Below are 285,827 nucleotides of genomic sequence, written 5' to 3' on the forward strand. Positions count from 1 at the left end.
CCAACAGTATGTCCTATTTTGTTCCCCCAGATCCACCAGTCTAATTATTCTCATTAATTTTAACAGACAGTTCAACATGTATAGTTATGAAAAAAAACACTCAGAAAACGATGTCATACTCAGAGCTGAGAGGAGAGACATGAATCTATCAGAAGCAAGAGGATTCCTGCTGCATCACATGGAGATGTGGTGCTATTTCATAGCGCAGGAATCACAGTTTCACATGTTCTTGCTCTCAGCATTCATGAATAAATAATCTTGGGGAAACTTCATGTTCTTTCCAGCAGGTCAGTGAGCAGACGGTGCAGAGACCCTCATGTCCAAGGAGCAGGTGCCGCTGGGCAGCCTTGTTACCTGCCAGCCAGGCGAAGGGTTTAGCACAGGCATGACCCCTTTCTGTCTGCAAGCCCAAACAAACAGGGCAAAGCACTGTTTCCTGCTTGGGATCAGGAGAATGATGTGGGACCAACACAAGGAGATGACACTGTGGCTGGAGGACACAGCTTTGGGAGCGTGCTTGGTGTAGATGGAGCCCAGCATGTTTGGTTAGAGAAGAGCCACGTTCACAAGGCATTTTTTCACCCTTGGTAATTGGTGCACCACTGGTTTTACCTCCTTTGAGGGGCAGAAAGGTAAGGGACAGGCTTCGCTGCTGCATCTTCCCCCTGCCAGGGGAAAGAGAGTGCTCAGTCCTGCCCCAAGTCAAAAGCCTATAGTCAGGAGGGGAAGCTGGTTACAAATGGCTCTTCCCAGCAATAGAAAATGTTGCCTTCCAGTAACCTTTAATTCCTTTATTCCTATTCTCTTCATTAGCCCATGTCCCACTGCAGAAAGTGATGCAAAGTTGCCTTGTCACATGCTGTTACCACAGATGATGGCATAAGACTGCCAGATTTTCTCCTATTGTGAGGTCTTTCAGTCAAGCCCAATGGAAACCAGAAAGTTCATCAAGTCAAGAAGGTGGTATAAGGACGGTCCCCTAACTGCTGGATTTCAGGCAGAGAGGCTAGTTAAGTATGAAAGGGTCAGTTTATCACGCTACATCAGACGGTCATATTTTAATGTAAAACTAATCCTTTTTGTATCATATTGACATTATTTTCCCACTTGTGTATGCCAGTGCTGTAAGTATAGGAAATTAGGCTTAGGGGATGATGGCTCACCAGTTATTTATTTGAAGTCTATGAGAAAGGAAAATGTGGTGGAGTCTCCATTTTTTGAGGTCTGTGTTTCAATGCATCAAGACAATAACTCCCTGAGAGATAGGCTATAAATCAAGTGTGTTTTATGAGCTGAAGACAGATTTATTGACTTGGTTTCTTTAGACTGTGTTGTGCAGGAGATCAAAGAAGGTGTTCATAATTGTCTTCTAGGAACCTGACCAATGCCAATGTCACAAATTCAACATTAATAACCATTGTTTACCACCCAAGAAGGCACAAAGATGGTAAAAAAGTGCCATACAGACAAAAGGGAAATAACAGGGGAAAAAGACTGACAGCTTTCCAAGTGCAAAATTTGTTTGAGAGTAATTATGAATACTACGCATAGTTTAATCCATGCCAGATCTCCTGGTGAGCATATAAGCACGTTCATGCTATCAATGTTTTCTCTCAGAAGAAAATTGTCATTGCACTACATAGAAACTTGTCGATATAGAAGTGGGGATCTGAGTGAGAACTGATGTCCCACTGCAGTAAAGATAGAGTCCCACTACGAGCAATGTGAACCAAGTTCATGCACAACCCTGCAAGAAGATGTCTGAAGAAGCTAATAGCTTGCTTTTCTCAAATTAGTTATTTGATTGTGCATAGCTCCCAGGAAGGAGAAAGTGAAGCTACCTGTCTTCCCCTCACCCACAAGAAAAGCAGTGGGTGAGCTTCTTCAGGGTATCAGACAAAGGCTTTTTTATTTCAAATCTGAACATTCCTTCTATTCAAATCTAAATACAATGGACTTTATCTTCGATGGGCTCATGGGGCCCTCGAATGTCAGATCTGTAACCCTGTGGAACAGACCCTCATCACTCTCTATTGTTTTCTACCAGATGAAGATCTTCCATAGAAGCTACATAAATAGCCCATTCATAAAAGTATAAAAACATATTGTACCAAGACAATAGCCCTGCAAGACCAGCAACATCCCTGGTGAAGTTAGCAGAGTTAAATATGCAAAGAATTTCCCTCTCTCCTCAAGCTCCAGTGCAGAATCCCAATAACCATCATCTTTGTCTCATCTCCATCACCACTTCATAAAGACTGGGAAATAAAGATCAAGAGCAAAAGCTTTAGCTAACTAGAGAGCTTCTGTGTTCGTGGTGCAAAATGTACTATGATAACCTATGGTAAAATAGAGTCTATTATCTAGTCCTCTTTAAGAGAATTTCTTAAGAGATTTCTTTAATATTTCAGCTTTGGACAAGTTATTGAATTCACTGTTCATGTTCCCATTTCATATTTTTTTCCTTGACTGCTTTCCATCTATACTGTACATGTACAGAAGGGAAGCGAATGGAGCAGTGATATTAACAGGTGCTGAGACCTTGATGCAAGATTTACCGGGGGCAGTTCCTTGGTCTGTGTTTATGGCAGCACTATAGTACCAGGACAGTACTGAGGGGTTAATGAATTTAAGCCGAGAGTGGGTTTCCTCATAGCATTGCATCCATAGGAACTAACATTCACGTATGCTTAGCCTTCCCTCTTCCATGGGTACTACTTGTATTCTGCTCTGCTTAAAAATTGAGGAGACATTGAATTGTTCATCACAAGATGTGTTTTCAGACTACATTTAGTCACAACAGGAGTCTCCTTTAGTCCTTACTTTAAAAGAATTAGATGTGGAAAATGTAATGAGGATGTGGATCTGGTTCACTCTTATATTTACATATCTCCAGGTCCTTTGCCTCTTTCTTGGACATATAACGTAACATTTATCATGGCACGATGCATTTGTGCCACGTCACTGAGTGCTCTGTGGCAGCCCATAGCAGTGACTTATTGGCAGGCCCTTTCTTAAGGTCAACACCAGCTTTGCCTTTACACAAAGCAGAAATGCTCCTTCTACCTGATTAGGCACCACTGCAAGTGAGCAGTGGGAGGCCAAGGATTCTCTGGTTAAAAGGCTGATTAGCCTGCCTTAAAATAAACTTACATTGAACCAAGGGTGAATGATCCAGAAAATAACAAAGTGCATCTAATTAGAGTGGAAATGGAACAAACTGTGCTCTGTCTTTTTGGCCTCATTTCCTATGTTAATGAAAAGTGATAAGCACTATGCCTGATATTGTTAAAGAACTTGAGTGGATGAGCCTCTTGTCTTCGGCCAGATGCTGCTATCGTTTACACCAACATAAACAAGAGTCTTCCTTGGTATGGATCCAAGGAGCTGAGGCTAGTCTTACATTGCATCAGCCCCAGTACAAACCCTGAAAAACCCAGAATTTTTTTCAGTCCTTCACATTACAACCAGAACATTTTGACCTCTTCACTTAACCTTAAATTAAATTTGCCTTTGGCTTTTCTGGGCTGGAGGATCAATTTACAAAACATTTGGAGCTACCCGGTTCCCACCACTATAAAGTTCAGAGAATGTCAACTCACAGCAGTACCATGGATCCCAGCTTCGTACATCCACCCATCATCATACATGTATGCTGTGTTAAGTACATTACTCACATGGTTTTACTTGTGGCAGCTTCTTATACTCAAAGTATGTTGAGGCTGGAAGACAATGCACAGGAAGTTTTATAGAAGTCTCGGGGGGAGACCTGGAGTTGAAAAGCATCACCAGATGAAAAAAGGAAGCATTGAAATGTGCTGCTGTAGTAGGAATGTAATGAAACTTGTAATATCAGCACAGGGTGCTGGTGAAATTATCCAGTTATTTCAATACTCTGCTGTAGATTTCTCTGGTGTCCTGTAACCCCATATTCTTGGTGGAATAGTTTAAAAGAAATAAAGGCGCTGCACCAGTGGTGCTAGTGATTCGATAAACAACAGTCTCTCCTGCATCAACATCCCTTAACTATACACCTAGGGACAATATATTAATTTCCAAGTCTAATCTGAAACAGGGTAGAAAGTTCTTTCCTGGTTTTAATCCTAAAATTATTTCCTGTAGATGCTGTATATTGTACTTACTGCCCTCGAGGGCTTGGTGTTTCAATGAGAACATACTTGACTGTACCTCTGAGGCTCACCAAGGGCTGGGCTGTCCCCTCACCAAGTACACAGCTGTATAATATCCTAGACAGGGCAAGATCTGACTCCTGGTTTGAATGACTTCTTGGTCCGAAGAGGAATTACCCTGAGCCAGCTCCCTTGGCTTGATGTATCTTATGAAGCTGACCAGTACTTTGGGGAACTAAGCCAAGATTTGTCCCTCCCAGTCTGCCCACTTGGGGTGAGAAATAGCAGTACCAGGTGTGGGATCTAGCAAAGGACTGGGCAACCCTTAGAAAGGCACCAGTTTTGTTCTTAAATGCATTAAGATTTGCAAACTGAAAGTGTTGGGGATAGGCCAATTATTAGTTCTGAATTTTACTTTTTTTTCTGAGATGATTTGACCTTCTGATTATGGAGGTTTGTGGGCTGTGCAGCTGTACATGGCTGGGATGTCAACACTGGCATACACAGCTGCCAACATTGCTCAGAGGTCAAGCTCCCAAAATTATAAAAGAGTCCAACAGGAGAAGGAAAAAACCTAAAGTGTGGAAAAAGGAAGGGGGAAAAAAAAAAAAGTCTGAAGCTTAAATATTTGTGGCAGATCCTAAATTGTGATGAGAGGTGCTAGTCTCTCCATAGTTGAGATCAAAGCCAGGGTTCAACCAAGAGCCAGACTTCAGTCCCGACTCCACCCTCATCTTCAGCAAGGCCAAACCAATTCTCCTAACACTTGACAAAGCAGATCTATCCCAGGGTAGAGTTTTTCCAGCATGCTGGGAAAAAATCTGGCAACACCTCTGGACAGCTTCCGTGATCAAAACACTCAGGGGCCTCTCATATATTGGTAAGATTTTCCTATGATTCCTTGTTTGGTTTTCCTTTTTTAGATTTTGTCCTGCCTTTAAAATGACAAACCCTACATGTGTTTGCTTTATTTCTCTCTTTTTAAAACAGTTTTCAACAGGGGTAGCAAAGGCATGCAGAAGGATGGAAGAGGCTGTGTGGAGAGTCAGCTGCATGGCCATGCCGGGTATCCGATGGTCAGGTACCAGCCTGCAGCTTGCGTTTGGCTCCGTTATTCATGGCACAGGTGAAACCTTTTTGGAGGCTGAGGGATACTGGTGCATCCCTTTCCTGCTCCCTCCATCCCAGTTGATGTTATCCCAGCTCCAGCTAATGGCTTGCAGCAGGAATGCCCTTCTCCTGCAGGGTTAGGAGAGCCTTGCAGGATGCTGCTTGGCAGTCCAGCTCCAAAAAGCATGTAAAGTTTTCGAACAATTTGTGAGCGAGTGGTATTTTTATCTATATGAAAATGTTCAGACCTTGAAATACAGACTGTATTTCTGCATTAACTCAAAGTGAATGATATCATACCCTTGAATTAAATCACTGGGGATGATGATGGTAAATCTGACTTTATATTGATAGTGTCATCTTATTGTCCCTGCTCTATATCTCCTTCACCATGACAGCGTGGCAGTGGAACTCCAGCATGGATGTTCCAGCATCCATGTCATTTAATGCAACCATCTCCAGTCTCATAAATAGATGGCTCAATCCTAAACAGATTAACTCCCTCTGAGACGATATACAAGGGTGATTTATTTTCCCCTGGATATGCATGCAAATACACAGGCACACAAAGAGGTGACTTGCATGTACATCAAGAAGAATATGAATCCTGAAAAATCCCTCACCATATCCAAGGACCTGCAGAGAGGAACAGCAGGAGTAACAGTGAGAAACTGATCCTGGTCCGTGGGGATTTCGTCAGACTAAATAATATTTATCTTATCTACATTCATCTATCTAGAGCCCAGTTCCAGGTTCATGTGGAATAAGGCACAGGTGACTTGCTCAATGGGATTTGTTTGTCTCTCAAACACTATTAAACTTCTGGAAAGTTCACAGACTTAAACTCTTACTGTTTCTTTTTTATATGTACAAATCTACAGCAGCAAACAGCAAATTCTTGAAGACAGACTAGATGTCTGTCCCTAGAATATGGAACAATATCACATGAATTTCTGTGTTTCAGGTCCATTTAATAACACTTTTTTTTTGTAAGCCAATGGCAACATAATTTTTCTAAACCACTAGCAAATTTATTCTCTCCTAATAAAAATTGAGAAGTCCTGATCAAGGGTTTGGTGGAAAAATGAAGGAAACCAATGATAATCTTTCCACTGACCTCAATAAGTTTGGATAGAGACCCTGAAATAAAAGTTAATGTGCATCAGGAGAAATAGTGGGCTGGAAGTGAAGCATCGTAGATAAGTCTATTGCCTAAAGTTGCTGCAGGAATAGTATTTGTCTGATGTTTTGGTATGGTTACATTTTAAAATATATTCTCTGCATGGTTAGAGCAAGCATTTTCCTTAAATGAAAAAAAATGGAGCTGGTCAGACTTCTCTGTTTGAATGTTGATGGCATTTTTCGTTTTTATGCCCTTCTCAAGAGCTTGTCCAGAAAAACATGAGATTTTGCTGAAGCAGTAAGGGAATTTATACATTCAGAACAGATCTGTACCATTATGACTTCAACGTGTAATGCTGAGGCAATAAAATTTATGACTGTCTTCTTCAGTGCTTTAATGAGGCATTGCCGGGCTCACTGTATATTTGCAAATGTCTTAACAGATAATGATTTTAAAAAATACTGAAGTACAGCTGCCAGCACAAATGGCCATAACACCAATTATCTTTGCAGGATTTAGTCATTAGGTTGAATCAAAGGCAAAACTGAATCATCAGCCAGTTTTCTGCTCCAGTTTGTGAGGGAAGTCAAGAGAACACGTTTCTTCTGGACACATCTCCTGTTAGCTTTCCTCCACTTACATCTCCATTGCTGGCATAATCCTAGCAATTAAACTGAGCCTCCTGATGAGACTTATTATTTTTAATCCAGCTTGTTAAAGGGCATAAGTGTTTTCACTAGTCCACTTTTGTCATGCCCGCTTTTCCAAGCATAGCCCTTCTTCTGAGGGGAGCAAGGGTGCTTTGATAGTGCCCGGGACAGGGCTCCCCAGTGCTTACATGGCTGATTGACACCCCACTTGAGCAAGTGACCTGTAAATTCACAATCAGTTTAGAGTTGCGTGGGACTGGGTTGAGATGGTGAAGGTGAGTGGATTGATAAAATCAGTTGTGGAAATGGTCACTTGCATTCTGTTTTCCTGCACATCCTTGCAGAAGACTCTCCATACCCAAACATCTGTGGGGCCTGAAAGTGCAAGAAAAATGCATGGGATCTCCTGTGTTGCCTGTCTCCAAGCTCTCCAAACTCTTCCATGTTGTTCAGCCTACATGGAGTGATTCTGTCTGTTTGGGGGGGAAATGGCAAACCACTGAATCCTTCTATCCCTTCTATTTCACTTCAAGAGATGTGCCAAACCCAGAAGCTAGCTTGTTTAAGGTTAGGCCAGCTAAGTATATGGGTTTTTGAAGTGTTCCAGAAAGTGCAATGACTGACGCTAATTTTATTTCCCCTAAATTCTGAATTAAAATAGGAAGTAGCAACTTCTCTGTTTCCCATGAAAAGAAGGGCAGTTGTGGCAATTGACCTCTTCCACTTCCCATCTGCTGTCTATAGCAAAGGGAGAACCATTGGGGTGTAATTTTTTCCACAGAAATTCAACTGACCAAGGGAGTGTTGGCTCCTGTGAAGAGGCGGGAAGAAGGTACCACACAAGCACACAAACACTTCCCCATGCACTGCCTTACCACCACACATCTCCAGCCCTAATGGCCTCTAGGAGTAGGTTTTGGCAGAGGATTGCATCAGGAATTTTAAAGCTGCTTCTAGTTTTCAAAGCACAGAATCCTAGGCATAGCCTGCCGGCTTCTGGGAGGTCTCTTTTTCAGCAACTATGTGTTTGTAAGATATCAAGGGCTGGTCTGCTAACCATTGACTCAGTTGCCCCACCAGGAAGGTCAGATGCTTATTCATAGGTCATGGTGAAGTCATTAGTCATGAATTTCCATCACTCTGGACCACAGTTAACCCAGCTCCCGTGACCTCACTATTTATCTGAGCAATTCCTCTTGGCTGATAGTGAACTGAAGCTGTGGATTGATGCCAGGGCACTGGTCTGCTGAGGCTCTGCCCTCACCAAAGGCATCCCTTGAGTGGTCACAGTTTGCTGGCCAGGTCTTAAGAAGCAACCTCCTGCACCTGACCGGCCAGCTAAGACAGAAAACTGTTTATTAATTTAGCTTCTAGACCAGGTATAAAAGGAAAGGGTGTGATGAGCTCACTGGCTTAATCCTTAGCTGCATGGGCTGGTTTAAGGTACATGTTCTGGTAAGGTCCAGAGACCAATTTTTCCTGTCTAATAAAGCAGATAAATGCAATGAAAACATTTTCCTCAAAATCTTTTATGCACATGTCCATGGTTTTTCCCTCTGAAATAAATGAGATTTTTATTTTAGCCTCATTCACCTGGATGCATTTGATAAAAAGACTTTGTCAGCTGCACCTCCCTGTTGAGTGTACAAGTGCAATGTCCTTGGGCTGCTTGATTCCTTTTCTGTCAAGGGATAGCAGCTACATGTGAGGCTCTAAACAGTAGGACTTCACTGATTTACTGTAGCTGGAAAACCCTGAAGGGAAAAAAATCAATACTGTGGGTTACACTCAAAAGTTTCTCTCCAGTCTCATACCTTACAATTTCTTCTTAATCTTAATACTTCATAAACACATTCACTTTAGTGTATGGTGCCACCACAGGATGGAGGTTGTTTTGAAATAGCTGCTGTAAAAAACATGGAAGGCAGAGAAATTCCCAATCCAACCATCAAACACAAGATGAAATGGGGACAAAATAGCCTGGCAGCTGCCTGCCCAAGCCTGAGACCCAACAACACTTCTGGACGAGAAGGTCCCTCTGAAATGCACATTTCGGAGCAGCGGCGCACAAACAGGTAGAATGTGAGGATTAATTTGTGGATTGCAACATCCACTGAGGTTAGAGTGAAGACTCGACTCTTTTATACACGCATGTTGCTAAGAGCAAGTGTTGCTTTCATTTGCAAACCCACAAATCCCATGTGAAGTATTATTTCCATGTTTTTCAGTGCTAAGAAATGTGTCTATATAAAAGCCCTCAGAAATATTGCTCTAAGGATTCTGTAATTCATTGTAACTCCCAGCCCTAATAACTACAAGGTGATTTTTCATAGATTTCTAAAATTGGCAAGCTAATATTTCTTGAATCAGTCAGAAAAGAAATACTGCTCTATCCTTTGCTTATCCTTTCCTCATCAACAAGTGCAATTACAAAAACATATTTCCTCAGCCCAGGATTTTAGGACGCCCTGCCAGAGTCATTTTCCCATCCTCCAGGAGTAAATTGGAATCCTATTACACCAGGGAAATGTCAGCTGATTCATCTGCCATCTCTGATGGCCATAACTTCCATTTCTACCTATCAAATATATGTCACAGCTGGAATGGATGAAAAGCAAAGATACTCTTACAAGCCTAAAACTGAAAGATATTCATACTGAAGAGAAAAATTAGTGATACAGCAGTTTCCACTCTCCCCGGGGAACAGAGCATCAGCTCCAGAAACGAACAACCTTATGCTTATTAGGGGGTCCATCTGGGTACCATTTACTGCTCTTATTTAATTAACTGAGAGGCTTACCTGGGCTGGGAAACAGCCACGTGTGAGTGGAGACCATATATAGAAGTCATGAACATGTCATGGAAGAAAAATGGTATTCTCAAGCCAAAAAGAGTAAGCCCTTTCCACACAAAGGTTATAGATGCTTTTAATTCCAAACCCCGTGTGCCAAGGCTGCAATAATTGATGCTATAGCTTGACAAGCCAGATCAATAATTAATGGTGAGTTTGCTAGTTTTGAACCAAACAACCGCAGCAGAAGTTAAATCCATTTGTACCCTGTCATAGGACCAGTGTGCTTTTAAAAAGACGAGCAGAAATTGGCAGGATGCTTTACAAGAAGTGTGGTAGAGAGCTGGATATTTTGAAGCCTTTAATAACAGCTTAATTTCACTGAAGGCATGCCACATAATCAGGTTACTACAAGCATAGGGTGGCTCATCTGACGAGTGGTGTGTGATGGATCTCCTGTATGTTAAACACCTTCTTTCTGGAAGTGTCAAAAACATGACTGATGGTTTTTTTTTTTTTTTTATCCCTGTGCTGTTGGGAAGTTCAGCTGCAATGCCACACACTTTGTCAGAACTGAAACAAAAATCCAGGCAGGCAATACTGAGTGAAATGGTAATGCAGGCAGTATAAAGTATATCATTCCTGTTTGGTGGGAATTAATGAGTGGTATGACGTTAACCTTTTAAAAGATCTTTACCTACATCTGGAGCATCCCTTTGTCTGAATGGACCTCACTGCCCCAGTGATCTATTATGCTCTCCTTATAAAAAAGAGGTTGTTGGATCTGAAACCAGATCGTTGTAACGTTGTTAATCCCAGGCATAAATTAATCAAGTGTTAATCCTCAAAATTTCCACTCAGGGAAACTATCTTGTATCAACCGTGGGCTCCTGCCTTGTGTAAACAGGTCAGGATTTGACTAATTTGTTGTGATACGTACTCGAGATGCAGCAGTGATAAATTAATGTGGCAAATGCATTATTAACAGTAGCATGTGACTAATGCATCGTATTGCAATATGGCCAGTGGCACGTTCTGCTTTGTCACCCTCCTTGTGGTGCAAGACACAGTCTGTTGTGCCATCATTTTGTGACAGTTGTGTTTTAAAGCAATGGCAGATTGTCCCATCAAACAGGAGGCAACTGTCAGGCATTCGCACTTTTACCATGTGAAATCCAAAGCCAGAGTAATAGGAGCACAGTGCAGACTTTTTATAGTCTGTGCAGGAATGTATGCCTGTTGCTGAAATATTTTTCAATGTAGCCAAAGGTTAATATATACATTGCCATGCATGTAATTAACACTTCTCTTGCAGAACTTCACCTTTCAATATCAACATCACTCTTGTCCATTTGTCACAGTAGCTGGCATTTTCCTTATTTTTTTAACATCCTCACAAACTTACAGTACTGCTTTTCTGTCCTCCACATGTGTATCTGCAAACTCATCTTCAAATCCCATTTCTGAGACTGAGCTGATTTCCAGGTCTCTGTTTCAGCAGCACCTTGCTGTGCCCAGCACCGAGAGTGCTCCTGAGACCACCTGTGGGCAGGAAAGGATGCTCTGCACCGGGCCCCACCACATCCCCACCTCCCAGCACCTCCCTTCAAGCTTCCTCCCAGTCCGTGCCTCCAATCTGGGATGCAGCAGCTCCTCTCTGCCAGTTCAGCAGATTGTCAAAGGCCTGCCTCATTCCTGGTTGCTTTAACCCACCTGCCCCTCCATCCCAACTACCATTTCAGCTCCTCACTAGATCCACTTTTGACATTTTGACATTTTTGGTCCTTCTGCTGAGGCTTCTTCTGACCGTGGCATACGTCAGTGCTCCCAAGGGATGTCAGTCAATTGCTTTGCTGCAGTTTCAGCTGCTTCTGTAATGATCAAGGCTTTACTAGACCCTGACCAGGAACTGAATCAATTCAGAGTTTGATTGAAACATCCAGTCCATTTGATATTTTAATGCTCAGTATTGGAAGTGATGCAATCACTAGACAGATTCTGACTGCAAGCACCTAACTGTCCTGGGTCATATTTCTTCTCGGTTTTCTTGAATCCACACGCTCCATAAGAATTAAGGATAAAATCATGTTTTCTGTATTATGTCCATATCTTCTGACAGATTTTTGACAGGATTTCAGGTGTTGCCATGCTGAACAGCAGCATGTTGTCCCTCCAGCACGGGCTCAGGGGGGAGAGCTGACATTTGCTCACCCACCTCTAAAATTCCTTGGCTGCTCTTTAAAATAGATGCTGAGAGCACGCTGTCGCTGGCAAAAAAAAGATGGAGTATTGCTAAATATTACCCCAAACTACCTCAGAGTACATACCCACTGTGTGTGATTAATAAGAGGGATTTCTTTAATCAATACTCATTTCCTGACCAGTTGTCAAAGTCCTCCTTTTCCCCTTCCACACTTCACTGTAATGCTGAATTCAGTGTTTTTCATGAATTTATCATGCTGAAAAGGCCCTGTGCTGGGATGCTGGTCAGCCACCTTGCAAGGACCACACATTTGCCGGCAGGACCAGTCACCAGCACTGCACAACGCTGCGGAGGAGGGAGGTCGGTGGCATTAGTTGAAACTAATGGAAGGGGCAAATAATCTAAATTTCAGACCCCCAAGTGAGGTAGGGGCTTGGCTGAGCAATGGCCCTTACAATGACAGGGTTGCTGAGGGGGTCCAGGATGGGGCGAGGGCAACCTGTTACATGCAGCAGCGTGTTTGCAGCCAGGGATGGAGAGGGAAAGCAAGCAAGTGAAATACTTGGAGGCTGGTTTATCCCATCCTGCTGTCTGTTTCCTCTCTTCCTCTGGCCGCGCTCCTACCACGAAAACACTCCAAGCTGGGGAGGTGTAACTGCCTTCCCATGGCTTGGTAGTAGAGGTACAAGTGAAACTTGAAACACCCTTAGGACAAGGAGGACACCATAAAACCATATCTCCTACTGCTATTCCCATTACTGCATTATCTTTCATAACAGGGGTGATGAGTTCTTTGCTATGTGAGTGCTTTCTCTGCAGACTGTCGCATGCTGCACCGCTCCCTTCAAAGGCGCTGAGGCATTTCAAAGTCAAAATACTGGGATAGAGAGAGAAAAAGGGTCCTTTTCTATTGTAGTTTTCTGAATTATTTTTTCACCATCATAAAAAAATACAAGGGAGGAGAAGGCTTTTCAAAGACCAAAGGAAATAAACATTGACTGAACTTGCTTGACTCTGGTTGCCAGACTTGGAATTTTTAATAATTTTAACATATTAGAAATGCTTGGAATTCTCTGGAAACCCAAAGGCCTTCTTGTTTTTTGTCTTTCATTTTAGCCTGACAAAAGATGAGTGAAAGCCTGTGTTTTTCTTTTTCCAGCCTAAGACAAAACTTCTCTAAACAAGGAGGAATATCCAGGTCAACAAAGCAGGAACAGGCTGCACCATGGAAAAAAAAACCATCAGCTCAGTTTCCAGAGAGGTGAAGAATCAAAGGCCTTGTCCTTGCCAGGAATTCCCATCTCCCAGAGAAATTCCAACAATTTGAAAAGACCAGCAGAAAACTCTCTAAAATGTGGGGGTTTTTTCTCCCCATGAGAAAAGGGGCTGTTACATTCTCTGCCTCTTACAAAACCCCTACATTTTCTTAACTGAAAGCTGTATGTGTTTTCAGTGCCTTACAAATCATTTTGTGTTTTAGTCTCTCTTGTTGTTCCCCAGCCACTGGAAGGGCTGATTTTTTGATTTATATTTCATAGGGCTAGGTGATGATACTTTAGTCATCTTGGAAAGTCATTAGCACAAGGAGTCCCGCTGGAGCACAATCATCTGCAAAACAGCCTGTTCATGAAAGGTATTTGCAGGCTGGCTCCCATAAGCAGGACTAGGCCAAATCATAGTCAGTCGTAAAATATGATCCTTTGGCCTGTTGTTTCCCTAAACTGACTATCTGAAGACAAAAACCCTTCAGCAGGTATTTTAGACAGGCACTGATGATATTTTATCCCATTTGCGTAATCCACTCCCACTCATAAAAGTCCAAGTTATCTCAAAAGCAGCACTCTGGATTTGATCGCGCTTAGTCAGCCAAGTCCAGCCTATTTATTTTTGTTCTTCTCCTGAAAGTATTCAATATATTCAAATGACAATTACACCAAATCAAAAAAAGTAAAAAAAATCATAATAATAAAGGGTATGTGGGAGGGTTCCAAGAACTCCTTAGGAAAATTGTTTCATATTCATGTCCATAAACAAGAGAACTTTTTATTCTAGGCATGACTGACAAAAAATGTTCGGAGCTAGAGCTGGGAAAATATTTTGGATTTGGTAAATGGTGGCAACTTTTTCATTATTTTATTTTTTTCTTGGACCAGCTCAGTAAAGACCAACTTGTAAAAATAGTTTTCATCAAATCCAGAAGAACTCTGACTGAATTACAGCAACAAAAACCAGGTAAAACTGCACCTTCCTTGGGAACTGGCAGTGAAAATAATGTTAGGCTAGTTCAGCAAACACATTTATTTAAACTCCACATGTTTTTCTGAATTTTAGTGGTGGACAAGGTGAACATACTTATTTGAGGAGCTGATTCTGCCACCCTTCCTTGGCCGGCATCTAAGAAATTGCACATAATTGCTGGAAAAATACAAGATGGGAAGGAACTCTTCTTCCTCTGATTGAAAACTACTTTTTTAAAATTTCTTTTTACCCAGACTATGCCGTATATGCTGGTTCCTATACTCATGTTGCTTTCCACAAATGGAGTTTATCACTTAATTATGATGCGTCCTTCTCCCAGTCAAGTCAACCAGACTCACCTTGTGTTTCAGCTCCTGAAGGGTGAGGTATCTAGACACTCTGGTAGGGTGAGTGCTGATCATTTGTGCTGATATAAATGGCCTTGGCATGACGTTCAGCAATTAGGGGTGCATCCCCCTCGCACCCACCAGCCACTGGCACTGGCAGCCATTTGACAAGGAGGTAGGTGCCAGCAACATCGTGTTGCAAGGAGCAAACAAATAACCTGACGGGGTTCAAATATGGATCACTGGGAGGGAGTTCACATAAACAAGTGGCTCCAAAAAATGTGTTTTCCCCCTTTTTTGCTCCATTTTGGCAGCCCATCTCCTTTGGCAGCTTTATGTCCTGCTGCATCACTCCGTAGCTGCCATGGCCTTTGCCAGTCATCAGGCACAGAGAGCAATCAGAGCTGCAAGAGGTGGCCTGGCAGGAGAAGACCCTCCCAGTCATACCCTCCACTGTTTTTTGCTGCATTTTATTTTAGCTTTTTTATGACTCTGGCAGCTGTAATAAAATAGGCAAAGTCATGAAAGTCTCTGGACTGCCTGAGTTCACGCAGCTTGGTGTAAAGACCAGCAAAGGCAGAACCTCCTCCATGATGGGTGAACAGAAAACCCTCCTTTCGGAAGCAGAGCAGCCACAAAATGCTGCGACAAATCCTACCAAGCATTAGTGAGGACCAGCAGGCAAGGGCATCCCTTCTTATGGGTTAAGAACAGTCCAGAGCAGGATTGTAAAACACAGAAACATGCAAGAGATGGGGGAGCTCCAGCCTCTTTTACATGGTCTGTAAAAATAAATTCATAAATAAAAAATTAACTCAGTGGCCATGCTTTCCCCACTCCAGACACTGCAAATTAGGAACAAGGAGACACTTCAGCAATTTGCAGCATTCACTGAAATAGAAAGAAGGAGGAAACTGTTTTTAAGTGGAACATTGTTATTTTTGTCACATGTTTACCAAAATACATGTTGGAAGATTATTTTGAAAATTCAGCCAGCTCTAACGTTACTGGAGGGCAAGTAGGATGTGAAATAATTTTTGTGTAGATGTGATTTACTCTATAGTAGAAATGGATGTAGACTGTCTGACTTTATTGGGCTAATTAATTACATGCTATCCCAAGTCAGATTAGGTAACTGCATTTTCAATTTTTTAGCATTCTTACCAGAAGGTGGATGTCAGCCAGATATTTTAAAATACCCCCACTATTTCATTTGCTTCCAAATAGATGTTTTAGCTTTGAATTTGAAGTAGGAGTAGCTCCTAACAAAGCAGCAAACACCAGTTTCTCAGCGTGGTGATGCCTTCTGGGCTATTTGAAGTATGCATTAACAGTGGTGGAAGTTATGTTAGCAAAGAGGGTCATCACTCTGGGGTAATTATAGATACATGCCCTGAATGTCAGGTACTTGCCATAACTGATTCACCACTGAGAGTGGGTTTTTTTAAATAACATGCCACTTGGTGCCACATCTCCCATTGCAGTATGGAAAGGAGCTGTCATGCAAACATCTCCTCGTGGTACCTTGAAGGACCTGCAGAGCTATCGGAGCAGTTTGGCTAACATTGGCATGTCCTACTTATGTATATGTGTTAACCAACACTATAACTGTTCTGCTCCTCTCTCTCACCTACTCTTTTTTTTTTGCTGTACCTAGAAGAGAACAACTCTAGGTCATGAGCTTCTACCTTATGGTCCTAACATATGGGCTCAAAAACTGCCTGGCATCCGATGTGGGAAATTCAAGAAACAAGCTGTAGTGACACTGCTTGTTAAATGCTGCAAGAAGATCAGTTGAATTCATTGCTATTTTCATACCACTATGACAGGAGAAACTAATTCAAGGCATTTTGAAAATCTAGCCAGTGTGTTGTTGAAGGCTGAAACAATATGGGCTGAGAGCAAAGGCCAAGAGTAAATTCTCTGGAGGAAGCTGAGCACACTGAGCATGTGTTAGATATGCAGGGCCTTTCTACATCAGTGGATAATGTAACTGCCGTAGCAAATGCCTCTTGCACAGACTCTTTCCTTTCTAGGATTCAGAAGTTATTGCAGTCGACTTTTGCCAACCTTACAGTCCTCCTCCGCTCTGTGTCTCAGCTGCTGAAGTGGCAAGAAAAATGGAAGAATTAAATCTTTTGCAAAAATACTGGCAGGAGCTAAGGAGATTATCAACTCAGACAGAGCAATCCCGTTTAAAAGTATCTGTCTTTGATATGTATCCTCCAAGGTATATTTAGGGCAAGTCCTACTGAAATTGGTGGCAATTAGGCACTTAGGTACCTCTGTGGTATCTAAAGCCTTCCCACTCCCCCAGCAGCACAAAAGCTTTTGAGTGTGATCCCCTGCAGGAAGAATTAGTCTGGAAAAGGGAAATGGGTTTACAAGTTGTGAACTCAGACAAGGACATTCAAACAACAAAAACCTGGCCGACTCCTTTGTTCAGTCACAAAAGCCAACCACCATTTGGCTGAAACCTTCACTTTTCCACTGCATCTTCTTAAATGGGCTCTTGGAAGGTCCATTTGAAAGAAGCAGATAAAACCAGCTGCCAGTAAGGAAATGCTGTCTCACACTGGATAAAGGATGTGCTGGGAAGTGGGTGCAGACGCTGTGGCTTAGTGGGGTCAAAAAATGTCCCCACCAGGAAGAAGAAGTTGAGGGCATGAAGCTCCTGCAGCAACTATTCTACCCATCCTGGGGTGTCCCAAGAGCCCTACAGAACCAAGAAACTCTTTTCCAACGTCAGATTTTATCAGAGAAATGGCACAGACTAGTTCTTGCTGGTTGTCTTCCTCTACTTCTCCCCCTTTCCCCAAATAGACACACCGTCTATACTCTCTTTTTACTGCACAGCTTCTCCCCCAGACTTTCCTCCTCTCCTGAAACCCTGCTAAAGACGGAAGGAGACAGGACTTGCAGAAGCAGAGGCTTTTGAAGGAAGTTTAAAGGAAACTTCTGAGTAGCCTGGCTGGTTGAATGCTGAGAGGAATGTGAATATCTGTCTGCCTGTGTCTAAAAATAGAAAGGATGGAGAAGAATTATTCAAGGTGTTTCAAGAGTTTATAAATAAAAATAATGAGATGAGATTTCAGAGAGAAATGTTAAGGCTGAATATCAAGGGGAATTTCCTGACTGTGAGTGCTTTAGGTGTTTCCTAGTGGTTTGTTAAGAGAAGTGATGGAAAAGTTATCACTAAGGGCATAAAGTGGAGAAGACACTGGGAAATGCACATCAGGCAACACTACACTGCTGGTCAGAGGTGGGCAGAATCAGTCCCCCTGCATCTTCCCTCAGTCCATTGCTTATTAACAGTCATGTTACCCTAATGCACGTCACCAGCTAGCCAGGAGCAATGGGACAACCAAATTTTTGTCACAGAAGTGCAAAGGCTTCTGGGAATTTCACTAAAATGTATTATCCATGCTCTGTAAGGTTTCTGCTAAATTCAGTTTACTACAAGTTCCTGAATTGTTATATGGTTACTTCTTTACAGATTTCATATCAACATTTTTGTCCTCCGGTTAGCAAATCCCATGTTACTCAGAAGCCATCCTTTCGCATTGGCCCAGAGATAAAATCACAGGATACTTTAGATATTATTTTTCTCAAGGGATGCCTAGGTACTGAAAGAAGGGAATGGTTTTAACTAGATCAGAATCTCTTTTAAGTGTAGCCCAAGGTAGGAGAAAAAACAGGAAAATAAAAGTTTCTGCATTTGTCACACGCTTTGCACACCAGATTTGTAAACCACACCATCTGTGTGGCCATCAGTCTGGTCCAACGCCTGCACACACACCAGTTCCAAACATAGGGTAGCTGGATCTTCTCCAAAAGTCTGTTCCTGACCTAGCAGGTGACCTTAAAAATTGTCACTCTGTGCATTAAAATGGATATGATAAATTATTTTCCTTTTTAAAGTACTTAAGTGTCTGTCCCTCAAAACTCTGATGCAGAAGTTGGCTATTAAGAAAATAAATAAGTAAAATTGATAGTAGATTTGATTCAGCATAAAGCAAGTCCCATGTTAAATCTAAGACCAGGTTCCTGGTTCAGGCATATGTGCTTATCATGAATTTTCAGAACTGGGACCTTTTACCTATGAACCTGAAATCACATTTTGACTCAGTGAGACTCTTTGCATGATCTCCTGCCTTTCTTCCTGGTATCAGGAGGCAGGCCAGAGAGATGCAACTGTACCTTTAGCCATTGGCACTATAGCTGGGACCTCATATTGTCACACATTGTGCTATAGAATTAGACAAGAAAGAAGGTAGTTAAGTTTTTTTGTCCCAGAAAGAAGAGAAGATAGACCCACAGATGCCTACAAGAAGCCCTGTTACTTATTTGAATGTTGAAAGAGGTGCCCAGGAAAAAACACCGGTTTCTAAATCAATAACATGCAACTTGTACAGAGGAAAATGGGTGCAGAGACAGGGTTGTGTGATAAAGATGTGTCATATTGGCTCTGAAAAAGCCAGTCTTTTTTCAAAGCCTGTTATAATTGCTCTGGGTATTGGATCTAATCCTGAAAGATCCCAGTGATGAAATATATGAATATCAAAGCAGGGATTACATTTACTGTAACTTCAGAGTCTTTTTCCTGTTCTCTTCAGGTGGATTTAGAAATGCTTGTTTAGTTTTCATTCACACTAGGGTTTAATCTCACCGTACAATAGAAGCACCTTACTTAGAAATTACCAAAATGGTGAAAATAGTTCTCCTCCATACTCATCACCAGTGAAATTCCTCATATTCAAAAAAACAAAGATGGAACAGGGCATTAAAGTAACTTTACAGCAACAAAATACAACTCTAACCATATACTATCCTTTTCTCCAACTTCTTCTGAAAGACTATATAAAAATTGCACTGCTGCACAAGAGATAGTTGGGTACTGTAATATGCTGGAAGAGCTCATCTGTACACAGAGAGTTTAATGACCTGTCTAATGTCAAAGATCAAATCAAAATTACTCTCAGGAAAAGGATGTGGGTATTCAAATGTGTAATCCTGCGCCCTACCGAGGGAGAGTGGTAGGTGATGATGAAAAAGCAAATTCCTATACAGTATACGAGTATCCTGAAAATGTAATGCATCACTAGTTAGCACTTGTTTTAGTAGTAAATATGAATGTCAATGAAATGTCAATGTGACATTTTACCACAATTAGGACATTAATTTAATTATGTAAAGATCCTCATTAATTAGATTATCTAATTGCTATGTTATTTGCTTCCTAAACTGAAATTTATTAGCATGATCTTTCTGCAATAGTTTCCATTCCTGTATCTGTATAAAGCCCCTGGACCAACAACTTTCTCCATGACCCATTAACTGCATCACTTTCACTGACATTAACAATGGAAGTGTTTAGTGTTTATCATCATCGTTATCTCCTGCTTTTGCTAAAAAAAGACCTCTTCAACAGGTAGCTTGAACTAAGACTCTTCTCTGCTTTGGCAGAACATCTCCATAAAGAGGAAATAATCTGACAAGGGCATATGTGATTCAGTGGTTTGGTTATATTTTATGGTTCTGTTTTAGGTTATGGCTCATGCTCTCTGTCAAACACAATGTGAAAGCTCCTCCAAACATGACTGGAATCAAAATCAAAGACAAAGCAGTCAGCATCATGTGTGCAAGCATATATCAAAAATCAGCAGTGTCTCTGCTTCTAATTAGTTCTACTTTATGACTCTCACTAAGTCTAGTTCCGGTGTTTCTTTGCAGATGGTCAGGATAGTCTCTATTCCACCATCACCCTGGAAAGCTAGATACATGTTTCTGAACTCAAAGTGCTGTTTTTCTTCTAATCACTTTCGCTGATTCTTTTGAAGCCAACTAAATCGCTTGTAAATCAGATGGCAAAATAAAATAAGCTTTCTCTTATGACCATACTGTATTTTTCTCAGACATCTCTCCCAACAGGGAAAGTTTGCATGAATGATCCAAAAACTGAAATTCTGCTCAGTTTTCAAGGTCACCCTGTGGCCAGTGTGCTTGGGGCTGATCACTCCTTCCACATGCTGCCACTCATCGAATACTCCAGGCTGCTTTATTTATATATTTGACAACCAGCATTTCTATCTCCATTTTGCCCCCAAACTATTCGCCCCATCTGCTTTGAAGTTGGAGCAGAAGACTGCCAGCTTGTTTATGGTAAACATGTTAAAAATGGGTAGATGCTGAAAAGATTTTCAAGCTTGATAGAGGATCACATATTTTTGCACTGTCTACAGCTTCAAGTTCCATAGCATGGGGATGTGTTTCTATATATTAAATGGTAGTCTGGCATGTATTCCACACCTTAAGTTCAGCATCAGAAGTTCCCATTGCTATAAGTGACACACGCTACTATGAGGCTGTTGTTTGCATTTTCTCATAAATTCCAAGTGCTCTTTACAGTGGCCAAGCACTGGGGCCAAGTGCACCATCCCAAGAATAAAATATTATGCTTCTTTCACTTTAGCAAATAGATACTCAGGAGGGTGGAGGGCTGACTTCCTAAGTTGTCAGAACAATTTATTTCCAAATGATGGTGTCAGAAAACAGAGAACTCTGCGGCAATGAACCACCAATTTTCCTTACTTTGGAAGAGCTCAGCACCATGATGAGCTGAGGAAAACTCAGCAGCAATTAAGGTTTTGAGTTGTGTGGAGGGTTGTGTGCCCATGGGGTAATTAGCCACAGCAAGTCCTCTGATACACAGCTCCTTTTCAATTGTGTGCTCCAATACATAAAATAACATGCAGAGAGGGAACCTCAGTCAGAAATAGCTGTTTCTGCCCATCTGTTCTGCAGGAGCTGAGGAGGTTCAGCAGCATGAAGGAGCTCCTTGAAGGCAGCACTGGGATGTAACATGGACCCCACGAGGGCTGTCCCCTCCTCCTCATGGAACTGCATGTCCTTTCTGCATGGTTCAGAAGATGCCTCACAGTCGCAAAGGCAACCAACTCTGGCCCCACAACCTTGTTTTCATTTGTTTTCCCATTTTGTTCTTGTTCTTGTAAGTGGAAATGACTAATTTGTTCTAAAGGACGCTGGTGGAGAACAACTTATTTATGTCCCTTCCACAGCTGGCCAGAGTCTGTGCAGGAAATGCAGGTGATTTATCTGAGGCCATTTACAAGCACAGAAGATGGGCTTCCTGCACAGCACAGGGGCACACACTGCTTTTTCCTTCTTTTATTTCCTCTTCTTTTCCACTCTTTCCTTTTTATTAGAGTTTCCAAATTCTTCTTAAAGGGTGATCATGTTTCTGTAAAATTACTGATTCCTCTGATACCTAACAAAGTGTTCTGCCTCTTTCAATGCAATTTTTTTTCTGGATGTCTGTGTTTTCTTACATCTTTCCTGGTTAACAGTCTGCATACTTGATCAGTCGCAACCACAGCTTCTGAGCTAAATGTAGTAGAAAACCACATTAACGTAATCTTTGTAGTGATGAAATGAATTCAGTACACACCATAAATCTTAAAAGTAGTCCTAAACGCATGAACTCATTACATATTGCATACATACATTGTTACTAGAATCTCATAGTCATGAACTTAAAGGTTTTCTTCTTGTATAGGAAATTGGGCCGATATTTTCTATCGGGTCACGCTGATTGAATTACTCGAGCATGTCCAAAGAAGGGTAACGTAGCTGGTGAAGGGTCTGGAGAACATGTCGTACAAGGAGTGGCTGAGGGAACTGGGGGGGTTTAGTCTGGAGAAGAGGAGGCTGAGGGGAGACCTCATCACCCTCTACAACTCCCTGAAAGGAGGTTGCAGAGAACAGGGGATGAGTCTCTTTAACCAAGTAATAAGCAATAGGACAAGAGGGAATGGCCTCAAATTGCACCAAGGAAGGTTTAGACTACATATTAGGAAGCATTTCTTTGCAGAAGGGGTTGTTGGGTGTTGGAATGGACTGCCCAGGGAGGTGGTGGAGTCCCCATCCCTGGAGGGGTTGAAGAGTAGGGTCGACTCTGCGCTGAGGGATATGGTGTAGTTGGGATCTGTTAATGTTAGGTTAATGATTGGACTGGATAATCTTCAAGGTCTTTTCCAACCTAGACAATTCTGTGATTCTGTGATGTATTTGCACATAGGCAGCCCCAGCACTTAGGAGAGGATGTTCTGCTGTGACCTGTGGCTGGTTTTTCACAGCCCTCACACAGTGGCGCAAATGAGACAGCTCGTGTCCAGCAGCTCTCACTCCTTTCTCCTTCTGTGCTTTTCCTCCTCAGCAGCACCTTATACTTTCTGAAACGAGCTTATGCCCACCTCCATTTTGCTATACCCTTGAATTGCTGAGACGTGCTTCAAAAGTCTTATTTTCCATGTCTCCAGAGATTGTCCAATTCCCAGTACTGTTTAACATTTCCAAGCACTAGGTGTTATCACAGATGTAGGGACAAAATATTTGTTTGGAAATAGCTAAGTTCTCTGTTGCAGTACATACTTATACAACACAGGTAGTGCTATCTGCTATTAACATGCTTCCTGGCATCCTAATAAGAAAGATGTTCAGGTTTCGGTGAGACTACACCTGTCAGAATAATTCCCACATGGTCTGTATAGGCTATGGCTCTTCTGGAAGCATCAGGAGACTGGCAGTTGAGAGGAAAGTGTCACGTAATTTCAGGAGCACATGGTATGCAAGCACAATTCGAAATCTTTATCTTATTAATATTTGATGAGTTGTTTTCTTTCATCCGCAATGGAGAAATCAGAGGAGTTAAAAGAAACAAAATGATTTAAACCCTCACTTTCCTGTCCAGAGGGACTATAAACACCATTTTTCTTCCTTGATGTACCAAGTGAAGTCATTGACAGGTACTACATTAGGGAGCAGAAACGCTCTGTGCTTTTCAGTCTGTTATAGAAAAGGGAAATGCAAACCCAGTCAGAGTTTGCAGCTGGATCGTCGCTCGCGTGTCCGCTGGGCGACAGCTTGCGTGCGAGCAAGGAAACAGCTGCACAGGAATGGAGCAGTGACATTTGTCAGGGTGCTGGTGATTCTAACCTTTGGGTCCACTCGCTCTATTATTCAGCTCCAGCGTGGTTTGTTTTTTATACTCTTCCTTCTAGAGGCATTAGTTGTTTTTTTCCAGCCTACTGCTCAGTAAACCTGTGTGTAACTCTACTGAGGACACAACCACCTTCTTTTTCACTCCTCTGGGCCTCTGCAATTCTCCTGCTGCAGTTCTACACTGGAAAGGGTCTGGTGGCAAACCTGGGGTCCTCCTGGTCCTTTACATCCAGCTTTATGCCCTCCTACACCCAGCAAGAGAACTACTTACTCACACCATGCATTTTGCTGCTGCTGGACTAGTGGGTTTCCAGGAGGGCATCACTGGAAATGCACATCCTATTTGCATTGACATTTATAGACGTCATCTTTCTCTCCTTTGAAAACCTGCTCAGAAAACAGGCTACACACATGTCAAGCTGCTGCTTGTCTGAAATTGTGAGGAGCGAATAGAATTTTTAATGGACCTGTCACTGTAAATTTTGAGTTTTAATTGCACTGGATAAGTCTTTCAGCTTGTCTTAGCACTAGCTTAGTCACATGGAAGATAACTAAGCAACTATGTCAGGTAGTGCGGGCTTAAGTACTTCAAAACAATCATAAAAGTCTCCAATGACTACCAATTTACAGAATATTACCTTATTCTTGAAAAAAAATAAGGAAGCTTCAAGAAAAATCATCAGAGTGCTTTGAATCTCAGATTAATATATGTTTACTACTAGAAGGTGGGAGAGAAACACTTCAGAGATGTGTCGGTACTGCTGCTCTTCTTGCTTGATATAACCTTTGTAGCTCTCTTTCTGGCAGGGAATTGCAAGGCAGATGAACTGAGTTCTGGAGCCCGTGAGCTGCTCCTTGCTGGAGACATCTCCAAGGCAGGGACTCAGGATAGATCCACGAGAGGAACCATGGAGCCCCGGACTTGTAGCCCTGCTGACCACCTCGGCCTTTGCAGCACCAACCCAATACTAAATTCTGTGAAAGACTGATCAGTGCAGCTAATGAAATCATTGTGCTGGAAACTACCATGAAAGGCCATGAGGCTTATTGGTTAATGGTTTCAATGGGATTACAGGGGCTAACAACAGGGCCTACTGAGAAGCACAGAATACAAGTGTCATTTCTAGCAGCAACTCAGTTAATCCAGGTAAATATTTCATAAAATGAATGAAGAGAATTTTATTTTCCTAAATGCATTTATACAGATCCCCTTATATGGGGAAAAAAAAAAAAAAAAAAAAAAAAAAAGAAGGGAGATTAAAAGGCCATGTACTTAATGCTAATTTTTTAGCATTTGTTTTGTCTGTGCCAAAACAGTTTTTCAGGGTCGGAAAGCACAGCAAAAGGCAGGAAATATCCAGTGCAAACAAGACGCCAAACATCTCCAATTTACATCCCCAGCTGGTTTCCGGTCATTTTTGTGGACATAGATCAACTGTGGAAAAATATCAGTAAGAGATCTGTGTCCCTCATTTCTTCCTTTTTCCTACCTGGGGGTGCCTTCATAATTCTGGGTTTCCAGCAAATGCTGTTGAGTTTTACAGCTGAATAAGCCCAGGATCTCCATTAATGAAACAACCTTTGCTGGCCTCAGAGGACCCCTGCTGCAACAGGGACTGTGGTCCCAGACTGTTTCCCATCCCAGAGGTTCCCATCCTCCTCTCCCACTCTCCAGCTGGAGGAGGAGACTCCAAGGATCCATTTGTCTTCTAGCCACAAAAAAACAGTGTGCTTTGATCACCAAAACCTGGCTGAAAGTCATCCCGGGACAAGGCCCCAGGCTGGGAGGATTCATAGGCTGTTTGATTACATTGGACACATCTTCTCTTTTCTGCCTTTGGTTCATATTTGTTCATGGGAGAGAAGTGTATGATCTTTTTATAGTCTTTAGATAGCCAGCCCCATGGTGCTGGTGTGTCGTAAAGCTGGACGCAGTAGGCAATCCACGCTGGATTCAATCCCAGACCATGGCAGGTGCTTTGCACATATTGTCCTGCTATGGTCTTCCCAGTAGAAGCCAGGGGCTTGCCAGTATGAAGTCTCCTTGCCAGGATTTTTTTCCATTTGGGAACTGAAAGAATAGATTTAGCCATTTTAACATTAATGCAGGCTAGTAATTAAAAATGTGTGACCTGGGTGTGATTATACAAACAATAACAACAGTGCTATGGTTTTATAATTTATGACAACCAAATTGTCCTCTGAATCACAGGAGTACACATCCTACTGCAAAGCTGTGATTTAACCAGGGAAATCTTTAAATTCAGATGCAACGAGCTAGTGGGATTTTTTATAGAGGAGTTGTCTCTTGGTCCTCCTGGACCCAGCCACCACGAGTGATGCTGGTTGGGGTGGCTGCCCATAGGGCTCCATCCACACACAGAGCTCAGATGCTGCTGCCAGACAGACGGACACAGCATGTGTCCCCCACCAGGCTTGGCTGTCCACTGTGAACCTCCCAGGCTGTTACCCACAGAGGTAACAGAATCACTGCAAATCCCCATCTTTTGCTTCAAACGAGTCTTCCTTTCTCACAGAAAAAAACATTAAAGTTTTGTTTTGGCTTTCTCTTTTATTTAAAAAGTGCAAGCAGACAGGAGCATATGTGAGTGCATAAAAAGGCATTTTCAGAAAACAGGCTCTGCCAAACCTCAGACCACCCTTTCTTTGGGAGTATATACTTTTTTAAAAGAGCTAATTATAATCTTATCTTAGATAACAAGTGATTCATTCTTGACCTTCTCATGGCAGCTAGAGTACACATGTGAATCTCTCCGCAGACTAAGATAAAGGGTTAGTTTACACAGGTGTAGCCCAATTTGCTGTTTAAACTCTGCTGAGCTTTTAATGGCAGAGCTTTCCTGTCTGATATCCCCAGCCCCACCCCCGCAAAAGCAAGCCCTGGGTGTCCGCATGTGCACAGAACAGAAAAGTGGTACACTTCTAGGAAATGGTGTGTTTTCATTCCTCAAAAAAAAAAAAAAATTTCCTTCAAACGGTCTTTATTCCCCACGTCATGCCTCCTGGGTGTCACCATACAAATGTGCCCCTAGTCATGGCAACTCCTTATACATCACTGCAACCCCATGCACGACAAACCTTGCACTGGGGTTCCTACCTAAGCACCCAAACTAGGTGGCTAGGAATTACATGAACACCCTGGCTAGGAATTACATGAACAAGCATTGGAATGCAATTTCCCCCGCACAAAAGCTCCTCTGCCTTTTTCCTTTGGCACGCTCCTTTTCAAAAAAGAGCAGTCGTGCCTTTTTTTAAACCCAACTCTCTTCGTATGCAATTGCTTTCTGGATCCTGTGGTGCTACTTCCCACATGCGAATTTTTTCCATTGTCCTTGGCAATTACAGGAGTCAAATGCCAAGTGGTGGAAGATATTTTCTATTGCCACAGCATCTGGCTTCCTGGCCGGTGGCTCGGTCAGTTGTGCTGTTGACTGTGGAGCTACCTCTGTTCCTGTTATATGTTTAAATTCATGAAGTTACTTCATCTCCATATGCTGTTTTCCTTTCTCACCTTTCAACTGCTTTGAACGTTTTTCCAAGAATTAATACTTCCTTGCGTAATTTCCACATGAGTTCAAGATGCAAAATTTCCCTGAAATGGCTTTTCTCCTTATGTTAGGAGGGTTCTGGATAAATTCTCCAAGTTCATCCACGGACACATTTATGACATAGCTGAGTGTTTCCCCACGGCTTTATGACATATGGTATTTGCTCTAAAAGCAACCATATTTTCTGTTAGCTCAGTGCTGCTCTGTACTGGTGATTGCCTCCTTTGGAAAAAGACATGCCTTCCACCCCAAATCACTTTTCTCTAAAACATTTGGAGTGTTGTCTCGTAGGAAATGTATTAACTTGGTTTGTTCTCATTACCAGGGGTTACAATAGACTGGTCCTTGGTGAAAGATAATTTAAAGACAGAGCTGTTCACAAAACTGTGGAACACATTATAGACAGGAGAGATGCATAAAGCTATTGGCAAAAAAACCCCACTGTCTTGGTTCACTGAAACAATTAAGGATTAGTAGGATCAGACTCAGTGATTTTTTGAGGTTTTATGTTTTTAATAAATTTTGTATAGAACCAGATTCTCAGCTGCTATAAATCAACATATCTTTATTGAGTCAACTGTGACAGCTCAACCAGTTGAGAATCCAGCCCCTTGCTTTCACATCTATTTGAAAAATACTTGCAGACAATGCTGGAAAGAAAGAAAAGAGAAAAAAAGTCTTTCAATATCATTAAAGTTCTGCTACCTGACAAGCAGTTCAAAGGTTGGCATTTTTTACCCGTAAAGGAAAGCTGTCTTGCTGCTGCTGAGCTCAGCACTGCAGAGTGCACCCAGAAAAAGTCATTTCCCACTCATTCTTGATCAAAATGGACATTTCTGTTCCCCTGCTACCAGCAGTTAAAAAGTGGCTGTACTCTTGACACTAGCAGCATGGGAGTCCAGTGTAGCGCTGCCAAGCCAAAATAGGAGGTCAGTGGGGGAAAACTCCATTTTCTGGGTATTTCCATGAACACTAACAAACCTATTTCACAGGTGATGTGTTGATGGTCCTGCTTGCAATGCAGCAAGATGGAGAGTTACAAAATGACCAAGGAACTCCTGCTCGTTATTGGGAGGGAGCACAGATGGAGCAGAACACGTAATACACCCAATAAGCACTGCCTGATTCATCTCAAACTTTGCTCATCATGACTTGACCTAAGTCTTGTCAGGAGGAGAGCACTGAATCACATCTTTCCCAAGAAGGAAGGGGGCAGTATGGGGACACCAGTGTTCAGACACCTCAGAAGGGGAAGAAAACTCATTCAAAAAATATGCAACACTCTTGAGTTGTGTTGCTAAATACTCTCACTCCCACCTTCAGTTTAGAGCCCTACAGCTGTATAATTGATGTCTCTAATGATAGCAGCTAAAACACTGATTCATACAAGAACTCACACAGAATACATCTAATAAAGCATACTAACCTGGGCCAGGAATGTCAGGTTAGCCCCAGAGCAGGCAGAGAACAGACCTTAGATGTTCATATTTCTCCCCAGTCATATCACCCCAAAGTGCCACACCAGCCTGGAAGGCCCTTGCTCATGTGGGGGTGACGGCTAAGCCCCTTTCTGATGGCTGTTGGGTGATGGGATGTGCCTGCTTCTCCCCTCTGAGTCTTCATGACCTGAAAGAAATGAATGAGCAGCTGTTAGACATCACAGTTCTTTGGTGGTTAGGATTAAGCCAGACCATGTGTGAACTGAGGACCTAAATTAATAAAAATCTCAGTATCTTGTTAAATATAACCTAAGCCATGTATACTCCATGAATCAGTAGTTTTACAAACCTGCACAACTGTTGAACATTGCAACCTTTTCTGTTCTATTACTACAACAAGAGGGAAACTGATTTTTTTTTTTTTTTTTTTTTTTTTATGTTATGTGGCCAGGGGTTACAATACCTTGGAAATTAAGGTTTATGCTGCAATGTCAATGTTACCTCAACTATGGAGGAGAAGATTGTGCAATCTCAGAAGACCATCTGGCAAGAAATTGTTTTTGAAAGACATAAAAGCCAACAGATAGCACTGTTCATCAGCCTCACACCATCAGAAACCATTGGTTTCATCTTTGTACAGAGACCATCCGAGTCATCAGTCACATAATTTAGAGTGAGAAATATATAAAGATTCTGTTCAGCGGCAATTACAGTTATAAAGACCAATAGAGAAATCATTTGCCGTGCTGCCAGCTCAGGGATTACAGATTTGATATGTGGCTTCAGTGACCTCAGGGCATTAAAAGTGATATCCCTCTCAGCACAGTAGATTGAAAAGTATTGATGAGAGAGTCAAGATCAGAGAACAGCAGCTTGCTAAGACATTCCTCTGCCTCTGCCCATTTGCTGCTACATTAATCTTTCCTTGATCTATTAAATTCCATTTTCTTGGACATTTATTCTGACGACATGTAGGAAATGAGCTGAACCTATATCATCGCATCAGCCACCACCCTAAAAGCATTCCAAAACCATGAATCTGAAAGGATGGGATAGGAAATATGTCGCTTGATGATGCAAGATATGAGCTTTCCACCAAAATGTGAGCAACCATGACTTCCTTTTCCCCTCGTGGTATTGACATCAAGGATTTTTACTAAAACTGAAAGCATTTCCATTTTGCCAAATTACAGAACCAGACCATAGCCTATATTATCTTCCTACTAAAAATGATCCTGCACAGGCTGATCTCATCGAAGTAGGTGGGTATATTGTTATTGACTCATTTGGGTCAAGAGTGCACCTGCTTGTATCTAACCTGTATCATGTTTACTCACATAAAAACCTGAGCAAGAAATTCAAAAGCATATTCGCAAATGAATGCTTCTCCCATTAAGGACCCAAATAAGACTGAGCTTTCTAAAGTCTGGCACTGTGTACTCAGAGCTATTGCCTACTCTCTACTCTCTGGGAATCTCTGCCACAAAGACCTTCAGACAGGTAGTAAAGGGGACCAAAAAAAGTAATATAGACTATCATCAGTACTTAACAAACACCAACCCAAAGGAGTGGGGCCAACACCATTTGTCACATTTAGAGTGATTTAGGGCTTTCTGGAGAAGTCGTTTTTATAATGCAGTATGTTAAGGTTCGAGCAGTGGTAGAGCGTACAGTGTGGGTTTCCCTGCTCTTGCACAGTATCCCTGATGGAAAATTAAGCTTTTATAATTTTAGAATTGCAGCTTCAATATTAGATCTTAGGAGCCTTGAAGGGCTTCAGTCTGCCTCAGTGCTCAACAGCTTTAGCCCTTAATGTCCCTTAAAATGTGCTCCTCAAAGCAGCAAGTGAGTTATCTGCCTTGTTGAGATGATGAGCTGTGACCATGTGTGGTCCCAGCAGGACTCTGAGACATTCCTTTCTGTACAGCCTTGGGGAAGACTTTATCATATCCCTGTCTGGAGGAACAGAAACTCTTCTTCTGTTCCTCATTACAGCCCCCAAATCCATTCATATGCTGTTCAGCCCGCCCTGCTCCACTTTGGATCATATTGCACTGCTTCTTTACCACTCTGAAGGTGAGCTGAGATTCACCGAGTCACCAAAATTTTTCATGGTTAGCACACAGACAGGTGAGCAGTCCCTGGGACAGGCATCTGTAGCTTTATTTCTGGTTTCACACTGTGCTTGCAGGAGCACACAGCAGTGCTGTTACCTGCACCTGCATTTGTGGGATGCGGAGTTCCTGTAATCGCTGAAATTCAGTTGTCAATGGGAATAAGTTGTCCACTGAAGTAAATGTTTTGAAAATAAAACAGGCTTTCATTTGGTTAGAATGCTAGGAAATTCATATTTACCAAAATGAAAACCTTATTTAATCTCTCCCTTAAGAGAGACACTCAGAAGCATTCATAACTTTGTTGCCCACGATCTCAGCAAATATCAGCATTTAGGTGGATTTTAAATGTAAAGCTCAACTCAAAACTCTCCTGAAGCCAATTAGTGCTGCACGTGTTGTGGTGACAGCCTGGCCGCAGCGGTGTCGTGGCTGGGATTGATCGTGTAGGTCAGGTGTGATCGACTGTGTCGGCCACGGGCTAGCTTTGCAAACGGCATGTAACCCACATCCCACTGACAGGAGACGGCTCTTTCTGGCTTATTCTGGAATCCCCTCTGCTATTTCACTATTCGTGCCTAACAGTATGTCTGCATCCTTCAGCTAAGCAACTGCATACCTAATCAGTTTGGATAAGGATGAATGAAAGGTAGGAGGTACAAGTATATCCTCTGAAGGATGGTGTTTCAGAAAAATCTTTTTTAGCCAATTGTTGTATATCATTCCATATGAGCAAAATACCATTACAGATTTATGCACTCATGCTCAGCAAGCTGAAGGATTAATAATAATAGTAATAATAATAATAAATTAATAATAATAATAATAGGTCCATGTTGAGCATATATCAGAATTTCTCCCACTCAAAGTACACCCACTGAACACTAAGGGGTTGCAGGGATGTATCCCTGCTGAGATTCACTTAGCATCCTTGCTCCCATCCAGCTCTCCAGTTGCACATCTGCAGTCCCTTGCATCAGCCTCTTTACTCTGTGGCTCAGTGAAAATTGCTCTAATTTATGCCAGTATTACTGACAAAAGAATTAAAAAAAATACTGCAATGTCCATAATCAAACAGCTGTACTGTGATGCCTTTGAAGGTGCTACAGGTGCAAATGGCAGCAGCCCCAGCTGCGGAGACGCAGCTCTAACTGGAGGTGTACATGGAAAGGGGTGGAGGTACGCAGCATTTAGGGAGCCAGGCATCTGTACGAGAGGCACTTGTACTCAGCTGATGTACTCAGTTCAACAGCAATCATCTGCACACCAAAACGTGTCTTTTCAAACTTATGCATCTAACTTATTTTTCTTCCTTTGTGTGCTATCTCATTTGCATTCCCCAGAAGTAGCCACAATTTAAGATTTAGAAAATAATCTACATGTTCTGGAGAAAATCAGACTTTCTTTTTCATCTCGTTGTCTCCCTTGCTGTCAAAATCTTATTTTATGCCTTTCTCTTGCAATCCGTCTTAATGGTGGCAATGGCACAGGTAATATATCTCTGTGCTTCATGAACTGATGGACACTTGCTTATGTAACTGAGGGACAATGCTTATATCTAGAGTCTTTGTGAAGGATTTGAGAGCATAAGGGGAAAATATTGTATCCGAGCAGCATCTCACTTATTCTCACATAAAGGAACTAGGTCTCCAAACCAAAGTGTCTCATCCAATTCAAAGTTAAAGTCAAATGAATGAGCACCCTAATATATTGAGTCTGGCCACCCCAGTTTACCTCATCCAGGCTTATGATCCCTCCAACTGGTGTACTAAATTTTCTTTATTCCAGTAAGGAAAGAAAAATCTTACTTCTTGCCAGTGTGATATTTGGTTAATGGATGTCTAGAAGTGCCCGGCTGTGATTCCTCCTGATCTTTCATGCCATTTTTTGTGTAACGCTCGTATCTGTGCCAGAAGCAGTGGGTCTGGCTGATAAAATACAATTCAAAAAGGCAATGCAGCTTTTCACAATGTGACATATGTTTAAAAATCATTAAACTAAGCAACAGAAATAGCACATGGCCTAAATACATTTTCCATTATTTCCATACATAATTACGTTTATCCTCAGAAACCAGCTTGTACAACATACCTAGCTGAAAGAAAAGCAGATAAATGTCTTTGCTACACCACAAATGGAGTTTTTAAATATCATTATAATTTTGACTTACAATTCTCTTACTGTAGGTATTTCAGCTCACAAGGAGTGAAGTTTTCAGCAGATTTCAGCACTGAAACTAGCCGTGATGCTGCGGAAGTTCCAGGGAAAGGATATGCACAACCAGCCCGATTTTGTCACAATTCACTGCATTTTTGTAAGAGCCTGAGAAGAGAGAAGAGATTTCAGGAATATTCTTGTGCACTGAAACTACAGGCTAGTCCTTGTTAAGGGTAGTGATGGCAATGGTGAATAAGCATTGATTGTTGTTACCTCTAACAGTTATATTTTAGAAGACAGTTATTGCAGATGAATAATGTATAAGCTTGAAAACACTTCTCAAGGTACTTGAAGCCCTTAACTGAGATGCACAGCACAGGCATATTGTTTAGATTGCCTTCAGAGTGTTCTGCTTTATTGTTCTGAAACACTGCATAACAATCTCCCTTAAAGCATCAGTTTGTATAAATCATACCTACCAGAAGTGGGGATGATTTGTATGAATGAAACTCTTACAGCTCCTGTGCCTCACAAACACCTCACAAACACCTCAAGCCCAGGTTGACCATCGCTAACTGTTTTAACCAGGAAACAGAATCTGATTTTTCTTAGACAGAAATCATGTTCCTGCACCACCACAGAGGCTGCGACATGTGCTCTGCTCGATTTCAAAAGGTAATGGTTTATTGATCATTGCAGATTGGGCAAATGTGCCTTCTGATAAATACACAGACACAAAATCCTGAGCAGTCTGAGTATCACAACGCTTTCTACACAGCTGGATTTTTCACCCTACTTTTTTTAAATGGCTCCCTTTGCAATCTAAATTTAAATTGATTCACTTATACTCCGTGCAACATCCAGCAAATCACTTTGGAGGCTGTCCCTTAAAAATGCCATGCCAGACCTGAAGCCTTGCTTTCCCTGAGCTCTTCTTGCCTGATCTCTCTCAAGAGGAAACATGATGGTGAGCCTGGATGATGCCTTACTGCAAGGGATTGAGAAATTCAGCATCCACCAGTCTTCCTGAATGCAAACCTTTGCAGAACAGACATCTAGTGAATAGTTTTCAGAAATGGAACTTTCTGGCTCTGCTTCACTTTTATTAGGAAACCCTGTGCAGAAAAATGAATTAAAGCTGCTGAATGAAATGCATAATCTTGAGGCCAAAAGAATCAAAGTTAACAACACTCCACAGCACTGAGTGACTCTGCATTCTCATTAAATACAGTCTTAGTTACCCAGTCACAGGGTTTCTCTTCTTCCCTCATTCCACATGTGTGATGAAGTGCTCTCTGGAGCACTGCCCTATTAAACACGGAGCTTATTGTTGTTCAGTGAGTAAGGCAGCGGAGTAGGGCTGAACGTGAATACTGAACAACCCGGCTTATGGGCAAGCACCATCCGTCCTGCCAAAAGAGAAAGGGCGTGCAGTGGAAAACCTGGTCTGTCATCGTGCAATTAGAGACTGCAGAAATCAGTGGCGATGTGCCAGGTTATCCCAGGAGAGGACCTGGCCCTGAATTATATGATGCATTCATACAAGAAGGAAAAATCAGTGTCACCTTATTCCGTTTTTAAACTTCTGATCATATGAGCGTTTCTCTTGACTACTTCTACCTTCCTTTCCCGGTGTTTCTTATTAAGGGATGGCCTTTTCACAGCTCACAGCAGTCATATTATTAGTGATGCTATGCCTTAGCTCTGTGCATTCTTAGAACCACACCAGCCCCAAAACTCCCCATCCAACTCGGTTTTGCTTCATGTCCCCAAAAACTCAAGAGTCCAGACCCCAGCAAGGATCAGTCGGGAAAGCATGCAAAGTGGGAGTGAGAGGGCATCGCTGGAGCGGGCAGGGGGCTGGAAAAGAAACAGCAAAGCCAGGCTATGTCTCCAGCATCGAGAAGACAGACAAAAAAATATCACCTATTACTGAAGGTGATATGGGGATCTCACTTTGCACTATATCCTGAGACGGTAGAGATGTTTACAGCTGCTGTTGCATTAGCAGCTAAAGCTCGAGTGCACATGGCTTCTCTTGCCCTGGGTTTGTGGAAGGTGATGCTCTAGGATGATGTAGGGGGATGGGGGTTGTTGGCGAGAGAACAGAGCGGGAATATTTGGTCTCCCCTGAGCTGTAATGCTCCCAAGGAGCTCTCAGAATCACAGAATCACAGAATCATTCAGGTTGGAAAAGACCCTTGGGATCATCAAGTCCAACCACCAGACCTACTCTACAAAGTTCTCCCCTACACCACATCCCCCAACATCTCATCTAAACGACCCTTAAACACACCCAGGGATGGTGACTCCACCCCCTCCCTGGGCAGCCTATTCCACTGTCTGACCACTCTTTCTGGGAAAATTTTTTTCCTAATGTCCAGTCTGAACCTCCCCTGTTGCAGTTTAAAGCCATTCCCTCTTGTTCTGTCACTAATCACCTGTGAGAAGAGACCAGCACCAACCTCTCTACAATGTCCTTTCAGAGAGCTGTAGAGAGTGATGAGGTCTCCCCTCAGCCTTCTCCTCCTCAAGCTAAACAGTCCCAGCTCCTTCAATCTCTCCTCACAGGATTTATTCTCCAGGCCCTTCACCAGCTTTGTTGCCCTCCTCTGCACTCACTCCAGCACCTCAATATCCCTCTCATATTGAGGTGCCCAAAACTGGACACAACACTCCAGGTGTGGCCTCATCAGTACAGAGCACAGGGGGACTATCACCTCCCTACTTCTGCTGCTCACACTATTTCTAATACAACCCAGGATGCCGTTGGCTTTCTTGGCCACCTGGGCATACTGCTGGCTCATGTTCATCTGTTTGTCAGTTAGAACCCCCAGATCCTTTTCTTCCAGACAGCTCTCCAGCCACTGCTTAGTACTTTGTATCAGTTCAGCCAGCCTATAGTTTTTAATAGATTCCATTCCTGCTAGCTAGGCATACAGAGTGGTGATAACCTAAACATTAGAAAAAACCTTGAGCGTATGCGTGTGTGCATGTGTACTCCATCTCCCACAGAGCATGGGATTCAGCTCATCTGTCTTTAGTCGATTTAATGCTGCATACCTACTCTAAGAGTTGATGCAGAAAAACAAGAGCAACTAGACAGCAATCCACCCCACCCAGCTAGAGACGGGATGATTCTTTCCTTGAGATGTGCAGAGCAAATTCAAGAGACCACCAGGAAAAAAACAGATGTCTCATAAATGTACTGAAAGGTGTAATCACTTCTGGAAAAACTGAAAAACTCCAGTTAAAATAAGAAAATGTCAGCAAGATGCAGCAAGCAGAAACTTGTGGGACAACTCCTGCCAGCCAGCATCCAGCAGCCCAGTTCTGTTGCCAGTTTTGTTCTGGTGGAAGGCAACTGCTCGCAGCACAATTTCCAATCTAATACAGAGGTAGCTAAATCCAACATGAAATACATTCCTCATGCATGGGTTTGCACTTTAAGTGTTAGATAAGGGGCTTCTGTTTATATAATGGGGAATATTCTTGGCCTAAAAGACTTTTACAAACTTCTCTATATAGAGAAGTGTGAGGGAGAACTACAGAATTTCAAGCAGCACGTGCTTTCACTGCAGAGTCCTGTGAATATACTCCTAAAATGTTACCCTCTGTAGCTTTTTCAACACACAAGAAAATTTTGGTAAACAGGATTTCTATTAGTGTCCCGGTTATGAATAGTTGTAAAGCCAGGCAACATTAAAAGCAGTTTCACAGCTGTTTCAGCCAAACAATTTCTTTGTAAATAAAGTGGATGTTATGTCAAAACAGCTGTTAAAGTGATTTTATTGAGTCACTGGGCACAAATATCATGTAACTTATCCTTTAATTATTCTGCAATTTTGTAGATTTCACTAATAAATAACATGTGGCAGTGGGAATTTATGGATTCCTACAGATTGCTGTGTAATTACACTTGGAGAGATTTGTGGTGCATGTACTATGGAACTGTTATGTCTTTATCTTGGTACGTTGCACTCTTAAATCTCGAAGGCATCCCCTCATTCACCACCTCGCCTGGCAGCCGCTTTGCATTCGTTTCAGTGGAGGCTGTCAGGGAGAAGGCACAAATCCTAACGCTTGCTGTCCCTAAAAGATTTGACTTTTGATGTTTTTCTTACTACTTTTTTGCCTGAAGGGTAATAGAAGTCTTTTAGACTGAAAATAATATCTTTGCACCATGTATGGAGAAAGAAAATCTGGCTTCAAAAGTGACTTTAGTGTAACCTGTGCTTCTGTTTAGGTGACAACAAGAGCCTCCTTATAAGCTCTGTGTAGGAGGGACTAGGAGTAAGTCTGATCTCCACAGCAGTTAAATTTGCTCTGTGCCAATCATAGTTCAAAGGAAGTAGAAACTGAGGTTGCCGATAGCAGAGAGCTTCCTGGCTCCAAATAAAGCTTTTGGTGGGAGGATCTAATGGCTTCACGTTTCTCCAACTGGAAGAGGCTCAAGGCTTCTCAGCAATGTTGGCAAATGTAGTCTTGCTGCCCGCAGAGAAAAGACAAACCCCCTTGGTTTTGGCAGCGATATTTGGTAGGGCATCAGGGACAAGTTGGGAAAGTCATAGAACCATAAAATCATAGAATCACAGAATCACAGAATGTTTTGGGTTGGAAGGGACCTTGAAGATCATCTAGTCCCAACCCCCCTGCCATGAGCAGGGACATCTTCCACTAGATCAGGTTGCTCAAAGCCCCGTCCAACCTGGCCTTGAAGTCCAGGAGGTTTTGCTGGGAAGCTCCCAAGGAGAGTGGGTGGCAGGTGAAGACCTTGCTGTCTTTTGTGGGTACACCAGGACACATCCTAGGTGCTGCCCTAGGGATGGGGCACATGCACACACAGGGTACGTGTGCTACTCCCAGCCACTTTCAGCTGAGGGAGGAGACCTTGGCTTCCCCATCCCATGTACACGTACCCTTCCCTCTTGTTGGGGTGGGTTAGGAGAGCTCCATCTCACAATGAGTAAGTGATACAAGGACTGTGCAGGTCAGTAGTAGCTCTCCTCTTTTTAAAGAACAGCTATGCAGCATTTTTGCCCCCTGATGTGAAGGGTCGTGAGATTTCTGTGTCTTATTTGCATCTGTGTCATTCTGATGTTAAAGGTTTGAAAGTGGCTGCTATCAGCTATCCTGACAAAATGGAAATATGAGGCCCTAGAGAAAATGTAGATGGGAAATTATAAATAAACTTGTGAGAAAATTGCAGTGTGAAATATGTCACGTTGTTCTTGAATGATCTGGAAACTGACTGAATTTGTACATGAAGAAATTTCCGTGACAAATTCTTCAGTAGTTTTTCAAAAGCAACCTGTCTTTTGTTGTTGTTTCTTACTCTATTATTACTTTATAGTTCTTTTTCACCCAGCAAGCAGTTTACAGCATCCTTTCTAAATGGCCTAGGTTTTGATGGGAATATTTTCTATTAGATTTTTGGTACTGCTTTAGTGTGGAAATTCTTCAACAGTTCCTAATAAAATACCCATTCAGTAAAGATTTCATGGAAATGAACATCATGCGTTCAGTTAGAGTTCTGTGAAGCCTCACCAATATTATCCAGGACAGTGGAGTGTCAGTAATTACTCAATTTCTTTGAGTAAACCACACTGTAAAACACAATGACCCATAATAACAAAAACATTATTCCTGATAAAATATTATTTGCCAGCCTCCCAATTATTATTCTTGAAATTTCTGTTTCAGTCAGGCTAGAGAAATACAACCCCAAGTATAGAAGAGCTTTGTCAGCTCACCTGCTTTTTAGCTGGCTGCATGTTTCCCAGAAGTCTTAAGGAAATTAGTTTTATGCTGTGTTAATTTTCCTGTTTATTCCTATTGGTTTGGTAGAACCAGTGAGGCCAAAAGTAATTTCCAAAAGTAGAGGTCTGGATAGGAAGGGTGCTCATTAATTCAGCGGTGCTCATTATCATCCCATCAACCCACCCATAAAGCATTAAGTGTCGTCTTGACTCTTTAGAATTGAAGTCAAACGCATCAGTGTTTTGAAGGGTTTTCTCATTAAAATAAGCAGCTGAATGACTCTGAATGCCTCCATAGGCAAGTCTGGGAAGATCATGCACAAAGAAAGGGTATTATGAATTGTTATGCATCAGCAGTTGAAGGCTGTGTTGTCATCTTAACCATGAACCTGTTGTCTCATTCCTGGACTTGACAGGAAAAAAATGTGTTTGGGCCAGTCATTTGAAGTAGATTGGTAAATCAAGATGATAACACCTGTGGAAATAAGTGTGGTTTTTTTCAGAAAAATCGTGATTTTCTGGTAACATCTTCCCTTCAGCTATGAAACATGTTTATCACTAACCACAGTGCCAAGGTCTGCAAGGCCACCAAGCAACCTGACCCTACAGCACAGATGTACCTGCTCTTAGGGGTTTGGGGGCCTCATCCGTATGTGCCTCTGTAAAACAAGAACATTTGAGGAGAATTAACAACTGAAATAGCAAATTGCAGTTCTCTTCTCTATTTTACTGTGGAAAATGTGTTATACAGCAATGAAACTCTACTTCTGATAGGGTCAAATCTCAGAGAATTAATTTATCATTGATTTTCCTTTCAAGACTTTGAGAGGTATAGGGACCTCACAAGTAAGAGCTGCTATTGCCATTACTTTGAAGCCAAATATTAAACAATTAGAAGACTGGAAAGGAGTTGAGAAGCTATGTGACACTGGGCTGCTGAGCCAGGACAGCTGTGGCGATTCACATTGTACATCTCAGACTGTGACTCCCAATCTCTTATCTTCCAACATCTGACTGGTCAACACTTTTCTAATGCAACTATTTTCATAACTGTTTTTCCTATGGGATTTCAAAAATTATGTGTCACTGGTCTAAAACTGTTCCCATCATCTGTAAGGGCACTGGGAGCAAAGACCAAATTGAGTATTTTTTAACCCCGTCTTTTCTTGACTGCTGATTTTCAACTGGCCTTGTTGCCCATGAGCAGCGTTTCTGTTCACAACCTGATTATGCGCCAGCCCTGAGCAGAATGAGAGCAGGTTTTGAAGAGATCAAGAAACAATTGATAGATCAAGGCTGGGAATAAGCCCTCTTTTATCTAGAAAAATTAAACCGAAAATTATTGAGAAAATGTTTTCTTTACTTCCCCAGAGAAGGTGATTAGGAAACCTGAAAGCGAAGGCTGCTGTATTGAATGAATTGTTTGAATTTCAACTGAAAATGCTCAGGCTCAAATGAAAAACCATTTTAGACAGCAGGAGGGTTTGCCCATTTTTTAACTGTTTTTATTATTTGTAGTAAATATATTTGCATAATTTGTATATCCAAAGTATCCCAACTGGGACTAATTATCCACTGTGTTAGACAACATACAAACACGCAACAGAGCCAACCTCTGATCTGGAAGATTCACAATCCAGCGTTCAGTTTCAGCAAATAACACTTGATAGGCCAAAGTGTTCATTCTTTTTTCTCTTTTTTTCCCATTTATTAAAAAGGGCTCTTATCCAAACCCTCAGTGGCCCTTTCAGAAGCTAGAAGAACAAGGAAATACTGTGCCCTGGTTAGTGCAGAGGGCTGGGGTTTGCAAATCAAAGCCAAGTCTCCTTACTCTGGAGCAGACTTTATGTCTGACATGAAGCAAGTCAGTTCAGCTCCTCTGTGCCTTCCTAACCTATTTGTAAAATGGTAGTAGCACTCCCCATCCTCTTAGGGATAGGCTGGAGGTAAGGGCATTAAGCTTTTTAAAGTACTATGTAAAAAAAGTCCTATAAGTGTTTAAAAGAAAAATAATATTTACAGTCTTTTATCACCAGCAAGCGATAAAACCCAGGCCCCTAGGACTGGATGGACTGGTCATTCGGTGCAGTTGTGTTTCCTAATCGAAGCAGTAATGTTTATGGTTTCCAGTACTAAAACTCAGTACTTGCAAGGTCGAATGTGTTTCTCTGCCCAACTTTGCTATTTCTGATAACATCACCGCTTATAAATGCGTGTTCCTGCCTCGCTGTCAGGTGCGCAGTGTAACTTCACTGCATTTAACCCAACGCATGCTCATAAAACCAGGACTGATGTTCAAATCCAATTCTACATCATAAACCCAACCATCGAGACTAAAATGCCTGCTATAAAACTTGTTGAGTTCCAGCTACTGGGAGGCTGTAATGTGCAATAATCCAACTGCTTGTTGCGGTCAGTAACAAAAAATGAGCAGATGAAGCTTTTTATCAGATGCACCACAAATCCTCTAGGCTGGGTTTGTCCTTTTTATTCGCAGAGGGCAAAGCCTCACTGCAGGAGCGGAGCAATCAGCGATGGGAGCCGTCTCTGAGAGGGGAAATAAGAGCAGAAAATCAGGAGACAAAATTCATTTTTTTTCCCCACTGGCCCTCTGCTCATTAAAACACAGTCTCCTGAGCTGCTCCTGCCTGATGAGCCACCGGTGAGGCAGCTCCTGTAGATTACACCACGGCAGCTTGTCACCAGCACAGCAATCCACCAGCACCGCATGATGCTCTGGCAAGCTGGTGTGGAATATGCAAGGACTAGGGGTGAAGATTTGGTCTTTTTTCCCCATTTCTTCCTTGTATGGGGCAGGGGGAGGAAAGTTGCTGAACTCAAAATACTTTATTCTAATATCTTGATTTTTTTTTCAGGCTGCTTTGCTGGTTGTTTGTAATTTTCCACCTTGCACTCCAACTTGGTTATATTCATCTAACTGCCATTAATATCCAGCCTCTAGATCTAGTCCGAAGCTGAATCCTTGGGCATTTGCGAAGATCCCCCTGCCTCAGCCTGCCTCTCAAGGACCAAGCATTTATATCCCTGATGCAACCTCCTGTTTTCTCCTTCTTCCCCGGTGATAGCAATTTCATATGATGGTCCATACCACCAGCATATTAAAATGTGCCCTGTGCTTTGGCATGTGAGAGACTGTGCACATTTGGGCTGGCAGCATAGGCAGTCCTTTGAGGTGCAAAAAAGAACTGAAAAGGCGTTATTTCTCTGCGAAGCCCCTGTGGCTTTTATTCCCCCTGTGCTCAAGCAGAAATTTTCTTTTTGTTGTTGTCAGGAAAATACTCCAGATTGTCACATGGCAAAAATCACCATCCCTTAATCAGCTTTGCTCCTCAATTTAAGTAGAAAAGGATTATTAATATAGGGATGTGACCCCCACAGTGAGTCTACACAGCGTGGTCCGTGCCACGTGAGTGTATCGTAGAGCCGTGGCGAGGATTTTACAAGTGCTGCTGTGTTATGTGCTCACGCAGGCTAAAACAGGAGCGCAGGGGAAATCAGGCTGCATTGGGGAAGGGATTTTTCCTTGCAGAGGCCAAGATAAATACATAGGAAGAAAAATACATGAAAAGCAAGAGTAGCTACGGTGTCCAGGACATAACTGGCATTTCAAAGATGATTCTTAAGCGTGGAAAAATATGACTTGTGGATAACTGCCAAGATCACAGAAAGTGGTATTGGTCCTCTGGGTGTTTCATGTACATTAATGATCCCTGCATGCATCAGTGGTTCCAGTTACCTTGAGCCAGGCTCTCTTGCCCTTTCCCAACTCTCCAGTCTGTCTCAGACAGGCTCTGTCATCCAAGTATCCACTAACTTAGTTCCAAAATGGATCTTTAGGCGGTTTCCATCAGCTGAAGATCACAGGCCACAAGGGTGGCAGAAAAAAGAAGCACCATCACCTTTCTGCTGGAAGATTCAGACCACAGCACTGCCCAAATACCAAATATTTGCACTGAGATGCCCTATTAAACAACTTCGAGATTACCTTCAAACTTCTACAGCTTCTCCAGAAACTTATGTTGAAGTCAAGTTACTAATAAAGGTAATGCAGAGGGGAAACACTGAGCAGGAGATAGGCCAGTATGGATGAAATCTAGGCATGCAATAAGGGTAAATAATCACTGTAAACAACAAAAATACTCAGTGCCCATTTAGAGCAGTACAGCAAAAGGGTATCTAGCGAATAAACCTATTATTTCCAGACCTAGCCAGACTCCTACACATAGTTCACTTAGGACCTCTCTAATTATAGGAGTGTGGAAAAGTACTGCCAGCAACACTAGATTGCCAAGTATTTTACTTTGTAAATGTTAGTTGAACAGTAACGAGCTCTGGAACAGCGTATTTATGTCTAACAAGATGCTAACTGTGTAATAAGATGCAGAGATGATGTACATGACCTAGGGCTGTTTGGGTAGTAACGGTGTGTGATTGCAGGATAAACAAGGAGCTGCATTTGCAGAGCACTTAACAAAGGAAGTTTAATGACAGCGCTGAAGAGCTGCATGGTGAATCACCACCATCCAAGAGTTAAAAAGTGTTCACCTCTATTAAAGAGTAGCCTGAAGGTCTACCTGTGTGCTGCAGGAATCTGCTACCTGTACCAGTTCAGAGAGGGATTAACTCTTTGGTGTCTGAGACAGAAACCATCCCCAGTGCAGCGAGTAGGGAGGCTGTCATGGGAGAACACAGCCCGGGAAGGGAAGGTGACCACAGCATCATCCACCCCCAGCACAATCCCTGTTGCCCACAGTGTCACCGTGAGGACTCAGAGCCAGCAATGTTGTTCATCTGGAGGGACTCATGAGCAAGTGAACATGGGACAGGTCCCAGGCAACCAGCTTTGTCAGGGTGGTGGCATCCAGTGGGGATGGGAGCAGGGCAGTTGACCCTTCAGAAAACATGGGGTGGTCACCCCTTGCTGGCCTGCTGCGGTCACCCAGCTCCTGTCCACTTCCACACCCTGAGAGCAGAAGGAGCTCCAGGGACTCAGACCAGGAGATGCGAAGGATAACTGCGACCATGAAATGCTAAGCTGGGGAAAGCCAGCCTGCTGGGCAACCTAACTTCCTTTCTTTAAACCTTATTAAGCTTCTGAATCTGAGAGAGAAGTTAATTAAAATGAATAAAGGTAATAAAGGCTTAGGAGGGGGGAAATAGAGCAGCAAGCCCCAAACAGAGAGATGGAGACAAGACGGGAAAAAAGAGCAGGAAGGAGTAAAACACAGGATTCATACACTTGGTTTTCAGACTCCTTTCAGCTAGCCTTATTTTTAAAAAGGGTATGCCTTGGATTATATGATGGATCAAAAGGAGTTTTTCCTGAAATCCGTGTCTTTGCACCCCACCAAGAGTGTCTGAGCTCCTCAGTAGGCACAGGAAAGTGAGCAGCACCAACTGACCCCTTCGCTGGATGTGCAAGGGTCTGGCTTTTCCAGTGGTGGTCTCAGGATGAAAACTTGGCCCAGTTATCTCCATCTTCCTGCCAGCTGTCGAGGTCATCATCAGCAAATGAGGATTTTAACAGGGAAGGGAAAGGATGAATTGATTCTTGCTGTGACTGCATGGCTTTTACCCTGTGTCCCCACATCTTAAAAAGTGTTTGTGAGGCCACCCTGGTGTCATTTCTGTTATGGTGGGACTGCCCTGATGGGCTGATGCATCGCAGTGATGGTTCAAGGGACAGACATCTTCAGGGTGAAGATAAAGCCCTGAAACCTTCCCAACACTGGCAATCCTACTCTCCGTGCTCCTCGTGCCCTGCAGCTGCAAAATGGAAAGTAACAGCAAAACTTCTATTACAGAGGGTATTCAAATCTCCACTGCAAAACTTTCTTGAGATGTTTTTCCTTGTCCATTTGACCCTTTTCCTAGCAGAAAGAAGGCAGCTCTGCGGTGCAAGTCTAGCAATGATAACCCCATCAACATCTGCTGTTATTTCATAGTGGACTCTCCCAGGCCAAGAAATCCATACACAGCCTGAAAGCTGCAGCTAACCTGAGTTATACACTACTCTTAAAATGCTTGGGTATTGTCTGAAAGTACCTTAAAATCAATTTTTACAAGGGCATTCATTTGATATAGCAGAAAAAAAACAGAGACCTTGGAAAAAAAATACCATTTTTCTCCCTCTTTTTAAGTTTCTGCAGAAAGCAAAATCGGGCCATCCAAAAGTCCCTGAATGTAATAAATTAAAGTTCTGGTTTAACAGATTGAAAACACCTAATGGGAAATGAAAGGTAACTCTTAGAGAGATGCCCCACAAGTCAGCTATTTCAAGTGAGGGCAGAAGCAATCGGGTATGCTTTATCACTGCAACATTAAGCACTGCTGTAATGTTATACGACAGGGAGAAGCTGCTCCCTGATATTAAGAGTGCCTTAATTATGTGTATCATCTGAGCTTCTGCTGGATCATGGCCTCACCATGATTCATGGCTTTGAGCTTTGAAGGAAAGCTGACTCCTTGCAGCGCAATTTGCAGAGCCACATGATGAGCCTGCTGCGACAAGCCTTTTCTCTTTCTCAGCCGAGAGATGATGAACAGGGTGAGAACTCCCAGAGCCAGGGAGCAGGTTGTGTACTGCTGCACACAAGCACTGACACGTGGGGTGTGTTGTTTGGAGACTTTGGATGTATTTTAGAAAAAACAAAACAGACTGACTCTAAGCCTGTAGTGTCTAAGCACTCAGATAATATGCAGACTGGGTGATAAATTTAGAGCGAGTGTAAAAGTGCATTTATCCCCTGAAAACTCTTGCCCATCGCCAAAGAAACAAAACTCTGCATGGTTTCCACAAAAGCACTGGGGAGAAGCAGACGTCCCTGGAGACAAAAATACAGATATACAGGCAATAAAAGGATCAGCAGTTTTTAATGATTGTCTCGGTATCCATCACTCACCTCCACTTCGTAGCAGAGGTTTTCCTTCACACAGGTTTGAATCCCTGTGAGCTTTGTTCATTCTGTTTCCTTGACTGACAAGATACCATCTGCTTTATATAGTGCCTCTTGCTTTCTTTGGGATTTGTAAAGGAAAACCAACTAACTTTAAATTGCAATTAATTTATCACTAGAGACATTATCTTCAGATTGCTTCACTGTTGCTTCAATATAATTTGCTGCCTGTCTTCAGTGGGGGCAGGGTTGACATGAACACATCAATCTCTTCTTATTTACCCCGTAGGTCTGTAAATACCAACTGCTCCCAGGCACCTCGTGAGAAAGCACTTGCACAGCGGTGAAGCTCTGTTGAGTCAAAACCTGCAAGCCCAGGCATTCATCAGGAATGTTATTAATGTGTGCCATTTATTGAGTTATGTATGCTAATTTAATGGTAGGGAGGGGCGCGGCTGGGTGGCTGGGGCTGGGGCTGCTGGGACAGTCCAGCTGGTCTCCCTGGGAAGGAGGATGGAGCAAGGCTTTGGCCAAGGCAATTGCAGAGGGGGGGATTTCTTCAGAGAAACTCCCGGGTTAGAGCAGTCTGTGAGAGAGTGTTGGGCAGACCATGGGGTCAATAGCTGTAACAGGTCCTTTTACAAAAGCATTGTTGCAGGATATACAGGTGTAGCAGGGAAAATAGGATGTACCATACCCTGACAACACCAGGGTGCCAGTTATTTGTAAGAAAGAGGATGGCTTGTGCCAGCTCGCTGAACTAGTCGTTGGTGGTTCCCCAGGCTTCCTCTACGATTTGTTGAAACAGGCATGATGCTCATCATCACCAATCCTCCAGGTGTTCAGTGCGGAGGGATGAGGAGGAATACTACAACAGGTGACACATTTTAAAGACTGAAGTTCAAATAGCCAGTTTTAATTGAGTCCTGCTCTTGCTGCGCCAACCACAATCCATTTATGTGCTGGAGCTGCCAGTGAGACAAGCGCACCAGGCAGACGCAGCAGTGGGGGGTTTAGCTCAGCTGTGTCACACCAAATTGTCCCTTTTTATACAATACACAAGTGCAGCAGCACAAGCCAGCAATGAGGCCACTCACTGTTGCTGTTACCGCAAAGGCTTGGGCTAGTTGAAGGCTGAGGGTGGCGGTGGTCCCGTAGCTGCGTGGACCACCTCGGTGACACCCCACCTCAGTGGTCCCCTGCAACCTGGGGGTGGGGGAACCAGCTGGACAGCAAAACATCCTCAGTGGGGAATGGGAAATTGCCAAGCACTCCGGGGAAGAGATATGTGTGGAAAAATACGCCGGGATATCTAGGAAGAGCAGTATTCAGTGTCAGGTAGCCGTGGGTTTTGCTGCTCATTTGGTCATTTTTTAACACACGTGTTTATAACACCACTGCTCGAGATAATTAATTTGTGCCAGAAGGGCTCCCCCAAGGAAGGAAACCAACACACAGGAGAGCTGGGACACCGGGGAAACCATAACAGAGGGTGTAGTCACAGCGCATCCGTGGCCTGAGAGGATGCAGGGCTGAGTAATCTGTATATATCTGGGAAAAGGTCATTTTGTGGGAGGATTTGCACAGGGAAAACTGGTTTACAAGTAGTAAAAATAAATAGATCTTGCAAATCATTGGAGGTGATACAAATCATCTGGGGCCAGACGAATCTGGGCAAAAAGCAGACCCAAGAAAGCATAAAACCCTCTTTGCTGTCCTGCCCCACTGCTGTGATTTACACCCATCCCTAGCTCAGAAATAACAGTCCATTGGATTTTATCAGCCTACATTAAAGGCCACACTTTTCCTCTGCTTAAGAAAAAGGTTTGTTTCAAACCCTTTAGCCTTGTGCTGGGTTAAACTTTGTATAAGGCCAATAGTTTTAATGATATTTGGAACAAATTTGATTTAAAAGAGCAGGACTGTGAGTCGGGCAGAGTATCAGGCAATACGATAAGAGTCAGTCTAACGTACTGCTTCTTCTTTCCTCTATTTGGCTCAGCAAAAGGAGGTACAGCAGTTTATTGCTTAATGAAATGTCATCAGGCGGCATCAAACAGATTAAGTTCCTAAACTAACAAACAAGCCTGGAATTTTCCTTCGCCTTCCATAAATTTGGAAAGAAAGTGTGCCAAGTGGAACAGAAAACATACAGAAACGTGTTCCCCTCGCCTGCCGAGAAAACCCTGAATTGCTGGGTCTGAAGGTAGGAAATGCAACACCGGGCACATTCACTTGGTGTTTTGGGATTTCCCAGGCAGAACTGCACGGTGCCTGCTCTGTCCAGACCAAAACCTGCTGTCGAGTCATCTTTAAAAGCAGTCCCCTGGATGTCACCCAGACATGGGAAACACACCCAAAACTTCCCAGATGTCCTCAAGGATGTCTGAGATGTGCTGCAGGTAAAAAAGTAAATAAGGAGGTCAGTAAAAATGGATGATGGAGTGGGCCATCAGTGAGGATGGCTTTTATTCTGATGCAGAAATGGAAATGGTGAGATAAAGAAGGGTTGCTGGAAGCCCTGAGGACAGCTCGTTCCCAAATCAAGGCAGTGTGTGTGTGCTGATTTATGCGATCTAAACACAGTTGTTAAACATGAATGTTATCTGATGAAGTTTTATAAGCCAAGCTTTCATAAGTAAAAAAAAAAAATACTTCAGGTATTAAAAATGCAAGGCATGTGTTTTGGCATGTAGAATGAGATGAGTCATTGTTTCAGAGAGCGGTTTTCAATCTATGCGGACACTAAATGAATGATGTTTGATTACAATTCCTCTCCCGAGGTATTTATGGGTATAATTAGACAGACCTTTTAGAAATTAAAGGTGATGAAGTTATAATGAATGAAATTTTCATTTAAGTGAGGCTTAAAGAATATCATGAATAAGGCACAGGAAGAGTTGCGGGAAGGAAAAACATCCTGGGAAAGTCCAGTTGTCCTGGAGAAAGAATCAATACAAGTGAACAGCAAAACATCCACTCCAAATTTTCAAATCTTCTCACAGAATTTGCTGTTTGCTACTCAGCAAAATGTACATCGCATTAATTTATGTTCTATATTTCCTGAAAGAAAATATTGGGAATCGCACTGAATCTCATTGGGAGGAATGATGTAATCGGACATAACATGCAAGATCACTGTTTCCATTGCTTTTACATATGACTTAACTATTTAATCATGCCCATTACATCCTCTGTGCTGATGATGGGCTCTCTAAGGAACGCAGATTTTAAAACAGTTCCTGCCAACTGCTTGTTAGCCCTCAGTATTTCTTTTTTTCAGCCATGGAACTGTGTCAGACATACTCAAAACACATTTTTTTATAAATTTGTGCTAGAAAAATCCTAATCATGTCCAAACCTGGATGTGAGCTGCCAGAGCTGTGAAGGCATGGTCACAAGGTGGCACATAAATCAGCTTCTCTGCATGGGCAGTCCCTTCTTTCAGCAGACCAGTAAATAGGTCAGCACCAGCAAACAGGTCAGGAATGCAGGCTTTGAGGAAAAAATGAGATTATATAGCAAAGAAAGGAAGCTTATCCCTGCAGTATGGGCATTGCAAGAAACACAAGGTTTGGATCTTTTTAGTTCTACATGAAAGGGCACTTTCACAGTGGGGTGGGCAATGGGAAAAAGAAGCCGTATTTCTCTTGTGTCAGAGGTGCATATGATGGTATTACCCCTTCATGTGACTAAATCTCATTTTTTACTTGAAACAAAAACTTTGGCCAGGGTGTGGGTGCCATCTGGGGACACGGGTGCAGCTACGCCGGCACAAATTGGAAACACAGCTTCCACCTTCGGGTCTTCTGGGACTACTGGGAAGATGGCAGCATGCTCCACATGTATACTCCCCCAACATAAAGTCTCATTAAAGCTGTGATAAAAGCCAAAGTACTCAAGAATTAAGGCTAGAGTTGACCTCCAAGAGTATAGGATCTCATCAGAGGTTTTCCTTATCTGAAAGTCTCCAAATTCAGCTTGCCTTAAGAAAGTTGTCTGATATAAATAGTTAGCAAGATCACTTACCAGCACGGGAAATATTCATCCTTCAGTAGCCACCACCTGTGTGCACTGCTTCTACTTCTTACCAGCTTCTTTTTTTTTTAAAAGCGTGTGCCACATTTTCTGTTTGTTTCATGAATACAAGAACAAGCCTACGCCTCATCTGACCACAAAAACTACAAATGTCAGGTCTCTGAAGGAAATGGAAACGCGTGATAAGCCCTGGGGCAACCCGTGTTTCACTTCTAACATCTGGCTTCCACTCCTCAGGGTGTCACACCACTGTTTGTGGGACAGCCTTTGTTTAATTCAAAGGGTGCCGGAGACCCCCATGGGTTTGGTGTTCCCTCTGTGAAAGATGTGGATGATCAAAGATGGATCAGGAAAAGTGTATGTGAATGCAATATCCTCCTGCAAGCCAGAAATCCTCCTGGGAAGAGGGGTTGGTGGTAGAAGTACGTGTTTACTGGAGTAGAAACTAATGAGCAGACTTCGTCCTGCTGGAGGTGGTGGTGGGGACCTCTTGGCTAGGAGCAGCAGGAACATGCCACATTCAGGGGATGGGGTTGACCTCAAACTACTCAGAATAACACTGATTTCATGCGTTAGGCATCTTTCTAATAATACATCCAAAAAGACCTCGAGTGATGTCTGTCCAGAGGAGGCTTGGGGAGGCTGGAGCAGTCAGACAGGCAGCAAAGGCTTTCAGTGAACAGGGCTACAAACCCCAACCAGAGATTAAAGGCCAGTAGTGAGAGGAGACAAAGCAGTTGAAGCTAAAATAACTCCCTGCTAAGAAGGTGTGAAGTGGGGAGAGGCGTGGGCAGGGGAAAGGGCTGCAAATAGCAGCTATAGTCAGCTGCTGAGTATGATCTAAGGATATGGGCATTTTGGAGGAGGGACAGGCCCAGATCCCTGGTCTCTGAGGACAGGAGACTCATTCAGAGATCCAGGATGGCTAACAGAGAGTTATCATACAAAAAAAATTGGACATCACATACTCAGCCTCAAAGAACATGTAGGAAAGTGTCTTCTAGTTAAATCTAGCCTAGACTGTGTTTTAGGTTGCTTTTGAAGATTCGATTTTCTTTTGAGCCTTTCTCTGAAGCCTTCTGTGCTACCCCAGGAGTGCGGGGTTGCCCACGGGCAGAGTGGTGCTCCCCGTTATTCACTCATCCTCTGCCAGGGGATGCAGAGAGGAGTGGAGAAGGAGCAAGGCATCATAGCCCCTGTGAAGTTTCCCCCCACCTTTCCTTAGAGTGGTGCTCTGCCTGCACAGGCAGCCACAGGCAGGAGACACCAAGGCACATGAACCTGCTGCTCCCACAGCAGTCAACCCCAGCTCTGGGTTGAAGCAGCCCAAATGCAGCTGATAAACCAGAATTTCATTCACATAAAGGCAGAGTGACAGTAGCCACATATCTTGGTAGGAACAGCACAACACAATGTGTGATCCAGCACAGAAATTAGGTTTGGGAATGATCAGGTAATTGAGCAAATTGCAGAAACCTGTGAGCAGCAGGTCCCTTCCAATCAGCTTTAACTCAGCCTTGTGCTGCTTTAAACTTTTATTGCTGAGCAGCAAGAAAACAGGAAGCTTGCCCCTAATCAAGCTTGCAGACAACACAGAGATTAGGGACCTGAGGAGGAGGAGGAAACGTTGCAGAGGCAGTAGCACAGTGATCTTGGTAAACTCAGCCAGAAAAAACAACCCATATTGTAATGCAATCTGGGTAGGCTGAAGAGCCCCAGCAGCTGCAGGGATCTAGCAGGGATTTAGCAGAGATTTAGCAGGGATCTAGCAGCCCACTCCATCTGCAACCTCCTCTGTTACTGCTTAATATTAAAGCATGCTTTAATTTTCTGAGATACGCCTTTGCCAACAGCTGTTTGAATTACCATCTTGCAGAGATAACTGTAAGATGGAGGCTGGGGATACAAGCCCATGGGCCAGTGGTTACCCACGATGGTGTGATGTGTTTTTAATGTTAATTGTCCGCTTGGAGCTTGGTAATGATCAGGGATCATATTCTATTAATAGTCTTCATTCTTTCTCAGTGACTAATCTCCCTCCTTAATTTCAAAGCTTCCCATCCGCAAGATGGACTGAACTTAATTGTCGAGTTTCTGGCTGCTTTGCCATTATTTTAATATTGCCTATTCAAATCCACTGTGACATTTCACCCCTCGCCACTGCATGGGATACTCTGACAAAACTCACCCACTCACATGAGGTTATGATTAGCAGGCATGATAGATTTGTCAGGAAAACATCATGTAAATCAATTTTAGTGCCTTCCTAGCAGATTAACAATATTTGTGACCAAGGGAAAAGCAGCAGTTGTTGTGTATCCTCACATTGGGAAGGTTCTTGCTGCTGCTCTCAAAACTAAGCTCTGAAAATGAGATCTGCATGAAACTGCGGTAGGATTGGGTGCAAATAAATCTCTTGGCAGCTACCAACAGCTCTCTGGCAAAATGGGATGATGCATTTAGCAAGGGTCTGTCCTGGACCTGGTTTGGGTCAGTGCTGTCATGGCCCTGCAGAGCAGGCTAAGCTTGACAGAGCCAGGTAGAAGACTGTCAGGGATACAATTCAGCAAGATCTTGAGAAACTGGAGAAAGAGGCGGCAGCAGGGACAAGTGCCAAGCGTGACAGTTGGGCAGGAATAATTGATTGCATTGACAGACAATGAAAAACCAGACATGGGCGGTTATCATGGGTTACTAGCAAGATGCGAGTCATGCTGTTGTAAAAAAAAAAATGTTAAAAAAAAGAAAGCAAATATCCTGCTTAGATGTCTAAATAAGAATAGCCTTCTTGAAGGTGTGCTGCTGCTCTGTGTAAGCCCTGGAAAATCATTTGAAGTCTGCAGCCAGTTTTGGGAGCACAGCAAGGGGAGTGAGCACCACAGAGAGCAACAGAAGCACTGGGCAGGCTTGAAGACACAACACTGGCGGGAACAGTTCAACGTCTGGATTGAGTAGCCCTAAGTGAGGAGCGAGGGGGCATGTGCTAAATCTTTAAGAGTGTTCTTCAAGGCCTGGCTAATCAGAGCAAGGAACCGAGGTGAAAGATGATGGCCCAGACCCTCCTGGGCAGAGGAGGAGAATTTTTTGAGGCTTCCCAGATTTGGGGAGAGAGCACCAGCCTAGCAAGCGTGGCTGAAAGGAGCTCTGTGACCTGCTGCCACTGCCAGCACTTTGTTTCTGTTCTTGCAAAGCTTCTTGATCACTCTTATGCAACCTCAGCTAGTTGTGCGTCCTCCCACCGAGTTATTTCAGAGTTTCACATCCTCATTACTTTTTCGTTTAGATAAATATTGATCACGATCCAGGTTTCCCTCAAATTGCAAAAGCACACTCCCCAAAGATCCCACATTTTAGTTCTGCCAAGAGAAGGGAGACCCACCTTCTCATGGTTTAGCATGTGACCACCCACTAGCCTGCAGAAGAATAGTGTAGGCAGAGGACTAGATTAAACCAAAACATTCCTGCTCAAACTCACATCACGTGAATTACAAACTGTTGACTTTCAGCTTGGAAAAAGCCATCCCCATCCATCTCCAAGCACCCTGCGCTCCCCAGTCCCCTGCCACAGTGCCTCCCCCTTGCCGTGAGGGGTCCGGGCTGCAGCAAGCATCCGTTTGGAGGACCATCAGGAACACCTTCAGACTCTTCTGGAAAAATCTGATGACTGGATTCCTCACCCACAAAATAAAAACACCCACAAAGCTGAAAGCACAGCGTGGCAGGATGCCACGGGTGCGCAAGGGGCCCTCCCTCCCAGGGATGAAGTTCATTCAGGTTGCCTAATGACGAGCTGTGCATCCCTGTGGCTCACACCTGTGGACATTAGTGGTATCAGAGCTTAGAAAGCCCCGTTACGTGATCCCAGTTCATCTCCACAGTGCCACAAAGAGCAGGGCCTTTCAAAATTACATTCTTTCATTAGCAACTTTGCTAGCAAGAAGCAGCTCCACTTGAAGAGGCCACTCTGCACCCACCTAATGTCTTTAATGATGCAGGTATCGTCTGCTACAAATGCAGTGGCTGCACAGGAACGCCTGCCCGATTTGGCTTTAATCTTGTTTTCATTCTTGTGCTCTTGAAGGTTAACTTCAGAGCTGGGAGCTCAAACCCAAGCTCTTCTGCTCAGAGCCCGTACCGCATGCAAATACCCGTCCTTTTCTCACACTGCCTTTAACCTTGATGTGAAGGAACCGTTACTGCAGATGAGAGAGAGAGAGATCAAGGAGCATATCAGCAAGGCCATGGCTCTGTGTTTGTACTCCCACTGCCTGACATTTATTGCAGTCTAGACAATACAAAATGTCCTGATTGCATGGCTCTGGTCCATGGGCACGCACAGCCTTCCCCAGGGACAGAGCCAGCCTGGTGCAGGGACACAAAACGGTGTAATGCTTTTCATACAACAGCATCATTTTTTTTTCCCTGTCCTTTTTTCTTTTCCCTTTATAATATTCTGCTTTGTACAATGCGAGTTTGCAACCCTGCGTGCGTATCAGCATCATTTACGTGGGGACTACTCACATAATGGTATTGCTTAGATGCCAGAAACCACCATCCTGCCACGCCAGGCACAGGGCACCTTCAGAGATGCTCACTGATGTCTCAAGAGCTTGTAGTCACTCAAACGCTGTGGCAGAAGGAAAGCACGTACATTATATTTGTCCTGTGAAGGGGAAAGGTGCTGTGCTCAGCAGCAGGGCTGTGGCACCTATCCTGCACAGAGCTGGGTGACCATCCGCAGGTCACTGCAGTTAATCGGGCACCAGCTCCCCCGCCGTGACCTGGGACTGTCCATCACCCCCTTCCTCACCAGAGTAGCTAATGAAGCATTAAACACAATGGATACCCCGAGAGGAACTGACCACTGAATGGTTAACACTGTCCCATTCCTTAGGCCAGAGTGAGCAGCCAAAATTCAGTCTTTGAGGGGGGCGTTTCTGGAGAAAATGTGAACAGAGCTGGGTACTCCTCCAGTGGCTTCCTGTCCCTGTGAACAACATAACCTCAATTAAAGGATGCTTCTCACAACCATCAAGGCTTCACCCACCCACCACGACAGTCTGTATGCAGTTATGCAGCTGAAATGCAATACAACTAGTAATTTTCTGCTAGATGTTTAGTCCTGACCAAGGCTTGTGTGTTAAACTACTGAAATACAGTATCCAAAAGTGGGGGGGGGTTTCCTGCATCTGTAGTTTCTCCTGCTCCCACCTGTGATGACAGAGCTGGCTGGTCCCTGTGGGAGTCACCCACATAACCACAGTTATTCAAAAGGATGAGCATTTATCATCAGAGAAGGCAGGATCTGCCACAGAACTGGTGGAAGAAGGTGTGGTTTGCTGGAGCACAGGATAATAGCCAAAGCTTTCATGTGCTTTGTGATTTCCTCAGTTCTCCTGCCTCCATCGGGGTGGAAATGAATAAAGGTCCTTTTTGGACAAGCTGTGCTATTCACACAGTATTCAAAAATGCTTCTAAAACAGAAAGTAATTCCTATTTAACGACATCTGATTGTTGTTAAGGGTAAAAGATGAAAAACTATAGAGGAATACTGGAAAATAGACGCTCTTGTCACACAGAGACCTACAGGAGCAGTCAGTAGCGGTGGAAAGGCAAGCACTCCTGGGCATCTTCTCACTCAGCAGTCTCAGGACAATTTCCAAATGTTGAGGAAGCTCCCACAGCATCCTTGTGAGGCTGATAGCTCCTCCAGCACTGCCCTAATTGCCAAATACCTTAACACATAATGACCTACTGCCAGGAAACAAGGAGAGCTGAAGGGAATGATACGCCACTGCCAGTCCTACCTGGACAGTCCATTGAGCCACAGTTTTATTTCTTACATAAAACTAGGCTCTGGCACAACTCAACTAGGGCAAGGCAGCCTCAGTGCCTGCTGGAAATAACTACGGCAGACAGGGAACTGAGTGTTTAGAGGGTAAGTCACCCCCTCTTACCTATCGTTCCTTCTGTTATTTCAAGTTAAGGTGAATATTTGGGCCAGCTTTTCCTCTTTCTCATTTCACAGCTATTCCAAATGACTGTATTAGCTTGAGGATTAGGTCTCCCATGTGTCAGACCCCAGGGAAGTGCTGGGAGTTCATCCAAGGTCCAGGCCTTTGTTTGGTTTACACGTTATGCAAAGGGTCAATACTCTTGGGGGACTTTCTACACAGCCTAAATCATCGCAGATTAATAGGATTTTATACAGGAATGAGTAGGAGTTGCTTTATACCCTTATTTATTTGGGCTAGTGCCAATAAAGAGCCCGGGGATTTTCCAGACAGCACAGTCTCTGCTCAGATTTCTCCAAACAAGCCTGAGCAGAAGGACAGAGAGCATCAAGGAGGGAAACAACAACCAAACAGGATTCGTTACGGTCACCTCTTATCTGTGCCACATTAGCATTCACCGCGCTGGGCCGCAGGGTGAAAACAGGCTGCCTCACAGATAAAATAAAAGCACAATAACTTACACTGGAAAGAAAAAGCAAAGTCAGCAGCTCTTCCTTAACCCCCTGAGCAATCTGACGGCATGGGGCTCAGATAACTCCCTCCAGCCCCCCCATGTTTTACAGATGAAGCAATATGGAAAGTTACCACTCTCAAGCGTTCGGTGCAGATGCCAAGACCCCTTCCAAGGGATAGTCAACACAGTAGTTTTGTGAGCTTTTTACCAGGGTAGTAATAGGGATTTTTAATTGTTTAATAGTGCCGGTACCATTTTCTTTCTTGTCTTCTTTTCCTGCCGAGGGCTGAGTGAACATTCAGCAAAACACATCTTTTTACTGCACAAATACAGCAACTCCAACTGGTTAAGCCTCTCACTCTGGATTGAAGCATCACGGGGAGGCCCAGAGAAAGTAGTTCCCCAGTTTAAAGAAATATTTAAAATTTTGTCTCAAACCTTCACCTTCTGATTTGCTCTACTTCAGTGCTGTGAGAAGGAAAGCCTGGGTTTTTTTGGGTGTTTTGTCTTTTTTTTTTTTTGTCTTCTCAGCTGTCCCTTCATCCCTATCAGTCATATGCTGACAGCTATGAATTAGTGTACGTTTGCTATGCAAGAGATAGAGGAATTCTTTTTACAATCCCCTTCACACAAGATTAGCCACAAGAGTGCACAGCACAAGTTACGCACTGAGATAGCACCCAGAGATGAGACTGAAGTTTGTGTCGCATTTTTGTATTAGTAAAGACCAAAAGCAAGTCCCCGGGAGTCACAAACTGTAAAAACTCTACACCCAGCAGTAAGGTCTTAGCTTAAAGCTGAGCTTCTGGCTCCATCTGCTGCCAGAAAGATGGAAAAGATGAGAAAGGAACAAAAAGCAGCCATAGCTAAAAAAAATTTAAAAATTTTTAAAAAATGAAAGATACAACTAAGGCCTGGTTTTCTAACTAATCCACTAACGTTGCTGTTAAGAGACAAACAACAGAGATTGCTTCATCATGGAAACTTCTAACAGGTTCAAGATGTGCGGCTCTTTACCAGGTCATGACCAATAGGCATTTGGGTCCTATTAAGTAAGTAATCTATTTTGGTAATTTTTAACTTTAGAAAATACCATTTGATGACATAAATTCATGTTTTTGCAGCTGAAAAGAAGCCCAGATAAAGGACAATGTCATAAGCATGGTTCCCAAGATTGCCAGCAGGAAACAGAAAAAAAAAAAAAAAAAAGGAAAACCTGCATTACATGCTTTCCTATCTCCCCACCGTTCACTGTGTTGCTCTTGCCTTTCGGTGTTTCACATGGTGCCTTTAAATCTTGGTTTACATTTATCCATAAATAATTTTTTTTTTAATGCCAGTATATATATTCCATGATTTCATGCCAAAAAAACATGCACACTTCTTGTGCCAAAGTGCCCAGCACAATTGGGCATTATTTCTGCAAACAAATGTTCCAGTGAAGCCAAGGGCTGCCCTGGGTGCCCGAGGAATGCTGGTTTGGCTCTTGGGTGCTTAGATTACCTCCCCGTGTTTGCACAGCACTGAATGCAGAGTCACTATTCATTTAGAAAAGCATTTCATATACGTGATGCAAAGAAACATCAGAAGCTTCTTCACAAAAATATGTGCTGGCGATATGATGGAGACAGATTAAGCCTTTCCAGCCAAATGCTTAAAGCAACATTCTGGAGGTACAAACATATATCTTTGGAAATTTTTATTGCTGTATAGCTCTTGTTAAAGAAACCTGAACCCTGTAGATAGGCAATACAGATCTCTTTCAAGTACCATTTTAAACATAAATTTCAATTACACCAGCAAAAAGTATCACCAAAGAAATGCCACTTCCACACTCTCATCTCTAACTAATACAAAGTAAGAAAAGCACTTGAAAAATACTGGGAAGGCACAGAAAGGGCATTCTCTGAGCTTGCTTTTCTCACCTCCTATAAAGTTCTGATGCCAAAAGCAAACTCATAGTATTTTATGAAATGTCTTAGATATTTTCTTTGCACATTTCAGTGTATATATTACACTAATATTTAAATTATTTTCAGCTTGGCCTCCTTCAAATTCAGCTTTGCTCAGGACCAGCATTTGGCTGAGCTATACATAGTTGAGCAATAAGTGGAACAAGTACAAACCCGAAAGCGCTGAATTTCTGGCACTAAGCGGGTAAGGGCACTTTAGTTGTCTACATTTTTTTGGTAATAAAAGCCTGAAGAAAATTTCTAAGGCTAATTAACATCCCAGACAACAAAACCAGAGGCTGATTTACAAGCACATTAACTATACAAGCAGCTATATTTGAGTCTGAGAGGTTTAAGCAGTGTCACTGACAACTGGCCAAATCCCAGTTTATGCTTGCTAGAAGACAGACAAAAACCTCTTTCCGTAATAAAGCAAACCCTTCTTTTGCCCCCTCTTTCTCAAAACAGACACAACATATCAAAGGCAGATGATCTTTCCGATAGCCTATAATTTTGCCGCTTTGCACACTAGAAGAGGAGGAGATCTGACATCTCCTGTGGCCATTCCAGCTCTTCCCGCTCTCTCACTGACAAATGCCAAGATGTTTTTTTATTGTTGTTGAAGCGGAGGTTAACTGGTGGCAGGCTGTGTCTGGGAAAAGAAGTCCTGGGTTCCTGTCTTCACTCCCAAAATAATATATGTAATTCTGAACTTGTTCTGGCATTGAACTGTAATTAAACCAAACATTCAAAAAAGCCCTTGTCTGCTTTAGCTCCCAGGCTGCAGTCATACACCCTTGTCCTTTTTCTGCCTCCCACCCCATTAGTTTTTCACTGGTTTGCACACAACAGTGCTGTTTCACAAGCATGAGCAGTTTGTCCCACCCCAGAAGGACAGACAGTGACAAAGACATGCGTGTAGGACAGGGGACTCGCTCAGAGCCACCTCCACACCAATGCAAAAGGTGAGAACCACTTGCCGCTGCACCTTGCAAGGGCCCTGGCCACCCAGAACATGTGTTTAGGCTCCGAACATGCCTACGAGCTCTGGGGACTTTGTCATCCTTAATCCTGTTCCTGAATTTCTGAGCTGCTTAGGCAGGTATTATACACCTACCTTCCTCACACAGATAGCTGTGGCTATGGGAACAACGCAAGTCAGATAACTTTCAGGTTAAAACAGAAAATTCCCCAATTACCCCGTCATTAAATAAGGGCAATTTAGGATGACAGTTTTTATCTTGTCTTCAGAAAGACCATACATACTTTGATTTTTCAAAAGCCTGCAAAGAAATTGGGATTCATGAAGCAACTGTAAGATGATTAAAAAGCCCAGAAATCAGTCAGCAATGGTCTGCTGTAGAGAGAGAAAAATTTCTCAAGTTCTGAGCAGTCTTGGCCTAGTAAATCTGCAACCAGAAAGTAGGTTGGACAAGATTAGAGCTCAAAGTGATCACCAGAAGCCAGAGAAATAGTCTCAGCAATAGAGGATGAAAGGCAGTAGACCAGACTACAGAATTTTACATGTGTAATTCTTGCTTGTTACTCAAATAAAAAAGGGGGAAACAGCTTCAAAGCTGTTCTTCAAAACAGTTTGCACAAAAGGGAGTCTGGGAGCACAGGCGGAGAGAGAAAAATATGCTACTGCAGGAAAACCCAAACCACAATACCAGGGCATAAACTGCAGCACAGCACACGAGTCCCGTGAACTCGTCTAGCTCCACGCAGCATCAGTGAGGGCACAGAGCAGTGAATCACTGAAGGGGAACAGCAAGGGCTCTAGAAAATGTTACCTCTCAGAAAAGAATTAGAATTTTAACTAGAGAAGGAACAATGACTGCAACAGGAATGACAACAAACTTTAGGTATGTAAAAGGCTGTTAGGTATGTTTAGGTATGTAAAAGGCGGTTTCTTTCAGTTATTTCACTCCTTTCCAAACAGATTACATAAGCACAGCTTTCAGAAATGCCAAACTTCCTAGGCAACACCTTTCTGCATTTTTTTCTTATTGCTGTGACTAACAGTCACAGTGACACACCACCCCTTGCAACAATGAGGCCTTTCCAAATTGAAATCAGTCTTACTTCATCCACAGCAGATGACTACTCATTTTGTCTCACCCAGAACAGGGTAGGGTAACTGGTTGTGACCCTAACCATCAGATCGGTTCATTTCCATAAACTAAGTTGCCTTTAAAATACCAAGGGATTATTTACCACTTCCAATTATGACCATGTGACTGCATTTAACCTCTATGCCTGGCAAAGGGAACATTTTGTATTAACAGTGATTAATCAGGGTTTCGTCTCAGGTAAAACAGTTCAAAGAAATATGAAAAAACAACATAGTGCAAGAATAGCAGCCAGCTCCACAGCTCCATACAGAATACTCTTAAGGCACCAAAGTGCAGAAGCACACACCTGTAAAAAAGCACAGCAAAAACTTCCACAGAGACTGACAGAAATACATAAAACAGCAAAGGCAGTACTTGCTGGGGCTCTGGACAGAGGCAACTGCAAGTTTCTGTGAGGCTTGCTCTTTCTGAATACACATTTTAGTTGCACATTAACATTTATTTTAATGCAAGGCATGTTTTTAATATAAACATCCAGATTACAGAAAGCTTTCTAACAGTAAAAACAGATCTATATGGTCAGATCTATTTTACAAGTATGCAAAGCCAAACACTGAGACCAGGCTTGAAAACAGCATCTCTTGTCATACAATCTAAATACTGTACACACAGAACACAGCTCGATGCTTCTCAAGTTCACCAGCATAACAACCAGTTTGTCAAACCTTCAGCATTAGAAGTTTCTTCTAGCTACAAATGAGCAATAGAAATTCATCGATAATGGCAAGTGCTCCCACCCTACAGACTTCTCACCAAGGGGCAAAAATGCCAAATGTGATGCTTTGGAAAGTGACATGAGAGTGTAAGACCACCCTTACTAAAATATATATAAATTATGCTTTAAACTTTGGCCAAGACTTTCAACAATTAAACAGTTTTCTACAGATACCTCCCCTCAAACATTCCGACTTAATTGTTCAGTATGTACACGACTAGATGAACAGAACCTCACCACTTTATTTCCAAGTATTCCAAGATTGGAAACTCTTTAAAATCATTCTTTATTTTCTTCAGAGCCATTATAATTTAAAGATATAGCTACGTTTTAAGAGTCAAGTCCTCTTAGGTAAAAGGAATGAGAGATGCTTGCTTCAAGAGCAGGCCTTCATCACACATATTTCAACACACCACCTTGGGTCAGTCGGCAGATACACCTTAAAAGCCATGTGTTCAGAAAGACAGAATGGTCTTATGAATTATTTCGATGCACTCTCTGATTTCATCCTCCTTAATCACAAGCGGTGGTGCCAGCCGAATGATATCACCATGCGTAGGTTTGGCAAGAAGTCCATTATCACGAAGCCTCAAACACACCTTCCAGGCATCATAGTCTACAATTAAAGGAAAGACACTTAAATTACAGCAGAAAAAGTGGCACAATTGCAGCACATGCTATGTGGGGCCTGATTGCAAACTGGTTGCCAGCTGGCAGTGAAAAGCAAGACTGCTGCAAAACTGCAGTTGGTCTGAAGGGACTCACAAGTTTGCTTCCAGCACACCGAGTTTTGCTCCTTCACTGCTAACTGCTTGTCTAAATTAGTGCTTAATAAATTTAAAACAGGAAACCATGCAAAGGGGAGGTAAGAGAACATCTGGGTAGGGTTTCAGACAAGGTTATATTTAGGCCGGGATTTCAGTGCATCACATGCAGGTCTTAGGAAATCATACCACCTCCCTGCAGCACTTAGCACATTCATGACAAAAATAATCACCTGCTCTGGCTTCTAAGCAGTTTTCTGATATAATTCAAAGTATTAATTCCTAGAAACTTGTTCTCAGTCACCAGCTTCTTCCTTTCTTGTACCCTCCTGTATTTATTGTACTCTTCTAACTATCCTGAAAACAAACCAACCTCAGCCAATCCTTCCATAATCTGACAGAAACTAGTGTTCCAGATATGGCTAGTTTTCTTCCAATGAGGAGACAAAAGGGTAATTGTTGGGAGCTAGATTCACCAGCAGGTTTGAACATTATCAAATCATTAAAAAATTCAAATAATTTTTAAAAAAATTGTTCAGACTTACTTAGTAAAAAGCCCTCTATTTTTAATAGCACACAGTCACTTGAATAAGTTTTCAGTAGGTACTACCATAGACGAGATCTGAACCCAAACATGATGCCTATTAAGCCATCCCCCTACTCTGTTAAGATACTTTCAATTTAAGTTGAAAAATAGTTTTTCATGCTGCAGTTGTGCAGTTGATTACATTTCCTTACCTTTGGTTTCCCGAATTACAATTGCATTTAATAGTCCTTTTCCTCTTACAGAAGTTACAATATCAGATGGTGTCTTCATGAGCTCGTTTCTTAGTATGTTACCCATTATTTCTGCATTTTTAACCAAGTCTTCTTCTTCAATTACCTAAGGGGAAGTCAGATCTGCAGTCAGCTGAAGGGCACTGCATTTGTTTTATGTACCATGGATGACTAGTGACATTACGATTACTGAGGTACAAAAGCTGCTGCATCCGAAGTGTCACTGCAGAGGCTGCATATCCAAGCAGATTAGTATTAAGCCTTTACTCATTCATGTTTACAAGAAACAATAATCTCTTTGAAATTTTATTCTAAATGAACTGCTTTTCATTTGCCATTATTTACAAGTGAATGGTAAACCTCTGAAAACTCTTAATGGGTGCAGGTCCACATACTGGATAGTGATGAGGCTTTCTGAGTGACTTGCATTACATGTAGTCAATTATGCAGTCACAGAATAATTAAAATATGGACTCTGGACAAGGCATTTTACTAGCTTCTGTCTGAGCTCCAGTAGCATATATGTGTTATCAAGCTCACAGAGCAGCAGCCTCTGCAATATGGTATAGTAAAATAAGCCAATTTAAAAACGTCTCTGTGAAATTAGTGAAACTATTTTACCAAATTTACATAAGTGCCTTGAAACTGCCCCTAGATAAATTTTCTTTTGTCATTTAAGATATTAAGATCACAAGAACACAGAAATTAGGACATGTTTCCAGCAAAGACTTTAGAATTTGTTTTGTGATCTATGCGAACAGTTAACCACCACCAATTTTCCATTCCTACTTAAAGCTCGATTTCTACTCGTAGCATAACAAATATTATCATTTACTTAAGCAAAGATCACATCAGTGTGACACCCCTTTTTCTTTGGAATCCAAATCTCTATTTCAACACACAAACCTCCAGGGCTGCCATTGCAACACGGCAAGCTAATGGATTTCCTCCATATGTAGATCCATGTTCACCAGGCTTAATGGTCAGCATAACTTCATCATCACATAGTACTGCTGAGACCTAAAATGGGACGGTCAGCCAATTCATTTACATATATATTTAGAACAGTAAAACATAACTATCTCTGAAGCAAGCTTTTCCTCAGGGCTCAGGAAAGGGTAATTTTCAGCCTATGGTGAGAAATTACATTTACATTCCCAGCTCTGTGTAGAGGAGAACATATCTGACAATCATATAACAGCTTAATCCCTTAAATGCGCTTAGCTATAGAGGTAACATATAGCATCTAGCTATAGCTGAGGGGCATTTCTACAAACTGAATATTATTTTAAGAGTTTAAACTTCAATACTCTGTTTAATAACTCAGAAATACCTTCAACTGGCCAAGATAGTTCAAGGCACGTTGCAATTTCCAGCCTAATCAGCAGGAATTTAAGTCACTCCAAGAGGATAAAATCAGTCATGCGGGCATGCTGAACAAGTGAAGTAAAGCCAGTTGTTCAGAAATAGCTTTATAATATATGTTTTAACACACATTATCATTTTTTTTCCTTTACAGATTTCATCTAGAAATTAATCACAGCAAGACTGTGATAAACTACTCTCCAGAGAGAGTACAAACTACTAACCAGTCATTTCAGGATGAAAAGCTGACCACTGGACACTTACTTCCCTGACAGGATAATATCAAACTGAAGAAAACAGAGATATACCAAATGTATTCAATTGACAAGGGCCAAAACACCTAAAAATCACCAGCCTAAGAAAATGGCATCTAATAACTCACCACCCAAACAAGTCAAGCATCAGCACAAAAAGTTCAGGATAGCCATTTATAGCCATTTCAGCTATAAAGGTAATATTATGTAATACATTATTTTCTTATGTATCTCTCACAGGTTGGACTGTCTGGGTTATAAGTCATAGTTAATCTTGTAAACGCCAATATCCAAGTACAACAAACATCAGATTTATTGCTCTTCCAACCAGTAGTCTTTCAGTGTCAATTACTTAAAAATCATGATTTAACTTTCTTTGTTACTCACAGGATATAAGCCACCAGAAAGGGCCTTTCCAAGCAGAACCAGATCGGGTCTCACATTTTCATGGTCAACAGCTAGCATTTTCCCTGTTCTGCCTAAACCAGTCTGTACTTCGTCAGCAATAAATAGAACCTTTATAGAGACAAAAAGAAGAAAAATCCACACATAGCAGAGAATGACTTTCACTCCCATTCCCAACTCAGTTCAAACAATGCAACATAATTGCACACGGTATGTGAAAGACCTTCCAGCTGCATTGCGCTAAGTACATGAAGGTACTTCCTTTACCTCCTCCCAATCTCCTGGAGACTTGCATACTCTAACAAATGTCAAAATACTAACAAGTGAACATACTGTCCTCTCTCTCTGACATCTTTAGCATATTCTTTTCTATGTAAGGCACAGCCCACGCAGGGTTGGACACTGTCCAAACAAAATCTATTTGCAATATAACAATGAGTGGGATTTCCAAAAAGTTAGCATTCATCTATCTTTACTCCTAGGGCATTGTGACTGAAAAATGTCATTTTAGCAACTCTGCAAGTCTTGTTGTCTGATGTCTAATTGTCTAAATAACTCTCAGAGCCTAAATCCAAGTTTTTGATCTTGTTTTCTTAAGCTGCACTATTGTCACGTACCACTATTTGTGAAGTAGCTCTTTATCTTTTGAGGTATCCCAGTGATAATAAAGACAACTTTATTCATTGTATGTCAATACCTTCCTCTGAAGGTATAGAAGGAATTACGGGTAGCACTTGCAAATTAAGAATCACAGTTCTACTGGAACAGAGACCACTGATTTTTAAATCAGACAGGCAACACCAAGGGAACAAAAAGTGTAAATCAGCAGCCCTTTCTTTATTGTTTTCCTTACACTAACAAAGGACATGGCCTGGGCCTGTGGGAGAGGCTGACCAAATTGGTCCTGGAATATGAAGGCATGGCAGCCTGCTTGTGAGAAATATCAGTACCCAAAGACAACTGAAGGACATGGAAATATGTACAAACATCTTCCCGCCCTTCCAGAGACACTGAATCCAAGCCCAATTCAGTGTGGCTTCACTAGCAGAGAAAGAAATTATGGATCTAATACTCTATTTTCGGAACTACACATTTCTTAGTAGAATGCAGGCAGGACATAATAATCAGAATAGGAGTCAGGAATGCAGTACGAAAGAGAATCTGAGAAAATGTCAACAAAAGAACAAAACTATAAATGCTGCTCTTCAGAGATCTTAAAAGAACATACACAAGCATATGACCATCTTCAGTGTTTCATTCCGTGAGCCATTACTGTTACTAACTCTCAGTAGCACTTATGCACTCCAGCAACAGGGTCCCTTGATAGACATGGTAGAACCACTGCAGTAATTGGCTCCTGGCCCAAGAAACTTACGTGAAAAAGAAATTAAAAGTTAAATTAATTTAAAATAAATGCAGTTTCAAGAACATTCACTAGAAACTTAAAGTAGTGACAGCAGTAAGAGACAGTGAAAAATGTGCACTGCTAAGAAGTACTTCCTAGTAAGTATTGCCAGGAAATACAAGAAGTATCTCTACCCTATTCCACTTAAAGGAAATTATTAAATAGTATATGAAGTCCTGTACCTTGCATACAAGGATGACCGTACAAGATACGTCAGTAAACACAGTGTAATGCTTAAGCCACCTTGTTATAGCAAATTCCTTACATTGTGTTTTGTGCAGAGGTCCCGCACTCCTTTGAGATAACCTTTGTCAGGAATAACCACACCTGCTTCACCCTGAATTGGTTCAACCATGAAAGCTGCTACGTTGGGATCTTGAAGGGCCCGCTGGAAAAATGGACATATGGATAGGAAAGACAAAAAGAAAAAGGTTTTACTCAGATCAAATTTAGAAAATACAGAGATGAATACATGTAGCAGAACCTAGGTCAAACCCTGGTGTTCTCCCTCAAATGATGATAACAGTATTCATGTCAGGCAGCTATCCCCGAGTGCCACTTCAGTTCCAACACAGAAGCCTATGTCGTTATTTGCCTTGAAAAATCAGCTGGTGTGCTTGCTGGGAAATTACAAACCTTAATCTGTTTGTCTGGGTTTGCAATTTTTATCGGATCAGTTCATAGATTACCTCAGAAATACACTCAGTTTTGCATTACCCCATACAAGACAAACAATTGCTCAACACTTCCCCAGTACACCTCAAACAAAAAAGAATGGAGCCTCTCCAGAACAATTTTGTCACCTTAAAGCAAAGTCCATGGCTACATTCTTTCCCCATCAAGTTCTACAAGGTTTAGAAGTCCAGGAGACTCAAGAGATGTAATGATTTCCAGTATGGATTTACTACAGCTTTTCTCAGTATTGCCCCATAAACAGAACGAATTCAGCTATCAGTCTGATGGATGTGGATCTAAGTTTCAGGTCTCCAGAGCGCGTTCAAAGCCTCGATAAAGTTGGCTGAAAGCCACTAAATACTTACAGACCTTTCACAGTGGACAGCCTTATGTAGGTTCAAACGTGAGTAAGCTTTTCCACACTGCAGTTATAATACACTGAGAGCTTTGTTTCCCCTAACCAAACTCCTAGGAGACAACCATCTCTGTTCTATAAACCCTCCACTCTCCACAGAGGATTCATTTGTACTCAGCAGACCCAAAAGGCACAGAGGGCTAACCAACTTGTCACTCATGGAGACAATGCACCCAGATGATGGAAAAGTGGCAACGCCAACATCCCTAACGCTTCAGGACTATCTGTGTTTGCCTGGAACCCTCTTGCCTCCCAGGTCCCAAGTCCAGCACCTTATGGCTGCCATCAAGCACCATCTACCCTTTAATACCTAAGCCCATATTATGGGGGTGGGAAATTTTAGACTAATCAAGGTCAACGCTCCTCATCAGCTTGACAGGATGGATGTCATAAAACCCAGGGAAATGCAGAATCACTAGTGTTTCAGTAGCTTAAGTGAAACACCAGCCTAGCATGGTTTTAAGGATGCTGTGAAACTGGAAAGACTTGTTTGTGACTGCAGTGAATCCTGGTCATCTGGTTATTGAAGAATACACAGCATTTCTGAGAAAAGCAGGCAAAGATATTACTTTCAGAATCCAAGTCCTGACTTTGAAATGTGTGCTACTGATCTGAATTCCCTTACAGTTTATCTTCATTTGTACCTTTGAACATATTAGTGATGTGGGAAATGAAACAGATTGCGTGGTTTTCCTTTTATATCCTAAAGCAAAACTGAAAATCAAAACCGAAGCAGAATTTACACACATTTCCTATATGTAATTCTAACATATATATTTCTTATATGTGTCTAGATACATATATCTTTATGTCAAAGCACATGTTTCGAAGGATAAACAACCGATTTTCCTGCCTTGCTATTTACCAAAGAGACCCTGTAAATTGATTTCTTAGAAGAGAACAAAAATTGTCAAATACCTCAAGAGCTGGTAGGTCATTGTATGGGATCACTTCAAAACCTGGCATAAAGGGCCCAAATCCATCATAGCTGGAAGGGTCAGTAGAACTAGAGATAGCAGACATGGTTCTGCCCCAGAAGTTGCCAGCTAATAAAAAAAAAAAAAAATTTTTGCAAAACCGACTAAGAGCCAGAACAGTTTACAGGATATCACACTTTCTATTTGGTAATGCATTTTAAGAGTTGTCTAACATTAACATATTAGCATCCTTCTGCTAATTGTTAGCATTTTACATTGATGCCATAAATACATTGTGCTGCTATATCAAAAGCACAAATCGAAACCAAAAGAAAATTATACTCTAAGACCTGGCAAGTATACAAAATTATTTCCATAAGCTTTGTTAGTAGTCTGAAAAATTGAAAATTATTCAGGAATATAACATCTTTTTAGGGAAGATGTACAGCTTTTACGTACATATCACTCATTAAATGCAGAAAAAAAAAAGTAAACACCACCCAGAGTTTAGGCCAGTAAGCCTAAATCAAAAAATATATTTCTCTGCATTTCAAAAGTTCCAGGAGAACCCATTTATATTTGTAAAAAATACTGTGACATTGCACTATTTCATATAGAAACATCAGTTAAAATGTCTAGGAACCAGCTATCACCAAGACTATGACATATCATTGTAATATTTCAGTTAAATCAACATACTCTCAGCTAATCAATAATAATGGGTTTAATAAGACTAAGGAAGATGAAGGGTTCAACACCTTCACATAATTATAAGCCTTTTCCTTCCCCCACCAATTTCTTTGTGTAACTGCGATCCTGGGGGCAGAGCATATTTTCAGTCTGCAGGAAATCCTGAAGTCCATTATTAGTGACGCCGCCAGCTGTAGGCACCCCTGCTTTCTAATCGCCAATGTAAATAACTTTACACCCTTCACCACAGCAATGTCTCCTACCAGAACAGTCCCTGCCATGCTTTGCTGAGTCACATGCTTATCACCTCAAGGTTATGTTCCTGCAGTCCTCTGTATCCTGAAACCAAGCCCCAAAGACTGAATTACATGTAGCAGAGCAGTTCATCTGCTGACGGCAGGCTGTCTCCACCTTAGCACTCCACCCCCCATCCTGGCTCACTACCAAGCATAGAATCTCCCTCAATTCCTCTGGACTGATGTTTAAAGCTCTTCTTTGTTTTGATCCTAGCTACCCAGGAGAGCCTTTTTTTTCTGCTAAAATGCTGGTTTCTGCCAAAAGAAGGATTAGTAATTTTTTCCAACTACTTGGCACATAGTTATATGTTGTGGTTAAGGGGATAGGATCATAAAAATGGAGAGCAGATCCAGTTTATCAAGATGAGAAAGCACTTACTAAAAGTTAATTGACTGAACTGCAAAATAAAATATATATGGAAGAGAAGGAGGAATAAATATACCTGTTGCAGCTGTATCAATTAAAAAAAAAAGTATTTAAGTAGTAACCTTTATTCTGGAAGGTTTTATACAATACAGAATCATTGAACAACATTAGAATTGACAAAAATACTTCACTCATAACCAAAAAATACCAAGTGTAAGCTATTTGAATTAAACATAATTTATTTTTTTGGCAAAGTACAAGAGCCTCTTCAGGGGCAGGTAACTTCTCCCTGTTACAGAGCCAAGCAGAGCAGGCAGATGAAAGGAAGAAGCATACCACGACATTGCAGGGCTTCATATTTACTCTATCAATATAGCTTTTACCTTCATTGTATGATCAAGACTACAATATGGCTTTACTGGGTTAATGCCAACTTCTGGAAGATCTTAAGAATGAAGAAGAAAACCATTGGTAGGGAAAGCCTAAGAGTGTAGCAGGCTTAACCCAAATGTGCAATCTATGAGAGGGGTGGCAGCAATTTGAGGAATAAATTCAAGAGAAAGGTATATAAAAATCAACCTATTAGGAATAAAAAGATACTGCACTTTAACACCCAAACAGCAGTTAGAAGAGCATGGAGGACTGAATGCACTTTCTATGTGACTTCAGGCAACCACTCATCAATTTTTGATAACTAAAAAGGTTAAGTAGTACAAATAAGGTCCACTTTATATATTCAATTGCTGTTTATAAAGCTGTATAAACCATCGTATTAACTATGGTTTCCTTCCTGGGTTTAAGATCATTGTTGCATTTCCCTTGCCAAACCAGACATTACCAACAGTTCCTGTCAAAGCACAACTATTCCCATTGCCTCTTGATTGATGCACAGACCTCCACAAGGGGAGGATCTGAAATCGATTTATCATAGCAATTATATTCATATCTCTTGCTTTTACAATCACTTCTGTTAAGATCACATGCATTTCTTAAAGGACATCACATGTAAAAAAACGTTTATAATTCATTGTAACTATTTCAGGTTAAAAACAAATAGCCAGAAACATACGCAGAATGTTTTGTCAACAGAATATATTATATATTTAAGACAGGACTTCACAATTTAGGAGGAGGCACTTAGAGAACCCTAAGGCCCTGCAAAGACTGTTGTAGCCACAAACGGTAGTTTTTTATCAGAATCACTGACTGCAGATATGTGAGTACAACACAACCTGTTAATAGGTTGAGATCTTAGCTTACACTATTAAAAATGTCAAAGGTTAGAGACCTCCAACAGACTTGCTTCAGTGAAAAAAATGAAACATTAGGAATACTGCAAAGTAATCACTACAGCTATAGGAGAAAAGAGAGTGCATCCAGGGTCTAGAGCTCTCTTCCTCCTCGATACCTCAACTCCTAACACGCACTTTACATACCTGCAAAAAGAATTTTTGCTTTATATTTTGGAATTCCTTTCACAGTGTATGCCCACTTCCGAGCCAATTTACAGGCAGTTTCTCCAGCTTCCACTCCTAAAACACAAAGCAGTAGCATTATCACACTTGTACATGAGACAGGCCACTGATGCAGTAGCAAATGTTACAAAACGGTTGAATCTCACAGACAAGAAATAAAATTATTTTTTTTACCTGTGTTCATTGGAAGAACTTTGTTATAATTGAACATTTTGGTGACAAACTCCTCATATTCACCAAGTACATCATTGTAGAATGCCCTGGATGTAAGGGTCAGTTTTTCAGACTGAGCTTTCAGAGCGTTCACGATCTTTGGGTGACAGTGGCCTTGATTGACAGCACTGTAAGCACTCAGAAAGTCAAAATACTTTCTACCTTCAACATCCCACACATAAACACCTAGGAAAACAAAGGTATGGTCAGTGCACAACATAAAAGAAGACATGAGATAATACTAAATGGTATAAGCTAAGAGCTACAACACAACCTGGTCAAATATAAACGGCATTCTCGCTGTTCCTTAGGGCATACCTGAAAGGCCCTCTAACTAGAAAACAGTCAGTTGACAAGGAGAGCATGAGCCACAAACCAGTACAATACAAATAAATGCCCCATGAGGAACCAAGAAAATAAGCATTTCCCATATAAAGCTGTTATTCCACTAAGTTAGTAAGCAATATGAGAATATTATTTCCCCTCCAAGTCACTGTTTTGGGTCCTAAAAAGTAGATACATAAGAATACTTTTGTAAGAGAATTAATAAGAATTGGAGGTCATAAAAGAAAGAACAAAACCCAAATAGTCTCAAAACTTAATCGCCTGACAGCTCTGAGCTGTCAAAACATGTACTGATAAATAAAAGCTACTGGATCACTACACTGATAGCATTTCAGTATAAACTCATAGCATTTAACCTGCAGGGCACAAAAGCCCCTTGAACATAATTAAAGACCAGAGTAAATTTAAATTAAGCAGTAATACAGGAACAGCACACAAAGACTTAAACAGGGTTCCAATGCACCTTTTCATGTTCACATTAACATTAAACCTCTCCACACAAGGTAACAGAAGAAACGAAATTGCCTGAAATTTTCTTGCTGAGTTATTCTGAATTACGAAGATTATCAGAACTTAGACCTCTATTTAGATGAATCATTTTAGAGAGACTACGGTTTTATCAGGCAGCCTTATGCTCCAATTCTCTAACCAGCAATCAGCTGTCTTTATTTCATCAATTTTCTTAGTCCCACCCACCCTACCCCCCCAAAAAATCCCAAAGGTTCAGAAATCAATTAGGTCAAAATCATTATGCCATGATCCCATCCCATCTAGATACACACATCCCATCTATACCACCCAGGCAAACCTAAATAAAATACCTTTTCCTTTTTCCAGAGCAACAGGTAGTGGGTGATAATTGTGGGCACCATATTTAGCCTCACGTTCAAATATGAAATCAGAGGATGGAGGTCCTTGAATGGTTTTTTTTGTAGCAACTGAGGTTGCAGAACTCAGTGAAGCGTGAACACCTCGACAGAGAACTGCAATGTTCTGAGAGCGGGTTAACTTGGAAAACATTATTGACTTCAGGTAGGCTGTTACAGATCTGGAGGAAAAAAAAAAAAAGAAAAGCGAGTTAATAATTAGCACTAAGAATGCTTCAGAAGAAATATATGACGCGATTGAGGTGTTTTTACTGCCAGGATTACAGGTTTCTCAACTCTTCTGCAATTCAATCAAGAAAGATTATGTGAAGTATAAATGAATGAGGTACTAACTTCAAGTATTTTTTAATGTATATTCACAGTAACAGAAGGAAAACTAAAATGTGTGACTCACCCACTCTATGAAATAGTGACATCATTTTCCCTAGAAGTGTTCCTTTTTCATTGTGCCTTAAATTTGAACTAGATTTATTAATATAAACTACAATAAGAAAGTTACATTTATCAAACTTTTCATGCTATTGAAAACGTCTTTCATCTAACAAAGATTTCCGTAAGACAAATCTCATCACAAAATCAGAAAGTAAATAATATAATACTGGAAAGAAGCACCTGACCCAAATAATGTTTAGCTGATAAAGGATCGATTATTTTTAACTGCAGTCAGCTTTAAGAAGCAAAATTTGTGACTTTTTATATAAATTGCATTCTTGATTTTAAAATGTTGCCATCTACACATAAAGCATTTGCTGTTAGCAGCATTTTAAGACCATCAAAAAATAGATGGGAAGTAACAATATGTCAGATGCTAATGATCATTAATACCCTGTATTTTCTTAGTAAAGCTCAACGATCTCCCATGAATACATAACCTTGTACTGTTAACATCTAAGGATAACCTGAGAGTAGAATTTCATGAGACAAACACACTTGCATTTCCTCCCTGTGCCCTTACTTCACTCAATATAAAGATATGTCCCAGAGAAGGGGCATTTTAAAAGCTGTTGAAGCAAGCTCTCCTCCCAGCACCAAGTACTGGGATCAGCAGAGAGCCACCAAGGAAATAGTGATCACTTTAGCAAGACAAGAGTTCTCAAAGCTCACGTTTCTAGGCCTGCAGAACATCACACTTACAAACTGGCAAAAGGTATTAGCCCAAAAGGAAGATCCCAGATTACAGTGACAAATACTCAAGATTATTAAATGCAGTCTCCTATGTAACACACTGTATCAAACTGAAGAGCTAAGTAGCCTTGACACTGCTGCACTACCTAACAACTAAAGCATACTGCAAAACTTAACCAAAATATACTTCCTAAGTATCAACAGGAGAATGCAGGGGTGGTTTACACAAAGGTGTTGTTATTTCAGGCTGCTTGCAGAGACAAAAATATTAAGTCACAGATCTATTCTAAATTTATTTTGGAAAAGCTCTGCACGCTGGATGTGTCACCTTAAACAGAGAGGCATTTCTTCCAGCAGTCTCCTCAGATATTACGTTGCTGCTCCTCACTTCTAAGCAAGGCCAGAAGACTATTTTCTGCATCTACCAAAATCAGCTACAAAAATCCAAGTCTTAAGGCAGAGTCAACAGAGTCATTCCAGCAAGAGATGAACGGCAGCTTCACAGCTCTAGGCATTTTACCAGCTGTCATCAATGCCATTAAATATTAGCCATTTCTTTTAATACTTTTCAAGACCGTTATTCAAAGATTTTGCATATAAAAAAGACAAATACTTCTCAGTGCAAGAAGAAATTTTGACAGAAACTCAGCTCAGCTGTGCAACTCCTAAAACTTAATTGGTCTGTGACATCCTGGCCCCTGGGACACCTCCATGGCAGAGCAGCTAATTCTATCACAAGCTTCTATATTTTTGGAGATTTTCCAGACATTCCTGAAATTAAAGCTGTAAAGAAATGAAACTCTCATCTATGCTGTGTCAGAGAGCTACCTTTCTGCATGAAGAGTTACAGACCACCAATTTGAGGTTCTTCTTTTACTTCCTACAGGTTGGGAAATATTAATCAGAAATTTTTAAAAGGACTTTCCCTGCCTCCCCTGTAAACTATGCTGGTGAGGCCACATCGATGATTTTAGCCGAGGTGCAGGAGATTACATGGAATAGGGCTGAGTGAGGCTGAACATTATGGATGCATCTAGAGTTAAAAGGTGAAGAAAAATTTGGTTTTGATGCAAAGCAGGACAAAATGAATGGAAATTTCAGGAAAGAGGAGGGTTGCGGGGGGGGGGGAGAAAAAAACCAACTTGTTACCAACTATGAGGAAGTGAGAAATATGATCACACCCTGCAGCATGCAGTACTGGAATCAGAAGCCAGGGCATTTCAGCAAGTAGAAAAGGTCTTGCATCAGAATAGAAAAGCTACTCAAAGCACAGCTGTAAAACATACTTGAACAATTTTGCTCAGCTGTTGAGCAAGAATATCCAAACAAGAGCACTGTGCCTGCAGACCTCACAGGTCAACTATGTACCCAATCCCTGAAATAACTACCCAAGGTACATGGCGTGTATTATCAAATACATGTAAAAGACTTAAGATTCATGGTGATACAGCACAGAACAATCCGTGCAGTGCTCCAGCTGAATACAAACGGGATGAATGTTCAAGAGGACAAGCTCTAGCAGGAGGGATATCAGTCTGGATAGGACAAGACTTTTCAGACTAGCACCCCGTCAGAAACAGCTCAGGACCTCGACTAGCAGGCAAGAAAGTGCAAGAAATCCGACGGTGAAATACCAGAACCCTGTGGCCATCCTCCGGCGAAGGCCAAGGCCACCGCAAAGGCCCAGATGGTTATCGCGGACGGGAGCAGGGCTGGCAAGGGGCGCGGAGGAGAAAGGCGGCTCTCTGCCGGCTTGGCTGCCCGCCCCTCGGGGACAGGCTGTCACATCCCCGCTCCTCGCACAGCTCCGGAGAATGGGGGGGGGGGGCTGGCAGCTCGGCCCCGGCCCCGCCGCAGCGCCCTGCCCCGGGCGGCAGCCGCCGTGGGGCTGTCGACCCCTCCCGTTGCCTTAGCGACGGGGCCTGCTGAGGCCTATGCCTGAACCGCCGCTGTCCCCGGCACCCGCGGCAAGGCGGCGCCGCGGGAGGCAGGAATCGCCCCGCCGGGCCGGGCCGGGCCGCCCCCGCCGCGCCGTACCTGCCGACTGCTGCTGCTGCTGCTTCTCGGCCCGGAGCCCGCGGGGAAGAGGCGGAGGCGGCCCGCGGCAACTGTCACCGCTCCTCGCTCCGCGGAACGCCACGCCCCCTGCCCGCTGACGTCACGCCGTCCCCGCCCGCCGATTGGCTATCGCCGCAGATTCACCGCCCCCCCACCCCCCCGCCTTCCACTCCCGGCGAGGCGGTGCCGGCCCTCCCGCCCGCGGCCGCCTTCCATTGGCCAGTGCATCCCGCGCTCAGCCAATCAGAACGGGATTCTGGCACACCCCCGCGGCAAGGCCCTGCCCAGGCGGTCTGTGGGGCTCTTCTCTCGGAGCCGCCGTCTCGCCCCTTCCTTCAGGCCGCGGGCGGCTCGCCCCGGGAGGGCTCCGCTCGCCTCTGCCGACACTGGGCCTCAGGGGCAATTTTTGTAGCCATAGAAATCCCCTCCTCGACGGGCTGAAGCCCCCGGCCCTGCCGCCCGGGTGTCGCCGCCCAGCCGGCTCCTCCGTAGTGCCAGTCGGGCCTTGGCCGCGCTTGCCCCTGTCTGGGGAGTTGCTGTAGAAAAGGGTGAGCACGGAAAAATTTTGATAGGGACTGGGAAGAAATGAATGGGAGGTTTGTAGGCTGAGTGTGTTAATTCCTGGCTGCTGCTCGCCGTCCTGCCTGCATGAGGAGGGTGAGGGGAGACCTCATCGCCCTCTACAGCTACCTGAAAGGAGGGTACAGAGAGCTGAGGATGAGTCTCTTGACCCAAGGAACAAGTGATAGGACAAGAGGGAATGGCCTCAAGCTGTGCCAGGGCAGGGTCAGACTGGCTTTTAGGAAGTATTTCTTTGCGGAAGGGGTTGTTGGGCGTTGGAATGGGCTGCCCAGGGCAGGGGTGGAGTCCCCATCCCTGGAGGGGTTGAAGAGTCGGGCTGACCCAGCGCTGAGGGATCTGGTGGAGTTGAGAATGGTCAGTGTGAGGTTCATGGTTGGACTGGAGGATCTTCAAGGTCTTTTCCAACCGAGATGATTCTGTGGTAGTAGCATCTGCAGGTCCTTATGCCCCTCATGCTTTTACGAGAAGTGCTACTGTGAGGATAGGAGAAGGCAGTTGAGTTCTTTCACTTCACAAGAGTTGTACATGAGGTTATTCCTTTTTATACTTGGTAGTCTGTGGCTTACAACAAATAATAGAGACTCACTAAGTTTGCTAATGAATTCCTCATGTATCTCCTGTGTCAGCTGTTTGCGGCCTACACGGGTACGGTGCCAGGAATGGGCTGCAGGCCTCCGCTGGTAGCATGGCATTGACAGAGCCCCGGTCTTCACACCCCGCTGCCTTTGGAGGGAGGGAGGAAGGTGTGCGGGGAGGGAGACTGCTGCAGGAGGGTCTGACATGCTCTTACACAGAGCTTTCAGCTGGGAACCAGCAGGGGAGCAGGGACAGGCTGTAATCAGCCAGCACAACCCTGACCTTTCCCCAGGCTAAATTACCCTTGGAGGGCATTTTGTAACCAGAAAATCTGGACGTTTACAAGGTGAGGTGTGTTTGATAAATTCATGCTGGTTTTAATCCAAAAGAAAACACTGAGAATATTTCACTTTTTATCTTACCTACATCACGAGCAGCGGAAAAAAACCCCAAAACCATCAGTCTTAGCAGTGATGACTTCTGGGTGCCTCTTGCTTTTTGTTCATAAATTGTCCTGACAAGTTTATCAATGCTGGAAAAGAGTTTATTTTTTCCACAAAGAAAACATGGCATCCTAGGTTGACAGTAAAGAGAATTTGCATAACTTCCCCGCACTAAAGCAACCCTACGTTTGAAAATATTCCTGAATCTTGTCATATCTTCTAACCAAATTGCTCAAACCTTGGATGTCAGGGAGCAGCACTGCTTATGCGTTTGGAGAACAATGCCCTCAGAGAAAATTATCCCAGTGTGCAGTCATCTTGATGCAGCGAGGGTTGGGAGTAGAACAGATGATACTGTGCTCTTCATAAATACACATACAGTTAGGCTCAATTTGCTAATATATTTATGTCTCTTACTAGTCTAATTCTGCCAAGGAATTGTGCCCTACATCTGCTGCCAAAGTTGAATGTATAAAGCATCAAAAGGTCATGCCTTAGGTGCTAAATTGCAAAACACATTTCACAGTCACGTCTGTTCAATGAATGTGTGGTTGTACTGTGCCAAGTTGCTTAAATCCAGAAGCAGTTATTATCTAGGAGCTATTGAAACCCCTTTATTTCTAGTTAAAGGTATGATTTTTTTTGTGAAACACCTAAGATTTTAAGGCTGACAATAAGCAATGACCCACCTGTTTTGAGGGTTATACTGGGTCCCAGTTCATTTCTAGTGTAAGGAAAAAAATGCATAATTTTGTTTGTTGTATACTCAACAGGTCTTAAATAGCCTGATTGGATGTGGCCAAGGATTTGCAATCCGTGATGTTGATGGGATTTTCCTGGGTAAGAAATGCAGGTTTAAGCCACCTGTTGGTTTTTTTAACTTTGGTATTTCATTAGCGTGGTAGAACGTTTATCAGTTTGCTGAAGTCATGCTAATGGTGCCTTCCACTTCTTTAGCCACAAAACCAAGATACTGGGAGCTGCATTCTTTTCATCTTTCATAGACTGAATTCTCACTCCACTCAAGAGCAGCCTTTTACCTGCCTTTAAACACTGTTTTTCTCAAGGACACTTCCAATTGTTTTAGATTCATCCAGCCATACATTTTTCAGAGGAAGCAGAAAAATGTAGAAAGGACAGAACTTGTCTGAAGGATTAAATAGCACATATCATATGAGGAAAATACACATCTGAAAAAATAAAGAATACAAACTAAAGTCAGCCAAGCTGAATTGCTGAAGTGCTGCATCTTGCCACGTGGAGCTAGAGCCATACTGCCCTGAGAGGTGATTTCAGAAGCCAGGCATCCAGCCTCACTCCCAGGAAAGTGAACATGTACCCAAGTAAACACTGCAGATTTGTGTCTGAAATGCAGAGTTTCAGAAACAAACAAACAACTCTCCTTTTCTTGCTTTTGGATTCTGCAAGGCCTAAAAAAGAAAAAAAAAAAAAAGGTTTATCTGCTCAAATACAGACATAATGAGGAATGTATAGAAGCAACATGTAGATGTATTTTTTAATGCTGGTATAGACTGCTTCTGAGCTTAGAAAATTATGAGTATGAAGTAACTCCCAACTGCAATCTGGTTATTCAACACTCGAGAGGGAGGGACTTCAAACCCTGCTTCATGTAAGCTTTGTATAGGATCAGTGTAGTCCTGTGACTCTGTTTTCTCCTTTATTTTGGCACTTACAATCAAGCCACAGAAAATATCCACTTTTCTTCTTTAACTTTAACTTTAATTTTAAATTGTTCCCATTGTGCACAGTGGCAGCTATTACTGTAGATCTTGAAGCAGTTGCTCTCAGCTAGATGATATATTTCCTGCAATTTAAAAAAGGAAAGCAGAAGCTTAATGTGTACTATTTAGTTACCTGTAGACACCTAAAAGACTCCACATGACAGTAACCAAAAATATGGAAAACAGAAGACATGAAATGTTCACATTTTACAGTAATTTGCCCCACAGAAAAGAAGAAAATCTTGACCTACTTGAGGAAAGAGGGTTATTATATTCATTTTGCTTATCCAGAAAACACAATTTGACATGTAAGTAAACCATAAAGTTATAAGAAGGAACAAGTTAAGTCATGCTAGTTGTTAGGAGTAATTCTGCAGCTCCGTCTCTGGCAGAAATGCTCATTGAAGTCGTCAGGAATTAGGCATGTGAAGAGACTGAGGAATTGCATCCCAGTTCCTGTGGTTATTTAGAGGTAGGGCAAATACAAGGGAATTACAGTCTTGGCCTCCTAAATCGGTTCGGCTGCAGAAGCTCAGTGTGCGCCAGGGATTAACGCGCTGCAGGACCCTTTCTTGAGTATAACACTGTCCTGGGCCTGCTGCAGCAAGTGTCCAAAGTGCCTCCATAGCTGATGTTTCGACACATGGCACCAGTGTTCGATTCTTCAATGACATGGTAGTTTTTTATGCAGCTCAGAGGAAGAGTTCCTCACCTCGGGGCCAGACCCAGAGCAGTCAGCAGGTTGAATATGGAGTTCATCCAAGTCATGAGGCTCAAGGTGCAAGTTCATAATTAGCTAAGACCAATACAAGTCTACAGGGCAGACAGACAGTCCCACCCCTCTTCCCATCTCTAGGAAAACCACAAAGGTAGTCTTCACCCTGTCTCCTCTTGGTGAAACTGTGCTGCCACTCAGCAAAAAAAATTACGCTCTTGGAGCCATTTTAAGGCAAAGCCAACGGTTGGCATATTGCCCTGAAGAACTCAGCCTCCAGTCCCAGTCTGACAGATGTCCAAGTGCTTCATACCAACGAGCTTTCCGAGAAGAGCATCACGTACGCTGCAGCCCAACCTTGCAGATGTTTCTGTCATCTGAACAAGGACTGGCAAGACAACGCTACACAGCAAAGGGACTCTTGTAATGTGTGTAGGTGTGAACGTGGGGACACAGCCTGGGTAATGTTTCTTGGTTTACCCACTGTTGGAAAGCATCTGGTGTAATACCAAACGTCCCCAGGGGTAAGACTTTTCTGTGGCAGATGTCTCCTATTTGAAAACATATGTCTGGAAAAGACCCAAGAAGAAGATGAAGGTGCTTTATTGCTATGGTGATAAGACACCAATGGTTAGATGGGTGATCTCAAGAATTCTCTACTTGTACACTTCAATCTTTCATTTTCATCAATGAGAATTGAAGTTCATGCAGGTTTTTCATAACGTCTTGTATAGAAAAATGGCTTTCCGTGGCCCATGTTTGTATTATTCTGGTTATTTACTGACAGCAGAATTCTACACTAAGACATTCCTTGCAGGACAAGAAACTTGAGTCTTTCCTGCAGCACAGCTAGAATATTTTACAGTGCAGTGCATCAGAACATAGGAGCAACAAATTGTAATGCATGCAAAGCGTATCTGCCTCTCAATTTCAGTTAGAGATTTCTTTTTTAGCTCCTATCTTTCAAGATGGTTTGGCAAAGCATAGCACAACCCCCTCAAAATAATGCTGTTTTATTGGATGGATCCTAATTAACCCAGCTTAAAGCACCACGAACAACCCTTAGAGCTGATAGTCCTATTGCAATATAAACCCTGAGCTATAGTTAATACTTATCCTCCCTGATTTGTATGTTGGCTTATTTTACAAAAATATACAAATGATATTCTGTTTGTAAGGTGACAGCGTGGATAACTGAATTATAGAATCAAAATAGTTTAAGTTATTGTCTTCGGTTAGGCATTGTTTCCAGTGTTTGAACTAACATTTGGTTATTTTCCTTTGCAGTTTATCGATGCCTACATCCAGAGCCTTCCACAAATGCAATGAGACATTTTATTTGTATGTGAAACCTAGATTTAAAGGTAAATTATAAGCTATTTCTTGAACTTGTAGTTAATTAAATGAAAGAGCCTTTGTACATACATTTCTGGTGAGCATCACATTTCTTGCACATCACATTACCAGGAAGACACAAAGGAGAGAGAGGGTGGGAAAACCAACTTTTTCAGATGTATCAAGACAGATTAAAAGAGCTGTGTATCTTCAGCTCACTGGTGACTAGTTTTAGATTTTTCTCTAGTTCTGAAAGTAGTGTGCCTGCAATTCCAGCAGCAACATGATCCAAGTGTGAGATCCATGAGAGCAGATAGTGGGCAGGAGTCTGAGAATCCACAGGACCCTGATAAATGGCATTTTCTAGCATAAAAATCAGAAATGGTAAAATAAAATCCAAAGAAAATCAGAGCAGGACTAAGTTTGAATTTCAGGCTTTCAAGTGCCTCATATGTGAGCTTGCTTCTTCCTTGTACAAATGTATTTTGATTTGAATCCTGCAGACCTTCTGCTCCCTAACTTCTGTTCTTCATTCCTGGATGTTATGAGGATGCTGATTTCTGGGAAAGACAACTGCTTTACCTGCTCTCCAGACTTAAAAAATCTGACCCAGATGGCAGCTATAACTGTCATGAGAGCACACAGAAGATGAACATAAATACATCTAACTGTGTAATAGGAATAAATACCTTGTCAATTTGGTTAATCTCAGGATTGAGCACTGAACATCTGGATACACTTTATCTCAGGGGCTGGGAAACTCCTCTCAAAATTCTGCCAGGGCACATCCCCGCCGGCCCCGCTGTTCAAGTGTTTGACATTGCTGCAACAAAGATTGCTAATCTTGCTAAATGGTGAGCACTCACCCGCTCGGGGCTACTGTAGTCTGAAACTGAAGAACTTACATAATGCCTCAGCCAAGTCAGACTTTAACTTGGCATCATTGCGGTGAAAGATTAGTGAGGTAACCTATTGCATCATCTGCCATTTGCTGTTACCTTGGGCTGACATGCTGTCAGCTCCTGAACTTCCCCATACAGGACTTTAAACTAGCCTTAGATTTTCTCGTCTACCAGATAATTCAGAAAATTACAGGCTTTCTTGATACATGTTAGGACAAAAAACTTTGCTTTCAAGTCTATTGTTTTAAAACAATTTATTTCATAATGATTGTTTTCAAAAATCCCACAACTTGAGATATCAGAAATATGGAGAGCATATTGCCAAAAGGAAGTAAGATCTTCAGAAAGCAGGAAGATCTTGACAGAAATTACCTAAACTATCGTATGGCTGTTCCTTAGAAGGGACAAATAAACTAGTAAAACATTTAATCCATTCTTTGCTCTCTGCGGCTCGTTTATCATTTCTTCAAACTAATGCTCTTCTGTAGGAATTACAGTGAATTGCAGCATTTCTTGAATTCACTGATACCTGTGACTTTCAGTGGGATTCTGTGGAGGGGACTGAATGATAAGAAGAGCCGTGAGTCTAATGGCTGCCCACAGACACTAAACAAGAGGTGTCAGCACAGGTATTGGATGTTGGGACACCATCCCAGAACTGACCTAACCTGAGAGGACAAGGTTTCAACTCAGCTGACTCTCAATTTGCTATGTCGGGTGCTTAAAAGATCCACGGACACAAGACCTGACATCTTTTAAGGCTCCCATTTTGCAAAGTCTGTGTAGCTCTGTATATTCTCTCCTTTTTTTAAAAAAAATGAATGTTTAAGGCTTCTTTCTTTAAACGATAGCAGTAAAATAGCTTCTGTGATCAAAGCTACCATAACAAATCAGCATGTGTAGAAAGGAGTAAAATCTTTTATTTGTATTGATCTTCTACACAGATCTGGTGTCTTTGAATGTATTTCAGTATGTCAGAGGCTGCTTGGTGAAAAAGCACGAATCTTGACTACTGCTGAAATCCCTCTGCAGTGTTACAATATGCCTAAGCCCCACGGAATGCCACATTTTTAATTACAGTTTTCATGTGGCATTACAGAGGACACAGAAAATGAGATGATCAACTTGAGAAAGAAGCTAGCCTGGGAACTCTTCAGTGTTAGAATGGGAAAATGTAAGATAAATTGAGTTTAATATTTGTGCTACGGTAGTAAGCAAAGGTAGTGTTGCTACAGGCTACATGAATCACAGCAACCACAAAACAGCTCCTGTGAATAAAACTGCCAAGATGCCAACAAAGAGGCTAAGGCAAACCTGTAACATGCAGCTCGTAAATTAGTTGCACGCATCATTATCTTCCCAGAAACTTTTACTGAGAACACTACCAGAAATAGGGCCCGGAATATGAGTTTTCCGTGTCAAGAAAGTGCTGTAAAGATCTGTTCAAGGTGACTTCAGCTGATACGGGGTCATACTGGAAAACAAAAAATGTGTTCAGGTCTAGTGATGCAAGAACCCTATTATCAATTTTTCTTCAGGAGGATCTCACCCACCAAATATTTTGCTAGACGTCTAGTCTGCCTGTGAGTTGTAAAGCTGCTGAAAATCAGACTTTGATCTCATTCGTAACCTGTATATGGGACCAAAGCAACACTTCTCAATCATTCCTGAGTCACCTGACCACTTAGTGGGCTGATAAGGCCTTTAATAGATCAGCTGTTCTATTTTGTGAAGCCTTTGATAAACACATGGGTGCCTTGACTTTCATTGCTTCTCTGGATGTGGTATAGAACTGGCAGACTGTCAAAGATAGTATCTATGGTGTTTTATGAAATGACATGGACAATAAAAAGGGCCTAGCTATTGGACTGAGTATACCAAGATGAGTTTTGCACATACCTGTTGTTGTACAATGTGTCACAGAAAATGACGTGGGATTAGATACCCACATCTTTAAAAGGGACTCAACCTGCTTCATGCATATCCCACAGAAAACCTGCTGGCTGGAATCCAGCCTGCAGTAACTGATTTTGCAATGTTTGGTACGTTTCCTACTGCAGATCTTCCTAGTTGACACCTTTGGTAGTAAGAGGAGTTAGTTTAGTCCAGCGACAGCTGTCTGGAGCCTGCGAGGCAGCTGAGAAAGGGAATAGCCACAGCAAACCTCCGTGTTTGCCTCCCCTGTGCATCAGCCACTCCACACAACATGGGTGCGTCTTTGTGGGTGTGGATGGCCAAGAGGACATCTGCCAGAAGACATTGCTACGTACCGCTCACCGTAAACACAACCTGTGCTGCCATCAGGAGGTGGGACTTGCATGTTCCACAGTGACAACAAAAATCAGTGGTCATTCTGAAGGAACTGTTCTGCCAGAAGCAGGGAGCAGCAGAAGGCCTCTGAGCTCTCTGCCTGCTTCTCCTCTGGAGTCGTCCCTGGCACACTCTACATGATCCTACTTGACCTCACTAAGGAAAAATGCACAGGTGGAAACCATGGGATTCCATCCTCAGCTCAGGAACCTGTGTGTAGGTAGCACGTGGCTTATTACAGACGTTCTGGTAAATAATAATGAGAGAGAAAGAGACAGAGATCACTAGGAAGGAAACTTTAGAGAGGCTGCGGCTGCCCCCTCCCTGGAAGGGTTCAAGGCCAGGTTGGACGGGGCTTTGGGCAACCTGGGCTAGTGGAAGGTGTCCCTGCCCATGGCAGGGGGTTGGAACTGGATGATCTTTAAGGTCCCTTCCAACCCAAACCATTCTGTTTTTCATTCATACTGGTTTTCTTCATGAAAAATGCTTGGTCACTGACATTTCAATAAATATATTTTATCTTTTGTTCCTCAATGCATTTAATTGTTCAGTGTATTCTTCAGACTTTGCAAACCCAGCTGTATGAGTTGTTTTGGGTTTTTTCTTCAACAGAGATCTGAAAGTCTAGTTAAATTGACATTTCTAACATTTCCCTGACTATGATGTTACGGTGTTCCCCCCATGTACTCCTTTCATTATCAGGTTAAATGAAATTGATTTCCAAAGTGCTTTTGTCATTCTTGGACCACTAATACTGCCTGTGCAGAGAGAAGGTACGAAACAGGAATTGAGTTTTTTGTCCAGAGATGAACACTGTATGAGGCAAGAGCTTTCCTTTTCTGCAGCGGAAGCACAGCACACTCTTTCTTGCTGTCCTGTGAAGCACTTGCCACTGCTGGAGGTGAGATTTGAGGCCCTGTGCCCTCGCTACCATGTTACATTCTGGAGTAGAAAGGAAGGGAGTACAAGCAAAGCTCTACCTAGGGTTGCACAACCCCGAAGGCACCAGTTTGGGCAGTCTGAAACCCAGCTGTTGTTGGGTTTCAGGGGGAACGAGGGAGGCTACTAATTTTCCTGTTCTCTCCGGAGCATGTGGATTCAAAACTCTTTTAATTTAATATAGATGCATTTTTTGCTTTTTACACATGGGACTTAGTTGCGATTCCTGTTAACGTCTATATTCAGCTGTGAGTAAAGTCAATTTTTGTCTGTGCTTGAAGATATTGCACAAATCAGTATTCAGAATTGTTAGAGATAATGGATACTCAGTGGGGCATTTCCAAAAGTGTTACCAGTGCAAATAGCATCATCTGGGCAACGTGGTGTTTGACAGCAATTGCTATTTCCAGGGCTGCTTTGAATTACAGCTGTAACGTGGCCAGTCACCACATCCCTAACTGGAGGCCAAAGAGATCCCCCACCCGAGCAGCCACCCCCTCGACAAAGCAGGAGGGGAAGGGTCTGTCCAAAGGGTTTGGAAGCGTTTAGCCAGAAAATCTTTGGTGGCCTGGGATCAGTGCTGCAAAATCTGCATTCCCACTGCTGTGCATCAGCTTTCTGAGGCTGTGCGGAGGTGCAAGTCATGCAAAGTGGGAACCGTGACCCATATCTTCTCTGGAATTAACTGTAAAACATTTTTGTGAATCTGGGCTGTAGAAGTGACTAAACAGAGTGGTGGGAAAAAAGGGGTTGGCATTTCTTGCCCAGGAATCAAATATTCAGGTTTCCTGTAAAGCTAACGTAGTCTTGCCAAAGGCAAAACCGCTGGCAAACCACAGAGCCTCGAAAAGGTTTATGAACAGCAAAACCACATCTCAAAGGAGGAGACTATTTATACGATTTGCATTATTTTGATTCATAATGTTCCCTGGGTTTTGCTACAATTTACACTCCTTAAGGAAAAGAACTAAGAATATGACAAGTGAGAGGGCACGGAATCTTCTTTTCCACCAGAGATTTCAGTACACTTCAGGTGACCAACCGTTTCATGCTCTGGAAACAAGAGCGACAGCCAAATGAAATCCACAACCGGTTTTTGCACATGCAGTGATGACAATCCCAAGTAGGAGGTCACAAATAGGTCCGTAGGACTTAGGTCTGGTCAGTCCTAACTCGAGGCAGGGAAAACGGACCAGACAAGCCTCCTAGAACCCCTCTCTCTCCCCGGGGGGCTTGAGCTGTAATTGCCTGCCGGGAGCAGACTGCCAGCTCGTGAGCAGCTTTGCATCCTGATGGATCAGACACCCGGCCCTGCTGGTTCAGCCACAGAACAAGGCAGCTCTGGCTGCATGCCAAGCGGTCTTCGGTAACTCTAACTGAAGTCAAATTAGAGTTAAAAAGTTACTTTAATCAACCTGCAAGTAAGTACATTCCTACAGGAGTTACGACTTCCAGAACCGTGACCCGAGGCGATCCTCGTGTTTTGTTAATAGCTCTGCAAATAATCGAGACGACACAGAGTATCTCCGGCGTGGAAAGACAACTGCAAGGCCATTTCAGTTTGCCTGCCCGCTGGCCTGGCAGGGCGCAGGCAGCAGCCATTCCCCAAGCCCAGCCTTGCCCATTTCACACCTCTGCTCCCTGCAAGGCTGGAAGTCAGGAAGGCGATTTCTGCAAGAGAGGGGTGTCCTGGGAAGCCCCTCCTCGCAGGAGGAGGTGGGGTACCACCCGCAGACACCTCGAGATCCACACCCAGTGGGGAAGCAATCCACAAGGCAAATACTGCTGCACCCGAGTACAATTAAAACCAATTAAACACGGGATAATTTAAAAAACCTTTTTATTTAGACAAACACAAGAAGAGCTAGATAGGATTTATGAGCTAAGTTTTTTGGTTGGAGAGCCAATGCGTACTTTAAAGCATCGTAAGGGACCGAGAGGATATAGCCTTGAACAGCGTGTTGTACTAAATTTGTAAAACTGCATGAGACAGATTTTTTTAACCCAATTACTTCCCGTCCGTTCAGGGACGGATAAGCCCCCAGCTAAAATTCTTTTTCATTCCGGTGCTCATAACGATGAAGATGAAATGTGATTTTCCTTTCTAACAAATGCTCCAAAAAGCAAAAAAGAAAAAGCATGTTTTTCTCTGTTATGGAAAATAGGTCTCGGCATGCTGGAAATTCTGTGTTTTACTTATTTTCTACCACAAACGCCCCATTTTTAAAGAAATGAATAATGTAATCATTTTCTCCGATTTACGTTTTCTTTTCTGCCTCATTTGGCACTAACGCTGTATTACAAGAACAACTGTTCTCTGCAAAAAGAATGATCTTTAGACATCTCATCCAAAACCTCTGAAGTCACTGGGAGTGAACTGAAAGGAAAGGCAGAGAGGCCACATACATTAGCAGCAACTGAAAACTCTCCCACTGACCAGGCTGATTTTCTACTCATCGCCCGATGACACGGAGCTGCAGTTCCCTGCATCATCTCAGACAAAAAGAAAAACTCTCTTCCACGTAGGATACCTGGCGGTTTATCGGTCAGAAGTCAGAAACAATAAGAAAGCGTGGGTCAAACAGGGCACAACCGAGTCCCACACGCAGATTCAGAGCCTGGGGACGTCTCCACCAGCGAACATCCCCGGGATTTGAAACGGCCGCAGCAGGGTAACAGCAGCGGTAACGAGTGCCACCGCTCCCGAGCTCTCCAGGTTTGAGACATGTGCTGGCAAGCCGGACGGCAACGAGGAGCCTTTTAAAAACCACCTTGGAGAAGAATCTGGAGGGAATTGGTGTCAGGCATGTGTCAAGTGGGTTACTTTTCCCATCTCCAACGCCTATAATTACATCTCAAACGTGCTAATAAAATCCAGTGGTTACAGCGTTTTGGTTTTTTTTGTTTTTGTTTTTTTTTTTTTCCTCTTGGGCATATGTACCTCAAACATGCAGCCGTGACGCCTAGAGAAAATCAACTTTCTTACACATGCAGCCACCTGAAGTGAAGATGTTGCGCCCCACTGGGCCGGGAGGGCCGAGGCCCGTGTCTGAGGCTCCGGGGCGAGGGGGCCGAGGCTCTGCCCCCCCCTCAGAGCTGCGGGGAGTAGAAGGGCCCGAGGTACGCCGGGCCGAGGAAGGGTGCGAAGGCTCCGCCGCCCAGCGGGAAGGGGGCGGCCGGCGGCACCAGGACGTTGGCGGCGGAGTAGGAAGGGAAAGTCTGGAAGGGCAGAGAGCCGGGGCCCGGCGGGCTGGGGCTGCCACCGCCCCCCGCCGCCGCCGGGGATGCGGCAGGGGCCGCCCCGTCGGCGCCCGGGTGTTGCTTCTTCCACTTGGTGCGGCGGTTCTGGAACCAGATCTTCACCTGCGTTTCGGTGAGGCTGAGGGAAAGCGCCAGGCTGAGGCGCTCGCAGACCGACAGGTACCGAGTGGCTCGGAATTTGTTCTCCAGGGCCACCAGCTGCTCGTAGGTAAAGGCTGTCCGCGCCCGCCGCGGTTTGCCGCACCCCGCCTCGGCCCGCCGCCGCCTCGAGCCCCGCGGCGAGCCCGGCTCCTCCGGAGCGGGCGGGCGGGCGGCGGGCTGGGCCTCGCTCCCGGTGCCGCTGCCGGTGCCGTCCCCGGGCGGGCCCTCCTCGTCGCGGTCCTGCCCCGCTGCCTCCGCGCCGGTCTCCGCCGGGGAGTGCGCATCTGAGGGGAGATGGCGCTCTCGTCAGGGGGGACGCCCCGGGGGCGGCCGCGCACCCTCCTCCCGCCCCTCACCCAGCGCCGGGCCGCCTGCCACCCCTCGGAACCCGGCTCTTCTCCACACCCCCCCGAAACGTGATAAACTAAGGGTTAAAATAAAATAAAGGGGAGAAAAAAAATACCCGCCCGCCGGGCGAAAGCCCCTCCGCGCTCCTCTGCGGCGGGGAGGGAAGGGGGGAAGCGTCGATATGGATTTCTTACCAATTAAAAAAGAAGTTATTAAAGTCCCCTTCTGAAGCGAAATAAATCCCCTCCCTCCTCCCCATCCCCGCGCTAATGGAGTTTCAGATTTGCGAGGGCCAGATCGATAGATGTCATCTATTAAAGGTAAGTTTTAATCGAACAATATTAGGATCAGGCCGGGGGAAAGGAGGTTTGAAGTGGGCACCTGCAAGCTGCGGGCAGGAGATAGGCGGGAGTCGGTAATAGGATATCGATCAACGGGAGCTCAGGCATCCTCCGGTGGGGACGGGCTGAGCCGAGCCCTCCCGCCCCGGGGAAAGAGGCACCCGGGGCCGCCGTGCTGGGGCGGGGGGCGGAAACACCCCGGGACGGGCCTGGGATGCCCCGTCCTCCTCGGGGCGGTGGGGGATGCCCCGCACACAGCGAGGACAGAGGGACGGACACCGAGAACTTTTCCCTTTGCATCACCGAGCCTTAAAAGACAGCTCCAGCCCCCCCTCCCTCCCCCCGCGCTGCCCGGTACATCTTCCTGCGAGGGGAGCGCACCCCGACGGGTTCGGGGGGGGCCGGGAGGTGGGGGGGGGGGGTGCGTGTGTGTCCCCGCGTCTGCCGGTGCCTCCACCTGCTCGCCCCGCCAGCGCCGGCCGGAGAAACTCGAGCGCGTTCCTACCATGTGCCTCTAGTTTATTCCTCCCGCTGCCGGGAGCAGCAGCGTCTTTTCCTACTTCAACTCTTCCCAAACTTTTCTCCCGCTCGCCCGAGCGGGGGGCGCTGCCCCAGCTCCCCGCGGCCGGTTCGCGTCTCCTGCTGAATTTCAGGGGATCCAGGATGTCTAAGATGGAGAAGGAGATTTTATGATGGATGGGGGCCGCTTTGGCCCCGCGGTCCGGGCATTCCGGCATCCCCCACCTCCCAACCCTCCGCGTTTCACCGGAGACCTGCTGGCTCCCAGCGCGGAGCCGGCGGAAGGCTGCGCCGGGCGCGGAGCCGGGCGCGGAGTGAGCGGCGGGGAGGAGGGTCGGGCGGGGGAGGGCGGAGGGGCCGGCGGCGGGGTGGGGGCAGAGGAGGGGGCAGCGCAGCCATTGGCACGCCGCCCCCGCGGCCCCCCCTCCCCGCTCCCAGCCCTCCATCCCAACCTCCCGCCGACGGGGCTTTCCCGTTCCTTGCTAGCCCCGGGTTGCGGGGGGGTGGAATGGGAGGGGGGGGGATGCGCAGCGAGGTGGGCCGGGGGCGGCCAGGAGGAGCCCTGACACCAGACCCGGATCCTCCGCCTGGGCGGGGATGCGACCGCACATGGCAGCTTGTCCCCCGGGGTCCGGAGAGCCCCCAAGCAGCCTCTGTGTGTCCCCCCCCTCCCCCGCCCTCCGCTGCAGCTCCCCTGGGTCGGTGGGGGCCTAGCGGGGCGAGCTTAGTCTCTCAGAGGGACCCCGAGAGGAGGGACGGCTCCTGCACCCCTCTTCTGCGCTCAGCAGGCTTGGAGCTCGACACCGTCCCTCTGCCAGCGGCCTCAGATGTGAAACCACTGGGAGAAACGAGCGGCTTCTCATTTTGGGGCAACTCAGGGTTAGTCTGGTTTAGACTCTAGGCCAAGGGCTGGGCCTAACTTCCTCAACTCACCCGTGGCGTTCACACTAGGCCCAGTTAATAGGGAAACTGAGGCATGCCTGTGCCGGGGGAGGGCCTGACTGACCCTCCGTGCCCTGAGTTGTCCCATCGTACCTGTAACTGGGACAGCGTAGGCAGCACTGGCCAAGCCTCTCCACCCTGCACCACTCCCACAACCACCACCACTCCTAACCAGCCATGCTTATTAAAAACTTGCTAGCAGTCTATTTCTGTACCTCTGTATCTGTTCAGGAGGATGTTTTTCCCCTCTTCTCAGAGTTTCTGTGTTGGTGCTGTGAATCAGGCTGGGGTGTAGGTGAAAGAAGAGGCACCCTTCAGCTGGAGGAGATGAGCCCTTGGTGGGAATCTGCTACTTCTGCTTTTATTCCTAGGAAGAAGTGCAGACCACAGCCCTTCTCCTCTTTACAGGTGTCTCAGCCTCAGCAGAATTGGGCTTTCTATTTGCCATTGCAAAGGCATAAGCCTTAAGATAACAGGAGAGCAAGAAGATGAGATGAAGATGTGATTACAAGTAATTGTTATTGTTAATTATATGGTGGCAGCATCCAAGAGCCTATTTGGGGCTGACCTCTGGCATGGGATACCACAGGTGTGGAAGAGAAGGGAGCTCTATCCTGAGGAGTTCACACACTAAAGCTTAGTTTTAAAAAAGCTTATAAAAAGCTTAGTTTTGGGGAGGCACCCTGCGTGAAAATGAAGCTGGTGGTGAACCGAAAAGCACTGCTGTGTGCTAGTTAAGTATTGCTTATGTATCTGAAGTTCCTTGAGGTGCAGAAGGAGAAGGAAGGGGAGAGGAGCAGTTGCAGCTTGCTTCAAAGGTGAAATCAAGTAAAGAAAACGGACGTGAAGTCTTAGTGCAGATCCTGTTCATGTTTCTGAAACAAGATTCTTTCTGTGACACAATATTAGTTTCAAACTATGTGGAGAAATCATAGGTATTGTCATGGTAAATAAGTGCATGGCACACTGTTTTAAGAATGCTTGCAAGCCTTGGCAGTGCCAGAGATTTTTTTACGTTTGAAAGAAAAAAAAATCTAATCTGATACATGCGAGACTAAAAATACCTCTGTTGGAGTTGTTGTGTCTGCAGGGGCTGAGAAGGTAAATTGTAGCACTGAGATTAATTTGTGAGCTAGCAGACATCTTCAAATATCATCGTTTTAACACGTGCATGCACACCGGCCTGCAAACATACAGGCATGTAGGCACACATGAAAAAGCACATGTTCATGGATTAGTTTTAGCAGTCTGTTTGAAGTTGGTCCGTTTCCCAGCTCAAGCATTAAAATTCAGCCTGAGCGCTGTCTTTAAATTGCTTTGATGCTAGGTGGGTTTCAACCCTGACCTGTCCTGACGGCAACCGAAGTGATGGCTGTAACAAGCTGCAGATCAATATTCATAGCGGGTGTCCTGGACTGATAACACTATCCAAGACAATGTTCACTATCGGTGGAGACAGCTGAGATATTGTGCCATTAGTGATGTTGTTTTAAATAACCTGATCCATTTCTGGGTCTATTTAATGAATTTCACAGTTTAGATATTATCTTTAAGGAGAAGCCAGAGGCTATTCCAGAAGCGGTGATGCAAATCAATGCTGCCAAGGCTCCTCTACTTTTCTTAAAACAAAGTGGACTATAATTCCACCGCAGCTCCTTATATATTCTGGGAGTCATGGCACGCTATTGATAGTATTAGCAATAAGAAAGTATTTGGACTTTATCGAGGGAGCAAACAATATTATCTGTAAAGCTGGAACACAGCTGATAACATCTTATCCGTGATTGTAAACCGGAGGGGATTGGTTCAATTCTTTATATGACAAGCCAGTGGTTTTTTCTCAGTTGTCTATATGAAGCGCTGGCCATGTACAAGAAGATACCATCGTGGCAGGGCACAGCCCTGTCTGCATTTTGGCTAAGCTGACGTGGGTCTTGTCAGGCTTTATCCTGCATGGATCAGCGCCTTGGTCCCCAAGGGCCAAATCCTGTCCTCCTTCAGTGTCTGCAGACCCTCAGAGGCAGCCCAGGTGACACAGGGTGTGATACGGGGTGCGGGGCAAACCCCAGCTCTGCAGCGGTCGGGGAGGGGTGTGGGAATCCACCCTCACACCTGCAGCTGGCCCGCCACGCTCCCGCTCGCAAGGGGAACTGCGGGATGGAAGCACACCAAGCTCGTCGTCACTTTGGAAAAGTCTGACCCAAATCAAGGCCCAGGGTGCTCCGGTGAAGGTATTGCTGAGAGTCTGGAGCCCTTCCAGAGATGACAAAAGCAGTATAAATTTTTAAGGCAACATGTCTGTTGCCTTTCGACAGTGTCTGGCTCAGGTGACGTACGTATTCCAGAGGACAGAAGTTTTTCCCCCAAGGACGCGATGTCGGAGGGAATTGATGGTGAAAAGGTGAACGCACCCTGGCACCCTCTGGCTCGCTGGGCTCCGTTTTGCTTGCCGACGCCGTTTGCCACCCGGGTCACTGGGTGAAGACAGCTGAAGACAGACGCTGCTCCATGAAGATGCAGCTCGTTGTACCTCAGGAGAGGAGCCGCCGTCTTGGCGGGTGGATGGAGACGCCGCGCACTTGCCGCGCTGGTGAAGATCACCTGGCAAAACTAAACTTGGTCGGTGCGGCCCCCTGCCTCAAGTGTTTATTTTTTGAAAGAAATAATAAATTAATTGAGAGGCGGTGCGGACGGATTGCGCGAGACCGCTGAGGGGTAACCCCGCTCTGCCCCCGCCCCCCGCCCGGACTGCATTTCCCAGTAGCCCCCGCGGCGCGGCGGGACGGGTGAGAAATGGCGGCCTGGGCGCGGGCGGTACGGGGGCTGCTGCTGGATGTCAGCGGGGTCCTCTACGACAGCGGCGGTGACGGCGGGGTGCCCATCGCCGGCTCGGTGGAGGCGGTGCGCAGGTGGGTGCTGGGGGCTCGGTGGAGCACGGTCCGGCTCGGAACCCCCCCCCCGCCGGGGGTGGAGAAGGAGGAGGAGGAGGAGGCCGAGGCGGGGCCGGCGGCGTGAGAGGCTGTCCGGGGTGTGTGTGTGGGGACACACACCCCAGAACATGGCGGGGCGGGCTTGGCACCCCAAAACATACAGTGTCGGCCTGGCCCTCGGCTTTGGAGTTACACCCAAAGGCAAGCGAGGATCGGGGTTTAAAACCACCCCGACTGCGCAGCCCCCCACTTTGCTGTGTGAAGTTGAGTGGGACGGGACAGCGAACGCGAACATTTTGGTTCACTGTGGTATTTTTTAGGCTTATTTAAACTGTGGGGCAGTCCACTGAGTTTGCGGATCTGCTGTGCCTGGGCTGATGGGGAAAGGAGCCTAGAGCAGTGTGGACAGATCACATCCCGCTTGATTTTGTATTTACTGCCGTCGCTGCACATGTAGCAGGAGTGGCCAATATATAGAGGTCTGGCACGTTCCCTCACTAATCATTTTAAAAATATTGCCCGCACTGGCATGGTGCTTCTGTAAGTTGATTTTGTATTTACTGCCGTTTCTGCACACGTAGCAGGAGTGGCCAATATATAGAGATCTGGCACGTTCCCCCGCTAATCGTTTTTAAAATATTGCCCACACTGGCATGGTGCTTCTGTAAGTTGATTAGCTTTGCTGTCAAATTAGCTGGGACTTCTTGCAGAGAACTTGCAACCTAGCAGAAATGGAGGATTTCATTGCTGCAGTTAATGATTGACCAGTTTAAAAGTGACTCAAAGTATTGTCGTGGCAAGTTACTCGCCAGTGCCTGCGGGTAGTGAACACCTTTGCTTTTCTCTGGGTAATGCAATCCAGTTAACAAAAGCTAAGTAACTGCTGCTAAACAGACAATGATTTCATTTATTTAACTTAACTAACTTTAATTAACTAGGTCGACTAGCCAGTGTGTCTGTATCAGCCCTGCTTGACCAGAGAAGCAGGATGGGACCAGGGGAGAGCAGTGGCCCCAGGGCCAACTTTGTTTAAAGAGAGGTACTGATTCGTGGGTCTGCCCCACTGGAGGAGGTCATGGGTTTCCAGAAGAGCCTTTTGGCTCTACGTGATGTTTCACTAACCCTCTGCAGAAAATCCAGATCTGTTTCACGTGGTGAGTGCTGCTGCGTGTACCCCACTTGGAATGTTTTAAAAGTCTAAATACTGAACCTGTGCGAAACACTGACAGGCTGCTTGGTGAGCACCTCTGGGGCCACTCAGCACGGACACACTTGTGGCGAGTGCTTTATTGAGCAGGAAATACACAGGAAAAAGTACTGAAATCACTAAAATTAACCATATGAGTTTAGTGCCCAAATGTTGGTGGAAGTACCATGGAAAAGGCAGAACTGGAGAAGATCCAAATGTACTGGTAATAAAAGAAGTCTTTGCTGGTTTTTGCTGTTTTTTTTTTAATTTATTATATCTTTGCTCATATTTCTTGAAATACACGTAGCAGGCACATAAAGTGTCATCAGATGACTCTTGTGTTTTCATTTACAGATCAGAGTTCCCAGTGCTGTCAGAAGGCAGCGTTTGAAGCAAGTTTAAGGTTTACTGGTGCTCTTGGCCCATTTGTGGTGCTCACTGGCCCCAGCCAGCCAGGGGGAGCTGTGGGTGCCAGGATGGCTGACAGGAAAGCTACGCTCGGTAGGAGTTTGGTGAAATTAGGCAGAGAGAAAAGTTGCTTTTTAAAGACGTTGTACTGAAAGCCCGTGACATGTGGGTTTCGTGTGTGACTTCCTGTTCCTTCATGTCCCTTTTATGCAATATTTCAGCACGGTTTCTGTTCTCGTGCCTTCCTGTAGCTATGATACAGGCTCAGGATTCGAGAGAGACCTAAGAGAAAAGATTTGAAGCAAAGTGAAAGTATTTGTTTTCCCCTTGGTGTGCAGAGCAGCCCGTTTGCAGACTGCAAAGGGGCAGGCACTGCCAGGACAGCCTCTGCCAGGATTAAACTTCCCTGGCTTTCCTTCTTGTCTCACTCAGATCCTACTGGTAATATTGCTTCCTGCTGAGGCTGATGCCTGTGCCAGCTGGTCTGTTGGTGAAGGATTGTCTTCTCCTGCTCTCCATCTTCCAGGAGAACGTGTCTTGCCACTCTCCTCTCATATCTTTCTGCTGGACCATCGCAGATGCCGTATTTGGCATGGCATGAGACAGCTCGGATTGTAGCCGAGGCCTCCAGGCATGGCCAAAGCAAACATAAATAACAACAACTACATAATTACTGTTGGAGATCAGATCATTTCATTAAAAACCTGGACATACTCAATAATATCTGTTTCACGGTTCGCCAGATACTTTTGACACACTGTTTTTGTTCTAGGTTTTTAAACTTTATTTTCCGTTGGGTTGCAGCTGTTATTGAATAACTTCTGTCACTGTATTTGCTGAAACCTCCCCTATGGAGGCAACGTAAACTGCAATTTAACTTACAGCAATGTCAGAAATATGCCAATGAAACAACAGTAAAACTCTGGCCTTGGGCTAAATGTAAGATATTACAGGCTTTCTCTTGAAATACTGGAAATGTCTAAGCCCTTGTTCCTCATTAGGGATTTCTGTGACTTGGTAGCTAACCCGATCTGTCTGTCTGACCTGGAGGGAGCTGCAGGGGTCTTTGAGGAGGGTTTGGAGACACGATTCAGCAACAGGCTCCTGAGCTCTGCGCTGGGAAAGTTGATCCCGTTTGGGCAGGATCTGGTGAGCGCCGGCAGGGGCCTGCATGGGGAGGTGATGTGCTGCACCACTTCGTGGGCTGCTGTGGGGCTTCTCTGCTGCTCCGGGCACGAGGCTTGGTTCCTAGGGAGCATGCTGGGAACAAGATGGTTGTTTTTAGCATGTGTGGGCTCCGAGGAGTTTTGTATCGATGAGGGATGGAGAAGCAGTGGTCAGAGCTGTGGAAATTGGGGACAGCAGGAGTATGGAAAAGTGCCAGAAAGGAAGAAAAACCGAAACATTTTGTTCAGGTCATTCAATGTAAGTGGTTAAGAATAATCGTTTTCCTTGGGTAAAGTCAAGTAGCCTTATTTATCTGCCTATTAGGTTGGTAATTGTTCTAGCTCACACCATTTAAAATCTTTATTGACTCATTATCCTATTGCCAGTTAGTCATTAATATTTGTGTCTGCGTCATAGTACAGCTCGGTGGTTTCAAGCAGATGGATTAAAGCTAAAAGTGGCTCTTTTCTTAATTAACTCATTTTTGTATCAATTAAAAAGTCATAATTGCAGATAGCTAGGAACTTCATAACTAATTCAAATTGATATGATCTTTTGCTAAAAGAGATATCTAAAATCTTCTAGTGCCCCTATATGTCTAATAGGAGTCTTAAATACCATTTTGATAATTCATACTACAGATATGGACTCTCGTAATATGACAGCTGACCTGTTCTCTTCACATTGTCTTGCTACATCATCTCCCAGACCATTACAGCAATTAACTTTGTGTAACAACATATAGTAACGCATCGATAAAAATCATAAGTAAACATTTTCATTTGCAGTTGGTTTCATATGACTGAAGCCATTTTGACTCCTTAAAACTATATTTGCTGCATTATTTTTCTTGTTTTCATCCAAATTCTGCTATACTGTTATTTGAGTTAGTGTTTGAGAGAGCAGCAACGTAATTTCTGACAGCAGAATTTGACCCATTTTATGTTTATGATGGCTGCAGGGGGGTGGTTCTCTTCTTTGTTTGTTTTCAGCTAGCAGTATAGTCAGATGGAGCAGAAAATTGACCAAAGAAGCTGATGGACACTGAAACATCCTGAGCAAGATGCCATTCAGTAACACGCTTCCCAGTGCCGTAGAGACCCTCCTGAGGAATGCACCAGTAGTCTCTATCCAAACTGCTATAACTTGTGGTGAAACACTAAGTGGTACAACTGGGAATGCTTTATTTATTGCTAATGTACCTGCACCTCTGATAAATTTTACCTGTGAAATACCTTAGGATTCAGTATGCACGGAAAGTGAATTGTGAATCGGAGGCCAAAAGGCAGTGTTTGTTTTACAGAGCAGACCTCCTTCTGTGTTCAAGTAATGATAAGGTGAATCTGGATCCCTCTTGTAACTTACCGGCCTGTGGCAGACAGGCACCCATGTGCCTGAAGGCATTGGTACTCCTGGTTAAACCCAGAAGCCAGGGTGCCAGGAATGTCATTGAATCCACCAGGGACTGTTGTTAAATTTAGGTGGGGCTATTGGTGTGGTAGATGATTAGAAAATCTAAGAGCAGCTTGGTAAAATAATTTGGTCCTTTAAAACTTTAAACCCATAATGTTTCTTGATTGTTTGGTTTACTGTGGTATACTTCTGTAATTGTTTTTAAAAAGTCCTTATAACAATTAAATAAAGCACATCTCTCCCGAGTGCGTGCAGTTAACTGGCAGACGCTGTGGAGCAGATCAGAAAGCCCATCGGTGATTTAAAGGCTCCTTCTGGAGCCAGCCTTAACAGTGCCTCTGTACTGTGCTCTTATTGTCTTAATTGATTTACACGGCATTGACACAAGGTGAGCCATTCGCTTTTTATCTTACAAATAGCAGGGAGCTGGTCTCTTACAAGACAGAAGGTGGTTAAACATCCATAAAAGATGCTCAGCCTGTGCTCTGTTATTTGCATTTACAGCTGTGTGCTGATAGTGCTCCCATTAGCATATCCATATGAAAAGCACACAGTAGTTGGACATTTACAACATCCTGTTGTTTGACCAGTATAGTGCATCTGTTAGCACAACTTTCTACAGAGGCCTTTAAAAGAGCAACGGAAATCTGGGGAGCAGGGAGGCTGGGGAGCAGCTGGACAGTGTGTTAGAATAAAATACCTGGAGAGTCTAACAAGGCGAAGATTGCGAGGAGAACAAGCGGAACTGGAACCGTAAAGCAATTCAGCATGTGGGGGTTCGGGTAGGATGGCTGTGAGTTTACAAAGAGCCATCTGAAAGTGTGTGCGCAGCAAGAAGTAGAAAATCTTGTCACAAAAGATAACCGAAGCGTGACTCAGCACAGTCTGCAGATGTTTAAAGTTTCACAGCTTGCTATGCTTTCAGGACATGGGATAGCGAAGGAGTTGTTCCTCCTAGAAAGAGACTTTCAGATAAACTATACAAACTCTTGTGTAAATATCTATTCATTTGTCTTTGCACTTAACTCTCTTTGCACTTTCTATCCGTGGATCCCAAAGAAGGGTAGGTGTCACCTGCCCTTTCTGAAGCAGCAGAGACACAAAAAAGTGAAGCAGTTCTGTGTTGTCGTGTAGCTGTTCTCTGACAGAGCCAGGAAGAGATCCAGGAATTGGTCCTCAGTGGGTGCAGAGCTGTCACAGCTCCACTCTAGTCTGTAACGTTGTCTATGGCCTCAGTTTTCTGAGAGCAGTGGACCTTTCTAACCCATATTTGCTCTCCTAATCAGCAATGTTCATTTTTTTTTTTTTTAAAAGATCTGTGTTCCTGTATTTGTGGGTACTCCCAAGTCCTGTCCACACACATCGCATGAGTGAGTGCTTACACTTGTGGAACTTAAACATCATTAACCTTTAGGGTCTTGAGCTACTTACTGTCTGTCGGCACAATTATGTGCTGTACAAATATTTACCAATAAAGAATAATAGAAGATTTTACAGTGATACCTACTACCTAACAGTACTTGTTGTATAGATACGGATTAATCCCTGAAGTGGATGAGCAGCACTCTGCCTCATTCTGTGTTTTAGAACTTGAGACTTGTCTTAGGTTGCCACCACAGTAGTGATTTTTTTCCCCCATCTTTCATGTTTGGTGAACTCAGTCTGGAATCTTAGAATCGAGCCCAGTTCTTTGCCTATCCTCAGCAGTATTGCCGTTCAGATTCTCTGCTGTCTTTGCAAGTGATATGCTGGAATTAGTTGTCGATTGCTTCCAGGTTAAAATCACACTAAGTTTGTTGGAATGCTTCTTGGTCTTTGAGCTGTTGCAATGAAATAGTATGTTACTTTCGAAAGTAGGTAAGCAGAGCACGAGAGTGAATTCTTTCTCTATGGAATGGGCTAAATGAAAGCTTTTGGCAATTTACTTTATTTCTCTGAGAAATAGAATTCATTACTTACAAACAGGTGCTGTTTGTATGCAAGGTAAGAATTTGACCGTGACAAAGATAACTTGGTTTTGACTGAAATTTTAATGGAATAATTAGTAGCTGCAGAGGTAAAAAAACACAACTTCTTTTAGCACAGAATGAAAGCTACTGGAGTATGTTTCATTATATTGTCCATAAAAATGTTTTGCTTAATGCAAATAAGTATATTCCTGACCTGTTCATGGTAAGTGAATCCCCAAAGTTCAGATTTTTTTCTTGACAGCTCCAAAGTGGAGAGCTACCAAGTATTTAAAGTCTACCAGAGTTTACTTTTGTTACAAAATACACCCATATGTTTGAATCGCGGGTGGTGTGTTGCTGCGCTCTAACAACCAGCCAGCCACTACAAGATGAGGTGAGAAGCCCTGATTCAGTTCCTGCAGTGTGGTTAAAGTCTGGGACTGCTAGGTGTAATACTTCAAGCTAATCTGCAGCAATTAAATACATCTTGTTACTGAACGTAATGGACCAGAAAGATTTATCTTATCTTCTGCTTTGTGCTTCCTTTCTGCAGATTCACTTCAAAAGCGTGTATTATTTTTATTAAATACTTAAGTCTAGATTTCACTGTTGTGGCATATTGTCTACAAATCTGTAGGCAAGTCTGTTGTCTACCCTTTTGTTCAGGCAGGTGGAACATGATTTATGGTGTCACATAATTTGTTCAGTAATTCTGGTATCCAGCTGTATTTGGTGGTCAGAGAGAGGCAGCCTTTGTAGGGAATTCAGGACAAGATGGACTTTGTGTTTGTTTTGATGTACAACTTCCAGTATTTATTTCTACCTCTGAAAAATTCCAGATGATTGAAATACCTAAATAAAGGCATTGGTAGGTTTTTAAAGTTTACTTTGAACTACAATTTAGTGATTTTTTTCAGTTTTTGCTGTCAAAAAAGTGTCTCAAAGTTGTGTGTTTCCAGAGCCTTTAGTTTTACAACGGTACCCTTTCTTATTTCACCCTCACCCACCCTTAAATAACATTGGCCTCTTTTCTTCTGGCTCCTTCATATGTGCCTATTAATCTGCCTTCATTCCTGTTCAAAGGTAATGCCCTCCTATTTTTTAATCCCTTTCGCAATCCTTCCTTTGGATTCCCTCCAAATTATCCATTTCTATATATAGAGAGAGGTGAGCCATATGGGTCTGGAGAGGAAATTGTGCTCGTGAGATAGCAGATGTAGAGATGAGTTTCAGACACAAGAATGCAAGGGGGAGCAGGGCCAAAAAGTGCCGTACGTAAGGATTTGTTGGGCCAGCCTTGCTATATGGAGCAGAAAGCTGGACCACTAGAGAACGGGAGCTTTAATGAGCTCAACTGTACTCAGGACCAATGACAGGACATCAGTAAATGAAAACACTGGGAGATCAGGGCACGGAAGTAGCATCGGAGGTGTGACAGCAAGATTTAAGCAGTTTGGAGATATTGTGAGGACGGTAGAAATCAGAGGAATGGAAAGGTTTGGACACGGGGATAGAGAAGGAACAACCAGAAAGCAAGCCGAGGTCGCTGTGTCACAGGGGCGTGTGTGGGGTTTCATCCACAGTCCTCTGATCTCGTCGCACCCGCTGAACAAAACACCAGGAAGTTTAGTGTTTCTATGGAATTGGGAGAGGCTTGTGCTGTAAAAACTGGCCAGATGAACTAAGGATGGACGCAGGCTTTTCTTTTATGGCTGGCCTCCTTCAGACTTTTGAAATAATAGTTTTGCTTGGTGTTATTTCAGAAGCTGAAATTAAAGGTGAAAAATGCTTGCTGCTGAAATAGCTACTGAAATAGTATGAATGCACATTCACGGAGAAAGGATAATACATTATTGCCACAAATACACTTTTTAAGCAGAGGGCACATAAAGCAGAGTGAATGTACTCCCCCCCCCCCATAGGCATTTCCACAGCTGGACCCCAGAAGGAGTTATTGCTTTCAGCTGGCACGGAGCTGGAAAACCCTTTGCATCCTCTTCTCAGGTGTGTGTGCTGCTCCGGCACCAGAAGTTTCTCCTGGGAAAAACCTGCAAGATCAGGTCAGGGATTTGTATTAATTTGTAAATGTAACATAGCCTGACACTTTAAGATGTAACCTGTTCATTGCAGGGGCTAGAAGAGGGGTTTTGCCTTCTGTGTAGAGCAGTGTGTGACTTGCTAGGTGAGTTACTCCCTGGCAGTGGCAGGGCCAACCAAGGGAGGCTTTTGTGGGCAATGAAAAAACATCCCCTGACCCCCTTGTCAGCAGCGTCTGAAGGCACAGAAGATTTTGATACCTCCCTTTGTCCTGATCACTCACCGTTCTGTGGTCTGGGTGAGGTTTTACCCACTGTTATGCAGACTGTTGAGGACTAGCACTGATCTCTTGTTGCAAAACCCCTTTTAATTTGTCATTTTGAGTGTGATTTTTGATGCTGGCTAAATATCATGTGCCATGGTTCTCTGTCAGACAGGCAGGCTAAAGAAGTGGTATAAATTTCTACTTTTTTCACACTTTCTTCTCTATTGACCTAGAAATTAGGCAAGTCATTTCTATTTTTGACCGTTACGTTCAGTTTGTCCTTGGCTCCGTTTCATCTCCTCTTGACAGGAGATGTTCTACCTGCAGCACCGACACCCTGGCCCTTGCAGAGGGCAATAAGCAGACATTAGCCCTGCCCGGATGGGAGGATGGCATTGCTGCACAAGTCCTGGTTTTGCTTTATTGTTTGGTCGCAGGTAGATAACTCTCCCATACTGTTATTTCCCTGTGTTTCAGAGATGATATTAGAGTGCTGGCAAGTTTACACTGGAGCACACCGATATTTGTCTGCTGATGCAAAAGAGTCAAATAGCATAAGTGCTTATCACGCTTTCTTTTCTTTTAAATTAAAAAAAACCCCAAACTTCTGAAGCAGGATAAAAAGCCGGTTCTGGAATTCTTACAACCAGCACTCTTCCAAACCTCTTTGAAGTTAGCGTTGGACAGTTGCCAAGCTCAGGCTTGTTGCCTCGTCCAGGGTTTTGCTGTCTGCCCACTGCCCATCTGCACAGGACCTGCCGGCTGTGGGCAGGGTTCTCCTTCTGCTCCCGTGTTAGGAAAAACCTTCACTGCGAAAGAGGGTGGCCAAAGATGGGAAGTCTGAAGTTTAGCCTTATACTGTGTCCTTAGTTGCTTCTGCAATGTGCAGGACAGTGTGAATTTAAGAAGGAGTGATGGCTTCCAGCCTCAATCCTGGGGACACTTCTTTTCCTACCAGTGTTGCAACCTTTACATCATCTAAAAGAACAGTTTTTGTGTTTTATATGCCCAAAGGCTGCCCGTAAAGGTTGGCAAGGGCAGTTGGTTAAGTCTGCACAAGGTCAGTCAGGATGTCTAATAATTGTCCTAACACTTTACCTGTTATGGAACAATAATGAGAGTTTTTTCATTATTTTCGGGTGAGTGAACCTGGCAGATGCTGACAGCCAGCAGATGTGTAAAGTTCGAGGTGATTTGTAAGGGACCGGCTCATCTGACGCACGGTAATTGCATTGTGGGACATTGTCACTCAGCGTCGTGTCCTGCTCCTGCAGAACGAGGTAAAGGTCAGTTCAAAGAGCTGGTGTAGCATGAGGGGCATCTCGGGGCTGAAATTAAAAACCTCATTTCCATCTCTCCCCTATACATGTGCTCACGGCATGCCTGGAGCCGGATGGGTGCCCCACTTCTAGATTTAGGGATTGTTTGGGAGACGGAGCGGTTGTTTTGGTCTGGAATGGGCTTAAATCCCTCCTCTGGTAAAGCTTAGAAAAAGTCTCCATACCCACCTGTTGGTGTGTTAGTTCAGCGCTCATAATTTTGGTCTTGAAAGTTTCTTTTGTGACTTGTTCCTTTGCTTCAGGGCCTGTGTGCTATGGCAGCTCCCCGGGCAGCCGGTGCCTGCGCTGCCATCATGCAGCTGGAAGGGTGCACTTCGGTTTTTGTCTGCTCCCTGCACCCTCTGCCGTCCCCTCTGAGAGGGGCTCCGACAAGTTTCTTTTGCTGCAGAGATGCTTTTAGCCGAGTTTGCCGTTTGTGCCACCCAGAAAGGTCAGAAGCTGCTCTCCCTTCACGCATAGCTCCCCGCACGCAGGTGAAGTTCAAGTTCCCCCATTCCTGCTCATGGGTATTAGGAGTGGTGTGAGCAGTCGTGTTGGAAATGGAGTGGATTTGTCTGATGGTGAGCCTGCTGATGGCCCCAGATGGGGAGCAAGAGGTGGCCTCGGGGTGTCTGCAGCTGCCTGGACCACGCAGAGTCCCTGCAGCATGGAGCACAGTGCTGCCTGTCCCTGTGCTCGGCTTGCGCTCTAATCAGGATTGATTTCTGGTGCTTCTCGAGTTTGAGTGGGATCTTTATCACAGCCACGATGTATGGAAGTCAGCTGAAGCCCTGATTGACTGGGTTTCCTGGGTGTGCCTGTGCTTCTGTAATACAGATGCTGATAAATCTGTAATACTCTGGAGATCTTGATAAAATGTGTGTTGTGTATTTCATCTGCTGTTGCCTCATTCTTCCATACTTGCAGGTATCTAATCCCCTGCTCTTTATCTTATAAGGCATCACATTACAAATTTTATTCTTTATTCTTCTAACATCCCCACGCTTGCTGGCACTAGAAATTGCCATAACTTGCTCTGCGCATGCTTCTTAAAATGTGAACGCAGGTGGCTGGGTCAGCTCAGTAGCTCGAGGTTTGCCGTTGAGCTGGTCGGTTTAGCAGCAGTGCCTCCAGGACAGTATAGACTTGCTGTGCAAAGCATCTAGCCTCCTTTAGACAGAGACCTTTAAGGCATCTCACACCTCCTCCTGGTGCAAAACCTGACCATGGAAATTTAAGGAGAGTTTTGCTGTAAACACGAGCGGAGCCAGGATTTCCCTCATGTAGAGCTGTTGTTAAAAGCTCTCTGTAATTATTTAAGCTCTCAGTTGTTTGCTGATGCGTGCTGGCCTGCAGGCTCCACTCACAGTCCCCATGCTGAGGATCCAGGGATGGATTTGTCCCAGTGTGTGTATAATCATGCTCATACCGGTGAGTGTGACTGTGGAAGGATTCGGCGGAGAGCTAGCGCAGGGTCTTTTTAGAGATACTAACTTTTCAGGAAAAGGTAGCTTTTCATTGAAAAGGTATTTTTGTAGAAATAAGCCTTCTTTGGAGTTCCTGATGATTTTTCTTTTGTTTAGTGTTCCAGGATATTTTTGAGAGTTCTTTTCATGTTTCACCAGAGGACTCCCATTTTCTGACCAGCTTGGCCTAAGTCTTTGTAGACCTCACCTGATCCTAAGCATTTGCTTAGCTCATGTGCTGAGGTGGTAATTGCTGGTGGCCACAAAGGCGTGAAGCAGGCCAGGAAGTGTCCAGACTGCTTCAGCTTTGGTCAGGCCTTTCAGAAGTGTAACTCTGGTTTTCATCTAAAATTTTGAGAAGGAAGTTAAATTTGTAGTATAGCAAAACTGAGTCTTTGCTTTCACCAAGCTGACCCGTGAGGGTGCTGGTTTGTCTGTGCAAGTCGGTGGTTAGTGTTGTTCCTGGATTAATTTCCTTGACCTTTAGGAAGATAAAGAATAGATTCTTATTCAACAAATGTCTGCTTCTAGGCAGTTGTGAATCACGGGATTTTTTTCCTAAGAGTATGCAGATAGGCTTTGCCTTTAGAATAAGATTTTTTTTTTTTAACCATGGCACACTATTAAAGTTTGTTATGTATCCAAATTACACTGCTTTGCTTTTTAACTACAGCTGAAACCGTGTTTCGAATAACAGATGTGGAATGCTGTCATCCCACTGTCACACCAATTGTTCATTGTTCTGAGAAGGTCACATCATAATTCATTAACAGTAATTATTCCCTGGGTACACCCTGCACTTCTTCACTCAATTGCTTCATTAACTTGTGAGTGAATCTCACATTCACTGCTCCAATCAATGAAGATATATTTATAATGTACAAGTGGATGCTATTAGTTACAATATATTAACTGCCTAATTTAAAATAGAAAAGCTATCTTTATGAAGGGCAATTAACCACTAAGTGTAATTGATAATTCACATACCTATGATTAGGAAAGACAAATAATAAGAAAGAAATGAATCACCAGCGTTATTGAAGAAGACACTGGCGTGCAGTTTTAACGAGCAGAAGGGGCTCTCTGAGTCAGGACCAGATTTCTAAGAACCCTTTGATGGAAAGTTCGTCATCAGATGCGTTACCTCAAGGTGGTTTTGGTGTTTGTGCCAACCAATTGGGATCATCTTCCCTAGAAAAGGAACCCGGCATGTTTTGCTGTCTTGAGAATCAATGCAGAGGCTTTCCTAATAGAAAAGTCCTTTTTCATCCTAACACAAAGAAAAGTAATAATATTTTATTAAGAATTTATAAGCCTAGCACCAAACTTACCTAGGTATCCTAACCTGTATGAGCTTAGGTCCTCAAAGATAATTATGTACAAAGTCACACTAAAACTGACAAAAATTAGGCATTTTAATATATCAGAGGAGCTGAGTGACAGTCCCTTTGGCAAATATTTTTTTTAAAAAATCGTGACATGTTTTCAATGCTTCTGATTTTCCATGGCCACTTTGAAATACATTGGTTCTCCAAATAGCTGACAACTCATCCTTGGAGAAGAGGCCTCTTTGTGACATCCCCAGGGGGTCACCACAGCTTGCGTCGGGAAACAAAGCTGCTCAGAGGCAGGGGACTTGCACGAGATTGCAGAGTACTGATCCACAGGAACCATGTCCTTGGCTCTGGGCACTTGGGACCATGTTTTCTTCCCTTGAGAAGCCATTTACCTGTAAAAATTTAGTAATGAATCAGTTGAAGTACTGTATTTTTCAAGATTACCCACCAAGTAACAGTGCAGGTGTTTTATAAGAGATTAAGTGATAAAGGCAACTGAAGCCACCCTGGTGTTGACATAAGCATTGTTGCAACTAGCTGGCCTCTTACCTGGCGTCTGCAGAAGTGCAAAGCCTTGCTGTTACCCCCAACTGATCACTGCAGCAGGTGATCAATAAGTGGAAAGGTGAAAGTCCAAGTTAAAATGCTAATAGTCAGTGGTATCACACCAGCTGCTGTACTCACGGCTGTGCAGTGCCTTCAGGTCACGTGTGTCTACATCCATGGACTGTTTTAAAGAAAAGGAACTGGATTTGGGGTTTTTTTGATGTGTGGAGGGAGCGTGTGCCTGAGAGCCTGTGGTATCCTGGGGATGGTGGACATCACCTGTGCTGCCACGTTCAGCTTAGCTCTCTGCTCCAGAAGGGCAGTTACATGCTATGGCAGGGACTCTGCACAGGAAAACTGGGCCTGTAGTGCCCAGAATCAATATTTTAGGTGTGTCTTGGTCACAGTAAGGGATCCTGCTCCTGTTCTGGAATACCATCGTTGCGTTTTTATTGTGATTATCCAAATTGGGGGTGAAACAGCAAAGCTGATTCTCTTAGCTCCTTTTCTATGTCTGGTTAACCCCTCTGCCACTTTTACTCAACAGGATCAAAGCATCTGGTCTGAAGCTGCAGTTCTGCACTAACGAAACCCAAGCAACCCGGGAGGGCTTTGTGAAGAAGCTCCAGGGCATGGGCTTTGACATCTCCGTGGCCGAAGTCACTGCCCCAGCACCAGCAGCCTGCCGCATTTTGAAGGAGCGCAGCCTGAGGCCGCACTTGCTCGTGCACAATGGTGGGACAACGCTGCAGCCGATGCTGGGACATGTAGGGGGACAACCCAGAGAGATGTGGGCAAGGAATTCCTGTAGCTTGTGCGGGGAGGAGCTCCCAGCTGTTGTTTTCCTACAGGGAAAAGCTTTTAGTTATGAGACTGTGGAATAAGCCTTAGTGGTCTGACTTGAGCGAGATCTCCGTTATGGCAGTGGTACAGTGAAAGTACAGAGTTGTGCAAGTGCACAGAGGAGTCTGCTGCTTAACCACAGAGACTAGGAGATAGGTGAGGTCTTGCGCAGGACATTACGTTGTCTTGGTTATCATGACAGAGGTTTTTAAAACGTTTTCTTCTGTAGAACGTGGGTATTAAGAAAGGAAGTGGATCCTCCCCTTGCTGTTACACATTTTCATTCAGCTACCCAGGAGTTTGCCTCCGGTCTAGGTGCTTGGGTATAATGAGTCACTGAGACGTGGGCAGCGGCAGCGGGAGCTAAGGCAAGGGTAGGAAATGGTTTATTTTGCTCTTTGTTGTAGGACAGATGAATAGCAAGATCCAGTCAGGAATAGAGGGGTCTGAAGAACACTTGATTCAGACATGGATTTTTTTTTTTTTTAATGTGTTGTCTAATGAATGAAAGGAAACACAAATCTGGGGGAACAACATCAGTTCCAATGGGATCTGAAATAGTAAGGGATTTGTGGATTTTTTTTTTTTCTCCTTCTGTAGATCTTGTCCCTGAATTTGCTGAGATTGATAAAACAAACCCCAACTGTGTGGTTATCGGAGATGCAGCAGAAAACTTCACCTATGCAAACCTTAATGAAGCTTTCCGAGTTCTGATTGGGATGGAGAAGCCTGTTTTGATCTCCCTTGGAAAAGGGTGAGTTAAGCACTGTTTCTTCTGCAAGTCTCTACATTTTTCAATTTCCCCAAGTGAAATTAAGCACTGGGTGAGGCATCTCTTGAATTTCAGCTGTTGGTGATCATTTTTCTGTAGCCAGTGTGGAGTAAGCAGTTGTGTGGATGTGTTTCATCAACTGCTAGAGGGTGACAGATATAGCTGCTTTTTTGAGGAGGATTTGTAGCAGCTTTTAGAGAACCTGGAGATGCCGTGGTTTATAAGCACAGAAAATGTGCCTGTCTTCAACCCTTCAAAGTCAAGAATGTTCAAGAATGAGCCAGACCTTGATGAAACAATCCATATGTTTGCAGGTGGCGGTGGGAGGGTTAAATAGCTGTAGTTTTGTAAGCCACTATAAGAAGGACTTTTGTTGCTTTAAGAGCAAGTCTGAGAGACTCTTAAAAAACCTGTAGAAATCATGGAGAGTTTGGATTTTGATGTGTGTGACCCCCCAAGTGAATGAGTATGGCAAGAGGCCAGTAGGATTAAAGGCACTGATTGTCTCCTTGTCTTTGCCCCTGCAAGATCTGAGATGAGAACTGTTGATTTAACTGCTGCCTGTAGCCACGTGTTCCTGTCTGAGCTGAAAATAAATGATTTTTAATAGTTGAAAGAAACCCAAATAAAAAAAAAATCCAACAGGCCATGCTTGGATAAGAGGCCGTTGGTGTGGATTCGTGATGGTTTGATCTTCCAGCACCCTGAAGCATGTTTAGCTTGAGAATAGTGAGGAGGATCAGATGGTCCATAAATTCCCTGTTTCAGCCAACAGCCAGATTTCTTCTTCCAGGTTTGAATCCTGCCCACGTTTGTAGTGGTTGAGATGTGATACTGGATGTGGCTAATGGCCTGTGTGACGTAAACGACTCCTTACTGTTTAAGTGGTACTTAAAGATGCCATCTCTGAAAGTTGGTGTTAGCATCTCTGCAGGTTGATTCATGCCCTACATAAGGGAGCACTTTCATGCTGGTGGCTTGAGAATTGTTATACATAAAGAATAAGAAGCCAGGAGAGTTTTAATTTGCTACTGTAGAAACCCTGCCAATTCATGAAAGTAGCTGCAACGCACAAACTCCACCCGAACTATGTTAGAGGTGGGGTAAATGTTCCTCTGGTTGTGAGTAGAGTGTGGTGGCTGAGAAGACCTTAGGGGAGACCCCAAGGATATACTGAGAAATGGCTGGGCTGTAAACACATTTATAATATTCTCTGAACATTAAAGGTAAATTTTGACTTCTGCTTTCACATGCAGGAAAAATCCAATCAGGGAATTTGAATGTTTTCCTAAAAATAATTCAGTTAGATATATTGTGAGATTTGAAACAGGAGGTTATTAATGCCAGCGCTGAGTAATGACAAATCCCAACAGCCCTGAAGAAGTTCTTCTTATCTGCTGTGCGATGTATGGGCTTAAAAAAGACTGTGCATGTTTAGCTTGAGGAAACTGTAGTGACAGCTTTTTTCAGTGGCTCAATAGACTGTAATGGGCATGAAGACTTCTTAGTTTGTGGGATTTTGATCCAGCTGGGTAGAACAACTTATCAGTGGGAAGGAGCAGTTAAATCCTTTGTGTTGCCTTTACTGACACTCACACTCTGATCAGAAAACACGGGCAAAAAATAGTTCGTGTTTCTCATTTAGAATGATAAGGAGAAAATGTTGAGCCAACAGCAGAATGGCTAATGTTAATGTAGGTAAAATAACCAAGTCTTTTGTTACATAACGCCATCTTTCAAAATGAAATACAGAATCAACCTTTGTTTTAAGATTTGCAACGTGATCGATGCAAAAATGCCTTTGTACCCTGCGTATGTAAAAGTATTTATTTATTTGGTCGTTCACTGATGTAGACAGCTCTAAACCAGACCCACTGTTATTTTTTGAAACGTTATTTTTCATTTAAAAATATAGATTTTTGGATATTCTGAGCTCAGTTTTCACCATGAGCGTATTTTTTTTTAAAATGATTGATCATTTAGGTAATGTGACCATGAGTTCTGAATGTGTTGCCCTAGTAGGTAAGCTCTCTGACTCAAAGAAGAGAGATTATAAATTGGATTAATTGTTCACCTAACAAGTGAAGCCTGGCTGATGCGAAGGGCCATACACAAAAACCAGCTTCGTTTTTAACGTGCATAATCAGTGTAATTGGGTGGACCTTAACGAGGTGCCTACCTTGGGCAAGAAGGTTGATTTTGGTTGAAGTTTCAGTTCATTCCATAGAAAACGAAAGTGTCAGAGTCACTGAAGCAGAATGCCCTCCTCCTGAAAATGGAGTGATTTACATTTAGCATCTGTTTTGGGCTGAGAGTGGGAATTGGCTTTGTAATTTCTTCTGTCATGCCACTGTCAGAAAATTAAGCTGTTTACGCTAGACTATAGAAGGTTAATGGCTGTTCTAGCAAAGGTCAAGTGGTCATTTTAAAGGGAGGCTGTGCTGAATAATCGAAAATGGCAGAAGGATAAGGCATAAAATCTTAACTGACTGCTCATCCTACCTTTTTTTCCTGTCATATAGAAACCTGTCTTTGCTCTGATCAGGAGAGCTTGGAAGACCTATGTTAATATGAATTGCTATTCCAGAAAAACACCATAAAGATACTAACTAATTTTATGAGCTTCATGGCAACAGGAACATTTTTAGAAGGAACAAAATTTAGCTTGGAGGGCTTTCTTAGTCCAAATAAACAGTGCCCTGGCTTTCCTCATGTGGGAGGGTAGTGACAAGCAATGATGATCAACTCTTTGGGTCCCCTTCCAGATATACTGAAGAAGGTGTTACAGCTGCTGGTTGGTGCCAGCCCTCACCTTGTATCTGCCAAGGGGTCTCCATCATTGATTAAAGGAAGAGCAATGTAACTGCTGTCCTTTGTGAGCAGCTAGTACTCAGTGCAGTAAAATACAGGCCAACTTCATCCTTGATATAAGCTCGTTGAAATCCCTTTGAACCAGTGGAGGTGTGTCCCAGATGCAGATGGGCATCTGGTTGGAGATCTTTTCCCCAAACATTGCACGGTACTGAGCCTGTCCTTTACTTAATTTCTGGTGTTAAATTAGCCTGCAGAGTTTCTGATGACTTGACTTTTTGTTGCAGCCATATGGACATCTATATAGGCACAGAAATAATAAAATGTGGTTTCTTTGTATTTAACTGCCAACATTTCATTTCATTGGAACTTTATCACTTTCATTTCCAGACGCTACTATAAAGAAACCGATGGTCTGAAACTTGATGTTGGAGCATATATGAAGGCATTAGAGGTATTTTATAGCTTGCATTATGCTTACTCGCTCTGTGCACCTTGTTCAAAGAGTAACTGGTATAAATATGGGTCATCTTCTGTAATTACTCACCTTGGTGGAGGAAGTTTCCATCGATTGAAACTCGTTTGCTGCATTCTAAAGATGGGTGGATTCATTTGTTCATTTTTTAAGATTTTATTTAAAATGTGAACTTTTACCATTGTGGTACCTTTATTGGAAGTGAGGCCCTTGGAAGAAGGAGCCAGAAAAGGAAAACATGGAATATTATCTGCAAGATACCCAAGGAAAACTGAAGGCCCATTTTATATTTGGTGTAGCATTGTTAACACAGCCCTTGCCCTTAACAGTTTACAGCAAAAGGCCTTTATTCAGCAAGATGCATAAGTGCAGTCCTGTTTTTAAGCCTGATTAAGTTTGTGCAGAGCTGAAACCCAACAGATAAGCCAACCTAAGGATGAGAAAAGGAGAGAATCATTATGGTCCCTTTTATAGGCTTGCAGAGAGATTAAAAAAAATAATACAGAGTGAATGCAGAGAATAAAGCAAAGTAGGGGAGTATACAAGCACAGAAGATAGTGGATATAATGTATACTTGCAGCACATTAATTTCTATCCATGTGAGTTCTGGGGAGAGCTTTTGCCTCCCAGAATAAGGTCAGGCTTCTAGTTGTCTAGAAACAAGCTAGAAAGACCTTATTTATTCAAATTTTTTAGCACATTACTGGTTGCAGGAGAATTAAGCTTTTCAACTCAGGCTGGTCACTTGAACCATTAAAGAACAGGCCAAATGGTTGAAGAAACCTTTTACATCTCTTAAGGCTCTCCAGTACTTTTCATCATTTCACATGAAGGATATTTGCTAGTTCTTTGAGAGTGACGCTCTTACAAAAATGAGCAATACTGGAATTGAGTCTGAAGACTGCTCTTATGATAGAGAACGTTACAGGTTTATAACTTGAGGTGTTTCAGGAGAATCTTTTTCTCCTGCCAGAGAACATTAAATACTTCTGTTATCCAAATTCTCCGCTATTCACCTCACCCTCTAATCCATTGTGTTATTTAAGGGCAAAAATCAATAATCACATACTTATACAATTGACTGGAGTTATGGAGTTGAACAAATCCTTTTCTGATCAGCATTTTTTATGTGTATCTCTTTCTTCTTTTTTTCCAGTATGCTTGTGATGCTCAAGCTGAGGTAGTGGGAAAACCAGCAAAAATGTTTTTTGAGTCAGCCTTAGCAGAAATGGGAGTTCCACCACAGCAGGTAAGGTTTTTGATGCTGTGACCACTGGCTGTGCTATATAGTTATGCTCACTGATGCATTTTTTCTGATTTGCTGTCTTTCACAGAAGGTTAAAGAAGAGGTTGAAGGGAATGTGGCCAGGAGGATGTGGCAAACTTTGGGTAGTTATACAAATATTTTTTTTTCCAAACCCAGTGTGTTATACATGGGGCAGAGAGGTATCTATATGCAGGATCTTCCTATGAATTACTAAAAAAAAAAAAGAAATAAAAATTGTTGGAAAAAGGCTTCAGAGGGAAAAAAACCCATGTTTGCCCATTCTATCAAGTAATACAGAGTTGACAAAAGAGAACTGACAGCCAAGAGGAAAATGCTAGCAGGTGGAGACCTGTTGAATTTCTTCTGCCCTGTTTGTACTTCCTACCCTCCTGAAAGGCATGACATAATTTTCTCTCCTTTTTTGAGAGTTTTTTTGACTGTCTGCTATTTCCCTTTTCATTCCCTGTGTCTGTCTTTGCTCTGACTTGTGCTCTCCATACCTCCACCCAACTTAGAGTTTTCCATCTCTCTATTCTCTACTGTGGTTTCTCCTTCTACTTGTACTCTCTGTTGTGCTTTCTTATTTACCTTCTTCTCAGACCATATAGTTCAAAAGAACATGTGCTTCTGTGGTGAAATTCCTTTATTTGGAGTCAAAAGAAAACAATACAAAACAATAAAAGTTAGGTTTCCCAAGGAATTATGGAAGATGTTGTGCCCCACAAGATGAGAGGTGCCCCAAAGTCCACTTGTCAACTGGAGGTTGCAGCATGGTGGAATTGCGGCCAAAATGTTACTTATTTCCTTTGGTGTCACACTGACTACCTTTTTTTAGTAAAAGGGAAAGACAGAAGTAAAATATTTTCTAATTTATGTGAATGGGAAGCACTGACTGACTCAAAACCTCCTCCTGTGTTACTGCATTCATCACGCTTTCCAGAAACATGCTGAATGTGTGATGCTCCCTGCTTACTTAGTACAGCCCATTTTTTCCCCTCGCTGTAGTTGTGCCCAGATCGTCTTTACTGATTTGTTGTTATGTCACACAGGACATAAGGATGAGTATGAGATGACTCACAGACAGCAGTGAATTACAGCGTAATAATTCCATCAGGGGGGTTTGGTGACATTATAAACAACAGGAGTGAAGTTTGGGTGGCTTGTAGGTCCCTAGAGCCTGGAAATGAAATTATGACTCTGTAATTCAGTATGTGCTTGGGTTTTACTTTATTATAGAGTGGGGAGATAGAAAAGACCTAGTAGGCCATCTAATCCATCTCCTTCCCTGTGCAGGAGTGTTCCCCGCTCCCCATTTATTAATGTTTTGTCCAGAGTAGTTTTCAGTGAGCCAAACAACTGGGCTTCTGTAAGCACCCTAGGAACAGTCTTCACAGCTGAGTAGGTCTCGTGGGCAGGCAGCTTTTACTGACATTCATCGGGATACTTCCCTTTTAAACTGCATCTCCTTATTTCTAGTTTTACTCCAGGTAACAACCAAAGTAACTGCTTGCCTTCCTGGATGTTTTCTCCCTCCAGTTATCTCTAGACTTGTTATCACTACAGTAGTTGTCTCTTACTAAAACTGCGTGTTTAGCTCTCAGTAGCTTCCCTTGTGATTCGGTCCCTCTGCACCCCAACCTGCTGCGGTGCTCTTTTCTGTACTCCCTTTTGTTTGTCAATACCTTCCCAGTAACAAGATACCTCAGCCTGAACATAATATCCCAGGTACAGCCATGGCAATTATTCCATCCAACCCACAAACCAAAAAAATCCATTTCAGACACAGAGTAGCGTTTGAAGAACAAAGTAGCTGGAAGAAAGAACAAAGAAAAAAAAAAAAGAACCCACAGAGCTCAAGCCCTTGGATACTGTTTGTGTAAACCAGATGCACAAAGGGTTGTGTTTCCTTTCTGCTTAGATCAGAAACGATTGGTGTGCAGGAGTAGGAGACAAGATGCCTTTTTTGAGTTTTCTATCCTTGTGACCCTGTGTAGTGGCATTGCTTGCCCTTTCCATAGGTGGGACAGTGCGCTTGTCCTCAGACACTGTTTTTCCCAGCTCACAGTGTGTCGGGACCGTGTCAGCCCCTGGCACCGAGGGAGGGTGTCATTACAGGGATGTGACAGGACACCAGAACTCCCATCTCAAAAACTTCGCCCCAGGAAACAAATTTGATTTAATGCATCACCAAACTGGCAAAAATGCTCCCATAGGGTGAGCCTCAGTGAGTGGTTCCCATCAACTTTGGGAGGATTTGTTCTGGGTACAGAAAAGCAGTAATAGTCCTCAGCAGAGATTATTTATTCATTCTCTGCTCGTTGCCATAGTGCTGCTATTGACTCACTTTATATTTTGGCAGAGATTTTTTTTTTTTTTTGGTGTAGTTTCTAGTGTTAAATGCCATCAATTTGTTGTAGTAATATATCTAGTCTGTAGGTGTAATTTTTTGTATTCAGAGAGATTTGAGATGAAGGGAGTCTATGTCTAACCAAGGAGGAGCACAGTAGATACCGCTGCATAATGGCACCAGTCAGTCTGTGCCCTGACTAGGCCAGGTTGGACAGGGCTTTGGGCAACCTGGGCTAGTGAAAGGTGTCCCTGCCCATGGCAGGGGGTTGGAACTGGATGGTCTTTAAGGTCCCTTCCAACCCAAACCATTCGATGATGACTATGGAAAAAATAGTCTATGCTCCTGCAGTTAAAACCTGGATCGTGCTACACATGTGTAGGGAGGAACAAGTTACAGCACAGAAAACTACCTTAATTCTGACATATTTTCCTAACTTGACCTTGCAACTGACATTGACATTGCAACTTTAATGTTCTTTTGAGAAGGATTTGTAGGTTGTTTTAGCTAGTCATGCATCATGATAAAAACTCAGTATATGCAGTTCAGTGAGTTCATTAGTAGTGCGCTGTATTACACTTTATTCTGTCTCCTGAATGAGCTCTACTTCTCTGCATTTGTAATGACATGACAAGGACTGGTTTTACTTGCCTTTACTTTCATAAAATGTTTGCCAATAATTTATTCCACCTGTGGAATGCATTTAATCCATACCATCATTAAACCATTTTAGATGAGCTGTGCTTTTGAAAACATATTACAGTTTTCTTTCACCTGACTTTTAATGAAAAATACCTTTTTAATAAAGCTGTCTCACCACAGTAATTCTAGACAGTGGCAAATCTTAAATTTCTCAAGCTGTTTTAATCAATAAAGTTATCACCAGTCGTTTCCCTTGATAACTGCTTCTTACCGAGACCCTGACTTTTCCTTCTGCTGCTGAGATGTTTTCAACCTGCACTTAGAATAGGAGGAACTCCCCAAAGTCCAATTTTCATTTTAACCTTTCCTCAATGGCCTAGAAATAACAGATTGCCGGTATTACTTTAATAGATTGGAAATTTAAACCTCTTAGAGGTAACCAGACCTATCTTATGATTCAGTAATATGACAAAGAATAACACATCTTAAAGGTTACTGAAATGCCTAATTCATATGTTTTAAGGCAGCTGTAACAGTGGATGATTTTTACAGCTTTACAATAAAACCTAAATAATGTTAAGGTTCCGGTAGTTTTATATAATCATAAAAAGTTCTCTCTGTAGCAAATTGTCCTGCTTTAATGGAAGTTATGGCAGGTCATACTGGAGTGCATAAACCACTGGTAGTTAACCAATTCCCATTTCTGCCACCTGCAAGTCTCAGGTGGGAGTTAGTGGCGCGTGAGAGCAGAGGGAGGTCACCCCGAGAGTGGCACGGAGGACCTGCCGCCGTGCTGGCATCCCCTCCTTGCTCACTGGCCACGATGGGGGAAGATTTTCCATCTCCAAAAGAAGAGTGAAGCAGCCCAGTGAAGTTTCAAGCTTTGGGACCTGCTGAAAGCTTACTGAAACCTGGCTGGCCCTGCAGCCCTTGGAAATCTGCCCTGGAGGTTTAATGTATTTCTTTGTTTCACCTGCCTTGTTGTACACTTTCTGCCAGATCAGAGGCCACATGCGATATGCCCTTTGTGTGTTTGATGTTTGCACAGCTAGTAGTTCCGAGGTAGAAACATAATTAACAGAAGTATGGGATCCTGCAGCCTAGGAGTTTACCAGTTGGGCTGAGGAGTATAGGGAGAAAAGGAAATGCATCATACTTCTTGTGTAAAGGGGTTTAATAATGTATTAAATCATGATTAATCATGATTTTGTGTATAAGCTTTATTTCTTTATGTCCCTGGCACATTTAGCTTGATTAAGGTTATTAAGCCTGTAGCAAATATCTGTTTAGGCATAAGTATGTTAGACTCTAGAAGCCTTCACTGTGTTAAATACTCTGTTGAAGTTAGCACACTCCCTTCTGTGCATCTCTTCATTTGCATCCTCCATAGACTTCAGCCTCCAAAGCAGCGTACCTGAGCTTGTCCTAGTAAACACTGCATTGCAACACGAGTGTGGCTGGGTAGTACAAAAATTGTTGTCTTTCTGCCTCATTCATTTTCTTACTCCATAATTCCTTTTGTGATCAAGCATTTTTCTGTGATTTTGATTCTGAAACTCTGTTTGCAGACAAAAGATATGAGGTTCCCATTCACCACCCTACCAGCATCTCTAAAGGTTTATTAGTGTTGGCTACTTCTGTGGGTAAGAGGAGCCAGTCCCCCCTTCAGCTAACTCTGGGTCTGTGGCCCAGACACCACCCGTATTATTGCTGACCGTGATGGTGATCTCTGTACTGCAGACATTTATCCAGTGGGGATTATATTGTGCCTTCCCACCCCCAAATTCTTAGAGGTCACATTCGTCTCCTCCATTATCTCTGCTGATCTGGGTTGAGTTTGCTGGGGACTGTCCAACAGCAGTGGCTTCACTCAGCTTTGGCACACATGTGCTTTATTCACTGCATGTGTACAACCACATGTACCATCTCTCACCAGCTATGTGGTTTAGGAGAATATAAATTACACCCATATTAATTCTTTGATGATTTGTCTTAAAATGAGAGAGACTGTCTCTCTGCATTTTCACCCTTCTTTTTAGTAAATTTTTAGCTGAGCCAAAAGAAGTAACTTCCATGGAATAATTGAACAGATTAACGGTGTGATCCCTGTGTAAAACGTGAACATGAACGAGGATCTTTTAATTCTTGCTTTCAGTGGGTATGTGACCTTTCAGTTTTATATCTTTCTCTCTCTTCTTACCATATTGCAGTCAGAAAGGAAGTTAAACCCAGGTTTGACAGGTAGAGTTTTTTTATTTCCCTTGACAGTGCACCTTTTGACCTCTATCTTCTTGCCAATGATTTTTTAAATCCTAAATGATTTGGGAATAATTGCTCCTCCTTTAGTGATTATTGCCCTTCACCGATAGTAAATCTGTGAAATCCCCGGGGGCTGGAGTACATTTTTGTATGCGTATGCCACAAGCTGGCCTGGACAGGCATCGCTGCTCATCTGCAGCTGCACTTGCAGAGCTGCCAGGCATCTTGCAGGAAAACTTGCCTAGACGAGAGAAAATACAGCCCCGGCAAGCAAGAGGGTGCTTGGTGGGCTGCCCCGCTCTGCCCTTTCCCCTTTTCAGAGGAAATTAAGTTTTAGGGTTTTGAGAACCCAGGACTGAAATTGGCTTTACTTCAGAAATCTCATCCTGCATGCCTGGATTCAGGCTGAGCAAGGGCGTGCGGGTGGCGGAGGGCAGATCCGCTCCTGGGGTCTCCACTGCGGGACCATTCCCTGTCCCCCTTGGGGAGGTGTTGGAAGGAATTTTATAAGAGGGGATTATAAACTATTAAAGCCAGTGGTTGAGAGTGATTAAATATCTCAAAGCATCTTGGGGCGGAAACTGGTAATAGTGGTTGGCTGGGAGCGGTGTTGCCAGGTTCTTTGCAGCTCTGCATGTAACAGTGGGATTATTCTGTTTTCCTCATCTGTGTATGCATGCTTTATTTACTAATTGCTTAAAATTAACCCATCATTTTCTCCCCATTTCATGCTGGTTTGCTTGTTTGGAGGAGTGGTAGGGAAAGGTGAACTATATACAGGGGAAGGCATCTTATTAGGAACACACGCATTTCCATGAGCAAAGTGGATAAGGAAAATGATCCAATAATGAAAGGATGGAAAAGGCTGAGCCCTCCATTGTCTGGTGGCTTTGAGAGCAGAGAGCTGGAAAGGTAGAGCTACCTGTCCTAAAGCCTGCTGCTGCTCCTTCCCTTCAGGCATGTTTTTCCCAGCTCTGACCCCTTTGTCACAAGTCCTTATGTCTCTCTGCTCCTTAAAGGAGCTCTCAAAGTCTGGCCACAGCTCTCGAAGTGACTCTTTGAGGCAGAATGAAGCAAGGGTGGGCATGTATAAACTGTTTCAAAATAAACTACTTCATCGTGGTACCAGACAAATGAACCTTGACTTGAGAGGGCATCCTATTACATCCCATCACCTGAGGTGTGGTGATCGTCCCTCACGTGAACAGTATTAAAAAACAACATGGAAGATAGACTGGGCTGATAACAACTATATATAATCTTGCACACCGCACCTGGTGCTTTACTCAAAAGAGGATTTAGTTTTTATCAGCTGAATCTGTTTCAGATACATGTGTTCATAGCTCAGTTTGGTTTATGAATGGTCTCAGAAAATCTTCCGTTCAGCTGCAGCTTTAGGTATATCCTGAGATTTCCTTTCCTAGTAAGTGGGAGAAGATTCTGTGGTAATTAGGTGTTTAATAAAAATAGCTCTGGAGCTTTAGTATTTTTAGACTTCTTCAATATTTATGGTTTAGTCCTGCCCAGCAGACTGCTTACAGAGTGGGAACTGGAGGGTGGGTGACACAAAAGATGAACTGGCTCTTGTATAGTTGCATGCTATGTAAAAAAGAGGTGCTTCCATGTGAAGGCAAAGGAAGAAGAGGATTTTCTATGTGGCAGAACTGGTAACTGGAACAGAGCCTGCAACACAGGCTTTCTATATGTTTTTGACCTTAAAGCTGTATGAAAAGACTCAACATTCCTGTTGGTTGCTGCTTCTGGAGAAGCTGATCCCTGCTTCTGCCGTGTGCGCCTCATTCCCATGACCTCTTTGACAAGGGCCTATTTATCAGTTCTCCACAGATGGAAAAACGCTGGGTTGGCTTTCTGTGCGTGCCCAGCGGAGTCCCCCCTTGGTGCTGCTCTCAGGAACCCGCCTGCCATCTAAGGCAATCCTGGTCCCCTTGCAAACATGCCTTTTAACCTCCCAAGCCCCATACATGGGATGAGGACCCGTCATGACAGATCCTAGAAAAAGCTCAAACCACCAAAATATGAGGGCAATTTCTTTTGTAAGAAAAGAAACACTTTGCAGAACGACTCTGTGTATCTGATGTGCAGGTGTGAAAATAATCAAAAGTACTTGGAAGGAACGGGAATTCGGGCAGAAATTTCTAGCGCTGCAAAGTGCCATAATTGTGAAAGCCTAGCAGTGACGTCTATGAAACAGGAGGCTGTGTCAGCAAGATAGAAGATCATGTGGCTAAAGATGCAACTAATTAATGTATTTTAGATAAAATTCAGTTTTGATACAGAAGGTGCAAAAGCATACTTTAAAATCCAGTAGATAAACTAGATTACATATTTTCAAAGCTGGTGTGTTTCCACAGTTTTAGGTGTTGCCTCTGTTCTCTTCAGAGTAATTCTGAAGGCCTTTGGAAGGTTGAAAGCTGTTTTTTTTGCTTATTAATTGAAGATTACTGTTTTGTGTATATGCTGGTTTTTGTTGAAACTGTAAAATGAGCCCCCCCAACCATTTTTAAATTTGAAGAATAAAGTAATAATTTTTAATGCAGGATGATAATAAGCACTTGAAATTTTGAAGATGCAGTTGTTAATGAGAAAGTCCCCTTGGTTGATACGCTTCAATTTAACAAAGATCGTTAACAAAGATAGGAGCTCTGAAGTGGGCATGCGTGCTACATGTATTCGTCGGACACTCAGACAAATTTTAGCACAGCCAGAAGGGCTTTTCTCAGTTACATTTTTTTGATAATCTACTCAATTGAGTTTATTAGTATTTGCATAGTCTTAAGCTGACTGTAACACAAACCATGCTAGGCCTGTACATATCATATCACTTTGTGCAAAAATAAAGAAATCAGATTTTGCAGTGGTTTTCCACATCTCTGTATCAACCTGAGCATGGGTTGGGATCAAGCTCTACGAAGTTACACATCTCAGTGATCACAGGCTTAAGCTTTTGGCTGTCTTCTAGAATACCAACTTTAAGGAAATGTTTAAAAAGTTAAGCTTAATGTAAACTGCTTGGAGCATAACATAAATGCATCATTAGGAACAGAATAGGACTAACTTCATAAAATTCAACATTTTCTTTGTAGTGTGCCAAATCACTTTGATTTTTGTGATTGATTACAAATTGTACAGATGTGTACTGCACTAGTACATTGCTCGAGGAGCTATAGCATGAATTATATTCAAGGTAGGATGACACTTAATCAATACGATGACAATATTATCTTGTTTAATTTGTCTGATGGCAGTATTAAACATCAAATCAAGCTGTTTGTTATGTCAAAGGAGTGTGAGGTATGGCAGAAATAAAATTCACCTGACACCAGTTTTTCTGTATTTCATTGCTTTGACAGGCCATCATGATTGGAGATGATATTGTGAATGATGTAGGAGGTGCCCAGCAGTGCGGGATGAGAGCTCTGCAAGTGCGGACAGGGAAGTACAGGTCAGTGCACACCCCACACCCCGAACTCCGTGGGGGCAATCACAGAGAGTGGGGAAATAGCTGTAGGTAATGATTTTTGTATTTACCTTTCTGCCAAACGACACTGCGCTTGAATTTGCTTACAAGACAATAATTTCTGAAATAAAAGGAGTTACAGTTTGGAACCTGGTGCACATTCAAAGCGAATGCGCAAGACCAGATTTTTTCCATGCCTTTTCCAGATCTTTTCCCGTTGGTGACACAAGTTTGCTATCAATGTACACTTGCATTTGTTGTCTGAACAAACACCTCCTTGTACAGCACTTAGGCTTGGGTGGATGATGACATTTTCATTTGCAAAACACAATTTGGAAAAATGCTGTGTGTATGAAAGTGACAGGAAGGGGAAGACATATTGTCTTCCATCTTTTAAAGAAATATTTTCTGTTAAATTACTGCTATAATTTTTTCATCACAGTGCGTAGAACTGGTGTGTGTCTTGGGTTTTGCTTATTTTTCTTGCTGCTGTGTGAAAGTGTTGTACACTTGATATAGGACGTGTCTGAAACTTCTAGCAGGGTTAAGATTATAAAATTAGACTGACGACTCAGCGATCTCTGTGGGTCATATCTCACAGCTTTATGAAGGACTCCATATGTCTGCTATTTCCTCCAGACATGTATTCAGCACTGAGATGTCTGGAATGCGAGAGTTGTTTCTCCCCTTCTCATCTTTCTGGAGTGCAGGCTTCTGCAGGCTCACTCATCTCTTTTGAATGACCCCTCAAGCCCTTCTCCATGCAGGTGTCTCCATGATCCTGTGCTTTCACTGACCCAAGAGCTCAAGAGACCTGAATGCAGTTAGAAACAGGGCATGGTCCTGGGCTGTCTGGTGGAAAATGAAGCCATCATCTGATGCTCAGGCCAGGTTAGGTTCAAGGTGACTCCAAATGCGGTGCAGACATCAGTCCCTACATTTAATGTTTGAGTTCCATAACACTCAAAATCTCCTCCTATCCATCTCATCTTAACCGTAATAATGTCTCTCTGTAGTAGGCATCGTTCAGCCACACCATCTGTCATTTGACATCATTCATATTTTTACAGTTTTCCTTGATTTTCAAATACTGAGACTGTACAAGAAGGATACTTGTTTTGGGAGGAGGCAGCAAGTGAGAATGGTGCTTTCTATAGGCTTTACAAAAAGTTATTTTACTAGTTTTCAAGTCAGTCTGTTTCTCAATTTTCCTTTTAGTTTGTGTAAGGTGACAAAATAGTACCCAGTGCCTTAATTCTAATGGACCAGTAAGTGATGATTTCTGAGAAAAAAATCCCCAGATACAAGTGTGTTGCATTTTGTGTATTTTTGCATCTTTAAGATAGTGTATCTCAAAATCAGTTATCTATCTGAATAAAGCTCAGAAAATCCCAAAGATTAGAAAAACAAGTATATGTTTTTTGCTGTTGGGATTATTTGCCTGTATTCTGTGTAATCCCATTAATTTCCTCAAGGAGAAGATAAGGATTCAATGGTTGGTTTTGCTCTGATATTTATGGGATCACTTTGTGGATCTTAATGTCACACAGGTACGGGTGTCAGTGAAGGAGGTATCTCTGCACACTGAGGTAAATTAAACCTTTGCTACTGACCAAATATCTCCTGTGACATACTTTGCCCATCATAAAATATGCCACAGGTGATGCTGCATTCAAACTGTTCAGGCAACTGACATAAACTGTATATACACACACACATATAAATATGTATAATCATATGCTGGGAAAACATTTTCTTGTATCAAGCTTGAGTCATGATTTCACAGCTGAAGGGGAGTCATCAGCTGTTCTAGATGGGGAAAAAAGATTGTTTTCCACTGTTATGTTTCCTGTTTCAGTGTGTGGTTGCTGTTATCTGAAATCATGTACTATTGTATGGCAGTGAAATACAGATGAGCGTCTCTCTAAACTGAGCATGTGGTGCCAGTCCTGTTGTTAGCAATTGTGAGTAAAATGAAATAGCTCTTGTTTGCCAAGAGATATCAGAGATGTATATATTTTTAAGAATGACTGATTTAATATACATGGAAAATCAAAACACACAGTGGGTACTGAGAGAGTCAGAAAAAAACAAGTGAATCAAAGCTGATGGGCAAGATAAATTAAATATTTATTTTATGGCAGGTTTAGTTTGAAGTCTGGTATATAAGATTATGCATAGGTCCTCTCTCACTTGCATGGTAGTCCTTGCTGACACAGAACTGTGTGCTACACCCAAGTACCTCTGGATGGCACCGTTAGTACGTTCACGTCAGTATTAGCCACAGCTTCGGAACCTCCCTACATACAATCTAAGGCTGTTTTTGCAGAAGTGTAAAGCACAAAGGCGTCAGGGTTTTACTGTAGCTGCTGACTGTTGGTGCGATGGGATTTCCACAGATTTCAGTTGTGAGAGTCTTGCAGCTCGGGACCTGGGTGATCACCCCAGTTGAGTTGTCTCTGTGTTTCTACAGCCGTGAGTAGTTTTTTCCATTTCCACCACAACAATGGTGCCTCACTTCAGCAAAACGGATACAGAGCTGATTTGAGAATAAAATAAATAATAACACATGAACTATCCCGAGGAGTTGTTGCAGATGCATTTCACAGCATGCTGCTGGGTACATGGAAATGACATTAATTGCACAAGATATCCCAGTGAAGGCCTTTTGTATGTCGTTCTGTAGGTCCAAGGGATCCTGTTGTATCCCTCCATCCTCACCTAAATGCTGTTCCCCACTGGCAGACGTTGTCACCTCCAGTGTACAAGTGTGCATCGGGGCAGGTCTCCTTATTTCAGGGGTCAAGGAAGTTTACATGAACATTTTTGAGGTCTGCTGCCCACCAAGTGCCACCACTTGGCACAAAAAACGTCACATGACCCAAGGCTTACCGTACTGTTTATTGTATTTCAATGGGACTTCAGCAATCGCATGCAGATCGCAGGCTGCAAAGCATCTCAGTGCATCTTACTTGCTTTAATAAACTAGAAGAAAAAGTCCCCTTTGGCCCTGAAAGCCTTTTAGGGAAAGAATTGTTTGAGCTGCTGCTGCAGAGGTTTCAGCAGTAGATAGGGGTGGACAGGTCTTCCGCAGGGCAGGCAGCCTCCAGCCGGGTACAGGAAGCTGACTGCAGCCGGCAGCGTCACAGGAGCCTTTTCTCTGTGGTGGTGTTTGTGCCGTGTTGCTCAGTGACGGTGGTGACTGGTGCCAGCTCCCCGCTGAACTGAGGAACTGGTTTTGTGAAGGCAGGGTGGGGGTGGTTGGCTTGGCAGGCGAGTCGAGGTCCCGAGGAGAAGCAGAAGGGGTCATGCGTGGAGAGCTGGCTGCCTCCCTCCCTGGGTTCTCACCTTCCTGGCCTCTGTAGGGTCTTCTTCAGTGTTGGCTGCTCCCAGGGTGAGATTCAAAGTGTGGATTAAGCTGCTGCAAAAACATTCAGTTTTACACCACCTTGCATGGAGGTCCTGCAAGTTAGCTCCTTTGTCTCCCTTCTTTTGGATTTTTAATAAAATTTGTGCAGCCAGTTTCCTTTAGTATGACAAACTTTGCATGTTCCTCATTCCTGCATCTATACTTATCTTCTCTAAAGCACTTAATCCTCCAGCAGGACTTAAGTGTTGAGGTCTTTCTCAGTAGCCAAACCAGGCATAATATAGATTAGTCCATGAAATGCAATAAATCCTAGCTGCAACATGGAATAAAATTTCTGTTGGCACAAGTCAGGGCAATAGTGAGAAGGTGTAGGGATAAGATAGTGTTTTGAGTTGACCTCAGCCAACATGGTTCTCTGACATGGGATGAGTAGTTGGGTTGGCCATGGGATGAGTAGTTGGGTTGGCCAAGTATAGCCTTTCTTAGATGTAAAATCCAGATGCCAAGGGTCAATCTGGTCTGCAGGTTTGTCCACTCTCAGTTTGCCCCATGTGCAGAACAGATCAGGTCATTGATGCAGACTCTTGTGTGCCATGAGAAGAAGCTGGTGTTAGTTTTTTCAGCATTGGGAAATCTGACGCTAATTACAAAGTTTCTGTGTACACCTCTGTGGAGGCCCTTCGTAGCCAACATCTTTCCCATCTAGGGAAGAACATGTACTTGTCTTCCCGCACAGGGTATGTGCTAATTCCACTTGCAGCTAATTGGCCTTGACATCAAACCAATAATTTCCACAATAACTATTGATTCTGCAGTGCTGCGTAATATCTTTGTTCCTCTTTGTAACATGCAAGTTAGAGCAGAGAAAAATTACTTTGAGGCTTTTCCAACTGTCTCCCTATAAAATAGGAAACAGCTTTCAGGTGCGTCAGTGCATCAAATTGCAGGTGGTTCTTGGCAGGGTGGAAGAATTACTTACCCCTGTCTCCTTGTTGTTATTTACAGGTCTTGATTTGTAAGGAATGAGTTTTCTATCAGTGGTGTGTGGCGGTAGCGAGGAATATTCGTGGCAGTGGTACCCACTGCCCCTGCTCACCTGTGGGCTCCAAAAAGCTGTCAGTCTGGCAGTATGGGTTCATCCCCTCTCAGTGCCCATGTGAGGTTTTCTTCGTTTGATTAGGGATTTATCTCACAACCGTGGCTGATACTGCAGCATCCCTGAGCTGCCTCATTATGGACATAAAGGATAGCTCAGGGATGGAGGATGAAAGGATCGAGGCCTGTGGGAGCTGTCATCTCTCTCCAGCTCTGCCACTGTTCTCTGGGAGAACTGGGTCAAGTTACTTCATGTTGCCATTCTTCAGTTTCCCCACTTTATAATTATCCTCTGAGAATAATTATCCTGACTTTCTTAATAAAGTGGCTTGTGATCTGTTTCTCTTATCTGATTGAAGAAAATATACAGAATTTGTACAGATTTATAGGAAATTAGGTTGCCAGAAGAAAAATCCAGATATGATCAAGACAAAAAGGAAAAATCTTTTAGGCTGCCATTGTCAACTGATTAAGGATTGAGAAAAACAGGGTGGGTCGTATAATAACCTCCTAAATGAAGTTATAAAATTATTCTTAAAAAAAAAAGATTTCCACCTATAGATAAATTCACAGCTGTCACTGTATTAGTCAATGAAAGCTCATGACACCTTTTGCAAAGAAATAGTCACATCTTACTGCGCTGCAGAGAAGCAGCATCCCTCCACTCTTGCTTTCTTTCTCACTGTGTTACTAACCGCAGCCAAGATGAACAATTTTATTAGTGTGTTCACATCTCCTGGGTCTCGATGGAGCATACCAGAAGTGCGTAATGAGAACGAGCAGGCAGAGGCACTCCCTTTGTGCTGAAACAGAACCAGAGGCATTTTGATGGCCTCACAGTCCTGATAAGCCTGTTTCAAATATTAAATGGAAAGACTTCCAACCCATATTTACACTGTGAAAAGTTGTATTACAATTCATGTTAGTTAACGTCTTAAGCAATGTTTATTAAAACCTGGTGTCAGCAAGTCAGTTTTCATTTTAGCATGAGAGCTGATTGCAGTCAGTCCTAAGGCATAGTTTTATTCACCATTTACTGCACATTCAAATCGCAGTTTGCTCTGTCCATGTGAAGATCTTCACGTGTGTTTATCAGTTTCTTGACCACGACTTGATTGCCATAATCTTTGAATCAGCTTTGTGGAAGTCCAGAGTAAATACTGCAGTGCCTTAACATATGCATACTCATCTGACAACAGCCTTAAATTTTCCCAGTACGTTCAAGTGTGTCCAGACACAGAAATTACAGTGTTAGTAACTGGTGCTTTAGGAATGAGTAGCCTATGAGAAGGTTTAAGTTCCTGCTGCTATAGTATGGTCTTATACGGCAACCATCCACTTTTCAGCATAGGGTATAGCCAATCACAATGCAAAATAACGAATTGCATTGGAAATACATTATCATTGAACTACAAGTGGTAAACCTGGGAAGCAGAAGGTTTTACTCTCCAACTCTGAAGAATCATCTTTTGTGTGTCTTGAGTATTTCTGTTTTGTTAACTGAACATAGCCAAGTGTTTACTTTCCAGTAGAGCTACTATTTGATATTAGAAATACCAGTTGGACTAAATGGTCGTTGTAGGTCCCCTTCAACTGAACTATTCTATTCTATTCTATTCTATTCTATTCTATTCTATTCTATTCTATTCTATTCTATTCTATTCTATTCTATTCTATTCTATTCTAAATGCAGGTTATACCTGAGCTAAAACACACCTGAAAGGAGCAAGGGGGAATAGAGAGTTCTGCTATGTTGTAGCTAATGTATAAATTTAAATATCTTCAGTCTAAAACAGAAATGGGAGTTCTGGGGTGTTTTTTATTAGCAGATTAATTTATTCGTTGGTACCATAATAAACCTCAAGGAAGCAGAGGGTGCTCAGGACATAGCCATGCTAGGTGCTGTATGTATGCTCATGTGCTGTTCTGAAACAATTAATCTGAATATCAGAAAAGAGATCAGTCTGTGATGAGAGTAGGGGCAAGGATAAATAAGGGAGAAATGTATCAGGTCAGTGAGGAAAAGCAATATTACTCCACAGTCTTGCCAGTTCTGCTCTCTACCTGTCTAACAACCGACCTTTCCTTCGCAGTCCTACTCTGATCAACTGTCACATCTCAAACACTTATGAAAGGAGGCAATTTGCATTTTGCAGATCAAGATGGTAGTGACCACATCAGCCTGTGCTGCAGTTTTGCTTCCCCTCTTGCTTCGCATCCACACAACACATGCAGTAGCAGAGACAGCTGCCTCGAAGGTTTCCACTTCCCCTCTCCTAAAGTTGATAAATAAAGGGCTGAAAGAGGTGGAGGTGGTACCAGTATCTGCTACTAGAAGCAAGAGGCAGTGAGACCTGGGAGGGCACGTGGCTCAGGTGGGCTTGATGTACAGGACTAAACCACTTCCAGACCCTTCTCTGAAAAGCATCCAAAGCTAATGGCCATTTTGCTTTCCTTCTATTTTGCTCTGGTGCCTCGATGTCTTGGTAGTACGTGCTCTTTCAGCCTGGGCTGGCAGCCATCCTCCACCCAACAGGGCCGTGTACACTCATGCATCTGCGTGAGTAACACCAGAGCCCTTGGCAGCTGCTTGTCCAACGTGTTTGTGTTTCTCTCCTCCCCGCAGATACATAATTCATGAGCTGAGGTGGTGGCGGCAGGACTGCCTGAAAGGAGGCAGCTCAGGGACTTTCCAAGCTTTCCACAGAGTGTCTTCATCTCCTGCACAGCAACCGCTCTCACTGCAGACACCTGTGGCCTCCCCCGAGCTGCCTGGCTGAAGGGCCCCCCAGGCTCTTGGTAGGACAGACCCACCTTTAGCTCTTGCTAGACCTCCAGCCTCCCTCCCTGGTATGAGCCTGAGCCACACAGTCTACAGGATGGGACAGGAAGCAGGTCCTTGCTTATTTTTATCTTTAGGGGCCTTTTCTCATCACCAGCGTAAGGCTGCAGTAGAAAAATTCCACAGCGAAGCAGTCCTGGGAGCCGGCCGAGCGCAGCAGTGTTTCTCAACACTTGTCACTTGCAGAATGCCGAGCTGTATTAGCTTGTTCAACATTTGACAGCGATGATGAATACCATACCAATCGCTAACTACTTTATTTCCGTAAAAATGCTAATGAGCGTGTTGAAATGTGCTGCAGAAATGGCAGAGCTGGGACAGCTGCACAATTGTGGTTTCACTAGAGATTTCCTTTTTTTAAAACACAGGTTCCTCTTCTCTGCGTATTTTTTTCCTGTAGTTAAATGTCATCCCAGCTCGCTTGGGGCATGGAGTCCTCTCAGTGAGCAGCACGTGGAGCATGGCAGAAGGGGAGACTGCTCTGATTGATAAAACCAAAGCAGAGCCCTGTTTTCAAAGGGAGAGAGAAGCAAACAAGAGAGAGGGAGGCCAAGTCAGCTGCTGATGCAGCTCCCTCAGAGCAAATGGTTCAGTATCTGAAATTTAATCTTCTGGCTTGGGCTCTTGCTCTCACTGTAAACACGCTCAGGAGCCGCAGTGCTGGGGCAGTATCTTGTGTTGGCACTGTGGGCACAAAACAACTGGGTATTCACGCTTTAATGCTGTGCTGTGTGGCCCACGGATGCTGGAGGGTCACCTGCAGGCTTATATAGTGACATTTCTTTCTTCCCCTAAGAATGGGTTTAACCTACAAGCCCAGAGTGGCTGCCTAGTCCCTGGTGCTTTCTGCTCTTGAGATGCAGAGCAGGGCCCTGTGTTTTATCGCTGTCTGCTCAGGCACACGGCCGTGCAGTTGCAGGGGGAGCCAGGTGCTCAGAGGTGGGGTGCACTCACAGGACCACCAGCCACCGTGGCTGGTCCCAGAGCCATGGTGGGGGCTTTTCCACGTGGCTTTTCCAGCGTTGGTAGAGTGATGGAGACGGTGAGTGGGAGCAGGGCTGCCAGCCTGCTCAGGCCAAGGGAGCGGCCACAAGACATGGGGCCTGCTGCCCCTCCAGCTGCTTCTGCTGGGCTTGGGCTGGTGGCTGGTTTTCATCCCTTTCAGGAGGCATGGTGTGACTTGCCTGGAGTTAAAAATAAAGCACCCGGCAGTGCCAGCTTTAGGTCTTCTGCAAGTGCTGGGGAACTCTGATGGCTCCGTTCATGTACTGCGGCAGGAGTAAGAGCGTAATGTGAGAAAAGGGGTTTAGGTGAAGAGCAGCACTCCCCTGCGCTTCCCTGCCTGGGGATGGAGGCAGTGTGCAGGTGGCACTAGGACGTGACTCATGTTCACACTTTGCCCTGCAACAATTACAATTCTTGTCTGTGGTTTTCAGTCATTGTCAGCAGCGTATATACGGTTACACTTTAACCCTGTACGCTCCCAGATTGCTGAAAGATGAGCCTATTCAGCACACGGGGCCGGTGCTGTTGCAAGGGGTCTGCGTCCTGTGTCAAGTCTTTAAACTCGAGCCATCAGCCTCCCCAAAACCAGTGATGGGCCTCAGGGCCATGGGGAGCAGGGCTGGGGAGTCCCTGCTGGCTGCCGGCTGCAGCCACTGCATGCACTGTGGCTCTTCACATTGACCTGCAGCTCGTCTCAAAAGCTTTTTCCTTCTCTTCATAACTCCGCTCTGACTGAGTCTACATGGGCCCACATGATCAGCTGGGTCTAATACTCTGCTAAATGCTGCTCCTGGTCTGTAGGCCCATTTCTGTGGTGCCTTCAGGGACTCGCTCCAGCCGTTGATCTTGGCCGTGTGTCTTGCATATTACTTTCCTTATGCCAGTGGATGCTTTCATTTCACAGCTCCAGTTGCTTTTCTGTTCCCAGTCACACTCTTGAGTGCCCTCTGAGGTGTGCAGGGAGGGGAGGGTGTCAGGTTTGCCCTCCTTCCAGCTTCCACTCACTCCCAACCCATTGTAACCGCTGTCAGTCTACACGTAAGCAGGGTTGCACTGTCTGTCCCTAGGTGGGAAGCTCAGCCATGCAGTGCATATTGCTGTGCTGCTGCAGACAGTGGCTGCATTCCTGCAGAAAAAAGAGCTGTGAGTCATCCTGCCCTGTTTCTGACAGCAGCAGAGCAAACACCCAAGCCATTCCCCCTGGGCTGCCTTTGCAGAGAGAGCTGGGCACCTGTAGCTGTAAGTCCTCTCATCCTAAAGCAGGCCAGGTCGATCTAGACGTGCTCTGGGGAAGCTTCTTCTGCCCCCTGTGCAGACTGGGCTTAGTGGGGATCAGCTCTACCCACAGCAACACATCACTTGCTTAAATGACCAAAGCACAACATATGCATTGGCTGATCAGTCTGTGGCAAGTAGGGAAATTAATGCAAAGAGTTATTTCACCACTAATGAGAATTTGGGGAGGAGTGGGGAGGGGCGGCTGAGTGATGGAGGTAGCGGAGCCAGGCGGGTGTGTGGTAGCTCCCAGGCTGTGGACTTCACAATACTCTTTGCATGCTTTGCACGCTGTGGCCTCAGGGCCCTTCTTCCCCCTCCCCATCCCCTGGGACCCTGCCAGTTCCCAGTTCGTACTGGAGGAGACAGGTTTCTCACAGTGCAGATTTCTAGAGGCTATGTCGGGCAGGAGGCAGCCAGCAGTGCTCTGCAGTGCCAGATCAAACCCTGGTTTTGGATTTACAGTTGCAGTTTGTGGAGGGTGGGAGGGAGCTTGAAGTGGTTTTTATCTTGGCATGAATATATCCCGAAGCACCGTGCCGAGCAAAGCAGCTGCCACTTGCCTTTAAAAGAGGCTCCTGTGCTGCAGAGCCCCTTCACCTGCCACAAAGCTGAGCTTTGTTCAAACCCCAGCAGGCGTTTGCAGTTGAATAACGTGAACTGTTCAGCTTGGCTGTTGGCTGCGTGACACTGAAATCAGGCCTAAAAATAGGAGGATGTCTGACCCTGAAGTGAAGGATTTTCACTCGTAACCCAGCCTGGCACCCGTCCAGGGTGACATCATCTGGAGGGGAAGTTGGAGAAGCTTCCAAATTCATTGCTTTGCGCGCAGGAGCGCTAAATGCCTGTGTCAGCTGATAATCAGGCAGTATATTCGCCATGGCTGTGAATCAGGGGAAGGAGGGAATGGGGAAGAAAAGATGTGAAGATTAAAGAGGAGGATCAGAGCTGCACGTCAGAAAAGGGTTTTGCGAGTGTTGTCTGTGTATTGCTCAAAGGGAGATGATAGGAGCAAAAAAAGTCCCATTCAGGCAGAGCCTGTCCCATAAAATATGAGTTTTGTTTTCTTTTATGTGTGCTAAAAGGTATTGAGTTACAGTCAAGGTTCTGACCACCAGCCCACCCAGTGATATCTGAGTCTGCACGATTTAGACTTGCAAGTGTGTGGATACTGCTCACGGTGGCCATGGAAGCATCTGAGATGGCCAGGTACTGAGTGACCTCCCTTGGTTTCAGCTCTCTGATATTTGAAAGCAGCTTTGCCCAGGCTAACCTTCAGGGTTTTGATCCAAATCTGTGCTCAAGGATGACCTTGCTATTGTTGTTCTGAACCCAAATTGCTTGAACCCAGTTCCTCGTATTTCTATGCCAAGCTTCTTTGTCTTCCTTAAAAGTAATAGTGTATAAAAAATGCGATAGGCAGTTTTCCTCTGAAACTTGACATCTTTTTCCCTCCGAATGCTGCCAGGTGACCCCTGTGCTCATCCTCTAACGAGGACATCTTTGCCTCGGTGTTGATGAGCGCACGCTGGAATTCGTAACTCTTTTCAGATGGTGAGAGCTAAGTGTGATATTTAGATGGGGTGTCTCCATGATCTATTTTTCTTCTGCCTTTTAAATTCTTATTACATATTTATAAAGCTGTTATAGCAAAGATGCCTAAAGCACAACCGTGGGCAGTGTTTGGTCTCTGAGTCCCAAATGAAGCTGAAAAAACTGCTGTTGCTATGTAAACACTATGGCAAGAGCTGATTTCATGCATACTGCTGGGCATTTTTAACCAACAATGATAATGAAAAGCGGGGAAGAGATTTACCATATCACAGAATCACAGAATGGTTTGGGTTGGAAGGGACCTTAACGACCATCTAGTCCCAACCCCCTGCCACGAGCAGGGACACCTTCCACTAGCCCAGTTTGCCCAAAGCCCCGTCCAACGTGGCCTTGAACCCTTCCAGGGAGGGGGCAGCCACAGCTTCTCTGGGCAACCTGTGCCAGGGCCTCACCACCCTCACAGGGAAGAATTTCTTCCTTAGATCTCATCTAAATCTGCCCTCTTTCAGTTTAAAACCATGATCCCTCGTCCTATCCCTACACCCCTGATCAAGAGTCCCTCCCCCCTTTCTTGTAGCCCCTTTAAGTCCTGGGAGGCTGCTCTAAGGTCTCCCCGGAGCCTTCTCTTCTCCAGCTGAATCCCCCCAACTCTCTCAGCCTGTCCTCACAGGGAAGGTGCTCCAGCCCCCTGAGCATCTTCGTGGCCTCCTCTGGACCTGCTCAAGCACTATGAAACAAATTGATTTGGTTAGAGACTGAGAAAAGTGTTCAGGCATGCCAGCCCTTCTTGGGGTTTTCATGGTCTTAGATCATCACAGCAGTGAAACTCTTCCTACAGACAAGCTGGTTTATAGACATCTGCCACAGCAACAGGCACAGACGAGCTGCTTTTCACTTCATCAGCCTTTGGGTGGGATTTGTCTGACTAAGCATGATGATATTTCTGGTTGTCTGCTGGGAAATGACCAGGCTGTGGTTGCAAAGGTGTTTCACTGGCGTTGACTGAGCCCATGGAATGCAGATGGTAGCCCAGGCAGGATCAGGAATTGACTTCCCATACTAGGGTTAAGTATATCGGCTAGAGAGGGGCTTGGACAGTTTTTCCATGTTTTACCCATTTTTTTATATAGAAGCTTGAAGCCTCTCTGAGAGACAAATCTTTATTTGTAACTAGACTGTAAAACTTCTTAGTTTTTGATCCCAGAGTGATACTGATGTCATCTACCTGGACTTGTGCAAAGCTTTTGTCACTGTCCCACACGACGTCCTTGTCTCTAAATTGGAGAGGCATGGGTTTGATGGACAGACCACTCGGTGGGTAAGGAATTGGCTGGATGGTCACACTCAAAAGAGTTGGGGTCAACAGTTCGATGTCCAAGTGGAGAGCAGTGACGAGTGGCGTCCTCAGGGGTGAGTGTTGGGACCGGTGGTGTTTAACGTCTTTGTCAGCGAGATGGACAGTGGGATCGAGGCACCCTCAGCGAGTTCACCAACGACACCGAGCTGTGTGGTGCGGTGACACGCTGGAGGGAAGGGATGTGCCATCCAGAGGGACCTGGACAGGCTGGAGAGGTGGGACATGCAAACCTCATGGAGTTCAACAAGGCCAAGGGCAAGGTCCTGCCCATGGGTCGGGGCAATCTCAAGCACAAATCCAGGCTGGGCGAGGAGCGGATGGAGAGCAGCCCCAAGGAGAAGGACTTGGGGGTATCAGTGGATGGAAAACTGACTGTGAGCCAGCAACGTGCGCTGGCAGCCCAGAAAGCCAACTGTGTGCTGGGCTGCATCCAGAGCAGTGTGGGCAGCAGGGCAAGGGAGGGGATTCTCCCCCTCTGCTCTGCTCTCGTGAGACCCCCCTGCAGTGCTGTGTCCAGCTCTGGGGGCACCAACATCAGAAGGACACAGACCTGCTCGAGCGGGGCCAGAGGAGGCCATGAAGATGCTCGTGGGGCTGGAGCAGCTCCCCTGTGAGGACAGGCTGAGAGAGTTGGGGGTGTTCAGCTGGAGAAGAGAAGGCTCTGGAGAGACCTTAGAGCGGCCTCCCAGGACTTAAAGGGGCTACAGGAAGGGGGGAGGGACTCTTGATCAGGGGTGTAGGGATAGGGTGAGGGGTCATGGTTTTAAACTGAAAGAGGGCAGATTTAGATGAGATCTAAGGAAGAAATTCTTCCCTGTGAGGGTGGTGAGGTCCTGGCACAGGTTGCCCAGAGAAGCTGTGGCTGCCCCCTCCCTGGAAGGGTTCAAGGCCACGTTGGACGGGGCTTTCGGCAACCTGGGCTAGTGGAAGGTGTCCCTGCCTGTGGCAGGGGGTTGGGACTAGATGGTCTTTAAGGTCCCCTCCAGCCCAAACCATTCTATGATTCTATGATACTTTTTATTAAGTACAGCCTAAGTGGAATAGCGGTTTGAAAGGCAGGAACCTAAACCTAAACAGCTGGAATAAATCTCGTCTGTGTTAGTGGTGAATGCCAGTCCTGCTGTAGGTCAGCTGCTCTGTTACAGACCTGTTGTTTCACAGGGCATTAGCGGAGCTGACATAAACGAAAGCAAGGCACGCACTAGAAGAGCTGGCTTTTATTCTTGCAGATGGAACTCTTTATTTTTCCTTGCTGGTTGAGATGTTCTAGCAAACACTTGACTTCCTTGTCATCTTTAAACTATGCAGAGAGGTGGGGAATTGGCTTTTACCAAAGCAAATGGACTTCTGCTTTGAAAAGTCCCTTCCTGCAGTTTTTGGCATGACTAATCACCCTGCTCTCAACAGTCCTTGAGCTTTATGATACAGTAGTTTTGCACAAAGCTGTATTTTTATGCCCATAAGCTTTTAAAGCTGCGTTTCTTTGAAAACATGTCCCTAGATAGCCAGCCTGTAGTTTCACACAAAGAGCTGGAGATGGGTCCAGAGGACTTACTTGGGAAGAGGGAGTGGGCTTGGGGGCTGTGAGACGGCAGCCAGAGGCACTGGCAGACACAGGGTGATGACCAGCGCTGCTGCACCATCACACAAGTTGTCAAATAACATTCAGATAAAAATGCTACATGTTCAAAGACCGTTACAGCATGAATTCAACCATATCATGCATTCACTCTGAGGAGCAGCCCTTAATGAAATGATCACATCTCCTTCCCCACGCCGAATCCTTGTCTCCCCATCGCCCAGAGCAGACACGGCTGCGTACATGGGGGGATTTACAGAGCAATTTTTCCCTTCGCCAGTCCCTGGTTTCCATGTGGGTTTTTCTACCGTGTCTTTGTGTCAGTGAAATACAAACATTAATGCGTTTATTTCCGGAGCAGAGCTTTGAGATCCTGCCTTAACTGTGCACACAGGGACAAGAGGCACAGAGGTTAAAACTAACACTGGCCACAGGGGTCAGTCGCTCACATGCTTAGTTTGAAAGTACTTGAGCATTACATGTAAACATATGTTGGAAACGGCGCTCGCAGCCACTGTGGGGGCATCTGTGTGGGCTCAGCCCTGCTGCAGATGGGCTCCCAACTGGCCCCAGGCAGGCACTTGGAACATCACAGTGGCCAGAGGAAAGCCTGGGCATGACGGAGGAATGGCGTGGCCAGGCAGAGGGAGAGTACGCTCCTCCGCAGGGCGGCACTGACCTTTTTTATCACAAAAGCATCTCTGTCTCCTTTCGTCAGGCGTCGGAGGTGCCCGTCTCCTTTGGGCTGGCTCACACAGGCTCTGCTGAGGTTGCTCTTCCCTCTGTCCTGGCTCCCATTAGTGGTGCAAAAGGACAGGTTTTGGCTGAGGACTCTGAGGCCAACTCCTGTTCGTACAAAACGGTTACAAAGACCTCAGTTGAAAGGAAAAAAACCAAACCCGAACTGTCTGCATTTAAATCAGCCTAATTAAAGTGGCTTTTTCCAGGAGCTGGCAGGCATGCTGCCTTGCCTGCCCAAAGTGATTTGTGCAATTACTGTCTTTTGTGTTTGTCTGGTGGGGTTTTTTCTCACCGCACTCCTTTATGGGACGTTGCTCAGTGATGATCGCCTGTGTGCGATACGTTATTTTAAGTTTAGAAATAGGGGGTCGGATTCTCACCTGCTCTAAGGAGTGGAGTAAATCGACAGAGCTCTGCTGATTTACACCTGCTGGTGCTCTGGCCCACTGGGTGCCTGGAATAGCTTAGCAAGTGTAAAAGAAAAAAATGGTTTCTCCATCCATCTGGAACACATTGCATACATCAGGGGAAGGAGAGGCATTTGTGAGAGCGAACGCTTCATTTATCAGTGTATGAGCTATTGAAAAGACTGGATGTAGCTGGGATAATTATAACCAAGATCAGTCTTCTTGGAATGGAAAAGTAACGACAATCCTAATTTTACCAAATCTTCTGAAATTTACTGCCTATTTATTTAACACTCCAGACCCTTTCCTGTGGCAGAGGATCGGCTAGATTTATGGAGGTGCAGTTTAGTAATCTAAATAGTTGGGAGTTGATCTGCGCGGCCCGTGGGCTGCTCTGGTTATTTTCACTGTCACTGCTCGGAGGCCATGGGAACCGGGGATGCAGATGGAAGCGCAGCAAGGCAGGCACAGGCCAAAAATCAGCCAGAGTCGGTCAAAACACTCTTCTACTTGCTTTGCAGGCAAGAAGTATCTGGCCTTTGTAGGCAGCTTTAGCTGTCGGTGCTGTTGGGAAGGAAACAAAGCTCCTTCCATCCCCTCTTCAGGAGCTGCCTATTTTTAATCTTTCCAGCATATCTGTGTTTTTTTCCTTCGTATAAGGGGAGGCAATATGTATTCAGAAATTCCCCATGCAGGGAAGGTCATAGTAGCAAGTGTGTGTTTGGAGAGGTGACTGCAGTTTCCCTGTGACAAGCCGTGGGTATCACCTGTCCATCCTAGAGCCTTATCAAAATGGAAAACCTCTGCTAGAAGCAGGAATAGCAGCACAAGAAAGAAAATCCCTTTGGGACAATACATGCTTTGTTAAAAAAGTGAGGTTATCCAGAATCTGTGAAAATGAAGGCAGGCAAAGGAGCAGAACTGTGGGCCTGGAAGCCCTTTTGCTACCATCATTTAATACTAGAGGAAAATGCCTGGACTGGGGTTTAATAATTGTTGCTGATTTTTTTGTAGCAAGTTCGTAATTGCTAGGTCTGTCTGCATTTGTGGGTTTATGAGCTGTGCTGCCTTTTGGCTGAATATTTACTCTTCTCTCACCACAAAAGTAAGCATCTTTTCCAGTCCAGCATGTCTTGCAGGAGTTGAAACGCATAGCCCTGATTTCCTGTTCAACTCTAAAGCACTGTGGGTTTTTAGAGTTGTTATAAGCACACACAAAACCCCAAACAACAAACCCTGAAAGATTAAAATAATGGTGTGAAGAAGACAGAAGGAAGATCTCCTTTGACTAGTTTCGAGTCAGGGTTTTAGTCCAAGGGGTTTGGTAGCACTGTAAGCCTTTGTGCTTCAAGACACAAGCCAAATTCGCACTAATAAAATTCAAAAGGCAATTTTCCTTCGGGGCACAAATTCTAATATAAAGTCGCCTACATTTTCCTAAACCACTGGCAGAAACTGGCCACTGTTGAAAGCGGAATACACAATTAGATCAGGCTGCCTGTCTGAACTGGCATGGCGGCTCTCGCGTGCTCTGCCTGCCTGTATGAACACTCAGGAGAGGTGTGTTGTCACCGGTACTGCTGCATTGTCACCAGGAAGGCCACGAGCTCCAGTCGGGTCAGGTAACTGGGGAGGCAGGAAGAGACAATGGGTTTGAACATGTGTTTGAGGGTGTATCAGGAAGCCTCAGTGCCCTGGTTGCCGAAGCAGTATCTTTACAGTCCTGTGCTCCTAGCTCCCGTGCTGCCATCCCTGCCGGCCCCTCACCTTGGCATCTGACTCACATTTTTGCATACATCCAAGTCCTGAAGAGTTCGGGTAAGGTGCTGAGTGGTGTGGAATTGGTGGTTTATTGGGGAACATCAGTGCTTTTTAGCCTTGGTTGGCCTGAGCAAAACAAAGGAAGAAATTTTTGCATGTGCTAGGGAAAACGGTGGGACAGCAACACAAAATGGACCCCCCACCACCTGCCTGGAACAGAGCTAGTACTCTTAGTGCCAGCTCTGCTCCACATTCAACCCTTTTGTAGGCAGGTTGTTGAACGTGAGAGCCAACAGCTGCTCCAGGTGTTAGGAAATCAAAGCAACTTCCTGAGGTCTTTGTAGCTCACCAGTTTCCTGCTGCAGTGTGGACAGAAATTATACAAGTAGGGTATTTGACAGCAGGAGGCAGGTTCAGGAATGGCTTCTGGCTTGTGCTGCCAGCTCTGCAGCATCTCCAGTGCGGCTGTGGATGAGGGAGCATGCCATCTATACATGGCAGCCTTGCTGGGCTGGAGAGCCATGTGTGAGTCTGGTCCCTCTCCAGCTGGAGCCGGTGGGAGCCTTTCCCATCACTCCTGAAGAGCTGAAAAAGGTCTTGCAAGTCCCACATGTATCATTTTCTTCCTGGTTTTTTTATTACTTTTAAAACATTGCACACCCCAGTCACAAGAGGCAGAGGCATTTTTGAAATCCCGACCTGGGATCGCTTTCAGCTACCAGAAGAGCTGTGACAATATTCTCCACACCGCGTCTCTGGAGAGTGTTTTCATGTCATGTAAACACAGGGTTTCTCAGAAGTTGCTCTAAGAGGCTCTTTCTTAGAAAGTTTTGGAAAGTGTGTTACAGGAGATGTTAAATAGGATGGTCACAGAGGGGGGGATGGAGTCAACTCCTTGCCTTCCGTCAATGCCTTGGACCCTCTGTTCCAGCTGCAGTGTATGTTATTTAGCTCAAAATTGCTTCTTCTGGCACCCTCCTCCCACACACTTGTGTACTAATATGGCCATTCTCAAGGGCTTTGTCCCTGCCAAAGCACAGCCTGTAACCAAAAGAAAAAGACAATTAAGAGGAAGCAGTGGAGTTTGCCATATAAACGTTTAAAACTTACCCTCGATGAATAATAATGCAGAGCGTCGTTTCATCCAGACAGATGCTTCCTGGATCGAAAGGAGCGACTGGATCTGATGGGAATGGATAAACAGCTTTGCAGCTCCCAGTTCCCGCAGCTCAGCTCCCCAGTGTTGTTCCAGCGACTGTCCCTGCCTGGCTGTGGGTCACTGCGCTGTTATGCGGGGTGACTCTGCATCCAGAGGCTCGAGGAGGGGGTTTCGTGAGCAGCCCAAATCCTGGTTGTTGAGGGGTCTAGGTGGAGACCTCTGTCCTGGCCCCAGCGTGGGTGCTGCTCCTGCCAGGTTCAGTCAGGGTACACATGAGCACATCACCAGTGCCAGCAGCTCCAGCTGCCTCTTGCCGCTGACGTGGCACTGGCTGCCTGCTCTTAGGCAGTGCCCCACATCGTACACCCTTGTCCTGGGGACAGAAATCATCCCTGGGTGGCTCTGGGCAAACCAGGGTGATTGAAAATGTCCCTCAATCGACTCTCTGATGCTGGCGTTGTTCCCACGTGTGCACTTCTTCCGCCCTCCTTACCTGATCATCTTGCTGCACAGGTGGAAGTTGCTGAGCAGGGACCTCCTCGCTGCTGAGGGCTGAGCTGTTCCCATACAGTCCCCTTCGGATGGTGTGGGGACATCTCACAGGTATCCCTTCCCAGAAAGAGCCAGGCTCTTCTGAGCAGGATGCTGTAGCCCCCAGCACCTTGGTGATGGGCTGTGTTGGCCCTCCTGACTTTATCTGAGGAATGGGCTGTGTTGAAAGCTTGAGGTTTGGGGGAAAAGCAAACCAAACCATTACTGGGCTCTGTAGGTGGAGAGGAATCTGGGCCTGAAAGCCGAACCAGCCCAGCCTGTGCTCCAGTGCCCCGCTACACTCCCAACAAAACCCACGCACACGGCCAGGTGGGTTTTATCCAAGAGAGCAGCGCTCAAGGAAGAACATACAGAAAAGCTGCCACACTTGCTCCAGCTCACGTGCACCCGTGTTTTCTGAATAGAAAAGTCCAAGATCCAGTCAGAGAGGGACCTGGGGGTGTTGGTTGCTAGCCTGCTGAACAAGAGCCAGCAATGTGCCCAGGTGGCCAAGAAGGCCAATGGTATCCTGGCTTGTATCAGCAATAGCGTGGCCAGCAGGGACAGGGAAGGGATCTTACCCCTGTGCTCGGCACTGGTGAGGCCGCGCCTCGATGACTGGGTTCAGTTTTGGGTCCCTCACTCCAAAAAGGCCATTGAATGACTCGAGCGTGTCAAGGGAAGGGCAACGGAGCTGGTGCAGGGTCTGGAGCACAGGTCTGATGGGGAGCGGCTGAGGGAACTGGGGGGGTTTAGTCTGGAGAAGAGGAGGCTGAGGGGAGACCTCATCGCCCTCTACAACTCCCTGAAAGGAGGGTGCAGAGAGGGGGGATGAGTCTCTTGACCCAAGGGACAAGCGACATGACAAGAGGGAATGGCCTCAAGCTGCGCCAGGGCAGGGTCAGACTGGCTCTTAGGAAGTATTTCTTTGCAGAAGGGGTTGTTGGGCGTTGGAATGGGCTGCCCAGGGCAGGGGGGGAGTCCCCATCCCTGGAGGGGTTGAAGAGTCGGGTTGACCCAGCACTGAGGGATCTGGTGGAGTTGGGAACGGTCAGTGTGAGGTTCATGGTTGGACTGGAGGATCTTCAAGGTCTTTTCCAACCTGGATGATTCTGGGATTCTGTGATCCTGTGAAAGTGGCTGGAGAGAAACCCCATCTCGCAGCCCTCTGCAAGGGCACTGCAAACCGTGGAGGCATGAAGCAGCCTATGTATAAGAGTAGTTGGCAGTGTCCTTCTCACTTCTGCCCGACCTTTTTGGTGCTCTCTAACTCAATTACAGGCTGTTCCTCTTCTCTTCCAAGGCAGCCTGGCAGGCAGTGCTGGTGGGACCAGCCACTAAAATGACAGGAGGTGGCACAAAACGAAAAGCAACCGAGAGTGTTGCTGTCTTGCCTGAGTATGTCTGTATTGGATGTGAGGGCTGCGATACAGTATTCGTCTGGGACTGGATCAAGCACAAACTCCATCTGTATTCAGCGCTGCCTTGGCCGGTTAGCAAACTAACTTGATCCCAGGTGGCCATCATCTGGAAAATGGCTGATTGCCAAGTAAATCCAGGAGCTGCTATCTTTATAGGAAACTCCTAGAAGATTGACTAGGCAGTAAAACAACGGTTTTCTATAGCAATTACTCTGCGGGGAATTTGGCCAGATCTCTGCATTGCAAATGTATAGGACATATGCCTATAGAAATCCTTGAGAGTGCGATAGAATTTAATCAATCCCATTTGTTTGTATGGAGAGTCAGCCCAGATCTTTGTGGCAGACGCCCAGGGAACACTGGAGGCAGCATAACCTGTTAAACAAAGATGTATGTGACCCCGTGAACAGAATACACCAAATTTGACTTTTTTTCTCTCGGTCAACCCTTCCCCTTACTGCATTCCGTCTTTGCTCATCCTTTCATTTTCTTAATTTTTTTTCCTTCTCTGCCTCTTTGCCCCAGATTCCTGTCTTTATTTATTTGGTTTTTTATTTATGTGTCTGCCTTGCTTTCTTCTTATGCTTCATTCTGTGCTGGGAGGCAAGAAGAGGCAATTGCATGCAATGGGGCTGTTCTGCAGCCCTGCTTGCTGCAGGTCCCTGCCAAAACCTGGGACTGGGCAGGAGCTGAACATGCTGAGGGTCCTGGTGGGCTCCCGCTGCTGCCCCAGGGACACTGTGCCCTGCAATGTCCCTTTGGGAACACGTGGCACAGAGCTGCCCTGCAGGCTCCAGCATGAGCCCCCCACCAGCAACGGGTGTCCTCCATGGAGGTGGGCCCTGGCTTTGGAATTACACCAGTCACACACATCCCAAATGAGTTCCTAATGATCCGTGTTGTTTTAAGGGATTTTATTTCCAAATAAGTGACTTTCTCAGGCATGTTATTCACTTAGAAAACTCTTGGTTCTGCTGTATGTCCAAGCTGTGCCCAAGCAACACATAGTGATAAAGAACAACCTATTGGCACGGTTATATGCAGGCCAGCTGGTTGGACTCTGTATTTATTGGATTGGAGATACAGGCAACATGGAAATACGAAGATCTGCTGGCAGCTTAGGCTTCTCCTCTGTCTTGTTCGGCCTGCTGCCCATATAAATAAGATGGAATTTTTGTGTAATTACAGGAGATTTGAGGAAAGTTTGTCCTCTTAGTTTATCTGTTCTGAGTTTGCAGTTTGCGTACCAACCACATGTTGTTTGCCATAACTTTTACTGCTTCCCCTGGGTAGCTAATTCTTTTCCTCTCTTTATTTTCTGGAACTTTTGTAGAGCAAGAGGAAAGGGTACCTTTCCAAAGGCACAGCACTATGTGACTATAAAACTGCAGGAGGACTTGGGGCAGGGTATATACTCCCTTGAGTGGCCAGACTCTTATGGAGAAGACAGGCCGCTGTCTCCAGAAAGCCACGTGGCTGTCGCTGTGTTGTCGGGCTTGTTTCAGAAGACAGTGTGGGAGAAGTGTCCTTTATACTGAAATTGCTGTGCCTGCTTTCCAAGTCAATGCTGGCTCTACATCCAGAGCCAGCACATGCCATGTAGTTGGGACACTTGGCAGGGATTTCCTATCTGCAAATCATAATTACTGGGACAGAAGAAAACAGCCCTGGACCAGTCTTGGTCTTATCTGCTGGGATTCTTAAAGAAAAGGCACCAAAAAACCCAAATAATCCCCCCAGGAGATTAAATATGGTATTTAACACCTTCCTAAAATAGCTAGGACTCAAAAAAGCACCTCAGTATTGTTTCTCTGGCTTGCAGAGTGTTTGCATAAAGCATCCTCCAGTAATTTGGGTATTGCAGACAGTGCCAGGGCTGTTGCAGAGTGTGGCATCTGACCAGCGTGTTAGGGGGGATACAGTGTAAGCATCAGAAAAATGGAAATGTGAAATAAGCAGGTAAATGAGCCTTGCTTTTCCTGTAACAAGCCCGTTTGGTGCACTGAAAAGCACATGGGTGGGGAGGAAAACCTAGTTTGGTCCATCCTCATGGGAAAATCCCAGGTATTTCAGACATACCATCCAAATCTTGCTTCTCTTGTCATTTAAGGGCAACAGCCCAGCTTTGTCTGATTTCCGAGACTAGTACCCGCACTGGGCTGTAGGTGGAAGTGAAGGAAGCCCTTCCTCTCTTAAATGGCTGCTCTGTCCCTCCTCTTCCCTCCTAAGAGGGCCATAATCTCCTGTAGATAACCAGGAACTCCCCCTTCCTTGCCCTCCTTTCCCATGGCAGTGCTCGTTCCTGCCTGGATTTTCTGGACACCTGCGAGCTCACAGGACCAGCAGACCATGTTTCTGAAAACCTCAGCTGTGCTGTTGAAAATCCCGCTGCATCTGTGGATCCTGCAGAGCATCACTTTGGCCGGGCAGCCTTTCCCAGCCTGCATCCCACTTGCAGAATCCAACTCCCCATGGGAGAAAGCCGTAATTTTTTGGTCTCCAGCAAAGCAGCAGGTCCCAGGTCATGGAGGCACCTTTCCAGTAGATGGCATCAAAGACATTGAGTTCCTCCGCCCGACCTGGCTCCCCATCTCCGGCTGGGGAGGGCTGTTTCCCCGCAGTCCCATTTCCCAATAGCACTGGAGCAGCCATTCTTTAGAAACAGCAAGTTCCTTAAAGCGGCTGAACCTTAAAAAAAGCAAGCGGTGTGTTGCTTTTCTTTTGCTTCAGCGTTCAGTGACGTGACCCATGTCCTATGCCAACGTGGGGCCTGGTTTTCCACCCAGCAGTGGGGACTGGGTGACTGCTGTTCCCTGCCTTTCACTCGTGTTCAACTATTCAGCTGTAATCTCACCTGGAAAATGCATTGAAAATGCATTGATGAAAAAATCGTCATAGACCTTCAGGTGCAGTTTTTGATGTCTGGATCTAGTTTACTTTTTATACATGTATATATATATTTTGTATGTGCAGTGCCCTGCATAGTAGGAATATTAAAGACATTTCATCTTCTTTTTCTTTCTTTCTTTATAAACCGTGAGTAGACCTGACAGTTGTTGGATGTCATTGATCTATTGGATGTGAAATCCCTCTTCCTAACTCCCACCTGTAGTAATTCCCACAATCAGCAGGTTTAGCAAACCAGGAGACACCACTGCACCGGAGTTGGCACACCACATTTGAAAATCTGATCACTCACTCACCATTATTTCTGTTCTCTTTGGGAGCATTTCCAAGATCAGGTTTCCTACATTAGCAGAAGTAGGTCAGGAGGAGCGGGTGGGTACGTGGTGAAGTTTGGGAGGAGGGAACATACGTGTAATTTTTATTTTTAAACTTAGACCCCAGTGACTTTTAAATGTAATGACTGTAACATACCCTGTGCTTGGGAAGTGTATTTAAGCTGCCTTGCAGTACTTGCATTAGCCAATAGACTTAGTAGGATTTTATGGATCTATTTTCAATTAAAAGGAAAGAGCTGGAATTTCTTCCTGCTGGGTTTGTCTTCTCTGTTTGTAAGTTCAAAGAAAAAAATAAATTGTGTTCCCTTCTTTGCCAGGCCATAGATACCATATATACCTTGGGCCTAACTCTTCAGTCCTCACCAGCTCAAGGTAACCTTGGCTTCAGCCGGTGACAGGCAGGATTTGGCCCGTTGTGTGACATGTGAGGGACACGGTCCCTGGCTGACCAGCAGCTCGGCTGTCCCGCCAGCGTGGCAGGCAGAGGGAGAACAAGTTTCTTTTGATGCCATATGGTAAAATTAACTTTCAGATGGCTTAAACTGCTGCATGCTCAATTTCAACTTGACTATTCATATGCTCCCAGCTTTGAAGAATTGCATAGCCCCAGAAGAAATCTTTCTTATAATTATTTTGTACCATTACTTTGGAAGTGAATATCAGAGAATCTCATTCTTCAGTACTGAATGCCTGGTGAGCGAGTGCAGAGGTGGCTGAGGTCCTGCCTGCCTTTCACAGCAGGAGCGTGCACGTACAAGAGAGGAAAGATCCCGAACGTGATTGTAGAAATGTCCATAAAGATATAATGCATATAATAAAGCTGCGAACCAGGAACAGATCCCTGAACAGCCCTGAGGCCTGATGGGTTGTCTCTGTATCACACAGATAGTTGTTTAGCATAGATGGAAGAAGCATGTGGCTTGATCTTTAATATTGAAGGGGCTTGGGGGACCTAAAAATGCAGTTGGAGAGTAGGGACGAGGTAGATGGGCTCTGTTCTCCTTTGCCACATGCCCTGTTCCAGGAGACGAGCTGATTTAGGATGGCTGTTATCTGCACATCACTGCTTGGGGCCTCTGTGTTGGTTGCTGAGGTGCAGAGAGGCTGGGAACCAAACCGACTCCCTTGAATCCAGTGCTGGAGCTCTTTGGCTTGGGCACACTGAATGGGACACTGGCAATTCAACACGCTGCCTGGCTGCCTTTAGATTATTCCCATTAACATGAAGTTGGTGTATACCCAGCTGAGGTCATGATATGAAAAAAATACAAAATATGCCCTATGCAGATTTGGGGTTTTTTTTCTGGTAAGATGCCCTTGCCTCTTGCGTAGAAAGCCGGTGGGCTTTGTTGAGATTTAATTTACAGTGCCTGTGGCAGCTACATTTTTGGGATAAACACCCAGCCAAGTCCTCAAACAGGTGAGTTGCACTGGCTCTGCTGAAGCCAGTGGACTGGTGCTGATTTACACCCTCAGAGCATGTGTCTCCCAGCCTTTAAAGCCTGCACCCTCATTGCCCCGACTGCAATTACTTTTGCCCCCACACCGTTGGTGTGAGGAGCATGCATAAGCAAAGGAGTCATTTGCACTTGACAAGGTGTAGGTGCAGGCTGCTGCTGCTCCCTGCTCGAGCTCAGACCAGCTCAGCACACTGACCACCTCCGGCTGCTGGCTTGGAGGCAGGACTCCTCTGTCTGTTATTTTTTAGGAGCAGACAATTTTTGAAAAGCGTACAGCAGCTTCTAGAGTTCGTATCTTGTGAAAGGACTTTCATGTATCTTAATAGATGGTCAAAAGAAAGTGTTCTCTGCAGACCTGCTGTCTTTGAAGCACCATTCAGATGAGGAGCACAGAGGGGAAGAAAAGGCTCTGTGCCTGCCTGCGCCTGGTCACCGGGTGAAATTGGGGATTCCGCTCTGTGGCTGGAGGTCTTACTGTAAAAGTCTGTGAAATTGCAGGATGCTTTTCTAACTCGAGGACATTTATTTAAGAAGTGTTGGATTGTCATCCTGCTGAGCACAGAATGACTCCATCTCTGTGTTATTTCAGTTTTCTCAGGTTATTAAAACCCCTTGTGAGCAGGAGTGCTGGCAGGCTGCTGGGGAGGGGGCACACAGCTTCATGCAGGACCTTGTTTTGGACCACAATAGGTCAGAGCTTGGTCTGTCGAATGGTGCCAGGGTTTTGGAGCTTCTGTCCTTGAACTGGAACTGAACCTTCGGTATTTTGAAAACTGATTTCAACCTGGACCAGAGTGAAGGGAAGGAAATACTTGATGGGTTACCAGGTGAGAATAGCGGTTTGGCTAAAAGCTGTCATCTCCTGCCAGGGAAGGGAGCAGAGGTTTGGTTGACTGTCCCAAGAAAGACGCAAGGAGAGCAGGAAGAGTTATAGCATGAGGGTTCAGCACACAGAAAAGGCGTTGGGCAGGGGGCTTGCTGCCTCTGCCTGCACCTTCTGTGCCCCAGGCACAGCCCTGGAGCCCCTGCACCCCAAATGGGGTTATCCCCCTCAGCGTAGTGGGGCCAGCATCTCACTCATGCCATGACATGACATGCTCCAGCCTTAATGGGTGTAAAGTTGAGGTTGCTGTTGCCTGTTGCTGAACTCTTGCCTGTTCCTGGCCTAACTGGACATTTGCAGTCAGGACTGAACCCGAGGTGGAAGCACAGTGGAGAAGGGACTGGGGTGAATCCTTAGTTTTCAAGGGACCTGGAGACTTCTGCTTTGAGAAGATAGAAAAAGACTCTCTGTGGGCTGTCTTCCCTTTTCATTTTGATCAGGCCAAGAGTAGGCTATTGCAGAGCCGCGCGCGCTGTTGGAGTTTCTCACCCAGGGGAGATAAGAAGGCACCCCAGGACAGAAAATCAAGTGATGGTGCTACATACTCTCGGGAGGGTCTGCTGGCTGTGCAGGAGAGCAGGCTGCGGTGCAGTGGCAGCTCGTAGGTGTCTCCTGCACTGCTCAGGCCTTGGAGAACATGGTCATGCGGTTCAGGAGAAGGACAAAATGTCATTTTTTGGTGTGCTTCCTGGGGTGGGTTGCCAAGCCTAAGTGCAGACATGCTGGAGGACATAGGGTTTGTCTGTCCCAGGCAGTTTTTTGCCAGGATCTGTGGTCAGAGCAAGGCCACTGCAAAAATCTTGTCTAACAAAGAGACGACACAGATTTGCTGGAGCTCAGGAAAAAAGCAAATCTGCATAGGGATAATGCATTTGTTTAATGGATTAGATCTGAAAACAGGATTAAGCCCTCCTGAGGGCTTTGAGGTGGCAAACAGAAAGCTCAGCCAGGGCGGTGGGTGCTCCTGTGGCTTGGTCACATTGCACTGCTAGAAATGGTCTTGGCACTGGTGGCACCTTTCAGTGGGTGGTGGTGTCTTGGGGGACCTTCGAGGCTGCAAGAGGCTGTCAGGCTGATGCCCACCAGGGCCAGGACCACCTGGCAGCCTCCAGATGTGCCCCTGGCCTCCGTCTGGAGTGGGAAGCAAACAGCATCCTCCAGGATGAGCAGTCCAGAGATGCTCCTCTTTAAATATCCAAGCTGCAGGGGGGTGAGGGAGGGAATCAGAATAAATTTAGCCCATGACTTTTAAGGCACAGACTTAGCCCAGGATGTAAGTGGGTGCAAGTCCACCAATAGCAGCGACTAAACCTGTTTCACAAGGATGAAACTGTACCGTGTTCTCCAGGTATGATGGTACCACAGTGCTTCCCAGTGTCACACAGTGCTGCAGTGCCAGGGGGGAGTTTCCTTCCCAGGGAAAAATGATGAAAGGTGCCAGTCACTTCATTACTGGTTATCCTGTTCCCTGGGAATGAGGTGAGCAGAGCTTGAGGAACAGGCATTAGGGAAAAAAGGGGGCACAGAGGAATGAAATTGAAAGAAAACCAACCTGATGCTTCCCAAGAACAGATCAGAGTGCCTGGGACCATTCGGGTGTTATCCTTGGTTACAAGAGCTGAAAAGCTGAGAAGAGTGTTTGAAATGGGAGATAGAGGGACCTATCCAGGTGACACATTATAGCATGATGCATAAAAATTTGGCAGGCACCTGAAGTCTCACGATTAGTATTTTTTGTTGAGAAGGGACAGGTGGGCATGCTTTCAGGATGCTGCTGTGCAATGGTAAATGCTCTATGCCAAATGTATTCCTCCTTTGTAGCTTCAGAAAGGTTTATTTGCACAATAAAATGACCCTCTCGACAATACCTGGGGACTTCACCCCAATGACCAGTCCACAGCCCTTAGCTCTCGCCTGCAGTCCCAGGAGACAGGCAGAATTTGGCTTTGCATGTGCTGAGGAATGAACGAATAAATAAATAATCCTTGCTGGCCTATGCAATTCACCATTTATAGTCATGCAACAAAATCCTGCAATCTGGTTTTCAGAGAGCTGGGGGCTGTCAGGGGGCAGAGAGAGAGGGAGCCTCTCCATTGCTGGGGGGAAGCCTTGACCCATGCACAGGGCAAAGTCTGTCTGATGGGAAAAGCTAAAAGGAGCTGGTGCTCTGCAAAAGCCACAGGGAAGCTGTCCAACAGCAGCTCCATTTTGAGTTATCCTTGTCTAGTTTCCACATCGTTCATGTATGTATGAACAGAAAAGCCAGAAGGGCTTGGTTTTGTGCTGAGGCTACGTAAGGGCAGCAAGGGAGTCTGTTATTTGGCTCACAAAGAGATTTGGCTGCTGTCTCATGGACTGACAGGGCTCGCCTCTCATGTTACGTAGGTTTGGCCATTGGTTTCAGGGAATTCTGGAAAATTCACCTGAAGGCAGCACATTACCTGGCTGAAGCGCTGGGCCCTCTGAGAGGATGCTGCTTTACAACCTAATTGGAGCAACCTCATTTGTGTTTCAGATTTTGCAAAGATTTACACAAAAATTTCCTCTGTGGTTGTGCCAGGGAAGTGCAGTGAGGGGCAGGCGGTGGTTCAGAGCCAGGCAGTTCGTAACGGAGCGTTGAGAGCACAAGGACACGTGAGGACAGAGTTATGTCAGAGCTGTGCTCAACAGAGAGGCTTCGCCTCCCTTCTTGCCTGCGTTATAAAAAGTCTGAGGTTTGTCGTAAGGGGCTGGGATTATCCTGCTCACTTAGCTTTATATAAACTTTTCAAAAATAACATTTAATTTCATAATTTTAATAAAAGAAGCATCAACTCCCATTCCTGTTTCACAGATGCTTGACACTCTTGGAAAAAGAGCTCGTTTCAGCCTGTGCAAAGTCTGTAGTTGCTTTTTGGCATATGTACATGTGCCCAGGTTCAGTTTATCTCAGCTAAAACGTATTTCCTTTTATTTGTTTTGTTTTTTTTTTTTTTTTTTATATCCAGTTTATGGGGCTGTGAAAACAGCCATCCATGGTTGCTGCAGTTCTGATAAACACTTTTAAGGTATTTTTCAGCTCATCTGTTTTCAGTGAAGCACTTAAGCATGTGCTCAGCTTTAACAAAGCCTTAATCTTTTCCCTTAAGATAAGGACAAGTTCAAGTATCTTGTTGAAAAAGGAAAGATTTGCTCAATCTGTGCGGGCTTCAGTGTTCACCATAACTCCCTGAAATAGCCATAATACAGAATAAATTTGTCTGCTCCTGCTTAGTTCTCAGCATAATCCATTGATAGTACAAAATGCAATTAGCAAGTAAGGGCTTCACTCTAAATCATTTTGTCCTATCGTCTGCCCCAGAGCTGGAGCTGAGAAAGGTCTCGGGGAAGAGATTGAGGCTGGTAGCAGAGCTGCTGAGCGCACACCCCCGCTCCCTGCTGTGCTCCTTGATGATGTGTGTTCAAAAAGCGGGTGGCTTTAGCCAGGAGAGCTGTGTATTATCGCCTGTTTGAATAGCCTGCATTACTATTCTCCTACAAAAACCTATGGAAGGCTCTTTATGTGAAACCAGAATTGCATGAAAATTAGCTGGGGCTGGTGAAGTAGCATCTGTGTTATCTTTTTCTTAACCCCGCTTTATCTCTCCTCATCTCAACATGTAAATCCTATCGCTAATGGGATTTATTGCATAAAAACCTCAGGAGCAAAATCTGCGGCTTTTGGAGGAACATCTAGCTTAGTTTTCTCAGTAAATTGTATCACTTCTATTCAGCTTGTTTAACTGCAGCGTGCTCCTGCGATTGTGTCCCTGCTAACTTTCCTAGTTCTCACCAGAATATTTGGCAATCTTTATATACACAGGAATACGGACTCCCATGCCTTTGACCCTTCTCCTTTTACATCCCCAAAGCAAACGAGCCTATCAAAGGGAGGTGCTGAAGGTAGCTCCGTTGTTAAGCTGACGTTCCCTTCCTTGTTGCCTGCATGTGGTTGTTTGGGGGTGCCCCGGTGAGCACAGGGATGGACTGGGGTTGCCTTGGGTGGGTGCACACATGCCTAAGTACAACCTCCCAACGCAGCCTCTGGCTTTGCGGCTGCCTTGCTGGGGTTTGGCCCATTTTGGTAACACCGGTGCTGGATGCTGAGTAGAAACTTCTGACAGCTTTCTCTCACTTCAAGTCTTTGGTGTGTTTGTTTTCTCCGTGGCAAGGCAGAGCAGTCAGTGCTTTGTACCCTCACTCACAGCCTTCCTCCCATCCCTGTGGCGATGGTGTTCCCAGCCTGTCCCCAGATGTGCCTCCCGTCCACAGCTTTCTCCCCACCATGCCTCTCCCTCCGCTCCTGGCTATTGCATTTCAAAATCAAAGCACTACAGGGGACGGGACCTCTGCACGGGGTGTTTCTGACCCGTGCCTCTCTGATGGAGCCGCTGGATTTTTTGTCTATTCTTCCTAACAGATGCTGTTTCTGACCGTTGCTGTCTTGAAGTCCTGTCTTTGTCCTTGAATTAGATTGAATCATCCTCTCCTTAACCTTCTCTTTATTTCACAACGAATTTGCAGGGTGTTTAGTTGTTTGGACATGGCTACTTCTGACTGCAGGCTCTCTCCTTTCTGAGGCTGCCAGCATAAGTGATGTTATCTTATGCTAATGTGTTCACCTTATAGCATCTTCTGTCCCTCCAGCTCTTGGCAACCTAATAGGCACGTAATTAGGTTTATTCCCAGCAGTGTTCCCCTCGGTGCTATCTCCCCTCTGCTCGGTCAGTTGGGTATCTCTCTTCTCAGAGGCAGTGGTTGCAGTGCAGCCCTCACTGGGCTCAAACCCTCTCTGCCTTGCTCATAAGCTCATACCATGGACTTGTACATCAGGCAAGCAGCATTTTTAAATCAACTTCCAAATTCTAGTGTAAAATCTCCTCCCTCTATTAATGCAGGGCACACCCAGGGCTGCACAATTGAGGACTCTATATAGTGGGTAAACACCAGTTACTAACTGGGTTAACATGGCCAGTTAAGACTGTCTAAACTGAGATTATCCTGAAAATCTCAAAGATGTCTTGACAGGCTGGAGAGGTGGGACATGCAAACCTCATGGAGTTCAACAAGGCCAAGGGCAAGGTCCTGCCCATGGGTCGGGGCAATCCCAAGCACAAGTCCAGGCTGGGCGAGGAGTGGCTAGAGAGCAGCCCCAAGGAGAAGGACTTGGGGGTATCAGTGGATGGAAAACTGACTGTGAGCCAGCAACGTGCGCTGGCAGCCCAGAAAGCCAACTGTGTGCTGGGCTGCATCCAGAGCAGTGTGGGCAGCAGGGCGAGGGAGGGGATTCTCCCCCTCTGCTCTGCTCTCGTGAGACCCCCCTGCAGTGCTGTGTCCAGCTCTGGGGGCACCAACATCAGAAGGACACAGACCTGCTCGAGCAGGTCTAGAGGAGGCCATGAAGATGCTCGTGGGGCTGGAGCAGCTCCCCTGTGAGGACAGGCTGAGAGAGTTGGGGGTGTTCAGCTGGAGAAGGCTCCGGGGAGACCTTAGAGCGGCCTCCCAGGACTTAAAGGGGCTACAGGAAGGGGGGAGGGACTCTTGATCAGGGGTGTAGGGATAGGGTGAGGGGTAACAGTTTTAAACTGAAAGAGGGCAGATTTAGATGAGATCTAAGGAAGAAATTCTTCCCTGTGAGGGTGGTGAGACACTGGCACAGGTTGCCCAGAGAAGCTGTGGCTGCCCCCTCCCTGGAAGTGTTCAAGGCCAGGTTGGACAGGGCTTTGAGCAACCTGGGCTAGTGGAAGGTGTCCCTGCCTGTGGCAGGGGGTTGGGACTAGGTGGTCTTTAAGGTTCTCTCCAGCCCAAACTGCTCTATGATTCTATGAAATGTTGTGACACCTCCATGGCAGGGCTCAGCAGCACTAGAGTGGTGGCAGGGGCTTTGAGAAGGGCTCTGCTGGACCCCATTCAGACAGTGATTCGGATTGAGAGAAGTGACCAGAGCAGTCATAAAAATACTAATAAGCTGCTGTATCACAGTCTGGGGGAAGATGTACGGGCATGGTTGTGGGTGTGGTGTTGTAGGTGCTGTGGCACCAAGACCAGAAAGGTTTGCACCATCAGACTTGTTGCAACAAGTCACACATCTCCGTTGTGTGTTGGAGGTGAGGTGTTGCTGAGCACGGTTTGTTTCAAGTGTGACCCAAATGAGATATTTTGATGGCAGGAAGCCTTTAGTTCAGACTGGTCTAAGTGTCATCTCACATGCTGCTTTGTGACACCTTGACTCATAACCACAAGCTCTTCCTGAGCTCACACGTTTTCCTCCCCAGCCCTGCCTTTGAGCAACTGCAGCTCTTACAGAGCCTTTTCACCGCTCCTCACGGCCAGGAGACCAGAAGGAGCTGCACATTTCTAGTTGTCCCCTCAGCATCGTCTGTCTGTCCAGGGGAAGCCAGGTTAGAGAGAAGATTCCTTCCACCAGCTGTGCTCCAGCCCGACACGCTTCTGCTGGAGCGAGCGGCTGGGTGTCCAGCAGTGTGTCTGGCCTGGCGATACTGCGAGCACCTGGAGCAATGACACCAGCCAGGCTGTTTCTCAAAAAGCAAGCCTTGGCACTGAATTTAAATAAATGATGCTGGTCTGATGTCTGTCGGTGCTTCAACTGTCCAAGTCTGCCCCGTAGTTTTAGGACCTTGTTCCCTCCCCTTCAGCAGTAAGGTTGCGTTTCCCCCGTACCCTTCCAAGCATCTCTGGGTGGTTTAGAAACAAAGTTCTTTCAGGAAGGGTTACGGAAGACAGGCAAAGATCACAGCTGGGAGAAAAGGGATCACAGTTACTTTAAAATATTCTTTTGGTGGTTGGAGAGGCCTCAGGAGTGGTGACTTTTTGACTTTGCAAACGTGTCGCTTCTGGTAGGAGTTGGGTGGAGACATCACCTACAAGCAAATGGCTTTCTCCTGCCTCAGGCAGCCTCCAGAAAAAAAGGAAAGGGCTGCGTGTTTTGTCTTAAAGAAGTGCAGAAGCAGGTGCTGCCAAAGGAGTGGAAGAAATTAAGTGCGGCGTTTTCCAGGAAGAATGTCTTGTTTCCAATCCCCTCTTCATTTGGCATTAAAAAGTTGAATTAAAGTAGGTCAGTTCTTCCTAGGGCTGCAAACGTGAGAGGCGGAGCTGTAGCACAGCTCAGACAAGAGATGCAAGCCCATCCCCTCTCAGTCCTGACCTCTAGGACTCCTGGCTCTCTTGAGCTCTGCTTTACTTTTCTGATCAGAGCTTTGCTTGGCCACTACTGATGTACGAACACTAAACACCTTTTCCCCATGGCTGCTGGTAGCAATATGTGTTGTTTGCTGTCTATCAATCTATTGCAAGATATGATGACCTCCCTGCTCTACACTTTGTGCCCAGGAGCAGGGTAGCAAATGGTACAGATCTTCCTTCAGTGATATGCAAAACGCATTTGTGCTGTGTGGTTCAGAAATAGGAGCTTTCCTTGTCTCTCCCCTGAGCTGCTGGATCAGAGGGGACTGAGGAAGTCAGGATTTATAACTGGAGGGCAGAGGAGGGGGAGCGCGGAAGTAACAGTCCAGATATATATTCCAGCTATTTCTGAGTGCACAAGAAAATCTTACCTGGATGCATTGTTTGAAGTAACATGAATTCCACTTGGATGAAGAATCTAAGTGCTGCAGACTTTAGACAACACATTAACATTTTCAACAATTTGACCCCAAACAACCATTAAAACTCTTTCTGATGGCTAATATATGTTACACATTTTTGTTTTAATTAGAACAAGATTGTAATCCATACTTCAGTTAAGTTCATTACACTTATAAACTTAATACAATCAAAAGATCAATTGGTCATTAGCTAAGTAAGTCCACTGTAATTAACGATAACAGAAAACTTTTAATTGCGTGCCCGTCCTTCACAGCAGATGATGAGGGAGGTGAGGCCTTTCTCCCTTACACTGCTGATGTTTAAATCAGGTTATAAGCTCTATATTGTGTGTCCCTAACTCATGACCAGCTAAATTCCATTTGAAGAGGTTGGTTGGGGAAGACAGCAGCTGGCCCAAAGCCACCAAAACCCAGAGGGCTTCATGGTGTGGCCAGTCCTCTCCCCAAACAGCTGGCTGAGCTGGACGGGGCTGTACGAGCATCGTGGTGGGCTGGTCCAGCCCTTGACGGCGTGGTCAGCTCTGACCAGATATGCACAGTGGTTTTTTGGTAGAAAGTGGAGCTGTAAGACCAGATCTGCTCCCTCCTGACCTGCTGACAGCTTGCTTTGGCCTTCTGTTATTCCTGGGCTGTTGTGGCATCCTTTGTCCTCACCATTACCCTGACCCGGGTGGGATTTCCATGCCCTGCTTTGGTGCAGCGTCCTGGCGTGGCACAGCCAAAACTCACAGGGACAGCCATGACTAGATGCTGAGCCATGGGGAAGGACACCATCCTCCCTGACAATTAGCATGAGTTTACAATGGCTCTGGATTCAATTAGTGCTGTCAGCCAAGCAGGATCTGTTGCGGGGAGGTTCAAGGCGTGCACCAAAATATTCTATCAGCTTGGGAATGGCCGCACGGGGAAGGGATCAGCGGAGGGAGATCAGCGCGAGTGCCAGCCTGTGGTGCTGTGTCGGGGGACGTGCCGGCAGTGCCCTGGGGTTGGTGGCCCAGGGCTCCACGCATTGTTGGGTGGGCAGGTACAGACACCCACCCTGAGCAACGCGGTGGAAGCTGTTGGAGCCAGCGAGTGGCACTGGCTGTCGGCCGAGCTGTGGCAGCAAGCTGTGCCTTTTTGCACTGGCAGCCCCTAGATCTTCTCCAAAATTGCTTGTCTGCAGATAATAATGAATAGTCCCTTTATGCTTAGTTACTGGGTAGTGCTGGTTTCGCCTCCCTGAGAAAAATCAGCATCCCTCCTCGAAGGGACAGAATTATGCTCCTTTTTCCATAATGCAGGCTGCATAATTCACTATAATTTTATTATCTCTGTGCACTCAGAAATACACCACATGGCTCTTCTGTAAGTGGAGAAGATAAGAGGCTATACCAGCATGAATTTTCTTTAATAAGATTACACTATGATAATAGGCTACTAGAATAATTTAGCTCCTAATGATTTTGTTCTTCCTTGCTTCCACATGATCAAGGGCAATATGCATTAAAGTTGCAGAGGGTTTTTTAATTATGCAGTAGTGAGTATATATTTTATATAACAGCTTTAATGATTCAAACAGAATTTTTGTTTTTGTGGGAAATACTTGGTGTTGCCATTTTCAAGGCTCTATGTGTGTAAGCACATGCAGGCGTATGGTCAAATTTCTACAATATACTGGTAGTGTTTTTTGTGGGAAAAATCCAAGTGTTGAAACATAATGCAGCCAACCAAGCTGTCTGGAAGGGGATCAACCTTGTAATACTTTAATCTGATAAAAAAAATTGTAAAAATTGTAAATGATTTCTTCATGTGAATGAGTTGCCTAACATCAGGCATTCAAATTAGGAAACGTTGGCTCGACTCCCTCGGGGCCTCAGTTTCCCTTTCAGTAAAACAAATGAAAGAGTCACTGGGACTTCTAAACCTGCTGCAGTGGATATCCCAGCTGGTTTGTATTGCACACTGGGAGTGCCAAGAGATTTAGTTCCTAATGTTTGTAAAACTCTCTCAAGATCTTTAAAGAAAGAGTGCAAAGTCTTATTTTGACATTCCCAGAGGCAGTGCTGGGTAATGGCTGTCACCTGGATTATATTCAGTCTTGGGAGAGCATAATTTTATCCACAAACCTACCTGCCACCAAAAGCTTTTCTCCCTTCACGGTAGAGTTGGCTTGGCCTTCAGTGCTATCTGAACCTGCTCTGCTACACGGCAGCCTCCCTCGAATCACTGCTCTTCCAGGCTAAATATGGCCTAATTTGGCCCAATTTGAACAACAACTCTTCAGTTTAATTTATATCAACGTAGTTCCTGACACAAGTGGGGAGGGTGGAGGCCCAGTGCCACACATCTATTAATCAGAGCCAGATGTCACTTTGCAATTCGTAGATGGTTTGTGCAGGCTGGAGTGGAAGGAAGCAGAGCTCTGTGCTGAAAGACTTTTGAGGTTTCCTCTGAAAAGGCTTGTCACCGAGCACCACATGTGCCCCCACCCTCTGGCCATGTCGTTGTGGCTTACGTAGCATAACCAAGAGGACAGAATTCACACCAGCTGGCAAGTTAAGGTCAAAATTTTTCCCTTCTTCGAGGACCTCTCTGGGCCCACATGGAGAAAGGAGAGAGGGAGATGTCCGTGCATCTCATGAAGCTTTGGAGCTGCATAAAGGATGAGGGATTTTCAGCAGATGGTGTTTGCTCTGGGGTCATTTGGTCTAAGGCTGCTCACCATTGCCACTTGGGCATGGTGCAGGGCATGGTGGTTTTCACTTGGGCATGGTGGTGGGAAACTTAACCCAGGTGAGACTTCAGGTTCAGGGTCGGATGGAGGGCACCAGCGTTTCAAACACCGCCTTGCTCTGCTGGCTAGAAAAAGGGTTGTATAACCCAGCACTGGGAAACTCATCAGCTGCCTGAGTTCTGCCTGCACTGGGTCTTTCGCTCGTTTTCCAGCAGCTGGGAAATAGTAGCAGAAATTTTCCAGCTAGATGAGGCAGTGGAGTCAGGGTTCTGGGGAATGGGAAAGGATTAGGAGAGTTCTCCTTTGCGGTGGCAAAGGCCCTTCCCTGCTGCCATTAACCGGGAGGGAGTGTGTTCTTCTGCCTTTCCTCTGCCGTTGACCCCCAGCTGAACCCTTGGGTTAGGAGCTGCCTTTTCATTTGGGACTTACAGGGCCTTATTCTGCAAGCTAAAGCAGAGCCCAGATGGCTTAGAAAAACCAAGAGAGCTCCAACCTGAGAGCAGCTCTTGCCACGCACGTTCCCATGCTCTTTCAACAGGCTGGGGCTGCTCTGCCAAGTGTGATTTCAGAGGAAGCTTGGAAAGAAAGTCCAGCCCCATCTGTCGTCCTTTCTTCAGAGAACTTCTGGTGCCTTTGCGATGGGCAGAATAGCCGAGAGAAAAGGCTTTTACAAAGCTCGGAGCTGGGCTTCTGTGCGTCCTGCTTCCCTTCTTCCTAGGATGTGTCCTCTTCCTCCATGAGTCACCCCATGGATGAGAATAAGAGACTTTTTAGGGCAAAGAGGACAAAACAGCAGAAGCTGGCTCTTCAGAGCTGTTGTGCTGTGGCCGTTTGTTCGTGGATCTGCAAGCATCTGTCATCTCTAGCCTGGGGAGTTCGATCCCAAAGAGCTCCGGCATAGTCCAGACTGAATTACTTGAGCGTGTTTGTATGCGTAGCTGCGCGCTGTGCCGGGTGGCTGCCTGCCACCCCTCACCAAAGGTGGATGTGTTTCAGAAGCAAAGCAGTTTGCACGTATATAAATATTCAGTGCCTGTGGGTGAGCTGCAAACCGCGCCAGTCGGCATGTTAAAATATTTCCTGAAATTTGCTGGGAGGGGTGGACACTCAAGGCCTGCAGGATTTGCCTCGTTAGCAGTAAAACAGCGTGCCTGAGGAGTTAAACTTCTCCTGCCATGGGGACACCTCTGCGCCTGACCACATCCCTGCAGACTGGGGAGGTGTCTCTGCTCTCAGGCACTGCTCTGACATTGGCCTTGGAGCCCCCGTGGGCTGGGAAGGGGCATTGGGGACCTAGTTGCTGCTCCCCGCTCCTGCACAGTGCTGTGTTTGTATGCCTGAAGACTTCAGAGGTGACTTTGCAGGTGTCCATCCAGCCTTCATCTCGACACCCGGCTCCGTGCACCGGGCAAGCACGTCTTGGCCCTGAGCAAACACCCCTGCCACTGCTTGGGCCCACTCCCATGAGCCACTCGCTGAAAAACTTCTAATTAAAGCCAGATTACTGGTCTTGGTCCTTCTTGTTAGTGTTTTGGTTTGGGGTGTTTTTTTTGTTTTAAGTCCCTTTAAAATGTCTGGATAGATGATATCAAGGTTAATTTGTTGGTGATAGAGGAAACGTTTTCACACAGTGGCTAAATGTTGCTGGAAGAGAACAAAATTAATAGCTGCTCACTTAATCCTGATTAAACTGGCAGCTGGGAGATATTGATCAGCGTGTTCACAGCAAACTATCCCTCTCTAATGCAGGGTAAACAAGCCTATGGCTGCGGTTACCTTAACCCTTCCCACGTCGGTCGCCTCATGCACTGGGCAGGCACCTGAACTGGAGCATCGCTTTTCCTGCTCCCCATCAGAAGGGCTTTGTGCAGGGTTAGCTCCCTGGGCAGCAGCAGGAGCGGGATACAGCCAGGCTGGCTTTACCCCATAATCTCCTGGGATTGTGAAGCAGTCACCCAGGTCTGGCTGCCCCCAGGCAGAGCATGGGGAGCCATCTCCTCTAGGGACCTGCCGCTGCAGCCATCACATGGGGTGCTTGAAGTGGATCAGAGTGTTTCATAGAATCCAAAAAAGCTGCCCTGAGAGAGTACCCAGGGGGTTAGCAGTGACTGATTATAGGGGTTTAAATCAAAAACAGGGCTCAGCCAGAGTGGGCACCAGCTTGGACCTGATCCCAGCTTTGCTGATGTTTTCGGATCCTGCTGCGTCCGTCGCTGTTGGTCATTTTCCCACCCATCCTTTTTATTTTTGATGTGTGCTTTCTGGGGACGGATAAAACCCCCACACCCCTCAGCCCACCCGTTGGATCATGCTCTCACCTTCAAAGTCATAAACCAGAAAGCAATTTGGAGGCTGCTGAGAGAGGGAAGAAGACTCAACGGGCCCAACTTTCCTGCTCAGGTGCTTTATTATTCTCACCAAACACATGTTCCACATTAGAGGCCATGCATTCTTAATGCAGCCACTGCCAGGGTGTCTCCAAACAAAACAAATTGCTCTGGGTTGGGCCTGACTTCAATATTCACAGGGTCACTGCATTTTCAGACCTCTGGCTGCTGCACTGTGGTCGGGTTTCTTTTCCTCCAATGCCTGAGTTAACACAGATCAGGTCTGGAAATACCTAGAACTGTCTTCAGCCTCCCAGGGAGGGAGTGGGACCACTGGAGTGGATGGGCAGTAATATGACAAGGCAAAGGAGCAGCTTTCTGGAGGGAACTCAGAAATGTGCTTTCCCTGGGGAGGGCAGTGCTACAAGGGCTTAGTTTTATCCTTGGCAAAAATTTCATACAAAAAAGCACAACTCCTGCTGTTGGAGGTATCATAACCAATACCAGGTCCTGCACAGAATGAATTCTTCGTGGTAGATCTCAGTACTGATCCACCACTCAGTACTTCTGGAAAAAAACAGTCTTTATTTCTTGAATGTCAAATAACAAACTATTTTTCCATAGGGCAAGTGGGAGGCATGGAAGGGAAGTGACCTCCCCAATACCTCGGGCAGCATCACTGCCAAAACAGGCAGCTGGCTCTCCCCACTCCCTCCCATCCTCACCCTTGCTCTGCTTCTCCATCCTGGTGCTCCACTCACCTCACACTTGACGGGATGAGGGTTCCTCACTCTCCCAGGTATCTAAAGAAACATATTTCTCCAGATGTTCCTCCTCGTGGCACGTGACAGTCTTGCAGGAACATCCAGGCACTATTATAATCACTTTCCTTGGGCAAACAGGCTCAGGCTTCCTGTTTTCCTTGCTGCCCTTATTCCACCGAGTGTTCCCTGGGAGGTGCATCCCCACTACAGCTGACTTTCAGCCTACACTTGTATCCTCTGTGCTCCCATTCAGGTGATTGATGGCTGTTGGACGGCGTCTCTCCGGGACGCTGATAGTCCCTCACAAAGTGCACAAAGACCGCAGGGCCAGCTCATCCTCCTTGCATCCGAGCTTACAAGATGCAAAGCCGTGGCAGATGAAACCCATCTGCCACAGGTGAGTGGAGTTCAGCTATTTTATAGCTGAGGAAGCAGGCATAAATCAAAATGGAAAAAGCAGTGGAGTTCTGGCTTTATTGCAGGGTACTGCTATTCTCTTTCTTACGTGGTAGAGAGCGTTGTCGCCTCTGAGCTTGTAGTTCAATTGTGCATTCAGGCCGTGGTGCCCTTACAGTGCTCCCTGGGGTTGGTAGCGTCACTCGGTTCTCCTTTGGGCACAGTCACCGTGTTGGCAAACGTTCATTCTGCCGCTCCCCAGGGGACTTGACTTCTGCAAGTGATACTTTAGCATATTTGCATTTGAATTTTCTTCATTCCAGCCTGGGCATGTATGGGTTTTCTTTGCTAGCTGTTCAGTCATTGAGCCCACTCATAACTGACCGCAGCATTTTTTTGCTTTGCAGAATTCTTTCAAGTCCCGAGGAGATGCCGGGGTGAATAGTGGGAGTGTTTGCAGGCATCCAAAGCGCTTTCACGCCTTGTGCTCATCTTTACCTCTGAGTGATGAATAAGAGTCTGCATTTTTTCCATAAACCCTGCCAGATCTGGGTCCTTTCTTCCATCCTCTAGATGCTGCCTGAACAGCCATCTCTTACTTCTTAGTCTGTTTTAGGAGAACCACTAGCTAGCAAAACACCCTCAATTAACCTTACTGAGTTATACCTAAAACAGACCTACTGAGCTGCCACTACCCTCATCGGCAGCCGTTCCCATTTGTAAGACAAGAGAAGACACAGGTGGTGTTTGCCCCTCAGAAGCTGGGTTTTGATGTTCCCCTTTGTAAGTCTGACACCAGTGCTGCTGGAGGAGGCTGATGATCTCCCGTATCCCTTCCCTTTTCTGTCCTTTGATTTGCAAGAGCCTTGCAGTTTTTGTTTCTCCTTCTCACTCAGTTAACACCTGAATCAGGTGAAGCTGCAGGCAGAAAACACTAGGGGCAAAATTATTTTCCTACTCAGAAGCAAGAAGCATGGAAATCTGGGGTCACTCCACAACAGCCATCTCCCCTGACTGGTAGGACAAGAGTCTCTTCACTTGGTACATTGCCCCACACAGCTTCCCTGTGGGAAGCCTGGTCCTCTTCTCTCCTCCATGTTCTAGGACAGAAACAGGGATGGGAAGAAGGAGGTTTGGGAAGGTGGACATGACCAGGGTGTGTAGGAGCTCCACAGAGCCAGAAGGAAAGATGAGGAGTTGTCTCCATCAGGGATCCTTCACTCTTCTTCTCCACCCACGCTGAGAGAGGGGAGAGTTTTGACCATGAAAGACAACTGAGTCATGGGGTCGGAGCAGTCTCATCCCCTGCATTGCATGTATATGGTGTATTTACACACGCAAGCAAGACTTTCATTGTTATGTCCTGGAGTATCATTGCAGTCACTGACCATGCTGTGGGCACATGGGCAATTTGGGTATCAGAGGCACTGAACAGGTGTGACGTTCTTATGCTCAGATCTGCTTCCCTCTAGTTGCCTGTAAACGTGTTTGGCTACATTTGTTTTCTGCATGTGGTATGTGATTTGGACAAATAAGTGAATACATGGGTCAGAGAGCACATAGGTGTTTATTTTAACACCTGGGACAAAGAGAAATGTTACTTTTTTTTTATTATTATTCCTACAGACACGGAGCAGAAGACTCTTCATTGCTTAGTTATATATCCATGCAACCTTGAGGGTAGATCCTGATTCCAGCCTATGTCTGGAAGAATCTGGTGGAGTCACCGTGTGGATTCATTCACAGTAAATGAGACCTAAGACAGTGGAAGGTGGTGGGTGAATTAGCCATCAGGCAGGACAGTGTTTTTCAGGGAAAACAAAGAGTCTACTGCGATTCCTGAAGTCAGTGCGTTATTTCTGTTTGTTTTCCTCCTCTGCAACGTAACCGACACCACCGATCTCTCCTCTGCCTTGGGCAGCACGTGTTTCATGGCTGTTAAGAGAAAGCAGCTCAGTCTTTCATGTTCCGTAGTGTGCTTGCATTTCCCCCTTCTTCGTCTCGCAGCCTTGGTGTCACTGATATTATGACAGAACGTGTTCAGTGCACAGAACTATTAAAAATGTAGCTCAGATGGCGCTGATGAGAGGATGACATCTCCTGAATAATTTATTTTAACTGAAAAGATTTGTAATGCTTAAGTGTTAGCAGAACTCTTCCTTTTAACTCTTTATGACGTGGCTGCTTGTTGTGATTCATTTGTTTGGGCAAGAGGAGTCTTGGACTGTTTGAGGATGGGTTGGACATCTCTTGTCAGCCAAAGCCACCACCTCCCTCAGGGGCTGTCAGATGGTTGGTCATGGTCCTTTGGAGTCTGGAGGAAGGAGATCTCCAGAAGGACTCCAAAGGGAAGCTGGAGGTATTGGAAGAAGCAGTCACTAACAGTTTGATTGCCCCTGTCTTAGGAACAGCAAGCTTTTTCCAGGGTGGAGGATTGAAATACACTGTAATTACTGGCTGCAAAATGTTTACAGTAAGCAGGGAACGGCTACCTTTAATTCCTCGCAGCAGTTCAGTTCCTTGGGGACAATGACTGTAAGTACTTGCTGTCAGGAGTAGTTTCTCCCATCCCCCTGTCCAGGGGGGACTAACTGATTTGTTGCTGGTCCAGGGTTTTGCACAGGAGTAGGTGAACCAGAAGGAAGGAGAGTGGTTGGTGTGATCGTAATCCTAAATCTTCAGCTCTAAAGCACGTTGGAGTCTTGAGAGGACATGCAAATGATGTCTAGGTGGGAAGAGGGGACCTGGAGTAGGCGGTACTCAGAGTGTGCTTTCGTCAGCGTGCTGCTTTTCATGCCCAGGTCTCTGGTGGTTGAAGGCTGGGTATTTTTGCTCCGCTTTAGACATGTTGAAATTGCAATATAGACTAATTGGTTTGTGCAACATCACAAAGATATCGTTAAAAGTGGATGCCAAACACAAGTCTTCACGTTTTAATTCCAGTGTATATCATGGGGCTGCCACAACTGCTACACGGAGCCATGCAGTTAATGCATGGGATATGGCTTTGCAGACCCAAGACTTGGTGCACTGTAAGGAAAGCAGGGCCAGTGCTTTCTTGTGTACATTTAGGAGAAACTTTGTGCAGGGGACATCCTTGCACACAAGCAAACAATCCCAATTTCCAAATTTATACTGGCAAAAATTCAGTCATGAGGCAGAGATCAGCTCTAGGGTTTTTTATCAGTTGTAGAATCACACAGAATCCCAGAATCATCCAGGTTGGAAAAGACCTTGAAGATCATCCAGTCCAGCCATGAACCTCACACTGACCGTTGCCAACTCCACCAGATCCCTCAGCGCTGGGTCAACCTGACTCTTCAACCCCTCCAGGGATGGGGACTCCCCCCCTGCCCTGGGCAGCCCATTCCAACGCCCAACAACCCCTTCTGCAAAGAAATGCTTCCTAAGAGCCAGTCTGACCCTGCCCTGGCGCAGCTTGAGGCCATTCCCTCTTGTCATGTCGCTTGTTCCTTGGTTCAAGAGACTCATCCACACCTCTCTGCACCCTCCTTTCAGGGAGTTGTAGAGGGCGATGAGGTCTCCCCTCAGCCTCCTATATTCTTGGCATCAGTGTTAGAAAGGTCAAGATCATTTCTGTGATGATTGTCTAAGAAGTCTTTTCCTCCTCCTTTTGTTTATGTACAAGACATTACACACAGAGAGACAAATCCTGCTCTCAGCTGTGTGGGACAAGTTCCCACTCAAGTCACAAGGAAGCTGCTCACGGGTGGTAGAGACCAGAACTTGGCCCGTACTTCATGGACGAATTTATCACTTGAAATTGCTGTGCCCACACTGCATGCCCCGCAGACAAAAGGGCTCAGTGCTGATTCGCAAACAACCTCTCCCTCCTGCTCTCTCACTCTTCTTCCTCTTATTGCTGGCCTTGTTGCTTGTAAGATTATTTCATTGCTTTCCAGTAATTCCTCCAGGTTCCTACCAAAACTGAGTTTAACAGTTTAGTGAAGACAGTCTGTGCTTGAAGAACACAAAATCTGTATTGGGGAGAGAGAATGGAGAGACAGAAAAATCCTGCTATTTCTGGTTTACAGATGAGGCCCCACAACATAGAAGGTGAAGCTCTGATGTTCTTGAAGTTGATGCCAAAACCCATTTATGACTCCCAGCTGGCCAGGGCATCGTCCCAAACAGTTTGTCTGATCCATCCTCTGGCTCCTGCTTTAGGGCTTGGCCACAGATTCTTCCATCAGTCTGAATCTTATCCTCACTTAATCTTGAAGGGACTGGAAACACCTCACTCTTCTATATCTGGCTTTTTCATAATGAAGTTACAAAGTGCTCACACAAGAGAGCTAAGTGTTGTTATTCTCATGTTTCAGCTGGGGAAACTGATACACAGAAGGGCAAAGTGACATGCCTGAGGTCACGCACCAGGCCAGTGTCAGAGGCAAGAGTGGGTTCTCCATGTCCTCCATTCCTTCCCAGCCTCTCTCATAAACCCAGATAGCATTAAAATGAAACACTGATTCATCCCAGGAAAAATGAGATTTGGAGCTATGTCAACTCAAGATCAACCTTGGAGTCACTGTGGATCAGTGGAAACCCTGGAGTTAATGACCTCTGCAAAATTGATACATTTTTGCATAACTAAATTCCAAGAAATAATTAAATGCATCTTAATTATAGAGACAGGAACTAGTAGGAGAGAAGAGTCATTAGATCAGATTCATCTTAATCCGTCACCAGACCAGCAAAAATTTGTTTTATGAATAAATATACCCTATAAATTTTTCCTATTGAAATAAGTTGTCTTCTTGCTTTATGTGTCATTTTAAAGGAAGATGATTGAATATGAATTTTCTTCATCTACAGAGAAACAGACATTCAAAATGGGTAACATAAATGCTAATGCATAGACGTGTCTCTGTGTGTCTGTGTTTTGGGGATGGTGCTGACATCTGTGTAGGACATGTTAGACTGAGACTGACTTTTCAATAGCTGTTGGAGTGGAGACTGATACTGCTCTCCAACCTGGGGAAAATTCTCCTCAATTCCAGTTTCTTTGTGCATTAGCAATTACTTTCAAATGTTTAAAACTCAACAGCAGTTGCCAAAATCTGTGTTGCTTCCCAAGGAAATGCTCTTAATTTCTTTGGGTTTAGATTCCAAATACATGGCTAAACTCAGCTTGATGATAGCTAAGGTTTGGTTTTAAACAGATTGTGAGTCCACGCACAAAAAAGTTAGTGCCTGGAATATGCACACAGCTGTGGCCATGCTGGAGCTATGTCTGTGGAAATGTAAAAATATTAGTCTTAAAAGAGATTAATCTTTTCCACATTTCCTGCTATGGTTGGAGGTGATTTCCACATTGTTTTATTCTTGGCTGTCTCAGTGCTCTGAGTCCTCCTTCCTGAGAATCTCTCCTTGCAGTGATTTTACAGCCTCATGTATTATGTACACATGAAAAATGGTTGGTTGAGTAAGAGGTTTCTTAGTTTCAACCAGAAAACGAATATATAAAGTCACTAGAAAGTAGCTTTTATGAAGAAAGGCTCCTATATACCATAAAAGCAACCAGAAGGATCTCTGAATGAGATATAAAGGGAATTGCTGTGAGCAGAAGTAAACTGAAACTGGGTCTTCCTCTTTGATTTTAAGACTTCATGTTTTAATACCTGTGAAATACAAGTGCCCGTATGCACCTCACTGGTTCTGCAAGCTTCCCGCTCCCTTTTTTACAACACCGTGTGCAGTCTTGGAGACACATAAAGTTGTCAGACACACGAGGATGTTTCTTGCAGCCCTGTCCCTGTAGCGGTGATGAAACATCACTTAGGCTGGAAAGTGAAGGAGAATATTGCATTGCTTCAAAACCGTAAGGAGAGGGTTATAAAATTATCATGCCTGTAAATTCCAGATGTGAACCATATGATTGCAAAGCCCTTCTCTCTGTCCTTGTTTAAATTGACTGTCTCCTAAGCCTCCTCAACATCTGTCTACCCTGAAAGTTCAATTTTCCCTGTGCTCAATCACATGCACAGTGTACACCTTGTGCTGGGACTAAAAGGTCTTTTGAAAAAAACATGCAACTGATGAAGTGTTTGCTTAGGATTAGGTGCCGTGGCTAATACAAGTATTAAAAAGTGTCTCTGGCCGCTGTCCTGTGTCGCAATGGCCTCGTATTTCCTCTCTTCTGAAGACGGGTGTTCATCTGGTTTTGAGTGGCTTTTGTCCTATTCCCTGGGCAAAAAAAGAAAGAGGAATACTGGGCTTTTAAAGATGGAAAGTTATGCAGTAGTGCTAAATATATCAGTATTTCTTGGACCTGAACTTCCCAGGATATGCTGTTCCAGCAGCACTTCCAGCACAAATGCAAAAAAGGCAAGTCTGCTTGTAAGCACTTTGGGGTTTTGTTTTGTAATAGGGAGGTATATCCACGTGTCAGGCTTTGGGAAGGCTGGAGCGCAGGGCTGTGTTTGGGGAACCCACCTCTCCACTGTCGAGTTGAGCCCGCGCAAGGCATTCAGACATGTGTCCGCGTTCCGAGAACGATCAAGTTACACGCCTTGAGCTTTGCCATAGTAGCAGAGGAAGGGAGAGTACAAAGGTTATGGAAAACAAAACATTAATTTTCTTGACCAGCTGTGTTACAAGCAAAGTGCAGCTTATTTATACCCACGGCATACTGTTCATAAATCAGGCCTGCTCGCCAGCAATGCATTTAATGAGAACTATTAAATGATTTCATGATGTACTCATTGTTACCATCTGATAAAAGCCAGCACTCCCTCCGAGGACCAGGACTTTTCAATTGCAGCTTTTTATGCTCAGGGAAGGAGGTGCGGGGGAAACAAAGCCTTCGGCAGCGTCAGACGTGTTCTGCAAACGTCTCTGCGGGCACATTGTGTCGGGAGGATTGATCGCTCACTCAGACTGAGCTCAGAGTCTTGCAGCTTTTAATTAGGGCGATGGGCCAGTGACGTGAATAGCCCTTTGGTTTTATGTAATACCTTTCATGTAGAAAATACCCAGTTCTGCTCTCGCTTCCATCCGCCAGTGTAAATCACAGCATTGCTGGCCGAGGTGGGTGTCGCTCCCCGGGGATGCGTCATGCCGGACCCCAGCCCGCGGCCCACGATGAAGCTGGGAAGCTCCAAGGCATCCGTGCACGGGCCCTGCGTGGGATCCCACAACCCCCTGGATCCCACCAGATTTCCAAGCAGGAGAGGCTGGAGCCGATGGCTGCGCAGAGCCCTGTGAGGGCTCCTTTGTCAAGGGCATACCCAAGCATTAAAATCACGGGGATGGCTAATTTATGTGAGAAGGTTTTCTACGAATCAATGGGCAGGGCACTGCTGCCCAGAGGCTTGCCCCTCTCAAAGTGTTTAATTGCTACTCAGAGGCTGGATTCGGCAGCTCCCATTCTCTGATACTTTCTGTCTCTGTCAATAAAACTGGAGAGGCTCATGCTTTATAACAAAGATGTTTATCTTGCCCAAATTTGTGGGAAGCTCTAGGAGGCTGTCGTTTCTTAGTGCATAGCTTTAATAGGGTAAACAGTTGCTGTTACTTAGTTTCCAGCCAGATTTTCTGAATGGGGGCTGGGAGGAGGATGCCTTAATTAATCTTTTGGGAAAGTGGTTGGGATTCTAGCTTGTTGGTTTGGGTTTGCATCTAAATAGCATCTCCCAGATTCAGAGTAGTGAAATTCAGGTCCAAATGTCACCTTGCATTTCTGCATCTCTCCAATGGGTAATTTTTCTTCCTCCTTCAAGCAACCTGCCCCATTATCCCAAGTGAAGCTGTTGTTGCCAGTCCCTGAAGCCTGCCTCTGCCAGTATGCCAGGGCATCAGAAGTCTATGAATATCTGTGGGCCAGATTAAATAGTGTTTTATTCCTCCTGTGAAGTAATGCATGGTAATGGCTACTGGATAGTTAGTATAAATGTCTCAAGAGACTATAGTTAACTTGGAAGAAAAGGTCTCTGTGCATGTATTGGCTGCTTTGGGCAGGGGCTATTGAATTTAGCTTAGGAAAGTACCAAATGTTCATTTTTCTACCTTTTTTTATTCATGCTGACAGTCTAGATACAGCAGCCGTATGGAGGACAGCCTTCAGGAAAGTGAGATGGCCCCTGCATGGCACAGTCCCTGTAGGCTCTGGGTGCAGGTGGGCTGCTGAGGGGCTGGCGTTGGGTGCCCATGTGCTGGCAGCCCTGCGGCATGCAGCCCTCTTGCTTCCTTACTTCAGAGGGACACCGGAGAGATCTCTCTATTGAGGGATCACTCTGTTGATTTTTTTTTTCCCCCCAAAGACAGTGCCATTTCTTGGGGAGGAAACAGCTCTTATTAAATCCTATGTGTGAACGGCAGCATGGTTTAGCACTGACTTAAGGCTTGTCTTCATCAGCAAATAATTTTCAGTAAAGCATGATTTCACCATAGTATTTACTATGATCTGATAATTACCTGAGAACCCCAGTTTATTTTGCATAAATGTTAATTAAACATTTTTCATGCCCTTTCTCATATTATCTGGTTTCTTGGAATTTCCAGAGCTTCAGCATTCTCTGAGCTGTATTTGCTGGGTTAGCTGCAAGAGTACAAAAAGTCTTTGTCTGGAGTCAGTGTGCTGACATGTGAAAGACTGCCATAGGATACAAGCTACCATTAGCCATAGAGGCTAATAGAGGTTAAAATCAGATTACGTGATGTAGGCAGAGTTAGCTTCAGAAACTGTAAGTAAGTGGTCACAGGCTGGATGGACAACTTTTCCGAAGTGCTTAGTCCTAGGCAGAAGATGAAAGTCTTCCAGCAAACCTGGCTGGAGCGTCACTAACACTTCATTTGACTTCTAAAGACTGGACAAGTGACTTCTAGAGTTAGGAAATATATTGAAGTCCCTGGAGCCACGACTCAGGCAGATGCTATTCAAAGTCAGAGTTTGCGGATTGCCTCTAGCAATTATCCATAGTTATGTTTTGTAATTTTAATTTTGCAGAATTTCCCACATTGTTTATAACTAGAGTTAAAACCAGGAGCATAACAGAGACAGCTGCTCTCCCAAGCCACACGCCTGTTTTTTCCTTTGGGTTTTTTTTGTTTGTTTGTTTGTTTGTTTGCTTTGTTGTTGTGTAAGATTTTAATGCTAACCTGGTTGCCATCCACCCAAATTTTTCTCCTGTAAATAACCTCTCTTCACCTTGAGGGTATTATTTCCCATGGGTCCCATCAGGTGGGAAACAGCAGGCGCCTGCCCCAGTGTCCTTGCCCATGGTGCCTCGGGAGCTTGTCTCGTCTTACTTAATATTAATGAATAATCAAGCATAGGTAACTACTAACCAAATTGTATCAGAGTCCATATCAAAAGCACGTTATCTAGAAATCCAGGGCTCTGAGTACAGGTGTGTGACATACACACCCATGAGGCACCCTGGAACACAACGCAGTACTGCCCAAGGGAGAGGTGTCACACAAATATCACTTCCAATGCTAAAAGCAACTTACTTGTGGAAGCCTGAAGTCCACATCAGCCTAGAGCTGGTCTTAGTGATGTTAAATTGGGCAAAAAGTAGAAGTATGAAAAAGGGGATTTGGTAGCAAAAGAATGAAGGCAGATGCAGACCTCAGGAAAATATTCCTACACCAGAATACCCAAAGTAACAGAGAGACCTCCTAAATGTGGGAGAAAACTCAGCTTAGCCTCCTGGTGACTTCTGAGGGCTATTTTAAGATATAGATGTTTTTACTTTGGTTTTACCTCAGTGTTGTAGATCTCCATAAGGGAAGGTTGGAAAACGACTTCTTGAAGCGTAACCGAAGTGAAGGGTCATGCGGGTGGCAGCTGCCAGACCTGTGGGTTTTAGGATTTGCACAGCCTGCGAGTTTTATCCTCCTCTTTGGAAGCTGAATCAATATTTTTTTAGGTTTTGCAGCAGGAGGACGCCTAGGTAGCTTTTTTCAGTGCTTTTTCTTCACACTGAGATTCTTCAGCCTGGGTTGGAGGTAGCACTCTTCCTTGGGATTCACCCACTCTTGTGACCTGTAAGAGGATTTCACACCTGACTTTACAAAGCAGCAAAACTGGCTGCTGGTCTTACTTACAAGTCAGGGCTTGGACTTCGAGGGAACATGGAGGAAAGCACGCTCCCACCAGTGCCTCCCCATAGGCATCAGGTTGAGGCTGTTCTGGGGGCTCACATGCATCTTCTCGGGCTTTTTTTTTAAGCAACATTATAAAATCCAAGAGGGTGTACAAGGAGGACACAGGTTTGAAGGTTGGAGGAAACACCTTGCATTTGGGAGTGAAAAATTTTTGTGCACGTATTTGGATGTGGATGTTGTTCAGCTGCAAACAAGGAGAGTTAATGGAATGGCTTTAAACTACAACAGGGGAAGTTTAGACTGGACATTAGGAAGAAATTTTTCACAGAAAGAGTGGTCAGACAGTGGAATAGGCTGCCCAGGGAGGGGGTGGAGTCATCATCCCTGGATGTGTTTAAGGGTCGTTTAGATGAGATGTTGGTGGATGTGGTGTAGGGGAGAACTTTGTAGAGTAGGGCTGATGGTTGGACTCAGTGACCCCAAGGGTCTTTCCAACCTGAATGATTCTGTGATTCTGATTCTGTGATATGTCCTGTCCCACTGTTGTATGAGGTCAGTACAGGACATCTTTAGCCTGTACTGGCTAATTATTAAATTCAGATACATGCAGTCATAAAACCTGCGGAGTTTTCTTATGTAGTCAGCTACTTGAGCAACTTGCCCCAAACACATGTGATACTCTTAAATGATCATTGCTTTCTCAAGACATGCCCATTTGTATGGACTTTGGACAACTTCAGGCTGTCCTACTGTTTCCATCCAGCATGAATGTATGAAATGGGCGTGAGGTGCATAAACAGGTCTGGAGGAAGGTTTTCCATTAGCTGCAGGTAGTAATTTATGGTGGGAAAGCAACAGGCAATTAAACCCCTTACATTGCTGAGCATTAGTGTATAGTGCTGTAAGTTAGAACATTTCCTTTAATGTTTTACTTAATGAAAATGAAGTCTCTCTCTGTACAATCTAGCAAAATCCTTCCCACAAAAGGGCTTGAGTGGTTTGTTTCAAAAATTTCTTTATTATACTTATATACCCACATAGCACACACGCACCCCAAGCCTACATTTCAAGGTACTGCTTCATTGTAGACTGGGAAAAAACAACAGGAAGGATTGATTAGCCCTCCACAGATTGCTCTGTGCTGTCTTGAATGCAGTTTGAAAGGTATTGGGTTTGTTGGGTTGTTTTTAACTTCATAGAAAATATCTCCACCCTAAGATGTCTTGCAAGAATTTAGCAATATGTGCAGAGAATACAGCCTTCTTGGCTGTCCCATCCCCAGTACGAAGTGATCCTTTGAAGCATTTTAAGTAGTAGATTTTCTCAAAAGTATCAAGCATGCTATGGTAAATAAACTTCATTTCAAGCCAGGTTGGGTTACAGAAGGAGCTGGTCCACAGCTAAAACCAGTATTATGGGCCTTTCATTCTCTGAAGGATTACTCTTGAAGCTGATGTGAAAGGAGAAAACTAGTCTCGACAGAAATGCTCAGATAAAAGCAAATACTACAGATACCAAGAAGGTAAAGCAGTCTTCAGGCTGCTGTTCTTGTTTATTTGGGTTTTCTCTTCCTCTGTTTTAAAACTGTAAGTCTTTTTAATATCTAAGAAATGTACCAAGTTTAGTCTGATCCTACTGACCCTAAGCAGGTAGTACAACAGTGGAAACTGAGCTGCTGCAACAGCCTTACCGGTGCTTTGAGGCCATCATTAGAAATGCAATTTTGTACTCGCCTGTGACTTGCAGACTCTTTCAGTTTTCCCTTGGGAGAGGTCAAATACCTGTCATGGAAAAATCTTGCATCATGTGTTGCACTGGAGGATGAGTTCTCATTCCCCCTCAGCCCCCCTTTCGTTCACAGCTCTTCTGGGCGCCTCGCACAGCCTGATCGTTGGCTTCTAGGTCTTGGAGCTTGCGAAGAACTGACTCAGAAACCATCTTAGCCTTATGAGGACAAACATGGCAGGGTCTGAAAACAAAGTGATGGCAGTGGTGGTGCCTGGTGCTGCTGTTCTGAGCGTGCTAGGTGCAGTACAAAACTAGTAACATCGGAGACCTGATGATTTTGTGGTTTTAGGCTGTGGTTTGCACATGTGAATAACAGCCAGCAATCAACTGCCATGGGAAGTATCAAGTCAGTCCCACACAATTTAAAGAAGCTATTTGGATGTGGCCACAGTATTTGTTAGCTGTTATATTTATGAAAGTGGAGGCCGGGGACCAATGGGGAGGATGGTGCTGGAGGCTGTGCAGGTTCAGCACAGGATGCAGACCTTACCTGTGCAGAGCTTACGGGCTGCAACACCCTGAGCTGAGACCAAGCATCCCAGATGCTTTACTACATCAGTCAGTTGTTTCAAATTTGGGATTCAGCGTAGAGCAAAATCCCTCTTGACTTGACTGGAACTAGGTGTTTGACAAAACTCTTGCAAGACTTGAGTGGGGTTTGTGCTGAGTCTGCACTAGGCGTGTGCTGTAGCACACTGCAAGTCGGACACACCAACAATCTTCATCTGAGGAGCTGTAACTCAAAGCTGGAAGGAAGTGGGTATAAACCTTGGACTATTCTCCTGGTCCAAGCAGAGGGCTGGCCGCCAGGAGTGCTGGGGATTTAATCCTTACACTAACAATGTTAGCTTAGCATACTTTCCGTAATCCATTCTTAAGCACAAACGTAGATGTGGTTTGACACCTTGAAAAATGTGCTAGCTGGCTTTCCTCAGCCTGGCGCTCCCTCCCATGTCCTGTCTGATGTGAGGACCAGGTGGAAGAGAGCCAGGAGGAGAAGGAAGACGCCGTGGCCGTCCCTGCTGCCTCCCTGCGCGGCTGCAGTAAGCGTGTTTCCAGGGCAGCAGTGCTGCACATTTCCTGCTACGCTTCCAAAGAGCTTGAGATACTTGGACAAAGCACGGTCCATAAATGCAGCATGTCATCATTCTCTGAACAGCTTCCCATCTTTGTGAACGTAATCAACAGAGGACATCCTGCATTTCTCTGGCGAGAGCTAGCCTAGCCTAAGATCTCCATTACCAGTTAAAAAAGAAGAGGGGTCCAGCGTGGGCTTCCTATTGCTGGTCTATACAGGATTGTATTGTTTTCTGTTGGATTTAGAAGCTCATTCCCCAACGGCCCTGAACAGTAGCCCAGAGGCTGCAGGCACACAGCACAAGGCTTATTTCATTACCTGCTCAGCTACCAGGCAGGCCTGGTTTTCTCGTTGCTGAAACAAAGCAAAAAGCAAAGCTGCTGATCAGCTCCATCCCTTCAAGCAGCTGACACAGGCTCTGAAAAATACATAGCTCTCTGGGCTGTCACCTTTGGGGAGTTGTATGCCAGAGGACCAGAAGGAGCTGCTGCCTGGGTGATGTGCATGGAGCTTTTTCCTTGCTTGTGCAATCCCTGCTTTTGTAACAGCCACTGGTAGAGGCTGGAAAGAGTTCAGAATAATCCATGGAAATGTGTTATTTAAAACAAGAAAATCATATTGTAGTAGAAGTTCAACATCACCAAGTGAAGGCTGCATTGCTGTAGGCACTGTGCGGATAGGAAAGGATTCTCCCTTGTCCAAAAGCTCATTGCCTTTAATGCAAACGGTGCTGTATAGATACATCTATAGGTGTGCAGATATTGGTAAAAATATTTCCTAGGCAAATGAAGTTTAATCTCCTTGGCACTGTGGCCATGGAAGCGAAGGCAGGCAGACATTCACAGCATGCAAACTTCCAAAGAGATTATGAAAATCTCATTTACAAAGTGGCTTAAGCAAATGAGCCATAATTTGGAATAACTGTAGCAAAGTTTCTGCTTTAGAAGGGACAGAAGTTTCTGAGGAGCACGCCCAAGTTATTTGGGTGGGCTCTGTGTGCTTAGGTGGCTCTGAGCCCTGTCAGAAGTCATAAATAATGCACTGACTCAAAGCTTAGGCTGACCTCTTGCTGGATAGTCCAAATATATATTCCCTTGTGTTATATCAGTTAAAAGCATGAGCATGTTTAGAAACAGGTGGGTTCCTGACATCCTGGAGCACAGTGAGGTTGGATGGACTATTCCTGTCTGGTCTGGGAGGAGAAGTCAGAGACCCCATGGAGAAGTCCTGCTGTGCCGGGGTTGCTGTGTGACCAGCCTTGTTGAAGCTGAGCAGCTTTGCAGCTGAAGATGCAGAGCGTGCCTTAATTTTCCAATGTAGGTGCTCTTTTGGCTTCTCACATTGAGAAAGGATTTGGAGCAGGGAGGTGCTGGTTCCCAAGACGTGCGTGAATTGGCTGTTCCTGCCCTTTGGAAGGAGAGCTGGCTGCATGCATGTCTGTCTGCTTGGGTTTCCTGGGAGTGGCACAGATACTTCATAGTTTCATTCTCATTTAAAATTAAGACTGATTTAGCGAGCACCATCTGAAGACAAATATCATTCTCCTTAGGGTAGCTCAAATTCTTGTCTGGTGAGAAACAGACTTTTAATACTCTATCTTTGGGTGTCTTGTTTAGAGAGTTACATTATCAGTGCAAATTTGGCCTAATACTTTTTAAATTAAACTTCTCCAAAACAGCATTTGAAATCTTGAATTAAAACTTCTCTCTTTTGTAATCTGCAAAGCTCCTTTCTTGCTAGTATCTGGATCTACCAGAGTTATGTGACTTAAATCTCCATGCGATGCTTTGCAAATGCAGAAGCCAGCATTCATTTTACGCGTTTCATATGGATTTTGTAAGCAATATATTAAAGCAAAGCAGTGAAATATTCTCTTAGGTTAAAGCCTTTAACAGTGCCTAACAGAGTAAGAGACCTGAGCACCACTGAGCTTCAAATTCAGCCCTTGAAATTAATCTTTCCCACTCTTGTGTAATATTAAGTCCCATTAATAGCTAATGCACCGGTTGCATTTAAGATGCACATCTGTTTGTATATATGCACAAAGAAAGCATTTATGTCCAAATTCTTTCTCAGGGGCATTTAAATTTATTTTCTACTGAATTGAGTAAGGTCATTTGGCAAAGCCATGCAGGTCATCAATAATTAATCCAAGCAGGCAGAGCTGAGTCTCACGGTGCTTGCAAACGCCCTGTTAGACTGGATAGTTTGGCAAAGCAGGGGCAGTTCTCAGATTTTCTCAGCAAACAGCGAATGTGCGTTTAACTTTTGAGGGGGAGAGGGAGACTTGCTTTTATTGAAAACAGCTGTGCTGTACTTGGGTTGCAGCACTAGGTGCATCCATATGTACGGTGCAGAGCTTCTGCTTCCCCAGTCCACCCCCATCCAGCCTGGGGGCTGTTGCACTTACACAGACACGCCTGGCATATACGGTCCGTTTCTACCCTGTGCTCGCAGACTGTGGTAACACAAGAGGTAGGATTTAGCTCGGCTAACTTTACCTAAACTTTATCTAAAAGTTAGACCAAATTCTTTAACCCTGGCTGACGAAGAACTGGTTCTGGGGCATGAGCTTATCATCTGTTTTAAATAGAGTCAGCAGGAAGAAAACTCATCTCTTCCAGAGGGTATTTCCTATCCAGACTTTTTTCCTAAGAAGATGGGATGAACATGGGGTGAATAATCTTCCCTTTCCCTGAGGAGGAGGCTCCTGCAGAGGTTCAGGTGGCCAGCCTGCGCACAGCATCTTGCTTTTGGACAGACAACTCTAGGTGAAATGGGTCTGGACCGGCGTGGCAGGGGAAACCCAAATGACCAAGGGCTGAATGGGCACCTCTGTGTTCTCAGAAGTTTATCTGTTTCCTCTAGCTGTATCGTTTGGCCTCATAGAGTATGTTGCACAAATACTACCAATACATGCCCTTACCGCATAAGATGAATTAAAATGTTTTCCACAAGGCTGAGGATGGCAGTCACAAATGCAGTAGCAGTAACCCCCTTCCACCCGAGCCTTCTCTGGAGAGTCTTATCAAGTATCCATCATCCCAAGCACGGAGCCAGACTGACTTTTGAGCCATGATGGGGGGAAGCCTTTGGATTCCAGGGTGGATGGGACCACAGCAGGCCCCAACTCAGAGCCCACATGATGCGTTCAGCACGGGCAAAGGGACCAGAGCCCCGTGTGGCAGAAGGGACCAGTTGAGTGTCTCACTGTCCTGATGGCCACCAAGTTCCAGCTCTCCCTGCAACATCAGCTGTCCCCAGGCCTTGTGTGCTCAGGGACAAGCAGGCTGGGAACCAGTCCAAAACCAGAACAGGCATGTGTGCTGTTCCCTCTCCTCCACTGTAACGCTGGTACGCACGCTTTTAACGCCTGGCCCCTGCTGAACTGCTTTTGCTTTACAAGATGAGAGAGCTCTGCAGTTTTGACAAGGAAAATTGCTGCCCAGATGCCTGAACACCAGTGCTTTGCTTGTTTAAATATTTGTTTAAATCGGCTTGACTTTCCAGTGCATTTTTGCATGAGGGGTTTTGGAGGTGGTGGAAAGAAGTCAGTTCTAATAAAATCTCATTCTCTGGTGTAATTACATGAGAGCATTTAGCCAACAGTACCCTCTGTCCCAATGGCAGCACTTCACATCACGTCTCCCCATTGCTGTCCTGCATTTCTTCATGCCTGTTTCTTAAGATGAATCTGTATATGTCCTATCCACAGCCTGCACAAAGACTTTCAGGATTTCTAATCTCCAAAACTCTTAATCTGTCATGTTCACATGTGCTGTATTTCCTGAGAGATAAAATAAATAGGGATGGGCAGAGGAAAACAGCTGTCTGCATCATCTACTTCCTCAGTGTTGTATATTCAACGACCAGTTTGTGCACTGTATCCTGCAGAAATGGCAGGGATTGGGATTATTCAAGGGATAATTTACAACTGGTGTGAGTAAAGATCGGGCCTGTGAAAAGCAGTATTGGAAATATTTGTGTTGACCCTCTCCCAGGCTTTGCGTGTAATATCCATGGAAGTTTGCCAGTGCTAGCCTCCAGTTTGTGATCTGTCCTGGTCACCTCTGCTCCTTGTACTTCTTTATTTCAACAAAGCCCCACTTGCTTTCCCTGAACCGCTTCATATCTGCAGTTAGGATCACCATTTCCAACTTCCTCCTTGCTCCCCAATGTGATGTCCTGCACCAGATCTTGGCGAGTGCCAGTTTAAAAAGAGCTGGTAAACGACTGGGTAGAGCAAACTGCAGCAGGAATACCAAGCACTCCCCCATGCACCTATTTTAGCCCTACCAGTATTCTCAGCATCTCCTTCTAAGCAGTTATTTCTGGAATTGTGTATCTGAACTCATTAGAGCATCACCGTGCAGCCAGCTGATTAGAAACAAACAAATTACCACAACACTCCAAATTAAATTTTCAGCACGTGCACATTTGAAAAGTACAAGCGTTCACCCCAGGAAGTGCCTTGAAATTCAGAAAAACAAAGATCTGGGGAATGTTTGCTAACATTTGCCAAGCATTTTTTTTTTTTTTTAATTTTTAGGTAATTTATGCAGAAAGATAACTCCCTGTCCCCTCAATTTTAGTATTTTCCTGTATGTTGAGGTATATTGCCTGGAGAAGTGTTGTACCTAAGCTGGTTTATTCTGCTCAGTTAAAACTGTAGCAGTTTAACATAAACAGGAACAATTAAGAGGCAAGCCCACAGACTTCCTTCAGGTGTTAGCAAACAATTTGGCTCTTAATTTATACCTATTTGTGGATGCTTGAATTTAAATGAGTTTCAATTAAACACAATTAGCTGTGTGCACAGTTCTGGGAGGCAAGAGAAGAGCAGTGGAGGTTGCTGGAAGTCTCTAACACGGGTTTGATTTCCCTGGAGCTCTTGTTGGCGTGTTGGCCAGGAGGAGATGGCATGGCCAGGTTGTCTCTAGAGGCCACTGACTTCTGCAGCAACACAGAAGGCATCCTCGGCTGCATGGCTTATGGTTAGGAGTTTCTGTTGACGGTGCCCACCTCTCCAAGCAAAAGCATCTTCCCAAATAATGGCAGCAAAGCAGAGGAAGGTGCTAGCTACTTCACGAGGACAAACCTTCTGCCCTGGGTGCTGTCACAGCAGCTCTCCAAAATGTAGTGTTTTAACCACAAAAGCCTCTCTTCCTATTCCAGGAAGATCTGTCCGTAACGTGAGATACAGGGTCCAGGTACAGGGTTCCCTGAAGTTCTGGAACCTGCTCCAACACTGGGTGCGTTTAGTGGCTTTGGTGCAGGTTTGTCTCTCATCGCAACGTCAGGAAACATGATCTACAGCCATTCATCAACTGCCCATCAGTGTGCTGTCAGTCACTGTGATTTATTTGGGTTTTCGGTGCCAAACTGATTAAATTGCACGTTTCATAAAAACGAGAGTTTCACTCGTGGCGCTGAGTAAAATTACTGCATCTGTCCAAAGAAACCAGCAGAGGTTACAGTGTCTGTTTACATTCCCCATAAAGAAAATCTTGTTAAACTGTCTCACGTATTTTATAGCCATGGTAAGAGCCCCTGAAGAATACGCTGTCAGGAGAAATGGTTTCAAGCTTTTTTATCTGATTTTATGCAGAAGGAGTACATGTTTAATTGGGGAGTTAGTGGGAAGTCTGTGTGGTGACACAGAGAGATCCCTTTCCAAACAGGGGGAGAGATTGTGGGATGGGGTTTGCTGTCTCACAGAAAGCTGTGCTGCCAGAAAGGTCACCAATCGTGGGACACACAGCGTTACAGATCAGGTTTGCCAAATGATTGCAGCTCTGTATGCTGGAATGTGAGATCATTTGTCTTTTTCAAATTAACTTTGGTGCCTTGCTTTGGCCCTGCATGGTGTTTTTCCTACCCACCCCTATTTTTAAAGAACTATGTAAAAGCTAATTTTAACCTGTGATACTAATCTTGTGTTGATCAATCCCCACCTGCTCCTGTTTTCTGAAGTCAAGTTTCGGCAGGTCTTGGATTGAGCTGGATTCTGGGGCTGTTTCCATCCCTGTGGCCGTAACTATCCATGTCAGCTACCTCCACTTAGACTTTTATCTGCTAAATATTTTGTCCAGACAGTAATCCAGCTGTTTCCTTTTTGTTCCCCATATGTTTTGTTGGAAATGAGCACAAGCAAAGCGCTGAGAAAGTCATTCCAAAGGCAATGTGAAGTTTCCTAGGACAGCATGGGGTGAGGGTTTGGTGCTCAGACACCCCCTCCTTGCTCCCAATGGGATTGTTGGCTTCCAGCTCGGCAGGACACCTCCGGCACCCGGCCACATGCTTTGCTTCGCAGACGTTCTGCAGCTCCAATTCCGTTTGCAGAAATGGTCCCCCAGGTCCCCCAGGACCCGCCAGGAGCATCCAATGTCCACCTCGACCCACAGACCAAACCCAGAATTCCAACTGATATGGGAAAGACAAGGGTTAACTCAAAGTCTGTGTTTTTTAGGGCATCTTTTTACATTGTCCCTAGCAATGCTCTCTTCTGCATGTATTTGCTTCATTGTCTTGAAAGACTCCTGCAGAGGACCGTACGAACCAGCGTAGATCCCTTCATCCCTCACAGATACTCAACTGCATCTGGGTGAACCGTCGCAGAAAATGACATGGAAGGTAGGGGCAATTCAAGGCCTTTCCTGATAGCTGAGTCTAGGCAGGGAATTTAGCTTCTCAGAACAGACCTATCCAAATGGAAATCTGACCCAGGCAGTAAGTGAACCTTCTATTCTTGCAGAAGTTGATTTTTCACTGCCCCTTATGATCTAGGATTTGGTTTTATGCTTCTCCAGGAGGAAGCCATCGCTCTCTGCTAGTCAGTAGCCCTGGTACCACACTGGAGCTTCTCTTACCAAGTGACCAAGTGAAGAGTTAAAATTGCAGAGCCAGTTTTCTACAGCACCCTGCTGCTTCCTTGATGTCTCAGACTGAAGCATTGATCTGAACTAACCAGTTAAGTATGGGCGGAGGATCAGCCTGAGAGCACATGGGACTATAGATAGCTGCTCAGCTTCTGCAGCACTGACAGTGATAAATGCTCCCTGGGAGAGGAGGATGTTTAGTCATCTCCTGAGGATGACTTGATGGACGTGAGTAACTACTGAGTCTCAAGACCTCTGTCCATGTTGCATCATGCTAAAGATACTTCATGTCTTTAATGTGTTGTAACGTACAGATCACTTTGGATGTTTTTTTTCTTTTGAAGAACATATTCTCCTAACACTGCCCGGTGCGCAGAAGGGCAGGCGCAGGTCATGTGTCCCTGGAGGGACCAAGAAGGACCACCCCGGATTTCAGAGGGTCCCTGTGCTAAACCACTTCTTTCCTTGACCACTTTGTATACTAGCAAGGTGGCCACCCAGAGCCAACACAGAAATGAAGTGCCACATTTCACTGCTGTCACGGCCAACTTGGGCTGGAAAACATTCCTTGTGTACTCATCTGGGCTGTGGTGCTCAGCTGCTCCAAGGAGTCCTGCTTTACTGAAGAGAGTGTTTCCCAAGGCTGGAGTTGATTTTTCACAAGCGAGTTTGTGCACTGGCCAAGACTGCTGACAGCTCAATATTCAGCTACAGAATATAATTTTCTGTCATTTTGATTTATGTTCTTTCTGCAACCAGAGTCCCACGTGAAAAAGAAGATCAGAAGGAGTTTATCTTAAAGTTAGCTCAATGCAAGTTTATTCTTCAACTGACCTAGCAAATTAAAGATATTTTTAGATTTTTTTTATTTATTTCTGGGATATGAAAGAGAAAAGTACTAAAAAGTAACCTCCACTGTCAGCTTTGTGACCTGCTGTTGTGAAGTCTGCCACGTGCAATGCATGGAGGGTCATTGTCACCAAAAGAGAAGCCAAGATGAAACCGTGAGAGTGAGATCTGCTCTCGGCCGAAGTTTCCACCTGCACCCTGTGGCCCTGCCCAGGGAGGCTCAGACACACCAAAGCAACGCTCAGGACACCAGTGCCAAGCTCCAGAGCTCCACTGGAGGGTATCTTAAAACTCTCAGTAACTGGGGGTTTCTCCTGGGAAACAGCCCGAATCCCCTGGGGAAGAGGCTGGTGTAGGGCCACGGTCTCCACTCCCGTCGGACGGCAGAAGAAGGACTCATCCTCCAGCATCTTGGGTTTGCTTGGAGCTTTTATGGCAGAACTCTCTCTTCTGCCTCACTTCTGGCACCCAGACTTGGGCTCCTGGGTTGTTCTGCTACATTTGGAGCGTTGCTTCTTGGCATTAGAGTTGGGGGATTATTACTTGCAGTTTCCTTTCGACAGATGCTTAAAAGAGCAATACTGAGCTAGAGGGGGGGAAAAAAACCCCATCACTTGGCTATTTGTGTGCAGTTGTGTGAGCTACAAAGCGTTCTGCAAGACAAAGGAAGAGGCCACATGAAACAGCTCTTGGGGTGGCACTGACAGGAATAAAAGCTCCCAGCACAGCCCTAGGAAAAGGCAAGAGAGCAGGGAAGTGTGTTTTATTCCAGTTCTCTGCTTTCCTACAGAGTTCAGAGAATTTTATTTATTGCATTTCCCCCCACTTAGCAGCGATGAGCATATAGGTAATCTAAGACATATGACATGTCTGAAAAGCAACTCCAAAATGTGCCATGGGCTGAAATGAAGCCGGGGGTAGGGACAGCTGGCATGGGGACAGCGTGGTGTCACGGGACTGGTCCCCACCATGGCGGGAAGCGAGGTCCTGGCTAGAGCCAGGCCAGGCAGGGGAGGCACCTGATGAACTGCTGCACCCCGTCTGCTTTAAGGGGACACATCTGCTGTGTAAGGGCTCCATATTCCTCTTGTTTTCTTCTGGATAACACCGGTAAATTAATATTAAAACTATTGAAACCCTTGCGTTGTGAGCGAGGCCGTCTGTCTGCAGCATGGGGAGCAGAAGAGTATCTTAGGGCTCCCAGCTGTAACCCTGTCGGGTATCGGACTGCAAAGCAGAAGAGAAATAATTGGGTTCAGATGAATGATAGGGGTGCAGCAGATAAAAATGAAGCCCATGTCCACCCCAGCGGTCCCATGGGGTGGTTGGGCAATATGTGGGGGTGAACTTGTAGCTCTCTGGGAGCTAAGGTGGGTTTTATTAACTTTGCTGGAGCCAGGCATTGGCTGGCCAGTTTGTGTAGTGTGATCACATCTTATTTGGACAAATGGATAAAAATACCTTATTTCCTAGTTTGCTTTACTTTTTATATATATATATATATACACACACGCACGCGCCTTCCACAGCACACATTTAGCGTATACAGGGCATTTCCTTGATGACTGGCATTTAGCAGCTGAGTTACAGGTGGATTTCTGTATAGTCAGCACAGATACTAGTCACAAAATCCTTTTAATAGATCAAAGAGTGCTGTGCAATTGAAAATTTCTTGTAGAAGTGTTCATTTCAAGCAGTTCTTAAAATTTTCTCCTAATGTATAAGCTAGAAAAGAAACATTTTTCAGGGTGTAAAATGGAAAGTTTTGTTCATTACTTTTTTCAGATCTCCACTCAAATGAAGGATTATTGCCGAGAAATTAGTATTTCCCCACCCACCCCCCAAAGGTATTTCTGTCTTCCTAAAAGCCACTTGGTTAAATCAGAGGGTAAGCAATAATTGCCACCTAAGAGATGGATATATACTGGATTTTCACTTGCTTTATATTTGAAGGTTTTTCTCCATTGTATATTATAACTTCCTTTACCTTCTGCAATCTAAATTCTTCAGTTGAGGAAAACCTAAAACCCATCATAATCACTGTTCTTATTGCACCCTAGCCCTGTAACAAGATAGAACTTGGATAATTATATAAAGACCCATGGAATAACCTTCCACCTTTTAAATAAGGTGCTTTTATGACAGCCACCACCAATGTAGAGTCTGTTTCATGGAGCCATTGTCCTTGTGCCAGACATGGCTTTGCAGGTGACACAAGGAATGCTGAATATCGGTGTCTTTTATTTTTCCTAGTTGCATACTGTAACTTTGCAGCAAACAAAATCTCAAGCAGCGCGAGCTCCCGAAAGAGGCCGTGGCTTTGTGAGGAGCTCGTTGTGCTCAGATGTGAAGAGCACGGCTGAAAAATGAACAGAAAGGAAATAGCCCTGGGGAGCTTCAGTGCTGGAAGTGAAGAAATAATTTGGTACTTGTACAGACAAGTGCTCACCAAATTCTGCACATCATAAATAATAATAATAATCATCTCTCTGCCTCCCATGCATCCGATGGGAAATGCATCTTCCCCTCTGAGAAAATGGCCTGTGCTAAATAAAGGTTTGCCCTTTACAGGGAGCGAGAGAGATGGGAGGTGGACGTCAGGGCTCTCACCTCTTTCCCAAAGGAAAGCCATTAAGCGCATAAAATACATATGTTTTCTCTTCAGCAGCTGTTGGGTTTCTCAGCCCAAGAGCCAGGACCACGAGGTTTGGAAAATTTCTGCCTCCCACATCTGCCCCCCTTCCCACCAGCAGTGATGCTGAGTCAGTAAAATAGGATTGTGCATCTGCACCTCGTTAGGCCAGTACCTCTAATTAAACATTGGCAAAAAATGGCTTCAAGCTGCTCTGCTTTGGGGTGGTGACTCACGGTGGAGGGTGAGTCCAACCCTTTTCATGGTACCATCTGAAACCACCACTGTTAGATTTACAAGAAGATGGTGGTCCTGAAGAATTAAACCCTGACAGAGCCTTCCCATTCACTGAAGCTACGTACAGACCTTCCATGTGTTGAGGTCGGAAGTGAGTTTTTCTTTTCTTTACCTATTTCTAGAGAATACCATGGGAGAATAATTATTTGCACAGTTTCATAGGATCCTAGGCTTGCAGTGAAGTGTCCTCGCAGTGATCCCTGTCTGATACTCCTGTTGCTGAACGTAACTAACATGCCACGTAAAATGCAGTGCATTAATTTGGATTAGTTAACAACATAGATTGTTTTCCATACAAAGCTTTGCAAAGTTTTGCCCAGCTCTGTTGTACATGGGATCCACCGTAGCGTACAGGGAAGACCTGGGTATAGAGAGGGTAGGGAGAGAACGGGGAAAAGGGGAAGAATGAAGAGAGAGGAACATGAAACCAGGCTCACCTGAGGATGCTCCATCTGGGGCCACTTCAGCGCTGCCGTGGGCTCTGTGTCCGGGGGCTTGGGACCTGGTTGGGAGCTTGTCCTTGCTCAGCCGTGCCCTTCTGTCTCCTTTGCAGGCCTTGTGATGAAAACCACCCCTACGTGAAGCCTGACGCGTACGTGAACAACCTCGCCGAAGCGGTTGACATTATCCTTCAGCAGCTGTAAAACTGCTGGCGCCGTGGGCGATCAGAAGGAACAGGGACGAGGCCGCTTGCAGCCCTGCCATGAGGCCGCTTCGTCCTCTCCCACCTCCATCTGACATGAACAGACCCACACCCAGCCTTGCCTGGGGTGGTGAACACCTGCGTTCCTAAATATTTCGCCTAATGCCGCTAAAATTGATCTGCTGACCTCATCAAAGGGAACACCAACCCTGCTGTCCTCCAGCACGTCTTGAACACCTTCTGAAATCAGGTGAAATCAGCTCTCCCAAAACACGAGGCTCTTTCCCAACTGGGGCTGAACCTTGTCTGCCCAAGGGGAGCCCTGAGGGTGGTGAGGGGCCACTGCCTCCTCTGGCGATGCTGGGGGGCGGGGGGGGGGGGGGCGGGGCTGTACCCCCTTTAACTCTTTCCTTACACCGGGGACCCAGCCTGGAGGTGCCTGGTTGCAAAATGGGGGAACCCAACACCCCTTTTCTAACAGGCTTTTCTGTTTAACTCGCCCATACTGTGCCTTTTGGGGTGCCTGAGATGGGATGGGGGGTATCCTTGAGGGGTGATGGAGGCCACCAACCCCTGGGCTGAGGTGCGCTGGCCCAGCGGGGTCCCGTGTATGCCCCTCACTGTGGGCAGCACAAAAACCCCAAGGAAGGGGACAGCCCCGCGCCCTCGGCAAGCCGATAACTGCATTTCTGCCACGATTAAGCCCCTGTCTGACACCACCCAGGGTTAGGGCTGGGGAATCCGGGAACGCTGCGACTCATTCCGAAATAACAATGCCATCCTGTTGGGAATAAACCTCATCCTGCAGATCTGGCCTGTTTGTCGTTGTGTTCAGTCCCATCAGCACTGTCAGGGATGTGTTGAGGATCTGAAATGCTTTTCCCTGGCTGGAATAAGCTGACGAGGGCCGTGATGGGTTTTTCCTTCTCTCTGTGGGGGGTCTTGCGGGCAGATATGGCTTTTGGGGGGGGATGGGGGTTTTTTACCCCCTCCCATTGAAATCCTGGCCATGCAGCTGGGGCCTCATGCCCACCCAGCACCCACCACATCACATCAGTTTGGCCCCAGCTCAGCCCCATCCTGCTGCTAGAGAATGCTCCGCATGTGCAGGGCTGTCAGGCACTGCTCCAGTGAGTGGGGACGGCCATGAGATTTGTCCTTTTTTTTTAAATCAGAATAAGCCTTTCTTTGGGGAGGAGTGGCTGGAAAGCTGCCAGAGAGGGACCTGGGAGTGTTGATTGTTATCCAACTGAACATGAGCCAGCAGTGTGCCCAGGTGGCCAAGAAGGCCAATGGTATCCTGGCTTGCATCAGCAATAGTGTGACCAGCAGGGACAGGGAAGGGATCTTACCCCTGTGCTCAGCACTGGTGAGGCCACGCCTCGATGACTGGGTTCAGTTTTGGGTCCCTCACTACAAAAAGGTCATTGAATGACTCGAGCGTGTCCAGAGAAGGGCAACGGAGCTGGTGCAGGGTCTGGAGCACAGGTCTGATGGGGAGCGGCTGAGGGAACTGGGGGGGTTTAGTCTGGAGAAGAGGAGGCTGAGGGGAGACCTCATCGCCCTCTACAACTGCCTGAAAGGAGGGTGCAGAGAGGGGGGATGAGTCTCTTGAACCAAGGAACAAGCGCCAGGACAAGAGGGAATGGCCTCAAGCTGCGCCAGGGCAGGGTCAGACTGGCTCTTAGGAAGTATTTCTTTGCAGAAGGGGTTGTTGGGCGTTGGAATGGGCTGCCCAGGGCAGGGAGGGAGTCCCCATCCCTGGAGGGGTTGAAGAGTCGGGTTGACCCAGCACTGAGGGATCTGGTGGAGTTGGGAACGGTCAGTGTGAGGTTCATGGTTGGACTGGAGGATCTTCAAGGTCTTTTCCAACCGAGATGATTCTGTGATTCTGTAAAAATGAGCTGCTCCCCGCCGCTGGGCATTGCAGGACGCCAGCAGATCCCCAGGGTTTTTCGTTTTGCAGCACAGCTCTTGCAGCATGCGTGGCAACACCAGGCCACACTGCAGGTGGGAGGGTCACTTCATCATGTCCTCTGCCCCAGGGGAAGCAGGGGGTGCCCACCTTCACCGACGCCTGCCAGCATTTGCAAGGGTCACCCTTTTTTAGGCAAAAGTCCCCTTTTAACCAGCGTGTCAGCGGCTCTGCACCCCCTTGAGTTTTAGGCAAGACTTTGTACTTTAGACTGGAGTGGAACAACGAGACCATTTGGGCTTTAACCACAGAAAGGTATGCAATTATATATATTTTTATATATATTATATATATTTTTCTGTATTCTATATATTTATATATACATATGGTCAGGCAGCGTGCTCTGGCCGCTGTCTGCATTCAGCTACTGCTTTCTCCATTTGCAAGCAGGAGGTAAATAATTCCAGCAGTCCCAACAGCTGAAGCCGACCCCCGGTCACTGAAGGACACCGAAGTGATGCTCCATCTTCCCGGAGCAGCCTGCGAGTGTTGGAAACTCGTGTTTTTCAGAGCTACCAGCTGGCCGCTGAGCTGCATGGCACCCCTTGGGGACAGTGGGGGAAAGCGGGCTAAGAATTCAATTATAATAAAATAAACCACATCTGGGAAAATGACCTTAGTGCAGTTTTTCAATCTGTTTTTGTATCTTTTTATCCTCTGTGTAGTGGTTCAGCCAAAGTGTACAGCGCTGTGTGCATCCCTGCACACGCGAAGGATGCTGTAAACCCCAGTCAAACGTTAGGGCTGTGATGGATCACTGAGCATTTCTTATTTATCCTATAATTCTTCCTTTCTGTTCTATTATACTAAGCCTGTTTATCTGCCTATTGAGTTTAGGCCGATAAACATCCTGCCATCTGTCATGAAACTTTTTAAACTGTTTGCTCACTCAAGGAAACACAGCCGTTTTCCCTTCTGCTTTACAAAGGCTGTAGGGAGATATTACCCTGTTTCCCCAAGAATTTATTTAAAACCCCCATGCGCCCTCACCTTAAACACAAAGCGTAAGGTGCTACTTGGCACTTAAATGTCGATTTGCATTTCGCTGTTACCTCTTCGGCTGCGTTACAGCTAAATTACAGCCAATGTCAGGCTGGGGGGGCCATGGGAGACCTCCCCCCACCGCAGCAGGATGCATCATGTCTGATGAACACCACAAAATGCCCATTTTTCCTTGTGCAACCCACAGCTGGGATGCCCTTATTATTTCTGACGTGGACAACTCGATGGAGGAGCCCCACCTTTCCCAATCCACACCCATTTTTGGGACACCCCCCCCCCTCCCCAACACCCACGGAGATGCCAGGGAGGTGCAGCCAGACCCTCCCCCCACCAGGAGACGAGAGGGACACGGGGCTCCTGCGCCCACCCCTAGTCCTGCCCCATCACACCCCAACCCTCGTCCCCGACCCCGCCGCAGCGCCCTGCCGCAGGGATAGTACAGAGACGCCAACCGGGGCGGTTATTGAACCAGGAAGCTTTATTTACACAGTAAAAGTAACAAGCAATTTCCTGAGACTGAGCTGCTCTAGTGCAATCAAGTCATGGAGGGGGTATGAGCGGGCAGGCTCCTCGCCCGCACTGGGGGGGGCACTTCGGGCAGCCCCTCCCCGGGGACACGCACATCCCGCTGCGCTTGTGCAATTGCCAGCGAGACTTGGCTACTACAGGTCATAGCTTCAGAAAGCTTTTTTTTTTTTTTTTTGCCTTTTTTTTTTTTTTTTTTGGCCATCCTCTTCTTTTGATTTCTTGAACATCAAACCCATAAACGCTGTAAAGCACTGCTACAATCCTATAACATCCTACATAAGTCTGTTAGCCTGTTCAGCCAGGAGCTTTTAAACAATGCACTTGAAACACAACTTTATTGGCCAAATAGGCTATGCTATAACGTGGAAAAATTACAATCTATTTTACAAATACTTCTTTTTGTTGTTTGTTTTTTTTTTTTTTTTTTATGTAATCTTTCATAGAACAGGCTCAAAGAGCTGCATCTGAAAACACACAGCAAACTCCCCGTGCGCGTGCTAAGACTTTTCCTATTAAAATCCTTTTTTTTTTTTCAGGATGGAAGAACCCTTATTGTTGCTGCCACAGCTTGCTGTCATCCTGAAACGGCTGCTGGCCAGACTGGGTCACGCCTTGGACAAGCCACCGAGTCTCTTCACAATAATGAGCCTGTTTCAGCTACCTAGCAAGGAATAACATCCCTTGTCTGCATATTACTTTAATATCACATTCTGGCAGCCGGCAGGAATTTGCCGGGGGTGGGGGGCGGGTTACCAAAGCGTCTAATAGGTGAAGTCCTTTACAAACCAAGAGCAGGACCCTGGGGGGATGCCCTGCTCTCCCGCTGCGCTCACTGCCAGCATAGGGTCTCCTGATGCCGGGGAGCAACGCCACTTCTGACTTTACAATCAACAGGATGTCCCCTGAATCTGAGGCACATACTATATTATATTTAATATTTTTTAATTACTTTATTTATATATATATTTATATATATATAAATCCACAAATGTTTTACCTCTACAGAGAGAAAAAAAAAAAAATTTAAAAAGTAAGGCTTTCTTAAACTGAGAATAAGTACATGAAATCATACAAACCCAACAACGAATTACCCAACAGAACACCACCGTGGCCTCAAAACCGTCGCTAACTGTAGTCTGTGCCTACGCTAACGTGCCCAGTATAAGGCCATGACTCATTGGAGAAGCGTCTTTAGTAAGGCAAACGGGTTGTGCTGTATGTAAACTGAATGCTACGGCTACGTTGAGTACAGCTGGGTAGTGGTCCACTGGTCACCTTCCTACCGGGGGGGGGGGGTTAGCATGGCACCGGTAGCAGCCCTTGGAAAGAAAACAGAAGCCCTTAGGAATTACAGCGCCGGTGATGCACATGCGAGAGCCCGCCCGGAGCTCTGCGGCAGCAGCCGGGCGTGGATTTGGGTGAATTTGCCCTTTTTCGGTCAGTTGGGAACCGGCAGCTGAGGAGGTGCCCGTGGCCAGCGGGAGCTGTGTGCCCCGAGACTGGGGACATGTCAGTGGTGGGGGGTATCGAGCATCAGGAAGACTCAAAAGCCGAGAACGGTGGTTGTGCCGCGGCGGGGCACAGACCTGGGGAAATGCTGGCACGGCTGGACCCTCCCAAAACGTCAGACCGGCAGTGCCTTCCACTACTGGAGGGCTAAAAATGAAGCCAGGATGTATTTTCTTTGAAACGATGCATCTAAGCGACACTCTAAAAAGAGCTGGAGGGTTCCCCGAAATGAAAAGACACCCCTGTTGTCCCCAAATATTTGGGGCTGGCCCTGCCTGCCAGCACCCGGCCTGGAGGGAGCAAACGTGGCCACTGCCATGAGCAAAACCTCTGCGGTGCCAGGACAGGGATAAAGCTATATAACAGCTGATGGGTTCCACTGTGATGGGAGATGCCACACGCATCCCGAACCACCGCAGAAAAAAAGTGCACTAACATAACCAGAAATGATGAATAAAAGCTGTACCAGTGGCTCTCAGCCCTTTCCGAGTTACGGACTCCTAAAGCTTTGCCAAGGGGGTGCTGAATCCCGTTAAAAATGTCATGTCTTCAATTGCTGTTGGTATCAATGACTTTTTTTTTTCCCTTTCTCGCTTTTGCAGAGCTCAGGAAGTAAACCCTGAGCTTGAGGGAACCTGCTGGAAGCCACTCGTACAGCTTTCCTAGAGGTTTAAACCAACAAAACCAAAAAAAAGAGGGAGAAAAAAAAAATATATGTGTCCTTCTAAACCTGTTAGCAAGTGGACAGCTTATTTTTACCGAAGAGAATTCATATTGTACAAACATAATGGTCACCACTTTATCTGTGCTTAAAAAAGGCACAGGAAGAGGAAAAGCTTTCAGTGCTGCTACCTGGATTATTGGCCTTTCGCCAGCTGAGTTTGTCAAGTAACCCCGTGGCGTGCCTTGGGCGCACAGCCCCTTCACAGTAAGACAGAGCCAAAAAAAAGAGGGTGGCAGCCATGCCTCGGGTAGCAAAGAGGGCACAGCCGCTGGTAGATGGGTAAACATCTAAAAACTGGGTGTTGGGAACCCAAGTGAGGGTGGCACCGAGCCTGATCGGGGCTTTTTCCTGATGGGTTTGAGAGAGGGGGACTGGGAAGAAAACAAATAGGGAAGAAAGGCATGTGAGCATCCTCGGGCAGTGCCAGCCAAGCGCTGCTGCGGATGCTGCCCCGCACTGGAGCTATGCAGGGCCAGGGGTCCCTTTAATTCCTCATCAGGAAAAGGAAAATTTAAAAAAAAAAAAAAAAAAAAAGAAGTAAAAATCCAGCTCTTACCATTACTAAATTTAAGCAAAACACTTCACTTAAGATTTCCTTCTCACGGCACCGCCAGGGACGTGGGGAGCGAGGCGGGTGCCGGGGCCGCACGGGATGCAGCAAGAGAGGAGCCGCAGCCGCCCCTGCAGCCACCAGCCAGCGCTCGGTTTGCCAATGTCAATATTCTGGTTTTCCCCCCCTTTTTCCCATCCCTTTCTCCTTGTGCATCCCTTTCTGAACAAGCGCGGGTGGGACCTGGGGGAGCGTGGCCAGCCCCATCAGCTCCAACCTTAAATTGGCAAAAGCCGTTTACTCAGTAAATGCAAGTTTTTGGCAATCCCTGTGCCTGGTTTCCCCACTCGGGCAGGCAGTTTCCTCCAACTAGCTGATCTCTGGCTACAGTAGTTACAAAGAATTTCAAGATTTACACACGCACACAAATTGCTCTAAATACCTGATGAAATTTTGGCAAAGCTGCTTCATCCCCTCCAGCTGGCAGGAGGAGAGCAGTGGCAGGACCCCGTAAACCCGGCGCTGGCAGCGGGGAGCCCTCCACGGCTCTGCTGGCAGCCCCCCGACCGCAGGGCGAGAGGACCCGCTCCCTCCTCAGTTGTTTTCTATCTGCTCGATATCGATCTCGCCGTCCAGCTGGAAGAGGCCCTCGGCGCCCGTCCCGCCGCTCCGCCACGCCGCCCCGTCCTCCTCCTTCCCGCCACCTTCCTCCTCCTCCTCGCAGGAGAGGTCGTCTCTGCTGGCCCGGCGCTCGTCAGCCTGCGAGCGCGGCGGCTCCGGTACCGGGGTGCAGGCGGGGGTCCTGCCCGGCATCACCTCCGGGGAGCGGGGGGCTGCGGTCCATGGCTGGGGGCCGGGGAGCCGCTGGGAGCCGTCCTCGGCCGCGGCACTAAGGCAGGTAAGGCTGTTGAAAGTCTGGCGGTTCTGCAAAGACAAGGGGAAAGAGGCAGCTGAGACAGCGACCAGAGGGAATCCTGAAGCTGTGCTGGGCTAGGAGTTACACCAGATGAGCCGAGAGTTCCCCCGACCCCCAAACCTGTGAGCCCCCTCCATCCCAGTAGAAAGCAAGGAGATCAGCAGAAACACTTGGCTCGCAGACGCCTGGTCCCCAGGAGCTGGGCAGCCCCAGCAAACCCCCACCTCCCCATCCGTGGCTGGTCCTACACCCCTCCTGCCCCTGCCACGGGCCATGGCATCAGAAACATCCCCGCCCTGGTCTGGATCGGTCCCATCACCACCTCCACCCCCACACACCTCCCTGTCGCGTGTGTAAGGCAGGACGGAGCTGTTCACCAAAAGTAAGTATTTCCAATGATTCCATTTATTAAACTAGCTAAGAGAAACTTCAGCCTCTTCTTTAAGTAGCTGGAGCTCGTTTACTGCTAAACCCTGCACTGTGATGACTCATGGCTGTCCTTCCTTATTAAAGATGGTGTGAGGTCAGTTCTCGTCTTCCTAATGAAGAGGCTCCATGGCTGGCTGCCTCGGTCAGAAACAATTTAATTTATGTACTGTCAGGTCTTCAAAACAGTTTCAAACAACGGCGAGGAGCTCACAGGCATTCAAAACCCTTCGCAGCAGAGCACACGCAACCTCTCAGAGATGCCGCCTGACCACAGCGTGCTTACCTGACAGGGCACGCCTTTTACCCAGGTTGTTTTTTAAAAGAGCAAACTAAATCCTAATTAGTGAATGCCAATGGAAATAACGTGGCCACCCTGCTGGCTGCAGGGCAGAGCCGGTGCTCTGAGCAGGAGAAGACCGTGGAGCATCTCAGCAGCTTGTACAAGTCTCTCACAAGAGCCAACGTGCAAAGCGAGCGTGCGACGGTGTGCTCGCTTCACAGACACCTGTCCCGGCCACGTCCCACCCCATGGGCCTCAATGTGAAGCTAATAAATACCCAGGGGTATTTATATATTTATATATATTTATACAAAGCCCCTCGTTAGAAGATGCTCACCTGATCTATGGCCCCCAAATCCTCAGAAACCACACCAATAAATGATGAGCACACGAGCATCAGCACTCCCCTCCTCCTTAGGTTTGCCTTTCCTGATGCGGGGTTTAGGTGCAGTGTGAAACCTGAAGCATATTTGCAATGAAGCAGGGCTCCGGGTTAGGAGATTCCTTGTTTTTCAAGATCCCTATCCCAAGGGAGGCTTTTTTAAGTGTTATATTTTGTCTGTAGGCTGAAGGACATGGGCACATGAAGAAAAACTACTCTAAAGGAGAAAAACTACACTCAGCGGTAAGTTATGGGTAGCTCATGTCTCGGTGGAAATATGGATCAGGTGGGATTCCTCAGAGGCTTCACCAGCGCCTGATATCAGTCAGTATTTTCTTGAACAAGTGGTCTGGTGGGGTTAATCTGCAAAGGCAGACACCAGCAGCTCTGTGAGAGTCCGGAGCAGCGAGAAGTTGGGAAGTCCAGATGAGGTGACCTCCAAGGAACAGTTTAGGTTTAGGCTCAAGACAGTAAGTGGGCGTGTGTAGGAGGGTGTACTGTGTTTCCAACAATAGATTCTGGAGCACTGCTAAAGATTTCTGAAAGCTGTAAAACCTCATCACCAGACCCCATTAATACAGGTTAGATAGACAAATGTCGTTAAACTAACATGGATGTTGGGTTGCCTGGGGCTAGCAGCAGGGTGTAGGAGAGCTCTTTGGGTCTCTTCCACTTGTTTATCCAGGGAAAGGCAAACCTGGTGCTGTTTCCATCACACCCTCTCTCCAAGAGCCTGGGTCAGACCAAAGCCAGAGTCACCAGGAGAGCGTCAGCACCCAGCAGAGCTCACACGCTGTCAGTCACACGGAGTGACTGGGCTGCTGCCTGCGTCTGCTGCGGCACAAGTCAGGACCAAACACGCAGCCCAAAGATGCAGCCTTGCTCCAAACATCCTCGCTGACGTGGCCAGTGAATTTATGCCATTTGCTTGAGGTTTTTCATCTTTCAAATCCAGGTAAGCTGCGAGTAACTCCACCAAAATAACTTAGAACAGGCTGTAAATGAAGCAAAACTACCCCTTTACATACCCCCTGCAGGATACAGGTCAAAGCCCCACCTACTTCACACTCCAATCATTTCTTAAGAAATCAGAGGTACCTGTGCTGAGTTTATACCCACTGACCACACGTTGCTGAGAGGCTTTGGGCGCTGTGCTAAACGACACACCATGGAAAAACAAGTCGTCGCAGGAGATGATGCAGTGGCCTCTCTATCTGCAAGGAGAAGGTCCTGCTGCCCAAGGACAAGTTGGCCACTGCTCAAGCTGGCGGGGGCTACATTCCACATGGCCTTCTGTCTCTAACACCTTCCAAAAACCCACAAGCCCCAAGCCCATGTGAAAAAACAGGCATTTGTCCTTTAAAAATGCAGCTGCACCCATTCCCTATGTCATCCTTCTCGTATTTTTTAAATACAAGTTGTGCCTTTCCATGCGGTCTGTCTTCTAGGTGCTGAATGTATAACAGCTTCAAGCAGAGATCTGCATATTGTGGTTAATGGACAACTTCTAATTACCACCTCACTTGGAGAAGGCCTGAGGACACAGGAGAAATATTTTCTAAGTACTTAAAAAAATTTGCAAGCGTATTTCCAACAGTGATTTAGGCACTTGAAAGCCTACGTCTCCTGAAAGTCAACAGCCCTCTCAGAAGTGCAAATCCCTTCTACAAACAAAACTCTGGCACTTCTGAGAATGTTAATTTTCCTCCTTCTAATCGAGCTCATCTCCTGGCTCTGGTGCTTCCCTGGGCTCGGTACCCAGGCACGGGTGTGCCGGGCTGCCGCGGGTGGGCTGGAGCATCCCCTGAGGATGGAAGATGCTCTATGGTCTTCAGAGAAGGAGATGGGTGATGCCTGTAATGCTGAATGAAGGAGGATGAAACCTGAAGAGCAACTAAACAGGTCCACAACACACTCTTGCCATCCAAATGAAAAGCGTTGCCAGGCTTGGACACGTCTCGGAGAACAGCCATGAAGGTACTTGACTTTCAGGGAAATTTTGCATTTTATTGGACTTTGGCAAGATAATCAAGCCAACAGCCTCATTTTCCCTGCTCAAATCCACACATGCTGCAACCCAACATTTTCCACATACAGCCCTGAGTCATTCCAGGTAATATTTTTACCTTCCCTGCAAGAGGATGGAAAAACCCGAAGGTCCTGCAGCTTCCAGCGCTGCGGCAGGTGCTCGCGGAGGAAGGCCACGGGCAGATGCTGGGTGGAGGGATTGCCTCTGACATGGGTTTGCTGGTGCTCAGCTTGGAAAGCAAGTTTTCACAGGCACCAGCTGCTGTGAAATTCCACGTCTCACCTTCCCGGAGGGGGGGGACCACAGCTGGGGTCCGTGTTACAAAGGTGTGGGGATGAACATTTTGGGGAAGGGTCCCCCAAGATGGTGATAACCGAGGCAGCATTGCCTGCGCTGGCTGCAGAGCAGAGGTGGATCAGCCACCGCCATCAATGCAGCGTCTGTTCTCAACCCATCAGGAGTTTTTTACTCATTTTTTATTTATTGGGTGAATTTAGCACGTGCTGAAGTGCTGAGCTGGCAAAACCGGGCAGTCAAGTCCCCTATTGATATCGGCCAAAAAGCAGTTTTGGTGGCACAATGCGGTGCTTGTTCCCCATGGCCAGGCAGCCCTGGGCCCCCTCCGAGCCCCTCCACAACCTTGTCCTTCAGCACCAGGCCAAAACGGGTGTCAGGCATCTCAAATGCTGTTGGTCTCAAGGAAACCGTGAGAATCCAGACACCCTCCCAGATCTGACACAGGTAGCTTTTGGGAGATGCTTCTGGCCATCCTGACTTCACCCGGCGAGCATCTATAATGTACCTTCCACCCAAAACAGCTTTACTCACAACCACAATAACCCACTTCTCACCATCTGAGGTGCTGGTTTTTCTTCCCTCAACTCTCCCCGAAGCTGCAGCAATCCAGTATGCTGGGCAATCCCTCAGAGGGAGGAAGAAAATGAGACATTGCTAAAGCAAGCACCTGAAAAATCATCCAAAAATACAAATAAGAAACCCCTGGCCTCTTGGAACGAGCTGCAGGGCTGCCAGCCAACCTCCAGAGCAAAGCCCTTCTTGTGTGGTGGTGACCAAGCTCAGGCTACGTGTCCTTTCCGCAGGGCTCTCATGATGCTCCACACCGTGCGGGGACCAAGGCTAAAATCTGGGAAGGCTGTGGGAGCTGACTCAACCCCCACATCCATCCTTTCCCCCAGGTTTTTCCTCCCCTTGAGCATGTGTCCCTGCAGGGGATGGGGGCTGGAGGCCGGCAGCCCCGACAGCAAGCAAGCTGGAGAAATCCCTCAGCAACATTTCTCCGTCTAACTCTTCCCCTCGTAAAACACCCAGCTGTGAGCTTTTCCCTGAAACACGTCCCTGCAAACACGGTGGATCTGCTAGAATAAATATTAGCAGGACTGTGATCCCTGCGGTGATCACGGCTTTTGCGCAAACACGTTTGTTGTTTTTTTTTTCCACCCTGCCAGGTGATTGCCGCAGTTTTCCTGGGGAAGGTGTAACGCTACAAGCTGTCAGCACCACCGGCCCTACCTACCAAACTGTCATCACCTCCCGTTAACACACTGGGCTACAGTTGCTTCATAAAGCTGAAAATAACCCGGTTGCCAGAAGGAAAAGGGAGAAGCGGGCGGCGAGCAGTGCTGCTCTGTGCGGGGATGACGCACCTCTGCCAGCCCTCCCCATCCAGCAAAGCCACCTTCGCTGGGGGCTTCTCCACCCGGCTCGGGTTTAAATCACTCTCCGAGGCAAACGTGGGCTGTAAAATACCTTCAATCTGGGTCATTATCTGATGCTTTGGTCGTTTGCACTACGGCAAAGTCCAACGTGGCCTTTGTGTCATGCAAAGTGCTCATCCACAGAATCCCAGAATCATCTCAGTTGGAAAAGCCCTTGAAGCTCCTCCAGTCCAACCATGAACCTCACACTGACCGTTCTCAACTCCACCAGATCCCTCAGCACTGGGTCAACCCGACTCTTCAACCCCTCCAGGGATGGGGTCTCCACCACTGCTACCAAGGAGGATGGCCAGGTGCTTGAGGCTGGAAAATCGGTTTCTTTGGTTTTAAAGTTCTGCAGAACTTCACTATAGTGTGCTATTGGGGCCAGGCATGCACACACATCACTCGGGTTTAACACTCTCCACTGCTTTTAAGGCACCCACAGTCTTCTCCAACTCCATCCCCAGGCTGGAGTCCCCGAGGCTGGTTTCCTGGTGAGTGGGGAAGGGGAGGGAGATGGGGAGGGAGCTGCACCAGGCTCAGTCCCAAGGCTGGAATAACCAACCTCTCCTCTTTATAACCACGAGGAGCATCTCAGGAGCTTTGCCAGTGGACCCAGGCTGCAGCACAGGCGACGAGGCTGTGCACGTTACCGGCTCGGCGGATACCCCAGACAGGTCTCACCAGCACCTCGCTCGCTGCTGTTTGGCTTCCCCATAAAGCAGGAGACGTGGTCGTCTCACCCCGAGCAGCGCTGGCCACTGCCGCCGCACGCGGCTCAGCAGCACCTGCTTCCAAGATCAACATCGCCACTGGCAGGGGAGGCCGCGGGTCTTACACCGACCCTGTCCTCCCGCAGAAAGAGCCTCTGAGCAATGAATGAAGTGTCAGGAAAGAAGTGACTGAAATACCTGAGGAAGGAAAACACAGGAGGCAGTTATGGGGTGTATGAAACGCAAACAGAGCTCGTGGGCCTGGTGCGAAGCCGGAGCTGGGTTAGACGCAGTGCTGCCATGTCAGGGAGCTCAAACTCATCCGCTTTTTTTTTTTTTTTTTAAATTTTATCTATGGAGGCATTGAATAATTTGCAGGCACCCCTGCAGCCTTCATCAGGCTGACGTGCCTGCAGCAGCATCCCCTGTACAGAGGGGACAGCTCCCCGTGCTGCTCCTGGCCCGTACCACGACACTGCCCTTGTTTTCAGGGTCTGCCTTCCCGGCTCTTCCCTTCTCATCCACTAACAAAAAATAATATTTACAGAGCCCCAATCCTAATTTTGCAAAAACAGGCACCAATGCTTACACGGTGCATTGAAAGTCTACAGCTGTGAACATTCTGTTTGGTGTGAATAACAGCTTTCACGAGGAGGCTCAGAAATATCTATTATCCTACCAAGTTGCTTCACACCACAGTATTAAACAAACAGACCAAAAAAAGCAAGAAGGAGGCTTTAAGTCATTAGTATTAATGCTGCCGTTGGAGCCTGTAGTTAATTTGGTTTTACACACAGTTTTGCTCTTGTCTTTGAAGCTCTGTAGCTGCCCCAATGACAGTGAGGATGTTTTATAAGTTTCCACAAATGCAAAAGAAGCGGCTGTTATATGACCCACCGATGGGAAACCCTCCGGTGCTAAAGAGCCCCAGGGAGATGCTGGAGAGACAACTCTCAGAAATCACGGAGAAATACAGCAGCCACGGCTACACACGGAATCAGAGAGCAGTGATGCTCTCCGGGGCTCGACTGTCCCACCCGTGCACAGCATCTTCCAGCATTCTGCACGTGGGGACTCGGTCCCAGCTCAGCCTTCCAGCCCATTCCCCTTCCCAGTGATAACTGGAATAAATCCTCATCTCCTGCCAAGAGTACATATTTTTCCTAACAGACACTGAACCCTTTGCTGTGAACTGGAGAAATCCGTTTGCTCAGACAGGTCATTAGGCAACCTCACAAGTGATTACTGTGTACTTACTTATGTATTTCCAGGTTGCCCATCCCTCCTGTGCCCAGCCTTTCGCAGCCTCCCTGCCTTTTCCTCTGCATCCCAAGAGGCTGTGGCAGAGCATCCCTGGAGCACCACAGGGTGCTCTCGCCGACACACTCGGCGCTGCTGAGAGCCTGGCAGAGACGGTGGCATTGGGGCCGGGCTGCTCTCTCTATGATGCTACTGCAACGCCATGGATTTAAGTGGAGTGGTTCTGGCACAAGCAATGGTGAGCCTGAACCTGGTTCGTCCCCAGAGCTGGCAAAACTTCAGGGTTTGGAGGGGCTGATCTCTGAGGAAATTCAGAGATGCTGGTATTTTGACCTGTCCCAGGTTAGGATGAAACATCACTAATATGGAAATTTTTATTTTTTTTAAACCACCTTTTCTGGAATCTCAACTCTATTCCATTTTCATATTATTTGCACAATTTTCAGTACAGAAATATTTCTATTCTACTATTGTGGTCTCACTTCATGCTCTAAATTATAAAGCAAGACTTTATAGAAATTAAAACCAAGCTTCAGAAAAAAAATCTCTCACTCAGTATCTTTAATACAATGCTTTCCGTGAAACTCTCTCATCTCCCTGAATCAGCCCATCCCAGTGGAAACCTGCTCCAGCTGAACACTTCCACCTGATTTCTCTGCGTATAATTCACGTAGCAGCACCAGTAGGTGCCCGGCTTTACACCCCACACCAATTCTGTCACCAGCGTGGGGACAGCATCACCTCAGTGACACCACCTCCCTGGCAGTGACATAAAGCCTTTATTTGCACCAGCCCTTGGATTAAAATATGCTCGAAAGTGCCTGAGACAAATAGGTGACTCCCTGCCAGGATAACGTAAATGCAGCAGGACACTGCGTCCTCCATGACGGGGAGGTGCGAGCAGGACCGACCGCAGTGATGAAGAACTGGGATGGCTGCAGGTGGGCAGCATCTCATCGTTTCAGCAGCATCATTAAAGAAACTACCAGCAAGTAAAGGGATAAAATCATATCGTGGGTGACCATAAATCCAGAATTCATGGTATCGCAGCGCTAAGGTGTGTAAACCTGGGACGTCAAACGTGAGGCAGGAGGTGCAGAGGTGCACCTAATCCCAAATAGTTTCCTCTGCCAGCATCTCTCCTCCCACAACACACACAGAGCAGGCTTAGCGCACAGTGACTAATTTAAGGTGGTCGTGATAGCCTGCTTTTCCCCAGGCATCAAATTAATGTTAGGTTGGATTAAAAATGCGAGGGGAGTAAGTGATCTGGTGATCTGGATTCCTGTACCTGTAACTGCTCCTGGGGCACCTGCACCCACCATCACACCCAGCACCATGGCCTCCTACAAATTAAATGCAGACTTGAAGTGCACATCACTTTTCTGACACAGTCTCCCTTTCAGGTTAACCTTGAGCATCTTTCTCTTGAAAAGAAAACTGAACTGCCCTCCTGGTTTATTTATTCCTAAAATGTTTTGGGAGAGTTTTGCAAGGCAAGAGACTCCCAAGTAACTTGTGACCATCACTACTAAGATTTTGTGTTGAAAAAACATTTTCTACAAAGCTACTGGCTGCCTGGGAGGTCACGGCCACATTTCCCTGTGCCCAAAGGAGCTGTTCCCACCCCTACGCTGGGCTTATCTGCAGGTCCAAAATCTGCACCCTGCTCCATCCTTCGAATGCCTCTGAAATCCTCTGGCAGAAGATGTGATCGATGAAGCACCTTCAAGGGGAGGAAAACCCAACCACCATCTGCAAACCCTGCTGCCACTGCATCCACCTGAACCACGGCAGGGAGCAGCAAGCCTGGAAATCTCCTGGAATGCTGGGGTTTGAGTGGGTTTTTTTAAAAACAGCATGTACCACTGCTTTTGGCCACTGCTTTTGAGCACGTCGATTCATTCAGGAATGAATCTCTGTGCTTCATTGTTCTTTGGGTTCACGGAGCGTATGAGCCTGGGGACCGGAGGGTTAAACAGCACGCGGTGAATCAGATGTGCATCTTCATGATACAATTGGATTTTGTCTGTGTTTGGGACAGACACTGCCAGGCTTTGTTTGTGTTTCCAGCCCTGTCCTCCCGTGTGAGTGCGCACAAGGGTGCAACACCCGACCCCACATCCCCAGACCCCGCAGAGGGATGGAGCCAGGAGCAGGGAGGGGCAGGGCACGGTCCCTAGGTACCACGGGGACCTTCAGCACTCAGACCACCCTCACACGGGCAAGGGCTGCTGCCGGAGGAGCCCGTCCACATGCACACGTCCCAGGCCATGCTGGAAAAGTGATTTCACAGCAGAAACGCCCAAGTCCCTGGGCACAGCCCGTTTCTGCTTCCACGGCTGAATTTATTTTCAGCCCATTGTGTTTGATGAGTCACAAATTTATAACCAGGGCAGATGGGACCATTTCGACTGTAAAATCAAAACAATGGATGTCATTGCATTACACGTTATTGCTATTAAAAGCTGTCGGTAACTAAAATAGAGCCTGTTACAATAAATCACCTCCTACAAACGTCCTCTGACTATACCAAAGTACCTTGCCTGAAATGGTCACTCCAGAGCTGCACCAACAAATCAGCCTTTTATAGGGAGACAGATCTTTTTCGCATGCTACTTCTGGCAGCAATATGACCCGGTACCTAAGAGCAAGGTTTCATTGCTGTGGGGAGCACCCAAATTACATCCCACCCTAGCCAGCACGGCCTCAGGAGCTTATGGCCAGGGGTGCATAAGCCTTTGCATTGCCTTCATTTTTCCATTTGGGAACCTGAGGCAGGGAAACTCTGCTTGAAGGACATTTGCAGAAAAGGCAGGAACGGAGATGACACACATGAGGTCCAGTCCAGTTCCATAACTTCAAAGAATCCATTCCTCTTAACATATTGCCCTTTATACATTAAAAATATATGCAATCAGACCTGGTAAAACTCTTAGACCAAAACTCTTGACTCTTAGATCAATCTATGATGCCCAACAAAAGCTTTCATTTTTAGTGCAGCAAAGGAAAAAACTGATGCAAAACATCTCTGCAAGCAACGGAAATATTTCAGGGGTGAAGTTCCTCGCAGCATATGAGCATCCTCCCTGGCATCGCAGGCAGGAGGACGTCAGCAACCTGGGCTTGCACCAGAGAGCAACCTCAAGGAATACCACTTGGTCCACCCTGCCTTGGGGACACCAGCCGAGAGGAGGTTTGCTGTGCTTCAGCGAATACGGAGACTTGTTTGTCAAAGGAACAGGGAGGGGAAAAGAACCCATTAACAGTTCATGCCAGGAGCAAACATCATTATGAACCTAATTTTCAATATTGACTTGAATTTTTTTCAACTACTTGTGTCTTTAAATAAAAAAATACCAGCGCAATGAATAACGATGGCAGCATGTGTAGTATTCTGACCAAAGTTAAAACCAGCCGGCCTCTAAGGTCCTCTGCGCCCTCCAAAACGAGACATTTTCTTTTGATCCTGAACCGAAGGCTTTTTCCCACCAAGCCACAAACTGACCTTTGCAGGCTCTCATTCATGTTTATTTAAAAAACACTGGGGCTTGTAAGCTGGAATCTGTCTCAGAAGTTACATCAATAGCAAACTATTTCCTGGGATACGTCTGGAATTTAAAACCTCCAGTTTTTTGACTGTCACTACCTTTTGGCAATATTTGCCGCTGGCTCAAGTGGGTGCTGACGCCGACCGAGATCGGTGCTGCCCCTCCTGCTTTTGCCAGCAAGCCTGAAAGCTGCCAAAATTTAAACAGAAAATCTTCTTACGTGAAAATGTAGAGAATTTTACCCCTTGAGGAAAGAGCTGGGTGGTCTGAGAGGAGAGGTCACTTCTCCCATCCTGCAGTTTGAAACTTCTCCCCACTCAGTATCAAGACCAGCCTGAAACATTTCCAAGCCGGTGGGCTGTTTACTTCAGCTCTGGGAGTGTGCAAGCTCCTTCATGCATGGATCCTGATGGAAACTGCCGTTATTCCTTAGTTTGGAACGGAAAAGAAGTCAGGAGACAGCTTGGCTACCAGCCATCAGGAGAGCCCCATTACACACCCCACTCCTCTGGATCTCCAGCCCAGGCTGAAGCTGATTTTAATCCTGAAAAACACAAGAACCACACATCCACATTTCAGGAGGATGCTCTTGTGATTCCTGGTGCAGATGACTCCATCCTGCAATGGCACGTGCTCCTCAGAGGACAGTGAAGTCACCCCATGAATGGTTCTGTGTGTCTACAGCAGCCAGCGAGCAACGTGAATAGTCCTGTTGTAGCCGGCACCAGCATCTCAGCACCCTCCCCGTAACAGCCGTCTTTCAGGCACAAAGTCCTCTCTATAACTCTCCCTTATCAGGCACACCCCGTGCTTCATCCTCACCACCTTCTAAGTTGGTGTCCACTGCTGCCAGCACCCCCTCACCCACCCTTCACAGCCGACCCGCAGGGCAGACAGCTATTTACGGTGAATTCACAACCACGGGAAGCTCTCCATAACCCCGGGGAGATGCAAGGGCATATTGTATTTTAATTACATTACTTGTTCTCTAGCAACTGCTCTCTGTCCCATATACTATATGCCATACAACATAATAAAAGACATGTAGATGTGGCACTTAGGGACATGGTTCGGCAGTGGAATTGGCAGTGCTAGGTTAATCGTTGGACTCAATGATCTTAAAGGTCTTTTCCAACCTCAACAATTCTATGATTCTAGTAAGGTGCTTCACAGAGGAGAAGAAATAGTTTGCCAGGGGTCTGGGACTCCTCAGTGTTCATGGATACAACTCTTGCAGCAAAGTAAATGGATGTTACAGAAAACTCAGGAGGAGAAGGCATCAATAATACAATATTTGGTATGCTAGACACAGCTCTTCAAGCCGCAAATGCTTTGAAGGCTCACAGAGAAGCCAAAACCTTGTGGAAATGGGGCAGAGGTGACAACCTCAAGTCTTCATTTATTACCAGTGCACAGATCCTAGCAGGGCACTTAAAAGTGTCAGGAACAAATCTCTCTCATCGCATCTGCCCATTATTGCCAGCGTTGCTATGCGTTACACACCACAAAGATGTTTGTGCCTTTCTCTACACGGCAAGTTGTATTTCCAAACACCAGAAGATCATCCTCCATTTCCAGCCAGGGCTACCCCTGCTTGGGGTTGCACGCTGCAGGGAACATGGCTGGGTTGGAACAAATATATATATATATATATAAAAAAATGATTCACTTAAAAAAACAGCTGTAAAAAGGATATCTGAGCTTGAAAATGTGTTAACACAAATTAAAATCTCTCAGTAACAACCATCTCAAAATTTTACAAGGCAGGAAACAGAATGGGCAAGAGATAGCGAGGGCTCGTTTTGCCACTGCTGGGGATGATTTAAAATTCTTATTCTGGGCGGCTGTTGTCGGTGTGACAGACATGTTATGTCTCCCGTGCAGCTCCGCAGAGCCTGTGTGAAGGAAAGCAAGCTGCTCAGCCAGCACGCACACGCCAACATCAGGGTTGGCCCATGGTTCGGCTTCCCGTAGATGACTCAGACAAGCCACCAAACCCAGCGTTCATACTGCTGCGAGGTGTTTCGGCACACAACACCCCAAATCCTGCAGGAAATGTTGGCACAGAGACATTGGAAAGCGGCGGACGCAGAGGTGGGAGATGACAAGGCCCCCCAGGTCACCATGCAGCAAGGTGTCTTTTGGAGGATTGCACCGGACCATGGGAGAGTAAAAACACACACAGCATCTCTGGCAGACTCTGGGTTTTTAGAAAAATCTGTTTTTCTCACCTAATACACCCAGACAGCTTCTGCTAGTGCCTTGCAAAGGGTGGAACCACCTGTTCCTGCCGAAATCAGCCCAGCCAGGGTCTGAGCACACTGGAGGGGCTCCCACCCCCCTTGCAACATTGCCCACCTCCCATAAATTTTAGGCACGCCCGCATCAGCAAAAGAAAACCAGCTCTTTGAGAAACCTCCCAATTCATGGAAAAATCTGATCCCGACCATTTCTGATCACATCCTGCTGGTAGGGACACAGTGCCCAGAGCTGCGAGACCGAGAGCACTGTACCTAGGAAGGAGACCACATTGCCATGAGATTAATTAACACACTGTCAGAACAACTGCCGGGATTTTGGAGGCTGGATGTTGCCCTCCTTAGGATTGTGCTTCACATGGAAAGGGGAAAAAAAAGCTGAAGTCGGAAAGCAAGCCGAAGCCCTGCTCTGAAATGACAGGATGGTTGATGTTCTCTTTTTAAGGGGCACAAGGGTGGTTGGAGATGTCAGGCAGCTCCCCCAGTACTCAAACCCTCCTTGTTTGGGGCAAAGAATAGAAACCAGTTTCTTCACATCTCACCTGGCCTCTGGACACTGGGGATAATTAAATGACACATCATTGTCACCCACTCTCTGGAGTACAACCCGCCAGGTTTGTACCCAGTTCGAAGGTGAACAGGCATAAAGCGAAGCGTTGGTGTGCATTTAAAAAGATTCAAAAAGGATTTTCATGGTGCTGTGGCTTTTAAAAATTGTTGCTATTTCAACGACAACCATGTTCATGGTTTGGTTTCTGCCTGAAGTTGAAGACTCTCTGCTTTGGTGCCATATGAGTAAATAAATAAGGGAGTGATATGGGCTCACCTCACCTCTCTGAGCTATGGGAATTGCAGTGAGAAGAGACAAAACCAGCATTTTGAGGAATTAAAGGCAATGTTTTCCCAAGTATTTTCCCTCCCAGCAGAACTTTAACATTTAGGTCTCTTTCTTAATTAGCCCAGTTATGTGGCCATGTAATTGCTTCCAGGAGCAACTCCCTCCCCTCCTGCCTGGCCTAAATATCCCTCCTGGTATGAAGAAAACATTTCTTTCAGGTCAAATTATTTTTATTTTGATTATGGTACCAGGTTTCAGGCCTATAAACACATGTGGTTACCAGCACAAGAAAAAAATTAACTGAACTGCTGCCAGAGCCAGATGCTGATCTGGCACCTGGCACCCCGGACTCAGTTCCCAGCTCTGCTGTTAGCCCAGGGACTCACGGTGTGCCCCGTGCCTCAGTTTCCCCATCTGTAAAGTGAATGCTTTCCAGGTCTACTGAAAGCCCAGTCTGGACACTTTAGCTTTCCTTTGCTTTGAATCACAGAGACCATTGCACAAAGCCATTTCTACCCCATATAAAGCCAGACTAGAGGACATGTGCAGCCACACGGCCACCTTGCCATTATTTCAGCTCTTCATCTGAAATCACCTAATTTTCCAGTCTCATTCCTAGAGAGGCATTAAAAACAGCCTAGGGGAATACCCAAACCTGCAGGGTTTTCTCGAGCATGCTTATCCCCCATCTCCTGCTGCCCACGAGGAATTAGTTGGTTTTCACAGCATTCCTGTCCCAGGGAGGGCTCCAACCATGCCCCCACGCCCCAAAAGCCCGCCCCACCAAAGGCAAGAATGCTCACCGTAACTTGCCTAATCCTGCTCGTCCCTCTGTGCCAGTCCTCCCACACGGGGAGCAGCCTGCCAGAACTGCTTTTCATAACTGAATAGCTACAAAAAACCTGGCCCGGCTTTGCTTTCTTCCCACTCTGCTACAGCCCTGCTGCCCCAAACCCAGCAGCACAGGGATCCAAACCCCCCTGGGTTTCCTCCCTGGAAATCAGGGATGCTCCATGGGCTGGATCTCAGTTACAGAGGTCCTTGGTGATGGTGTTGTTGGTTGGTTGTGCTGGCAATGACCGGACATTCAGCAGCGGACTGATGAGCAAGGAGGGGATGGGAGAGGGGGTGCCCATCGCTCTCGCTGCCACCAGAACGGGGGGAGATGCCACACCCAGACAATCCCTTCCCCATTCCTACAGTGCTTGTGCCTTGCAGCTTCGGGACCCTTTCTTTATGGTATCAGTTCTTGCAGAGGATGAACCACCCCGACAGCTATTTTTGTCTAAACTCATGCTTGAGGGTAGCTGAGTAACGCAGGGTGCTCAGGCATTGTTTTCTCGCTTTGGGGGAATTTTTGATGTGGAGGACGGTAGCCAGAGAAAACACAACTATTCCTCAAGCTGAAGGTTTTCCAGGAACATGGAGTGAGCTGCTTTTGGACTTACAAGTGATTAGATTTCTGTCATCCTTGGGTCACCTGCCTATGCCAAAGCCATGGCTATCCAAATTCTAAACGTGTGCCTGGGCTCAGCATCCACTGGAGGGAAAGGGAAGCTGTCGCTGACCCCCTGGGATCTCCCCAGCCAAGTCCTTTGTTTCCCAGATGACAAACTTTCCCCCTTGGTCTGATGTGATGGAGAAGCTGGATTTGCCCCACAGCATCCTCAGAGGCAAGGAAGGTTGGTGCTGCGCCAGCTGCAGTGCCCTGTGGCACGCACGGTTGCCCCAAGGATCCCACCTGGCAAAATATTTTGGTCAGATTTGCTATCTGATACAGTTGGGTTTTGGAAAGTGTAATGCATAGGCTTAGCCTAACTGCTGAAGCACTCAGATGGTCCCGCTGGGATAATTAAATTAGTTAACTCTGCAGTTGTAAGCTGGCAATTTCAGGCACATCTACTGCAAGGGAAACACGTGTGTGCCTCACATCTCCGAGTGAAGGTGTCCGTCCGTGTCCTCCAAGAGTCTCACTGGAGCCTCGAGGGAGCAGCTGAAGGACGGAGATGCTGGAAAACACCGATCCAGCCCAGCTGTGAGCTCTGCTTCAAGCCTCAAGGTCCTGCTGTCTCCTCGACGTGTCCTTTGTCCCACACGGGGCTGGGGTGCAAGGCTGGGGAGGGACCGAGGAGGCAGTCGAGGCCTGCACCGTGTGTGACTCTTTGCCCACTGCCGCAGCTCTATGCCACCCATCAGACCTTTTCTGCCTGAAAGGTGGAAACCAGAGCCCAGACACTCTCCTCCTTCCCCACCCATCACATTAGCCTTCTACATCAGCCCCAAAAGCACGTGCAGGCACCCTTCCTGGGGCCGGTGACCTTCCGCAGAGACCCCCGACAGCACCAGGAGTGCTGTGTGGAGAGGAGGGTCCGCACCTCTGAACAGCTACTGCCACACAGCCCACAGCCCTTCTCCCAAAATTCAATTACCAAACACAGATGCTGCTGTTTTTAGCATCCTGGCTATTTTGTAACCGCAAGCATTTCTTCATGTTGTCACAGAATCACAGAATCATTCAGGTTGGAAAAGACCCTTGGGATCATCGAGTCCAACCATCAGCTCTGCTTTACAAAGTTCTCCCCTACACCACATCCCCCAACAGCTCATCCAAACGACCCTTAAACACATCCAGGGATGGTGACTCCACCCCCTCCCTGGGCAGCCTATTCCACTGTCTGACCACTCTTTCTGTGAAAAATTTTTTCCTAATGTCCAGTCTGAACCTCCCCTGTTGCAGTTTAAAGCCATTCCCTCTTGTTCTGTCACTAATCACCTGTGAGAAGAGACCAGCACCAACCTCTCTACAACGTCCTTTCAGGGAGCTGTAGAGAGTGATGAGGTCTCCCCTCAGCCTTCTCCTCCTCAAACTAAGCAGTCCCAGCTCCTTCAATCACTCCTTATAGGATTTGTTCTCCAGGCCCTTCACCAGCTTCGTTGCCCTCCTCTGCACTTGTTCCAGCACCTCGATATCTCTCTCGTATTGAGGTGCCCAAAGCTGGACACAATACTCTGGGTGTGGCCTCACCAGTGCAAGGGGACTATCACCTCCCTACTTCGGTCCCGGCTTCTCAGCCCGTTTTCGCTTATTGCTTCTCTTCCACATTTCCACTGGCAGCTGAAAATTTTGAAAGCTCACTTCGGATTAACCCGGCAAGCAGGATTTAATGGCTTGCAAATGGTTAGGGATTTGGGGAAGAGATCACCCCTCGAGGCTGCTGAGGGGGGCGTCTAGTCCTCACAGGGGCAGAAAGCAAGACCCACTTCTGAGTTCATGGTCTGTGGGAGCCGGTGGCCCAGCTCCCGGTGATCCAGAGTGGTTTCCAGGCAGGATCCAAGGCTTTTGAGCTCCCTGAGGACGGTTGAGGAGGGCAATCTGCTGGGCCTTGCTGTGCCTTCATCCTCCTGAAGTTGGGTCTTAGGTGGGTTTGCGTCAGTCCTTTTTTACCAATTTATTAGCTCCTAATACACAAGTCCAACACAGAGTCCGACAGCCAGATGCTGAGATTTGTTAGATCCTTTAGCCACGTCCTCTGCCCGTGCTGGGGGCATCCTCCACAGGGTCCCTGCTGTGGGGACGTGGAATGGACAGACGTCCAACACAGGAGCCAATGTGGGGACTCGGCCCTCGGGGTTGTTCTTGTTTCACTGGGGCCAAGGTCAACCCAAAGAGGTGGGTTAAGACGTGCAGGATGTGATCCCAACGCCGAGCCATGCTGTGTCTGCGAAGCCTCATGCAGACCTCGGCAGGGACCTGGAAGGTCTCGAGATGAGCTACAGCTAGTGCTAAACCCCCAATGGACACCAAGGGAGCCGGGAAGGAGCATCCATAGGTTCACAGGGTTGGAAGAACAGCCACAAAAACAGGCCTTCCAGGTCCTGGCACAAGCTTTTTATTACCCAAAGTCTGCAGAGCAGAGCACTGGCAGCAAAATCAGCTGGAGGTGATGCCCCATCCGCTTGGTGCTGTGCTGGGGCAGCATCCCCGTCAGTGGGATCCGTGTGGGGCTCTGGCCTACCTGCCACACCGCCCCCGTGCCCTTCGTTTGCAAAGGCTGGTAATTAAAGAATAGAAAATCACAAGGAGCCTTTGGAAAAAAGGAAAAAAAACAACTTCATTGGCATTTGCAAAGATAAACTCATTAATTCTTTTAATGAGGAATCAAAGCCTCAGAGCCTGTCATGGCTGCAGCCACGGGAAGATCGCTCCCTGCTCCTCCGTGCTCTCCTTTGGTAGCCCTGCGAGCTGGCCGAGCACGAAGCAATGAGCAAAGAGGAGCAGATGACTTCTGTTCTGCCCTCCCAGCGCTTCCAAAATGCTCCTCTTACCACGGCGCAAGCACCGCTCGGACACGGTAAGCATTGTGTAGGCTCTCAGAAGAGCCAAGCAATTAAAAATAGCCCCGTCCCTTTGATCTCTTCCCTTTCTTCAGCCGTGAGCACTCCAGCAGATACGTGCATCGTACCAAGGCTTTCCCACTCATTCAACATTTTGGGCTCATCCTGAAAGGTCTTGACAATCACCTCCACCTCCTCCTGAGGTGCTGAGCAACTTGTCCAGAGGAATATGATGGACATGTTCAGTCTTTCAAGACCAAACCACTGGCAAGCAGACACCCCCAGTGGGCAACCAAACCAAGTAGCACATGCACAACCAGCTCTGCGTGTGTGGGTATTGCATGGAATTTTGTTACCTGTGCACTCACGCAACCTCACGTGCTACTAACGTGTTTCCACACCAAATTCCCCAGATGTAACAAAACCCCATGACATGCAAACATCACCCTTTGCACAGCTCCTCATCAACACTGCACACATGCCCACCTGTCTATGCAAACCCCCCCGCAAAGTATAAACGCAAGTTATGCTTTGCATTTCCAAATACAGCCCCAGAAAGCACTATCAGAGGAGAAGTGGATGAGGAGGATTTCCTGGGCAGGCGGGAAGAGGAGCAGCCCATGTCCCAGCCCCGGTGTTGGCTCAGGGCCGCATCCTTCCCCCTCTTTCCCCAGCCACTCTGCACTGTGGACTTTCAGCCTGGTCCACAGTCTATCTGTGACCTCCTGCCACACCAGCAGGTTAATACAGAGCCTCGAGGAAAGCTGTGGTCATCAGCGTGCGGTGGCAAAGGCAGTTTTAATGTGTTGGTTTTAAAGTGAGGAACTGCCTGGGAACAAGCGGTGAAGCCACTTTCCAAGCGAGCCAGGGGGACGTGGCCATCGCTGTGCATTGCTCCCTGTGGGTCTGACACCGATCTGGGGACAGTCACCTTTGTCCCCTCCCCGCAGTGGCAGCTCGTGGGGCTCCAAGAGTGCAGGCTCTGGGCAGGGGCGGGAAGGCTGGCAGTGAAGGGGCCACCTCGCTCTCCCCATAGGTGGTTTTGAGGCAATTTGGGTTTTTTTGCAGGCTTTGGTTTGCTGGGAAACTCCCGCTCGGGCTTGCAGGACATCCTGCACCACACACAGAGGTGAAGCAACCAGCGGCTGCTTGTACAGAGAGAATTAGGAGGGGGCAATTGTGCTATTCCAAGTTGTGGCTAGTAAAATATAATAACACGTGTAAGTTGGTTTTACTGCCTGTCCAGCTTATTAGCTAATAAAATAAGCTTAGCATGTTAAACGTTGCTGGTGTGGATCATCAAAAGACAAGAGTGATGCCTCACATCCATTTCCCCTGCAATCACCCAAATACGTGATTCCCTCACTCTTTTTATCCTCTAAGCTCCTCTGGAGGAGGAAAAACCAATCTCTTCCTCCAATACCACTTCACTCCAGCATCCTCTGCGCTGCCAAGCATGAAACGCCATAAAATATCACGTTCTTCTAAGAGGGGAAAACGCACGCACAGCATCGGATGTCACCCTGCTGGGGAACAGCAAGGGGAGAAACCCCACGGCTGTTTCTCCATCCCACCCGATGAATTGCTGCCAGCAGTTTCCCTGTGAACAACAAGGCGATGCCTGGCACCAGGAGGAATTTGCCAGCCGTGGCTGCACAAAGAAAATAAAAAAAAAAAAGAAATTTTGAGGGAGAAATCATAAGAATAAAAAGAAATTTTAGGAGTGTGATGTGGAAAAGCTGCTCGCACTGTCCTTCGGTGTAGCCTCTCACTTTGGCTCTCGCTAAAGTCCAGTCACTTGGTCTTGCAGGGAGAGGACCCGGGAGCAAAATCTCCCCGGTTCGCACTTCAGATCTGTTATCTGGCTTTGCATGGCAGATTGAAGAGAGAGGTTGTGCTCTGTGTTTGCAACTGAAAATGAAACGTGATAACATCTCCAGAGTGGAAAATTACAGAGGCTAAGAGCAAGTAAAGCCCGTACTGGTATGAATTCGGCTTCTGACGGAGCCAGGGCTAGGTGCCTCGGGGTCCTGCCTCCACCTCACCACAGCAGGCCCGGGGCTCCTCTCTCCTGAACTCAAAAATGTGGGGTTTAACTTATTCCTGCTTGAAACGTGTGCCAGGAGGAAACAACAACATGGTGGACTCAGCGTGTAAAAATCAGCGCAGAACAGAAGTGCAGGGACTTATTAAAGAAATCCATTTGGAGAGGAATGGGTTTTCCGTTCAAACAGAAGGATGCGCTTCCCCATACCACCCGCGTTGCTCTGCACACCGCAGACCCACCTCGGAGGATGCTACGGGACCTTTACCAAAGCAGAGAACAACATGCTGAGCCCTTGCAGGGATGGCACCGTCGCCTCTTACCTGGGTCATCTTGGCGAGATCCAGTGAGGGCCGTTGCTCCTGAACCTCCTCTGGTCTCCGTCGCTTGACCCCGACTTTTTTGTCATTCAGGACGCAGGGCTGCGAGCGGCTTCGGGAGAGCCCGCCAGCCCGTCGGCCCAGCTCCGGCGTGGAGGCAGGCGTGCTGCTTGCCGAGGGCGGGCAGTACTCCGAGGAGGAGAAGCGGTCGTGTGAGCAGGAGAGGGACCTCTGCATGTCCACCCGGTCTCCTCCCTGCCCGCCGGTGGCTGATTTCCTCGGCTGACATCCCAGCCGGCTGCTGAGGGCGGGATGCTCGCAGGAGAGCGGGTTGGAGCGTGAGGGCAGGCTGAAGCTCGAGCTCCTCTGCATGGTGGCAAAGCCGTTGGAGTAGCGTTGCACGCTCCCCCCGCTGTAACACCGCCGTTTCTCGACTGGCGTCCAAACCTTCGAGCCTAAGGGTCTCCACGAGGTCCCGCAGCTTGACATTTCATCCGAAAACGAGAGTGAGCGGCACTGGCGCTTGCTGGGGGGGGCTGAGGGGTTGCCGTGAGGGTCGCTGAGGCTGAGGTCTTTGATCAAGTTGGTGACGGAGCAGGCGCTGGCCGTCTCCCTCGGCCAGTGCGAGCCCTCCTCGCCCTTGTCCGACAAGCAGTCCCAGATGCTGGCGCCCGGCTGCTCGAGCTGAAGTGGACATTTCCTGCTGAGATCTCTCCATCTGTCATTTTCTGGTTCGGAAAGGAGAGAAAAAAAAAAGACAAAAACACACACGCACAGGCATTAGCGTTAATTAATTCTGCGATTCACTTTCTACATCCATAAACAAAAAGAGTAGCATATGGGATGTTTTCCCGTACAAATTAATTAACTCTTGGAATATGGTTTTCCGAACTGCCAGCAGAGCGGTTGCTGCAGTGTAGATGGAGAGAGAGACAAAGTGATAATCGCAGCAGGAGGAAAACCGCTAGAAGAAGATAAAAACATGCGTTTGAAAATCCAGATTGTACTAGCTAAGGCAAATTCAGCAGTATAAAATGGTATGGCCATGGCCTTATCTCTATGCTATATCACGTCTCAGATGCGTGCGGTTTGTCCTGGGCTCCACAATCAATAATTGCCAGAGAGGTTGACAAAAACTGGAAGTGAAGAGCACAAAGCTGTAGCACTGCTCGGGTAAGATGGACCTTGGGAGACAAAACTCCAGAAAGGAGATGAGAGAGCAGTTGGGATGGTACTAACAGAAAGGGGAGTGCCCCCCGGGCATCCAGCTGCCCGTCGTAGCACAGAAATCCCAACAAGGTCATCAGAGCCTACGGGAAACCAACAGCCATCCCAACACCCATTGGGCTGTCCTGGTCTCAGCTGCTGCTAAAACAGCATTGCTCCCCAAGTCAGGGTCTGAGCACCTCTCCCAGACCGACCCAAAAAGACACCGTCTAACAAAAGTCGCTGCACATAATAAGATGCTTGATAACCTCCAGCAGTTCTTTGCCTGATGCTGTACTTAGGCTCCTGTTGTCCATCTCCCCTCTGTCTCCCAAATCTGGGGCCACCTGGGTGCTCTGGCCCAGGTGCTCCCCAGCCTGGGTACCCACAGGGAGCGGGAAGGTGCTACAGAAACCAGGTACCCACGTACCCACACCCTCCTACTCTTCTGCAGCAACCTGGCTTTAGCATCTCTTCAGGGTTGCCTTGAAAATCCCAGTTGTACCTAGCACAGCCAATTGTCTGCATCTCTGTAACACACATAATGCTGAAGCATTTATTTAAAGGAACAAATCATTTGATAGGCTCATCTTTTTTTTTTTTTTAAATAACAACATTTTATTATTTTCTTCCCTCTCTCTTTCACTCAGCTTGTTCACATGGGAATTTGTTCCTCCTGCAAATTTGGCTTGCGTTAACAGCCTCCCAAGGCAGCACAGCAAAAGACGGTGGTGACCTGTTGCGTGGTTTCAGGGTCAGCATAAAGACATTCCCTTTATCAGACGGGTTTTGCAGTGCTTGGGCCAAGCTCTGACAAACCTGCACCTCCAAAGTCTGCGGGCTGAAACGTATATGGCTACAGGTAGCTCCGTGTAGGAAGACTGAAAAGCTGGCTACAGCTGTATTCAGAAATCCCACTGCTGGCCATGTCAAAAGAGAGGATTTAAGGTGAGGATCTCATTCCCACACACGGTCCCGCTGACAATAAAAGAAGAAAGCAAAGTATCATCAAGGTCTGGCTCCCCAGCGCAGGATGCGCAGGCGAACAGGGCTCTCTGCCGTTGACGCTCAACAGGAAAACCATGGTAGGACAACCCCATCAGCTGCTGCAATGGAAAAAAGTAATCACCCCACAGACCTTCCCTGGTGACTGTTTTTGTCGTCGGCTGCTGTGAACAGAGGCAGACCGTGCTAGCTAACCGTCGCTGCGAAGTTTCACATGATCATATCTAAATCATGTAATATTTTTTAGGGGTTTTGGGGTTTTTCCACTCAGGCAACTGACAGATGAATTAAAAGCCGTACCCAGCCCGCAGCTGGTAGGTACCAGCCTGACAGGGAAGATGCAATGGTGCAGAACGCTTCTGACCAAGGCTCAGTTTCAAGTCAGGAGGTCAGATTTGGGGGCCCTTACACCACTCTTGGCCAGTTTTCCCATTTCTCCCCTCATCCAGCTGCCGCCGTAACAGCTCCAGCCACAAACAGCCTGGCTCTGCCCTCAATAACCACACAGCATTTTAACTGTTGCTGTCCTCATTTTAATAAACACAATGAAAAGTGATAAATTTGCACTAAACAACTACATCTATGTTTAGATCTTTATTATTTTCCCTCTGTATTATGCTGCCAGCAGAGAGATTTCTTGGGTCAGGTCAGCAGACAAAAGAAACAGAAATAGAAGCTGATTTTTCATGGCAAGCTGCCACAATCCTCTGGCTGGAGATGTCACGCTGTACAAAAGGCCTTGGTGAGGAGGATACAGGACACCTTCCTCTTTCACCCCTGCTTCAGCACAAACAGCTATAAATCTTCCAAACCTTGCAAAGAAAATGGTAATTGCACTGTTATCCCCAGCACCAGCCTGGGGTTATTTGCTTTTCCCCTTGCACTGTGGGAGCTGGTTTTTTGGCAGGGCAGGGAGGAGACCCTGGCACAACCCGGCCCCACCAAACCCCTGAGCACCACTGACCAGTCCCAAATTACCAGATAACCCAGAAAATGGCTTTTCAGTGCAAACAGAAAACTGTTCACTCCGAAACAAATTGAAAATGGGGTAGTCTAAGGGCTGAGGGTGTAAATAAAGGACTCAGGAGAGCCTTACTGAGGAAAAGCGGCCGGTTTTCTGTTCAATTTTTTAAGACTAAGATTCACATCCTGAGCACGCTGATAACGATAATTGCAGTGGAGCCGTTAATACTGCTGCAGTTAAGCGTGTATTAATTTTCTTAAATTACAAACCTCAGCCTGGTTTACCCTGAGGCAGTAATTTGTTCCAGGATAAAACCCACCATGAGAACCCCTCGCTTTGCCAGCAAGCTGCCTCGCTGGAAAACTCTCCTCTGCCTATTGGAAAAACAATAGGAGAACATTTACAACCTGAGCATGATGTAAGTGTGGCACGAGGGGCTCTGGTTAAACAGATCCTTCAGATCCTGAACAGATTCTGTTAAACAGAACCTGGTTAAACAGGTCCTTCTTGGCTGTTAGTGTCCTTGGATGAAATAGTATCTTACTTTGGGATTTTAACTTAAAACTGCAAAAACGAACACTTCAAGTCACTTAATGAGCACATCCAGCAAATTTCTTTCAAGATGTTTTGATCTGTAAATCTGTATTTCCAGGGTGAGGCAACACAAAGTGAATTTTCTGGCATCTGTTTGATTGTGAAACAGCTTTCCAGCTCCCAAGACACAGAGGATTGTTATCAGCAGCCTGGGGAGGACTGAATTTCTCGTCCTACCCTCCCTGGCCACGACAGCAGGAGCTTGAGCCCTCCTGCAAACCACGCATGAAGCAGCAAGAAATTCAGGTTACAGCTGCAAGCTCCCAGGCTACCCAGTCTCAAGGGGACCCAAACCCAAGCTATTTCTGCTCTCCAAAGCCCAGCTGCGATAGATAGCTCTGATTCAGCCCTGGAATGAACGATCTGAGCTGCAGCCTGCACACCTTCCCACCGTCCTGCCCTGCCTCCGTTGAGCCCCAGATGGGGGAGAGCGGCCCTGGCAGGAATGCTCCAGGAGGGAGATGTTGGGTGTCAAACCCCTGGAGCATTCAGGGTGTGGGTGAAGAGCGGCCATCACTGCAAGCTGCAGCATCTGCTCTCCGCGCAAGGCCAGTGCCTCGCCGGCACGCACCGGCAGGACTCGCCGGGCTGGGCAAGTGGCAACAAGCCCCGGCAAGAACTGGCACGCCCCTGCTCTGGCTGCTGGGCCAGCCTCATCTGGTTTATCTTCCCCCCTCTCCTGTTTTCAGAGACAAGCCAGAAGCCACCTGCGTGTGAGCATGGCCCAACCTGCCCTGGGATCATCGATAGCATGCTCAAACACTATCAGCACCGATACCTGCTCCTAAATTTCCTTTGGGGCAAAACCAAGACATTCACTTTTAAGAGTGAACACAAACCCTTAACAACGTCCATCTGTTCTCCCGTGCAACTTTCAACGCATCAAATGAGCTCAGTGGTCCAGTGGCACGAGGCACTCGCGGGCTGAAGCCACATCCCCAAAATCAAGGAGATGGATGTTGTCCTCCAAACACCCACCCCAAGAGCTTTGCACAGCTCCACGGAGAACAGGATCCATCCTCAGAGCATCACAGCCAGGTTTCCGAAAGCTGAGCTCCAGGTTTTGCAGGAGCAGTGCAAGGACACGCCAGGCACCTTACAACTTCAGGATGGTCGCAGGCTTTTCAAACGACTGCTGTGCTCCTCTGGTGACACAGAGTAAATTTTAATGGCCACATTCATAACCACAGAGAAGGGTGTAAAACCAAAACGCTGACACAACTTTAACTACAGCGACACAAATGTGCTGCTATAATATTTTTACAGTTCCTTTTTATACATAATGCATGATCCTTCTGCTCAAGTTTCCTCTACGTTCTTTTCCCGTGAAATAATTTACATTAATACATAATTTATTACGGCAACTTGTAAAGCAATTAGGGGTTTCAATCAATTTTTCTTCTCCTTTTTGGCAGATAAATTCTGTTTGGATCCTAACCCAAACATTTCTCTTCACACTGGTGCACATCCAATTCCGTTTTTTCACATGTTGTTCAAGTTGAATTTCAGTCTCCCGGTCCCCGTGCATGGGGGAAAGGCAGCCTGCATTTTTCACTGCCCCCTGTTTATGTTCGAGAGATGATTTCTAAATGTGGAACAAATTTAATGGTTGTAATTAGCTGATGGCAGTGCCGTAGAGCCTTCCCATTGCAGAAATAAGATTAAAATACGATCCACGGAGCTGTGCTTCCATGGGAAATGAAAACAACAGCCCCCAAACCTACCGCTGGAGAGTAAACACACCAGCGGGCTGCGGGCTCCTCATGCCAACAGCCTGCACGGGGGAGGGAAATTCCCCACCTCGACGGCAAAACGTGCCCTGCTCTTCAACGCGATCCTCTGGCAAGGTCTCCCTGCTCCAGCTACGCCTCACCGGCTTTCCCCACGTGGCTTTTTCTCTTTGCGGGTTGACTGTGCTTGCACACGCACCAAGACACTGCTCTACGCTGACAGCCTTTCCAAAAAGAACCCCAAAATCCCAGGAAATCCCGGTTCAGAAACAGGAGACGCGCGAGCCCTGTGGGTGCTCTCAGGATGTGATCGAGGGGGCTCACCCTGGGTGGGCTGGCCTTTCTTCTGGGTTCTTGGCTTTCCTCTGTCACCCGTGCAGGGGGAAAAGCCACTTCTAGGTAAGAGATGTGCAAAGACAAGACCCAAGGCTGCAACCCCCCCTCTCGGCACAAACCACACCGGTGGAGGAGCGTGCCGAAGGACAGACGAGCTGACCCGTGCGCTTCATTCATCATCCCGCTCTGCCACAGCGAGGGCAAATTCTGGCGGTGCTTTCCAAGGGGAAAAGCGAACAAGTTACTTTTAAAAGAGCATTTCACAGAGGATGTATGCAGGGTCAGTCCCTCATGGGCTCAAACCCATCCTCCTCCTCCCTTTTACAAGCAGGGCTGTGCATGCAACACCAGCCATGCCAGGACTCTGATCCTGCAGCCACGGCGACTGCACTCGCAAGCACCTTGTCACAGCCGCAATAAAACCCTGCAACTTGCCACAAAGATAATTTCTTGCTTACAAAGAAAACACAAGGCCGTGGCTGTCGGCATGCACCCGCTGACTTTCTCTTAGAAGGCTGGACTAGTGCAACCTCTGATGCTACTGATTTAGACATTGAGTGCTGCTTCTACACCTGCTAGGGCAAGGTTAGGCAATGCTGCCAATGCCTTGATAAAATATTTTAAATTTTCTTCTGCCATCCACCCAAAGACAGAAAAATTTCAATATAGGAAGTCAAAAGTAATGCCCCAACTTTCTAATACACCGTCTTCTTTCTCTAGCACGATCACTGATATTTTCTCTGGGGACATGTGATGGAGACCGCAGGGGAAGGAAAGGGGAAAAGGAGAAAAAAGCCCCTTAGCCAACAACAGGACAATTCTTATACTCCCAGGTGTTTCAAGGACCCATCAAGGAGAAGGGAAAAAAGAAATTGTTGAATTTATAGTTTTAGCCATTTCATCTTTCATCTTCCTCCCAGCAAAGGGCTATATAAAGATAAAAACCAATCCTTTTAGAAATATTATCATCACACTGGCAGAAGTATTTCTTATAAATCTAAAAATCAAAAGATTATTTAGGTCACCTTGAGAAGTGGATCTAACATTGCATCATCTGGCATATCAAGTCTTTAGTAATGTTTACTCATATATTGAGTTCTATTACAATCTATAACCGATTTTCAGATTTTTGTGGTGTTTAGTGACTTATGAGGTATCTACATCTAAGATGCACTGGCTTCAGCTTACTCTTTTTCCCCACATTATGCCTCAGGTAAGCAGGACCCCAGCCTTGCCACCTTGGGCCAGCTGGGTTTCTTGGTCATGGTGCATTATGCACCCCTTGCGGCTTTGACCCAACTTCTTCCTTCTCCTTCCTGGAGACAACTCTCTGAGCCAACGCCTGTGGGAAGCTCCAGGGTTTGGATGATCCTCTCCCTGGCAGCCTGGCTGGGTTTCCCTCTGCCCCGCTGTCCCATGGCCCCAGGACCAGCCACAAGCTGTCTGCCTACCCAAAGCCGCCCTCACCCTCAAAGGCAACCAGGAAGCCCTTGTGCTAAGACCCTCAGCCTCTTCTGGCTAAAAACCCAGAGAATTCAACCAACTTCCTTCCATCCCCCCAACATCATATATGGGACTATGAGTCTTTGCCTCCCGTTGGCTGCGCTGCCAGTCCAAACTTCACCTGTTTATTTATCTCAGTGCTTTCCACTGACAGGGACTTGGCCCTTTGACCTGAAATCTTCCCCCAGTTTTGCATTCAGTGCCATTATAACCATAGGACTTTTTAAATAAGTCAAGCAAGTTTTGACACTGGATTAGTCATGGCCCACGTTTGAAGACATCAAGAAGAATTCTCAGGAAAGCCGCCTAAAATTAAACCCAAGCCAACCAATGCCCTTGCATGCTGGGGAGATGAGCTCCTCTTGACTGGGCATGACAAAGACCATTACATGGCAAGCTGTCATCAAGGAGGTGACATTCAGTTCCCTCAGAAAGAGGGTAATTTGGCAGCCAAGGAAGACCAGCGCAGTGCTGCGAAGACACAGAAGGCTTTGTAAAAGCTCTTAAAGACAAACTGCTTTTCAATTAGGCATAGACTCTTCATATCTGTTGAAGAGCCTGCCAATGCCACAGCACAAGACAAAACCATCTGATTGGGTTTCTTTGTTCCTTACTCATGTTTGCCAGGCAGGAGAAAGGGAACGGGCTGTCTCTACCCCTTCTTGACTTTGAAGCTTGTGACTTTCATCTGAAAAAATCCAAATGCTTTCCATTTTCCCCCGCCCCCCAATGACTGGAGGTATCAGAGAGCTTGGGAAATATCTCCTGTCAATGCATGTGCTTGGCTCCCATTAACGCTAATGAGAGTTGTGTCCATGAAGAAAAGGGGCAGCCTCTTTGTCTGTAAAGTATTGGCTTTCATAGCAAGTAGCTTGGCTCAAACTTGACCTACAATTTTAATTGGGTTTTGAGACTTCGCCTAGTGACTGGCTCCCCGCTACAAAACCCAAAGAGCACAACATAACAGCACATCCTCCAGCACTATCAGTTTTTCCAGGATCACTGGCCAAGGCACCAATCCCCCATCAATTCTGATGGCTGTTCAGCATAAAAATTGATAGCAAGCTCTGGCATAAAAGGTATTAAACATCCTACATCATGGTTATTGTCAAAGGCAGAAAAAGACATTTTCCTTATTGTTTGAGGCCTGTCCAAACACTTTGTGCCAAGTGGTAAAACATTTTAGTGATAATACTGATATTTATTACTTGCATCGTGCAAACAGTCAAGAACCATAGTCATGGGCTAGATACTCAAACACAATCTCAGGCCCAACATTCTTATAAACTCAACTGCATGAGTTACTCTAAAAATAAGCAGATATATCAAAGGGAAGGGAAAGGAGATAAGCAATTCACTCAGCAATGGCAACAGGGCAGGACAACCACCTCTGGGAATGAGGGTGGCATGGGCGTGATGGCCGCCACTAATGAGTGGTGGGATGGGTGCCCCTCCATCCCCGCTGTGTGGGGTGGGTGGGTGGATGCCCCCCCCGGGAGGCAGGAGAGCATTTTTTGGAGAGATCCAGACAGGACATCTTCCCGCTCATCGCTATAAGGAAGCGGGAGCGGAGGTGGAGTAAATATGGACAGAAGTTTCTGTTACTTACCCATCACGCCACAAGAGAAGAGGGTAGGTCCTTGACTCATCTTTGGAGTGTGCTGCAAACAACCAGAAAAACTATTCACTTCTCGCAGACTCAACCAGGGCACCAGAAACCACCCTGCCTCCAGCCTTGGCAAAGCCACGTGGCACCCGGCGGGGAGGAGAGCCTTGGGCACTCGCGACGGTCTCATTTTGGTAGGGATGGGGGGACAGACCCAGTCATCTTCCCTCAGTGAATTCAAATTTACTTAAACACTGTGGAGAGCTGGTCTCAAGGCCCGAGCTTGCAGATCATGGGTCCTGCAGCTAGTCCTTACCCACAGGAATAGCTGCAGTGAGGTCCCCAGCCCTGGGACCCAAAACACCAGAGAAACTACTGAAATTCAGCAGTAATTCTGGATTGGGCAAGAAAGTAGCAGCAGTGGTGTCTGAACCCCATCCAAGCCCACTAAGACCTCCCGTCTAGATATAAAGCAGCTACTTAGTTTTTTTAAACATATAGTGTGTTTCTAAGGCAAGGCACCCTCAGCCCAGCACTTCTGCGGAGTCTGCATTCGGATTGTGCTGTTTTGCACTAAAAATAGGGAAAATAGCCACTATATGCACACAAAATAATCCCGGTTGCTTTTTACACTCTTTTTCCCCAAGAATTTTCCTCTTGAGAGTGTAAGAGACATCATCACACTTCTAAAAATGGGCATGGACAGTTTTATATATAATAAATCAATATGTCAACTGTAGCTACGTGCCACTTCGGCTATTTCTGCAAAAACACACTTTCATACTAATTGTTATTTTACTATCCCCAAAAATATCCATATTCTGCTTCTGAAGTGTTCTGGCAACATCATCCCATCTGACCGAGGCTTTACATCATCTGAGGGCACCAGCATGACCTCCCCATTCATCTGCGCTGTCATAGATACATTTTATCTGGCATTAGGCCACCACATTCACATCTTCTCTCCTGATCCATGTTTTACACGTTGCCTGCTCACATAATAATGATAATAACACACCAAATACTGGCACCTGCCTGTACAGAGCAATACAACAAAAGGATCCTACTTTATATACAGAATATTGTAAATATTGAATATAGAGGGTGGTGGAGGCAGAAAACAAGGATGGCATGCAGATGTGGTGAAGGTAAATAAGGGTTGGTCACCTTCTTTGGGGCATGTGCCACTTTTCTAGGTGAAGTAAGGGTATTTCTATCTGTTAAGCCCCAACCTTATGAAGCAGCAGGTAGAATTATCAGGAGACAGTTGAGGACAGGCAGCTGTATTCAAAGAGTGGCCAAAGTGGAGCAAAGATGGAAGTGGGACAAGCCCCAGAGAATGAAGCGGTTGTGCCAGCACCCATCTGTGTGCCAGCCCCAGAGACCAGCTACTGCCTGCAAAGGCGGGAGGGAGAGGAACATCTTTAGGTGACATATGTTCCATATTGAGTATAATTACCATTTTGTAAGAGTTTTGTCTTAACGTCAAGTTGGGAGCTTAACCAAACGAGCCCACTGGGTGTTGGTAGGTGATATTGCCCCACTGCTCAGGCATTTATTTCCTTTAGGTTTTGCTTTTTGGCCTTTCCCATGAAGTCAATGGAAAAACTCTTGCTTTCTTTGGTGGATCAGTCTTCTTGTGAACATCTGCCCCAATTTAACAGCCTGGACAACCCGGCTATTCAACCTGTGTAACCAGGACTCTCCTTGCACTATTGACCCAGCCCCAGAGCTGCGGGAGGCACTCGGCAAACACGCGAGGGCAAAGTTTCGCGTTACAGCTCTGCACCTCCGCTGCCTACCATCGGACAGCCCAGGGGCCCATCCCTTCCCGTAGCAGGAGAAGAAACTACTTCTCATCTGCCTCTCTGCAGGCAAGTTCCCCTCCACCTGCCCCACGCACCTCCTGGGGCAGAGCCGGCATCGGGTGCTCTCCCCTCTCATCCCTTGAGGAACAGCAGCCACAGGAGATGCTGCCTTCCTGGCAGGAGCCAACACTAAAGCAAGGATATTCTTCTAATATCTCCATACCTTTCCTTCCCAAATCTCAACCTTTTAAGGCAGGATTTAACGGTGCCTCTGGCTTGCTCGCCTTCTCCTCTGCCACGCGCTGCCAGGGCAGCCTGCCTTCGCCCTGGCATGCTGCGCTATCTGCTCGGGAAGCTCGGCCGGACAGTTTGTCATCCTTAGCAAACTTAGGTATTTATATTTCTTTTATTCTCAGAGTGCCCATTTATGGCTAGCCTTGCCAGATGCTTCCTGCTGTGCTCCTGCACGCCCTTATCTGAGACTCCCAGAGCACCCTGTGAGGAATAGCCTTTCGGTCTAATTTCTCCTCAGACTATGACCATCTCTCCTGGAGGACAGAGGACCAAACATCCACAACCAGCCTTGCTCTGGACTTTCTCAGGTGGCTCTCCACCATCCTACACCTCCTCCTCCTGCCCCTGCTCCCCACCCTCACTTGCTCTGATGCTGCCTCCAGACAACGTGTTGCCCCTCATTTCCCACTACCATAGGAATGCTCAGCCCCACGGCCTCGCTCACCATTTGCAGCATCATTCAGTCTGTTTACTGCCCCTGATTTGTTATTTTTTTTGCTGCCTGCTCATTCAGTATGGTTGGATTTGCATCTCTCCAGGCTGCCAGCGAGACTGTTAAGTATCACAGCACTGCCCTTCGCCATTTCCCACTTGATCCTGCTCCCCACTTGCTCATCCTTCTATTAATGACAAGCATCTGTTTGCTGTTGGTGAAGCAACTTCTCGCTGATGTTATTCATGGCATTGATTTTATTTTTTTCTACTGTTTATTCCATTGCACGCTTACTGAAATTCACATATGCAAAAGCCACAGCACTCCAATCATTTAATAATCACCTGCTCCTTGGATATTAAATGCAGCTCAGTAGAAATCAGTGCTATAAACCATCTAAAGATCCAGCCCTGCAGCACAAAAAACCCTTATTATAAAGCTACGGCAAAGCTCTTGGCAGCAAAAGAGTTCTGAACAAAGATTTCACAAAGCTTACCAGCTCAGTCCTGCATGTTACAGAGTCAGCACCTTTGTTTTCCCGAGTTTTGGTTAAGATCATCACCATGGTAATGCAGTCCTGCCTCTGAGTCCATCAGGGTCCAGGCGAAGGGCGCCGGCAGCCACGGTCTGGTGAAGCTCCTCTTTCAGTCCATTTTTCCCCCGGGAAAGGCTCAGCCCCACTGGCTCCTTGGGGGATGCGCAGGAACAGCCTCCAAGCGTGGAAAACTCCCTACACATACAGAGAGAGGAGAACAGCTTTAAGGGGGGGATGGCAAGATGGAGGGTCGGTGTGCTGGGCAAGGGGCAAGCACTGCCTGAAAAACACCCCGACAGCGGTTACTCCAGGAGAGTATTTATTTTAAATTCTTAAATATTGTTGGTGTTCCTCTGCAGCCCAACAGCGCAGAGGTGTTTCACGGGACGGGCACTCACACGAGCTGTTGGAAGCACGTAAGCTACACGAGGCGATCCGGAGGAACAGAACCATTTCAGGCAAATAAATAAATAAATAAATAAATATTTCCTTTGATTTCTCCCTTTTACAAAGGGAACTCATATCCCCTATATCAAAGATACCAAGGCTTTGAAAGAAGGGCTGTTAAACCACAGGGTTGATTTCGCAGAAGCCTTTGCCTCCAGACCAACTGGACGCAGACGTCCAGCAGAAAAAGCCACTCCAGCATCATTAAGGCTGTAAAATCCCCAGGATGCCTCAATCCCACCTAAGTTACTTCCCGATTCCCAACTCATATAGAGCCATTTGGGGAAAAAACAAGGCAAAGAGTTGCCTGCAGGGAAGAGAGCCCTCTGCCCTGAAATCCTAAGGGCCACACCATGCCTCTTGTTCCTTACCGATTTCTCAGGTAGTTGTAAGCAGGAAAAGCTAAAGTCTGCACATTGAGGAGTGCACATTAAAAAACAAACTGCAAGCCAGTCTCACACGGCACTGCACAGACTTGACCATGAGCTCTGTCTCACCTCCTGGCATCCTCTCTTACTTAATGCCGTGCAAAAGCAGACAGATTGTAATTCAAATCTGATTATATTAATCAGTGTTTTTACCAAATCACTCCTCTAATCCTTTTTTGCTATTTTGTTCCCTTGCAGTTCATGCAAACAACCAAAACCACCATTCGCATAATCCAAAGAGTATAAAACACTGATTTTGTAACACACATTCAAAACCCAATTGTGACATTTAAGGACAATATTTGAGAATATGCCACTAAGTATTAAACCTCATTATGAACTGATATGGCTTCTCTTCCCAGCTTGTAAGCCATCTTTTCTGTGTTTACTCGGATTAGAGCTTACAATGGTGTTAAGAGTAGCTCATTTGAAGGCCAGCTGGCTGGTGAAGAAAAATCACCTTCTATTATTTTGTGAGGACAAAGTTCATTCAAAGTGCAAAGCCAGGATTGGGAATCAATACATTTTCCAAAGATTTACTGTTCCCAAGGGCACCTGGTACAGTCTCCAGCTTCTTATGGGACATCAGTGGGCTTGTAATATACAATTTACTGGTAGCTTCACCATAAACCTCTGGGTGACCCAATGACCAAATGGAAACTGTCAAATGTGCCCCCATCACCGCAGGGCTGCAATATCCTGGGGATCCTGGAGGCAGCTCAGACACCTCTGTTACAGCACATGGACCCCCCAAAGTTTTGCTTACAAGGCTCCCTGAGCCCTGTGCTGGAGTCAGCTTGGGGACATTAAGCTGTTTTCCAGGACGAAGCAGAAAGAGTCACTGTATAGTCATTAATAAGCTTCACAAGAGTTTACATTTCTGCATTTTGATGGTCCTTACATCAAAATCTAGAGGTCCTGTTGAGGACGGATGGCTGCTTACACCAGGTTCTGAACAAACTCAAGGTGAGGGGATGCTCCTCGAAAAGGGCTGCACAACAGGGAACAGATGGGGACAAACGAAAGATGCATGGAAGTGAGGCCCAAAAAACATGGAAACAGCAATACAGAGGAAAACAAGCAACACTGATGGTATGCTCACTGCTGAAGCCTCCAGTGTTTTACAGCAAGATCCCCAACACCGGTACGGGGCCTCAGCAGCACAACGTGGCACCCCTGGCAGCTGCACAGCACCCATCCTTGCTGGCTCATCTCCTTTTCCTTCTTGTGAGTGCTCTCCCTGCAATTTTAGCTCCACCAGCTACCGTGGTTGAGCCGCAGACGGAGGACAGGGAGCAGGGCAGTGGCTGCCCTCGCCGATGTCTGAGCTGGCTGCCAGAACACAGCTCCCGCTCCCTAAGGAAAGATCCCCTCCTGCGGGGCCAGCACCCTCCCAAAGACCAGCGCGCCCACAGCAGCCCAGCAGTGCTTAGACCCCAGTGTGTGCCTCCGAGCCAGGGGAGCTGAGCCAGGTTTAAAGATCCCCCAAGGATGAGGAGCAGCGGGCTCTTTGGGAGGCTCCAGCCTTCCCCCATCGCTGGGGAAACCCCCAGAGCAGAGCTGGCGGTGCCCTCCTGCTCCCCTGAGCCATACTGTAGAGATGGCTAATGCACAGGACAGGGACTAAAAACACTCAAGGTTTATATTTTTATCTGCCACAGTCTCGTTTGTCCTTGATCCTGACACAGAGACAGGGATGCTGGCCACGGGGCCGGACTCCCTGTGTTTGGGATGACGCCAGGCCCATTGCCGGCACGGCAGCAGCATGGCAAGCAGAGATCAAACAAGCGTTCAGAGCAGCATGAAAGCAGTTAAGCACAGTTCCTCGTTAACAGGGTATGATTTCTTCACGAATAATTATCTTTCCCTAAGGTAATGGTTAATGTTGCTGCAGCAGACTCCTATACACACCCAGGCGTGCGGCAGCCAGCAGGCAGGAACAGTGGCAAGTACAGGCAGACGCTGCCTGCCCGAGCCGGACAGGCTGCACCTCACACCACCTCGCACCTCCTTTCTCCCTGCTCCACTGCATCTCCTGCAATTAACACGACCCTAACAATAATGCCGCAAACTGCCGGCAAGCTGGCAGTTAACACCGCCTAACGTCGGGTCCGAGGTGCGCTTTTAGGTCTGGGCTCTTTTGTTTTAACTACCGCTTGGTTGGGTTTTGAAATCATCCCCACCGAGAAACGGCAATAAAAAGGAAAACTTTCCAGTGAAATGTGATCTTTGGCTCCCCATCCTGCTTCACCGGGCTCCTGACGCACGGCGTGACCCAGCACGGTCCTGCCCCGTCATGTCCTCTTGATGCAAACAAGTGCTGCGGGACAGAAACACTTCTGCAGACCCAGGATGTTCTCCCTATCGACTCTGAGGAGGAAACTACTGTGTATTTATAGTCTGGAGGCTTTCACACACACTCATGCTAATAACAAGATACTCTTTGGGGACCATTAATTATTTTAAATGTATTTCCTCATTTGCAATCAGCTAAAGGAACTATCTCCACCCCTCCGTCAAGGTTAAGTTTCGACTTAGGCCACGGCCACTGGGATAGACACGGTCTCCTGAGCTGCATGGAGCACCCATGAGCAGCACTAGTAGATGGAAATCCCCAAATTTTAGCAAACCATGCTTTTTCCACGGGTATCGCTTCAAACTACAGACTGAGAAGAAGCCTCTGTGATCTCTGCAGTTGCAGAGGTGGAAAGAGGTTTCTCTTAGAGCTGCTTTCTGGACAGTATCGCAGTGTTGGGCTTGGAAAAAAATTACCCTCCAAAAGGGTAAGTCAGATGATCCAACTTTCAAACAGGCTTGAAAGGTAACACTTGTGAACAAATATGCTCCTTACAAGGTACCAGCAAGGAGCAGAGCCCTAGAGCTGCTCACCGTGGGCAAACGGTCCTTCCCTGTAGGGAGGTCCCACTCCCCACACCACAAGTGGTGCTACCACAGGGGACTCTAAGCACACTGAAGCATATGGAAAAGACCTCAGGATTTAGCAAACTGTCTGTCGGATGCTCTGCCACAGCTGGAGCGAGTCTGAACATTAACCAGTATCGTGTACCCATACGTCTGACCCCCAGCAGTACTCTTCCTGATGACTGGGGACCAGCATCACACAGATTTCCACCTGCTGTGGGACTACCACCCTCTGTACAGAAAACGTTCAACCCCTGTCCAGCTCAAATAATCCATCTCCAGACACACACACTGACATAAAACCTATTTACAGGCGGAAAGGACGCACAGGAACGAGGAGCCGGAGCTGTATTTTGCATACTGATACACCTTGCAAGCAGCACAGTGGGATCGCTCTCGGAATATAAATCACCCACCCCTGCTGAATTTTTAAGGCTGCTCAAAGCCTTCAGTGAAAAAGCCACGACCCACACAGGACCCTGCCTCATACCCTGTGCCCCAGCACTGTTCCCTGTGCCGTGCCTGAAGAAATATTCAGGCACCCTTTTGACTGCACAGAAAGTTTTCTTAAACCCCTGCAAGAGGAAAAGGGAAGCATTCCTGACCTTTATTTTCCAAATGAAACCAAGAGCTGCCCATCCCTCTCCAGGCAGCCACTTCCAAACCCCTCCCAAACTCTGAAAGAGGAGGAAGAACAAACACCCAAGCCCAGCCTTCATCCTTGGCGTAGCTGTGGGCTTGGCTCCTTCGCCACCAGCAGCATCATTCCAAAACGCTATGGTGCAACCGAGAGCACGCTTTGGCTCAGCAAAAAAATATTTCCATCACTACACCGCAAACTCTGGCTGTAAGGCTCTGGAGAGCCAAGGCACAAGGTGCTTTGGGAGGGAAGGCTGGAGCAAGCCAAGTCTCCCAGCTCAGCACATCATCTGGCAGCTGCTGCCCCGAGGTTTATCCCGGGGCAGGAGGGCTCAGTAACACCAGTTCACAACTTGCAAATGTCACAAAGGAGCAACAAATACGAGCAAGGATAGACACAGCAGTTTGATATAAACGGTTCTCCGAGAGGAAAAGCAGTAAATGCAGCTTGGCAGTGGAAAACGCCAACCTCGCTTCCTCCGAGTGGAAAATGACGGGCTGAGCGAAGAGCCGCTGTGATCGTGGAGTTTAATTAATGTAGTTTAGACACACACGTCTGAAGAACCAAACCTAATCCCTCTGGGCCAAACTCTGAGCATGTTTCAAAGGCTTAACCACCCTCCCCCTCTTACCAATTAAACAGAAATTCCCCTCCTCTTACACAAATCTCGGTTTCTCCGTCCAGACAGATCATTGCGGAGCCCAGGTACACCCCAGCCGGCCAACCCCCCTCCAAATGCTACAGGTGACTTACAAGGAACTTGGGGAAATAGCCAAAACTGGTTACTGCAATTGAAAATTGTGGGGTTTAAGGCTTTCTACAGAGCATCATCACATTACAATCTTTATCCAAACTAAAAATCACGCCCCGCTCCCCATCCTTCCGCTTCTTAGGAGGGATTTGGGGTTACACTGAGTGTCCTCATTGCACAGCCTGTCTCACCATCAGTGCTTTGGACAAAACCAAGAGGTACATCTTCATTTGATTTATTTATTGCATTATGAATTTGGAAAAAATCCTTGAAGCCTGTCATTTGCATGTAGCTAAGTGTGGGCTCATTTCCTCACCGGGGCAGTGATTTGCCTTCTGCAGCAGGGCTGAGAGGTGCTCAGTTCTGGGCAGCTGGCTCCCCTTGCTTGAGCACTCTTCCATGTCATTACCGAGTATCGATTTTATATAAGGGGTAAAACCCACCAATAAATATGAAAGATGCCATTCAGGGCCTGAGAAGAAGTCTTTACGCTCTGAAAATGCCCCATGGACTAGTCCTGAGTAAACAGGATCATGAGTCAGCGCACGTGACTTCAAAGGACAAAATTTCCACGGATGCAGCCGTGTCGGGATCGTCCTCTGGGACTCTGTCAAGAGGAAAGAGCTGCCCCAGGCTGCCCAGCCTTCAGAGCAGAAAGGCTGCAGCACTGCCCCATCTCACCCTGAGCCTGCAGTCACCTCCTTCTGCTCCACAGGGTCTTCCCCAGCTCCTGGAAGGGCAAGCACAGTCCTGCCGAGGGGCAGGAGAAGGGCTCTGGTGCAGGAGACTACGCGTCCTGCGTGGTGCTCCCCTCCTGCCTGGCAAGGACTTGGGCTTGCCACACGCTCCAAGTAATTGGAAATTACCAGCCAAGGAATAAAGAAATGTTCTCCTCTGCCTCCTGTTTGCAGCCAGACTAGGCTTTTCCAGGGCTAGCAAGATAAAGACACACTTTCAGCATTAATTAATAAGGAAAGACTTGCCTACACTTAACATTTCTAACGGCCGGCATAGCAAAGGGGAAAGCAATAATGGGTTGTGTTTAAGATGAGCATCGCTCCGTAGGTCTGCGCAGCTTCAAGAACTTCATCACCTCATTGCTTACGACCGACGGCTTCACACAGGAACGGAGGCTCTCGCCAACGCAGCCCAGCACTCAGTGCGCCGCAGAGCTGCCAGCGCAGGGCAGCCCAGACACAGCCGACCTCTACAGCCACACTAATAAAATCCACAGCTAGAAGGAGCCTGAGGTTTACCACCAACAGCACCCGTCTCGAGGGGCCGTGTCAGGAACAGAAAATACGACGTGCAGCCACCACGGATGGCCACGTGCAACATGGTTTACAAAGGCCTGAGGTTAACACTCACTACCAGGAGCAACAGATATATCAGGGTCCTGCCCACAACCATAAATTAATTACTAAGCAAATAAAAAAATCTATCATTTCACTCCGATCCCTGGCTCCAAGTGCCTGGGCACTACCTCAACCCAACACCAAAGTCACACAAGGCAGTGGGTCCCCAAGCACCCTGAGCCCCAAAACACAGGTCCGAACACCCTCAGTCTCTAGGGAGAGCCTGAAGCTCACACATAGACCTGCACATTTGGGTTGGACCTCATCTGCGTGCAAGCTCTCACCGAAAAGAAATAAGAGCAATTAAGGAAAATTACACACCATCTAGTTGAGTAAAACACATCAGGTTTATTGCCCCCGTGCTCTTAGGGAATAGGAGTGGCAGGGGAAAGACTCCCTTACACACAAGCAGTGGAAAGAGACTGAAAGGATGGGGTAGGGGCAGAGGTGCTTTGTCTCAACATCTTAGCTTGAAGAAAATGGTGCTGGCAGTGACTTTGCCTTTTCCTCCCTGGCAACTGAAAAGGAAAAGAAGAGAGCAAAATTAGTCATTGCAAAACAGCAACCGGCAAGCGAGAGGTGCGAACGGGGAGACTGCTGGTCTCCAGCGGAGAGGTGCCAATTAGATGTGAGGAGTGACGACACAGGACCCAGCTCGCTGCACGACAACTCACACATAGTAGTTAAGAGAAGAGCACACACATTCAGAGCATTAACACGGGGTCTTCGATACCTCCTGACTGCACGTTCAGCCTACACATAAATTCTCGTGGAAGACCAATGTCAGACCGTCAAAGGACTCACTCCTCACATAGTCTGATGAGCTGCTCCACCGTGAGGCTGCACCCCCAGCACACTGCTTTGCCGTGGAGCAACGCTGAGACCAGCTTAGCCCAGACCTGCTACAGCACAGCTCAGCCCCACGAGCCCAGCGTCCTCCTGCCCTGGCAGGACTGGTTCCAGGGAACCCCACAGGAACGCAGCCCTCCCAGCAGCCACGCTGCCCTGGGGATAGACATTGCCAATATTTCTGCACAGTGCCAACGTTTAGACACATCCTACAGCACAGTCTTAGTCTGAAAAACACCTGTAGAAATGGCACGTCCTCTTTGAGCAAACCTGCAATCATTGCCTAATCCAGTCATTAGGAGACCGCTGCTAATCTTGAGTAATATCTCCAAGGAATATTGGAAATACTGGACCAAGGGTTCTCTCTGGAGAAGAGCAGCAGCAGCAACAGTCCAGCCTGCTCATCCAACAAACCATCTCACCTTTCTACTTTTCCTTTCCCCCAATTGTGAGATTTATTACAAGAATTTGCAATGGTCTGTGAGACACTGTGAGTGTTGGCCACACTCCCAAAAGCTGAGGAATTGCTGAATTGAGAATTGCTTTGGCTGCTTAATCTTAACAACTAGGGATGCTGAACACGCCAGCAGAGTCCAGGTTTACTTTTAATTACTGCTTGGAGTGTGCTGCTCTAGTAAACAGACACAAAAACCAATTCTTGTTTCTTCCTTGTATTTTTTGCCCATATACAACCTGGAATGTCTGAGACGGAGACAGTAAACGCAGCCCCACAACGCCATTTTTACAGACTCACTTCTCAAGCATAAACAATTTCAAAGAGCACATAAACCCATCTTAACCTACCTCTATAACATGCTGTCCACCTACTTACAGCCAGATCATTCGAGGGTTAAGGGCACTTCTTGGCCAGCCCAGGCCTCCTTGCTCCAGAGCTCTTGGGGTCTCTGCGAGAAGGTTGTCTTGCAGCTGCAAAACGGGCTCAGCACTGCAACGCCAGCCATGACGCTTTCAACTCATAAGTGACCACCAAAAAACCACCATGTGGACCAAGTACGAGCAAGATCTGGGACATCTCATAGTGTAACTGAGGAAAGCTTGCTAAGTGCTAGAACACCATCATCGCTCTCAGAACAGATTTGGATACTGCTTCCAAGTCAGATTTCTCCCTTTTTCGAGGCTGAGCTGGAGAATCAGTAGAGGCCAACAGCCCCTAAAGAAATATCTGGATTTAAAGTAGGGAAATGCTGGATATATGCACTGATTGCCAGGCTTCACATCATCTCCTACCATTTCTCTTTTATGGCTAAATACCCTAAGACTGCAGAACGCTCATGTAAAGCCCAGCAAAATGATCACTTAGACCCTTCCAAAAATTGAAATTATCTACCTGAACTAGGCAGGCAACATTTTAAAAGTTTCAAATGCTTTCAGCAGACGGTCTCTGTGCCCACACAGGGTGGACACAGTGCCCACCGTTACCTGCAAACCCTACAAGACTGCTGTTTGCATTAGACCAAACTACTTCTGCTCTTGGGCAACCTCTGGGGTTTCACTCCTCAGCTGAGAAATAGCTTTCAAAGAGCTCCTTGGCTCCTGAAATACGAACCTAGAGCCTTTATTAATCCTCCTAGCGACTGAAAGGCACATTTCCCTGCTGTTTGTCTCTTCGTTGCCATCAACATTGGCGAGAGGAAGGTACGGCAGCAGCGCGACTGCCGAGGGAGGGAAGGAGTCCGGGGCCGGGAAACCTTTGCCGATGCTGCCACCTCCATCTCTCTGGCATGCCGGGAATAAATTTCCGAGCCCTGCATCTTATATAAATCTCTTTAACGAACAAGGAGCCAAACATCTGTGAGTTGTCTGAATTAGCGTGAATTTGGCAGACTGAACAGCAAACTTGTATCGCCCCACAGCCTTCAAATTTCTTGTTTTCCTCGGGTTCATTAAATACATAACAATCTGTTACCAGAAGACGGCTCCTACGTGCATGGGCTGCCAAGGAGCCAGTTTTGATAGCTCTGGTGGAGACGGGGGAATGTGGGAGGAGGAGCGGGGCGCTCTTCCTAATGCAGCAGGGCAAGGAGACGATGGGTTGCAACCACCCTGCCTCCTCCAGCGACCACCCGCTGCACAGCAAGGCTATTTCCAACACATAAACCTGGTGCGGCCAAAGCTGGAGGGGATTTTGGGAAGCTTTGAGGGGAACAGAGCTTAAGAGTGTGAGACAGGCAGGGGGAGATGCCTTCAAAAGTCAAGCATGTCCTGCAGCATCATCCCAGCTGGGTGAGACAATCACGCCGCATACAGATGGAAAAACCAGGCTCTGCGAGTGTTATTCACACGCGCGAGCAGAGCCCTGGGCACAAGGCATCCCCCATACTTGGGGAAATCAGGGGTTTCCCACTGCTGCTGGGCAAACCTGGCAGCACGGGGCCTGGGCACACAGGGATGGCATCGCCAAGACCAAGCCATGGGCAGAATGGTCTAACACTGTGATAGGGAATAGTACCGGAGGCTTCCCCTTCCCTCAAAGGAAGTCTTTCGCTACAAGGAAGAAGTCAAAGCAAACACCCACTCACCATATTTACCATTTAAATCAAAGCCAAAGCAGCACCGAAACGCGCCCGACAGCATTTCCACGGAGTCATTCATCGAGAGTTTGGACTTGGGTTTCAGCTGGTGTTTTTAATATCGCAGAGAGACGCTTGCGAGGCTGGAATAATACAGAATCTGTGGCTATAACACACTCTCAGCTCCTGCGAGGTGTCAGCAGCACGTAGAGCCCAAACCTCCTGCAGGTTTGGCTCCTTTGGGGGCTCCCTGAGGGCCGGGCAGTGAAATGTTTCCCCCCACACCACTGCGAGCCTGGGGTACGGGCACAGCTCCAGCGAGCTGGCTCTCGCTGCCCCAGAGCAAGATACCCCACCAGGAGATCTCCCAGTTGGAGAAATAACGCTGCAGAGGACAATTTTCCCGGCGTTGGGATGCTTCATCCCCTGTAGGTGCCCAATTTCCATGCAGTCAGAGTGGGATGAACCCCACTATAGCTTGGCACCCATAAAAGCCCAGATTTTGCAGCCTGTCTTGGAGACGAGGGGAAAAAAAAAAAAAAAAGAAAAAAAAAAGTAAGTGGAAATGAAAACAGTCCCTGCTTTTATTTGGGCTGGCAGAAACACTGTCCTGCCCAGTCTTCCTCGAGCTCATTTATGACAGTGTGAACATGCAGTAAAGGGGGAAAAAAAAATAAATAAAGTCTGCATTTTCCACCCCAAGAGTCTCCATCTGTGAATATTCTCCATACATTCCTCCTCCTCCCACGCCACAGGTGAGAATCAGGAGGAGAAACAGATCCTCCGTGCCGTGGAAACAGGAAGCCCAAAGGACAGAGGGGTCGGCCTCTGCACCAGCACGGTGTGAACCACGAAACCCCCTGCTGAAACGGCATCCCGAGGAGAACTGACCTAAATGCTGCATCCCATCCCGGCTCCAAAGCTGCCAGCAGGCTATCGGGAAGGGAATCGCGCCAGGTATTTTGTCAGTGCACAAACATGAATGATTGCCCAGTATAATAAACAGGGCAGCAAAAATGTCCACCTTCATCACATGGAAAAATAAGTATCAACTTGCTACACTATTGAGTGAAGGAATTAACGAATCCTAGAATTTGTAAATCATTATGAAGTCCCTAAAATAATGACACCACCTTAAAATGCATGAAACCGCAAGTTAAACATCAGGCTCTGTTAGAAAAGCAGATATAACGTTTTTTTACAGACTTTAAGGACAAAAAGAAGTCCCACTGACAATATTGCTGCATAGTCAGAAAGAATGGCAGGAACACCAGTCACAATGCAGAAAAGGGAGAAATGGTCAATATATAACACCATCCTAAGGAGAAGGTAAAACGATATGGTCATGTTTGTCAAGAGTAACCTGGGATGATATTAAACAGCAGGCACTAAATATAGATCTTTCTTAAACAACAGCTCCAAATAATTTAGACCTTCAACTTCTATAAGATCACGCCAAAAAAGTCTTCTGAGCCATCACTGCCGACACTCCCAGAGGACAGGCACAAGCCAGTGTGGTAAATGTGACGGCCCCGAGAAAACGAGCCCTGCAAGGCTCAGGTTTCAGCCCAAGGACGGAGAGTCGGGAAGCACAGTTACCAACACCGAGAATAGAGCTCTCATCTCCCTTCACGTCTTTATGCCGGTAAAAAGGAGTGCTGGTAAAACAGACTTCATTAAAGCGCACAGAGATGGATGACAGTTATCGATAACTAACTGACATGTCTCAAACAGACCTGCAAATAAACTGGCAATATTGGCTTCAACAGAAACTAGACTTTCACCTCATGCCATGTAATATTTCTGGCAGTAATTGGAAAGGAAACAGGAAAATCAGTGCTGTGTAAGTGACTCAAGACTGGCGGAGCACTAAATACGGAGAACAACTTGACAATACAGAACAGAGAGAAGCAACCAGCAGTTTTTAACTGAGATGTTAAGATATGCCTTAAAAAACTAAATTGCTTAAAAGACACTCGCCTTGAAGGCTGCTGCACTGCGCAAGGGATTGCCAGTGTGTGTGGACTGGGTAAACTGGGGATCTCCAGGAGGAGAAGAGACAGTATTGCCTCTGTGCTCTGCACTCCGTGACTACTACAGGCATCTGGAGCCTTCTGCCACCTCTGATTAAGGTCTGGAGCAGACCCCAGGAGTAACTGAGGGACTTGAAGACACGGGTACATCCAGTTGGTGGAAAGGTGAAACTACGCAGATCCAGAGTAAGGGCAAAGTGCAATTTTTTCCTGAACAGCATGGACAGTTATCATTGCAATAAACTACCGGCATAATAAATGGATGAGGAGGGTTCTCAATCCATGGCACGTTTTTATCTCTGCACCGGATGGCTTTTCTAAAAGACATGCTCCAGCAAGAATTCAGAAAATTAATTTGGAAAATTACTAAAACTGGTGACACACAGAGCAGTCTCCAGGAGCACGGCTCTCCCGGCCCTATTCCTCATGTGAGCTGCTGCACCCTGCGCCCAGCACCCCCCGTGTCCCAGCGCGGTCACTGGGGTGGCACATGCAAGGACCAGGAGGGAGGGCTGACAAACCGGGCTCGTGTTTCAGCTCTAACACAGCTCCTTTTTAACCTGCCAACCTTGATGGGTACACAAGAGACAGGCACAAGGAGGGCATCAACAGTATGATCCATCACATTGAAGAGCTGAAAAATTTTTTTTTAAAAAGTTAAGTTTAAAATACTTAACAAATCACCTGAAACCTCCACGGGAAAAGTAATCTTCTATTAACAACATAAACCACGAGTAACCAAAAATGTGGGTGATAGTTTCTAAATGAAGCTATCGGTAACTGTAAATCTTCATTAACCACGACGCTTTCACTTCAAGGAGTACCATCCATCGCACTGTATTTCAATTATAACACAACTGATAGTCCAATACAGATAATCTTTTTCTGAATTAACAGAGAGACTACAAAATCAAATGTGGGTATTTTTAATGCTTTCTGTATCTTTGCAATTGTAATGGATCTTCATCTTTGGCACACAATTTTCGCTTTTGGCATCTATTTAAATAGCATTAAAACTTGTCCTTTCAAAAATATTATTGAACACTCATTTGTAATGGCTGGGACAAAAAAGCATGCGATAGTGAGGTTAATAATATATATACCTGAAGTAATTTCATATCATTGACAACTATTACCCAGCACACTGGGAGGCTGTTTTCAGTAACGTTAAGGTAAGCACACATATACAAAACTCACAGGTATTGTGACTTTCCCACATCACTTGAAAGAGGGAATTGCTACCGTCACCTAGCCTAACTGTGCTGCTAGGCTGTCCTATCCAGAGACAACACTAGTTGTCTTCATTAATGCCATTATCCTTCCCTAACATTTCCCAGCAATGCAGAATAGCGATGACGGTGGTTGTACAACTGGGGCAACTGAGGCAGAGGAGCACGAAGGCTTGTCTTGGGTCACTGCAAGAGTCGTCATGGGGAAAAGGGCAAAAATGAAATTTCTTAAATGCAAGTTAAGTGCATAACGAGCTTTAACTCATCGCTGAGGATACCTTGGACTCTGGAGCAGGATGAGGGATGCTTCTCTTAACCCCCCCAGTCCAGACCAGCTGCTGAGACCCGAGCAAGTTGCTGATGCACCTTGACAGCAGCATTGTTCTGCACTGCCACCCCCAAGCCCTGCTTCTCCTCTGCCATCGAAAAGATTTTCAGTCCTTCCTTTCGAGGGCTGGTTTGAGCAAAGAGAGGGAGAGCAGGTTTTCCAGCTGCCGGATCAAAGTTTGCCAGATTTCATTTTTTACAAACCCTAGGAGACGTAACGATATATAAGCACAAAATGGCCACAAAGTAAAACTCTTCTTTCACTACGGTCCCATACCTACCGCACGGCGCAAGCCCTGAACTCTGGCTGCTGAAAGCAAAAGCTATGGCCAGGATCCACAAATACGGGAATGATAGAGCTCAAGGGATGCTTCAAATGGACTACAGAGGAGTGACACCAGTGACGCTGCTCTATTTAATCCTCTAAAAGCAAAAACCATGACCAAGTCTCCCTTCGGCATATTTTTTAAGGGGGGGTATAGAAACTCAATGCACCAGAACGGATTTTTTGCACTCGCTCAACCAGTCCTTAAAACTATTACTCAAATATAGCGATTACGGAGCCAAAGTCACACGGGTACCCCCCACCCACCTGCATGGGGACCCACAGCCTGCGGTGCCAGGAGCTGCCGTGCTCCGTGCAGGCTTCAGTGCTCCTCCAGGTCAGTATAACACAGTTTCCTCCTTCTGTGCATTTCAACAGAAACTTCGAACATAATAAATCTTATTTATCTTCCATAGCATTGTGTTAAGATGCAGAAGATGAGATATATTACATATCTAACATATCAAACATCATAAACTTCAAAACTCATGGATCAACCAGCTGAAGTCAGGAGAAATTCTAGCTGTAAATCTATTGTGTGATGACACTTTTTAATTTTCAATACCTACTTCACCTGTTCATGACTAAAGGCTCACGTGTCCACAGCCTGCACTATCTGAGTTCGCACCAGCTTGGTGGGGCTCCAGAAACAAGCTCTTGCCTGGGAATTTTTGTCTCTCTAAAGGCAACCAAATCGGAAAAGTTTGTAAAAGCAAAACAGCCTGAGGATCTGCTCTCCGGTTCACTGTACCAGAGCCATGTTCTGCATTGCTGCTCTAAGCAAATAGCTGGGTCGCGGGCAGCTGGACGCGTAGTGTGACCTTGGAAAAGCCCTTTTTCATAATTATAACACAGCCACTGCTCGTAGGGATACTTGAGTGCAGAACCAGAGCTCCAGGGCTCAGGTCTGCCGCTGCCCCGACCGCTTTTGAGGAATTTATGGAAAGTCTCATCTCTAAAGAGAGCGGTGGCACTCGTGCTGTGCCATGGGGTTGGCGGGGAGCGGGCTCGGCCGGGGGGGTTCCCCAGGGGGGAACAGCTCGTCAGGCTTAATGACCCAGCAGGCTCGCAGGCACAGATGAGTAGCCCGGTGGAAAATTCCCTTCTCTTTGCCCAATTAGTTTATATTTAGCTCTCCGGGGAGCAGACGCGCTGGAGGAGCTGTTTTGGTGATATTTTTGCACGGCTCTGTGGGGACCCCTGCAACGCGAACCGCGGCATGCCGGCAGAGCCTGCCAAGAAAGAGCTATCACTGTCTCGCTCCACCACCACCTCGGACCAGGCACGTGAGACCGCCGAGAGTCACAGCCCTCCGCCACGAGAGTCACAGCCCTCCGCCACCCGTCAGACCTCCTTTTTTTTTGTTCTGTTTCCCCGAGTCAGCAGGCTTGCTTCCTCTTCCTCCTCCTCCCCATTTTGGGAGAAAAAAGAGAAAAAAAAAAAAAAAGTCAGCCACAAAGAGAGCTTGCTTGAGGAGCTACAGAGGAACAACCTCCCCAGCTCCTCTGCTGGCCTGGTCCCCCACAGCTGCAGGAATAAAACGCAGGCTTGTCCTTCTGGAGGTATTTTCACTCTAGGAGAGAGTTTTGGTGATGCAAAGGCTCTGCTTCCCCTCTCCCCTCCCCTGGGAAGAGGGAAGGAGACCCAACCCCTCCGGGCTGAGCTCTCCGAAGAGCTATGAGCATCTCTGGCACCTCACCCTGCCCCAGCCCGTTGGTCCAAAGTCTGCTCTGCCACAGATTAATGTTCATTAGGGCTATTTCCCAGCAAAACCATTCTACAAACCATGTGATATGGGAGGGGGAAGGGAACAAAATCTGCCCTTTCAACCTGGAGTGTCCTCTTTTCTACCTGAGATTTTACAAGGGAAGCACAAACTACCTCCATCCTGATGAAGATCGAGAAAAGAAACTCTATACATTACAAGAAAGGAAGTAAAAGGAAGAACAGCCTGAAACCACACAGATGTCATTTGAGAAATCAGAAGTCAACCAGTAATAATAAAATGGACAAATTGGATGAACCTCATTCCCCTCCATCCCCCTTCAGGACATGGCCCATCATGTCTGTTCTGCACAGAAATACAGGTGTTTTGGCAAAAAGTTGTATGTCTTGTTCTACCTACACCTCTGCTGAAAGTGAAGCACGCCTTTGATACCAAAAAAATTAATTACATATAATTAACTGAAATAGATTTGGGGATTTATAGTGGTATATGTTTACTTATCTGCATATTTATGCACATGTATTTATTTATGCAGGTATCCATAACTGAAAATTAGCCCACATTGGTGCTAGCTCTGTCCCACAGTCTGCTAGATCTTCATATATAAGAATCTGGATCTTACCCACAGAAATCAATTATCCACTGAATAGATTTGCCCTGATTTTACATGCAAAGTTTTGGATTTGACAGCCTGAGCTCTTACTGATTTTCCTCCCCAAGGCCATCTGCTTTCTATAACTGAAGTGGTTCTTGGAGACCTTGGCCCTGTGCAGAGCTGGAAGTCACAGAAGTTTCCCCTCCCTCCTCTGGGTTGAACCTGGAAGTGAGAAAGTCTGGATCCAGGGATTCAGCTGCAAAACCGCCGGCACGCGTGGCCGTGCTCCACGGGGCCATGCTCGGCCGAGTGTCCTTCGCTCCTTTGAAGTGGAAAGGAGGAAACAATTCCACGGCAAGTTGTTTTGGTTGGGTTTTTCTGGTTGGGTTTTCCCCCCCACACTTTTGAAAGTGAAGAGGCTGCATCCTCCTCCCAGTAAAGTGCCTCCAGCATGGGGTGAACAGCCCTAATCCTGCACCCCTGAGCCCAGCCATGCCAGAGCCAGGTCTAACACACCCACCACCACAAGCATCCTCAGGCTCCGGAGGACTTTTAAAAATGAAGAAATAAATCAGAAGCTCTCTTCAAACCTACACTGAGCCACGACAGGTAAGGACAGAGCAAACCACTCTGAAATTCAGGTTTTTTACTATCACTCTAATTAATCTGTTTCATGACTCACCCCAAATATTTTCTCTAGAAACATTATCTACATTGTTTTGGGGTTTCTTTATTTCTATTTCCAGCCCTCAGCCAAGCCCTGGTAAATATTTCTGCCCGCGTCAGAGGCGGGCCGAGGGAATCTGCACTTTGCGATCGGAGGGAAGGCAGCGGCAGCCTCCTGTGCTCGGAGATACCCGATAGCGGTGAGAAGCGGGCAGAGATGCTCACAGCCCTCCCTGTTTTTACAGTATTATCACAAGACGCTGCTACCTCTGCCACTTGCAAGGAGTTTTTAATCTGTCAAAATAGACTTTTATTATTGTTTGAGGATTCAAAAGGAAAATATGCACATCTGGTTTCAATCGCAAACTGAAGTTTGGTCTATCAGCCTATTTCATAACAAATTACGCTTACTTTTTACTCCAGAGGATTTCCCAAGGAGGGGATGTGCTGCCAAGGTACACCAGCATCTGCGGAGACCACACGGCACAGAAAGACGGTGGCACTACCCCACGACAGGCACCGCGCTGTCGCAAACTCACTCTCTCCGTCAAGTGAATTAAAATTGTTGAGGAGAAAACCCTTATTCACGAAATCTTCACGTACAGCTATACGTGAAATCTTTCACGTGCTGTACGATCTGAATAACCTGGTGTTGCTGAATGGAGAAACAAGACTTAAGAGACTTTCTAGGACAACTCGCTGCCAGGGCACTCTCCTAAGGTAGGAGGGATGGTCCTGGGGGGGCCCCAGGCCCACACCCCTCCTTCGCCGTCGTGAGCTGCCTCGCACACGCTTCGCCAGGCGTGAAAAGCGTGGCGGGGCACAGTGGGAAACGCGTGCGACGGCCCCGGCCGGGATGGAGAGCATCTCCCCAGCGATACCCCACCACCTCCACTGCTCCCCTGGGCTGCAGCCCCCCCACAGCCCGGGGACTTTCACCCCGAGCTCGCCAACAATCCAAATTTCAGCGGTTAAACGCCACTCTCGGCCCGGAGAAAGGCAAGCACGTGTTGATCCCTTCGGATGAAGGAATGAGAGGCGAAGGCTGAGTAACCCGAGAGGGAGAGGAAGGCTCGCGGAGCTTTGGGGAGGCCGCCCTCCCCCCGGCCCCTCTCCTCGGGAAAAGGGGGTCCCCGGGGCGATTCTCCCCCCGTGGGCACCCCCCGGCCGGGGGCACATGACGCCGGACACACACACACCGCCACCCCTCGCTCCCTCGGGACGCTCCGGGCGGTTTTTCCGCGGCCCAACGGCGCAACACCGCGGTGCCCCGGCCACGACCTGCGCGTCCCCAGGGTTGGGGCGGGGGGGGAGCGTGGACCCGGCGGCATAAAGGCGGGCAGCCCCCCCCGGCCCCTTCAGCCCACTCCGCCCGGGCGGAGCGAGGATGCGCTTAGGGCGGAGTGAGGGGACACACACACACGGACACACACACACACACACGGACACGGCTGCCCTCCATCCGTGTGTGTGTCCCGCCATCCCGCCGCACCCCAGGGCGCCCCGCCGCCCCTTTGTCCGTTCCGCACCCCCCCTCCCCGCAGTCCCCCGCTCCGCGCCCGGTCGCTTACCGTGGTGGCGGCGGCGCGGCCCGGCCGGGCCGGCTGTGGGGGCCGCTCCGAGCCGCGCTGCCGCTGCCGCCGCCGCCGCCGTGCTGCGGGCGGGGCGGGCGGAGGGAGGGAGGAGAGAGGGAGGGAGGGAGGAGGGAGGGAGGGGAGGGAGGGGAGGGAGGGGAGGGAGGGAGGGAAGAGGGGAGGGAGGGGAGGGAGGGGAGGGAGGGAGGAGGAAATGCGCTTGTCACTTCCTGAGCGGGGCTGGCTGAGGCAGAGCCCGGCCCGCACCTGCGGAGCCCCGCGGTGCTCCCCCCACACTCCCCGGGGCGGGAGGTGGCGGCGGGGCCCGGCGCAGCGGGGGAGGAAGGGGGGGGATAAGGAGGGAGGGCAGAGCCCCCCTGGACGGGCCTCTCCGGGGTGAGACATCGCCCAGAAGGAGCGTGGGGTGGAGGGAGAAACCGCAAAATTGATTAAAAATAATAATAAAAAAATAAATCGAAGAAGCGCGGTCAGGTACGGAGCGATGGGGAGCGCAAGGGTCGGCGGCTGGCGCTGCGCCTTCACGGCCGCGGGTGAGCGCGGACCCGCGTGGGGCTCCGCGGCCGCGTTCAGAGGCCGAGAGTGACTCCTGGTGGCACGGCCTGGGGGGGGGAGGAGGAGGAGAGCTGCACTCCATCAAGAATGCCGCAAGGGTCCCCCACACACGCCACCTGCCACCGAACCCACTGGTGGGATTCGCGGAAAAATCCCTCTCTAGTTTTCCCTTCGTTTTTCCAGCATTTCTTTGGGGAAGAAGCATTTGCCAGAATGCCAGCTCAGCAAAATGCTGCCAGACTGAAGGTGGCCAGGGGTCCTCTGCAGCATCCAAACACTTGGCTTCACTTTGGAGGTGGCCTTGAGAAGAAATCCAGTATTTTCCATCCATCCAGGCTGATCTACACACAGCACGTAGGCTTCCGAGAGTGAACGAGGAAACTACATGACAGCTAAAAGGAAGATCTAGAACCCATTGCAAAACAGAGCCTAAACATTAATCTTGAACATGCGCAAGCAGACAACATGAGGTGTCATCAGGAATGAATCTGGGGCTAAATTTCATCTACCCGGCTGGATGGCCGGGCACGCTGCTGGGGATGGCAAGTGGGAACGAGTAAGGGCATGTGCGTGCCGAATGGCAAAGGGAGGCTTTAGCTGTGTAAGCCAGCAGTGCTTCGGGTGTCCTGCCCCGCTGATGCACAACCCAAGATACCGAAGAAATATCAAGGAAGACCATCAGTTAGTGTTTAAGGTCATAAAGAAGAAAGGGGGTAAATAAGCAGATGTAGCGGGAGAAAATTTAACAAGGGAGCAGCTCCTGCCAATGTAGCGAGGACTGAGCTCAACGAAAGCAGCTCCGTACTCAGTACGTATAAAATCAGGCCGGAGCAGCCAGTATGAGTGGGCTACAAATGGGAAAAAGGGCTTGGTGATGTGAAGGGGTTTTTGCATCAAGCTCCTCCATCCCACTCGCTATTTGCTTTTCTTATCACATATTGAGGCTGGTAGCAATAAAACACTTGCAAACTCCTTTTCCAGAAGTTTGGGATCAAGTTTGACAATGTTTTCTTATGGTTTCCCAGCTGAATATTTCAGTAATAAAGCTTGCAGTGTAATTGAATCCATTCCCGTGGCAGCCTTGTGCAGCGCAGGCTTGGTCTCCAAGAACCAAGCAGAAGGTTGCTTTGTCTGCTGCTGCAGCTTGGTCCAAACCCAGCATTTTGTACCTCTCGTCCTCCATGCTTTCCGACAGAGGAGCGGGCTGAGGAGCGTTACCAGTGTGTGTGAAAGCCTGTTGCCGAAGCACAAACCTGTTTTCCACAGATAGTATTTTCGGTAACGTTGTTGAAATGTAAAGGCTGGCCACAGCTCCCTGCTCTGGTGACCGTGCAGAAGATCTTTGTCAGAAGGGGAAAAGACGGAAATCGTTTTCAAGCTTTAAAGAACTGGGCATGGGAGTTTAGTCATCGTGGACAGAAAATTCATTCAGTTAAATTCTGAGCTGATTTAATTTGTGTTTTTGTCTCAGATGTCAGCGCCTTTGCTACCCACTGCCTTCCTTACAGAGATGGAAACTCTGTGGGTAGGAAAAACGCTAACGATCCCCATGATCCGTCTGAAATTATACTGGGGTCCAAGTCATTAAAACATTTAGATGTAAGAGTGCTGAGCCCTGGGGACAGACACAATTTCCTTCACTCCCAGTGCACAGGACTTGGCTGCAGTTGCAGCCTGCTTTCTGTGTAGCCTTTCTAACGCTTCGCTGTCTACTCCAGTTTGTTGTTAGTCAAGTCATATGCACCACGGTTGCTAATAATTTCAGAAGTGTCCTTTTCATGATGACCTACAACTCTGCGCTGCTCTTCTGAGCACCTGAGCAATCCCAGTTATTTATGGTTTTATACTTCTGCTCCTGTCAGGCGAGGAACATGGTAAGGAACTCACCCAAGGCCACGCAGAGAGTCAGAGTGTCCCAGTCGCAGGCTGATGTCCCAGCCACCCGGCTGTGCTGGGTACCGTGTACTCACGGGGACATCTTGGCTCCACCGAAGGTCTCCAACAGCACAAAATGGAGACCAGTTTCAGAAGCTACACTCCGGTTTCAGGGGAAATCCTGAAATTCACAGAATCTAAGTAACAGCGAGCAGAAGTATTTTTAACAGATATTTCATACCCAGGGAACAAGCACATCTCTGTAATATGATCAACACATTCTAGGTCAGAGAGTGTCTGAATCAAGGAGACCCGACACTCTAAACAAGTGAAGCATTGCTGAGCAGAGAGGGTTGTTCTTATGACATTTGGCATACGATGGGATTTGCACCAAACCTAAAAATCCTTTTATTTCACAGGTTATTTGCTGCACACGTGCAACAGCTTCGTGTTTCAGCTCCCCGCTTTGCCTGCTGCCTCCCTCCCTGCCTTGGCAGAGGGCATGACTGCCGAGCTACGGGCTGCCCCCGACTAGGTGCGATGGAAACGGTTGACGGATAAAATAAATAGACCATAAAACACGTATGCGAACCCTCCTCTCACTTGAATGCGCTAATCACTTGGTCAGCCATGTTTGCATCTGAATCGGCTTAAGATAAGCCAAGAGTTTGTTCTCCATCATTCACAAAAACCGAGGGAGCTGTGGACATGCCCAAAAAGCAGCATGCGACGCTGGATAAGCAGAAATGCAGTTCCCGTGGAGTTCAGGTGCCCTAGGGTAGGGCAGCAGTCAGCGAGGCTAATTACTACTGCAAATTGGGGCGAAAAGGCCTAGATCCTTCTGCTTGAAGCACCAACTTGTGTTTTAGGGGAAGCGTTAGAAAAAATCTGACGAACCTTTTCTTGGTTGGTGTTTCAGGCTGGATGCAGGCTTATCAGACCATGCGTGCACGCCTCTGTGCTGCTAACAAGAGGTTTCAGTTCACAACCCTATCAACATTTCAAATTACTCGATAAATGCACATTCTTCCCACCTCTGCTTGACATGTGACACTGTCCATGAATACTTGGCCGCTGGAGTGACTGGGCTGAGGTTTATTTCTGTTCCCTCACTAGTGTTTATTAGCTCTGCCTCTCCAGCACAGGCTTATGCACTTGCGATTATCCAGAATTTATATGCTACCTTGCGGATACATCATTTGTTTGCCTGACAGCACTCGGTTTAATTTCCAGTAACCTAGAAATGGGCTCAATTCAAGCTATACTGTTACCTAACAAATGGAAATTAAGTTGGCTTTCCCCTTATTTGTGTCAAATAAAACACTCCAGCATTCCTCCTTTGTCTTGAGGCTGTAACACCTCATCTCCTTTCACTGAAAGCTCTAGGTATCTATTAATTGTTCCTCAATTTAGCTGCTACCCATAAGGGTTAGGTCATGCTCAACGTCCTTCCAGCCAAGCCATACGATAAAGCCGTCCCCTCCCCAGGCGTCCGTATCACCCATCCAGCCAAGGGGTGGCTAACGCTGCGCACCGCAGCCTTCCTCTCCTCTCACCCCAGAAAAGGCAGCGAGCGATGGGAATGCAAAAGCACATCTCCTTAGGGCGATGCAAAGCCAAAGCCTGGCCCGTTTATATTCTGTGTGCTCTCCACATATTTTACAGGAGATGATTCGATATGTTAAAATGCTTAGAGGGCCTATAAAATAAAGCAGTTATTGTTGTAGCAAGTCGTGTTCTTTACCTTTCGGCATGCCAAGATTAGGAAAGCAATCCGAGTGCCAAAACACTGAAAATTTTGCTGTATGTTGCTAAATACCATACTTAAAGATTTTGTCTGGTATGAAATAACATAAATTTTGGCAGTCTTTTACCAGGCACCCTGGAACACAGTAGAACGGACATAGCAGAGTATATATTTGCAGATTTTCCTTACAATGGCTGCAGTGCTGCCAGTGCATTCCTGGAACGTGGAAATACATGGAAGCCAGTGTCAGCGATGAAGAAAAGCTTGCTGTGCCTAATCTACCAGAAAAGCTATTCAAGAACTCATCCTCACATAAAAATAACTCCAAAGGAAGCTGCCAAGATCAGCTTCACAGTTATCTATCTAGCCTGCACACGTGGCTTCACCTTGTACGCCCGGACACCAAGCCCAGTTGTTTTAAGTGAGCAGTTTCAGTTCATCACCTCATTTGCCCATTCAGGCCTTTGACCCTGATGTCACAGCCTGCACCAGAAACCTGTGTAGAACTGAAATAATTTGGATGCAAATCATATGAGAGAACATCTCCATTTCTAGCCACAGACACGTTCCCTCAGAGAAGAATCTTTTTCATTGCTTAAAGACAAGGATAATGCAAACCCTCTGGAGCTGTCAGCCCAGCCTCTGAGAGCACTCTGGTTCCTGTACAGCTAATCCTGAACAACAGGCACAGCTTCTATACTGGTATCCTATGGTCAGTCCTTGAAACACCTTATTATTGCACTGAAGGTGTGGGGCAGTCTGCTCACAGCACTGTTTATTGAATACTCTCCTGAGACTCACACCTGAGACCTGTGTGGTGGGACATGCACTTAACTCAGGTATAACCAGCTGTCCTGTAGATAGCAATGGCAGGATTAAAAACCTAAATATCTGAAAGCTCCTTTTAAAAATTGTTTGCAAAAGCAAAAAAAGCCAAGAGTCTCCTTTCGCTATAGGTGTCAAATACCCCCAAACCCTGTGATATGATCAAGGCCGCTGGCCATTCCTGGGTTTCAGAAACAGTGCTGCAACACTGGATTTGAAATCGAGAGGGTGAGCCCATAATGCAAATAGATATGTCAACCTGATGCCCTCAATGACAATATGAAGAAATATTCTCCTGATGGGACAGAAAGCCTGTAATTACATGCTTCATCATTGCTGGCCCTGTGTGGAAGAGCAGCTGCCATAATTCTGTTAGTGTTTCTGATGTAACCCAACAGCTCTTAAAAAAATACTGTAGCTCCCAGAAATGCTTCATTTTATACCACAGAATTATACTGAACTTCAAGAACAGAATATTAATTCCATATCTTCTAAGCCTTCCAAAAAAATTAACATTTAAAAACCAGCCTACAGACAGCACTGCAGTTGACTATTCCTGCTCCTTAAGGACTGTTAAATGAACGTACTTTCTCATAAATAAGAAGTTGGTCACCAAAAGGGAAGTCAAGGAGTAAGGGAACATTATCCTTCCCTCTGTGTTCATACAGTTGTGTCATGATTTTCATGTCTGGTATTTCTCACTTTTTAATTTATATAAACATGATTACAGAAGTATTTACTTCAAGAAAGTGCTGTGATGCCAAAAGGGCAAAGGCTTTTTTTCTTGAGAACCTATTTATCCTACACTCTAGCAGAGTCCCATGTGTAGAAACTCCCCTCGATCTGACATCTCAAATCAATACTTATTTCATTAATTTCACTTGGTCTCCTCTTTCAGATATTTCATCCTGACAGTTCACTTCCCTGATACACCCCATAAAAATCCAGGGTAAAATGCTCCAAGCTCTGTCAGTAGTACAAGCCCCATAACAAATACAACAGCCTCTCCCAGTAAATGCCTCAAAAGAGTATCCCTAAATGCAGTTTGCTTGGCAATAGCAGGTATCAGGAGCCAGGTATCGGATGTCTGAGCTGTGCCAAACACAGGTGTTGGTGGAGGTGCTGCTTGTTAGGGCTTATGTACTAAAAGCCATCCTCTGTCCTCCCAGAAGAAAAGGTCAGTACAGAGAGACAGGCTACCACGACCTGCACAACCCAGCTCACAACTGCCAGTTCCAAGTAGTTCACGTATCCCTGGAGCTGTGCACGTTACCACTGAAAACACCCGACTGAGAAGATGAGGTCTAGTTTACATCCAATCTTGAGGTTTAATTGCTTAGGGAGAAAGGGAGCGGCTTCATTTCAAGGCTCTGGATCCCTCTGGAGGACACTAACACCTCCCTTCCCTTTCCAGGCTTTCCAGGCATTCCGCTGAGTTTGGTGTCTGGCTCATGAAGCCAGCTGCAAAGCCCACTGGCACTAACAAAATTTCATCCTTCAGCATGTTATCGATCAACAAGGGAACATAAACCCTTTCTGTCCTGCCTACATTTTATGCAAAACTATACCCAGATCCAGAAAGGTAGGCCAGCTCTGCAGCGTCATCCCCTCTAAACTCGGTACTGCAGGAAAAGTCTTGTGGGCTCAGCTGCTGTTGAGATCCACAGAAGATGTTAAGTTTTACGACCCACAAACCTCTTATTTCAGTGAATCATGCATAGAGTCCTCAGATAGAAAAACAACAGGAGTAGAATGTATTTCAAATGCTGCATTTATTCTCCTGTAGTCTGGCGCTGCAGCTGAAACCAAGAGTCACACAGCTGTGTAGTCACGCAGATAGCAGCCTTCACGAACCACCATGAAGCACTCCCCAAACTACAAGCAAAGCCTCACTCCTCCTAACTCACTGCTTATTCCTCTGCCTCTATTTTTAAGAGGTTTTTCACTGAAAAGCATCAGCATTTAGAGATCATATCTTTGTGAAGAACCATCTAGCTAGATAAACTGCCCCAAATCAAAACATTCTTTGAGGTGTCATTTCCAAATCCTACTAGTCAGTAAAAAGCCATTTCTTAAGTCAGCATCAGAATTGCTGCCTAGACTCCATTATTCAAAAAATACCAGGTTTTCAAGAGCAGATTTTAAATAGTAAGCCTCTGTAACCATAAAGTATTTATTAAAATAATATTTTATTGCTATAAAATGTATCTCCTAAAACATGTTTTACAAGCATTTTTCTACTCTCCAGTGATACTTGAAAGTTCTTGGGCCTGTCAAAGAATATGCAAACTACAGATCAGATGCAGAAATTAGTTTCAAGCAACAGCTTGTGCGCTCATTTGAGAGCAAAGAGGGGCCATGACAAATTTAGGAATCAAAACCTTTCCACTTGTGAGAGCAACTCCAGTTTTCCACTCCCCACCCCTCCTCTCTGTAAAGGTATCTATCTGTGTTAGGTTAATGGTTGGACCAGATGATCTTCAGGGTCTTTTCCAACCGAGATAATTCTGTGATCTGCAGGCTCCTTTTTTTCAGCTTTCTTGAGTGTGTTACTAGAAAACTTCTATATAGAGCTGAGAAGCAGACAGACACGTGAATTCTGCCCCTGAACAACACGGAGACGTGAAGACAACTGCCTATGGACAAAGCCTAGACCCTTGTCCATGGGAAAAACACATTCCTGTCCCAAACTCCACCAGACAACCAGGATTTAAAGCTCCTAACAAGAGGTCCGTGACACGTTTCGGCAGCAGGATGACATTTTAGTGGTGATGTTACTTTGTGTATCTCCACCTTATGACTGGATCCCATAATGCCCAAGGTAAAGCAGAGGAACCCACGCTCTCTCTGAAGGCTTGCTGCCCATGGGGCTATATATAGCCCAGAAGTGGCAGGGAAATGCTTGAAGTGGAAGCCCTCAATAATTCATGACCTTGAGCAAATAATGAGGTAGGCTGGAAGAGGAGATGGGTTCTCAGCCTTGCCCCACCACTAAGAAGCCTCCCCGGTACAAAATTTATTCATACGGGAAGAAATTATTACAAAAATAAATAGAATAGTTGTCCAGAACATTTGAAAAACAGCGACATGGTAGCAAGAGAAAACAGCGAATTACTATCATTGCTTCCAAATGTCTTGCTAAAAATACTAATTGAAAGTGGTTGATCATACAATTTGCATGACACGCTTGCATGATTTCTGATGCTAAAATTCCTGTGTAACCATTTTAGGAAGCTTATTTTTAGCTTTGGAAATTATATAAAAATATTACTTAGAGAACAAAATCTAATAATAATCAATCCTATGAAGAGGAGAAAACAGTATTTGCCCTGAATCTTACATCCCTTATGGAGTGTGAAACTATAGTTAAATTCCTCCTAATTGATCAAAAGAAAATCCATGACAGCCATGAATTTATTTTCATTCCATGATTAAATACATATCATGCCTTCATTAGCAAAAATTACAGATGGGAATAAAACAGATGCCCTAACCACATCCTGCCAGAGTACTTGCCAATTAAAATTTGCTTGTATCAACTCTACCTGATGCCAAATTGCCTACAAAAATGTCGTAGTCTTTTTATTGAGGTTGTTATCAGTAGCGTACTTTGAATCCTTTGCACTACTCCATCAGAAAAAATCCTCTGTCTGCTGAGCAGATGCCGTACGTCGTACCACAAGTTACCAAAAGATAACCAGACCGTGGTTTTGGCACCCGAGTTAGGAACCCAAGTCTGACCAAATATGTAAAAGAACTATTCGCTGGAACTAAACTTTCTCACCACTGCTGATAGACCACTCTTCCAATGGAACCAGTATCTCACATTTTGCAAAAAGGTGTAGAATTTAGGATTCCTACCTTGAAGACATCACCAGATGGATCACAGAGGGAAGACTCACTACTATGCAAATAATGCCTTATTTCCTATCCTGGGAAAGGACTAGAAGTATTTCCTGACCCTTAAAGATCTCCTGAACCCTGGGAACTAGGAGAGGTCTGGAAACTAGGAGAAGCAATTCTCTGATAAGCAAACATGACCTTGCCTATGAAACAAAACCTGATTGCCTAATAGGGCCTCCCTGGTGTCTGAAAGAACAGGTTTATTGTCACTTGCAAATGTGTTTGTCAAGGCATAAAGAAATCTCATTTTCCTACTTTTCAAGCAATAGCAGTATTCTGAAAATACAAAACAACAGTAGAAATAAAGGCAAATAAATTAAACAGGAGGATCACACACAGAACTTTTAAAAAAGCTTTGAAAAAAAGGAAAAATGAATGGATAGTTATGCTTTGAATTCTTTTGGATTTATGCAGCTAAAACCTGTCCTGAGAAATTCAATGGAAAACACACAGTCATTGTTGGCTCTTAAAACAATACTATATAGCAAATTAATAACGAAGGTGGCATATGTCACACACTAGTGAGACTGTAACATCACACCTTTATAGATTTATGAGATCAGTGAAAATAACTGACGAAGCATGCACACATTCAGGCAAGTGAGATTTTTAAAAACTCTCTCTCTGTGGGAAAAGAGTTGAGCTCTTTCAGCGGAGCCAGAACTATGCTGAGTCTGAGAACCTCTGACAATCTGAATTTAAAGCAGTGACTGGTCCTTTTTTGCAAGTGCTAAGGCTTTTATATTAATTTCCCTCCTTAACAGCTCCAGTCATGTTCACCTAAGAAAAAAAGATCCAGCACTTAAATTGCAAAAGCTTGTTCCCTATTACACCGCACAAGAGAAATGAGGTTTTTGCTTTGTAGAATACCTTTATCTCCGTTGGTCACTGATTACCAACACAGAAATTAAATACCAGATAATCTTTATGTTCCAAACACAAATATCATTCAGTTCTACTAGTCTCCATCTTTAGAATGCCTTATTTCTCTCTCACTTACAAACTTGCAGCTTTCCTAAAACAAGTGAGGTTGTAGCAAGGACAAAATTTACAGGCAAGTTACTCAAAGCTGAAATGTTTCGAGGGCAATGTTTTATAGTCCCGTAGAGTTCCATACATAGTATTTTACTGTGTACTCAAAGAGCATTTATTTACACACGTGTCTGAGGTTTTCGGTCAGGTTTAAAGTTCAGACTTTTCTCAACTGATCTAATTCGTCCGAGATGGATGGCCTCACTTTTTTCCTTTGGAAAACCAATGCTGTTACACTGTTTCCAATTCTTCCTCCAAAGCAAAACTTCGGTGTTGGCAGCTCCTCCAGAATTTCAAATCCTGCCAGACAGAAATTAAAATGCTTTTATTAGAAGGAAGTAATTTTATTCTCCTCTTGGATAACCCTTTGCAAACCATTCTTCAGTTGTCTGGAAAACTTGCAAGTCAGTTACTGTGTAAGTTTATAGGACTGTATTGTTACACTGCACCACTGCTTTATACAGCTGAAACCCTTCCACGGATAATAAAAAACTTAGCTGGCTGACTCACACAAATTAATGGCAGAAAAGATGATGACTTGCCAGTAATTTTAGTTCTCCAGAAGGGACGGTTGTTTTCGATCCACACTGAGTTCCAAGCCTTGGGGATTAGATTCAGGACTGGCAGGTAAAAAAGCCCCGTTCAAGTGGATCAGAAAGGTCGCTGAGGAGGTGACATAAAAGGTCACGGTCACAGACTTGCCAGTTCCCCTAAACGTGGGTAACAACGTTACCCCGATTTCAAAGCAATCGGATGAGTGAAGTGGATCTGGTGATAAAGGACCAGAAGAGTACCACCAGGGTATATACACTTTCCCAGTCTAACTAGACTGAAATCCTCATCCTCCAAAGTATGACAAAACCTGTCCTCCCTTGGCACGTTGGCACTGGCAAACGCAGAAGCTGTAATTCCTGAGGAAAGCAGAGGGAAGGTAGGCTGAAGGATTTACTAGTCCCTGTACCTGGTCTAATCCTCATCTGAGAAAGTCAATATGCTAACACAGACATTAACATTTCCTCATTGCATCCTTGAACAACCATAAATTGGCAGGTGGTTCTGTTCAACTGCTTACCTTCTCTGAACTCGTTCAACAGCTCCTCCTTGGTCCAGTTGCAAGACGTGATGAGGAAAAAGCCCTCTGGTTTCAGTGCACTGCAGAGAGATCTCACGTACTGCTTCCTCTTTCCCACCGCATTATCAGGATTAAGGCTGATGGCATCAAAAGTCCCCTTGTCAATACAAATCTCAAATCCTGACAGCTCAGCTGATGGAGCCAGGAAGTCTTCTACCTAAACCAGAAGTCTACAACTGTGAAAACAATCTTCTAATCAGCAGCTCCGGAATCTTTTAACGCAAACCAGTACTTTAAAATAAAAAGCCTCAAACCTGACAATAGGTCTGCTTAGGAAAGGGTAACTCACAGGCTTTTCACACTTACAATGACATGTCAGCTTCTTTCTTCTCTGTATTATGTGATGATCTATTTGCTGTAAAGCCCGTGTATATACCTATACACCTAAAGCTCAAACTAACATACCTGAAGTTCATTCTTTAAATCATTATTTGTACTCTGATCCCTGGTTTCCTAGGTGCTGCGTGCTAGGCACTGTACAAATACAGAAGAATAGACAGTGCCTGCCACAAAGAGATTACAATGGACATACAGGAACAGAGGCATCATACGGCTACAGAGCTGGAAGATAAAACAGCACAGCAGAGAGCTCAGAATGAAAGGCAGACACAGAATTACAGGGTGGCTGAGGTTGGAGGTGGCCTCTGGAGGTCATCTGGTCCTACCCCCTGCTCCAGCAGGGCCTCCCGAACTCCCTGCTGCACAGCTACTGGTAGCGACCCTATCACTCACAGATTTCATCCTCTATTCTCAAATCAGAAATTCAGAATGTAGCAGCTAAAATACAGAACTCGCCAAATGGAGAACCACTATTCCGCTCCCTGCGAGAAGCAGGGAAATCTTGTTAGCCCTAATGACTGTTAAAAACAGAAAAAAAAATAAGACCAAAAATCTCCTTGTAAATACAGATTTATTTGGTTAGAGTTCTCTCACAAATGAATGTCAAAAGACATTACTAATATAGTACACTGAGTACATCTGAATATCAATTAGGTCATTTAATCTTGGGTTTGAACACTTTGTATTTCCTCAACAAGCTTTCTCTCAAAACTTACCTTTAATTTAATGTTAGACATCCCTTCTTTTTCTCTTACTTTTTCTGAAAGTTGTATTGCAGAAGGAGAGTAATCAATCCCAGTGAGATTCATGTAGCCAGACTTTGCCTAGACAGAAGCAGAGAATCTTAATCAGTGTGCCAGCAATTTTTTTATCCAGCAAGTGTATTCCCTAGCTACAATCCATCTCATCTCTCCTCTTAATGACAGAAAAAAAAACCCTTTTACTCATTTTTATTCCTGTTATCATTACAAGAGCTAAACAGCTGGGGGAATGAGCTGAAATAACTCCATTCTACCTTAATACGTCACCAGAAGAACTGTTGACTGAAAGCTGGTTTATGTCAACAAGTGGAAAACTGAGCAGATCTGTGAAAAGTAACACCCTGAAGGGGAACAGGCCCTCTTATCTGCACCAAAAGTAACCTAGAAGTCAGGAATTTTCAGTGATGGGAACATGTCCCAATGCCAGATGCTTCAAAATAAGAAAAAAACCTTCTGACACTTACATAACATTTAAGATTGAGCAATTATTTGGTTTATAACCTAAATTGTAAGAGCCAAAATACGTAACACATTTTATTAGTACAGAAATCTGTACTAATTTTTCTAGTTATTCATGCCAATGTCTATTTGAATGCAATTATTTGCATGCTACAAGGTCTTTGTATCAGCAATTTTCAGGCAGGTTATGCACCACATAAAAGAGCACACAGAGACTTCCTGTTAATCTAACTTTGGAGTAGATAACGATAACCCAGTTCAGCGAACTCAGGCAGTGAGATCCCAGCAACCCTTTTGCAAAGCAGGTGGGCACCTTGCAACAGCTGGAGTTGGGCCTGTCGCAGGGGGGCAGTGACACATTTTCACTCTGAGGTCGAAGCTGACCGACCAGATCTGGGTATCACGTGTGTCGGTTGGTCTGGCCAGATCCAAACCGAACAGGAAGAGCCCTGACCTCACGGCCAGCTGCAGGCAGTAAGTAACAGCAGAGAGGGAGGAGGCTTGGGTTTGTTTTGGTTTTGAACAATACATAGGCTTTAACTAGCATTAAGCAATCAGCTGCATTCTACTTGTTCCAAAGGCTGATACCTCGACAGTGAGAACTATGAGATTTTTTTAAAATGGCCATTCCTCCTTCCAGCAGCCCTTCAGCTCATGTGAGCTGAGTGCTAGCCAGCTGTTCTTAATTGAGGAGTAATTTCAGCTAAACACAAAGACTGCGTTGTTTGCATTTGATGAAGAACAGTGTATTGCTCGGGCTTCTGCCCACGTTCCTCCCCAGAGCAAACCAAGCTTCCTAAGATGCCTGTGCTGAAAACCTGGGGGTGGAACTGTAGTTCCCACAACAGCTCCTCTGTTTGGAAAGGAAGAGCTTGAGTCACTTCAGGGAGTTCCCATTCACTCCTATAGTCTCCAGGGCACAGAAGGAAAGTTTAAGGATAAACAACATTAAATGCTGCTAAACCTGTATGGGCTGACTACATATGGCCAGGAAGGGATCATTCATTCAAGTGCCAAACATGACCACGCTACATGCTGCCACTGGGCTCCTGTCCTGAAGGTGGCAGTTATAAAAGCACTCTGCTACTGCTTCTTGAAAAAGCAGATTAAATAGCAGAAGGGAGTTTGAAATGTTATCGGCTCTGCCCCATGTTTGGGCCTCTGGTGCTGCCAGGCAGACACCCTCACTTGAATACCCTTCACTTCAGAGAAGTTTTTCAATATTGTTGGCTCCCACAGTACTCAGAAAAAAAGAAAGGAAAAAAAAAAAAAAAAAAAAGAGAGAGAAGGTCAGAGCTCTGTGTGGCAGCAACATTTCCTTAGAAGAGCTGGAATTTTTCTGCCTCCTTTTTGTGCAATATTCCTTGCTGGACCTGACAATGTCTCACCTAGACCCAGCTTCCTTTAAGAGTCATTTTCTTACTATACTGCCATTTACTATTCTTTACTGCTAATGGCATGCCAGGGCCCAGTATTCCCCAACAAACTGTGCTCTATGGATATGTACCCTCAAGTAGTCACCTTTTAGAGAGGTGCTCTAATGCCCTATATGACTAAAGTCACAGTCTTTTTCAGTGTTGCCATTTCTATTCCATTATTGAGCCCAACTCCAATGGCAGAACTGTTCTACGGAAGCTGATGGGCTTGCCAAAAGAATCCTAACTTGATTTTCAAAGCCTAGCAGCTAACACAGAAAAAATTTACATTAACTAAGCAAGTGAGATCCTGAATTATTTAGCAACAATGTAATTTTTGAAGTCACTTTTCAAATGGGAACTGGACTGAAAATTTCCTATTAAAGTAACCGCAGTATTCTGAGGTGCTTAATGTAAGGGGGGAGGGCGCTCTTACAGCAGTTTAATAGTTTTTAAAAGCTAACAGGCTGTCATTTTCCCATTACAGAATGAAAATCAATCTCAGATTTGTAAGCGGGGCCAGTATAAAATTGAAATCTTATAAAAAGATTTTTCTGTTGGATGTTTCAACAATGATAGAGCTAGGTAGCATCACACTGAACAATCATTATTAGGCTAATTTCTCTTAATGAGATGAGCAATTTCTGCTTTTGATGATATAACTTCTCCTATACTGCAGTGTAGCAAACAGTTCCCATAAAGGCTTTAAACTCTTCTAAAATCAACGTCCATGCTAAAAAAAATTCCATTACTGACTCTGACTTCCAGCCTTTTCAATTTCTATAGTAACTAATGGAGCCAATGGAGAATGTAGAGCAATAAAAACTGCGACAGTGTGACAGCTCCTTTCTTTACCAACTCTCCTGTAGTGTTATAATAAATTCAATCAAAAATAGGAAAAAAATACTGGAATTCCTAAACATCTTGTATCACTGTAGAATAACATTATAATACTTCACAATGTATCTGGTAGGGGGTTTCCACCCTGACAGAAATGGACACTTCTTGAAAAGAAGCACTAACAACTTTTTAAGTCATTTACATATAAGCCTTGGTTTTAACCACTTTTTACATCGATAATGAGTGTTATTATCAGAACTGAGTGTGGAGAAAGGGTCTGCTTTTGCACATGAGAGTACTCTGTGTACTAGATTTCTTCATCTGGAGATGTTTTACACAACAATGGGATGAAATGCATTTTTAAATGTAGGAAAACAGAAAGGTAAAGTTAAAATAAGGGATACTGAGGCTGATGGATTTAAAGAAATATTGTAAATCTTGAAATCTGAAGTATTGACACTGTGGACAGCACCAAGAAATGAGAAGTTTGAACATGTCTAGCAAAAAAAAAAAGGTAGGTATTTCCATTTGGTAGAACAACATAGGCATTCTGTTCCTAAGTCTGCATTCCCTAATGGCACTGCTGGTTTGAGGAGTTACATACCCAGGTCCCACAGGCTGTCTGGCAGCCACTTGCAATGACACCTTGTCTTTGTGACAGGATGTTCTGTAAGGCATATCAACAGCACTAAGTTAATTCCACTTATACTCTTAAACCAAATGGAAGCAGAAAACCTGACGCACAGTAACTAGTGTTCTGTTAATGGGAAAAAAACACAACAGAAGTTTTAATTTAGGTTGCTTGCTTTTTGTCTTTCACATAAGTTGCAGCTTGCCATGATCACTAGTGTCACTTGTGAGAACTATATTTAAATCACCCCATTTGGAGCACTGAGTCTCTATCAGAAGCACAAACTTTGCAAGATACCAACCAATTCAATCAGTAAAACACCGTTTCCCGTTCCAATATCAAGCACAGAGCTGTCAAGGGGGACCTTTTGTTTTTCCAACCATCTGATTATGCGAACCATGCTTTCTTCTCCAAACCTGTGAAAAACAAGGGCTCAGGTAATTAAGGCAGCAAAAATGTACAAAAGGTACAGCAAATTTATTTCATCGCTTCCTCTCTCCAGCTTTTGCATAGCACCTCTTACTGAAGCACTTGGGTAACAACTGCCATAGCTCGTATTCCATGTTTGCTTTGTTTAAATTAAATCACATGGCCTTAAAACTCACTAAAACATCAACTCTGGGAGATGAAGCCCTCCATATATTAAAAAACAGCAGTAGCACTGGCAACTTGCGTGGTTAAACCTGAGCTCAGGGATAAAAAGCACCTTTATCAGTAACATACATCAGAGCTACCAGCTCCCTTTCTGTGTAATGATAGTTGTCCAAGTGTAACTTCGAAACCTGCATTGCAAAACTGGGCAAGAGAGGAACTGGTGGCTTCAAGATTAAAATTGCCCATCGTTTTGTGAACATCCAGAACTACTCAGTAACCCAGTGAATTGCTGGCTGTGTTTTTGCAATGTCTGTTTTTATAAAGAAATAATAGAAACACTCTGGTGGAGTTGTTATTTACCATATTTCCCCAGCATCTCCAATGTCTTGAAAAGTTTGCAGTTCTCTTTCATAGGCAGCATCCCAGCTAGAGTCAGGGGAGGGGGTGGGGAGAAAGGACAAGATGTTGCAATTAATACTGGAAAAGATTTAAAGAGCGAGGGGAAGAAAGTGCGGGAAGGCGTTATCTAGGTAGCTGTACCATTTTATGTCCACGGTATCATCTAGGCAGACAAATTGCGCGAGAACACGTTGTCCGCCGGGCACCGAGCTGGCGATGCCCACAGAGGGAAGGTTGAGGGTTACCAGACACGAGTGTCTGGGGCACAGCACGGGATTCCTACTCCCCGGGGCAGCAACCCCGGGGAGCCACCGGGAGGAACCCGGCCTGGGCTGCCGCCGCCGCCCCGGGCCCTGCCACGCCGCGGCCCATCACCCCCGCCCGCCCGGCCGCCCCCAGCAGCGGTGCCGCCACTCACTGCTCTCTGGTGCCCAGCACCGAGGGGCTGAAAGGCTCCTCCCCGCGCCCCGGGCCCGGGCCCGGCTCCGGCCCCGCGGGGTGCCCGGGCCGCTCCCCCGCCACCGCCATGCCCGGCGCGCGCGGACCGGAAGCAGCTCGGCACCATAGAGCGCAGCAGCCAGAGGGGCCGCGGGCGCCGCTCTGGCGCTTGGAGGACTCTAGCTCGCTGGCCGGAGCAGCGGCTGGGTGCGCCGCGGGGGGGGGGGGTCGTCCCCAAAAAACCGAAGCGTTTTATAGTGTTGTTTCTAAGGGAACGGTAACGCTCCAAATGACCAGATTTTCATCACTGCAATCCATATGGCTCACCTAAAATCAGCGCAATCTTTTTTTTTTTTTTAAAAAAGGATTTGTCCTCTTCATTATGAATTTCAAATTTCACAAATTGCGTAAGGTTTTTTGCAAGATATATCAATATTGAATTCAGCAATTTATTTTCAAACCAGTAATAATTCTGGCGCTAGAAGCGGGTGTGCCACCCTGCTGCTGGAGGATCTGTGGGGGGAATAGTTGGGGTGAACCCCCGTGAATCTGGGAGCATCGCAGGATGCCGTCAACAGGACGCTGTTTGCAAAATCAGAGCCGAAATTCTGTTTCCTTCGCGAAGCAAAAGGAGGATAGAGGAATCCTGGGGGCTTAGCAAGCGTAAAACATCCCGTGGTGGAGTGACTAAACTGAAAAATCCGATAAATAGGAGACAAACGGCACTGCCCCTCAGTCAGCTCCTGTACTGCTCCGTGTGGGAGTGTGCTCGGCACAACTTCTCGCCCAGTCCTTCAAAATCTGCACAAAATACCCAACTGCCTCGTGTAATTTCACCGGTTTTGCACGGACTCGTCGCTCGGAGACGCTCACTCCTCTGCCCACACCCTCCCGGTAGCACCCGCAGGCCCGCCCGCGCTGGGTGCGCATCCCACCGCAAGCCCAGGCTAGGCCCCAGCCTCGGGTGACGGGCTCCCAGCCGCCTGCCCCCCCGCTCCGGCCCTGCAGGAGGCCGCAGCGCCCTACCCAAGCCGCCCAGCTCGCTCCCGGGGCACGGAGCCGGACCCCGACCCCCAACAGCCGGCCCGGGACGGCGGCCATACCCACCCCCCCACCCGCCTACACTTCCCAGCAGCCCCCGCGCCGCGCCCGGAAGTGGGCGTGGCCGCGAGCCGCGCTGTGGCTTGTGGGCTCGGCGGCGGCGGTGGTCTCCATCATGGCGGCTTCCATCTCGGGCTACACGTTCAGTTCCGTCTGCTACTACAGCGCCAACAGCAGCGCCGACCACGTAGGTGTCCGGGGCCGCTGCCGCCGCCTCCTCCCCCCGGTGCGGCGGGGTGTCTCTTGCGCTCTGGGGCTCGCCTCCCTCCCCGAGCGGCGGCCGGGCCGGGCCACCGCCGGCTGGGCCCCGGCCGGGGGGTAACGGCCCCGCTCGGCTGCTGCCGGCGACACTGAGGTGCCCCTCGCCGGTAGAGGTGGCTGCGGGGGCCGCTGGGCCGTCGCCCGGTCCCGGCTTGGGAGGGGGTGGCTGGCAGAGCCGCTGGGTCTCGCTGCTGGCGGGGCCGTCGGCCGCCCTGCGCTTCTGGGGCATCGCAGGGCCGGGTGTGGGGCGCCAGGGGCCGCACCCCGCCACGCAGGGAATCGGTTGGAGGTAGAAAACGCGTGTTTAAAATCTGCGGGAGTGCGGGTGCAGGTTGCAGTAGCTTTGGCTTTCCAGCACCGGTAACGAACCCCGGTTACGGTGCAGAACCGGGGGTGTTTCTCAGCCCCTCCGTTTTGTTGACAAACTTCTGGTCTGGGCCTGCTCCAGTATCTCTGCACCAGGAAACGATGCATCACCGTTTCCGTGCTTGTGCTAAAAGCACCAGGTTCTGCTTATTCTCCTTCCTCATTTTGGGCAGGGATGGAAAATAAAAGATGACTTTAAGTTACCTTTTGAGTTTTATGATCCTTGGTGTTGTTCAAGGTCCAGCCCGATCTTCATATGTAAATGAGTAAACCTCTGCAGATGTAAACTCCACTTCCCGTTAACTTTGGTAGAACAGGCCTCCTCCTCATCCACCATCTGCCTGTGTAGCTGGGACTGGAGGCAGAGCACTCCTTTACATAATCTGTGTTTGCCTTGTATAAATTTTGTGTTACCTGCAAAAGCTTTTGGTAGAATATTATTTTCAGACAACCTGTTCCTATTGTGTTGTGAAAGGGTGTTGGTAAATCAGAAAATTGATCTCAGTAAACTTAAGGACTTACTGCAGCTCAGATATGTATTTCAAACTAAATCTTTGTTTTAATTCTTCACTTTAAGAAAGTTACAGTAAGTGACTATATAGTGTTTTTTTCTACTTTTAGTCTTTCTTTTTTCCTTTAAAATTGTAGGAGGGATTTCTGCTGGGAGAGGTGAGACAAGAAGAGACCTTTAGCATTAGTGATTCACAGATCAGCAACACTGAATTTCTACAAGTGATTGGTAAGTAATAGAACTTTGAGAAATTCTGAAAGAAGTACTGCTCAGTCTTCCAATTTTCAGTGCAACAATTCAGTAAGAATTACCTCACTTGTGAGACCAGCACAAGGTGTTCCAGTCTTTCAGAATCGCATTTTTTATAGTACTTGTGTGTTTGTGGTTGAGATGTGAGTAAAGGAAACAATCCTTTGCTAGATACGGGGTTTTTATGCATCTCCTTTTGTGAGAAAAGATTGTTCTTTGAAGACATTTATCTGCATTTCATGATGGAGATATTATTTATTTGGTTTTTGGTCCTGCAGGGAGTTTCCAGCTTGATATGGTTGCCTAAATGCAAGCATATGCCTAAAATAAAATAAATGTGTTGCTTGATTTACTAATACTGAAAGGGGGCAAATTTCCAGTAGACGGTTTGGATGGATGGCTGGTAGTTGATGACATCATAAACTGTCACAGCAAGGTTTCCCAAGGAGCGTTTGTCAAACAATTTACTTGATTGATAAGCACAAAGACTGTACAGCTGATTTGTTGTTGTTGTGAAAAGTGAAAGGAGATCTAAGATCTTGCTGTTAAGTGTTGTTGGTTGAAGTAGATATTTTTATACACAAGTGAGAAGCTGTTGCATGTTTTAAGCTCTATGGTTTATAGAAAATAGGAAACCTCTGAAAGAAAATGCCTTTTTTGTTTACATATATGTAACCTGATGTTAAAATGCATCTAAACCCTCTTTAAAAACCTGAATGTGTACGTACCTGGCTTTGTGGATCTGATTTCAGATGACATAGCAGAGTCTGCATAAAGCTTAGCTAATACACACAAACATATTGCGATTTGACTCCCAAATGTTATCCTGATACAGAACTAAGGACCTGCAAAAGTGTGTACTGTGTTATGTCTCAGGATACTTGCTGCCTTGAAGTAGTGTGTTGGTTGTGTAGACAAGAATCCATAAGATGAAGTAGTTTCCTGTCCTGGTTATTCCTAAGGAAACATGGGTGATAAATTGACTGTGTGAAGTGTCAATTAATTGTAGTTAATTGAGCTAAATTACAAAAAATAAAGGCATAGGATTTTTTGTGTGTGTATATGATCACTATCAAAGTATTGTATAAAGGCAGGCAGCTGATAGCTGTGTCTGTTCAGAGAAAACTAGACATTACTATTCAGTGGTAACTGATCTTAGTTATTGTTGACAGTGTAATACAGTAATGTCACCAACTGCAGTCTCGGCGTGGTTTCATAAACCAAGTGTTTGTGGTGTTAAAAATTATTCCCTTTTTAGATAACTCTTTTGTCACATTCTTGGTGACAGTTATTTTCTGAAAAGGGAAATTACATGCCCCTGGAGATCTTCTGGATATTTTTGTTTACCAAATTTTTACTTCAATATTTATTCATCGACATTAACTCTTGATCTCCCAGTTCAACTCATGAACTGACATTGACAGTTTTGTGGCACTGTTGTCACAGATGAATTTAACATTCATATGTGTCTGCTGTCTCAAAGCTTAGTGATGGTGTTTGAGTATATGTGTGTGTATATATAGTGTAGGTACTATATATATATATATATATAAAAAAAGAAGGCACTGTGTAAAAAATTTAGAATAATGGCTGCTTCATGTGTTCTGAGCAGTAGGCTTGTTGCTTCCTGTTTTTCAAAAGACAAGGTCTGTGTAGCAACATAACAACCCGAGACTCAAGTATGTATTCTCAGCCATTGTAGTCAATATATTTGCTGGAAAGCGTTGGTCTAAGCTGGAATAATTACACTCACTGGCTTTGTGTAGTGGCTCGTTTCCACAGAATCCTGTATGCCAGTGTGAAAACAGGGGGTTGATACACTTTTAAACAATTCCAAATAAACTCAGTAACTTAACAGCAGCATCATGAGGAGTTCTTGCCAGTGAAAATGACCAATTTCAGGCAGTACGGCTGCTGTGGATGTTCAGGGCCTTGTTTTGATAGTGGCTAAATATGCTGAGATGCTAATGTGTGTAGTCTGTTGTTCTTGGGAATTGTGATCTGATTCTGACTCTGCTGAGATGGCAATCATGAGCAGCCTGTGGCTTTCAGAACAGCAGGTGGTGAGTCACCCTCCAGGAAGGAAGAGTCTAAACAAAGTTGTTGCTAAACCCTCCGGTGGGGTTCTGATACAGGAGCTTGAAATATTATTGCCACAGAAGTGCTATTCAGTCTGAGCAAATACAGCTTCAGACAAAAGTTATGTGATCAAGGTATAATAATATGAATAAATGATAAGCTGTATTTGATAAAAAGTCGGAGCAGAGACCTTTAAAGTACTAAACACCACAAAAAAGTCAGTCGTGCTTGGTGTTAGAGATAACATGGATTGGATTTTTGCTCTTTTTTCACTCTTCTCTGGGATTACTGACATGTTATAACCTTTGCTGCTTAAATAAGCATCGTAGCATTTATTACAACCTCTTCAACTTTTTAATACTTCATATAACAAAATCATTAACTGCAGCTAACTCTTTTGGAGTGACATTCAACCCCTTTTCTCATCGTAGGTTCTATTTGCCTTGCCTTTTTAAATACTCCAATGTATAGCATTTCAGTGATTCACTTCCCCATCCCTTTTTTTTAATTCATTGCTGCAGTAATAAAGAGTGTGTATGAATGCAAGTAAACTGTTGTAGAAAGGTTTATCAAAATGAAAAAAAATTATAAGTGCCTTTGAGGAGGTTACAACTATAAAATAGTCCCAAAAGTGTGTATCTGAGCCAGTGTATGTCTTGCTTCTTGTTAATAGATTTTCCTCTGTAAAATGGCAGATTAGAGAAGCCGATTTTCCAAGTATGGTGCTGTGTCATCAAGTGTTGTTGAGACATTAAGGGCGGTGTGTGGTCTGACACAAATGTTTATTTGCTCAGTAGCTGTGATGTGGAAAGTTCATGCAAGATATGCCACTGTAATTTCTCTTTACCTTGAGCAGTTGGACATATGTCTCTTTTTGTTTGTTTGTTGTTGCAGAAATCCATAACCATGAGCCTTGTTCAAAACTCTTTAGGTAAGCATTTTCTGTTGTCTTCCTGTGTTGGCTGCAGAATGTAAAAATAGGTAGCTCACTGAAATATATTAGTATTTCAAATGTACCTACCAGTGCTGGCATTGTTTGCTCATCTTGTGATAATACAGAAGTGCACATAGATGGCACCAACTATGAGAATGAGTTTACAGTTTTAGTAGCCCTTACCCTAGGGTAGAAAGGGTGCCAAGGTACAGGCTTATTTATCTATATTTTTGAATTTCCACCTCAGGTAGTTAGTGGAGGTAGGATAGCAGTCAGATCAAATCATATCACTCTGATAATTAGGATGAATGTCAAAACTAGTTTAAATTATTGTATTCTTAGGTCAGCTCTGCTTGGGCCTCGTGGGTCACAGAACACCTTGTGTGCCCTAACCTTAGTAACTTGCTGGGTTAACAAGTTGGTTTGTAGTTAGTTGTACTCACTCGCACTAACTAATTATTCTGAAACTTTCAGCTTACTAGTTATTTTTGCCTTCTGATCTCCTGTACTCCAAAACTTAAATTAAATATAGGTCTAATATATTCTATTTGGCAGCCTCCATCTACGTGTAGCTTTTCTCTATTGTCTTCACTTGTTATACAGTGATGGCTTCTAAATTGCTCTCTAAACATTCTTTTTAGAAGGAATTCCCAATTAATCTCCTCTTTATGTAGAGATTTCCAGCCAATTAAGAAGACACAGTACCTCAGATATTATGATTGACATTGGGTACGTTGGAGACAAGAGCTGCAGTCTCTCACTTGCTATCTGATAATTACAGAGAGGGTACTCTTAACCAAGTGATTTAAATGCTAGAGACTCTACACATGAAGATAACATCCCAGTGTCTAGTAGACTCTCTCTGGTTCCCAGCGATGCTTTGTGCAGCGCATATCAAAACCGATCATGTTTACTGCTGCTCCCCAGTCAAGAAATTGATTGTTAGTAACTGAGCTGATGGAGGAAGGGGAAGAAGTCTGTACTTCTCTGCATGCTTTCTGCACAAGAAAACTGATGAATTTATTTACTTCAGAGCACAGGGGAAAACTCTCACAGCTCATATAGCTTTTATCAGTACCAGAGCATGCTGTTGGTTTCTCTGTTCCGTTAGCTGCAGCGGATGCTGATTTTTGGGGCATTCTACCTTATCCTTTTGACTTCAGGGCAGCGAGTCTGAGGAGGCCTATTGCTCATCTGCTCAGTACTCTTGTAAGCTGGCCCTGCTGATGTTGAGTATAACAGGCCTGGTTCCTGTGCTTTTACCACCACGTGGGAGCTGAATAAGAAGCAAGGATTTTAAAAGGACCGATTTCTCTGTCTGCAGTTTTCAAATGAAGGTGTTTTGTTAATACTAGTTGCTCATCCCATAAGAAAATTATTATAAACCATAGAAAGAGAAAGAATTGGATATCTGCTATTTACAAGAATGTGAAAATATTGTGAACACAAATTGTAAAGATTATGCAAATATTATGTAGTATCTCAAATTAGTAATTAGTTGTAGTCTTAATAGTCATAATAAATTGCATCTTAAAACAAATTTTATTTCCACCCTTATTTACCAGCCAAGTACTGAGCTCAGGATTTTCTGTTTTGTTTTTTTTTTACCCCTACACACAAGAGTTGAGATCATAGACCTCTAAAACAGAGTGTTTTCCTGCACTGCTTTAGGTGTTAGTGATATCAGCTCTTGAAAGAGACTAAGGACTTGGCAGGTAAGTCAAGGAGGAATCTATTTTCAAATGTTTTTCCTTTTATCATGAAGTGTGATCTACTTGAATTTATAAACCTGTCTGTGTAGACAGCTTTATAAATTTTTAAATATCTATCTGTGTAGATAGATGTATAAATTCTTAAATCTGTCGTGTCCTCAAAATAACAACACGTCAGGGTTCGGGCCTCTTTTCTGTAAGTAGAGCCATGTGGAAGGACCGTGATACTTTGGATTCTTGCTGACCTCAATATAACTGTTTTGGCTTCAAGGGTCCAGTCATGTGAGTCTAATTGCAGGACTGGAGCTCAAGAAATTGATTTGTAGTTGCATGTAAAATGGCCCTGCTTTCCTTTCTTCTTTCTTCTAGGCCTCTTATTATCAAAGCAGGGTTTTACAAATGCTGGTCAAAATAAAATTACACAGTCCATTTATTTACATACCCCTTGTTGTAGGGGCTGCCAGTGAAATACTAGGCAGCAAACTAACGTGCACAATGAAAGCATTTTAAAACTAATAATTACAGGCATCTTGTATTTCATTACTAGTGGTTTAAAACTGGTTAGAATTTTCACACCAGCTAGTCTCACACATCTAATTTAAATGCTCTGCACCTTCCTCCATAAGCAACGGGCTCTGTCTGCTAGGTGTGCAGTCAAACCCCTGTGCTCTATATGGCACCTGACACAGATATCTAAGTAGGTGGTGTGAATACTGACCTATGTTGATAAAGGTAAAACTGTAGAAGTTGCTTTGAAATGTATAGAGTGCCATCTATTTGGAGAACACTCAAAGTATGAATTTTTTATGTATAATGTGTGTGTGTAAACTGTGTACCTACCTTTCTCTCTTCCTTTTTGGTTCAAGCTTTTATGACTATGCAGGCAAGGTTAATGAGGAGAGTTTGGACAGGATTCTTAAAGACCGAAGAAAAGTAAGTTTTTCTATCTTTTCCTCCTGTTCTAGTCATTAGAGGCTATAATTAGAAAGACTGGTTTTGGAAAACAAACGAAGGTAGTTAATTAGAAGAAATATTTTGGTTCACAAATCTGATGTTTTGCTTTGACCCAAGGCTTATCCTGTACAGAAGTTGGTGGATTTATGGTGCTTAGGTTAAATTGGGGACAATGTCTAAATTCCCTGAAGAAATGCAAAGAATTTAAGTTTCGGTCTCAAAAAGTGAAGGGCTGGTATTAACCCACTCAAATTTCTGAGCTAAACATGTAGCATCATGATCGCGTACTCCACTGCTGCAACTAACAAAAATGTAGCTGATCTGTAAATCTGCTCTAAAGAGTTCATGTGAAAGAGTTGTAATGATACAGCCTTGTAATTGAATTTTTGCACTGTTTTAAACTGGAAAAATGGTTCTATCGGTTATGTCAGATGTGTTGTCCTAGCTTTGTCACGCATACGTTGTTAGTAGCGCAACTACTATTAAGATTAAATTTTAGTAGTTTTTTGGAGAGGAGTCAAACCTTTTTTTCATCTCATTCCATACTTGTGCACTATCTTTCTAATTATCAAGTAATTGAATCAGAAGTTCTCATGAACTAATACATTGAAGAGCAGAGCTGAAGGTGTGGTTCCTATTGTAGCGAAGGGAATCCACCAGTTGGCTTTCTCTGGCAAAAAGACGGATGACTGGCTTGCATGGTTCAATTTGTGGCAACCATGGACCTCATTAGACCTAGCAGGAAAGCATCACTAGTCCATGAATTTGGCTTTCAAGGTCTGGTTAGTGCCAGAGATGGTACAACGTAGGGGTTAAAACAAGACCTCTTTTCTTGTTTTGACTTTTACAAAGCAGCAGCAAACCAATGTCACTTCAGCTGCGTGTGGCACTGCTGGCTGCATTTCACCAGTAGCAGAGCCAACTGTCAGGGCACAGCCTCTGGAGTTTTGGGGATTTCTGTCCTCCATGGGCAACTTGAGTGTAACTTGGGCTACTCTGAGTAAAAATGGCTACTGTGTGAATTGATCATCATCATGCAAAGTGTGTGATGGCAGTTGCTCAATTGCCAATTTGCAGTCTTTACTTTCAGGTCACCTTACCCACCTGAGCTGTGGGCTTCTGCTTACAGACAAGGCTTGTACACTGAGGAGGGATCTTTAGGGTAGCAAATCCTAAATCCATGCACCTTATGCAACACTGATGATTGTAATGCTTTTTTTTTTTGTCTGTTTCTTCCAGCAAATGCTCTCAAACTCCTCTATGTATACTAACATATTTATGCTGAGTACATAGGTGTTTTGTCTTTATGCTGATGGAGTGAGTTTCCAGTCTCAGATCCTGAATTCTGTAACCCCATAACTCTACTCTAGAACACTACAGGGCATGTTAAATTCCCCTTCAGGAGACAAGGCAAAAAACATAATTAAAAATGTTTGTCTCCCACTAGTTTTCAGTTGAATTTTGTTTTGTTAGGACCAACCTTGCAGGGAGACTCTGGCAAGATGCATTATTTGTGGTGGGAAATAGGCAAAACTGGAGAAATTAAGACTTGCAAGTGACTGAGGTACCACAGATTTAATGACCGTAATTATCATAATATCAAAAAAGGAAAAAAAAATACTCCTGTCCAGGAACCAAGAGAGTCTTGTATTCTCTTCTGTTAGCAAACTAAGCACATTTTATTGCATTCAGACTAAGTAATTGTGCAGATTTAGTACAAAAAGTTAAAACCAATACTTCCACTTTTTTGTCTAACACAGGACTCATATTGTTTAATAAGTAGAATCTGCTCTATTCCACTGAATGTATTCATGCAGCCTTAATGCATCACTGCATGATAGTGCCTATTCCTGGGATTCTTCCTAAAGCAAATTGTTAATGATGTGTCCTTTTCCATTAATCTCTTAAATTATATGTTAGTTTACATGAAATAAAGGAGTTTAATGCATGTTGTATTCAAAATAATCATTGAATTAGAATGGGTCTTATCTGATGTGCATACGAATCTTTCACAATTCAATACACAATGAGATAATTTTCTTGTTGTACACAGCAGATTAATCCCATATGTCTCATGAACAGACATGAATTTGCAAATATGTTTGTGAAGCCCCGGAAATGTCTTACAAATCAATACAAGTGAATAGGCAGTTGAAATATTTAGGCTTAAGAAAACCCACATCTACTGTGTTTGAAAACAGCTCAAATCTAATCATTTGAAGATGTTCCAAGGTTTGTTGCTAAAATTAAACAACTGAAGTATATTGGAAGTGGGATCTTGAATGCCACTGAGGACACACAGGTGTTTGGAGCACAGTAAGGTTGAGCAATTGATGCTGTGCTGTAACAGGATGGCACTTGTTTGGGGTAATTTAATAGATGCAAGCCTCTAGTAATTCAGTCTGATTTTGTTGTAATAAAGCTATTGGCTAACTCATGTGATACCACAGATTTAGTAACTTTATTATCAGAAGGTAAATCTGTAGCTCTGTTAATACTTTGGGTTTTTTCTGATGTACTTTGATTACAGAATGTTATTGGATGGTACCGATTTAGGAGAAACACTCAGCAGCAAATGTCTTACAGAGAGCACATCATTCATAAACAGCTGACACACATTCTTGGAGTGCCTGATCTTGTCTTCCTTCTCTTCAGCTTCATTTCCACTGCAAATAACTCAACACATGCTTTAGAATATGTGCTTTTTAGACCAAACCGAAGGTAAGCAATCTCTCTATATGAACCAATCCTCATGTTTTGTCCTGCTCCTTACTGCTCTTCTTTATACTCTAAACTATTTTGAAGTTTGTGCAGTTTACATGTAAAGAAAGCTTTGTGTTTGTCAAGTGTCTTGGTGTACGATCGTTAGTGATGACAGCTTTTTTTTTCTGTGCAAGTAATTTATACATTAAAGTATTGGGAGGAGCAAATGTTCTTTTCAGTCTTTAAATCTCCAGACAACAAAAAAAATCTTTTAAGAGAAATCAGATGTCAGTACCATGTTTCTTATAATAGGCCTGAATGTAGCTTCACCCTTCTTGTATCTGTGGTAGCTTGAATGAACAATTGAAAGGTTCTAAGAGGTACAGAGGTAGGTCCATCTTAAGGGAGTTTTTGATCATGCATTTATTTTGAACCCAATTTCTAATATTTAAAAGCTTTTATAATAAGCCTAATGCAGAAGCTTTAAAATTAGATGAGTTCTGATCATCAGAGATGGGGTAATATTAGGGCTATTGTACATAATCTTTTGAATATGAAATAAGTCTTTCTAACCTTTCTCTACAGGTATAATCAAAGGGTGTCACTTACTATTCCTAATCTAGGCAACACTAGTCAACAGGAATACAAAGTTTCTTCAGTGCCAAATACTTCTCAGAATTATGCCAAAGTTATTAAGGAACACGGGTAAGGATTTTTCCTTTGCAGATGAAGTATAGTCATCAAGATCTCTGTTCTATAGCTTCCAAGGAATACTGCAAATAAGCACTTCAAGTAGGAAAAAACTAGTTCTAGAGGAGAATGGTCAGTTTTTAGTGTGCTTTTTTCCTGCCTAGAATTGAATCTTTCAGAAGAACAAAGGGGACTCGGTGCACTAATCAGAAAAGCAGAGTTGGTATGGCCAGTTGGTGCTGTGGGCCTTCTGGCTGGAAGTTCTTACTTGATTTCCAGCCCCCTCAAGGGATTCTCTGTGCAAGCTTGGTTGAAAACTTGAACTCTGACTTGGAAGTGTTGTTTTTCTTAAATAATTTTAATTAAATGCTGTAAATGCAGAGTAACTCTTCTGACTGTTAACAATGAAATTATACAAGCGTAAAGATTGCTGCACAAGTTTAATCTCATTCAAATGGGACTTTATTGTTCCAGAAGGAATTTTGGTATTGAATATGCTGCTGTCCAAATTTTGGTTCTTGAGAGTATGGTATGTTTTTAGCAATATAAAATACATTTTAGAAGCATAGTGATAGACTGCTTAATAGCAGTTCAAAGACAGCATGAGCTACTTGTGTTGTCATTTTTAACTAATGATTTCTGCTTTTTTTTAGTACTGATTTTTTTGACAAAGACGGAGTGATGAAGGACATCAGGGCTATATATCAGGTTTATAATGCACTTCAGGAAAAAGTACAGGTAATTTCCTTACTTAATATTGGTCAGTATTGGCATCTTTCATCCTTTGGTTAAATCAGGAGTGGAGGAGATGGAGATTTTTCGAGCTCATAAACAATTTATCATGAACTGTAGGAAAATAAGTCTGACTTAGAAACTGACACATTTCATTATTAATTTAATGTGTGCATTTGCAGTGGATGCTGTAAAAGTGGTTGATGCAAATACCATCAATTCTTTCTCTTTTGCAAGTGAGAATGATTTAATGCTTAGTGATTTCTGGGAGACGTTAGCTATTTTTAAGAGTACGTGTTGAAGGAAAGCCTTGCTGAAGGCTGTAGAGATTTGCACAAGTTTAAAGGCTTGCCTGTGTGAGTTTAAAAATGACTACTGGCTCTTGGTATGTAGCATGCAGCAAAGAGCTCCATCTGTTAGTTAAAACTTGTGAATGTTTTGTGTAGAGCATGAGTGAATCCTGCTCCAAATGCAGCAAAGCATCTGAAAGTGCCTTGAGTGTCAAATCTACTAAATGTAAGCTTGTCAATTCACAGCTTGTCCTGTGTGAAGAGCAGCCTAGCTGTGCTGCTTCAGGAGCACACACATCTGCTAATTGTGCTGTAGTCCCAACTTATTGCCAGGCTTTCCCCTTACATCTGCCCCAGAGGGATTTGTTGTCTATGCTCCAGCTTAGCGATGCTGGTTGGCACGTAGAGCAGAGAACAAGGCAGTGCTGGCTCCAGCCACCCCCTGCCCCTTCTTGTGCAGGAGAACTATTTCTTGGTGGAAGCTGCTTGTTTCCAACCTGCCTTCTAAGGTGGGTAACTTGCAACGAGAAGGCAGACAGCTTTCTTGCTGGCTTCAGGAGACATGAACATTTGTTTTCAGAGGTCTACCCCATTAGCTAATGGTATTATTCTGTAACACTGTTTTTGCCAAGAGCGCATATATCCCTTTGTGCTCTTGCTGTCGTTCGAATTAGTGTCTAGAAAAATGGAAAATGTAGCATCATCGGGGAGTTGTCTTCCTACCTGTTAAAACTATGACTTGGTTATATTTCACCATGTAAATCGTGCTGCTGTACGTTGTTTACAGAGCTTAAAAGTAACTTAGGTGTTATCTAACCTGAGGAACTTTTATCTTTAAGGTGACTTTCACAGAGAATGTTACAGGACTGGAAATAAGTTACATGGTAAAGCAGCTGATGCATATGTATTTGCATTATTCACCAGTTAGTTGGGAGGGTTTAAACTTTATCGACTTCTAAAAAATAAATATAGAACTGTAAGCATAGTTAATGTTTTTTCAACTCTGTAAGATCACTAACAGTAACCTTTTAGAGAAGAAACAGTAAATGGCTAGTGACTTACTGATTAAGACTCATCAGTGCTTTTAGAGTTGTGTACTCTTCAAAACTGATCATGTTTAATGATAATGGCTAATACTTAATTTTTGAAGTAAACAATATCCAGTATAACATGTTTAGATCAAAAAAGAAATCAATATTATTCGGAACTGGTTTTTAAACTGAGATCTATCGATGAAAATTTCACATTCATTTCCTAACCAGTATAGGGAAATCTTATTGAAAAAATCCATGGGTCTTGTTTATTTAATAGAGGTATCGGTTAGGAGATCAGCTCAGGACAGTTGTCTCGAGTCAGCTGTTTCATAGCCCTGTTTGAATTTGGTCTAGTACAAAAAGTATGCACCTTCATGCTACACTTTAAAATCATTCTACTATAGTATCATTTTGTGCTACCAACAGTGTATTTAGGAAAAAATGTCTTTTCCAAGTAGGAAGAACTAATTTTGGATTTTATTACAAATCTTCCTGTAATGATGTGTTATGTGGGAATGCTTTTCCTATCATGCAGCAGTTGAGAATTGGCAACAGCCAGTAAAGAAAATGATCTTCAAGTAGAATATTATGCTCTGATACAGTTAACTCCTGCTCTTAGTTTTGTGCTTTTAATGGCTTCTTGTCTGGTATTGGCTTTATTAATGTTGTCATGAAAGTCCTTCATGTATTTTTGCAAAATCTTAGTGTATCTTATGTTTTTCTCCTAGGCAGTATGTATAGATGTAGAAAAAAGTGAACGTGTTGTTGAATCTTTTCAAGCTGATGTAAACAAGTTGAAAAGGCAAATCGCACAAAAGAAAAATGAAAAAGAACAAGAAATAAGTAAGTTGCCTTTTTCTTTGTTTCAGAAGCAGATGCTGTAAGGAATTCTTTTGAGTTGTATTCTTGATAGCTCATAGCAAAAGAAAAAAAACAACATTGGGAAGGGTATGTGGTGGATTTACGTTGAACGATACCTGTGAAAGTATGTGTACTGCAGATATTTCTGTAGGAGTCATCCAGCATTAGCAAACTTAAAACACAGGAGAGAGACGAAGCTGTAGAGAAAGAACAAGGAAGTCAGTTCTGGAAATAACACTGGAAAAGATCAGCTGTAGAAAAGGAAAAGTGGAGCAAAGCCAGGAATGGAAAAAGCAAATCTAAACAGTGGAGAGATTCCTCTTGAAGTATTACACAGAAACGGGGTACTGTCTTTACAGGCCAGTAGCTGTCAATGGTTTTTTTGAAATCTTTATTCCCTTTCCCACTGCCCAACCCTATTTCCAAATACAAGCCCAGCACCAATTAAGTTAGAGTTCAGTTTGGAGACAAACTGGCTGAAGGAAAATGAGTGCTTAGGTGATGAACATTGGCATAGATCATCTGCAGTGTTGTCTAGATGATTTTTGACCTTGTAGCTTTTGGTGGATGCACAAGGTTTTTCACCACTCATGTAGAGGAGACCATCTACATTTTTTCCTTCTCCCTCTCCCACTTCATAGTTACTGAATCCTAGTTTAGTCAACATTTTTTGTATTATTTGCTGACTTGGTGGTGAACATGATTAGCATTGAAATACCACTTTTCAGTGTCAAACTAAATCTTTCCGAAAGTCCATTTTTGAGGTCATACCTATCTTCAGGAGTGCCTGCTAGAAAGTGGAAGAAATTATTTAAATGCAGAATATTGTTGGAATTTGCCTACCTATTTCAAGTACCATATCATCACTGGTATGAATTTCAATCTGTATTAGTTTTAATTCCATGAAGCTACTGAAATACTGTCCTTCTTGCAGTCTCTTAGGGGGATTAATCTGGGGGGAAGCTGAATCAGGTAATCCTTTGATTTATTCAAGGCAACACAAGCATAATGGTCTTCTCTTTCTAGTGAAGCTATGAATGCAGAAATTACTTCTGTCATGTTTTGAAGACCTATATTGAGCTGGTGGGGTTTAAGTTTCCATGGTGCAAATAAGTCCTATTAAAAATCCATGTTTTTATTAGGGTTGGTTCTGCATTCTGTATTAATAGTACAAGTGTCCATAGTATGTATTTAGGACTGGTAGGGGAAGCCAGTAACAGGTGTGTGTTCATCTATTTTTTGCTGCTCCATAATTTTCTGAATCGGTGAGACCTGTTGTGTGAGCATACTTGGCTGGTTGCCACACTGTCCCTCCTTCTTCAAAATTGCATGTGGTTTCAGGAGACTTTTGCTTAGCAGTAGAGAGGTTTTTGTGAAGAGCCTGAGCCTTTCCAAGGAGATACTGCTGATCTAATTTAATTTGTGAGTGTAAGAGAAGACTGAAGGTAGAGAGCAGGATCAGCGACTGGGCAAATGGAAAGTAATACTTTTTAAAAAAATGATTTATAAGCAAATTACATATTTCAGCAAACACTACTTCTTTTTCCTATGTTTTGAAATGATAAGCAAGTAACCAAATTTTGTAATTTTAGCTACAAGAAGGTTTTTATTATTTGTGTGTCTTGTTATCTAAAGCTGTGTCTGAGACAAAAAGATGGCTTAGATGGGTTAACATGCTAAACTCTGCAATAGGCCCCTCTGCAGCTATGACTGAATATTTTTATTTTCTCGGGCAGCAAGGTACTGTTATCACATGAACATTTTAGAGCAAAGCTTGATCTGTCAGCCCAGGTTCTTCCTTCTCTGAACCTCAAAGATAACGTAAAGAGCCAGCATCAGCCGCAGACCATTTGAAAGATGGAAGTGGCATGAGTCACGGCTGTTTCCTGCTTGGCTGTAGATGAAACAGCCAGGGAAATGCTACTACGAGAGCTAGTGAGAAGTAGAGATGGGTATTTAGTGTGACTGGAGCTGATCCCAGCCCATATGGCAAAAGATGGGGGAGGAGGAGGAAGAGCAGTCAGTGCTAGCCTCTAGATACTACCAGTGAGATGCAAATGCTGGGCTGAAAATTTATGCCAGAGCAGATAATCATGTGAGAGGGCTGAAACAAGAAAACATGCAGCTTGTATCTCTGCAATATTTTTAGATGTGAGTAGCTAAATACTGAAGCTGGCCTTCTGTTCTCTCACTTTCTCAATATCGGGAGAATTTCCTTGTTTTTAGTGAGTTAAATGTTCCAGTTAATTATTCTCTGAGCTGGAGGAAAAGGGAGCATTTGATTCAAATTCCTGTGGTAGTGTTGTGTAAAAGCTTGTTATTCTTACAAGCTTTTGGTTAACAGGTTATGACTTTAAGACTCCAGCATAAAAGTCAGTTGAGACTTTACGTGCCGGATCACTGAAATAATTTTGTACACGTAGCAGCATGTTCTGGGGTATAGTGAGTGCTGTGCACTTCCCAGATGCCAGGAGGTCTCCCACTGCAGTTCTCATATTGTGGACCAAAAAATGGAGTGCTCTTATGTAGCCGCTGAGGGAATATGCTCTTTTTATTACTGAAGAGAGATCTTATTGACTCGACTAAAGGAACTCTTCCGCCCTGATTTTTTTGCTTTTTCCAGAAGTATGGTGTTACAGTAAGTAGAGCTGATAGCATTTTGTCTATTACCTAGCTGCAAGGCAGCTTTACATGCACCGGTGTCAATTCTGACAGATATTTGGAGATTAATAACCAGTTAGAAACCAGTTGAAAACGTAAGTCTCTCCCAGTGCTTAACAAACCTTCCTGCAAGGAAGCTTTTCCTCGTGTCTAACGTATACTACTCTAATTTACGCAGTCTTCTGCTTACCTTTCCACAGCAGCCTTGTATGTATATTTGAAGACTGAAACTGTTTTCTCAGTCTTCTCTAATTATCCCAGTTATTGCAGTCTCTCCTCTTAGGTATGATATCTAGAACTCTAACGAGTCCTTTTTTTTTTTTTGTAGAATTTCTCCAGTTTTTCCTTATTTTGAACTGTGGCATTCAAAACTAGATATAGTATTGTAGTTGTAGTCTTAACCATTACAGTACTTACTGAAATAACTGACCTGTTTCTCAACAGCTGAGCATACTTAATGTGTGTTGATATTTATAGTTTACATAAGTCAACAGTAAACCTGTGTTTCTTTCCTGCAGAAGGATGTAATTGCATTTTGCAGTTTGTGCAGTTCATTATTGCTGTGCGTGTCAGTCTTAAATTATTTTTCAAATCATCTCATTTAAGATCACTTTCAAATTCCTGCTCTGATACTCTGTTATACATGTGTCTATTACTAGCATAGTACCATCTGTAACTTTAATAAGCATGTGCTGATTAAATTCCATCATTTAGGTTGTTAATGCGAGTATAGTTCCGGTGCAGAGCTGTGGAAGCTTCATCTTGATGCATCTTTCCAATGTGACTGTTAACCATTGAATTGTTCTTTAACCAGTTCTTCAGCTATTATTTTTTAATCCTCGTAGTGCTTATGCTACTATCTATTTGTTATGAAACATGGAGATGCTGTGAAATCCTTAAAGACAAGACAGATCTGTGGGTTTTGGTCTCACTTTGATTGTTAAGACCACGTGGATTGGAAAGAGACCCTGTCCTTAGTGGACAAATTTATTTCTAGCAAGTGTCTAACTGTACGATTACTTAAATACAAGTCAGAGCACAGAAGTGGTGGCGTTACCTGTTACATGTGGCTCTTCGTAAGGAACAATTTCAGTGATCATGTTTGACTTTTCCAGGTACAGTGAACAACGTACCTTACCGGTGCTGCACTAGTGCAAGAGCCCTGATTGTGGATCGCGGGCTAGGGATAGAGAAACACGGGTTCAGAAGATGGTTCTTGCTCTGGTAGCCAGTTAGCAATCTAAACATGAGATACCATGGGAGTAGAGATGTTCTGGCTAGCAGAAGGTGGGTGTGATATATGGGGATCTCAGCACCCCTTAGGCTAATCGCAGACATTGGGAGGGAAGGATTTTAAAATCATAATTTGAGGGGAAAAAGACAAGGTAACTGCTGTGGTGTTCATGAGGTTGTCCCCTAGCACAAGGGGCATTGTAAGAGAAAGCATGCAAGTGTGTGTTTAAGGTGTAATATCAACAGTAGAAGCTGATGATGCTCTGATCAAAAGGGAGTCAAGCTTTTGGTACTGAGGAGGACGTCGGTGGAGAGGAGCAGACACGATGAGCCCTAGCATAGGTACTTGTTGATGTGAGAAGGAACAGAGAAATACAGAGAGAAGATGAGGTGAAAGAGCAACAGGTTATGGAAACTTCTGTAGCTGTTTTTAGGGGACTTAAACTGGAGGAAATTAACTGTACAGGATGACTCTGCACATAAAGACGTAGCACGCTTGCACTTTATTTGCTTTCTAATGCATTTTAGTTTGAAATGGCATTACTAGGGTAATCAAGTTGGGCTAATACTGATGAGTTTCATGGATGCACTGTGAAATTTAGGGAAGATATTCTTTGTCAAGCTCAGAGTAGGATATAGCAATAAGCAAGGTTTGACAGGATGGTTAGGGATAGTGTCTTCGTCATCAATATGAAGATCAGAATTGCCAGAGATTAGTAGTGGAGACTGAGAGGAAAAGATGCAGTGCTGGAGTTTGAATTCAAGCAGTGCCAGGGATGAACATCTAGTAACAACCACCAGAAAGAAGGAAGAGAGAAGAGCTAAGGGCTTGGTGGGTGTGGTAGGTAACAGCTAGGCTATGTAAAGCATGTTGCCAAGTAAACCTTAAGTACACCAATGTTCTTTGCTTTTGTAGGAATGCAGCAAGCAATTTTAAGCAGGCAAATGCCAACAGACAACTTGGAACCTATGTTTGTTCCACGAATGTCCTACACTGGATTTGCTGTGGAAGGCTGCACGCTTGAAGATTCAGACGTCTCTGATCCTCCCCCTCCCTATTCTGATTTCAATGCAACCGATCAAGAAAGTACTGTTGGTCATGGTCTGCTAGAAAGCAATGTTTTTATGCCTCGACCTCAAGCAGTAGGTTCTTCCAGTTATGTTTCCACAAATGCAGGATTGAAATATTCTGGTAATGGAGCATCCATGCCATCTTCCCAAAGAGCGGTTGGTGACAATGTTGACGAATCAGAAGACAGTGATTACGAAAATTTGCTTGAACCTACGGAGTCTTCTGACAGTGAATACTCACAGACAAGGGATTCACGACCTTCGACACATCCTGATGGTGATTCCAGGAACACTCAATCTTCTCAGATTTGATAGGGGGGAAAATAAATCCACATGACACTGTTTTTTTCATAATTGTTACAGAGAGATTTTGGGGATTTAACCTGGAGGAAATGAACTACACAGGATTACTGTGCACACAAAATGTAGAAGACTTGCACTAGATGGTTTATTCACCTTGTGATACATTTTGCAAGTTTTATAATGGAATCATTAGGATAATCAAGTTGTACTAATACTGATGAGGTTCATGGATGTACTGGTAAATTTAGGCAAAATGAAATTTATAGAGATCTTTAGCTTTTGTTGCCGTATTTTCTTTAAGACAGTAAATTGGGATGTAGTAACTAAGCACAGTTAGTCTACAAGTAATGTTCTCAAATCAAAACTTACCTCTTGCACTATCATGCCTTGAATTTTAATTTTTGAAAGGGAATAAATATATCAGCCGCCTTCAAAATAGCTTTCTACGGTAAGCCAAATTGGCCTCTACAAGCAAAGAAATTTTGATAATTCTGAGAAGCCTGATTGGAACAGATGTGGTCTACCTTCTATCGGCATGCTCTTTTAACAGAGAAGGGGTTTGTTTCAACTTTTTTTACTAGCAGAATGTGTGTATCACTTAAAATGATGGTTGCCTTTTTTTCTGTAAAGGGTGTGGGGGGGTGGGATGACTGGTAAATCATCCAAATGAATGTCATAAATAGAATTATTCTGGTTTTGCTGGGTTTACAACGACTTTATGCCACACTAGCCTCATTTATTGTCTCATTTGTTATTTTAGCATAAATACAAAGTGCACATACAGGAGTAAATGACTGACAGAAGTAGTAAATTCCATCGTGATTGGACTTTGGAGTCTGCAAATTACAAGCATCAGAGACTACTTCTTGCATTTTATTTGCATCTGAATATTGGATTTACGCTTCTAGATGAGTTATTTTATGTAATAAATAGGGGATAGGGTAGGAGAAGATTGTTTGGAGAGTCCCCTGGGTTTATTACCTCTTTGCCTCTGGATGAAATGTGTAAATGATTATTTTAATTTGAATTACAGCTCTTGTCAGAAAATTGCCATTTGGGATAAATGAAGTGTGGTATATTTAGAGAATTTCATGTTTGGATGCACTTATTTTTATTTAAATACTGCTTGTATACTAACGTTGCCCAAAATATGTGAAATTGTGCCACTAAGAAGTTGTATTATTGGACTTTATCCCTGATCTGTAAATGAGAAAATACATGTTTTAAGATGAGGTTATCTTAAGCATTTATCACTTTGAGGTGTGAATAACCACTTCCTAGGTTTACACCCAGAAGAACAAAGCAGTTGCTTAAAAGTTGAAATATATTGGATTTACAAAAGACTAAAATTTCAGTATGTGTTGTATATGTAGGCAAAAGTCTGTTCCTTAGCCTCTCCTTACCTGTACTAAATTAAGCAAAATGACTTTGGAAAAAATGAGGTGTTAAAATTGTCACTCTTCTATTGAGTGTTTCCACCTTTAAACATCTAGTGGTCTGTTTTAACTGTTTTACATTATTCTCATTAGCCTTAACTTGATGCATTTTGTCCTCGAGCGTTGCCATCCATTTAACAGAGAACTTGCTGTGGTGGTGGTGCTGGCTGGCCGCAAGCACCTGCGCTTCGGGTGCTGTAGATGTGTCTCTGTCGAAAGCAGAATTGACAAGATGGCAACTACCGTTTTTATTTTTATTCCGCACAGAAACCTGCAAAATGTACATCTCTGACAAAGCAGTTAAATGTGACAATAAAATCTTATTTAATCCTGTAACTTATATTTTAATATTTGTCAGGTTGCATGTCAGTGAAATAACTCACCAGAATGTGGAAATGCAGCTGAAAATTGATTTGTTAAAGCTGGTCTGTCTGTAGGACTTGGGGGGATATCCAACAGACAGGGGAGGAGGTAGCACTATCCATGCGTGTAGCCTATCTGCCACACATTCTTATGATTGTGTTGATACAAAGATCCTTGAGTTCTGGAGTCTTTTAATGCCAAAAGATGTCTTAACTTCTACTTGGTGTTACACAGAACGTGTGGGTGACTGGAGGTGGAACAAGTATGTAATTGTGCCCTCTAGCCAGTGCCTGTGTGCAGGTGCTTTCATTTACTGTAACTGCTTACTCATAAGAACAAAGGGTGTGGTTTTGATGAGTTTTTAAAAAAAAAATCAGATAATATGCTGGTAAAAATACATGTGAGTGGATTTTGCTCTTTTCATTACAGCCCTGTTAAAAATAATGGTGTTGAGTTGTGATCCCTCTGAAGGCAACAGGCAGCAGCTTTAGTCATAAAGAAAAGCAGAGCTTCATACCCATGAAGTACCCGATTCCCATGTCTGGCCCCTGAAGAGTTTCTTTCGGTGATTCTCAGGAGCCCGAAACCCAGCAGCAAGACCCGTAGCAATGTCCACTCACTGCCAGGTAGGCAGCATTGAAGAAAAGCTACCAAAAATTGCCATCCCTGCCTTTTAGTTCAAAATCCTGTAGTTTTTCTGCTACAAAGAAATATTTTCTGGTTTATTGTTGTGAGAAACCTAAAATGACTGTTTCCTTTATTTCCAAATTTACTTTGATCGCTATCCCCTGATTGTTTATAGCTAAAAGAACAGGAACGTGCCATATGGAAAATCTTAATAAATTAGAACTATCACATATGCTTACAAAAGAAAGCATCACCAAATATTTCTGAAATTAGCCAGGACTGACACTATGGGAGTCTCCAAGTCCTCTATTTGCTTATGGAACGGTGCATCTTGGCAGCAGGAAGCGTGAGCATCTTTAATTTTGGCATATTCATGACTACACAGGTTGATTATTATACCATGACTTTGGTTAAAGCAGTAGACAGCATTTAAAGAAATCAGTATTGCATCGGATCCAATTGACAGCAGCATCTTCTGTCATATCCTGCTTATAATTACTGTGGGAGAGAAATCCTCTAGGTGTAGAGGGTGCATGGTCATGGAATTGTTGTTTGCAGGTGAAGCTCTGCTTGTGGACACATCTGCTGGGCTGGTTGGTGCTTTCCTTACCCTTTCTGTGGGTCATGCTGTGTGAAAGGGTTCGTGTTTGGTCAGGACTTGTCTGTCCTTTTGGTTTGTTGGTCTGTAACATTGCTTTTTTCAGTGCTGCAAGGTTTATTTTAAGTCTTTTAATAATAGACTTGCTTTTCTTGGCTCTTCCATGGCTGCTGTAGATCAGCTTGGAAGGTGTTGATCTCTGGCTTCCTCTGAGAAGAATCTTCCTCAGGCTTTCTCCTGATTTATAAAATTACGGTGGTTTCACATACACATTTCCCTATCGTACATGCTTGTACTTGTCTGTGTAATCTGTGTGTACGTACACCTTTATACCGCTCACTTCTACAGCTTAGAGATTTAGGAAGGAAAAAGAAGCTTAATCAGAATTTCATTAGTGAGTTGCTAAATGCTTGGACACCTTTTCCTAGCCTGTGGTCAGAACAGTGACCCTAACATCACACTGCTCAAATTTGCCTTTTTCACCTTCAAAAGACTCGGGCAAACTTGCTGGCTTCATGTTTCACACCTCATCTAACAAAGTGTAAGAATGTTTCTCTGAATTGTTGACTCCTCTGTTTTCTTACTCTTCACTCTTGCTTACCTGTAAATAGCCTATAGCACAGCAGCATCTCAGTGGAAGTTGTAATAGGAGAAAAAAGGAGATTTGCTTGCGCTGTGAACAAAACTGCCTGTGGATTCCTCACGGGGAAGGCCTTGTGTTACTTCTGCTGGCGGAAGCAGAGAGGGCTGTCTCTTACCAGCTTCAAACAAAATTGGGGATGGAGGGGGCTGATCACTGTTCATGAGAGAGAGAGAGGGGCTAGAACAGGTGAAAAGTCTTGGTGTTATTAGAAAACCAGGCTGGGATGCTCAGTTTTTATGGAGTTGAGAATGGCAGTAAGAGTCCAGAAGAAACAGTGGCTCAGCCCTGGAGCCTCGGCAGCTCCTGCTTCGGAGCCGTGTTCGTTCTGCTCCCTTCCCTACGAAAAATTAGCAATTGGTGTGTCTGTCTTGCCCGGCCCAGCAGCCTGCTTTGGTGTACAGCTCATGCCTAAGTTCTCCCAGTTTAGGCCAGTGTTTTAAGATGACTGCTTTTTTATAGGCCCTGAACAAAGACCTTCATTTCCTACCTAGATCTAGAACAACCTAAGGACTGTCCTCGCACCTTCATAACAGGAGCGACTGCTAATCTTGATACTTCAAGCACATTGTAGCGGGGGGTGTACAGCTGCCTTGCTAAATTTGCAAGCTCTTCCACTACTCTTGTACAGTTGGGTTCTGATAAAATAACTTTATAGGCTTTTTTTTAAAGCTAAGCTTCTACACTTTCCTATACATCTGATGGTAATTTTACCTTAATTACATCCAAAGCCTCTGAATCCCGTCAGCATCTCTTGGCACCTAATACCAGATCCAGGTGGGTCAGGATTAAATCCTGCAGCAGGCTGTATGCCAGTGGAAATCTAGGAAAGTTGATATTTCCTCTTTCTGACCTTTAAACAAGATGTTAATTTGCAGCTCCTTGTCTTTTCCCTGGGTATTGTCCAGCAAAAAGAAAATACCTTCTTGCCTTTTCTAGGCTTATTAGGGAAAGGATGCCCGCCAAGCTCTGCAGAAGGAGCTCAGGGCCATTGAGACTGGGAAAGCTGCTGCTTCTATGGCACTCACAGGTCGCTGTGGGGTTTTTCATTAATTTTCTCGGGCTCTCCTGAGGCCTCGTGGTGCACAAGGCGTGCTGGGGGGCTCTGCCAGCATCAGGGCACTCAGTATTCACCTGTTACCAAAGAGAATAGTTGGTCATTTCCCTTGTGTGGATTTGTCAACCATATATTTATTTCCTTTGGCTTTATTGGAGAAGGTGTTACGAAGGAAAAATCCTCAAGAGACAAGTCAGTAATAGAAGAAACATACAGGTGTTTTGAAATTCTTCCACTATAAGCAATTTTTAGAAAATCTTTTACTAGTTATTTTCCTGCTCAGCATTTTTCTTTAGGCAAATGTTTTTTTTCCAAAGGAGGAAAAATAGTACTGCTAAGGGTTTTCCCTTCAGAAGGCTTATTTCCACCACGGGGCTTGTTCCAGCAAATTTTTTGTGCCAGTTTGTGATTTCTAACATATTTTCAAGAGCGAGAGGCTGCTATAGCTGCTATCTCGAAGCTGTGAGCAGAGATCATTGGTGGTCTGTAGTACTAATAAGGAATAGCTAATTTTAGCCAGAAATGGAGCCTTCTTAAAATGTTCTTATTCAAGAGTCCTGGAAAAAAGTTCATTAAACAGAATTATATCACTCAAATGCTGTGGCAATAACTTTCTACTCTGAGCAGCAAGAGTTCCTGGTTGAAAGGCAGCACCGAAGGCACTGCTTGCTCTTCAGCTAGTTTTTGTCTTAAGCCTGTAGAGAGGTTCGAATTTACTCCTCCAACATGTGGAACATCACTGTGAGGTTGTCTGGACACTTCATACTCAATGTGAAGCACAAACACTTGCTTAGAGAAAATGTACATTTATCTCTTGAGCAATTGCTTCATAGATCTGTCAGATCTGAAGATAACTGATATTTGGTGTCAGCTCTAGTTGGGTTTGGCTTTTTTAGGACATTTCTTTGGTTAAAATCCCTGTAAAGGGATGGTAAAAGCATTGGGACTGGTGATGTTGCTGTTGGACTTGCCCCTGGGCAGCCATGGTATTTCTCCTGGTGCTGGACAAACCGACACCAGAGTGACTCTTCCCAGACTCCTGTCTACTACCAGGGAAAGGTAGAACGAGCATCCTCCACCTGTGACACTTGGAGGTATGAAGATCTTCCCAAGAAGTTCTTCCCATGAAGAGCATCCCAAGCACAGCTTTGCCTCGGTGCTGGCCATGAACTGGCAAACAAATACAGCTGTGGATTTGTTTTCTATGAGCACCATTCTCCTTTACCATGGGATTTTGGCAGGTTAGTATCCTGGAGTGTGGTTGTTGTGGCCCTTGGATGCTATATAGCCTTTTAACCAAAAGGCAAGATTCCTTCATAGAATATAAATTCAATTTTGATGATCGAATTGACTAGCTTTGGACAGAAAGCTTCCAGCCCAAATGTGTTTCCCTAAGCATGCTGTGCATTAAGCAAGTGGTGGATAATTTTGAGATCTTTCTTCACCTACCAGGGAGATCTATCTAGATTAGACTGGAAGGCTAGTTTAAGTAATTTAATTTTTTTCCTCCCTCACTATCAGTTTGAAGAGGCTGCC

The 285,827-nt window shown here is 45.3% G+C and overlaps 6 protein-coding genes and 3 long non-coding RNA genes across 18 annotated transcripts; 4 read left to right on the forward strand and 5 right to left on the reverse strand.

Annotated features, from left to right (window-relative positions):
- Nucleotides 1–24,426: 24,426 nt before the first annotated feature.
- Nucleotides 24,427–46,089, reverse strand: LOC141926159 (uncharacterized). Of its 2 annotated transcripts, none has more exons than XR_012624047.1 (4): nt 45,575–46,089; nt 32,906–33,057; nt 28,609–28,808; nt 24,427–25,684 (listed from the first exon to the last, which is right to left on the reverse strand). It is a non-coding gene; the product is annotated as an uncharacterized LOC141926159 (long non-coding RNA). The 2 variants fall into 2 exon arrangements; XR_012624048.1 differs by lacking the exon at nt 24,427–25,684 and adding an exon at nt 26,173–27,832.
- A 14,490-nt stretch (nt 46,090–60,579) lies between these two features.
- Nucleotides 60,580–75,411, reverse strand: OAT (ornithine aminotransferase). The gene is made up of 10 exons (XM_074831484.1): nt 75,289–75,411; nt 72,061–72,287; nt 70,856–71,080; nt 70,643–70,738; nt 67,855–67,982; nt 66,112–66,234; nt 64,424–64,552; nt 63,324–63,437; nt 62,379–62,523; nt 60,580–61,492 (listed from the first exon to the last, which is right to left on the reverse strand). The coding sequence occupies exons 2-10, from the start codon at nt 72,257–72,259 to the stop codon at nt 61,332–61,334; spliced, it is 1,320 nt and encodes a 439-aa protein (XP_074687585.1). The 5' UTR covers nt 72,260–72,287; nt 75,289–75,411; the 3' UTR covers nt 60,580–61,331.
- Nucleotides 75,412–77,683: 2,272 nt separating this feature from the next.
- On the forward strand, nt 77,684–82,065 carry LOC141925679 (uncharacterized). Its single transcript, XR_012623904.1, has 3 exons — nt 77,684–77,750; nt 80,655–80,731; nt 81,206–82,065. It is a non-coding gene; the product is annotated as an uncharacterized LOC141925679 (long non-coding RNA).
- Nucleotides 82,066–87,943: 5,878 nt separating this feature from the next.
- NKX1-2 (NK1 homeobox 2) lies at nt 87,944–89,862 on the reverse strand. Its single transcript, XM_074830096.1, has 3 exons — nt 89,718–89,862; nt 89,450–89,611; nt 87,944–88,539 (listed from the first exon to the last, which is right to left on the reverse strand). The coding sequence occupies exons 1-3, from the start codon at nt 89,860–89,862 to the stop codon at nt 87,944–87,946; spliced, it is 903 nt and encodes a 300-aa protein (XP_074686197.1).
- A 3,316-nt stretch (nt 89,863–93,178) lies between these two features.
- On the forward strand, nt 93,179–189,285 carry LHPP (phospholysine phosphohistidine inorganic pyrophosphate phosphatase). Of its 5 annotated transcripts, none has more exons than XR_012624051.1 (8): nt 93,179–93,314; nt 106,979–107,166; nt 107,875–108,028; nt 111,248–111,311; nt 112,489–112,581; nt 121,219–121,310; nt 185,000–185,339; nt 189,131–189,285. XR_012624051.1 is itself a non-coding variant. In XM_074831489.1 (7 exons), exons 1-7 carry the CDS (start codon nt 93,199–93,201, stop codon nt 185,088–185,090), a joined length of 798 nt encoding a protein of 265 aa, XP_074687590.1. In that variant the 5' UTR covers nt 93,179–93,198; the 3' UTR covers nt 185,091–185,447. The 5 variants fall into 5 exon arrangements, 3 of the variants coding, with proteins under 3 accessions (XP_074687590.1, XP_074687591.1, XP_074687592.1); XR_012624050.1 differs by lacking the exon at nt 189,131–189,285 and adding an exon at nt 187,455–187,678; XM_074831489.1 differs by lacking the exon at nt 189,131–189,285 and having other exon boundaries at nt 185,000–185,447.
- On the reverse strand, nt 188,527–242,936 carry FAM53B (family with sequence similarity 53 member B). Of its 3 annotated transcripts, none has more exons than XM_074831486.1 (5): nt 242,860–242,936; nt 224,426–224,659; nt 221,398–221,449; nt 212,454–213,178; nt 188,527–192,301 (listed from the first exon to the last, which is right to left on the reverse strand). In XM_074831486.1, exons 2-5 carry the CDS (start codon nt 224,492–224,494, stop codon nt 191,972–191,974), a joined length of 1,176 nt encoding a protein of 391 aa, XP_074687587.1. In that variant the 5' UTR covers nt 224,495–224,659; nt 242,860–242,936; the 3' UTR covers nt 188,527–191,971. The 3 variants fall into 3 exon arrangements, with proteins under 3 accessions (XP_074687587.1, XP_074687588.1, XP_074687589.1); XM_074831487.1 differs by lacking the exon at nt 242,860–242,936 and adding an exon at nt 225,283–225,494; XM_074831488.1 differs by lacking the exons at nt 224,426–224,659; nt 242,860–242,936 and adding an exon at nt 222,627–222,744.
- On the forward strand, nt 192,677–201,122 carry LOC141926161 (uncharacterized). Its single transcript, XR_012624049.1, has 4 exons — nt 192,677–193,627; nt 194,070–194,339; nt 194,833–195,361; nt 196,880–201,122. It is a non-coding gene; the product is annotated as an uncharacterized LOC141926161 (long non-coding RNA).
- An 8,342-nt stretch (nt 242,937–251,278) lies between the features above and the next one.
- EEF1AKMT2 (EEF1A lysine methyltransferase 2) lies at nt 251,279–259,920 on the reverse strand. 2 transcript variants are annotated; one of them, XM_074831493.1, is made up of 7 exons: nt 259,806–259,920; nt 259,349–259,414; nt 258,696–258,810; nt 255,005–255,112; nt 253,890–254,106; nt 253,360–253,480; nt 252,909–253,117 (listed from the first exon to the last, which is right to left on the reverse strand). In XM_074831493.1, the coding sequence occupies exons 1-6, from the start codon at nt 259,913–259,915 to the stop codon at nt 253,368–253,370; spliced, it is 729 nt and encodes a 242-aa protein (XP_074687594.1). In that variant the 5' UTR covers nt 259,916–259,920; the 3' UTR covers nt 252,909–253,117; nt 253,360–253,367. The 2 variants fall into 2 exon arrangements, with proteins under 2 accessions (XP_074687593.1, XP_074687594.1); XM_074831492.1 differs by lacking the exon at nt 253,360–253,480 and having other exon boundaries at nt 251,279–253,117.
- A 1,068-nt stretch (nt 259,921–260,988) lies between these two features.
- ABRAXAS2 (abraxas 2, BRISC complex subunit) lies at nt 260,989–281,342 on the forward strand. 2 transcript variants are annotated; one of them, XM_074831494.1, is made up of 10 exons: nt 260,989–261,113; nt 262,202–262,292; nt 265,287–265,323; nt 267,905–267,971; nt 270,523–270,713; nt 271,281–271,400; nt 272,039–272,123; nt 273,247–273,291; nt 274,170–274,284; nt 279,113–281,342. In XM_074831494.1, the coding sequence occupies exons 1-10, from the start codon at nt 261,042–261,044 to the stop codon at nt 279,577–279,579; spliced, it is 1,290 nt and encodes a 429-aa protein (XP_074687595.1). In that variant the 5' UTR covers nt 260,989–261,041; the 3' UTR covers nt 279,580–281,342. The 2 variants fall into 2 exon arrangements, with proteins under 2 accessions (XP_074687595.1, XP_074687596.1); XM_074831495.1 differs by lacking the exon at nt 273,247–273,291.
- Nucleotides 281,343–285,827: the final 4,485 nt, after the last annotated feature.

This window comes from Strix aluco, chromosome 7 (genome assembly GCF_031877795.1).
Source record: "Strix aluco isolate bStrAlu1 chromosome 7, bStrAlu1.hap1, whole genome shotgun sequence".
In the NCBI taxonomy this organism is placed as follows: domain Eukaryota; kingdom Metazoa; phylum Chordata; class Aves; order Strigiformes; family Strigidae; genus Strix; species Strix aluco.

What these genes read in the sequence shown, in the direction of transcription:
- OAT (XM_074831484.1), bottom strand. Translation starts at nt 72,259, where the DNA reads ATGTTTTCCAAGTTAACCCGCTCTCAGAACATTGCAGTTCTCTGTCGA. An exon ending in AGTTCTTCCAATGAACACAG is followed by an intron (nt 70,739 to 70,855) that starts GTAAAAAAAATA and finishes TTTGTGTTTTAG; the next exon opens with GAGTGGAAGCTGGAGAAACT. An exon ending in ATGACCTACCAGCTCTTGAG is followed by an intron (nt 66,235 to 67,854) that starts GTATTTGACAAT and finishes CCATTTTTCCAG; the next exon opens with CGGGCCCTTCAAGATCCCAA.
- NKX1-2 (XM_074830096.1), bottom strand. Translation starts at nt 89,862, where the DNA reads ATGGCTGCGCTGCCCCCTCCTCTGCCCCCACCCCGCCGCCGGCCCCTC. An exon ending in TCCGCGCTGGGAGCCAGCAG is followed by an intron (nt 89,612 to 89,717) that starts GTCTCCGGTGAA and finishes TCTCCATCTTAG; the next exon opens with ACATCCTGGATCCCCTGAAA. An exon ending in GAATAAACTAGAGGCACATG is followed by an intron (nt 88,540 to 89,449) that starts GTAGGAACGCGC and finishes ATCTCCCCTCAG; the next exon opens with ATGCGCACTCCCCGGCGGAG.
- LHPP (XM_074831489.1), top strand. Translation starts at nt 93,199, where the DNA reads ATGGCGGCCTGGGCGCGGGCGGTACGGGGGCTGCTGCTGGATGTCAGC. An exon ending in TCGGTGGAGGCGGTGCGCAG is followed by an intron (nt 93,315 to 106,978) that starts GTGGGTGCTGGG and finishes TTTACTCAACAG; the next exon opens with GATCAAAGCATCTGGTCTGA. An exon ending in TTGATCTCCCTTGGAAAAGG is followed by an intron (nt 108,029 to 111,247) that starts GTGAGTTAAGCA and finishes TTTCATTTCCAG; the next exon opens with ACGCTACTATAAAGAAACCG.
- FAM53B (XM_074831486.1), bottom strand. Translation starts at nt 224,494, where the DNA reads ATGGTGATGATCTTAACCAAAACTCGGGAAAACAAAGGTGCTGACTCT. An exon ending in CTTCTCTTGTGGCGTGATGG is followed by an intron (nt 213,179 to 221,397) that starts GTAAGTAACAGA and finishes TTTCCGAACCAG; the next exon opens with AAAATGACAGATGGAGAGAT. An exon ending in ATCTCGCCAAGATGACCCAG is followed by an intron (nt 192,302 to 212,453) that starts GTAAGAGGCGAC and finishes TTGTCTTTGCAG; the next exon opens with AACCGCCAGACTTTCAACAG.
- EEF1AKMT2 (XM_074831492.1), bottom strand. Translation starts at nt 259,915, where the DNA reads ATGGCGGTGGCGGGGGAGCGGCCCGGGCACCCCGCGGGGCCGGAGCCG. An exon ending in GTGCTGGGCACCAGAGAGCA is followed by an intron (nt 259,415 to 259,805) that starts GTGAGTGGCGGC and finishes CCCTGACTCTAG; the next exon opens with CTGGGATGCTGCCTATGAAA. An exon ending in GGAGATGCTGGGGAAATATG is followed by an intron (nt 258,811 to 259,348) that starts GTAAATAACAAC and finishes TGTTTTTCACAG; the next exon opens with GTTTGGAGAAGAAAGCATGG.
- ABRAXAS2 (XM_074831494.1), top strand. Translation starts at nt 261,042, where the DNA reads ATGGCGGCTTCCATCTCGGGCTACACGTTCAGTTCCGTCTGCTACTAC. An exon ending in TTCTTAAAGACCGAAGAAAA is followed by an intron (nt 267,972 to 270,522) that starts GTAAGTTTTTCT and finishes CTTTGATTACAG; the next exon opens with AATGTTATTGGATGGTACCG. An exon ending in GACTGGAAATAAGTTACATG is followed by an intron (nt 273,292 to 274,169) that starts GTAAAGCAGCTG and finishes TTTTTCTCCTAG; the next exon opens with GCAGTATGTATAGATGTAGA.